Source organism: Balaenoptera musculus, chromosome 13, assembly GCF_009873245.2.
Source record: "Balaenoptera musculus isolate JJ_BM4_2016_0621 chromosome 13, mBalMus1.pri.v3, whole genome shotgun sequence".
NCBI classification, from domain to species: domain Eukaryota; kingdom Metazoa; phylum Chordata; class Mammalia; order Artiodactyla; family Balaenopteridae; genus Balaenoptera; species Balaenoptera musculus.
Genome location: NC_045797.1, coordinates 64,124,829 through 64,346,195, shown reverse-complemented (window position 1 = coordinate 64,346,195; position 221,367 = coordinate 64,124,829). Strand labels below are relative to the sequence as shown.

At 38.7% G+C, this 221,367-nt stretch overlaps 2 protein-coding genes across 6 annotated transcripts; both read left to right on the top strand.

Moving 5' to 3' along the window:
• Positions 1-21,629: 21,629 nt before the first annotated feature.
• LOC118905779 (cytochrome c oxidase assembly protein COX20, mitochondrial-like) lies at positions 21,630-27,941 on the top strand. Its single transcript, XM_036872577.1, has 2 exons — positions 21,630-21,699; positions 27,565-27,941. The coding sequence occupies exons 1-2, from the start codon at positions 21,630-21,632 to the stop codon at positions 27,831-27,833; spliced, it is 339 nt and encodes a 112-aa protein (XP_036728472.1). The 3' UTR covers positions 27,834-27,941.
• A 1,303-nt stretch (positions 27,942-29,244) lies between these two features.
• On the top strand, positions 29,245-207,442 carry TTC27 (tetratricopeptide repeat domain 27). Of its 5 annotated transcripts, XM_036873864.1 has the most exons (21): positions 29,245-29,515; positions 30,692-30,869; positions 33,014-33,143; positions 40,168-40,308; positions 44,776-44,878; positions 70,762-70,926; positions 72,870-73,003; positions 79,836-79,948; positions 84,244-84,310; positions 110,181-110,294; positions 134,106-134,201; positions 137,136-137,258; positions 155,375-155,602; positions 172,622-172,678; positions 173,520-173,618; positions 177,681-177,733; positions 182,454-182,619; positions 197,098-197,295; positions 198,611-198,722; positions 203,635-203,735; positions 207,203-207,438. In XM_036873864.1, exons 1-21 carry the CDS (start codon positions 29,416-29,418, stop codon positions 207,323-207,325), a joined length of 2,601 nt encoding a protein of 866 aa, XP_036729759.1. In that variant the 5' UTR covers positions 29,245-29,415; the 3' UTR covers positions 207,326-207,438. The 5 variants fall into 5 exon arrangements, with proteins under 5 accessions (XP_036729759.1, XP_036729760.1, XP_036729761.1 ...); XM_036873865.1 differs by lacking the exon at positions 172,622-172,678 and having other exon boundaries at positions 207,203-207,442; XM_036873866.1 differs by lacking the exon at positions 203,635-203,735 and having other exon boundaries at positions 207,203-207,391.
• Positions 207,443-221,367: the final 13,925 nt, after the last annotated feature.

Below are 221,367 nucleotides of genomic sequence, written 5' to 3'. Positions count from 1 at the left end.
GGTACAGAGCTCCTTAAAGTGAATAAAGTGTGTGACCAGGAAATCAAAGGTTCCAAAACACATAACATTAGGTCTAGTGGGTGATGTTACACAAGCATGACAAAATCGAGTCAGTTTATAAGAAAGCAGAGTCAATTAAATGTTACTCACAGACCTGCTATCTTGTATCTCAGTATAAAATTAGCAGCAATAAGTAGTAAAAGGACAGTCATCAATCCTCTAGGCCTTTTGTTTTTTGGTCTGTCAGGGTCCTGTCAGGGATAGATGATAAAAGCTTCTATCCAAGTATATTGTTTACCTCCAATTTTGGATTTTATTTTTAATCATTAAAATAAGGTAGGGTCATTTTCCCCATTTCACACCATTAGTCCTCAGAAAACTATAAAAGTGAAGTAACAATATCAGTACTATAAGTTCCAGTTCATGTTTTTTAAAAACCAAGGCCTAAAGTCTGAATTTGAGACTTTAGTCTAATTTGGTTCCACCTGGAATCTAGACTTTATACCAACAAACATTTGAGCACTCACTTTGTACTAGGTACAGGTTCCTGCACTTGAGGATTGAATGGCAACATGAAAACATAATGTCAGTGCAAAATGGTAAGTTCTCTGATACTGTTATTTACAGGGTATATTGGGAGCACAGAGGAGGGACACCTACCTCAGGCAAAATGTTGATGGACACTGAGGTGATATGGTCAGGAAGAGCTTCCTAAAGGAAGATATCCTGGACTTCCCTGGTGGTGTAGTGGTTAAGAATCTGCCTGCCAATGCAGAGGACACGGGTTTGATCCCTGGTCTGGGAAGATCCTACGTGCCGCGGAGCAACGAAGCCCGTGCGCCACAACTACTGAGTTTGCATTCTAGAGCCTGTGAGCCACAACTACTGAGCCTGCGTTCCACAACTACTGAAGCCCGTGCGCCTAGAGCCCGTGCTCCACAACAAGAGAAGCCACCGCCATGAGAAGCCCGTGCACTGCAATGAAGAGTAGCCCCCGCTCGCCACAACTAGAGAAATCCCACGCACAGCGACAAGGGCCCAATGCAGCCAAAACAAAAACAAAAACAAAAAAAAAAGAAGATATCCTGAGTCTGGAAGGGTGAGGATAAATAAGTTAGCCAGGCAGAAAGAAGTTATTCCAGATACAAGAGAGCAAAAAGGAGAGCTTGAGTTAATGGTACCATGTTCGATACTATTGGACTTTAAGAGGCAAAGTGGGGATAGTCGAATGGGTGGGATGTGGGCTGTGGTGTCAGGAAGATAGGAGGGGTTGGGTCACGGAAGAACTTGGTTGTCCTGTTAAGGAGCTTTGACATCCTGTAGGTGATGGAGGGCTGTCCAGTAGCTTTAATTAGAGGAGAAACCTGGTCAGATGGTGTTTCAGGAAGATCATTCTGCCAACTGTTGGGTGGCAAGGAGGTCAGTAGAGAGTGCACACTAGAGTCGTGGTGGTGGTCATAAACTAGGACAATGAAGGGGTGGAGAGGAAGGGACAAGTGACAGAGCTTGGGGAAATATGTATTTTTTGGTATGAGAATAACTTCAGGATGTTTACAGGCTGAGGAGCCAGGGGAGAAGGGTGAGTGTGAAGGCCTTGAAGAAGGCTGGAGCAGATGCCAGCAGACACGGGATGGCCTAGGTCCAAGAGCACGTGCGGAAATCAGTAAATCCAATGGGTCAGTTCATAAAACTATTAACTATGAAGTTGTGATCTTGAAGTACAAAAATAAACTGCTTAGTGAACATTTTATGTTAAGACCAGTATCCCTGAAGTCAGACAAATGTAGAAAGTACTGTAAACGTTTTTTTCTTTTTTTCTTTTTTTTTTGGCTGCACCCGCTGCTTGTGGGATCTTAGTTCCCCAACCAGAGATCGAACCCGGGCCCTCAGCAGGCAGTGAGAGTGCAGGAGTCCTAACTACTGGACCTCTAGGGAATTCCCAACATTTTTTTTCTTTGATGTCCTATAATTTGGTTTACTTAGGGTAAGATGGGTGAGGTGAAATATTCTAGTGTGTCAAACTGTGGTGAAGGGCCAAGGTTTTTGGTTACCTTTCTTTCCATTAGAGACCAGTACTTTATAAAATACAATGAAGACATTGCAGCATTGTCCTATTGCTTACTCCCTTTCTATACTTAGCCCACTGCCAACTGGTCGCAGTCTGTGGGCTGTGGCTTGAGTGGCCCTGTACTAAATAACTCAAATGAGGGTTGGTCCCTAGCTAGGCATTGCTGACTGGCCATTTATTTATTCCTTAAACCAAAGCTAATTATTTAGTAGACAAATTTCTACAGTTACATTTTTTTCACCATATCGCATACTTTTCCACAATTAAGAGTTAATACTCTGGTACGTCCATGAGATTGGTTAGACCAAAAGATTCCAAGAAAGAAACAGACATGCCTGCTGGATCAGCCTAGAGACGGGAACAGACCCAGCTGCAGACCTTGGTGGAGCTAGATACTCAGCTGGAGCAGGCAGCCAGGGTACAAGAGGACTGGAATGAGGAGCCTGGGCCAAGCTACTGCACTGGTGTTTCAGTCTTAAACAAGATGGTCAGAACATGACAGGGCCTCAGGTTCATTTGGTTTCAGTAATACTGAGCTTTTTGAGTTTTTTTTTTTTTCTCTTTTATGATAGTTATACTCTATAATGAATAGCTCACTAAGGAAAGTTGGGAAAATACTGAAAAATACAACATGTGAAATTAAAACAATTTTCTGATATCTTTCTTCATAGTCTATTTTCTATACTTTTCTATATAATTGGTATATTGTATGAACAATTTTATCACCTTTTTAACAATGTATTATGCACTTTTTATCATAAAGAAAATTAATGGTGGGACTTACCTAGTGGCACAGTGGTTAAGAATCCTCCTGCCAATGAATAGGACATGGGTTTAAGCCCTGGTCCGGGAAGATCCCACATGCTGCGGAGCAGCTAAGCCCCTGTGTCACAACTACTGAACCTGTGCTCTAGAGCCCATGAACCACAACTACTGAGCCAGCGTGCCACAACTACTGAAGCCCGCGTGCCTAGAGCCCGTGCTCTGCAACAAGAGAAGCCATCTCAATGAGAAGCCCACGCACTGCAACGAAGAGTAGCCCCCGCTCGCCGCAGCTAGAGAAAGCCTGCATGCAGCAACGAAGACCCAACGCAGCCAAAAATAAATAAATACATTTATTAAAAAAAAAAAATTAATGACTGCATGATATGAATGTAGTTAACTAATCCCTTACTGTTGGGCATTTAAGCTATTTCTATTTTGCTAATTATAAATAATGCTCTAATAACCATGGTCTATATCTTTTATTTCCTTATGATAAAGCCTAGAATTATTAGATCAAAGGGTTTGATATTTTATGACTAATTGCTTTCCAGAGAGATTGTACTGATTCACACTTCCAGGTTCAGTTAATGTTCCTATTCCCTGGCCAGCATTGGGGATTATAACTCTTTAATCTGGAATTTTTATGTATCATCATTGAACATGCTTTTTTTTCCAGCATTGTTTATATCAATATTTCTTAGCCATTTGAATTTCTACTTTGTCAATAATCAGTTTATACCTTTTCCCCATTTTTTTGTATTGTCTTAGGATGTTTTAATATAAATGAGCTACTTGCGTGGTAGAATATTAATTTTTATCATATTTGTATGTGTTTTTTCCAGATGCCTTTTAACTTTTAATTTTTCTCATAGAAGTTTTTTGTTTGTTTGTTTTAATTTGGCTGCTTTGGGTCTTAGTTGTGGCACGCGGGGGATCTTCGTGTGGTGCATGGGCTTCTCTCTAGTTGTGGCACGTGGGCTCAGTAGTTGTGGTGCGCGGGCTTAGTTGCCCTGTGGCATGTGGGATCTTAGTTCCCTGACCAGTGATTGAACCTACGTCCCCTGCATTGGAAGGTGGACTCTTAACCACTGGACCACTAGGGAAGTCCCTCATAGAAGTTTTAAATTATCATGAAATCATCTACTGATCTTTTCCTTTGTGATTTTAATTACTTTTTTACTCTTTTTCAGAGCTCCCCTCTACAAAGACGAAAGAATCATATATATTTTCTAACTAGGATTGGTTCTGGTGTTGGTGTAAGCCTGTCTGGAGCTAAATTGGAACAGGCCTAAAAGCTCTCTGCTTCCCATCCCCTCCAGAGCCCAGCAAGGTGGTAAGAATGTAGGGGCCACATGCTTGAGTTGGAAGGTGCACACCAGGTTGAAAGGAAGCTCTTTCTTCTTTTTCTCTTCAAAATCTGTCCAGTTTCCAGCAGCCATCCTCGTTTTTCTCAGCTTCTAGTCTCCTGATTCTTCAAACTAAAGGAGCTGACCAGCCCTCTGAACTTATGCATTTTCTGGGCAGAAGAGGCATCCTCTGGCCTTCTTCCCTCAGCCCCTGGATGTGATCCTGTAGTGATCCCATGGGCGCCACCAAAAGACTGGTTTTCTTTGCTTTATTCATATGTGTCCCTCCTCAGGTTGCACCAGCTATGTTTTCCAGTGCAGGAAGAGATTGCAACAGGCCACCATTTTGATAGTGTTTTAGTTTTACTCACTTGGAGCTTCTCCAAGGAGGGAATGCCCAGTCCAGCTATGTCAGCTGCAGGTTGCCCTGGGTCACTGGGCAGCACACAGCCTCTGGTTAAGTATCTCTGCCTAGTGGGGTTCCTAGGAGAGTGACTGATCTTCTCCACCTCCCTGGCCTCTCTCTTTTCCAAGGGCTAGGTCACAAGGGTAGACACAGATCTCCCTCATCCTCGCCACCCCCTCCCCTTCTGCTCCTTGCTGTTGTTTTCCCCTAGCCTTTCTACAGGTTTTGTTCTTTGATTTATCTCTTCCTCTTTTCACCTTGTTTTCTGCAAAATTGGCAAACCTAGCCCCAGAGCACCTCGCATTTCTCTGGAGCCATTATCATTATTTAGAGGGGCCAGCTAGAGCTCCTTTAGCTTGTTGGTGCCTCTTTTCTATAAGTGGCTATCCTTGTTATCTTAGCTCTAGCTATATAAGGTTTTTTTGACCAGTTGGCTCTTGTAATTGCTCTGAGGCAAGGCTAAGCATTGGCTACTGAATTAAAGGATATGCTTTATCTGGCAATGGTTCTTCAATATGTACCATGTTATTGAGGTAATACTCCAAAAGTACAGACTAACATTTTCAATATTTGTACAAAAAGAAAGATTTATAATTTTCTAGGAATAGTTAATCTGGACTCTTCTGTGTTCATAATCTTCCTGTGTTTATCCTATATTACCTATAGAGATTCTCTGATCAGAGGTATTATTTTTAATAATTTCTTGAATTATACATAGTCTAGGTATTCTAATGTCTAGATCAGCTATAATCTGATCCTGCATAAGAGCTGCAGTCTGGAAGCAAATCCTAAAATTGTAGGTGTTGTGTCCCATAGAATAAAAAAGTATTCTTCTACTAATGATTCCAAAACACCAATCATAGGTTAGGATATAGGCTCATTAGAGATTCTTACTACTTGAATGCTTCTATTAAACCAATGAAAATAAAGTTCATTTCCCTTCAACCTCTTTACAGTTTACTGTATACCCTCTTTACAGTTTACTGTATACCCCAGACTAAAGCATGTCTAATTTGTCTTTTATTATCTTTCTTCCCCCACACACTGGCACAAGAAGTTCCTCTCTTTTTTTCTTAAGAAAAGTGAACTTGCTTTCCTTTTTGCTTTTCAGCCAACTTTAAAATTGTTCACAGCAAGATTTTATGTTCTACATTAGTGGGAATGAGGTAGATAAAATGGCACTATATCAACAAGAATTATCGTCCCATTATTATTTTTTTATTATTATTATTTATTTATTTATTTTTGGCTGTGTTGGGTCTTAGTTTCTGTGCGTGGGCTTTCTCTAGTTGCGGCGAGCGGGGGCCACTCTTCATCGCGGTGCACGGGCCTCTCACTGTCGTGGCCTCTCTTGTTGCGGAGCACAGGCTCCAGACGCGCAGGCTCAGTAATTGTGGCTCACGGGCCCAGTTGCTCCGCGGCATGTGGGATCTTCCCAGACCAGGGCTCGAGCCCGTGTCCCCTGCATTGGCAGGCAGATTCTCAACCACTGCGCCACCAGGGAAGGCCCCATTATTATAGATAATTCTCCTTGGGAGTTTAGAGGAAGGACAGAATATTTTTGGGTGCTAATATCTCTTGGAGTGGCACCATTGGACCGATTTTGGACACTTGTCCTTTTGTTTTTTAGGCAATGTGGATCAATGTTTCTTTCAATGGGCCTTCTGCTTGTAACCTGTACCATTATCCTTATATGTAGGCCCCCAAGTCTTAAAGAAGAAAGGCTCATTTTGTTGTTTTATAGAGAGAGACATAAATTATATGGATTTCTCACTTGTTTACTTTCTAAGACTATCTGGAAATATCTAACTACACAGTGGATATTTTTTTTTTTTTTTTTTTTTATTTATTTATTTATTTATATTTATTTTTGGCTGTGTTGGGTCTTCGTTTCTGTGCAAGGGCTTTCTCTAGTTGCAGCAAGCGGGGACCACTCTTCATCGCGGTGCGCGGGCCTCTCACTGTCGCGGCCTCTCTTGTTGCGGAGCACGAGCTCCAGACGCGCAGGCTCAGTAGTTGTGGCTCACAGGCCTAGTTGCTCTGCGGCATGTGGGATTTTCCCAGACCAGGGCTCGAACCCGTGTCCCCTGCATTGGCAGGCAGATTCTCAACCACTGCGCCACCAGGGAAGCCCCACAGTGGATATTTTTTAACCTGGCAATTTCATGTATTATTTCTGATTGAATTCAATAATTCATGCTTGAGCCCATTTATAAAAGAGGGTATTAGGCTCCCTTTATCTCACCTTGAGTCTACTCTAGAATATTGGCTGAAACTTTCTTAAAGTCTTTTTTAAATCTGTATTTCATAATTTTGAAACTTTAGGTTTTAAGTTTAATCCAACCTTAACAGAAAGGCTTCTGAACTTACTTTATGTAGTGTGTTTTTATTTTTAAATTTTACATAGAGGCTTTATTGAAATCTGTTTTTATAAATTTTTTTTCTTTTTATTTAGTTATTTTTTATTTATTTATTTTTGGCTGCATTGGGTCTTTGTTGCTGCACACAGACTTTCTCTAGTTGCGGTGAGCGGGGACTACTCTTTGTTGCAGTGTGCGGACTTCTCATTGAGGTAGCTTCTCTTGTTGCGGAGCACGGGCTCTAGGCGCGTGGGCTTCAGTAGTTGTGGCACTTGGTCTCAGTAGTTGTGGCTCGCGGGCTCTAGAGTGCAGGCTAAGTAGTTGTGGCGCACGGGCTTAGCTCTTTGGCGGCATGTGGGATCTTCCCGGACCAGGGCTTGAACCCGTGTCCTCTGCATTGGCAGGTGGATTCTTAACCACTGTGCCACCAGGGAAGCCCAAAATCTTTTTTTTACCCTGCTATTCTGAAACTTTTTTTTTCCATCTAAGAGTCTAACAGTTAATTGAACTAATTGATACAGAGCTGTAGTTCAGGATTGTAACCTATCTCAAATATCTTGTCCCTTTATCTGTTTTCCTGAAGTTGATGAAAATCCTTAATTATAGTCCTTTACTTGCCTCTTGACAGTAGTTTTAATTTAACTTCAAATCTGTCTTTCTGTCCTAGCAGTTTTACAATGTACTTGTCTTTTTGATTGGTTTTTGTTTTTAGATTTTCTTTTTGTATTACACAAAAGGATATTTATTTAAAATGAGAAAAGAGACCCTAATCAATTAAAATGCCACAAACATGAAATGCAGAAAAATAAAATAATTTAACTAATTGACAGATACATCTTTATAATACTTTTTCCTTACATATTTTGGCTGCAGTTTTTTAAAAACTCTTTTTGTTTTGTTTTTTTTTCTTGCCTGTAATCTTTTGATTACCTCTTCATAGGACCACGGTTTTTGTAATATTTTCTAAGATTGAGTAGAAAGAGAATTCATGATTTCTTGCTGCATGGTTGAACAAACTTTGCTTTTTATTATTGATGGTAGGGATGCATAAAACATACAACTTCTCCCATGGACATATACACTGTTTATAGTATTCCAACAGGTTTGTGGCCCACCAACACATAAATTTTGTATTCTGCAATTCCCATCAAAAAAGAAAAGAACATGATGGATTTATAATGATATCCATACTCAGTGTAAAAATCAAGTATATTCCTGATAGGAGTGGATTTCCATTTTGGCCAAGCATTGATGAGGGTTGAATCTTCTCACAATTTTAGATTAGTCTGATTACTGGAAGAATTTTACATAGACAGCTTCTGCTTGTGGGCATTTCAAACCTTGTTTCTCTTCCATTACCCGCCTACCTCTCGTGTTGAGCACCACAGGACTCATTCATTCATTTCATTCTAAGACCTCCAGCCTTCATTTTTGTTTCATGGTAGGTCAGTACAGAGGCTGTAGGAATATTCCTGGAAGCCAGTTCCTACACTGAAGTGGTTAGCAGTATCCACAGAAATGACGGCATACTGTATAAATCTATCTCACCAAACCAAAATTAAACACATCCCCAACTTCCTGGATCCCCCAGATTACCACAGCCACTCCAAAGCCATCTGAGTAGTGGGGAAGTGTATCTCAGTGAAAGGCACAATAGACCTAACTGATTGACATGAAAGTATCTTTTTTTTGGCCATGCTGCACAGCTTGCAGGATCTTAGTTACCCAACCAGAGATCGAACCCATGCCCCCCGCAGTGGAAGTGCAGAGTCCTAACCACCGGACCACCAGGAAATTCCCAAAAGTATCATTTTTTTTAAAAAGTTGTATTAAGATATATTTCACATACCATACAATTTAACCATTTGAAGTGTAAAATTCAGTGGTTTTTAGTATATTCATAGATATGTGCAGCCATCACCACAACTTTAGAATATGTTCATCATCTCAAGAAGAAACCCCATATCTTTCAGCTATCACTGTCCTCTCCCCTTGTCCCCTCACCAGCCCTAAGCCATCATTAACCTACTTTTCTATTACCTATTGCAAATTTTATGCAATCTTAGGATCAGGTCACTACATTGTTAGGACCGTTCCCAGAGTCTTGAGAGGGGCCACAAAACTTAAGCTGCATTAGCTTTGTGGTTTATCTGCCTCTGTACCTTTATTCTGCCAGAATCTGTACATTCAATTCCCTATCGTTCACAGAGTTGATTGGGTCTACTACAGTATGTGTGTGTGTTTTGTGAAAATTCTGTGGGTAAAGAGTTCATTTGGAAAATCAGGTAAACCTGAGTAAAACAAGAGAGTAACTCAAAGAGGATAGGATTCAGAAGGTTACAAAGACTTTGAGACTGTCTCTTTTTTAAAATATTTAATTAATTTATTTATTTATTTATTTATTTATTTTTGGCTGTGTCAGGTCTTTTTTTTTTAACATCTTTATTGGAGTATAATTGCTTTACATTGTTATGTTAGTTGCTGCTGTATAACAAAGTGAATCAGCTATATGTATACATATATCCTCATATCCCCTCCCTCTTGCATCTCCCGCCCTGTCCCACCCCTCTAGGTGGTCACAAAGCACTGAGTTGATCTCCTGTGCTATGCGGGTGCTTCCCACTAGCTAGCTATTTTACATTTGGTAGTGTATATATGTCAGTGCCACTCTCTCACTTCGTCTCAGCTTCCCCTTCCCCCTCCCCGTGTCCTCAAGTCCATTCTATACGTCTGTGTCTTTATTCCTGTCCTGTCTGTCCCTGGGTTCTTCAGAACCATTTTTTTTTTTTTAGAGTCCATATATATGTGTTAGCATATGGTATTTGTTTTTCTCTTTCTGACTTACTTCACTCTGTATGACAGACTCTAAGTCCATCCACTTCACTACAAATAACTCAATTTTGTTTCTTTTTATGGCTGAGTAATATTCCATTGTATATATGTGCCACATCTTCTTTATCAGTTCATCTGTCGATGGACACTTAGGTTGCTTCCATGTCCTGATATTGTAAATAGAGCTGCAGTGAACATTGTGGTACATGACTCTTTTTGAATTATGGTTTTCTCAGGGTATATGCCCAGCAGTGGGATTGCTGGGTCATATGGTAGTTCTATCTTTAGTTTTTTGAGGAACCTCCATACTGTTCTCCATAGTGGCTGTATCAGTTTACATTCCTACCAACAGTGCAAGAGGGTTCCCTTTTCTCCACACCCTCTCCAGCATTTATTGTTTGTAGATTTTTTGATGATGGCTGTTCTGACTGGAGTGAGGTGATATCTCATTGTAGTTTTGATTTGCATTTCTCTAATGATTAGTGATGTTGAACATTCTTTCATGGGTTTGTTGGCAATCTGCGTATCTTCTTTGGAGAAATGTCTACTTAGGTCTTCTGCCCATTTTTCGATTGGGTTGTTTGTTTTTTTGATATTGACCTGCATGAACTGCTTGTAAATTTTGGAGATTAATCCTTTGTCAGTTGCTTCATTTGCAAATATTTTCTCCCATTCTGAGGGTTGTCTTTTCATCTTGTTTATGGTTTCCTTTGCTGTGCAAAACCTTTTAAGTTTCATTAGGTGCCATTTGTTTATTTTTTTTAATTTCCATTTCTCTAGGAGGTGGGTCAAAAAGGATATTGCTGTGATTTATGTCATAGAGTGTTCTGCCTACGTTTTCCTCTGCCTACGTTTTCCTCTAAGAGTTTGATAGTGTCTGGCCTTACATTTAGGTCTTTCATCCATTTTGAATTTATTTTTGTGTATGGTGTTAGGGAGTGTTCTAATTTCATTCTTTTACATGTAACTGTCCAGTTTTCCCAGCACCACTTATTGAAGAGGCTGTCTTTTCTCCATTGTATACTCTTGCCTCCTTTATCAAAAATAAGATGACAATATGTGCGTGGGTTTATCTCTAGGCTTTCTATCCTGTTCCATTGATCTATGTTTCTGTTTTTGTGCCAGTACCGTACTGTCTTGATTACTGTAGCTTTGTAGTATGGTCTGAAGTCAGGGAGCCTGATCCCTCCAGCTCCATTTTTTTTTAAAGATTTAATGTTATATATATTAATATTTTATTTATTTATTTATTTATTTATGGCTGTGTTGTGTCTTCGTTTCTGTGCGAGGGCTTTCTCTAATTGTGGCAAGCGGGGGCCACTCTTCATCGCGGTGCGCGGGCCTCTCACTATCGCGGCCTCTCTTGTTGCGGAGCACAGGCTCCAGACGCGCAAGCTCAGTAATTGTGGCTCACGGGCCCAGTTGCTCTGCGTCCAGCTCCCATTTTTTGTTCTCAAGATTGCTTTGGCTATTCGGTGTCTTTTGTGTTTCCATACAAAAATTGTGAAATTTTTTGTTCTAGTTCTGTGAAAAATGCCAGTGGTAGTTTGATAGGGATTGCATTGAATCTGTAGATTGCTTTGGGTAGTATACTCATTTTCACAATGTTGATTCTTCCAATACAAGAACATGGTACCTCTCTCCATCTATTTGTATCATCTTTAATTTCTTTCATCAGTGTCTTATCGTTCTCTGCATACAGGTCTTTTGTCTCCTTAGGTAGGTTTATTCCTAGGTATTTTATTCTTTTTGTTGCAGTGGTAAATAGGAGTGCTTCCTTAATTTCTCTTTCAGATTTTTCATCATTAGTGTATGGGAATGCAAGAGATTTCTGTGCATTAATTTTGTATCCTGCTACTTTACCAAATTCATTGATTAGTTCTAGTAGTGTTCTGGTAGCATCTTTAGGATTCTCTATGTGTACTATCATGATCTACAAACAGTGACAGTTTTACTTCTTTTTCATTTCTGATTGCTGTGGCTAAAACTTCCACAACTATGTTGAATAATCGTGGTGAGAGTGGGCACCCTTGTCTTGTTCCTGATCTTAGTGGAAATGGTTTCAGTTTCTCACCACTGAGAACGATGTTGGCTGTGGGTTTGTCGTATATGGCCTTTAATAAGTTGAGGTAAGTTCCCTCTATGCCTGTTTTCTGGAGAGTTTTTATCATAAATGGGTGTTGAATTTTGTTGAAAAGCCTTTCTGCATCTATTGAGATGATCATATGGTTTTTATCCTTCAGTTTGTTACTATGGTGTATCACATTGATTGATTTGCATATATTGAAGAATCCTTCCATTCCTGGAATAAACCCCACTTGATCATGGTGTGTGACCCTTTTAATGTGCTGCTGGATTCTGTTTGCTAGTATTTGGTTGAGGATTTTTGCATCTATGCTCATTAGTGATATTGGCCTGTAATTTTCTTTTTTTGTGACATCTTTGTCTGGTTTTGGTATCAAGGTGATGGTGGCCTCATAGAATGAGATTGGGAGTGTTCCTCCCTCTGCTATATTTTGGAAGAATTTGAGAAGGCTAGGTGTTAGGTCTTCTCTAAATGTTTGATAGAATTCGCCTGTGAAGCCATCTGGTCCTGGGCTTTTGTTTGTTGGAAGATTTTTAATCACAGTTTCAATTTCACTGCTTGTGATTGGTCTCTTTATATTTTCTATTTCTTCCTGGTTTAGTCTTGAAAGGTTGTGCTTTTCTACAAATTTGTCCATTTCTTCCAGGTTGTCCATTTTATTGGCATATAGTTGCTTGTAGTAATCTCTCATGATCCTTTGTATTTCTGCAGTGTCAGTTGTTACTTCTCCTTTTCGTTTCTAATTCTGTTGATTTGAGTCTTCTCCCTTTTTTTCTTGATGAGTCTGGTTAATGGTTTATCAGTTTTGTTTATCTTCTCAAAGAACCAACCAGCTGTTAGTTTTATTGATCTTTGCTATTGTTTTCTTCATTTCTTTTTTTGTTTTTAATTTATTAATTTATTAATTTATTTTTGGCTGTGTTGGGTCTTTGTTTCTGTGCGAGGGCTTTCTCCAGTTGCGGCTAGCGGGGGCCACTCTTCATCGCGGTGCGTGGGCCTCTCACTATCGCGGCCTCTCATTGCGGAGCACAGGCTCCATACGCGCAGGCTCAGTAGTTGTGGCTCACGGGCCTAGTTACTCCGTGGCATGTGGGATCTTCCCAAACCAGGGCTCAAACCCATGTCCCCTGCATTGGCAGGCCGATTCTCAACCACTGTGCCACCAGGGAAGCCCTCTTCATTTCTTTTTCATTTATTTCTGATCTGATCTTTATGATTTCTTTCCTTCTGCTGACTTTGAGGGGTTTTGTTGTTCTTCTTTCTCTAATTGCTTTCGGTGTAAGGTTAGGTTGTTTTTTGGAGATGTTTCTTGTTTCTTGAGGTAGGATTGTATTGCTATAAACTTCCCTGTTAGAACTGCTTTTGCTGCATCTCATAGGTTTTGGGCCATCGTGTTTTCATTGTCATTTGTTTCTAGGTATTTTTTGATTTCTTCTTTGATTTCTTCAGTGATCTCTTGGTTATTTAGTAGTGTATTGTTTAGCCTCCATGTGTTTGTGTTTTTTACGGATTTTTTCCTGTAATTGATATCTAGTCTCATAGCATTGTGGTCGGAAAAGATACTTGATACGATTTCAATTTTCTTAAATTTACCAAAGCTTAATTTGTGGCACAAGATATGATTTATCCTGGAGAATGTTCCATGAGCACTTGAGAAGAAAGTGTATTCTGTTGTTTTTGGATGGAATGTCCTATAAATATCAATTAAGTCCATCTTGTTTAATGTGGCATTCAAAGCTTGTGTTTCCTGGGCTTCCCTTTGTGGTGCAGTGGTTGAGAATCCGCCTGCCAATGCAGGGGACATGAGTTCGAGCCCTGATCTGGGAATATCCCACATGCACAGAGCAGCTAAGCCCATGCGCCACAGCTAGTGAGCCTGTGCTCTAGAGCCTGTGAGCCACAACTAATGAAGCCCACGTGCCTAGAGCCTGTGCTGCGCAACAAGAGAAGCCACCACAAGGAGAAGCCCACACACTGCAACGAAGAGTAGGCCCTGCTCGCTGCAATTAGAGAAAGCATGGGCAGCAACGAAGACCCAACACAGCCAAAAATAAATAAATAAATAAAATAAATTTATTAAAAAAATAAATAAACCTGGTGTTTCCTTATTTATTTTCATTTTGGTTGATGTGTCCATTGGTGGAAGTGGGGTGTTAAAGTCCCCTACTATTATTGTGTTACTGTCAGTTTCCCCTTTTATGGCTGTTAGCATTTGACTTATGTATTGAGGTGCTCCTATGTTGGGTGCATAAATATTTACAATTGTTATACCTTCTTCTTCGATTGATCCCTTGATCATTATGGAGTGTCCTTCTTTGTCTCTTGTAATAGTCTTTATTTTAAAGTCTGTTTTGTCTGATATGAGAATTGCTGCTCCAGCTTTCTTTTGATTTCCATTTGCATAGGATATCTTTTTCCATCCCCTCACTTTCAGTCTGTATGTGTCCCTAGGTCTGAAGTGGGTCTCTTATAGATAGCATATATATGGGTCTTGTTTTTGTATCCATTCAGCCAGTTTGTGTCTTTTGGTGGGAGCATTTAATCCATTTACATTTAACATAATTATCGATATGTATTTTCTTATTACCATTTTCTCAATTGTTTTGGATTTGTTATTGTAGGTTTTTCCTTCTCTTGTGTTTCCTGCCTAGAGAAGTTCCTTTAGCATTTGTTGTAAAGCTGGTTTGGTGGTGCTGAATTCTCTTAGCTTTTGCTTGTCTGTAAAGGTTTTAATTTCTCTGTTGAATCTGAATGAGATCCTTGCTGGGTAGAGTAATCTTGGTTGTAGGTTTTTCCCTTTCATCACTTTAAATATGTCCTGCCACACGCTTCTGGCTTGCAGAATTTCTGCTGAAAGATCAGCTGTTAACCTTATGGGGATTCCTTTGTAATTTGTTGTTTTTCCTTTGTTGCTTTTAATATTTTTTCTTTGTATTTAATTTTTGATAGTTTGATTAATATGTGTCTTGGTGTGTTTCTCCTTGGATTTATTCTGTATGGGACTCTCTGCGCTTCCTGGACTTAGTTGAGTATTTCCTTTCCCATATTAGGGAAGTTTTCAACTATAATCTCTTCAAATATTTTCTCAGTCCCTTTCTTTTTCTCTTCTTCTTTTGGGACCCCTGTAATTCGAATGTTGGTATGTTTAATGTTGTCCCAGAGGTCTCTGAGACTGTCCTCAATTCTTTTCATTCTTTTTTCTTTATTCTGCTCTGCAGTAGTTATTTCCACTATTTTATCTTCCAGGTCACTTATCCATTCTTCTGTCTCAGTTATTCTGCTATTGATTACTTCTAGAGAATTTTTAATTTCATTGATTGTGTTGTTCATCATTGTTTGTTTGCTCTTTAGTTCTTCTAGGTCCTTGTTAAACGTTTCTTGTATTTTCTCCATTCTATTTCCAAGATTTTGGATCATCTTTACTATCATTATTCTGAATTCTTTTTCAGGTAGACTGCCTATTTCCTCTTCATTTGTTTGGTCTGGTGGGTTTTTACCTTGCTCCTTCATCTGCTGCATATTTCTCTGTCTTCTCATTTTGCTTAACTTACTGTGTTTGGGGTTTCCTTTTTGCAGGCTTCAGGTTCATAGTTTCCGTTGTTTTTCGTGTCTGCCCCCAGTGAATAAGGTTGGTTCAGTGGCTTGTGTAGGCTTCCTGGTGGAGGGGACTTGTGCCTGTGTTCTGATGGATGAAGCTGGATCTTGTCTTTCTGTTGGGCAGGACTGTGTCCTGTGGTGTGTTTTGGGGTGTCTGTGAACTTAATATGATTTTAGGAATCCTCTCTGCTAATGCGTGGGGTTGTGTTTCTGTCTTGCTAGTTATTTGGCATGGGGTGTCCAGCACTGTAGCTTGCTGTTCGTTGAGTGGAGCTGGGTCTTAGAGTTGAGATGGAGATCTCTGCGAGAGCTCTTGCCAATTGATATTATGTGGGGCCAGGAGGTCTCTGGTGGTCCAGTGTCCTCCACTGTCAGAGGCTCAGGCCTGACACCCGGCCGGAGCACCAATACCCTGTCAGCCGCATAGCTGGAGTGCCTTCAGAGTTGGAGAAGCTGGCCTGCATTGGCTGTCCTTCTGTGTTGCACATTAGAATTACCTACTTCTTCTTTTTTTTGCAGGCAGTGTTCCACAGAGAAAATCAGTAGCCTGAAAATAGTCACAGCTCTGAGATGGCTTTTTTTTTTCCTTTGTGCTTAGTCGGGTTTCACTTACTCACAGGGGGCTACATGCGGAGGCCTCACATCCGGCTCTTCTGACCAGAGTCTGAGTTGGGTCTTAGTTGTGGCACGTGGGATCTTTCATTGCAGCACGCAGGCTTCTCTCTAACCATGTCGCGTGGGCTCAGTAGTAGCAACACGTGGGCTGTAGGGCTCTATAGTTGCCGCGCATGGACTTAGTTGCCCCGTGGCATGTGGGATCTTGGTTCCCCAACCAGGGATCGAACCCGCATCCCCTACATTGGAAGGCTGATTCTTAACCAGTGGACCACCAGGGAAGTCCCATTGGGTACTGTCTTGGAGTTTGATTTTTTTTTTTTTTTTTGAGGCCTCACTTTGCCAATTTTAAAGAAGCTGATATTGTCTATTTGGTGTTTTGTCTCCTAATTTTTTTCAGAATGCCTCTTAAACGTATTTTTTCTTTATGACATGTCAAAAGCTTCCCATGATGGCCATTGTTATTCTGAGTTTTAAAAGATTAAAAAATTTTTTTGTTTAATTTTTCCGTTTACCAAAGAAAATTCAAGAGTTAGGATTATGGTATAGCTTTGTATAAGAGGTAGAAATTCTTCCAGGAAGAAGTTTAGAATTTGTCGTAGGCAAACCTGTGACACACCAAGAACAAGGCCAGCACAGTTGGTTAATGTATATGCTTGGTAACAGTATCTCACATTCTCCTTTACAAGAAGGACACCAGTCACTTTGGATTAGTGCCCACCCTAATGACCTTATTTTACTTTAATTACCTCTTTAAAGACCCTATCTCCAAATACAATCACTTTTTTTTTACAATTACATTTTGAGGGGTCCTAATTGGGGGGCTAAGGAATTAGCATAGGAATTCAACATAGGAATTTGGGGGGCCTACACAATTCAGCCCATAACATATAGCGAGGTGTCAATGCAAATAATCAATAAACAATCTGTAACAGGAATAGAAAAGAGCTTTATTTGAGCCAAACTGAGGATTATAGCTTGGGAAACACAAATTCAAGACGCACTTGAATTGTGTTCTGCTGGACTACAAAATGGGAGAGGCTTATATAGGCAAAAATTGGGGCTTCCCTGGTGGTGCAGTGGTTGAGAGTCTGCCTGCTAATGCAGGGGACACGGGTTCGAGCCCTGATCTGGAAAGATCCCACATGCCACGGAGCAACTGGGCACGTGAGCCACAATTACTGAGCCTGCGCGTCTGGAGCCTGTGCTCCGCAACAAGAGAGGCCGCGACAGTGAGAGGCCCGTGCACCGCGTTGAAGAGTGGCCCCCGCTCACCGCAACTAGAGAAAGCCCTTGCACAGAAACGAAGACCCAACACAGCCAAAAATAAATAAATAAATAAATAAATAAAAGATTAAAAAAAAAAAAGAGTAGAAAAAAAATTGAAAAGTTGTGTAAATTGTTAAGAATTAGGATTAGAGCTGGCATGAAGGGTGCTTGTTAAGCAAGGATTGATTGGGGTCCAAAATGGTTGCATGTTTACAAGGGGAGACCTTGAGGCCATAAGGTTGCATCTGGTATCTGCTAGCAGATATTGTTTTGAAAATGGCTGGTGGTGTCCTTGAGTTTGATACAGTTCAGAAAATTCAGATTCTCAGTTGATGCAGGAATGTGTCTGAAACCACATTCACAATGGCCACCAGGCTCTACTTTGAATGCCTGAATCACATTTACTCCATTTTGATTTTAAAGGATCTTAAATATGTCATCAGTGGGAAAGTTATGCTGGTCAGGCCCAGTCTCTCACAGCTGAGCAGCGTGTTGGTCTTGCATGGGTTTGGGGCAGTGTGCAGGTCAGGGTCTGGCAGACTTTCAGAGCAATAAGGAATTGACATCATCTGAAGTATGACTACCTAGTTGACACTCTTGTTGGTTGGTTGGCACTCAGAGGTAGGTTTATTTGATTGAGTCCATCCCTGACAGGCTGACTTTCAGAAGCAAGAGTCTAACACTGATTGGATGGCTTACAAAAGTATATTCAGTGAGGTAGGTTTTCATTAATTGATTGAATAGGTTTAATGGCTGGCAGAATAGCCAGTCTTTTCCTAAATTTTGGGGAATGTTATTCTCAACATAAAAAGTGACTTTCATATGTCCCACTTTTCTCCTAAAGTGGCTGAACATCTCTTAGCTCTAGACAAGGGAATTTGTGGTACTTTCCGGCTGATTGACAAGTTTACACTCTGAATCCAAGTCAATGATATTTTGTTGGTCTACAGAGGAAAGAAGGTTGGAATCATCCTGGTTCTTCAGATCACTAGTTGTGTGGCCTCAGACAAGCCACATGACTTCTCTGAGAGTCATTTTCTTCATCTGTAATTGGAAACAATAATAACTATCTGTGTTATTATAAGTATCAAGGGCATAACTTAAGGGGAATGCCTAGCACAGTATCCATGGTACATACCAGTTCATGGTTCTCATCCCTGGCTTATTAGACTCACGTGGAGACCTTTAAAAAATCCTGAGAAGAGGAGTCTCCCCACCTGCCAGAGCTTCTGATTTAATTAGTGAGGGTTGATTCCAAGCAGGTGATTACAAAACTCCCGAGGTGGTTTTGATGGACAGCCTGATTTGAGAACCACTATTAACTGCTCCCAAAAGTGGTAATTCTCTCTCCACTCTCTTCTATTTCTATTAGTTTTCCCCCTGAAGTTGATGCCCTTCCCAAACTTCAGGAATTTTTCTCCTATATGCCTGAGAGGGAAAAGCCCTCCCCATGCCACGTGTGTACAGATTTTGATAGGATGTCTATGGCTCTGATATTACTTTAAAGTGGCTATCCTCTTTTTTTTTTCAGTTGAGGTAAAATTGGTATATAACATTATATAGTTTCAGGTGTACAACATTTACTTTTACGTCTGTATACTCTGTAAAGTGACCACCCCCCAAAGTCTAGTTACCATCTGTCACCATACAATTGACCCCTTCACCCGTTTCCCTCAGTCCCTAACCTCTTTACTCTCTGGTAAACACCAATCTGTTCTCTGTATCTATGAGTTTGTTTTTCTTTCTTTCTTTTGTTTGTTTGTTTAAATTACACATATGAGTGAAATCATATGGTATTTGTCTTTCTCTGTCAGACTTATTTGACTTAGCATAATATCCTCAAGTTCCATCCATGCTGTCTCAAGTGGCAAGATTTCCTTTTTTTTTTTTTTTTTAATGTCTGAGTGGTATTCTATTATATATACATACCACATCTTTATCCATTCACCCATTGATGGATACTTAAGTTGTTTCCATATCTAGGATATTGTAAAAAATGCTGCAGTGAGCATAGGGGTGCATATGTCTTTTCAAATTAATGTTTTAATGTTCTTCAGATAAATACCCAGAAGTGAAATAGCTGAATCACATGGTAGTTCTGTTCTTAAATTTTTCAGGAATCTCCATACCATTTTCCACAGTGGCTGCACCAATTTACATTCCCACCAGTAGTGCACAAGGGTTTCCTTTTCTCTACATCCTCTCCAACACTTGTTGTTTCTTGTGTTTTTGATAATAGCCATTCTAACAGGTATGATGATTAGTGATGTTGAACATCTTTTCATGTGCCTGTTGGCCGTGTGTATGTCTTCTTTGGAAAAATGTATATTCAGAACTTCTGCCCATTTTTTAATTAAGTGCTTTTTGTTGTTGAGTTGTATGAGTTCTTTATATATTTTGGATATTAACCCTTTGTCAAGTGTATGATTTGTAAATATCTTTTCCCATTCAGTAGGTTGCCTTTTCATTTTGATGATGGTTTCCTTCACTATGCAGAAGCTTTCTAGTTTGATGTAATCCCATTTATTTATTTTTGCTTTTGTTTCTTTTGCTTTTGGAGTCAGATCCACCAAACATTGCTAAGACCAATGTCAATGCGTTTACCACATTTTCTTTCTTCCAGGAATTTTACGGTTTCAGGTCTTAAAATCTTTAAGCCATTTTTTTTTTCTTTAAGCCATTTTGAGTTAATTTTTGTGTATGGTATAAGATAGTGGTCTAGTTTCATTCTTTTGCATGTGGCTGTCCAGTTTTCCCAACACAATTTATCAAAGAGACTGTCTTCTCTCTATTGTATCTTCTTGGCTCCTCTGTCATAAATTAACTGTCCATACATACGTGGGTTTATTTCTTGGCTCTCAGTTCTGTTCCGCTGATCTGTATGTCTGTTTTTTATGTGAAGTGGCTATTCTTTTTTTGTCTGTGAAGTGATTATCCTCTTAATGCATGAAAGTACATGTTACATTGATCATGTGGATAAGAGAAGTGTCTTCAGATCGAAAACTGGAATTGAGGAGGCAGGTAGGGAGACTGGAAGGTAGAAATCTCCTTTCTTATTCCAAACTGTAAAAGGACATCACACAGAAGTCTGCTTATAACATTTACAGGGTGAGAGGCAAGATGGAAATGAAGATACACATGCCATTTTTAGGTTCTTAATCAAGCTAACAAAGTATTATGTGAAATATGTCCTATAATACCACTTTGACAAATATATTTTCATAGCCAAAAAATGTGTTAAACTAAGTTTTTTATATAAGTGCTAGTCATCAAAATAATTAATTAAAATAATTAATTTATTGGGCAATTGAAGGGCCAGTAATGTTTGGATAAGTAATGAAATAGACATACATAATTAACATTATATATTTATTCCATAAAATGTATTTATCTTGCCTTTACTTATACAAAATCATTAATTATGTTTTAATACTTGCATTAGTTCCTAGGGCTGCTGTAGCAAATTACCACAAACTCGGTGACTTAAAGCAACAAAAATTTATTCATTCACAGTTCTGAAGACCAAAAGTCCAAAATCAAGGTCTTGGCAGGGCTACTCTCCCTCTGAAGGCTCTAGGGGAGAATCCATTCCTTGTCTTTTCCAGCTTCTGGTGACTGCCAGCATTTGTTGGCTTGTGGAGGCACTACTCCAACCTCTGCCCCCATCTTCACATATCTTTCTTTGTGTGTGTGTGTGTGTGTGTGTGTGTGTGTGTGTGTGTGTGTGTGTGTGTGTGTGTAATCTCCCTCTGCCTGCCTCTAATATGGACACTGGTGATGGCACTTTGAACCCATTGGGATTATCCAGGATTATCACCTCATTTTTAAATCCTTAACCACAACTGCAAAGACTCTTTTTCCAAATAAGGTAACAAGGATTAAGACTTGATGTCTTTGGGGATACTAGTCACCTCACTATAATAATCAAGGGTTTTAACATTAATCAACTAAAGGATTTAAAAACATGTATTTTTATTTAAAGTATATAAAGTTTAACTGTATTGTTGGCCTGAAACAAATAGACTGCCAGATATTTCTTCAGCAAAGATGGGTTTATTTAGGATCATCAGAGAATTGCAATTTGGGGCCTGCAACCATGGCAAGCCACATGTAAGTACCCCCTTCTGGTCTCCCAACTCTGTTTAATTGAAATGTCTGTTAATTTTTTATATTTCCCTCTATTGATCAAGGTCTTTCTCTGAAAGTATCCCTGATCAATAGTCAAGTTTTCTAGTTTCAGTGGCTTTTTGTTCCTCTATGTCAGTAAGGACCTTTCCTGAGCGTAATGTCTCATGTCAGAGGGAAAGTCGACAGATTGGAAACTGATTCAGGTCATATTCAAGTAACAAGGACAGGTAGGAGGGAGAACTCTCAGGCACTTTTTGTCTGAAGTCTGTATGTTATCAAGATCATAGACACTGGAAATCATCTGAAGCATTACATCATCATCAAAGGTTTGGCAACAAAATTCTAACAGACCTAGTCCAGATATCTTGGGAAAGCTGTCTCATCAGATGTTGTCTGCTTCAAATCCAGGAAATCTTTACTACAGGTCACCAGATGATATGTAGGTCCAGTCAGGTTTTGGCACTTTCTTTAGCTGTGTCATGTGAACCCAAGAGTCTGTTGACTGGAATTTGGGGGCACAAGGGTTGGTTAGCAATATTTGGTAGGGGCCTGTCCGGTGTGGTTGAAGAAAGTTCTTCTGAAGGTTTCCTTTCCAATAGATGAAATCTCTAGGTTGCAAGATGTGATGCTTAAGGTCTTTGTTTCGTAAGGGTTTGCTGAGAAAAGATTGCTCTACCAAAACAAGGTTATTTTTAATAGAAGCATTTAGGCCTTTGCAATATTGGACTACCTTTCCTTTTATCCATTGTGGATCAAAAGAAGCAGAGGCCAATTGCATTGGGCATCCTGTGACTATCCCAGTAGGTGAGAGTTCATGAGTTCCAAAAGGGGTGGGTCTGAGATTTAGAAGGACCAATGGCAATGCTTTTGCCCAGCATATTTGGAGGACCTCTACAAATTTTGCCAATTGAGTCTTAATAATGCTGTAAGTGCGTTTGACTAAACCAGAGGTTTGAGCTTGGTGAGCACAGTGAAAGTGCTGTAAAACCAGCGAAGCAGCAGAGACTCGTTGAAGCACATGGCCAGTAAAATGGGTTCCTCAATCACTGCGAAATTTGAGTGGAGTTTCCCAGGTAGGGGTAATCTTTTCCAAAAGAACTTTAGCCATAGAAGAGGCAATAGCCTGTCTGCAAGGGAAGGCTTCAGTCCAGTGTGAAAACATACAAACCGCGACTAAAACACATTTATATTCACTAGACACAGGAAGTTGTATCAAATCCATTTGCCAGAGCTCGAGCAGTCCATTGGGCAGTTTAAAATGTCTGGGAGCAGTACCAACAGGTTTCCCTGGGTTGTACTTTGGACAAGTGGGGCAAGTGAGGTAGGTGCTTTTGTGGCCTTGTTAATAATCACCAATATCGATTCATGCAGGCTGTAATTTTGTCAGTAGACCAATGGGTTAATGCATGCACAGTGGTGAGGAGTGGGAATTTTAGAGTCTCCTGTAGGACTGGGTTGTTATTTGGTCCAAACCAGAGCTTTCTCTTTTTATCAAACCAACAATTGTTGAATTTCCAATCGTGTTTTTCCTTTTTTGAGGCTAATTTTTGAGCTCTCTAGCCAGTTTTTCTAAATTATCATTTGGGGAAATATCTCTTCGAACCATGACAGAGATTTAGCTGCTTTAAGGGCAGCATTCCTTGCAGCAATATTGGCAGGATGATTTCCCCTAGCTTCCAGAGAGTCAAGTTTAGAATGCCCCAGTATCTTAAAAGTAGCTAAAGAGGCAAGTAAAAGTATTACATTAAATAATTCCTGAACATAGGGGCCATTTAAAATTTTATTTCCACTAGAAGTTAGGAAGCCACACTGCTTCCACAACATTCCAAAAATCACAGGTACTCTAAAAGCATATCTACTATTGGTATAAATATTGCCAGTTTTGTCCTTGGCTAAAGTACAAGCCCATGTAAGAACATATAGTTCAGCTTGTTGGGCTGAAGTAACCATAGGTAAAGATGCTGCCTCAACAACATCAAAAGGAGTTGTAATAGAATACCCATAACAATATTTACCATTGCCATTTAAAAAATAAGAACCATCAGTGAACCATGTGAAGTCAGTTACCCATTGGAATCTCTTGCAGATCATTATGGGGAGTCAGGAGGTGGTCCGTCAGCTTTAAGCTGTCATGAGGGTCTCATCAGTAACAGAGGGAAGAGTAACTGGGTTAAGGTTATTACAATGTAAAAGAGTTATGTGAAGGACAGTTAACAAAAACACTTCATATGAGGCGACTGACTGAGAAATATTGAGTGTGATGAGAATTCAGGAGAGCTTCTACAGCATGAGATACAAAAATGGCTAAAGAGAATCCCACAGCGATTTTCTCAGTGGCCTTAACCAAAACGGCAGTGATCGTAATGGCTCCAAGGTAAGGGGGAGGGTAGCCCCGTCCAGTTGCTGGCTTTAATACCCTATGGGTTGGTGATGGTCGCCGTGTTTTGGGTGAGTACCCTATGTGTCTGTGTTCTGAGGGACACAGTGTTTGGAAAAGGTAGAGGACCAGTGGTGGGATGAGAAGAAAGAATTGTATGTCAGGAGAAGGCTTTTGGAGAATATTAGTCTTGGGAGATGAGATTTTAAGCCTTAGAGAACAATTTTTAAAAGACAGTGTTATAGAGGTCTAATTGACATAGAATATAGTGCACATATTTTAACTGTACAGGGTGATGTTTTTCCATATGTACATTTCCATGGAACCATCAGCACAATCAAGATAGTGAACACATCCATCATTCCCCAAAGTGTGCTTGTTCCTCTTTGTAACCCTTCCCTGCTTTCCTCTCCACCTCCCCATCCCAAACAACCACTGATCTGCTTTCTGTCATTAGAGTTTAGTTTACATTTATATAAATGGAATCATATAAGATGTTCTCTTTTTTTTTCTGAGTTATTTCACTCAGCATAATTATTTTGATACTTGTGTGTATTGGGTGTATCTATAGTTCATTCTTTTTTTATAGGGGAACAGTATTCAATTGTATGAATATACCACAATTTGATTATTCATTTACCTGTAGATGGACATTTGTGTTGTTTCTAGTTTTTGGCTATTACTAAAAATGCTGCTATAAACATTTGCAGGGCTTCCCTGGTGGCGCAGTGGTTAAGAATCCGCCTGACAATGCAGGGGACACGGGTTTGAGCCTTGGTCCAGGAAGATCCCACATGCCGCGGAGTAACTAAGCCTGTGTACCACAACTACTGAGCCTGCGAGCCTAGAGCCCGTGCTCCGCAACAAGAGAAGCCACCGCAATGAGAAGCCCACGCGTGGCAACAAATAGTAGCCCCGGCTCACTGTAACTAGAGAAAGCCCGCGCGCAGCAACGAAGACCCAGCGCAGCCAAAAATAAATAAATAAATAAATAAAAACCAAAAAAAAAAAAAACCCCAAAAACGTTTGCAAACATTAAAAAATTATTATCATTATTAAACATGAGAGTTCTTAATGAATATGAAAAGGGATTGAAGGGTCATGAAATGCTGGTTACAATCCTGACTTCTCTATGCTAGTGAAGGAGGTCTTGAGCTAGTGGAAAGATCCTGCCTCCCCTTTACTACCTGAAAAGACATGAGATAGAATTAGTTAAAACACATAAATGTATCAAACCCGAAGCTACTTGGAGAAAGGTGTCATTTACCACACAATTTAAGGTTCTGTGTAAACATGGCATATTGAATATATGCATCTAATTTCTCTCCTTCAAAACCCATTAAAACTATGGTAAAGACAGCTCATGCAGCTCAATATCAAAAAACAAACAACACAATCAAAAAATGGGCAGAAGATCTAAATAGACATTTCTCCAAAGAAGACGTACAGGTGGCCAAAAAACAAATGAAAAGATGCTCAACATCACTAATTATTAGAGAAATGCAGATCAAAACTACAATGAGGTATCACCTCACACCAGTCAGAATGGCCATCATCAAAAAATCTCTAAACAATAAATGCTGGAGAGGGTGTGGAGAAAAGGGAACCCTCCTACACTGTTGGTAGGAATGTAAATTGGTACAGCTACTGTGGAGAACAGCATGGAGGTTCCTTAAAAAACTAAAAATAGAGTTACCATATGATCCAGCAATCCCACTCTGCATATATCTGGAGAAAACCATAATTCGAAAGGATGCATGCACCCAGATGTTCATTGCAGCACTATTTACAATAGTCAGGACATGAAAGCAACCTAAATGTCCATCGACAGAAGAATGCATAAAGAGGATGTGGTACATATATACAATGGAATATTATCAGCCATAAAAAGGAACGAAATAATGCCATTTGCAGCGACATGGATGGACCTAGAGATTGTCACACCGAGTGAAATAAGTCAGAAAGAGAAAGACAGATATCATATAGTATCAGTTATATGTGGAATCTAGAAAAATGGTACAGATGAACTTATTTGCAAAGCAGAAATAGAGTCACAGATGTAGAAAACAAACTTATGGTTACCAAAGGGGGAAGGGAGGGGTGGAATGAGTTGGGAGATTGGGATTGACATATATACACTACTATATGTAAAATAGATAACTAATGAGAACCTACTGTATAGCACAGGGAACTCTGCTCTGTGGTGACCTAGATGGGAAGGGAATCTAAAAAAGATTAGGTACATGTATATGTATAACCGATTCACCTTGCTGTACAGCAGACACTAACACAACATTGTAAAGCAACTATACTCCAATAAAAATTAATTTAAAAAACTACGGTAAAGAAAAAAAAAAAGACATAACTCTCAAGGAAAGAGAAGATGAGAGTAGTTAACAGTGTTGGAAGCTAGGTAACTGATTTCACTGACCAAAGAAAGCCCAATCCTAAAAATGCAACAGGGAACGCTAAGGCCACCTTTTATCTACACTGAAGAATCCCCAAAAGACTCAGGAACTGGGAGCACGAGGTGCCTCTGGGACCGAAGATTATGGGGTGGGAGAGGGAGGGGCTAAAGTTAGGACTCCTGCACAGCTGAGTCAGTCATCTGGAACCTGCAGCCACCGCTTTCCCTCCACCACCCCTGCAGTGGTGTATACGGACCCTGTAGAGGGTCCCATATACAGACTGGGTCCTGAATGCTGAGACTCCTGGCTTTCTTGCTCCACTTGGCTCTGAAATTCTGGCAACCAGACACCATCCAGGTGGGAGATTTAAAGAGTCTTCCCTGAGAAATCTGACTAGCATAAGAAAAAGGATTTATAAATAGCGACATCTGGGTTCCCAACAGACCTTCCAGCCAAGGCACTCTACACTGATCCTAAAGTGGACATAGCTCACCTACCAACTCAGTTTCCACTCAGTATTTTCTTTTTAATTTTAATTTAATTAATTAATTTATTTTTTGACGTGGACCATTTTTAAAGTCTATGTTGCATTTGTTAAAATACTGCTTCTGTTTTATGTTTTGGTTTTTTGGCCTCAAGGCATGTGGGATCTTAGGTTCCTGACCAGGGATCGAACCTGCACCCCCTGCATTGGAAGGCGAAATCCTAACCACTGGACCTCCAGGGAAGTCTCAGTATTTTTTTTTTTTAAATTGAGATGTTTTTTCTCCCATTTTTATTACTGGAGTCCATTTTGTTTCAAGGGAGATTAATAGATTTAATGACTATCATTGTCTCGCAAATCACATTTAAAATAAACCTTGATACAGCAGAACTTAACACAACATTGTAAATCAACTATGCTTCAATTAGAAAAAGCAAAACAAAACTTGAATTATACTAAGAGCTCCAAGTTCACCCTGTGGGTCAATGGGGCTCTACCTACACACAAGTGAGGAACTTGGTGTAGTGGTTAGTGTGTTTCTGCAACTGTTGATCTTTAACAACTGTCAAATAGTTCCACAGTGCTAGATTTTGTGCTTGAAAAAACAGATGATGGCACCGATCAAGAATGGTTCCCTGCACAAATACCTTTTCACTACTTCTCACTGAGAAAACATTCTACGGCATCTGCTCTTCTCTCACAGCCCAGGTCTGGCTTCTGTTGGCATCTGCTGGCAGCTGCTGAGCTCAGCCGAGCACCTCTTCCTTCCAAAGTCTAGAGGGGCTCTGGGTCCTGAGGAAGAAAGTGAATTAAGAATTCGTAGGAGGTGCCGACTGTACCCATGGCGGCTGCGCCGGAGCCCGGGGAGCCCGGGAAGGCGAAGGTAGAATTAGAAGATCATGTGACGTTGGAGTAGGAGGATTTATCTTGGTGACTTTAGGACGCTGGTTCCATTGTAGGTGTAATTATGCAAAGCTAAGAATCCAGGAAAGACTTGCCAGAGAAGGAATTAAAAACAAGATTTTATATGAAAGTACCCACCTTGATCCTGAAAGAAAACAAACCAACAGCGGCAGCAGCAGCAGCAATTGAGCAGTCTTGAGCACAGAAAACCCAGACACAACTCACTTCGGTGTGAACAAAGCTGAGATCAACTACAGAAAGCATTTTATGTACCATAAGGCTTTCAGTCAAGTAAATAAAGTATGTGTAAGTTGTAAAAAAAAAAAAAAAAAAAAAAGAATTACTTCGCTTCTCGCCTTGGAGCCGGTACTGGGCGAGGCTCTTCCAGAACTGCACTTGATTCTTCCATGAATCCCGTGTGGTCAGTGTCACCCTGCAGCTTTCTCCTGGATCGTGTACGGCAGGCGCACTCACGGTGCAGGCTTCAAGCTGCCTGGGGCAGAGTCCTGTTGCACCAAGTCCGGCTCTCAGAGCTCCGTTTTGGCCTAGGAGTGCGGCTATGAAGATTAAAAGACGTGCGACTAAGGCGCCAGCTCTGGGCCAGCAGCAGGCACGCAGGGCTGGGAGGTTTCTCACAGTCTAGCCTCCAAAAGTTTCTCTGCACCAGTGGCTGAGCCAGATGGCCCACCTAGTTATGATTTATGTAGTGGCAGCATCAAAATCAGATACTTTTCTTCACTTGAATACATTCAAGAATAAAGACCTCTGCTGACGGGGTTCTTTTTTTTTTTTTTACAGTATTTTTAAATTTTTATTTTAATTTATTTATTTTTGGCTGCGTTGGGTCTTCGTTGCTGCACGCAGGATTTCTCTAGTTGTGGGGAGCGGGGGCTACTCTTCGATGCGGTGCGCGGGCTTCTCACTGCGGTTGCTTCTCTTGTTGCAGAGTACGGGCTCCAGGCGCGCAGGCTTCAGTAGTCTGGCACGTGGGCTCAGTACTTGTGGCGCGCGGGCTCAGTACTTGTGGCGCGCGGGCTTCGTTGCTCCGCGGCATGTAGGATCTTCCCGGACCAGGGCTCAAACCCGTGTCCCCTGCATTGGCAGGAGGATTCTTAACCACTGCGGCGCCAGGGAAGCCCTGCTGACGGGGTTGTTAACCTGGGGTTCACAGACTCCACTTCAGAGGGTCTCTAACTCCCTGAAATGGTACCCCAGTGTTGGTGGTAAGGGTCCACGTGCTTTTGCGGGAAGGACTATGGCTTTCATCAGGTAGTCTGGAGGGTTCTGACCCAAACAGGTTTAGGAATCAAAGCCTTAGACCTTCCAAGTAAACCGCAGCGGGGCAAAATCGCAACTCTGAACGGCATTTCAACCTGCCTCCTCGGTGGGCGGTACAAGATGACTCCACGCCCTCCACTCCTTCGGCAGCACCGCCCCTGGGGGCTGGGCTGAGGTCGGCCACGCCCCCAAACACCGACCATTCCCCTGCTCGGGGTGGGGCATTCCTACTGGGCATGCTCAGTACCAAGGGCTCGGGTTGGCCTCCTAGGCGGAAGCGGGTCCCCGAGAGTTTGTGAGTGCTTCCCAGGGTTCTCCGCGCTAACGTTATGGCCGCCTCCGTGTGCTGGTGTCTGCACATGGGGTTCTAGGGCTGTGGGTGTGCTTACAGGAGCTGTCGCCACTAGTCTTCGACGTCTTTGGACCCTCTTCCTTTCACTTTCTTTTGTTGACACCTGTGTGACCTTCGTAGGATTCTGTTTTGGCTGCAGCGATGTCTGGGGTGATGTGGACCCCGGAGCTGGCCCTTCTGAGGGGCTTCCCCACTGAGGCTGAGCTGCAGCAGTGGAAGCAGGAGGGAGTCGCCGGTTCGGGTGAGAGGGGTGCACCTGCCAAGGAGGGACTGAGGCCAGCGTGGGGACTGCGGGGAGAAGGGGTGGCGGCGGCTGGGTTCTCATCCCTTCTGGTTTTATTTTTTTCCTACCCAAATCTATCTGATTCTTAATGCTTTGGGTTGCTGCATCCTTGACATAGTGGGCGCGGTCCTCAGGCTCCGTGCATGTCTTTACCCCAAACTTCTCACCGTCCAGGTTCAATAATAATGTCAATTGTTTTTCTAATCCCTTAACATTTCTTCAGTCATTTAATGCTTAGAATAGACCTGTAAGGTAGACACTACTTTTATTCCCGTTTTGCAGATGGAGGCATTTAAGTACAGATTGGTTAAGTAATTTATTTAAGGTCACACAGCTGGTAAGCACAACAGCTGAAATGAGGCAGCAAAGATGTAATCTTGTAAGCAAAGCACATTTACCGGAGAGAGAAAGAGTTAAAAGGCACATTTACTAGTGGGATATAGGCACATCTGGTTGTGGGGTTTAGGCTGGACCCAAAAGAGAAATAACAATGTTAGGACAGTATATATCCCGTCCTATATATTTGTGTGTGTATGTATGTGTGCGCGGGCCCGTGTTTGTGTGTATACGCGATAGGTGCTTCAGGAGAGAGGTAGTTTCTGAAGTTTGGGTCTGGAAGTCTTATGGAAGAAGTCAAACTTGACCTGATTTTTGTTTAAAGAGTAAGACTGACAAGTGGAAAAGTTCCCCAGGAGGAGTCACAGGTGTAAAAGTGTGGAGGTAGGAATGTGCATATGGATATTAGGGGAACAATGAGTGAACCAGCTTTTCATCAGGGAGGACAGTGGGGGTAGGAGGAGCCAGATTGTGAAAGGAAACTTTGTAAGGAAACTTTTCTGTTGTCAGTAGGAATTCTTTAGAATTCCCAGCAGAATTCCTTTTGATGTTACTTGCTAATGAGGAATATTATTTCTGGGTCTAACTTCTGCCATGCTGCTCATGGTATGAATGAGCTTCTAATTCTAGGAGAGGTGATGGGCATTTGCTCAGTGCTTTGTGGTTAATGTATAGGAAGCATTCTAAGTATATACATTTTTTTTTTTTTTTGGCATGCTGAAATGGTAATAGTGTTACCTTTTACAGTATGAAAGTAGCTGTTCTTTGGATTATTGGACTAATTTTTTTCTATTACAGAGATTGGATCTTTCCTACAATTGCTGCTAGAAGGGAACTATGAGGCCATATTCTTAAATTCATTGATTCAAAGTATTTTAAATTCAGCAACGATGACTGAAGAAAGGATTGACAGCTACCTAGAGAAGCAGATAGTAACATTCCTGGATTACTCAACAGATTTGGACAAAGCCAGAAGGTAGAATTTTATTTGAAATTTTCGTAGGGAAACAGATTCTGAATACATTTAATATTGCCTTGACAGTGTAAGGCACTGATTTTTGCAGTTGTTGAAAAACCTGGCTTTATGTTTACTCAGGACTCATGTTGTACCAAATAATCTATGTAAGAGTTTCTGTCCAGAGGACCATCGAGAATGAAAAGGTAAAGTGGTGTAGGATATACAGGTTTCATATATAACACTGACTTATGACTGGGTGGTAGCTGCTAACCCACTGAGTTTCTAAATGCTTAAGTCTCATAGGTTTTAGCCATAGACAAGACTTCACACCTTCTTTTCTTTTAACTTGAAAGTGTACACTCTCCGTCTTGCTGTTTGTAGATTGCTGAGTGATAATTGTAACTACTTTTATTATGTTTTAGGTTATCTTTAATGTTTTTATTATGGAACCCTTGGTTTATCTTCTTCCATTGACGTTTATGTAATTTTATAGGATTAAATATAATGGATAGTTACACAGCAGTGTAACCTAAGTTTTTCAATGGCTTATATTTTACTGTTGTTAGTTTGTTAATATACCTTCCTTTTCTCTACCATCTCTGGCAACCACATCAAGTTTTAGTTGTCTTTAAAACACAGTTTTGTTTTACCATTATTTCTAGGGAATGGCTTCCTTTAGTTCTTCAACAAATCAACTACTGGCTAGGTGTTGAGGTTGTGAAGATGAATAAAACATAATCTGTATCTATAAGGAGTTCACAAAAGAGTGCTACTGTAGGCATTTTATTTAAAAAATTAGTGTCATTCATTTTTATTTTTCTGGTGTACTAGTAGTTTACATTCCTCTGATGTCGTTCTTGATTATTATTTTGCTGTCAGATATGTGTGCGGTATCATAGCCATTAGCTTTGTGTGGTGCACATGAAAACACACATACACACAAATACATCATACACTGGTAGACCAGAATTCGGCTTGTCACACAGAGCTGAGAAGAGACATTTCAGTTACCTCATTATGAGGTATTTGAAAATTAAACTCTCTTCTCAGTTCCCCTTAAGGATTTTGATTTTTAGTTATGACAGTTATATTAAGGCTTTGAGATCTTGCTGCACACCTGTTTCCTCAAGTTTCCTAACTTCTAATTACAAACAGGCTCTTTTGTCACCTGTTTTCTGCTCATTCTTTGCTCTCAGTTGTGCTGCATCCAGAGCATTCTGGCTGCCACAGGCTCGTAGGCGTGATTTTTTTTTTTTTTTCCTTAAAGAATCTTCCTTTTGAGGTAGGGCCTAGGGGATATGGGAAGAAGAGGATGACTGCTTTTGTTTTTCCTTCAGTGTGAGGCTACAGGAGTCTCTGGCTGCTATTCCTTAGAGTTGAATCCCCACCTGTTTGTGTCTTAATCTAGGGGTTGGCAAATTACTGCTGGTGGGGCAAGTCCAAAGTGCCTAAGAATGATGTTTACATTTTTAAACGGCTGGAAAAAAAGTAACACGTGTGACCCACAAAGCTTAAAAGTTTTTTTTTTTTTTTAATCTCTCCTTTGCAGTATAAGTTTACCTACCCACTCCTGTCTTCAGCCAAAGTAGGATTGAAAAGAAATGGGTTCAAGTGAAATTTCTAGGGTTTTTTTTTTGTTGTTGTTCTAGTAGTTGGTAGTACAGGATCAGTAAAATATTTGAAAACAACTTTTTGTTGTCAGTTTTCTTTTGTATAAAATCAGTTTTCCATCCAGTCAGTGTCAGAGCTGTTAACTAGAACACAAGACGAAATTCTAAGTGCCTGATAGGGTCCTAAACCAGTGCTGTTCAGGAGGACTTCCAGTGATGATGGAGACGTTCTGTGCGCCGTACAGTACGGTAGCCAGTAGCCACGTTTGGCCATTGAGCACCTGAAATGTGGACAGTGCAACTAAGGGACTGAATTTTAAATTTTCTTTAATTGTAATTAATTTAAATTTAAAACAGCCATGTGTGGCTCATGGTGATAATATTGGACATTGCAGACCTAAATTGTTTCAGAAATTTTTTTTGTAATACTCTCAGATGATCTCAATAAATGTTGATATCTTACATTTTTCTTAATAAAAATGAAATAAAATAGTGTGTTTGTGGTTATACAGTGATAGTGGCTCATGTTTATTTCTTTATTCTCATATGCAGACAACAGCTGATATTCCTACTTGGTGTGAGCAGTTTGCAACTTTTTGTTCAGAGTAACTGGACGGGGCCTCTTGTTGATTTACACCCTCAGGATTTTTTGCCGTCTGTTCTGTTCCAGCAGTTTAGTGAGGTACGCTTCTTGGAAATGTCATATATAGGTATTATTGTGTTGTTTATTCTTTAGGAACGGCTCTTTATAAACTGGAGTTAATAATAGGTAGGAGAGAAACATGACTTTATTGCTTTTACAGAACCTACTAAGAATGCTTGTTCATTGATCAGATTTTCAATTCCAGAAGTTCCATTATCAGATTCAAACTCCTCTTCAGATGCTCCCCATTTTATGGAGCTCTATTAGCTGCGCTTTTTATTAAAGTGCAGGCAGCTGCACCAGTCACCCAGCTGCATATGTTACCACAGTTACGTAAAGATCTTTTCTGGCAAAGCAGAGAATGTGGAGATCTGTTTAATTTTGTTGCAGGAAACTTTTGCTGCTGTCCTTACGAACAGTTCCCAGGGGTGATTTCCTTTATGTCACAGATACACTTACTTGTATTTACTTAGAGTGTCTGGCACAGAGGTGCTCCATGGTGACAGTGATTCTTACTACCCGTATATGGAGATAATATTATTGACCTGGATCAGTAGGTCATCAGTAGAGCTTGCAGTTTGATTTCCTCAGTACTGTTTGAGCACATATACGCAGGGCTTGGAGGATATGACATGTTCTGAAAAGAAGTATGGTAACTGATTTATCCAGCCACCTCAGAACTAGAGCATTACTATCGATCACTCAGCCTGGAAGGCTGCTTAGCATCCAAAACTTGCACAGCAAAAGGGACCTATTTACTGTTACCTGGTTTCTCAGAATTAGAAGTAACAAATGAAAGGGGAATGGAGTTGTTAGAGATTAGTGTTAATAATTTGATGGTGGTTGGAAAGAGAAATACAAAAGCAGTCATAATCTGAAGCCTCTGTACACATCAGTTTACTGAGTCATTATGTTATATTGCAGTAGAGTAATTGAGATTCATAATGCTGGCCCTAAATCGTTATTGAAAGGTTAAAAGCTCTTCCATATCTTATGTCTAAGAAGGGAATTTAATCTATACTTTACAAAAGTTTTCATCCAAAATGGTTAAAATAAAATCCCCAAGATTTTGGCACTTAAAGAGATATGCTTCAACTATCTAGGTAATTACTTATAAGGAGTGTCTCATTCCCTCTCTTACTGTGTATGAAACAGTTTCTGGCCTCTATTGCCCTATAGTGCAGGTTAGAAACCCACCAGACAAAATCGTAAATACGTACCGAGCGCTAATGTGTGGTTGGAGTGGTGCTTCATTCATGTATGCTATATCAGTTTGACGTATTCTCTAGATGAGAAGACTTGATGCTCACAGTGGTGAAGGAAACTTGTCAGAGGCATTATAGCTGGGGGATTGGAACACACACTTTCTGGGTCCGAATTCAGTACTCTTTATGCTATACTAAAGTAGAAGCACCTGTAAAGTTAGGTAACAATTCAAACAGTACAGAAATGGGTTACATGAGAGATTCAACCTATTAAGAAATACTGAAATTAATGAAGAGATGTGTGGAAAGTAAATTTTGTCTGAGAAGACCTTTTCATCAAGAGTGGACCTTGAGTTAGAACCTGAAAGATGATGAGGAAACGGACAGGTAGAGAAGAGAAAGAAATACGTTCTAGGTGCAGTCACATGAGCAGAAATTGAGGGGAGAAGAGTGTGGTGTTTGTGGGAAACGGATGCTTTGAGCCTGTTGGAGCAGCAGTAAAAGGTCAGCCTTGATGGGGCTCAGACCAAATCATAGGAAAGTTTAAATAAGACCTTGATTTTAATTTTTTTATTAGAAGTGCCTCATATGGGACTTCCCTGGCAGTCCAATGGTTAAGACTTTGCCTTCTGATGCAGGGGGTGTGGGTTCGATCCCTGCTCTGGGAGCTAAGATCCCACATGCCTCGTGGCCAAAATACCAAAATCATAAGACAGAAGCAATATTGTAACAAATTCAATAAAGACTTTAAAAATGGTCCACATCAAAAAAAAAAATCTTAAAAAAAAAGTGCCTCACACATTCCAAAAAGCATACAGAATGTGTACAGTTTAAATAATAAAACTCCTTTGTTCCCACCACCCGGCTTGAGAGAGAGAACATCACCAGCCTTGTAGAACAGAGCTTCCCGACTGCCGTTCCCCAGGTGTTGAGCCCCTTTGCCATTGCAGTAGCTGTGTGGGGCCGGGGCTGGGGAGAGCCTTTGAACTGGTCTCGTCTGGTGTAGTAGCCTTCTCTAGTTACCTGATGTGCACTACAAATAATAGCATCTTCTGCATTTGCTCTGACTTGGAAAAGGTTGGGAAATACAGGGTTACAAGGTCCCCTGTGTGTGCTTCCTGGTGGTATCCCTGGCCCCCTTTGTCTCATGAACCACTCTCATGAATTTTGTGTTAACATTCCATTGCTTTTCTTTTTTTTTTTTTTAATTTTATTCATTTATTTGGCTGCGTTGGGTCTTCACTGCTCCATGCGTGCTTTCTCTAGTTGTGGTGAGCAGGAGCTACTCTTCGTTGCGGTGCACGGGCTTCTCATTGTGGTGGCTTCTCTTGATGCGGAGCACGGGCTCTAGGCGCGCGGGCTTCAGTAGTTGTGGCTCGCGGGCTCTAGAGCGCAGGCTCAGCAGTTGTGGCGCACGGGCTTAGCTGCTCCGCAGCATGTGGGATCTTCCCGGACCAGGGCTTGAACCCGTGTCCCCTGCATTGGCAGGCGGACTCTCAACCACTGCACCACCAGGGAAGTCCTCCATTGCTTTTCTTCATGGTTTTAGCACCTATGTATGTATGTATCCCCCGAGAACATATTGTTTAGTTTTGCCAGTTTTTTTTTTTTTTTTTTTTATAAATTTATTTATTTATTTATTTATGGCTGTGTTGGGTCTTTGTTTCTGTGCGAGGGCTTTCTCTAGTTGTGGCAAGCGGGGGCCACTCTTCATCGCTGTGCGTGGGCCTCTCACTGTCACGGCCTCTCTTGTTGCGGAGCACAGGCTCCAGACACGCAGGCTCAGCAGTTGTGGCTCACGGGCCCAGCTGCTCCGCGGCATGTGGGATCTTCCCAGACCAGGGCTCGAACCCGTGTCCCCTGCATTGGCAGGCGGATTCTCAACCACTGCACCACCAGGGAAGCCCTAGTTTTGCCAGTTTTTGAACTTTATATAAATGAAACAAATTGTGTGTGTTCTGTTACTTGCTTTGCTCAGTGGTGTATTTCTGAAATTATACTAGTATTCATTTTTACTGTTCCATAGTATTCCAGTTGTATGAATGTACCACAGTTTATATATCTGATCTACTCTCAATGGCCACATGGGATGTTTCCATTTTTTGCAATATATTATGTAGAGTGCTATTAGGAACACGTCTTCTGGGAATCATTTGCAAGAATTTCCAAGCACAGCATGCTTTAAAAAAAAGGATAGTGTTTGGTGCAGTGTGCTAAATGGAGGAGGCTGTTTTTACTGGCCCTCAGGCTGTAGTTGGGCAAACTTGGAAATGCTTCCCAGCACTGAGTCGGGAAGCTCTGCTGAGGACATATATCTGTGAGTGGAGCTGCTGTGCCCTAGGGTATATGCATGTTCTGCTCTTCTTGGTCATGTCATGTTGTTTTTGAGAGGATTATTCAATTTATACTCTTTACCAGCAATCTGAGAATTTGGGAGATAAAGGGAGTTTGGATTCTTTTCTCTTGTAGGTTATTACAGAGTGCTGAGTAGAGTTCCCTGTGCTATACACTCATCCTTATTGATTATCTGCTTTACATATAGTAGTATGTATTGTTCATCCTCAAGGTTTATCCATGTTGTATCATGTGTCAGAATTTTCTTACTTTTAAGACTGAATGATATTCCATTGTATGTACATACCAGTTTTGTTTTGTTTTTTGTCTTTTAATTAATTAATTTTTTTAAAATTTATTTTTGGCTGTGTTGGCTCTTCATTGCTGCACACGGGCTTTCTCTAGTTGCAGTGAGTGGGGGCTACTCTTCGTTGTGGTTCGCGGGCTTCTCGTTGCGGTGGCTTCTCTTGTTGCAGAGCACGGGCTCTAGGCGCGTGGGCTTCAGTAGTTGTGGCACACGGGCTTAGTAGTTGTGGCTCATGGGCTCTAGAATGCAGGCTCAGTAGTTGTGGCGCATGGGCTTAGTTGCTCCACGGCATGTGGGATCTTCCTGGACCAGGGCTTGAACCCGTGTCCCCTGCATTGGCAGACGGATTCTTAACCACTGTGCCACCAGGGAAGTGCCACAATCCTCTTTAAAATTCGGTCATTTCCCCAAACTTCTGGAAGCACATTTAGAATTCGGTTGGAATATCAGTGTTATGTCACAGGAAGATAGAAAAGCATTTAATTTTTTAATGATGGTGATGCAAGGTAACTCTAGGAAAAGAAGTTTATTTATTTGTTTATTCATGCATTCACTCCTTTATTTATTTATTATTTACTCTATTAATGACATTTCCAGAGGACTTAGAGTAGGAGGTTTGGTAACCAACTAAACCTTTGAGTATCAGAGGTAATGAGATCCAAGTAGTATATCATGGAGTATCTCTTTGTGTAATTTTTTATTTGTTGCCCTGTTAAATTACTTGTTTGTTATCTTTAAAGATTTCGTTTAGAAGATAATGATCTAAATTTGTGCTACAACAGGTAGACATCTTTCTCATCTCAATGTGATTAGAATAAGGATTCTTTTCCTTAAAGGCATGTCTTGTACTTCACCAGCTTGGTTTGGATGTTAGGAAATAAAGATTGTTAAATCCATCTAAATGGCAAGATGATTTGATGAGGCTGCAGGTCCAACTTGGTCACATTAGGCAGGGTCTTCTCTCTAGTTCTTTTTTTTTTTTTTAATTAATTAATTATTTTATTTTTGGCTGCGTTGGGTCTTTGTTGCTGCACGCGGGCTTTCTCTAGTTGTGGTGAGCGGGGGCTGCTCTTTGTTGTGGTGTGCGGGCTTCTCATTACGGTGGCTTCTCCTGTTGCGGAGCACGGGCTCGTGGCGTGTGGGCTTCAGTAGTTGCAGTGCACGGGCTTCAGTAGTTGCAGCATGCGGGCTCAGTAGTTGTGGCTCGCGGGGTCTAGAGCGCAGGCTCAGTAGTTGTGGCGCACGGGCTTAGTTGCTCCGCGGCATGTGGGATCTTCCTGGACCAGGGCTCGAACCCGTATCCTCTGCACTGGCAGGCGGATTCTTAACCACTGTGCCACCAGGGAAGCCCTTCTCTCTAGTTCTTAAGCAGTAGATTCACTTGTGTATTTGGTACCTCCACTTGGAGGTCTCACAAGGTACCTCAGACTCATTGTGTCCAAGACTGAACTCATGGTGAGGTTCTTCTCCAAACCAGGTCTTCTTCTGGTGTCTGTCTCAGTGACCCACACTACCATCATGCAGTTGTCCTAGTCAGAAGTCTAGAAGTGATCCTGGCCCTGTCCTTGAGGACTTCCTCATGCTTAGCATAGCCCTGGAGCTTGCTGAGAGGCAGGAAGAGGTAGAGAGGTCTGAGGGGAAGGCAGCATGAGGTGGTAGGAAGAACACTGGTTTAGGAGTTGGAAAACTTGGGCTATAATCTCTGTTCAGATGCTAATAACTTCTATGTGATTTTGGACTGCACTTAACTTTTTTGTATCTGTTTTCTTCTAAAGTTGAGGCAGTTGTAGTACTTCAAAATAGTTCCTTGATCATTGAACTTAAAAAAAAAATTCCTTCTACTCTCAGCGTAGGTAACAGTAAGCTTTATTTGTGGTTTGGTGGTGGTCATTCACATTGTCTTTATTCCTCTAGTACACTTTTCAGTAATGATGAAGGTTAGGCAGAGGATGAACCCACAGCTATTACTTTCTTACCTTTATTGAATGTTTCAACAAAGCATTGAGCCAGACACTGGCATCACTTGGATTGTTTAACCCTTACAAGAACCCTGTGAGGTTTAGGTTCTATTATTTTATTTTATAACTGATGAAACAGAGGCTTCAGTTAAAAAAAAAATTTACCTATGCCCACAAATTAATAATCAGAAAAAGGACCCGATCCTGTGTCTGTGACTTAGAGCCCATGTTCCTAACGTTGAGCATTCCTACTATCGATTTTGTGGTAACTGTCAAAATGATTCAGTCCACATTTTAAAAACACAGGTGCTTGGTCTGTTGTAGAAAATCTCTGTTCAGTAGGAAGTAGATTGTTTAGAGGCATCCCTTTTGGGCAGCCTCTGTTCACGTTGGTCCATGATTGTATGCCTACTCAGCATTCGATATGTAAGACCTTGTTGTGTTTTGGCTTTATAGTAATTATGGAGCAGCAATGGTTTGTAATGACATTAGCCAGCTGGTGAAGCATATATGAAATGTAGGTGTTTAATATGAATACTTTCCCATAGGGATGGTTTTTATTGAGAAGCTATTTTGTTGTTAAGTAAATCTGTAAAGTCATGATGCTTCTTCAATAGTAGCATTTTCTTGGGCTTCCCTGGTGGTGCAGTGGTTAAGAATCTGCCTGCCAATGCAGGGGACACAGGTTCAAGCCCTGGTCCGGGAAGATCCCACATGCCACGGAGCAACTAAGCCCAAGCGCCACAACTACTGAGCCTGCACTCTAGAGCCCGTGTGCCACAACTACTGAAGCCCGCACGCCTAGAGCCCGTGCTCCGCAACAAGAGAAGCCACCGCAGTAAGAAGCCCATGCACCGCAACGAAGAGTAGCCCCTGCTTGCCACAACTAGAGAAAGCCCATGCGCAACAATGAAGACCCAGTGCAGCCAAAGATAAATAAATAAATAAATAAAATAAATTTATTAAAAAAAAAAAGTGTGCAACTTGGGAAAAGCAAATTAAAAAAAAAAAATAGTAACATTTTCTTGATTGCCCTGTTCTCTAAAGCACAAGCAGGCGGCTGGCTGGCTGTCAGGGCAGGCTGGAGTTGCAGATCTCTAAGGGCGTTTGTAATGTTAGGACTCCGTCCAGTGCCAACTGCTGTGTAATAGATCAGTGCCTGTGTTTCACAGGTGATTACCTGGAAAATATGTATTCTTGTAAGACATATAAAGATTAATATGTTCTAAATTATATCATTAAAATTTTTTTTTTTTCAGGTCAAAGGACTGGATGCACTCATTCTGAGTTTGCTCATTCTAGATGGTGAATCAATCTACAGCCTGACCTTGAATCCTATTCTGCTATTATTAGCACGAATTTCCCTAGTGAATGTAAGACATAGGCTGACAGCTATTCAGGTAAGGGAAGAAAAGGAGCCAGGAGATTCAGACCCAGGTGTGACTTTTGTGCTGATTAGCATAAAACTTCAGGTGTGATGCTGAAAATGTCTTGGTATATTTGTTTTCTAAGTCTTCTTCAGGTGTTTAATTTTAAAATCTGATGAAAATAAGCAAAACCTGTCTCCTCTCATGAGATTCGTCTAGTATAAAATGAGATGTTGAGCCTCTTTAATGGGGTTGTATATATGTGTTGTGTGTATATTTGCATGTGTATAAATGTTCATTCTCTGAATCTTAAAAGTAGGTTTAAAAACACCCTTCATAGTTTTTTGTGAATTTCATGTAAGGATGATGAGTAGCCATAAGTATAGCACTTTCAGTAGATCTTTTGTTTTAAAATTAATTTCACTTTTTACTGTTTTTTATTAAAGCTCCTAGAAATTTTTTTTAAAATAAATTTATTTATTTTATTTATTTATTTTTGGCTCCATTGGGTCTTCGTTGCTGCACACGGGCTTTCTCTAGTTGCGGCGAGCAGGCTTCTTATTGTGGTGGCTTCTCTTGTTGCAGAGCACGTGCTCTAGGCGTGTGGCCTCCAGCAGTTGTGGCACGCGGGCTCAGTAGTTGTGGCTCGCGACTCTAGAGCACAGGCTCGGTAGTTGTGGTGCATGGACTTAGTTGCTCCACGGCATGTGGGATCTTCCCAGACCAGGGCTCGAACCCGTGTCCCCTGCACTGGCAGGTGGATTCTTAACCATTGTGCCACCAGGGAAGCTGTTTCTTGATTACTGTTTCTTGGCTCAAATTCTACCTTGTTTCATATTTGGGTTGGATTTAGTAGAGCATTTGTTGTATGTCTGTTATATGGTTTCTTTAGGTCACATATAAATTAGTGAGAAAAGTACTGATACAGATAGCTAACACGCAGTAGGAGGTGACAAAAACCACATGAGAGATTCGAAGAAAGTCCTTGAGGTGTAGTGGAGATTGTCAGCTGTGCAGTGTGCAGGCTCCGTCACAACTACTCAACTCTGTGCACCTAACTATTCAATCTGCCTTGTAGTGTGAAAGCAGCTGTAGATGACATGTATGTGAATGGGTGTGACTGTGTACCAATAGAGCTTTATTTATGGACACTGAAATTTGTATTTCATATGCTTTTCACATGTCACAAAATATTATTTTTCTCTTCTTTCTTTCTTTCTTTCTTTCTTTCTTTTTTTTTTTGCAATGATTTAAAAATGTAAGAACCAGTCTTGGTTTTAGGCTATAGGAAAACAGGTGGTGGGCTGGTTTGGGTCCATAGGCTGTAGCTTCCTGACTCCTGTCTTGATTGTTGCAACTTGGGCATACAGACCTTGTATTTCCAGAAAGAGTAAATCTAAATTTTATGTGACATCTCCCAATTTGTTGGCTGAAAAAGTTTAAGAAACGCAATATTTCTGTGGGCAAAATATGGACTTGGTCTGTACTGTATAAGGGCTTACTTTCCTAAGCATTTAAGTTGTGACAAAGAGGAGGTAAGAAGGGAATCATGCCTCTTTCAGCAGCTCTCATGAGGACAGATGATTTGGAATCAGTTGTACCAGAAGGGTTTTTAATAGATGGGTTTCAACATATCCTAGCAGATATAAGACCTTATCTTTGATTTTTTGTTTAGTGATGTTAGCTTGAATAAAAAAATGTTTTCCCAAGTTGATCTGAGTTAAATGATCTTATAGACTGACTAGTACTTGGCCCTAAAGGAAGTATCATCAAAGCATGAGGTTGCTAAATGGCATTATTTTCTTTCTAGTGAGACTAATGGTCAATGAGTTAGTGATACAGTTTTCTTGGTGGAAAACTTTCATCAGCAAGTACGTTAAGCTTCGTTTGTAAAAAGATACATGTAGTATCAACAGCTTAGGAGAACAAGGAAATATGTGAACTGCTGGGTGCAGATGTCATAGAATTGGAGAGATAAGTTACCTGAGTTTCTTGGCAGATGCTAAACAGCTTTTGACTTCTGTTTTAAAACCCTATTTTCTTGTACATCTCCATGCAAAGATCATTCTGTGCTGAAACCTTGCCTTTCAGTTGAAATGTTATAGTTTTCTTCCCTTTGGGTCTTTGATATATCATTCTGTAAACGATGATGTTAAAAATGATTTCTTTGAGAAATGAAGATAAAATGATAAAGAAGCATGACATGCTTATCCGAGTTAATCTTCACCTTTTAAATTAATTTTGAAATGGCTGGATCTTAAGGAACATATCAGGCTGTTTATTATGATTTTATTTTTGTGGAACTATAAAAGAAGATGATTTTCCCCCACCCCCTAGTCTGTGAAGTGTATAGACTAGTGTTAGTAATATGTGAATGTTGAGTAAAAAGAATTTTGGCTTTGGAATCAGACCAGAGTTTGTGTGGCTCAGCCACTTAACAACTGTGTGGCCTTAGGCCAGTGAATTTCTCTGAATATCAGTTTTCTTATTTATAAAATGGACTAAGTTGGCAAACATTTATTGGGTTTCTTTTGAGTACACTCATGCTCCCTGCCTTCTAGGAGGTTATTGACTAGTGTGACTTGTCAATCAGAATATTCTGTAATAAGTGCTATAATCAGGAGACAGGATCTAGGAACTATCTAAAGCAAGGCTTCTAGTTTTCTTTTTTATTAATGCCTCAAATTGTCTATTAAGTGCTTCCTGACAGATAGAAAAAGGCACTTTTATTTTCTAGTAGAAAAATAGGCTATGCTTTCTTTCTTTGTTTCACACTCCCCCTTCTCCCATCTGAAGATTTTGGGTTAAGAGTTAGTTTATAGATCTGATTTTTAAGAGTTGAGCATCTTATGTCGTATGTTTTCTTGAAAGGGCAGTCTCTTTGACTGGATCTATCTAAATTCCCATGTCTAGAAAAGGAAAGACTGCTGCCAGACCTGACTCACTTATTGCTGATAGCAGATAAGGGACAGATAATTGAAATATAGACTGACTTCATCAGCCTGGTGATAGGAAAAGAATGAAAATGAGACAGCACCTCAGGGAATTAAATTAAAAATGATGTGAAACTTCTCTATTAGATAATTCTACCTTTTCTTTCCTTAGATGGACTGAGGGAACAGCATTAATAATTAGAAAAGATTTTGTTAGGGGGTCAAAATTCATTTGTGATTTTATGATTGTTGCAGCACTTGTGTGTAGTTTAGAAGGGGAGCAAGCAGTTTTACCCCTTAATCAAATGAAGAAATTAAGTTCAAGTAAAAAAGAAAATGCTTTTGGTAATTAAGCATGATCTCCTATTAGTAGGTATTGCTTTAAAAAAAAAAGGAAAATTAATTTTTCACTCCTTTGTGCAATGTAATTTAGAGTAACATAGTTGTAATTAATTTAGATCATTCAATGCATGATCATACTTGGTAATTTAATGAGCCTATCAAAAATATTTAATACTTACTACTTGCATGTGCACGCACACACACACACATGCATAGCAGAAGATCTAGAAGAATATAAACCTTTGTCATGGGTTTTTCTGAGGGAGGAGAATGGCGCTGAGGCAGCAGAAGAGAGACTTTCATCTTCACTGCGTATGCTTCTGTATTGGCTTGTTGTTGTTTGTTGTTGTTGTTTAATAAGGATGTGTTGAAAAGTAAGAGTAAGTATCAGAGAACTGAGAAAAAGCTACTGTGTTCTCAGCCTGTGCATTAGTCAAGACAATGTATAAAATGCAATTTCTACCCTCCAAAATATATGGACCAGGTATTTACACACTTGAAAAACAAGAGCTCTGCAGTGTGGTGCTAACTTCTAGGCACAGTGTGGAAGTTTAGAGAAGTGAGAGACCAGTGTGTGCCCTGCTAGTGGGAGAAGGCTTCATGGAAGAGGGTGTGGAAGAGATCTTCCCAGTTTGGGGAATATCTGAACCCAGGGTATATCTTACCTTGTAGTTTGCATAGCATACGTTGCTTCAAGGAGGATACAGAGATGAGGAAGACATGCTTCCTCATCTTGTTGGCTAGATGGCGGACAGCATTGAAAGCTAGGATGACATACACGAATACGGTGGAGTGTGTCTGCAAAGAGAGGTGCAAACAATGTGCTGGAAGTTGAGATGAGGGAAAAAAATCACCCCATAGGGGGTTCTTGGGGGAGGCCTCCTAGGATTGTTGGTATTGGATTATGGTGCTGGTAGAGTGTCACAGCAGAGCAGCATGATTACAGTAGGCATTTTAAAGGAGGAAGTGGTAAGTTCGAAATGACATCAGGAAGCCCAACTGGCTACAAATACAGGGTTTGAGAGAATGGAGGAGAGATGTTGTTCTCGTGGAAGACATGGCAGTGGATTTGGTATTATTACTGAAGACATAGCAGCTTATTGAAGGGGAAATTTAATCTCACAAATGTAAAAAAATTCTAAAAATTGATTTGAATTAATGTAAAATGTTTTTCCTAAGCGTCCTTTTAATTCAACGTAAACACGTTGGTGTTTCCTTTTTCTAGAGCTTGCCATGGTGGACTTTGAGATGTGTGAATGTTCACCAGCAGTTGCTTGAGGACCGCTCACCTCAGCTCCTTGCTCTTGCTGAAGACTGCATTGATCGAGGTATGTCGCAGACGTTGTTTGCTATGAGCATGTAGCTCCATTCTGTTTTCTTGGCTGAGACATTCCTTTTTCGTCTGTTGTTTGACAGCAGATGGTAACTTTTTTTTTTTTAATTTAAACTCATTGATTGATTGATTGATTGATTGATTGCTGGCTGTGTTGGGTCCTCGTTTCTGTGCGAGGGCTTTCTCTAGTTGCGGCAAGTGGGGGCCACTCTTCATCGTGGTGCGCGGGCCTCTCTCCATCGCGGCCTCTCTTGTTGCGGAGCACAGGCTCCAGACGCGCAGGCTCAGTAGTTGTGGCTCACGGGCCTAGTTGCTCCGCGGCATGTGGGATCTTCCCAGACCAGGGCTCGAACCCGTGTCCCCTGCATTGGCAGGCAGATTCTCAACCACTGCGCCACCAGGGAAGCCCGATGGTAACTTTGTGTTCCATTCTTTCTGGATGTGGAATATCACAAATTATTAGGATGTCAGATTATAGGATTTCTTTTTTGTCTTTGAATTTTTAAAAAGGCAATCACTATTGTTTATATTACCTACTTAAAAAGAGTGATTTATTCTATGTAGGTCACCATGATTTTATCACAAACTGCCTAAAAGTATTTAAATGTTTTCTCGGTTCTTTAATGTAAGAAGCCTCATTAGAAACAAGTGTAAACTCCCTTTATTAAAAAAAAATCTTTAACTAATTTGAACTGGAGTAAACTGTGCCAAATTGCATGCAGAACAGGAAATTATTTATCCTATATCCTACTGAGTACATGAAGAAAGGATTCAGGTTTTTTTTTTTTAAACATTTTGTAGAAAATACATTCTACTGAGGATGACAATGAGTAGAGAGGCATTTTTGCATTTTATTATTTTTTATTGTAGTATATAATGTACATATAGAAATGTGCCTAGAATATAAATATAAAATTAAGTAAATGATCATAAACCACACACCCCTGTAAATGCCTTTGTTGCAAATGCCTCATATGTCTTTTAGGAAAACATTTTGAAAAAGGGGGAAAATCTTGGGTACCTTGACCCTTGATTTCCCTGGGATTTTGGAACAATTATTCCTGACAAAAGTTGCCAAACAAAAACAAATTCTCTTGTAGTGAAGGAATACAGAACACAAGTAAACTTGAGTTCAGAAATGAACTTCTGAGTTTCAGAGAAGGGATTTGACGTTAAGTGTGCCTGATTCCAGAGCCCTTATTCCTCTCACATCACAAGAGTATGAAGTCATTATGTATGTGGGTGCGTATGTGTGTTGGGGGTGGTGGTTAGTATCACTCTGCGTGGAGAAGCAGTGATCTGCACTTGATTGAGGCGGCACATTCGTGAAGGCGTAAGACAGCTCTTGTGTGTGTGGGCATGTGTAATTGCAAGGCGTTGCTGTACCTTTCTGGAGTCTGGTTCCTTTAAAGGTGCATCTGTATAGTAGCAGGCTAGGTCACAATGCACTAGAGAGGACATTAGTTTGTGCAGTAACAAATACTACTATGCTAGAAACTAGTTTCTCAATTTTTATTTTGTTCTAAGACAGAAATACATACACATATGCTAATCTTAGATAAAATGAACATCTATATGTGATTCAAAATGAGAATGTCAGGTAAATATTATTCAGACAGTATAATTGTTGTTTATGTACCTGGACTTAGTTTATATTTGTTCAGGATTTTAAGTTATGTAAGACTGTGGAACAAGCAAGGGTGTGTTAGATCAGACTTGTACATGTAAAAAAAAAAATTATTCTGAGCTTAAACTTTGTATATATAAAACAATATTTGTTCTGCCGTGAAATTTAAACCTGACATGTTAGCAGATTGTTTTATTAAATGTAAGCAGTTTACTTTTCTATACAGTGACATTTCACTACATGTACAATGATGCAATGAAGTAACAGAACTGAAAAACAGTATTTCTTTTTCCTGTAAAAGTCTTTGGTTTAATGCTTTTGGATTACAAAAGGTTTTTATGAGCAAATTTAGGCTGCTGAACCATCTATATTTTTGTTAAGACTGTAAGCAACTCTCTTAAGTTGTGAGCAACTTGAGGGCTGATTTTTTTCTTGTTTCTGCTTAATGCCTAGAAAATAATAAATATTTAATGCATATTTGTTGAATAGTGATAGCTAATATTTATTGAGCCTTTTCTACATTCACTTTTCAGGGGAGAGGTTGCAGAACTCCCTCTATTTGTCCTCCATCTTGATAGCAGTTTTCATCTGAGTTTACTTCTGTACAAAAGTTTTTCAAAAAGTGAAATGTTATAGAAGTTATGAGAAAATTGATCCTATCCAGATACCCTATGGGATTTTGAATCTTCTCATTATGGTGTTGCCTAAGTGTGGAGTTCTCTTGCGAATGAAATATGAAGTTGGACTTGGAGAAAATTAAGACCTGATGCCCAGTTTAGCAGACGTCATTGTCCTCTTTCTATTTTTAGTAAAATGAAAACTGTATAGACTACGTCTTCCCGCATTCATGCCATTTCATATTTTTAAAATGAAGTGAGATACGTTCCATAAACAAATTTAGTGCAAGGGAGACAGAGGAGTGGGGACTCACAAAACTGGTAAAGTTTTGAAAGTCAGAGATGAGTTGAACTTTACTGATATTAATGGGGAAAAAAGTTGATTTTTTCCTGAGGATAGTGAAAGCGTTTGGAAGAAGATGGCATCAGGATTCAGCCCACTATTTAATTTTGTAAAAGGTTATTACATTATACTGTGTAGCATATTATACAGTTTTGTATGCTTCATTATACTTTTATGGAAAATCAGTAAATGAACAAAAAAACAAGGTGTCACTGGGAGTTTTTATTTCTCTTTTTGTAAAGGAAATCAAGTTTGATGCAGTTGCCAGAGGGAAAGCTACATCTCTTCCCTTTATCCCATATAATATATATAAATCTGCATTTATGTCTACATCTTTACCACATCTCAGTGATTAATGTTCTTAATGATGACCCTTAATTAAGAAAAGAAAAAAAAATACCTTTTTTATGTACCATTTTAAAAGGTAGGAACCATATGAATGATAGGAACCATTCTCTTCTTAGAGAGAATTCTAAGAGGTAAAATTTAGTTCCTAAGCAGAAAGTGTTAACTAAGATATCTGGAAAATATAACTCTAAGTGACTCATTCCCCAAGTGGTCTCAGTTCTTTTCTGCAGTATATTTTAGCATATCATTTGCTTTGCCTTGCAACTAAGAATTTTTTATGTTGCTGTTCTAGGCTAATCAACGACATTTTTTATTTTATCTACTCATAAATTGGTCCATTTTGGCTATGTCTAAGTGTGCACATAGTCTTAAACTGCAACATTTCATAAACAATTTTATTTAAAAAAATGTTCTGGGATTTAACCCAAATGTTGACCCAACAGTCAGTTATAACTGAAATATTGTTCAGAGTCCAGAGAAGAATATTATATTTGAAATGTTGCCCTTGAAGGATCATCAAAAAGTTGGCAAGATTTTTTTTCTTCTTCTGTCTATGAAACATAAGCAACTGCAATCTTTATATTTTTGTCCAGGAATGTTGCATCAGTACAATGTAGTGGAATGCAACCCATCAGAATGTCAGCATAACTTTGCTGGACTGATCACATCTCTGAAAGGAGTGAGTTAGAATCTTGAAAAGCCTGATCCTCAGTGCACTCTGAGGTCCTCTTTTGGATGTCATACTGATGAAACCATGATTCTCTGAAGGCTGCTCAAGGGCACACAATCATTTATTGTGGGATCTAATACTGAAAACGTGTTCCATGTAGTGCATGAGATGTAATGTTGAGGTTTAGGTATATGAAGATGAGCTTATGTCTAAGAGAAAACAGGCTAAAATGCTTTCTCTGAGATTCCACTGTAACATTTACAGGAAGCTCTGTGACTCTAGGCTTAGATTGTTTTCACATCGAAAGAGTTCGTCAAGAGATTAGTTTCTTGGTGACTGATGAATGCATCGATTTTTTTTTTTTTTTTTACTTTTTTTTTTTTAACATCTTTATTGGAGTATAATTGCTTTACAATGGTGTGTTAGTTTCTGCTTTATAACAATGTGAATCAGTTATACATATACATATGTTCCCATATCTCTTCCCTCTTGCATCTCCTTCCCTCCCACCCTCCCTATCCCACCCCTCTAGGTGATCACAAAGCACCGAGCTGATCTCCCTGTGCTATGCGGCTGCTTCCCACTAGCTATCTATTTTACATTTGGTAGTGCATCGATTTTTAAAAATAAATTTGATACTTTGGGATGGATGTCATTAAATATACTAAGTATAATTATCTAATTATAATTGTCCATATGAATCCATAGGGATTTCATTTTAACATAGCTTTCAATAATCTCATGAGAAGAGATTTTGGTTTTAGCATGCATTTTAAATATATGCTAAATATATTAAATATATGTTGGTTGACATTTTGATCCAGAAGGTCATGAATATTCATTTCCATGGAGAACCTACTGATTTATTAAAATAATAAATACATGTCTGTTGGGTCAACATGCTCCTCTTTCTATTTAAACTTGAGTTATCCAAAGCTTAAAACTTTGTGTTCACGGTTGACTCATTGTTTTCCATCATTCTTCGTATCTAGCCCGTTCTTAAATCTTATCAGTTCATCCCTAAGGGTTTCGTATCCATCCTTCGTTTCCATTCCTACAACTCTTACCCTAGTCCATGTCTGAAATCTTTAGTTTGGAAAGGCCCTTTAGAGATTATCTTGCCCAGCTAACTCATTTTACAAAGAAATGAGACTCAGAGAGATTGTCCAAGAACCAGAACTATGATCTGGAGTTTCTGACTCCAAATCTGCTTACTCTTCTTTCCATTACTTTTCTCCAAACTGGTCAGTAGGGCAGAATTCTAACATCTAATAATAATAATGCAGTTTACATTTCAGTAGTTCTTACTCCACACCAAATACTGTTCTAAGTCTTTAAATGTGTTAACTAGCTTATTCCTTGCAACAACTCTATGAGATAGAACTGAAGACTTGATATAGGAAGGTGTAGTAGTGGATTTGTGTGCTTTTTTCTTTTGCAATGTTTTTGAAGTATAATTAACCTACAGTAAGACTCATATTTAAAGTGTACAGTTGGTGATATTTTACATATGTATATACTTGTGAAATTATCACAATCAAGATAATTAACAGAACCTAGAGTTTTAAGATCTGACTTTCAGTTTCTGTTCTGTCACTGACACCCTGTGTGACTTCAGGGAGCTCGTCTGACTTCCAAACCTAGCGTTTTCTTCTGCGTAAAAATGGTCTTTAAGTCCTTACTAGGAGTAAAATAATGTGATTCTTTGTAGGCCAGCTTCCCACCCATCCTAATGCTGGGATCTGTTGGAAGATTTTGTCCAAAAAAGTTATTTCCTTTTTCATTGGGCTTTCCGAGATGACGGTGAGAAGGAGGTCATTCCATTGTTGGGATCTGTAATTGCTACAAAGTGCTTCCTTTTAGTAAATAAAAAAACCTGCTAGTCTTTCACTTGCAACTGCTAGCTAGGGCTGTGCTGTCCAGTGCAGTAGCCACTAGCCGCATGTGGCTAATTAAAATAAATGAAATAAAGAATTCAGTTTCTCTGTTTCTCTAGCCCCATTTCAAGTGCTCAGAAGCCACCTGTGGTAAATGGTACCATTTTGGACAGTGCAGCTGTGAGTATTTACATCGTTACAGAAACTTTTATTGGACAGCACTCCTGTTGAGCAACAGAATTTCAGGGTAGGTCTGTCCTTCTTTCTGTGTGACCAGCCTTGCAGTTCCTTAAGGCTGTTATCACCATCACTTTGTGTCTGAAGGGTTGCACCTGACTTGTAGGCTCTTTCTTGGCCTTCCTTTCTTCTGCCTGTACAGCAGTACTGGATTTTTTAAAAAAATACCAATTTCATCATGTCATTTTTAAATTAGGAAAATCTTTAATCATTCCCAGTTTTATTTTTGACTTTCTGTTTCCTGCCCAACTTGATATTTAATTAAAAAAATTTTTTTTGGAATGATTGCTGAGTTCCAGTCACTGTGGTAGTTGCTAGGGATATCAGTGAACTTAGTAGGATAGGGGATAAACTACAAGTGAAACCGTGCACCTCAGATTGGGACTTGAACCCACGCAGCCGGGACTTGAACCCAGCCAAAACCCTGATTGGGAACTCGAACCCACGTGGCTGGCACTCGAACCTGGACAAAACGGACAGGTGATACCTCCAACTGAGATCACACACTTGGTTTCAGGACTTAATGAAGCTCAGGTTCTTGATGTCTCATCGCAGAAGGAATTCAGTGAGAGACAAAGTGATAGGTAAGAAGTGGATTTATTTAGAGAGAAGCACACTCCACAGACAGAGTATGGGCCATTTCAGAAGGTGAGAAAGGCACCAGGATATGGGGTTGTCAGTTTTTATAGGGGTGAGTAATTTCATACACTAATGAGTGGGAGGAGTATTCTAGCTATTTTGGGAAGGGGTGGGGATTTCCAGGAATTGGGCCACCGCCTACTTTTTGATCCTTATGGTCTATCTTGAAACTGTCATGGTGCCTGTGGGTGTGTCATTTAGCTTGCTGATGTGTTACAGTGAGCATATACTGAGGCTCAAGATCTAGTGGAAGTTGACTTGTCTGCCATCTTGGGCCCATTTGGTTCTAATCAGTTTTTTCTTTTTTTAAAAACATCTTTATTGGAGTATAATTGCTTTACAATGGTGTGTTAGTTTTTGCTTTATAACAAAGTGAATCAGCTATACATATACATATATCCCCATATCTCTTCCCTCTTGCGTCTCCCTCCCTCCCACCCTCCCTATCCCACCCCTATAGGCGGTCACAAAGCACTGAGCTGATTTCCCTGTGCTATGCGGCTGCTTCCCACTAGCTATCGGTTTTACATTTGGTAGTGTATATATGTCCATGCCACTCTCTCACTTTGTCTCAGCTTACCCTTCCCCCTTCTTCCCTGTGTCTTCAAGTCCATTCTCTAGTAGGTCTGTGTCTTTATTCTCATCCTGCCCCTAGGTTCTTCATGACCATTTTTTGTTTTTTTTAGATTCCATATTTATGTGTTAGCATATGGTATTTGTTTTTCTCTTTCTGACTTACTTCACTCTGTATGACAGACTCTCGGTCCATCCACCTCACTACAAATAACTCAATTTCGTTTCTTTTTATGGCTGAGTAATATTCCATTGTATCTATGTGCCACATCTTCTTTATCCATTCATCTGTCGATGGACACTTAGGTTGCTTCCATGTCCTGGCTATTGTAAATAGAGCTGCAGTGAACATTTTGGTACATGACTCTGTTTGAATTATGGTTTTCTCAGGGTATACGCCCAGTAGTGGGTTTGCTGGGTCATTTGGTAGTTCTATTTTTAGTTTTTTACGGAACCTCCATACTATTCTCCATAGTGGCTGTATCAATTTACATTCCCACCAACAGTGCAAGAGGGTTCCCTCTTCTCCACACCCTCTCCAGCATTTATTGTTTGTAGATTTTTTGATGATGGCCATTCTGACTGGTGTGAGGTGATACCTCATTGTAGTTTTGATTTGCATTTCTCTAATGATTAGTGATGTTGAGCATTCTTTCATGTGTTTGTTAGCAATCTGTATATCTTCTTTGGAGAAATGTCTTTTTAGGTCTTCCGCCCATTTTTTGATTGGGTTGTTTGTTTTTTGATACTGAGCTGCATGAGCTGCTTGTAAATTTTGGAGATTAATCCTTTGTGAGTTGCTTCATTTGCAAATATTTTCTCCCATTCTGAGGGTTGTCTTTTCGTCTTGTTTATGGTTTCCTTTGCTGTGCAAAACCTTTTGAGTTTCATTAGGTCCCATTTGTTTATTTTTGTTTTTATTTCCATTTCTCTAGGAGGTGGGTCAAAAAGGATCTTGCTGTGATTTATGTCATAGAGTGTTCTGCCTGTGTTTTCCTCTAAGAGTTTGATAGTGTCTGGCCTTACATTTAGGTCTTTAATCCATCTTGAGTTTATTTTTGTGTATGGTGTTAGGGAGTGTTCTAATTTCATTCTTTTACATGTGGCTGTCCAGTTTTCCCAGCACCGCTTATTGAAGAGGCTGTCTTTTCTCCATTGTGTATTCTTGCCTCCTTTATCAAAAATAAGGTGACCATATGTGCGTGGGTTTATCTCTGGGTTTTCTATCCTATTCCATTGATCTATATTTCTGTTTTTGTGCCAGTACCATACTGTCTTGATTACGTAGCTTTGTAGTGTAGTCTGAAGTCAGGGAGCCTGATTCCTCCAGCTCTGTTTTTCTTTCAGAAGATTGCTTTGGCTATTCAGGGTCTTTTGTGTTTCCATACAAATTGTGCAATTTTTTGTTCTAGTTCTGTGAAAAATGCCAGTGGTAGTTTGGTAGGGATTGCATTGAATCTGTAGATTGCTTTGGGTAGTATATTCATTTTCACAATGTTGATTCTTCCAATCCAAGAACATGGTACCTCTCTCCATCTGATTGTATCATCTTTAATTTCTTTCATCATTGTCTTAAAGTTTTCTGCATACAGGTCTTTTGTCTCCTTAGGTAGGTTTATTCCTAGGTATTTTATTCTTTTTGTTGCAATGGTAATTGGGAGTGTTCCCTTAATTTCTCTTTCAGATTTTTCATCATTAGTGTATAGGAATGCAAGAGATTTCTGTGCATTAATTTTGTATCCCTCTACTTAACAAATTCATTGATTAGCTCTAGTAGTTTTCTGGTAGCATCTTTAGGATTCTCTATGTATAGTATCATGCCATCTGCAAACAGTGGCAGCTTTACTTCTTCTTTTCCGATTTGGATTCCTTTTATTTCTTTTTCTTCTATGATTGCTGTGGCTAAAACTTCCAAAACAATGTTGAATAATAGCGGTGAGACTGGGTAACCTTGTCATGTTCCTGATCTTAGTGGAAATGGTTTCAGTTTTTGACAGTTGAGGACGATGTTGGCTGTGGGTTTGTCATATATGGCCTTTATTATGTTGAGTTAAGTTCCCTCTATGCCTACTTTCTGGAGGGTTTTTATCATAAATGTGTGTTGAATTTTGTCAAAAGCTTTTTCTGCATCTATTGAGATGATCATATGGTTTTATTCTTCAGTTTGTTAATATGGTGTATCACATTGACTGATTTGCATATATTGAAGAATCATTGCATTCCTGGGATAAACCCCACTTGATCATGGTGTATGATCCTTTTAACGTGCTTTTGGATTCTGTTTGTTAGTATTTTGTTAAGGATTTTTGCATCTATGTTCATCAGTGATATTGGCCTGTAGTCTTCTTTTTCTGTGACATCTTTGTCTGGTTTTGGTATCAGGGTGATGGTGGCCTCGTAGGATGAATTTGGGAGTGTTCGTCCCTCTGCTATATTTTGGAAGAGTTTGAGAAGGATAGGTGTTAGCTCTTCTCTGAATGTTTGATAGAATTTGCCTGTGAAGCCATCTGGTCCTGGGCTTTTGTTTGTTGGAAGATTTTTAATCACAGTTTCAATTTCAGTGCTTGTGATTGGTCTGTTTATATTTTCTATTTCTTCCTTGTTCAGTCTCAGAAAGTTGTGCTTTTCTCAGGCCCTGTCCATTTCTTCCAGGTTGTCCATTTTATTAGCGTATAGTTCCTTGTAGTAATCTCTCATGATCCTTTGTATTTCTGCAGTGTCCGTTGATACTTCTCCTGTTTCATTTCTAATTCTTCTGATTTGAGTCTTCTCCCTTTTCTTCTTGATGAGTCTGGCCAGTGCTTTGTCAATTTCATTTATCTTCTCAAAGAAGCAACTTTTACTTTTATTGATCTTTGCTATTGTTTCCTTCATTTCTTTTTCATTTGTTTCTAATCTGATCTTTATGATTTCTTTCCTTCTGCTAACTTTGGGGTTTTTTGTTCTTTCTCTAATTGCTGTAGGTGTAAGCTTAGATTGTTTATTTGAGATGTTTCTTGTTTCTTGAGGTAGGACTGTATTGCTATAAACTTCCCTCTTAAAACTGCTTTTGCTGCATCCCATAGGTTTTGGGTCATTGTGTCTTCATTGTCATTTGTTTCTAGGTATTTTTGATTTCCTCTTTGATTTCTTCAGTGATCTCTTGGTTATTAAGTAGTGTATTCTTTAGCCTCCATGTGTTTATAGTTTCTACAGATTTTTTCCTGTAATTGATGTCTAGTGTCATAGCATTGTGGTTGGAAAAGATACTTGATAAGATTTCAATTTTCTTAAATTTACCAAGGCTTGATTTGAGACCCAAGATATGATCTGTTCTGGAGAATGTTCCATGAGCACTTGAGAAGAAAGTGTATTCTGTTTTTTTTTGGTTGGAATGTCCTATAAATGTCAATTAAGTCCATCTTGTTTAATGTATCATTTAAAGCTTGTGTTTCCTTATTTATTTTCATTTTGGATGATCTGTCCATTGGTGAAAGTGGGGTGTTAAAGTCCCCTACTATGATTGTGTTACTGTGAATTTCCCCTTTTATGGCTCTTAGTATTTGCCTTATATATTGAGCTTCTCCTATGTTGGGTGCATAAATATTTACAATCATTATATCTTCTTCTTGGATTGATCCCTTGATCATTATGTAGTGTCCTTCTTTGTCTCTTGTAATAGTCTTTATTTTAAAGTCTATTTTGTCTGATATGAGAATTACTACTCCAGTTTTCTTTTGATTTCCATTTGCATGGAATATCTTTTTCCATCCCCTCACTTTCAGTCTGTATGTGTCCCTAGGTCTGAAGTGGGTCTCTTGTAGACAGCATATATGCGGGTCTTGTTTTTGTATCCATTCAGCCAGTTTGTGTCTTTTGGTGGGAGCATTTAATCCATTTACATTTAAGGTAATTATCGATATGTATGTTCCTATTACTATTTTCTTAATTGTTTTGGGTTTGTTATTGTAGGTCTTTTCCTTCTCTTGTGTTTCCTGCCTAGAGAAGTTCCTTTGTAGAGCTGGTTTGGTGGTGCTGAATTCTCTTAGCTTTTGCTTGTCTGTAAAGGTTTCAGTTTTGTCCATCGAATCTGAATGAGATCCTTACTGGGTGGAGTAATCTTGGTTGTAGGTACTTCCCTTTCATCACTTTAAATATGTCCTGCCTCTCCCTTCTGGCTTGCAGAGTTTCTGCTGAAAGATCAGCTGTTAACCTTATGGGGATTTCCTTTTGTGTTATTTGCTGTTTTTCCCTTGCTGCTTTTTAATATTTTTTGTTTGTATTTAATTTTTGATAGTTTGATTAATATGTGTCTTGGCATGTTTCTCCTTGGATTTATCCTGTATGGGACTCTCTGCGCTTCCTGGACTTGATCAACTGTTTCCTTTCCCATATTAGGAAAGTTTTCAACTATAATCTCTTCAAATATTTTCTCAGTCCCTTCTTTTCCTCTTCTTCTTCTGGGACCCCTATAATTCGAATGTTGGTGTGTTTAATGTTGTCACAGAGGTCTCTGAGACTGTCCTCAATTCTTTTCATTCTTTTTTCTTTATTCTGCCCTGCAGTAGTTATTTCCACTATTTTATCTTCCAGGTCACTTTTCCGTTCTTCTGCCTCAGTTATTCTGCTATTGATTCCTTCTAGAGAATTTTTAATTTCATTGATTGTGTTGTTCATCATTGTTTGTTTGCGCTTTAGTTCTTTTAGGTCCTTGTTAAACGTTACTGTATTTTCTGCATTCTATTTCCAAGATTTTGGATCATCTTTACTATCATTGTTCTGAATTCTTTTTCAGGTAGACTGCCTATTTCCTCTTCATTTGTTTGGTTTTTACCTTGCTCCTTCATCTGCTGTGTGTTTCTCTGTCTTCTCATTTTGCTTAACTTACTGTGTTTGGGGTCTCCTTTTCACAAGATGCGGGTTCGTAGTTCCCGTTGTTTTAAGTGTCTGCCGCCAGTGGCTAAGGTTGGTTCAGTGGGTTGTGTAGGCTTCCTGGTGGAGGGGACTGGTGCCTGTGTTCTGGTGGATGAGGCTGGATCTTGTCTTTCTGGTGGCAGGACCACATCTGGTGGTGTGTTTTGGGGTGTCTGTGACCTTATTATGATTTTAGGCAGCCTCTCTGCTAGTGGGTGGGCTTGTGTTCCTGTGTTGTTAGTTGTTTGGCATAGGGTGTCCAGCACTGTAGCTTGCTGGTCGTTGAGTGGAGCTGGGTGTTGGCATTGAGATGGAGATCTCTGGGAGATTTTGGCTGTTTGATATTACGTGGAGCTGGGAGGTCTCTGGTGGACCAGTGTCCTGAACTTAGGTCTCCCACCTCAGAGGCACAGGCCTGACACCCGACCAGAGCACGAAGACCCTGTCATCCACATGGCTCAGAATAAAAGGAGAAAAAAAGAAAGAAAGGAAGAAAAAAATAAAATAAAGTTATTAGAAGAAAAAATAATTATTAAAATTTAAAATATTAAAAAGTAATAAAAAAAGAAAGAAAGAAAGAAGAGAGCAACCAAACCAAAAAACAAATCCACCAATGATAACAAGTGCTAAAAACTATACTAAAGAAAAACAAAACAGACAGACAGAACCCTGGACAAATGGTAAAAGCAAAGCTATACAGACAGTCACACACAGAAGCATACACATACACACTCACAAAAAGAGAAAAAGGAAAAATATATATATATCGTTGCTCCCAAAGTCCACTGCCTCAATTTGGGATGATTTATTGTCTATTCAGTTATTCCACAGATGCAGGGTACATCAAGTTGATTGTGGAGATTTAATCTGCTGCTCCTGAGGCTGCTGGGAGAGATTTCCGTTTCTCTTCTTTGCACAGCTCCTGGGGTTCAGCTTTGGATTTGGCCCCGCATCTGCGTGTAGGTCGCCTGAGGGCGTCTGTTTTTCGCTCAGACAGGACGAGGTTAAAGGAGCAGCTGATTTGGGGGCTCTGGCTCACTCAGGCCAGGGGGAGGGAAGGGTACGGATGGGGGGTGAGCCTGCGGCGTCAGAGGCGTCGTGACGTTGCACCAGCGTGAGGTGCGCCATGCGTTCTCCCGGGGAAGTTGTCCCTGGATCACGGGACCCTGGCAGTGGCGGGCTGCACAGGCTCCCGGGAGGGGTGGTGTGGATAGAGACCTGTGCTTGCACACAGGCTTCTTGGTGGTGGCAGCAGCAGGCTTAGCGTCCCATGCCCGTCTCTGGTGTCTGCGCTGATCGCCACGGCTCACGCCTGTCTCTGGAGCTCGTTTAGGTGGTGCTCTGAATCCCCTCTCCTCGAACACCAGGAAACAAAGAGGCAGGAAAATGTCTCTTGCCTCTTAGGCAGGTCCAGACTTTTTCCCCCCCCCCCCCGACTCCCTCCTGGCTACCTTTGGCGCACTAACCCCCTCAGGCTGCGTGCATGCAGCCAACCCCAGTCCTCTCCCTGCGATTGACCTCCAAAGCCTGAGCCTCCGCTCCCAGCCCACACCCGCCCCAGCCGGTGAGCAGAGAAGCCTGTCAGGCTGGTGAGTGCTGGTTGGCACCGATCCTCTGTGCGGGAATCTTTCTGCTTTGCCCTCTGCACCCCTGTTGCTGTGCTCTCCTCCGTGGCTCCGAAGCTTCCCCCCCGCCCCCCCATCCCGGCCAGTGAAGGGGCTTCCTAGTGTGTGGAAACTGTTCCTCCTTCACAGCCCTCTCCCACTGGTACAGGTCCCGTCCCTATTCTTTTGTCTCTGTTTTTTCTTTTTTCTTTTCCCCTACCCGGGTATGTGGGGAGTTTCTTGCCTTTTGGGAGGTCTGAGGTCTTCTGCCAGCGTTCAGTAGCTGTTCTGTAGGAGTTGTTCCACATGTAGATGTATTTCTGATGTATTTGTGTGGAGGAAGGTGATCTCCAAGTCTTACCCTTCCGCCATCTTGAAGGTCTCCTAGGTTCTAATCAGTTTATGTCATGTCCTCGGGCTATGTCATTCTTTCAGTGGTTGTGCCCTGCCCCCTTCCCTCCTGTTTCACAAGTAGAAGAAAGAAAAGAGCGTAAAGAGGAGGAGATGGCAGCCATTAAAAAAAAAAAAGAAAGAAAGAAAGAAACCTTGCCATTTGTGACAACATGGATGGACCTTGAGGGTATCATGCTAAGTGAAGTAAGTCAGAGAAAGACAAAAATTGTGTGATCTCACTTATATGTGGAATCCAAAACACAAAACAAACAAACACAGCAATGAAAACCAACTCATAGATACAGTGGTTGCCAGAGGGAAGGAAGGTGGGAGGGGCAAAATAGGTAAAGGGGATTAAGAGGTACAGACCTCTATTTATAAAATAAATAAGCCATGGAGACTTAATATACAGCATAAGAAATGTGGTCAGTAATATTGTAATAACTTTGTATGGGGACAGATGGTTATTAGACTTACGGTTGTGATCATTTCATAACGTATACAAATGTGAAATCCCTATGTAGTACACAAAATGTACAAAATATTGTACATCAACTATATTTCAATAAAAAAAAAAAAGAGCAAGGAATTAGTGAAAGGATATGATTAGTCTAAACTTGAGAGACCAGAGAAAGCTTTACAAAGTGGCTAATGCTTGAACTGATTCTTGAAGAATGAGTAAGAATTTATTAGGTGAAGTTGGAAAGGACATATAATATGTACAAAGAGAGGCACATAGACTTGAAACATCTTTGTGCGTTTGGGAATTCCAGTAGTTTGGAATGGTTGGAGCCATGTTAGGAGTTGTGTGTCAGGTTATGAGGTTGAAACAGGTTGACAGGAGCTAGATGAATAGGAAATTGGATTTCCATCTTGTTGGTGACAGCCGTCAAAGGGTTTTTAAATATTTGTTCACTCCTAGGATATTTATTGAACACCAACTATGACAAGTGCTAGACTTAAACAGCAGTGAACAAGACACTGCTGTGACCCTTACAGTCTAGAGGTGGAGTTATAGTCAAATTCTACCCATCTTTCAAGGCCCAGCCCTTCTGACAAGGTTTGTTCAACTATCCCAACTTTATGAATTCCCCCCCCCTTTGGTATTTATGGTCAGTACCACCCAATTTCAAATCAAATTAACTGTGTGTTGAATAATAATTATGTGTCTTCTCTTCCTAGTCCTTCTTCCCCCATCTTCTTTTTGCGGAGAGTAGGGCTTAAACTTTGCTGTAGGATATAGCACAATTGTAAGCATATATAATAATTCAGTAGATATTGATTAAAATTGTAGGATGGAAGAAAAATCAGAGAGGGCAACGTAGGAAACAAGCTTGGAAAGTATGGAAGTTGGGGAGAAGAGGATTTTTGTTTGTTTGTTTTTTTAAGAAATGAGTTGAAGTTGGCTGTCACTTTCCTATGGCTGTGTGCCTCCCTGGTTTTCATGGCTTATGATGGATACTCTCCATCCAACTATTGAGGATCTTATGAAGTTTCCATTTGGTTGGCATGTTACTGAGGCAACCCAGGCTACATTTGGCTCTGAAAGTGCAATCTGTCTATATTAATCTTAAGTACATATCTAGAATTCTTTTGTAAAGAACTCATCCTCATCAACCAGGGCTCTGTGAGAACCCTAAAATTTGGTTTATGTAGGAAAGGCCAGATATGTTCTTAATTATTTTTCTTTATTAGTTGCTAATATTTTGGACTTAAAAAATTTTTCTTGAAACATAAACCTCTAGAAAACTTGCAAGTATAGTACAAAGAACTTTTTTTTCCCTCTGAAACCATTTAAGAATAAGTTGCTGAATTGATGCCCTATCACTCCTCCATAGTTTAGGGTGTTTTTTCTATGAAGGCATTTTCCTATACAACCACAATACAACAATCAATATTAGGAAATTAACATCGATACAATACAAATATTTAATTACTGCCATTTAGGATTTGCCAGTTGTCCCTAAAACGTCCTAAAAAGCAAAATGACCCAGTCCAGAATCAAGTGTTACATTTAGTTGTCATATCCCTTTAGTCTCTTTCAGTCTAGATCTGTCACAGAAATCATGCTGTGTTACTGTCATTGCATCCTATCAGATGGTGCACAATTTCAGTTGGTCCAATTACTGGTGATACTAACTTTGGTCACTCGATTGAGATGGTATTTGTCAGTCTTCTTCACTACAGAATTATCCATTTTCTCTTTATATTTTTTATTTTTGAAACAGCTTTATTGAGCTAAAGTTGACATACAGTACACCTGACATACTTAAAATGTATAATTTGTAAAGTTTGGACATATGTTTATACCCGTGAAACCATCACCACAATTGAGATAATGAACATATACTTTGCTCCCAAAAGCTTCCTTGTGCTTCTTGGGAACCCTGTCCTCTCACCCTTCCTGATCTCTCCTTCAGCCTCTTCAGGCCACCACTGATCTGCTTTCTATAGCTATATATTAGTTTGCATTTTGTTGACTTTTATAGAAGTTGATTCATACAGTCTGTACTCTTATTTTTTTTTTTGTGGCCTGGCTTCTTTGACTCAGCGTAATTATTTTGATTCATCCGGTAGTTCATTCGTTTTAATTTTTGAGTAGTGTTCCATTGTATGGGAATACCGCAGTTTGTTTATCCTTTCATCTGTTGATGGAAATTTGGGTTGCTTCCAGTTTTTGGCTGTTACTCTTTATAATTATTGGTGTTTTATGGTGATGTACTTAGAGACCATGTAAGTCTCCTATTCCTCACTAAACTTTGAATTTATGCATTTATATATTGATACTAGTATGTGGTCACAGATTCCTAATTCATTCAGTAGATTATAATTGTTACTATAATTGTTTTGATGCTCAAATTGTCCCAGATTTGGCCAGTTGGAGCTTGTTCAAATTGGCTTCTGTGCCCTTTCAACATATCTTTGAGCACTTCTTTATTTTCTGACATAAGAAGATGCTTTAGCCTTATTTTGTATTTCCTTGCTCTGGCCCTGGAATCAGTAATTTCTCCAAGGAGCTCTGGTTTCTTTTAAAGCCTTTCAACAGACATAGCTGGAAAGTATGTGTATATGTATATATAAGTACAGGTACACATCTGTATCTATTTCTATATTTATCTTTGTATTAAAAACCACGAATTTACATCATCTCCAATTCCAATCCAGTATCACAGGGTTTATTTTCGTCTTCTCTCTTCCAAATTTCTACCTCCTTTCTTTGACAGTGAAAAACCAGGCTCCCATTAACCTCAACATGAGTACTTGTACAATCTTCCCAGCCATCCCTCTACTGTGCAGGCTGCTCCCTTGGCTCTGACCTTGGGGAACACACAGCTTAATCCTTGACCTGGCTCTGTTGAACGTTGGTTAAGTCCCTGGCCCTGTTGAGCACACCAGTTGAGACCCCAGCCCCGCAAACATATTGCTCTAGTCTCTGACTGATCCCCAGCCCCAGCAGACTCTCCGGGTGAGCCCTGGACCTTGCAAACATGCTGGCTGAGTCTTTGGTCAAGTCACCAGTCCTGGTTTTAGGAACGCATAAGTCATGTCTCAAACTTAGGGCAAGCACCCAGCTGAGGCCCTTGTTGAGACTTTGTTCTTGGCAAACGTGCTGGTTGAATCCCCATTCAGACCAGGCCCCAGCAAACATGCCTGTTAAGTCCCTGACCCTGACCAAAGAGCTTCAATTAAAATTTAACCTTATTACAAAGTGTTTATAATGGTATTTATATCTTTTTCTTAAACTGGAAATCTTGTTTCTAACAATATTAAAGTAATTACTTGCTTTACTTTACATATAGAATGTTTCAATGGGGAAAGAGTAGTCTTTTCACCTGGGACAACTGGGTAACCACATGCAAAAGAATGAAATTGGACCCTTATACTGTCTACAAAAGTTAAATTGAAGTGGATTAGAGACCTAAATGAAAGAGCTAAAACTATAAGACTCTTAGGAGAAGATATAGGGGTAAATCTTTATGACCTTAGATTTGGCAACAGATTCTTAAATATGATACCAAAAGCATGAGCAACAACAACAAAAAATAGATACGTTGGACTTCATCAAAATTTTAAGAACTTTTGGGTTTCAAAGGACACTATCAAGAAAGTGAAAAGACAAGCCATAGAATGGGAGAATTTATTTGCAAATCATATATATCATAAGGGACTTGTATCTAGAATATATAAAGAACTCTGACAACCCAATTATAAAAAAAAAGACACAATTAAAAAATGGGCAAAGGATCTAAACAGATGTTTATCTAGAGAAGACATAAGTGCATGAAAAAATGTTCGATATGATTAGTCATTAGGGCAGTGAGAATCAAGACCACGGTGAGATGTCAGTTCACACCCCCACGACTGGCTGTAATAAAAAAAAGTGAGATAATAACAAGTATTGTTGAGGACGTGGAAAAATTGGAACACTGCTGGTGGAAATGTAAAATGGTATAGCCATTTTGGAAGACAGTTTGGCAGTTTCTTAAACAGTTAAGTACAGAATCACCATATGATCCAGCAGTTCAACTCCTAGGTATATACCCAAGAGAAATGAAAACATAGGTCCATACAAAACCTTGTATATGAATGTTTATAGCAGCATTATTTGTAATAACTAAAAGATGGAAGTGTCCATCAGGTGATGTATGGATAAACAAAATATTGTATATCCACACAATGGATTCCATTGTAGTATTATTTAGCCATAAACAGAAATGAAGTGCTGATACATACTGCACCACAAGTGAACCTTGAAAACATCATACTAAGTTATAGAAGCCAGTTATGAAAGACTACATAGTATATGATTTCATTTACATGAAATGTCCAGAATAGGCAAATTTAGAGTCAGAAAGTAGGTTAGTTGTATTTAGGGCTATGGGAGGGATGGGCGGAGGAGAGTGATAGCTAAAGGGTTCAGGATTTATTTTTGAGGTGATAAAAATGTTTTAGAGTTGACTGTTGTGATGGTTGCAGATTTCTTGGAATATACTAAAAGCCATTGAGTTGCACACTTCAGATTGTTGGGCTGTATGTATGTGAATATAAATAAAGCTGTTGAAAAATATAACCTTGCATGTACAGCATAGTGACTATAGTTAATAATTCTGTATCGAAAGTTGCTGAGAGAGTAGATCTTAAAAGTTCTTATCACAAGAAAAAAAATTTGTAACTGTATGTGGTGATGGATGTTAACTAGACTTAACTGTGGTGATCATTTTGCAGTATATACATACATTGAATCATTATGTTGTACACCTGAAACTAATATCATTTTATATGTCAATTATATTTCAATAAAAAGGTGAAAAAAAAGAAAGAAAGATTTAACCCAGGAATTTCTTAAAATGTCCAAAACCAAAATGAAGTCAATTGTACAACTTTACTAAAAATGTTAAAGACATACTATTTTCTTGAATAGGATGATCAATATTGTAAAGACGCTAATTGTGCAATTACAGTAAGTGCGATTACATTTTGAAGAGAGAATATGCAAATCGATTTTGGATGAAAAAGTATGTAAGAATAGTCAAGAGGATTTTTAAAGAGGAAAATAATGATGGAGACTTTCCCTTAGACATAAAAGTTACTCTAAAACTATAGTAATTTCAACAGTATGATAGTAGTAAAGAAATAATATGATTTAAAAAGATTTAACCTTGCAATGTGTCAATATCTTTGATTTCATATTTATATCCTTCTCTTTTTTTTTTTTTAAAAACACTTTTTTATTATTTATTTATTTATTTATTTATTTATTGGCTGTGTTGGGTCTTCGTTTCTGTGCGAGGGCTTTCTCTAGTTGTGGCAAGCGGGGGCCACTCTCTTCATCGCGGTGCGCGGGTCTCTCACTATCGCGGCCTCTCTTGTTGCGGAGCACAGGCTCCAGTCGCGCAGGCTCAGTAGTTGTGGCTCACGGGCCTAGTTGCTCCGCGGCATGTGGGATCTTCCCAGACCAGGGCTAGAACCCGTGTGCCCTGCATTGGCAGGCAGATTCTCAACCACTGCGCCACCAGGGAAGCCCTATCCTTCTTCTCTTAAACTGAAAATCTTGTTCCTAACAATATGAACATAATTACTTACTTGCTTTGTTGTATATATAAAAAGTTTCAAAACAATGCCAGCATTCCTACTAACAATAAGACCACTGAATAAGGCTCAAGATTTCTTTGCAACTCTCTTTGCCCCTAGAATATGTTACCTTAAGGATGTATACTATGCTCTAAGGCAAAACATTTTAAAGACATTTGCAATAATTCTTTCCCTTGTCACCAACTTGTTATATAGTTAGAGTTATATTTTTCCATTTGTTTTCAATTTTTATGGATTGATTTTTTTTTTGAATATATAAAATAATTACATGATTCCAGAGTCAGAACTCTTCAGAGAAGAGTCAAGGTCAAGTTAAGGTCTCTTTGGAGAAGTTTCTCGTCTATCTCTATTTTCCTTCTACCCTATTCTCTCTTTTTCCCTTTATTAGTTTTATTAATTTTTGGTTTATTCTTCTAGTTTTCTCTTTGCTCTTTGGTATTCTCCCTTCCTTCATGTTACACAAAATATTTTATATATATATATATATATAACATAAAATATATTTTATGTATATACACACGTATACACACACACACACACATTGCTGTTTGGGACTTTATTTCTGTAATGTATTTTGAAGATCATTCCTTTTTACAGCTGTCTAGTATTCTAGTACGTTGGTGTTTCATAGTTTATTCACCTGTCTTCTTTTGATAGACGTGAGACCTCTGGACTATGTCCAATCTTCTGCTGTGTTGGGATCCTCGAAGGTAGACTTTACAAATTAGCTGAGGCAAACAGGAGCCCCAGGTTCCCCTAAGTGGCAAAAGCTTCTATTCCTCGTCTATTACAATTTGCACTCTTACTTTTCCCTACCCTTTGTTATCTTCCGGAGGGCTAGTTCTACCTGTCCATTCATGCCCAATTTTGCTGCCAAATGAGGTCAGTTCAGATCTTTTCCCCAAAAACAAATTGCAAAAACACTTTAGGTTTGCAGGGATTTTTAAAAATTTCATCGTTGCAGATAAGGGATTTTGGATGTATAATAGGCTAAGATAAGCGTATCTTATAAATGGATGACAGGGTAGTCGATAAATGTCTGACTTGGCAAACTTTGATGCCAGAAAGAAGAGCTTATGTGAACCATAAAGGCTCTGTGGCATGAGCGAGATGGTCTAAGGTCATTGTGGTTGAAGCAGAGAGAGGACAGTGTGGGAGATGGAGGTCCAGGACTGTATAGGACATGATAGGGCATGTTTAGGAATTTTGTTTTTATCCTAAGAGCAATGGGAATCAGTTAAATGGCTTTAGCTAGGGCATATTTGATCAGTTTTGTTGATGGTTATGCTGTATATTTAAGAAATTAGATAATCCTATACATGCTTGTCTAGTTAATATCCATGAGATTCAGCTTCTCATGAGAATGTTGTCACTAGGATGACGGGGTTGCTTTTGGGGAAACACCAATTCTCTACCTTTTCATTGCTCTTTACTCTTCTAAGTTTTATGTCTTCATCAGTAGCTTAATTAACATTGGAAAGTATCTCTGCTGAAGCAGATACAGTACTTCCAGCAGCTTTCAACTTTTACTCTAAATCAGAAGCTTTAAAAATAGATAAAATTCTCAACGTTCCTTCACATTTGTTCATAAAGAGACTTGGCCTTCTTCCTTTCCACACTCCAAAGATGTACTGTTTTTTGAAGTCTGCAACTGCAGTGTTGGGTTATGGTCCTTGGCTTTTTCCTGTCTGTCTTTGGGCAATGTTTTCTCATTTTTCTCTACTTAGGGGAGGTATGGAGGTAATAAAAGTTATGTTTTGGGGGACTTCCCTAGTGGTGCAGTGGTTAAGAATCCTCCTGCCAATGCAGGGGACACGGGTTCAAGCCCTGGTCCAGGAAGATCCCACATGCCGCGGAGCAACTAAGCTTGTGCGCCACAACTACTGAGCCTGCGTTCTAGAGCCCGTGAGCCACAACTACTGAGCCCGCATGCCACAACTACTGAAGCCTGCGCACCTAGAGCCTGTGCTCCACAACAAGAGAAGCCATGCCAATGAGAAGCCTGTGCACTGCAATGAAGAGTAGCCCCCACTTGCTGCAACTAGAGAAAGCCCACGTGCAGCAACGAAGACCCAACGCAGCCAAAAATAAATAAATAAATAAATTTATTCTTAAAAGTTATGTTTTTGTATACTAAAAGTTATTTAAAGTAATTTAGCAGTTCAGTTTTAGCAAACATATCTTGGTGATACACTGCTGCTTTTTACTTGGAAATATCATTATTTCACTCTCCTTGAATTGTTGGCTAAAGGATTCTAGGTTCATAGTTATTTTCTCTCAGTACCATGAAGATATTAATCTGTTTTCTTTTGATTCCACTGTTGGCATTGAGAAATCAGTCGTTGGTCCAACTATTCTTCGTTTGTGTGCTTTTTTCCTTTTGCTGTTCTTAAGATCTTGATTTTGTATTTGGCATTCTTTAGTTTGACTGTTACTGGACTAGGTGTGGATTTTTCTTTATCTTGTTAGGGATTTAGTGGGCTTCCTGATTCTGGGATTTAGTTTCTTTCCACATCTCTGGAAATGCTTAGCCATTATCTCTTCAAATATCGTCTCTTCTTCATTGTCTATTTTCTCCTTCTAGATCTTCAGACGCATTAGAACTTCTCATCTGCATCCTCAACATTCTTTAATTCTTTTATTTTCTATCTCTTTGTTTCCCTATGTTGCCTCCTGAATAATTTTATTTAGATCTATCTTCTAGTTCTCTGGTATGTCCATTTAATTTTTAATTTTAATTAAAGTCTTTTTTCTAAACTGTTTTCGGTTTCTTTTCTGATTTGCCTGGTAGATTTCTATAGTTTCTTTTTCCTTGTTCATATTTTCTAGCCTTTTATTTTTTGAAACCTATTGAATATTTCATGTATGGGTATCTCGCAATTTCAGCCTCTGAAGGCTTTGAAGGTGTGTTTCTACCTTTTGCTGTTTCTGCTAATGTTCTGTTTTTTGGTGGTTGTTGTTGTTTTCTATGAGCTCGTGTTCCTTGGAAATTTATCTGTGGGAATTCATTGAATCCTGGTTGAAGTTGCATTCCTGTAAAAGAGGATTTTTCTTTGTGCTACTTCTCTGGGGACCTAAATTCTTGGCTTGAGGGGTAGGGTTTTGTTTGTTTTTGTGGGGTTTTTTGTTTTTTTTTTTGTACTGAATTTTGTCCACAAATCTGTGTGAAAGCTGGCTTATGGTTATGAATTCTTGGGATAAATGTTTTCCCCTTTGCCCACTGCCATTTTCCTTTTTGACCTCTTCTGCGTGGCAGACCTAGTCCTTTTTAACTTCCATTGAAGACACAGTTCTTTGGGGCTCAGCTTTAAATGGAGATCTCTGGCTAGATTGCCTACTTTGGGTAGGTTCAGTTCTGATCTTTTGTCTTTGGTGCTCCTTGCAGCCATCAGAGTGGAATCCTAAGGTCCCTAAAGGTTTGGTAGGTAGCTTCAGGGCAGAATATGGCAGACTGTGCGCTTAATTCCTAAGGTTGCAGTTTTCATTTAGTTTTTGTCTTTTAATGATTCCTTATTTTGTTCTCAGCAGTCATTTTGTTCCCAACACAATCGTTAACACAAAAATACATTAAAAATTTAAAATCCAGTTTCTTAAAGATATTTTTATTGGGAGAGTAATTGGTCATGCTGTTGGAATTAAAGATTAAACTAATTCTTAAAAAAGTTAGTATCTATCCTACTTTTCTAACAGTCTTTGACCCCTGAACACATAAGAAATGCAGAAAAAGCACAGAAGTACAAGATCAGAACCAGTTGTACTAATATGTGTTTGTGTATACACACACACACACACACACACACACACACATATCTACAAGTAGGTAAGTGGGTAGGTAGGAGGGATGATAGATATACACATCTTGCTTTGGGCATTTATGTGACTTACGTGTTATTAGGACAGTTTAGATTTGATGGTCTTCCCTAGACCTTTGTGAGTGATCACAACATAACAAGCCTAATGAAGTGCAGAAATGGCCGTTTTGTGATATTTGAGAGAGGATTTTGAAAAACCTTAGGCAAGCTCAACATCCCTTAATACAGTTTGCATCCAGAACCTTTAGAGAAGATTACTGTCATTGACAATTAGGTGAAATTGTTTCACTTGTGAATTGTGCTAAGATCATAGAAGGTTATATTTCTGAGAGTAGTGGCTAGACACTCAGGAATAATGGGCAGACAAAAGAAGAGAAAGTTTAAAAAGAAAAAGCACTCACTAACAGCATTGAGTATCATCAGATCCACCTTTTCTTGAGTTTGGTTTGCATGGAGGAAATCTGTTGAAGGATTTTCACAGTGAGAAGTTTGTGTTTGGATGCCTGTCTGCCTTTTGAAGTAAGACATGTACATCTTTTTTTAAAAAAATTAATTAATTAATTAATTAATTTATGGCTGCATTAGGTCTTCGTTGCTGCACGTGGGCTTTCTCTAGTTGTGGTGAGCGGGGTCTACTCTTTGTTGTGGTGCGCGGGCTTCTCATTGCGGTGGCTTCTCTTGTTGCGGAGCATGGGCTCTAGGCACGCAAGCTTCAGTAGTTGTGGCATGCGGGCTCAGTAGTTGTGGCACACGGGCTTCGTTGCTCCACGGCATGTGGGATCTTCCCAGACCAGGGCTTGAACCCGTGTCCCCTACATTGGCAGGTGGATTCTTAACCACTGTGCCACCAAGGAAGTCCTAAGACATATACATCTTGATTTAGTCTCTTTATTTGAGTTAAGAATCTCTTTAAAGGACTGACAGTATATAGGAAAACACTTTATTTTTCAGGCTCATTTTATTTTCAGTTCATGGTAAGACAAAGGATGTCTGTTTCTTAGCTGTAGGTTTCTGTCAGATTACTTGGTGAGAAAGTAGATTAGGTTTTGTAACATCATCTCTACACCTTTGTCCTTCTTCTGCCAACTCCCTCCTCCCGTTTTCCCAACAGGTTTGGATTCAAATTCTGGCTTTGTCATTTAACAGGTGAGGTGACCAGTCAGTAAGCGATCTAAGCTCAGTTTTCTAATGAGTTCAGTGGGGTTAATGTCAACCCTAAAGACATCATTGTGAGAATTAACACAACATGTAAAATACCTAGTGCTGAGCAGAGTAGGCATCGGTCAATATCACTTCCCTATCAGCTTGAATTATAGAAGACTGATTCTCAATTTTTAGACATTCTAAGTGTGTTTTCTATTCATTCATTATACTTTCATTCATGTAAACTGTTTTGTGAAATGCTGATCCTGTTCCCGGGAACATTTGTGAAGGATAGTTTTTCAGGGATATTGTAGAGGGATGGATGAGGTGACCTGCTGGAAACTCCCTTGGTGTATGCCAACTAGCCCCTTTATTATATATAATTAATTTTGAAAATCATCTTATTTCAGATATCATGTTATTAGGCTCTTATTCTTCTATATTTTCATCTCAGGTGTTTAGAGAAATAAAGGAGAATATGACTGCTAAGCCAATACTTATTCATTTTCTACTTGATACTCATATTGTCTTAGCTCTGTATGGATATATATCTGTTTCTTCTTTTAAGGGAGAAATTCTACATTCTTTGTGTGGAAAACTGTCTGTTATCTGATCTGTTCATTAGATTTTCATATTGTTTAACTGTTTGCAGATTCACTTGGTATATTGTATCATCACCTTGTGTTGTCATATTTTTTTATTGTACGATTAAGACAAGTATTCTAAAATAAGAAAGAGCAGGGTTATGAATCATATCTCCTAGGATTGTGTGGAATAAAGGAGATAATGTATATAATGTCCTTAGCTTCAAGCTTGGAACGTGTAAGTGCTCAGAGAATGCTTACTGTAAACTATTATTATATGTGTCCCTCATCTTCCAGATTTGAAATTCTTTAAGAGCAGGAACTATGTAATATATATACTTCATATATTATGGACTCAATGTTTTACTTATGAATATATTTTTATTCTCATCATACTTTTAAATGTTTCATCTTTTGTCTTACAGTGATGAAACTAGAGGGTCTGTTTGTAGATGATTCAGGTCGATATTTGGCTGTTCAGTTCCATCTGGAATGTGCATATATATTTTTATATTATTATGAATATAAAAAAGCAAAAGATCAGTTCAATATTGCTAAAGACATCTGCAGATTACAAATTGATTTGACAGGTAAGATTTTTTTTTACGTTTTGTGGATAATTGATTTATTTTTATGATAAACTAATATATAATTGGCAGTTTGGCTGTATTGTATGGTTGTATTTTATTATCTGTGTCCTCTTGTTTGCTTTACAAAAATAGATTTTAAAGATTTTATTTAAAAAATTCATAGTTTTAGAACAAAGTTGAAATCATATACTTTCTTTATTCCTGCAGATGCCCATGTCTACTTAGACATGTCAGTAATATATGGCAGCCGGGCAGTGCACAAATGAACTTTGTGTATTTGGCTGTGCATGTGGGCTTCCCAAGGCCCCTCCTGATTCCCAAATTTAGTTTGCCCTTTCTGGTAAATACCCCCCTGCGGCTTCCATCCTGCCTTTCTTGTATTTCTTAAGAACAGAAATTTTTGACTGTTTTGTTTAGATGTTTCTTCATTGCCTTAGAACACTGTCTGGCATACAGTAGGCACTCAATAAACATTTGTTGGAAGAACAAATAAATTACAGAATTTTTCCCAAGATCTCTGTGTTTTTTTCTGAGTACCAAATAAGAAACATTATTTTCTCTTAATGTATTGCCCTGTCCCTAGTCTCACATTGGTAATTGGCATTCTATATTGAAGACATTCATGAAAGTCAGACATCATCAGTGGGTCACACCATTTATACCTGTTGAACCTGGGCTCTGTGAATGTTGAAACAACAATCTGTGAATGTTGAAATGATTGAAACTATTTGTCCTGCCTAGGCTTGGTCTACATTATCTCTAAGGCCCATTCTTAGTCGCCAAGCTCTGTGCTTATTGAGGTAGTCCTGTCAATAAAATCCTTCAGATATATTATGAGGTAAATGTGACTTTGTGGCCTAGTCTGGGATCTTAACCACCTTTTATTACATTGTTTGGGGAGAATTATTAAATATCCGACTTATAACTTTGTGACAATGGCCAAGTGTAAGTTGGAGTCTTGTATTTGAGATATATGTAATATAAGTTGTGAGGTTAGTTTCAGAGATTTTGTTTTTAAATATTTCGGTACTAGGAGACTTTTTTTTTGGATTATTTAAAAAATTAGTATCATGGTACTCAGTATAGTCAGCTTTAGCTGTTGGTGTATTTACTACCTAGTTCTTCATATTTTTTTTCCAAGTTAAGACTGAAGAACTTAAAAATACAAATGTGCTCACGAATATAAAATGAGAATCAGATTATTACTTTTTTCTTTTCAGCTCTAGCCTTACTATAAAAAAGTAAGCTGTGTTAGACCATCTCAATAGCTATTTTTAGTATAACGTGTTTAAATGGTTGTTGTATAAAGTAGAGCCAGACTCATCACAGGATAAAATCCAGACTTCTTAGACTGGTCTTTGTAATCAAGGGTCTTTGTAATCTGACTCTTGCCAGAGAAGAGATGTCAGAGCTTTTGCTTCTCTTAGAGCTGTTCTGCAGCAAGTTATTTCAGATACAAAATGAAAAAAAAATTTGGTCTTACGTGGAGCCAGATAGTGTAATAGAAAGACTGTGGGATTTAGAACCTGAAGACCCTGGCTTTAAGCCCTGGCTCTGATACTGAAAACCCTGTGATCTTGAGCAAATGACTGCACTTCAGAACTTCCATTTTTTCATCTGTTGTATGGAGAGGATAGTATTTCTTCTCCCTATGACACCTAATGAGTTACCTTTTTTGAGGAGGGAGGTAGTTTAGTGAAAAAGTAAGTATGTGGAAACTAGTGGCAGAAATCCTGGGTTTGAGTTCTGGCCTTATAACTTACTGGCTTTATAATTTTATAAAAAGTCATTTTAAAGTCATCTTTGGGCCTCAGGTTTCTCTTATTTGAAATGGAGAAAATACCTCATAAGCTCTAAAGCACTCTGAAAATACTTCTCTTTAAGATTGTACTGTATGTCTGATTGACAAGTTGATACATATAATTTAATATATATTTTTTCAGGTGCTTTGGGAAAAAGGACATGGTTCCAGGAAAATTACGTGGCCCAACTTATTTTAGATGTAAGAAGGGAAGGAGCTGTGTTTTCAAATTACGAATTCACTCCAGCACCCACTCCTCAGGAATATTTAACCAAGGTAAGTAGGATTGTAAGTTATTTAAATTAGCATCCAAGTCTAACAGTTTCCATAGGTGAGTTTTGTAGAAACACTGGATGGGGTGGGAAGAGGCTTCTTTTGACCCTTCTTGAGCTTTTACAAGGTGGCTGGATGTTTTTAAAAAACAAGACATAACAGGACCCATTTTTTTAAGCCATTTTTACCCTTAAATAGAGATAAAATGTTGTTTTTTTCCTAGACTACAGTAAGTATGAATTAGTAATGCAGTTAGTTATGTATTACTGCCCTTGAAAAAAGTCCAAAAAGCAGACTGAGTAGAGACTAATTTTTCCAGTGGCTACCATATTTTTTGCCTTCTGTTGATATTTGCAAATATTAAGAGCCTTGAAATTTCTTGGGTTTCTTCTAAATATGTAAACAGATGATCAGAATTCCTTTTTACCAGTTTTCTGATCTGTCCTTAGTTACTATGTCATTACTGGGCTGGTTTCTGCCTTAGTATGTTTTCTTTTTATTTATTTATTTATTTATTTATTTATTTATTTATTTATTTGGCCATGTTGGGTTTTCGTTTCTGTGCGAGGGCTTTCTCCAGTTGCGGCAAGCGGAGGCCACTCCTCATCGCAGTGCACGGGCCTCTCACTGTCGCGGCCTCTCTTGTTGCAGAGCACAAGCTCCGGACGCGCAGGCTCAGTAGTTGTGGCTCACGGGCCTAGTTGCTCCGCGGCATGTGGGATCTTCCCAGACCAGGGCTCGAACCCGTGTCCCCTGCATTGGCAGGCAGATTCTCAGCGGCTGCACCACCAGGGAAGCCCCAGTATGTTTTCTTGACTTGGCTAATACATTCTTTTGTAGCTTAAATTTATAGCTTTTAGTCAGTTTACCTGCTCAATAGGTCTTTCCATCTGCTTCCATGGATGCCATTAGCATTTACATTTTCTTATCCCAGAGACCCCAAACCAACATTTTTCCTTGTTCTTTGGTTGATGTTACCGTCCTTGAAGCCCCTGTTTTGCTACTTTTCATTCCAGAGCCTGCAAACAAATTTACTTGGTGCATTGAACACTAAAATTCTGTTGTGTACTGAAAATAATGCCAAGGGTAGGGACTAGGGAGATGGGAAAGAGTGGCAGCAGTAAGGAGTCCTGAGGAAGGCCTTGGATGCGATCTTACTTACCTCCTGGGCTTGCTCCAGGTTCTCTGTTTGCTTTTGTGGTAACTTCAGGGTGGGGACAGTTACTGATTCTAAGAGGAGAAGGAAAAGATGGAGAAACTCAGGGATGAGACTGCACAGGGGACAGCCTGTATCTCCTGACGTAGGTAGAGCCACAGCTGAACAAGTATTTGTACTGCTGTGTTGATGCTGGTCAGGGAACTGTGTTGATACCTGCTTCCGTCCTCCATTTCCTCCTTGTATATACCAGACCCTCCTCCTTCAGCGATTTGATGTAACCCAAGTCCCTCCCTGAGTCTTAGATTAAGTATCATAAGCCTGGTTTTTAGGCCATAGCACAGCATCAGTGAAAAGAGATTTAATTCCGCAATCTAAGCATTTAATTCAGTAATCCATTGTTGTTTGTTTGTTTGTTTATTAATGTGGAGTTCTCGTATTGAAAATTGTCTCCTATGATTATAGATAGGATGCGATGACTCTTATGAGGAATGTATAAAAATGATGTACAATTTAATACAGAATTTATTCTTTCATATTTGAAATAAAATGCATTCTGATAATTTTATGATCTTCATTAATTACCACTTAAAGGTGGAAAGTACAAATTATGTGATGTAGGTATGGATTAGATAGAAACAGCTTTTTACTCATGGATGGAAGATAGACTTGCTTGTTTAATTAGTTATGTATCATATTTCCTTATTCAGATACCATTAAATTATAAAATACACCATCTGTTTAATAACCAAACTCTTCAGGAAAAAAGGAACACTATTATACCAATTATAGTGATTATAAAATACATCGTGATTAGAAATGTTACAATGTGAAGATGTATATCTTAGAATTGAGGAAATACAGTAATTTTATTGCCAGTGAGGAACATAGTGTTTCCCTTTGGACCTTGCTAGATTTTTAATCTGTTATTAATGGGGAATTACATAGCCTGAAGCTATTGGACTTCAGGCTTTAATAAGCCAACAGTTATGAGCAACCCCAATGTGCAAATCAAAGGCGCAGTCTCTGTTCTTTATTATTCAATCATGGGGGCACGGTGTGAGGAGGGAGAATAAATTAAAATTGTATATTCACAGAAAACACAAACACATACGTGATCAGCATCACTGATAAGAAATATACATTAAATGCTGAATATGGTGTGTCCCATGAATTGGAGATAAATTACGTGCTAATTTCTTTTTCTCTTTTTTTTACATTAACCACAATACAGCAATTTATAAAGATGCTTAAAATGAATACAAAGGGAAATAAAGATCACAGAATTACACATTGTACAGCAGTGTGTCACATATAAGATGGTGTAAATGAATACACAAGGATGGTGTTTAACTAAAGATAAAACGGCACCCATTGATTTGCTGCTTCTACACAACCCGCTTTCATACAGATCGAAAGGGTGTCAATATTAGTAGTTGCAAAGTCAGTTCTTGCATGTGATTTTAGCTTTAAAGGTTTCAGAAAACAGATCTGCAGTATCAGTTTTCATTTTTGTCAGCTGTAATGTCAAGGATATTCAGAACAAGAAAAATGCAATAATACAGGACAATCCAGATCTGTGCCTTATGTGACTGGCCTCTGTTGCAGGATTGTACAAGGTTATGTGCAAAAACAGTCTGTCCAAAAGTCCACACTCTTGCAGTTTCAAGCTTTAGCTTATCTAGATATAACGTTTATTACATAGCAAGGGCAGCATTAAAGGAAGAAACAAATTAATGATAGGTGAGCAAAAACAGTATCATAAGCATCACTTGACTAGGAGGTCTGAAAGGCTGTAGCTAAATTTTTGATTCAGTAGAATGTTATGAGGTTGGAGTGGGACTAAAGCAGAACAGTATTTTAAATTTGTGGCTTGTAGAACACATAGGCAAGTAGGTAGTGCAGCCAACCAGTTTTAATTTCGAAAAGAGCTGAATAGGAACGTAGAGTATCTTGAATGAAGATTGAAACTATTTTGATCACCTGTTTGTAGCTGAAGAGTAATAAATAATGCCTTGTTGTTAAGGCTGACCTGTCTCAGGTCTTCTGTGGGGGCCGGAGGGGAAGGAGTCCTGGCTGTGGGAGGTGGAGACTTGGATCCCTGTCACATCTTTATTGTCTAGCCGAGGTTGAGAACCTGGGAAAGTTATTGTATTTTTAGCCTCCTCATTTGTTTTTCCCCACATCACACTTTTTTTTTTTAATATTTATTTATTTATTCAGCTGCGACAGGTCTTAGTTGCAGCATGTGGGGTCTTAGTTGTGGCACGTGGGCTGTTGGTTGCAGTGCGCGGGCTTCTCTCTCGTTGTGGCACGCGGGCTTAGTTGCCCCGCGGCATGTGGGATCTTAGTTCCCCAGACAGAGATTGAACCCTGCATTGGACGGCGGATTCTTAACCACTGGACCACCAGGGAAGTCCCCACATCACACTTTTTTTAAGGGATCATATTAGATCTATAAAGGTACTCCACAAACATTGGATATTAATAAGCAGGTTGATACAACCCTATCTGGATGTGAAAAGGTGAGAGTTTTGGATACTCTAGAGCTGCACTGTCCAATGTGGTAGCCACATATGATTATTAATCACTTGAAAGTTGGTTGGTCCAAACTTAGATGTGCTGAAGTGTAAAAGATGTACTAGATTTCATAAGCTGTGTATGAAAAAGTGTATAGTATCTAATTAATAATTTTCTGTTGGTACATGTTACAAGGATAATATTTTTGATGTATTAGGTTAAATCACTTAATTTTTTTTTTGTTTTACTTTTTAAAGTGTAGCTGTTAGAAAATTTAGAATTACATAAGTAGCTTTTTAAAAAAGAATATGAAAGGCTTGTATTGAAAATGGTTGGCCACCAGGGTGCGCTGTGCACCTGCCAGCTCTGCCTTTTGAAGTTGTGCAGGTCAGGGAGGAAGAGGCACTTTTTCAGTGGAGCCTGAGTAGCCGCCTAAAGTTGTGTGTTTCTCCTGTCAGCAGTGGTTGGAGGTTGTACTCTTTTCTCTTTTCTCGAAACCTTATAGATAGAGCTAGGCCTACAGTTTAAAGTCTTCCTAGCTTTAGCTACTTCTATTGAATTAGAAAAAAATTTAAATCAGGTTTATTGAGGAATAATTTACATAAAATAAAATGCACCTATTTTAAGTATCCAGTTTGATGAGTTTTGACAAATAGGTAGACCCATGTAACCACCACTGTAATCAAAATACAGAACCATTTCCATTAGGCCAAAAAGTCCACCCATACTCCTTTGCAGTCAATCACTTTCCCTCCAACTGGTCTGCTTTCTGTCACAGATTAGAGCTGTTTTTTCCTAGAATCTCAAACAAATGGAATCATATAGTATGACTCTTCTGTGTCTGGTTTCTTTCACTTAGCATAATGTTTTGAGATTCATCTATATTTTGATACCAATAGTTAGCTCCTGTTTATTGCTGAGTTATTTCATTGTATGGATAAGCCACAGTGTGTTTATCCATTCACCTCTTGGTAGACAATCGAGCAATTTTTAGTTTTTGGCTATTATGAATAAAGCTGCTTGGAACATTCATGGGCAAGTCTTTGTGTGAACGTATGTTTTTAATTCTCAGGGATAAATGCCGAGGAATGGAATGGCTAGGTTGTGTGGTAAGTGTATTTTCAATTTGGGAAACTGCCCAAATGTTTTCCAAAGTGGTTGTACTATTTCACATTCCCACCATCAGTATATGAGAGCACCAGTTGCTCTACATCCTTGCCAGTGCTTGGTAAAATTTTTTTTGCTATTCTAGTGAGTTGTGTGTAGTGGTTTCTCATCGTGATTTTACTATTTTTTGATGATTAATTTTTAAAAAAATCCATTTTATTGAGATAAAACTTATACACAGAAAACTTTTAATTGTACAGTTTGCTGAGATTTGAAAAATATATACACACAACCATTACAGTCAAGATACATTTCATTACCCTAGAAAGTTCCATCCTGCCCCTTTGCAGTTAATTCCCCACCCTCTCTGGCCCTAAACAATCATTGATCTGCTTTCTGTGGCTACAGGTAGTTTGCCTTTTCTAGAATTTCATGTGACTGGAATCCTACAGTATGTACTCTTTTGTATCTGGCCTCTTTTGCTCAGCAGTTGAGATATATCTGTGTAGTTGCATGTGTCTGTACTTCCTTTTTATTTCTGATTAGAATTTCATTAAATGCATATAGCATAATTTTTCTTTTTAATCTGTTTACCTGTTGACAGACACAGACATTTGGGTTGTTTCCAGTTTAGGGTTATTACAGATAAAACTGCTATGAACACTTTTTAATTTATATATATATATATATATATATATACACACACACACACACACACATGTTTTTGGGTGGACATGTGTTTTTGTTTCTCATAGGTAACTACATAGGAGTGGAGTTGATAGCTCATATGGTAAATATGTTTATTGTAAGAAACTAGCAAACTGTTTTCTATGGTTGTACCATTTTACATTTCTACCAGCAATGTATGAAAGTTCTAATTGTTCCAGATCCTTGTCAACAATTAGTATTGTTAGTCTTTTAAATTTTATCTATTATAATGTGTGTGTACTAGTAGTTCATTCTGATTTTAATTAGTATTTCCCTTTTGACTACTGTTGAGGATCTTTTTATGTGTTTACTGCCCATTCTTTTGTGAAGTGTCTGTACAAATCTTTTGTCCATTTTTATGTTGCGTTGTTTATCTTCTTCTTCTTAAGTTGTAATTCCATATTCTGAATACAAGCCTTTTTTCAGATATTTGTTTTGTGAATATGTTCTCTGAGTCTGTAGCTTAACTTTTCATTTTCTTAACAATGTTTTCAAAGAGCAGAAGTTTTAATTTGCTGAAGTCCAGTTTATTAAGTTTTTCTTTGATGGTTCGAGTTTTTTGTGTCCTAATTAAGGACTGTCTGCCTACCCCAAAGTGGCAAAGCTTTTCTCCTATGATTTTTTTCCTAGAAGTTTTTTAGTATTAGCTTCTATAGTAAGGTCTGTGATTAATTTTGATTTAATTTTTGTGTATGGTATGAGATCAGGACAGAGGGTCATTTTTTCCCAAATGGATATACAGTTGTTCTAACATCACTTATTGAAAAAACTTTCCTTTGTTTGACTCACCTAGACACCTTTGAAAATCAATTGACCATGTAACGTGGGTCTAAAATTTTGGACTTTATTCCTTTCATCTATATGTCTGTCTTCATGCTAGTACAACACTGTTTTGGCTTTGTAGTAATTCTGAAATCAAGTACTCTACCAAGTTCTCTAAGTCTTCAGGTTTTATTCCTTTCTCAAATTGTTTTGCCTATTCTAAATCCTATTGAGAAACAGAGCTGGCCGTTGACGTTTTAGATTATAATTTAGAATCAGAGTAGAAAGATCTGGTTTTGAATCCTGAGGGGCTTTTGCGTACTAGGCTTAATCAACAATAGCAGTCATTCCCTGTTATTGATGTTGTCAGTGCATCCGGAGGTATAGATGCGTGTCCTCCATTTCTGCACAGTAAATTGTCCCCAAATATGTGTTTCACAAGAAGCAGCCTATTGACCATATATAGACATTGTAAAATCTTGAACAAGAAGATGTTATCCCCCCAGCAATCTGTTGTGTATAGTCTGTTGAATGAATCAGAATTAATTTTTGTTCTAAGGAGTTTCTTTTGTATTCCACCAGAATATTGAGCTCAATGATGATACTGTTCTAAATGAGATAAAGTTAGCAGATTGTGAACAGTTTCAGATGCCTGACCTATGTGCTGAAGAGCTTGCTGTTATCCTTGGAATCTGGTGAGTTAATGACTTACTTGGCTACCTTGAACTTCTAGCGTATTGGTTCTCTTGTGTTGGGGAAATCTTTGTTCAAGCAGGTCCCCAGAGTTGTGGATGAATAGAGAATCTTGTCATGGCTTATGAAGATGAAGAATAGTTGGGCAACCAATTAAAGGGTTAGAGATGAGGAATCTCAGGAATCTCCTGTAAGCTGGTATACTTATCCTTCTCTTTTCTTCATAAACAAAATTTCTTTGGTTAACCTTGGCTAGGAATAGACTCTTAATGAAGTATTTAGGATAGGTGACTGTTTTGACCTTTGAGGATATTTACGTTCAGAGTATGGAATTATTTTTTATTTTATTTTATTTTTTAAAGATTTTTTGATGTGGACCATTTTTAAAGTCTTTATCAAATTTGTTAACAATATTTCTTCAGTTTTATGTTTTGTTTTTTTGGCCCTGAGGCATGTGGGATCTTAGCTTCCCGATCAGGGATCACACCTGCACCCCCTGCATTGGAAGGCGAAGTCTTAACCACTAGACCTCTAGGAAAGTCCCTAGAATTTTTTTTTAATACAGTCGAACCTTATGTGTGGTAGAAATAGTTTTTCATTTTATTTTATTTTTCTATTTTGAAATAATTTCAAATTTGGAAAAAAGTTGCAAGGGCAAGGCATTGGAAATAACTTTTTTGAGAATAATTTTCCGACATGATATTCTATCACCCGTAAATACTTTAGTGTGTGTTTTCAACAAACAAGGGAGTTTTTGTGCATAGCCATAATACAGCTATCAAAATCAGGAAATTAACATTCATACTTTACTATCACTTCCTACTCAGACCCCATTCAAGTTTTGCCAGTTGTCCCAATAATCTCCTTTATAGCACAGAATCCAGTCTAGAACATATGTGTTACATTTAGTTGTCATGTCCCTTTAGTTTCTATCAATCTGGAATAGTTCTTCATTTTTGCTTGACTTTCATGATCTTGACACCTGAAATTTATAAGCCAGTTATTCTGTAGGCTTACTCTCAGTTTGAATTTGTCTGATTAAAAAAAAAAAAAAAAAAGGATTAGTTTCACATTTTGTATCATTATCAGGGGTATCAGAAAATGGAGGTTTTGTGATTCTTATTGCATCCCAGCAGGTAGAAAACCATTTTGATTTGTTCCTCTACTGGCCATGTTAAGTTTGATCACATGATTAAAGTGGGGTCTGCCAGGCTTCTCCAATGTAAAGTTATTCTTTTTTAACTTTTGTTATTAATATGGTCTTTTAGATTATATAAATATCCCGTTTCTCATCTGGAGATTTAGTAATGTTCAAAATAGGATATTTCACAAAGTTATAATATTGAGACTGGTTAAATTAGTAATAGGCAGTTTAATAAAAGGAGCATTTATAAAAAAATTTGTCTTTTAGCTCAGTAGAACTTATCTTTCTGTGTTCACCTCATGGCATTTTATCTCCTTTACACTAACAGTAGGTTTTCACTTGTACAAAAGTTAAATTCAGTTCTACAGTCCCCTTTTGTTTGATTAAAAAGAATCACACATGTAGAGTTCTGTTTCTAATCCAAATCAGTTGTCTTATCACATTATTTCATTCCAGTGACAGAATTTATGCTTACTGCCAAAGAATTATTTGTTCAATTCATAACGATACTTAGTGTATAAATAATATAAACAGCAATCATTTACAAGCAATGTTATGTGCTAGGAATTATACCATGTACTTTCACACTATCCCTCATTAATGTTCTAACAGTCCTAGAGGTTGTTGTTTTTCTCCATTTTTCAGGTGGGAAATCAGGTTTTAAATGGCAAAATGACTCACTCAGAATTACAGTACAGCATTTAGGGCTTGAATCCAGGATTTACGGACCCAAATTCTGAGTTTTCCTTTATGCTATTTCTTAAAAGATTATTTTGGCAAACTCATAATTGTCAACTCAGCAGGAAACTAAATCAAACCAAATATATATATTCCCAGGCTTCTCTCAGTTGTGCTTTAGCTTTATTGAGTTAGACTTCACAGTTGAGAGAGGACTGAAAAACCAAGAAAATGCTTGTCTTCAAATACTTTTTTTCCCCCAAATATGATCTTGGTAGAATCTCAATATATAGAACAATTAAAAAGTGCTGAACGGATTTCATGGGCAATTTAAATCTTCATTGTTTGGTAGAAACTACTTGATTATATTCTGAATCTTAGGGCATCTGATGCACTTTATAAACCCCTGGGTTGGAACATCCATGAATTGATGATTTGCATGTGGGGGTCGTGATTTTATTATACTGTCTGATCTCTGCGTGACCTCCGTGACCATTAACCCTTGTGAAGAGGTGACTTGGACATTGTGGTGGGCTGGGTTCTTTGGAAAGGAGACACAGGGGGAATTCATATAGATGGTGGATTGACCAAACTGTGGGGCTAGCTTCATGCTCCTTTTCTTCAACTCCTTCCCTTCACTGGCCTCCTGCTTGAATTTGATTTTACCTGGAGGCCACGTGTCTCATACATCAATGTACCTGATTGCTTTTATGTAAAGTAACTGTGGGAGAAATTGCTTAAAGTACAGCAATCCTTCAGTAATTCAGACAACTGGAGTGAGGAGGGTAATTGCTTTTGAATTAATAGTCTGATTTTCAGATAGCAGAGTAATATATTCTAAGCCTAAGTTAGTAAGTTACGGTGAAGAGTGGTGGCCTGATTCAGTTACTGTATCATAATTGCTTGTAATGAGCCTGTAGCATTTCAACTTTATCTATATACTTTATGCAGTGAAGTTAGGATTGGAATTTTGTATGTGAGGGATGAATGTTCATCCATTTTGGTTGAGGTTCTTATTTTAGAATGACTTTTGTTTTTGTTCACTTATCAGAGTCATAGTATTAGAACTGAAAGGACCTTAGGGGTTATTTGGATCATCTTGCCAACTGATACATAATTCCTTTGTGCAATCAAACTAGAAATGTCTGTGTATGTATGTGTGTATTGTGTGTGTGTGTGTGTTTTCAAATGAGGTAAATTTGAGACATAACATTGTATTAATTTCAGGTGTACAACATAAAATGATTTTATAATTCCTTCCTTACATTCATTTATTTTTTTATCAACAATATGTTCATTTAACAATTATTATGTAAACATTTTATGCTCATTATAAAAATCCTCCAGCAGTATTGGAAATTATGAGGAAGTGGTACTATTTTGTGAGGTGGTATTTTCTTTTCATTCTTAATACAAGTAATATATGCATACAAAATAACTTATGTTATATATAAATATGTTATATAATATAATAATAAACTGAACCCACCACCCAATTTAAGAACTAGAAGATTGCAAATACCACTTGCTCAGTCCGTGTGCTTCTTTCCCGTCTCATCTTCCTGCCTCTCTTTAAAAGGTAGTCACTGTCCTGAATTTTGTCTTTGTCATTTTCTTGCCTTTTCAAAAAATATATTTATTCACATCTTTTATACCTCTAAGTCAGTTGCTTCATTTTGTTTGTTTTTGAATTTTATAAAAGCGCTGTCTTACTATATATAGTCTTCTGTGATTTGCTTTTTTCTCTCACTAGTGTCTTTCTATGACTCATCCATGTTGTCATACATAGCTGAAATTTACTTTGCCGTATAACATTCCATTGGGTGAATATTTTACAATTTATTGGTTTCTTTTTTGGACATCTGGATTGTTAACAGATTTTTCTATTACACACAGTATTACTATGGATATTCGTGTGTATGATTCCTGGTACACCTGTTGAAGAATTTCTCTGAGCTCTATACCTAGGCTGGAATTACTGAGTTTAGGATATATGAATGTTCACTTTACAAGATAGTGCAAAATTGTTTTCCAAAACTATCCAATCAAATCATACTTGGATCAGCAGGATCTAAGAATTCCCATTGTTCTGCCTCTTTGACAGCTTCTTAATTTTTGCCTGTCTCATGGTGATACTAAATTTTTTTTTGTATGAGTTTGATAAATAGGAGTTGTTGCTATATTAATTCTTTTCATTTTCTTTGTGGAGTGACACAGATTGGATTTCATTTTTTTCTTATAAAAGAAATTGTGTTGATATTTTGTACACCAACCACATTTCATTTCTCAGCATTTTACTACTTTTTGTACTTATCTTTGGCACACTCATCTCTACATTTCTAAATAATGCAGTAATATTAAAATATGTGCTTTCAAATATGTAAATATAGTTTATTTGCCTTTTAAAAATTATATTTCATTCATTATGACATGCATTCTGGAATTAATTTGCTTTTTTTTGTTTTCAATGTAAAGCACAAATCTCCAAAAGAATAACCCAGTGCATAAGTTAACTGAAGAGGAGCTGCTGGCATTTACATCAGTGAGTAATGTCTTTTTCCTTTCCATTTCTTTTTTTTTTTTTCTTTTTTTCCTTGTAAATTATTTTGCCTCTGGTATATTCTTGCCTCAGATTGCTCATGATGAAACACTGCCACCTAAGGAAATTGAGGGGAAAAAAGCTTATCATTTTAGTTTCCAAGCTGCATATATCTTGCTGCTGATTTAGACATAAGCATTTTTCTTTTCACTTGCTTAGATTTGAGGGCGGTGACCAAATATTTCCTGTTCTTTGTTTGATCCCAGGGCCTAGTCCAGTATCTCACACATAATAGGTGCTCAATAAATACTTGTTGGATGAATAAATGAAGTGACAGAGCAGGAGTTTGAACCTTCACTCCAAAGCCAGTATAGTGTGCAACTCTTTCGTCTCAGATTGAAGGTGATGCGACACGGATGTGATGAGAAAGAGGACTTCAGAGAGCGAGGAGGAGAACCAGCAGAGGGAATGGGTTTTGGAGGCTGAGGCAGTGTCAAGAGCCAGGGGTACTTGTCAGCGTTCAGCAGTGGAGAGCAGTCTGGAGGAAAGGCTGAGGCTTTGATGTTTTGCGTTGCTTATCTCTATGACGGTTTCAGTGGAATAGCTGGGTAGTCACCTCACTACAGAGAATTAAGGAGGGAATGGGGTGTAAGAAAATAAAGTTGATAGATGAAGACCACAGTTACAGCAGAATGGCAGTGAAAAGGAAAGATAGAGTAATAGATGTTTGAGGATTCAAGATCAAAGAAGGCTTTTCTAGAAGAGGAAAGTCACAGAGCAAGAGGTCAGTCAGTATCTTTTTAGCTTTATGGATAAGAAGAAGATACACACGTCTTTAATGAACACAAGTTGCTTAAGATACATCATTTTTTCAAAGGCATTTTTATTATCATAGTTAGGGATCAAGTTAGAATTCTGGTGTTTTCTTTGTTATTTTTCAGATAAGGCAAAAATAAAGCACTTTTATCTGGTAGAAAGGAAAGCTAGCTTACTTTGTACTGTAAAATAAATTTTGCAAGTTACTATTTTCTACATACAGTTCTGGAACTGGTTGGATGTTAATCTTCTGAGTCCTCTGGGTGCCTGTTTTATTTTCTCACTTCAGTATTCTTAGAAATCTGCTGTTTTTCTTTATAGCATATGTGTGTTTAGGTAACTATGTAGAATGTCCCTAATTAGTCATTACATATGCTATAGGGAATTTGACAAGTAAAGTGTTAAACATTTTTTAAAAGATATATTTAAAAAATTGTTACGTACCTCCCATTTATTCATTCAGCTAATATCGATTGAATACTTAATATCTACCAGGCATTGTGCTGGTTATTGGAGATACAGCAGTAAACAGTCTTTTCCCTCTTGGAGTTTACATCAGTTTACACTCTTGTGAGGGAAATAACACAGTAGACAAAAAAAGAAATAGATATTTAATAGAAGTGCTCAGTGTAAATAAAAAACAGTATAAGGTGATAAGAATAGGTTGGGGATGGCTGTTTTAGACAAGAAGGTGGGGGAAGATCTCAATGGGAAGGTGATGTTGAACATGGGTCTTCCTGATGTGAGGCACAGGAAAGGACATGGAGGGTCTGGAATGATGGGGAGCTTGAGTCAGTGTAGGGAAGTACAGAGCTGGATGGGGACAGTCACCTAGTATCTAGATGATAAATGATGACCAGGATGCTTGTGTTTCTTCTGATGACTGAGCTAAACAGGATGCAGCATATGATAGGAAGTGTTCCTGCTGTCCTCTCATGGGGACAGTGGTCAGCAGTAACGCCTTCCTGGGTTTGGCTTCATAAACGGATTATTGTGGGATACAGATTCTCCACAGTTATCCTGAAATGACATTAAAACACTCTCTTTACATTCAAGCAGTTAAATTTGTTTTTTAGTGCTTTTTGTGGGTGGGGTGTATTCTTTTCTTTAACCTTTTCTTATTTCTTTTCTGATTCTTTTCTCTTTCTCTCTTTCTTTCTTTCTTCTTTTCCTGTTCTTGTTCCTCTATACAGTGAGGTACTTCTGAAGTAATTAACTCTGGTAACCTGTGATGGTAGGTAACTCATCCCTCCTAACTTGCAATGAAGGTCGTAAACTCAGGTTTCATACTTTCCCCCCAGGGCTTTATAATACATAATTTTTCTGCTCTCCTCCTCCAGCACTGGAGGAGGTCAGCACTGACCTGAGGACTGATCTCTTTTTTGAGGAAAGCTGTTCAGTGACAGTGCTTTATAGTGCCAGGCCTAACTCTTCTAAAGAGATTTGTTTGTTAATGCCAAGTTTGTTTGTTAATGCCAAGTAAATGTTTAATTGGTAAGAAGTAAGGCAAGGAACTTATAGTGAGGAGGGCTTTGAGGAGCCCCAAGCATACTTTGGGCTGTGCACCACCCATTCCGTTTCTTATCCCAAAGGAAGCATACGGAATACACCAGAAAGACCCAAATCAGCTCTTCCTTTTGTCATTCAGTCCTTCCTCTTATCCCTTCTTTGTGCATGATTCTGAAGTGGGTAATAAGGTGAATTAGATGTGGCCCCTGGTTTCAATGAAGAATTTCACTAAAATTTATATCCTATATAACTGTATGTCCTGTACATAAATATCCTTTATTTATATCCTATATAACTCCAGAAGGGTGTTTGAGGCAAGAGGGACCACTTTTAAGTGCTACCCTGCTTCTGAACTCTCTTTCAACAAGGATCATATTTGGGCTTACAGTATTGTAATTATTTATGTGTATGTCTTGTCTTCCCCATAAGACTATAAACTTCCAGTTTTAGGCACTGGTCTCTGTTCTTCTCTGGGTCTTCTACAAGGCCTACTGCAGTGCTTCAATGCTTTACTCACAGTTGTTGCTCAAGAAAAGTGTGCAAAATGTGGGAACGAATGAAGTACACTAGAAGCAGAAACAGGATGTATTTCTGTCCTGCAGCAAAGGTGCTGCATCGCTCCACTTAGTTCCATCATATAGGTAGTACTACCACCCACTGTACTACCTAGTGTATGCTTAGGATAACCACTTGTTGCATCTTCCTCTTCAGTAAAATGAGGGAAGGAGTGATGTGTCCCTCCCTCGGCACTGAAAACTTGTTTTGAGGATCAAATTACAGAATGTATGTGAAAATACTTCAGAGTGGGTAGATAGAGCCTGGTGCCCCCATAGCATTCAGGAATGAGTCAGCTTATCTGGTTGCTGGTTTGTAGGAGCACGCTACAGTTTTCAAGGAATAGGACTTCCTAAGTGGATAAGGCCGGTTTGGAATTGGCTGTAGATGTGGAAGAGAAGGGAGTAGAGAGGAAAGAAGCAGCATCTTCTTCCTTCCTGAGCATCCGTTTCCATGCTCTGGCTGTGGCGTGGTGGCCGGGGTCTGGAGTTGTGAACTCTTGAGACTGTGAGGTGTCTTCCTCTGTTGATAGAAGAGCAAGTCCCGTAGAAATCTCAGTCCCCTACTAGAGTATTGTGAGCACTTGGAGGGACAGGAATCACAATTATTGAACATTTGATATATACTTACTGAACAAATGAATGGCTTTTTGGTCCTGAATTTTGTTCAGTTTTCATGTGCTATCCTAAAGTTTACTAAAATAATGGTGAAATCTCTTTTTTGGAAGAATTTTTGCCAGTGTTTCCAGGTTGGTGTAGCATGTTGAAATATATGTGAGATATGTTGGGAAAAAGTTTTAATTCAGCAATGGCAGAAGATTTTCCTAAGAAAAATACTTTACCTTTTTAACATTGTTATTATGTAATGCTCTTCCTGAGATATTCTTTCCTCACATTTCAGGAAAACTGAATGAGTCATAGTAAAAATAACCCACATTGTTCTAGAGAGCCATTTATGTTGTATCGGCTTGATAATTTAAAATTAGCTGTGTTGTCTACGTTATTTCCTTTCAGATGAGCCAAGTCAGTGACATTCAGTAATGCCTTTAATTTCCTTTCATTGTTGAAAATGGGAACAATTTACTTAATTCATACAGGTGTTTCAGTTTTCATTGGCAGAAGTTCTGCTTAAGTGTGAATTGGTACTGGCAGCCTGCCTTCTGACTGTCTGCCTGAAGCCCCAAGGTCTCAGTAAATGAAAAATGGAAAAAGACCTTTGAAAGTTACACATTATATTGTACGTATTTTCTCTTTCTGCTATTAATTTTAAGGCTATTTAATAAATACTTAACTATGGAATTAAAATAGTTTGTTAACCATTTTTGAAGAGAAAAATGATACCTTTTTTTCTTCTAGGGCATACTTATTTCTTAATTTTAATTTTTTAAGATAGGCAATATAACTGTGAGATAGTCATGATACTTCTTTACTTATTTTTATTATTTATTTTATTTATGGCTGTGTTGGGTCTTCGTTTCTGTGCGAGGGCTCTCTCCAGTTGTGGCAAGCGGGGGCCACTCTTCATCGCGGTGCGCGGGCCTCTCACTATTGCAACCTCTCTTGTTGCGGAGCACAGGCTCCAGACGCGCAGGCTCAGTAGTTGTGGCTCATGGGCCTAGTTGCTCCGCGGCATGTGGGATCTTCCCAGACCAGGGCTCAAACCCGTGTCCCCTGCATTAGCAGGCAGATTCTCAACCACTGCGCCACCAGGGAAACCCAGTCATGATACTTCTGATACTTTGTCCTCGCATTACATGTTGACATGTCTATATTAAGCAGGATAACCCAGGATTTTGATTTTCTTTCTGGTTTGAATACTTGTCTCCCCAGATGTTACTCATGCATTTTAATTTAACAGGCATTCGGATCATGAGCCTTGTAGCTATATCTGGGTCATAACTTGGTAACTTTTAAAGAAGCAGGAGATGGGTATGTTTTGTTTCAGTTTGTGGGTTAACTGTTATTAAACAGAGGCTTAAAAAATATTTTTTTTTTGATTGGAGTTGAACTAGGTTACTTGTATATATCTTATTTCAAGAACAGATGGAGAAAGAATAATGAGTAATAGGATTTGTGGGATCTTACATGGCTCTTTTCTTACCATCATCTACTTTGGTAACTGCTAGACTTCTTTCTTCACAGTTAACCATGGCTTAAGGTTAATGCTTATTTGTGGGTTTATTTCTAGCCATGTTGGAGTAACTGGTACTGCATTTGAACTCTCATTGTAAACAACCACAAATCTGGGGCAAAATAAATATATGAAACAGCAGTATATAAAAAGGATAGTAAGTTATGACCAAATAGTGTTTATCTCAGGAATGCAAAGTTGGTTTAACATGAAACAGTCATTGCAATTCATTTTATTAATGTAGTAAAGGAGAAAAACTGAATGATTATCTCATTATATTTATTTATTTTAGCATTTGAAAAAATTCAGCATCCTTTCATTATAAAAACTTAGTAAACTATGAATAGAAGAGAATATCAACCTGATAAAGGGTATCTATGAAAAATCAGAGTTAAAATCATTATTGATGAAAAACTAGTTTTTCCTCTAAGATCAGGAAAATGGCACTTCTATTCCATTGAACTGGAAATCCCAGCTAGTGCAATAAGACATTAAGAAGATACAAAGGGAGTGCAGATTGGAAAGGAAGTTATAAGATTATCATTTTGCGTAGACAGCACAATTCTTTACATAGGGAAACTCTATAAAGAATAGACATGAAAGCTACTGGAACTAATAAGCAAGGTCTGAGAATACAAGGTCAATATAAAAAAGTCAGTTATGTTTATATATACTAGCAGTGAATAATTGGGAAAGTAATTTTAAAACTACTTACAATAGCATAAAAACACCAAATGTTTAGTGATGAATTTGACTAAAGTGTAAGACCCGTACACTGAAAATGGCAAATATTGCTTTAAGAAATTGAAGATCTGAATAAATGGAGAGACTTACCATGTTCATGGATTGGAAGGCTTAATATTGTTGAATTGACAGTTCTCCCAAAATTGAGCTACAATTTAAATCCAGTAGCAGTCGGAATCCAGGTCGCCCCCCTTCTCTTTTTTTTTTTTTTTTTTTTTGCAGAAATTGACAAGATGATTCTAAAATTTATTTGGAATACTTTAGCTTCTGTGATGGCCAAGTAAGCTCTTTGGACCCATCTCTCTGCAGATAAAAATTACAAACTATGGACAAAATACAAAAAAAACAAAATAAACTACCTGATGACATTAGGTTATATGAATGACCATTAAGAGAATGAAAGATTGTTAATATCACTAGTCATTGGGAAAATGCAAATTAAAACCACAACAATATACCACTATACACCACTTAAAAGGTATATTACCATACAGAGTAGTTGGAATTCTCATACACTGTAAATGTAATGTGACATAAAATGGCACAACCACTTTGGAACACAGTTTGGCATTTTCTCATACAGTTAATCATCAGTTCCACCTCTAGGTATTTGTCTATGTGAAATGAAAGTATGTGGCTCCACAAAGACTTACACAAATGTTCATAGCTGTTTAATCCATAATAGCTTAAAACTGGAAACAGTGCAAATGTCCATCAACAAGTAAATGATAAATTGCAGTATATCCATCTAAAGAAATAATACTCAGCAATAAAAGGAAATGAAGTATTGATACATGCAACAATGTGGATGAAATCTGAAAAACATGATTTTGAGTTAAAGAAGCCAGATTGTATGATTCCATTTCATTAGAGTTCTAGAATAGGCAAAACTAAATCATAATCACAGAAAATAGATCACAGATTGATTGCAAAGAGGTGCAAGGAACAAGGGAATTTTTGTGGCTGATAGAAATTTTGTATATCTTGATGTTTGTGGTGTATACATTTGTCGAAACAGATCAAACACTATACTAAATATGGGTTTATTTTATTGTATCTATCATATACTTCAGTAAAGTCACTAAGAATAACTAAAAGGGAAAATGCGTGTATGTTATTTAGAGTTGTAATATTTAAGATGGATTAGTTTGTCAAAGTAGATTTCGGTTTCCTTGTAGATTAGTCCTTATCATCAATTTCTGAAGTACAACAGAAATACTCAACCTACCTGAAGTGTTAAATGGAAAGAATGTAGAAGGAGAAGAACAAATTCCCAATGGGAAATTGCTCAGTTTTCACATTCAATATGAAGCTTACTTCTTTTTCAAGGCAAAATCAAGCTAGTTTTACCCAAATATTTTTGGAAACTTGTGTTCAAAAGAAACCCTAAAATTGAGTGGATGGATATACTGTATAGATCTTCAGTTGGGGGTCCCTTTGACCCTTAGCATCCAACACAGGTTGTCGATATTAAAATGTTTATTGAATTTTTTCCCTCTCATGATTGAGAGTCAACAGAAACATCAAGCAGAAAGATAGTTAGGATGAATGTAAACCTTAGGAGTGCACAGGGCAGGAAACTTGTGTATACAGTAAAATAAAGTGAGGTACTAATACATGATTTCAGGTAACTTCTTGTGTTAATGGACATAAAAGTAGTTAATTAGTAGAATTTAATTATTTTAAATCTGTAAATGCCATCTTTAGTAGAATCTGTATTGGGCCTGCAGATCAAACTATTGGTTGTGTGGCAAAATGTTAACACTTGGGTGAAGGGTGTATGGGAATTCTTTGTATTATTCTCGAAACTTTTCTGAAGGAGGAAATAAATTTGAAAATAAAAAGTTGAAAGACCTCTGGCACAAATCTATACAGAAAATGAGCAAAGTCCATCATTGCCTCATTGCTAGATAACCATCCTTATTTTGGGTTGAAGATATACACAGGCTCTCTGGAGCATACTCAGGCTACCTTTAAACTTCGGTCAGTCTCCCTGTGTCTCTTACTGGGTTTCAACCTTGTCTTGCCCCATATTGTCTTTAGCAGCAAAGGAAATAGGGAGGAGCTACGAAATTTAAAGACGTGGCTTAAAATAAAAGGAAGAAGGGGGACTCATGGACCAGAGAGCAGAGGCTTTCACGGTGTTAAGACACTGCTAATCTCACAAGAGGTGGAAAAGGTGTCTAAGGAGTCTTCAGACCTGACTTAAACATGTACATATGTGCATAGACACTCAGAGGAGTCAGCAGCTGGGGTTAGCTCCAGCAATGAGAGGCAGGGAGCCGAGGCCTCGGCAGGCAGCCGTGAGGGATGGCGTTACCTGAAGTAATAGCACTTTCAGAACTTTCCTCTGAGCTAAGACTGAAGCAAGCGAGTGTGAAGTGATCTTGGCTGTGAATGCGTGGTGCTGCTTGGCTGTGGCAGCAGAAAACAGTCTCCCTAGAGGAAAACATCTCCTAAACCCAAATTAAAAATTGAGCAGTGAGCTCATAATTAAAGATCAATAAACAGAAGAGAAGGCAAGCCACTGTGGTTGAGAGTCAACAAACAACAGATTAAAGGATGAATTGCAGTTTTCTCATTCATAATGTAGAACAGCTATGTGTGAAACGTTTAAAGAAATATAGGGTGTAATCACAAAGATAACCTAGCAACTTGTGTTAGTTATTAGATGCTCATGATTTGGGATAGAAAATGTAACTTCTAGAAGTAACTTGAAATTAAAAAGCAGAATTAAAAAAAAAATGTAATCCATGTTTATCCACATCAGAGAGATGTCAAAAAACACCAAGAAGTTGTGTATAACAGGTGTTCTAGAAATTCCAGTCTTAGAAGTACACCTAAGAAACTCGTGCATGTGCATCAGTGGATGTGTATAAGAATGTTTAACAATAGCAGTGTTTGTAATGGCAGACAAACTGTAAACAGCCTAAATGTTTGTTGACAGGAGAAGGGATAAATAAACTGTGATATCTTATATCACAAGTATGAAATATTATACAACAGTGAAGTGAAAATAAATGAACTATAGCTATAAGTAACAACGTGGATGAGTTTTATAAAGGTAATGATAGGTTAAAAAACCAGTCCCAGGGACTTCCCTGGCAGTCCAGTGGTTGAGACTCCACGCTTCCAATGCAGGGGACGTGGGTTCGATCCCTTGTTGGGGAAGTAAGATTCCCACATGCCACAAGGTACGGCAAAAACAACAACAACAACAAAACCAGTCCCAGATTCACAGGTGCTTATATTATACTTTATAACTTGCATTTTAGTTACTTTTTCATCTTCTTTGTATATCAAATAATAAAAAAATCTGAAAAGCATTTTGGGCAAGAGCAAAATCATTTAAATGTTATTTGATAAATGATTTTAAGGAATAAACGACACTGACATCACTGTGTACATTTTACTTTTAAAGTGAATCTTGCTGTTTGTTAGGCTGGTGATAATGGAGAGCATTAATGTAAGGTGAAGGAAAAAACCTTAAGAAAGAAAAGCTCCTTAGTGGAGCTTCCAGTCCCCAGATGATAGGAGAAGTATATGGGGCTTATAGCTAAGATGGTGATACATTTGATATTGAGGAGACTTACTCAAACTCATGGCTTTGTGCTTCGGCTTTTGGCCATCATTGAAGCTAAAGGTGTTAGGCCTTTTGACTTTATGAATTCACATGGTGTTAAAGGATGAAAAATCCAGTTCAAAAATAATTTGTATGCTTTAAATAGGTCTGCTTTTCATGACCATGTGAAAGGTGCATCTGGTATTGCTGATGAACTGGCATCTCCAGAATGCAGGAGATCTTTCTTTTTTGAGGCAACCAAATGACCATCAGCTTGATCTCTCTGGTATCTGCTTTCTATGTGAAAATTTGCAGAGTGGAGAAAAGAACTTTGAGCACGTTGTAATAGCAGGAGATCCAGAATCTCAGGATTTGCCAAGCATGCTGCTAGATACTGTGGAAGAAATAAAGGTATAAAACATAAGACTTGCCTTCATGGAATTTTTAATTTAGCCAAGATCAGATAAACTTATGAAAATGTAATTAGCAGTACCAGGCAATTTAAACTACAAATTGATAGCACAGATAAATAAATCCCCTAACTGCTTAGAAAAGAAGAAAATATTTAGAACAGAGCAGTCAAAGAAGGCTTTGTTCACTAAGGGAGGATTAGAGGGGCCTTGAAAGACAGATGGATCTAGATGGAGTGATAACACCAGCAAAGGCAAGGAGATGGCCATGTGTGAGCTGCACTGGGTTCATTTGGCTGTGTTGGAAGGTTTGTTTAAGGCAGTAGTAAGACTTGGGGAAAAACAGCTTTGAGACAGATTTTAAATGGTCTAGAGAGCAAGGACAGGGCATTTGGACTGCTGTTCTACTGGGAATGATTTATAGACTACATTTGGAATTTAAAGTTATTTGGTACTGATTTTAACAACGAATGCTCTTTTAAACAGTTCGTTAAGAAGGGGGAATAGTTCTGTTTTTTTATAATATTTCTTTGTTCCTTACTTTTATAAGGTCAGCCTGACCTGGGTGGGCATTGTTTGGTTTGCCTTTAGTGTAGCCAAACAATTATGGGCACACAGGAGAGCTCTGAGTTGCCTTGATTTATGTGTAGAAAAAGCAACTATGTGAAAGCTCCTTCATATTTAAAGGAGCAGACTGGCTGTCTGTCATGTAAAGGGTCCTAGTGACCTCTGGAAGAAGAGTATTTGAAATGTATAATGATAAGAATGAAAGGAAATTTGTTTTTAATAGAAGCAACACTCCAGATCCTCTTTGATGGTGGTACATAATTTTCTTTGCTACTTTTCTGGAAATGAGGGTAATGTTGCATATGGTGGGAAATTGTTAGCTAAGTAAAATCATACCTTCTGTATAGTGTGTCATAATATTAAAATTTACTTTTTAATGTAAGTTAAGTGGTGTTCACTGACTTTTTCAAGTAGTTACTGGCATTTCCTCAGATGTCATCAACAGATGATTACAGCTCCCTTTCTGGTCTGAGCCCAAGCATCAGCTCAGGTGGCATAATTTAGTGAGAAACTCCTACTGAGGCGTGCAGAGCTGTCTCCCTTTTGCTCTCAAGGTATCTTGTTACACTCCTTATCAACAATTGCTGAAGTGGATTGATTCTTTAACTTATAAAATATTCTAACTATTAATAAAAGAGTTTATTTCAACTTTCACAGCAACAATAGAAATGTTAAAGTGTATATGAAAAATTATACACTTGTAGAAGCCTACTGACTCAGTGAGTAACCTTTCAGCGGTTCTGGTTAATGAGATTTGAGATATGAGAGAACTTTTCTTAAAAAGAGACACAAATGTTACCACTTACTTTTAGGGGGTTTCTGGCCTCTGCCCTGGTATGTGAAAATGGTTGAAATTCCATTTCACATACAAGTATATGGTTGCAAATGGCACAGTGTTCTGTAGCAATTGTCCTAATTCTCAAATTGCTGCCAGTTGAACACACCAAATTTCTTTTCTTTTTTTTTTTTTAACATCTTTATTGGAGTATAATTGCTTTACAATGGTGTGTTAGTTTCTGCTTTATAACAAAGTGAATCAGCTATACATATACATATATCCCCATATCTCCTCCCTCTTGCGTCTCCCTCCCACCCCTCTAGGTGGTCACAAAGCACCGAGCTGTTCTTCCTGTGCTATGCGGCTGCTTCCCACTAGCTATCGGTTTTACATTTGGTAGTGTATATATGTCCATGCCACTTTCTCACTTTGTCCCAGCTTACCCTTCCCCCTCCCCATATCCTCAAGTCCATTCTCTAATAGGTCTGTGTCTTTATTCCCGTCCTGCCCCTAGGTTCTTCATGACCTTTTTTTTTTTTTTTTAAGATTCCATATATATGTGTTAGCATACAGTATTTGTTTTTCTCTTTCTGACTTACTTCACTCTGTATGACAGACTCTGGGTCCATCCACCTCACTACAAAAAACTCAATTTCATTTCTTTTTATAGCTGGGTAATATTCCATTGTATCTATGTGCCACATCTTCTTTATCAGTTCATCTGTTGATGCACACTTAGGTTGCTTCCATGTCCTGATATTGTAAATAGAGCTGCAGTGAACATTGTGTACACTGATTCTTTTTGAATTATGGTTTTCTCACAGTACATGCCCAGTAGTGGGATTGCTGGGTCGTATGGTAGTTCTATTTTTAGTTTTTTAAGGAACCTCCATACTGTTCTCCATAGTGGCTGTATCAATTTACATGTCCACCAACAGTGCAAGAGGGTTCCCTTTTCTCCACACCCTCTCCAGCATTTATTGTTTGTAGATTTTTTGATGATGGCCATTCTGACTGGTATGAGGTGACACCTCATTGTAGTTTTGATTTGCATTTCTCTAATGATTAGTGATGTTGAGCATTCTTTCATGTGTTTGTTGGAAATCTGTATATCTTCTTTGGAGAAATGTCTATTTAGGTCTTCTGCCCATTTTTGGATTGGGTTGTTTGTTTTTTTGATATTGAGCTGCATGAGCTGCTTGTAAATTTTGGAGATTAATCCTTTGTGAGTTGCTTCATTTGCAAATATTTTCTCCCATTCTGAGGGTTGTCTTTTCGTCTTGTTTATGGTTTCCTTTGCTGTGCAAAAGCTTTTAAGTTTCATTAGGTCCCATTTGTTTATTTTTGTTTTTATTCCCATTTCTCTAGGAGGTGGGTCAAAAAGGATCTTGCTGTGATTTGTGTCATGGAGCGTTCTCCCTATGTTTTCCTCTAAGAGTTTGATAGTGTCTGGCCTTACATTTAGGTCTTTAATCCATTTTGAGTTTATTTTTGTGTATGGTGTTAGGGAGTGTTCTAATTTCATTCTTTTACATGTAGCTGTCCCGTTTTCCCAGCACCACTTATTGAAGAGGCTGTCTTTTCTCCATTATATATTCTTCCCTCCTTTATTAAAAATAAGGTGACCATATGTACGTGGGTTTATCTCTGGGCTTTCTATCCTGTTCCATTGATCTATATTTCTGTTTTTGTGCCAGTACCATACTGTGTTGATTACTGTAGCTTTGTAGTATAGTCTGATGTCAGGGAGCCTGATTCCTGCAGCTCCGTTTTTCTTTCAGAAGATTGGTTTGGCTATTCAGGGTCTTTTGTGTTTCCATACAAATTGTGCAATTTTTTGTTCTAGTTCTGTGAAAAATGCCATTGGTATTTTTTAATAGGGATTGCATTGAATCTGTAGATTGCTTTGGGTAGTATACTCATCTTCACAATGTTGATTCTTCCAACCCAAGAACATGGTATATCTCTCCATCTGTTGGTGTCATCTTTAATTTCTTTCATCCATGTCTTATAGTTTTCTGCATACAGGTCTTTTGTCTTCTTAGGTAGGTTTACTCCTAGGTATTTTATTCTTTTTGTTGCCATGGTAAATGGGAGTGTTTCCTTAATTTCTCTTTCAGATTTTTCATCATTAGTGTATATAGGAATGCAAGAGACTTCTGTGCATTAATTTTGTGCCCTGCTACTTTATCAAATTCATTGATTAGCTCTAGTAGTTTTCTGGTAGCATCTTTAGGATTCTCTATGTATAGTATCATATCATCGGCAAACAGTGACAGCTTTACTTCTTCTTTTCTGATTTGGATTCTTTTTATTTCCTTTTCTTCTGTGATTGCTGTGGCTAAAACTTCCAACACTATGTTGAATAATAGTGGTGAGAGCGGGTAACCTTGTCTTTTCCTGATCTTAGTGGAAATGGTTTCAGTTTTTCACCATTGAGGATGATGTTGGCTGTGGGTTTGTCATATACGGCCTTTATTATGTTGATGTAAGTTCCCTCTAGGCCTATTTTCTGGAGGTTTTTATCATAAATGGGTGTTGAATTTTGTCGAATGCTGTCTCTGCATCTATTGAGATGATCATATGGTTTTTCTCCTTCAATTTGTTAATATGATGTATCACATTGATTGATTTGCATATATTGAAGAATCCTTGCATTCCTGGGATAAACCCCACTTGATCATGCTGTATGATCCTTTTAATGTGCTGTTGGATTCTGTTTGCTAGCATTTCGTTGAGGATTTTTGCATCAGTGTTCATCAGTGATATTGGCCTGTAGTTTTCTTTTTCTGTAACATCTTTGTCTGGTTTTGGAATCAGGGGGATGGTGGCCTTGTAGAATGGGTTTGGGAGTGATCCTCCCTCTGCTATATTTTGGAAGAGTTTGAGAAGGATAGGTGTTAGCTCTTCACTAAATGTTTGATAAAATTCGCCTGTGAAGCCATCTGGTCCTGGGCTTTTGTTTGTTGGAAGGTTTTTAATCACAGTTTCAATTTCAGTGCTTGTGATTGGTCTGTTTATACTTTCTATTTCTTCCCGGTTCAGTCTCGGAAGGTTGTGCTTCTCTAAGCATTTGTCCATTTCTTCCAGGTTGTCCTTTTTATTGGCATAGAGTTGCTTGTAGTAATCTCTCATGACCCTTTGTATTTCTGCAGTGTCAGTTGTTACTTCTCCTTTTTCATTTCTTATTCTATTGATTAGAGTCTTCTCCCTTTTAGTCTTGATGTGTCTGGCTAATGGTTTATCAATTTTGTTTATCTTCTCAAAGAACCAGCTTTTAGTTTTATTGATCTTTGCTACTGTTTCCTTCATTTCTTTTTCATTTATTTCTGATCTGATCTTTATGATTTCTTTCCTTCTGTTAACCCTGGGATTTTTTTGTTTTTCTTTCTCTAATTGCTTTAGGTACGAGGTTAGATTGTTTATTTGAGATGTTCCTTGTTTCTTAAAGTAGGATTGTATTGCTATAAACTTCCCTCTTAAAACTGCTTTTGCTGCATCCCATAGGTTTTGGGTGATAGTGTTTTCATTGTCATTTGTTTCTAGGTATTTTTTGATTTCCTCTTTGATTTCTTCAGTGTTCTCTTTGTTATTAAGTAGTGTATTGTTTAGACTCCATGTGTTTGTATTTTTTGCAAATTTTTTCCTGTAATTGATATCTAGTCTCATAGCGCTCTGGTCGGAAAAGATACCTCATACGATTTCAATTTTCTTAAATTTACCAAGGCTTGATTTGTGACCCAAGATATGACCTGTCCTGGAGAACGTTCCATGAGCACTTGAGAAGAAAGTGTATTCTGTTGTTTTCGGATGGAATGTCCTATAAATATCAATGAAGTCCATCTTGTTTAATGTATCATTTAAAGCTTGTGTTTCCTTATTTATTTTCATTTTGGATGATCTGTCCATTAATGAAAGTGGGGTGTTAAAGTCCCCTACTATGATTGTGTTCCTGTCGATTTCCCCTTTTATGGCTGTTAGCGTTTGCCTTATGTTTGAGGTGTTCCTCTGTTGGGTGCATAAATATTTACAATTGTTATATCTTCTTCTTGGATTGATCTCTTGATCATTATGTCATGTCCTTCTTTGTCTCTTGTAATAGTCTTTGTTTTAAAGTCTTTTCTGTCTGTTATGAGAATTGCTACTCCAGCGTTCTTTTGATTTCCATTTGCATGGACTGTCTTTTTCCATCCCCTCACTTTCAGTCTGTATGTGTCCCTAGGTCTGAAGTGGGTCTCTTGTAGACAGCATATATACGGGTCTTGTTTTGGTATCCATTCAGCCAGTCTGTGTCTTTTGGTTGGAGCATTTAATCCATTTACATTTAAGGTAATTATCAATATGTCTGTTCCTATTACCATTTTCTTAATTGTTTTGGGTTTGTTATTGTGGGGCTTTTCCTTCTCTTGTGTTTCCTGCCTAGAGAAGTCCCTTTAGCAATTGTTGTAAAGCTGGTTTGGTGGTGCTGAATTCTCTTAGATTTTGCTTGTCTGTAAAGGTTTTAATTTCTCCATCAAATTTGAATGAGATCCTAGCTGAGTGGAGTAATCTTGGTTGTAGGTTTTTCCCTTTCATCACTTTAAATATGTCCTGCCACTGCCTTCTGGCTTGCAGAGTTTCTGCTGAAAGATCAGCTGTTAACCTTATGGGGATTCCTTTGTATGTTATTTGCTGTTTTTCCTTTGCTGCTTTTAATATTTTTTGTTTCTGTTTAATTTTTGATAGTTTGATTAATATGTGTCTTGGCATGTTTCTCCTTGGATTTATCCTGTATGGGACTCTCTGTGCTTCCTGGACTTGATCAACTCTTTCCTTTCCCATATTAGGGAAGTTTTCAACTATAATCTCTTCAAATATATTCTCAGTCCCTTTTTTTTTCTCTTCTTCTTCTGGGGCCCCTATAATTTGAATGTTGGTGCATTTAATGTTGTCCCAGAGGTCTCTGATACCGTCCTCCATTCTTTTCATTCTGTTTTCTTTATTCTGCTCTGCAGTAGTTATTTCCACTATTTTATCTTCCAGGTCACTTATCCGTTCTTCTGCCTCGGTTATTCTGCTATTGATTCCTTGCAGAGATTTTTCATTTCATTTATTGTGTTGTTCATCATTGTTTGCGCTTTAGTTCTTCTAGGTCCTTGTTAAATGTTTCTTGTATTTTCTCCATTCTATTTCCAAGATTTTGGATCATCTTTACTATCATTGTTCTGAATTCTTTTTCAGGTAGACTGCCTATTTCTTCTTCATTTGTTTGGTCTGGTGGATTTTTACCTTTTTCCTTCATCTGCTGTGTGTTTCTCTGTCTTCTCATTTTGCTTAACTTACTGTGTTCGGGGTCTCCTTTTCACAGGCTGCAGGTCGTAGTTCCCGTTTTTTTTGTTGTCTGCTGCCAGTGGCTAAGGTTGGTTCAGTGGATTGTGTAGGCTTCCTGGTGGAGGGGACTGGTGCCTGTGTTCTGGTGGATGAGGCTGGATCTTGTCTTTCTGGTGAGCAGGACCGCGTCCGGTGGTGTGTTTTGGGGTGTCTGTGACCTTATGATTTTAGGCAGCCTGTCTGCTAGTGGGTGGGGTTGTGTTCCTGTCTTGCTAGTTGTTTGGCATGGGGTGTCCAGCACTGTAGCTTGCTGGTCGTTGAGTGGAGCTGGGTGTTGGCATTGAGATGGAGATCTCTGGGAGATTTTCGCTGTTTGATATTACATGGAGCTGGGTGGTCTCAGGTGGACCAATTTCCTGAACTTGGCTCTCCCACCTCAGAGGCACAGGCCTGACGCCCGACCAGAGCACCAAGACCCAGTCATCCACATGGCTCAGAATAAAAGGGAGAAAAGAAAGAAAGAATGAAAAATAAATAAAATAAAATAAAAGTTATAAAAATAAAAAATAATAAAAATAATAAAAATTTGCAAGGTAATTAAAAAAAAAGAAAGAAAGAGAGAACAACCAAACCAAAAACCAAATCCAGCAATGATAACAAGCACTAAAAACTATACTAAGAAAAATTAAGAAAAAACGGACAGACAGAACCCCAGGACAAATGGTAAAAGCAAAGCTATACAGACAGAATCACACACAAAAGCGTACACATACACATGCACAAAAAGAGAAAAAGGAAAAGTATGTATATATCGTTGCTCCCAAAGTCCACCTCCTCAATTTGGGATGATTCGTTGTCTGTTCAGGTATTCCACAGATGCAGGGTACATCAAGTTGATTGTGGAGGTTTAATCTGCTGCTCCTGAGGCTGCTGGGAGAGATTTCCCTTTCTCTTCTTTGTTCGCACAGCTCCTGGGGTTCAGCTTTGGATTTGGCTCCGCCTCTGCGTGTAGGTCGCCTGAGGGTGTCTGTTTCCCCGCTCAGACAGGGCGGGGTTAAAGTATCAGCTGATTAGGGGGCTCTGGCTCACTCAGGTCGGGGGGAGGGATGGTACGGAATGCGGGGCGAGCCTGCAGCAGCAGAGGCCAGAGTTACATTGCAACAGCCTGAGGCGCACCATGCGTTCTCCTGGGGAAGTTGTCCCTGGATCACGGGACCCTGGCAGTGGCGGGATGCACTGGCTCCTGGGAGGGGAGGTGTGGATAGTGACCTGTTCTTGCACACAGGCTTTTTGGTGGCCGGAGTAGCAGCCTTAGCATTTCATGCTCGTCTCTGGGGTCTGCTCTGTTAGCCGCGGCTCGCGCCTGTCTCTGGAGCTCGTTTAGGTGGTGCTCTGAATCCCCTCTTCTCGTGCACCCCAAAACAATGGTCTCTTGCCTCTTCAGCAGCTCCAGACTTTTTCCTGGACTCCCTCCCGGCTAGCTGTGGCTCACTAGCCCCCTTCAGGCTGTGATCACGCAGCCAATCCCCGTCCTCTCCTTGGGATCCGACCTCTGAAGCCGGAGCCTCAGCTCCCAGCCCCCCGCTCACCCCGGCAGTGGAGCAGACAAGCCTCTTGGGCTGGTGAGTGCTGGTCGGCACTGATCCTCTGTGAGGGAATCTCTCTGCTTTGCCCCCTGCACCCCTGTTGCTGCGCTCTCCTCCGTGGCTCCAAAGCTTCTCCCCCCACCACCCTCGTCTCCATTAGTGAAGGGCCTTTCTAGTGTGTGGAAACCTTTCCTCCTCCACAGCTCCCTCCCACTGGTGCAGGTCCCGTCCCTATTCTTTTGTCCCTGTTTTTTCTTTTTTCTTTTGCCCTACCCAGGTACGTGGGGAGTTTCTTGCCTTTTGGGAGGTCTGAGTTCTTCTGCCAGCATTCAGTATGTGTTCTGTAGGAGTTGTTCCACATGTAGATGTATTTCTTATGTATTTGTGGGGAGGAAGGTGATCTCCACGTCTTACTCTTCTGCCATCTTGAAACTCTCCCAAATTTCTTTCTTAAGTGTCTGTTTTTACTGGATTTTTAGCCAGTACTCAATTTAGTGAGGCAACATTTCATCAAATTGCTTTAATTTATAGACTCCAGGTAAAAATAAATGAACTTTAAAAAGATAGCATTTGCAACTGCCTGTTTTCACTTATTTATATGAGGTACCTAGAGTAATCAAATTCATAGAAAAAGTAGCATGGTGGGGACTTCCCTGGCAGTCTAGTGGTTAAGACTCTGCACTTCCACTGCAGGGGGCATGGATTCGATCCCTGGTCGGGGAACTAAAATTCTACATGCCATGCCCAAAAACACACGGCCCCCCCCAAAAAAAATTAAAAAATAAACCCAAAACAAAAAGCAAACAAACAAACCAGAAAGGAGCATGGTGGTTGTTGCCGTGGGGTGAAGTGGGGAATTGTTGTTTAATGGGTATAGAGTTTCAGTTGCAGGATGAGAAGAATTCTAGAGATTGGTTGCATAAGTAAACTGTACAGTTAAAAATGGTCAAGAGGATACATTTTATGTTATATGTATCTTACCACAATTAAAAAAAATTAAGAAGAGGGGAATAAGATAGCACCCGCAATAATGTTAAAAACATCAAATTCCTAGGAGTGAATCTGTCAAAGGATTTACAAGCCCTCTGTCCTAAAATCTACAAAACATTATTAAGACAAATTAATGAAGACCTAAATAGAGGAATATGCTATGTTCGTGGGGGGCTCAATATTTTAAAATTTCAAGTCTCCTCAAATTAACCTACATTATCAATGCAATCCGTAACAAAATCCCAGCGCTTGATTTTTGTGGTTGCTGTTGCTGTTGTTTTTTCTGGTTTTGTGGAACTCAAGCTGACTTTACAATTCATATGGAAATGTGAAAGGCTAAGAATAGCGAAGTCAGTCATGAAGAACAGAATTGGAGTACTTCCACTGGCAGATACCAAGACTTATTATAAAACTATATCAATTAAGGCAGAGCTTCGCATGTTGTGGTTCTTGGACTGGCAGCCTCAGCTTCACCTGGGAGCTTGTTAGAAACGAAATTTCTCCGGCTCCACTTCACAGCCTGTTGAATCAGCATCTCTGGGGTTGGGGCCAAGGGGTCTGTGTTTTAACAATCTTTCTAGATTATTCTTATGCACTTGAAAGTTTGAGAAACACTGAATTAAGACATTTTGACACGAGGAAATACAGACTAACTAGCGGAACAGATAGAGAGTCCAAAAACAGAGCCATACGTACGCAGTTCATCTGACTTATGTCAAATCTGGCATTGCAGTGCAGTGGGGAAAGGGTAGGCTTTTCAATACATGGTACTAGATGATTTATTTACGTATGGAAAAAAGCTACCTTAACCCCTGTATCATACTAGATATACAAAAAATCAATTCCAAATGGAATATGTGGAAGTAAAAAGCAAAACTGTAAAGTTTTTAGAGGAAAACTACAGGAGAACATCTTTGAGACCTTAGGACGATCAAAAAGGACAATAAAGCTCTAACCATAAAACAAAAAACGATAAACTGGATGACTAGTAATATTAAACACTTTAAATATCAAAAGATACTGTTAATATTTGTAAAGCACTTAGACCAGTGCCTTGCCAGCACGAGTATGTGTTGTGTATTTGTCAAATAAGAAGAATATGTTACCCTCTTCCAACAAAAAGACAGGGGGGCTTGTGTTCAGAAAATATAAAGAATATTTAACAAATCATCAAGAAAAAAATTTTTTTAATTGATTTATTTATTTATTTTTGGCTGCATTGGGTCTTTGTTGCTGCGTGTGGGCTTTTTCTAGTTGCGGTGAGCAGGGGCTACTCTTCGTTGCAGTGCGGTGGCTTCTCTTGTTGCGGAGCACAGGCTCTAGGTGCGCGGGCTTCAGTAGTTGTGGTGCCTGGCCTTCAGTAGTTGTGGCTCGCGGGCTCTAGAGCACAGGCTCAGTAGTTGTGGCACACGGCTTAGTTGCTCCATGGCACATGGAATCTTCCCAGACCAGGGCTCAAACTCGTGTCCCCTGCATTGGCAGGCGGATTCTTAACCACTGTGCCACCAGGGAAGCCCAAGAAAAATTTTGACAACCCAATAGAAAACAGCAGGCAAAGGACTTCAATAGGGACTTAAAAGAGAGGCATTAAAATGGTCATTAACGTATTAAAAGGTGCACAACTTTATTAACCAGTAGAGAAATGCAAATTCGTTAGAGAAGTGAAAATTAACCATAATGGAATACTACTAAATACCCACCAGAATGGCTAAAATGTAAAAAATAGACAATATTGAGTGTTGCAAGGTTGTAAAGTAACAAGGACTCTCTAATGTTTCTAATAAGAGTGTAAAGTGGAAAACCTTTTAGAAGATTGGGTGTATTCATGAAAGCTAAATACTCTGACCTAGCAATTTCACTCCTAAGTATATGTCCAGCAGAAATACTTGTACATGTTCACCTAAAATGATGGCACATTCTGATAACACATCTAGAATGTTCATAGCACATTTGTAATAGCTCCAGATTGGAAACTACCTAAATGCCCATTAGCAGGATAATGGTTAAATAAATTGTATATTGCAGTGAAATATTATTTAGCAATAAAATGAACATTCTTCAACTATATAGAGCATTAAAGCATATATGTCCTGTTTAATTTTCTTTTTCTTTACCTAATGTCTCATATTCTGACTGATTTTTACCTTGTGGGCAGCAGTGTTGTGTAAGATATATTAAACACAGCCTATCTGCAGTTACCTCCTTTTAGAAAGACTTTCCCAAGTCTGTATATCTCCCAGCCAAACAAATATAAGATAAATGCATTCTTCAGTGATATCATTATCCAGTCAGTTCCTTCTTTAAAGCTTTTCAAATGTCTGTTTTTCAGATTGCATTTTACTTTCAGCGTTTAGTGAGAATGTTTTGCTTGAGCTTCACATAAAAGTCTCAAACTCTTGTTCTCATGCCAGCATAGAAAACAGTCTGAGTTGGTAGTTTTCCGAGGAAAATATCTCCCCGCTTTGGTATGCAAACCTTTTAAAGCTAGGCTTTAACTGACAAGCCCACGGCCTGTGCTGGCCCATGTGCCATGATGTTATTGGTGTAAAGTGACCGTGTGGCTGGGGACTGTGGGGGAGGACAGAGTTTTCCTCCACGCTCTTAGGGTTCCAGACTGGGTCCGAAAATTAAACTGACAAAGACAGATTAACAGGAAAAAAGTGCACACATTTACTTAATAGAGATTTTGTGTGACACGGAAGTCTTCATAAGGAAATGAAGACCTGATGAAACAGTTCAACCTGAGTATTTTTGTGCTAGGTTTGATGAAGTGTGGGCAGTCTTGGAGGAGTATGACAGTTCAAAGGTAAGGGTAGTAAACTGGGAGAAACTTAGTAAGGCCTGCTTGTTGGGATTCTTCTCAGGGTCCCTTTGTCTTCAGAGATAAGGATGCACCTTTCCTCTGGGTATAGGGAAGGCACCTCTCACATGAGAGTTTTATGACCTGTTTCAGGAGAAAAGGGCAGTGGGAAGGTCAGAGTGATCTTCCTGCTTCGGCTGTTTTCTCAGACTCCTTCAGCTTAAAATGCTCTGTATGCCCAGGTGCCATATTTTGGGGGTAGCTGATGGTTAGGGCCATCACCTGTGCCCACTCTTGATGGTGCATTCCTGCTGAGGGTGAGAGAAAGCATTATAGGAGGAGAAATCCCAGAGGGGACCACATGTGCTTTTTAGCAGATACTCTCAGAGGCTTGTTAAGTGTTACCTATTCATGCTTATTTAATCCTCACAAGTTTGTGAGAGATGGGAGTTACTACTCCTATGTTAGGAGGAAAATGAGATCCTAAGAGGTCAGGTGGCTTCCCAAGGTCACCCAGCTAATCACCTCACTTGGTGGAGCTGGGATTCTGATCAAGCTCTGGCTGACTTGGAGATTATCCCCACTGTTCTACAGAGCCATTTCCTCAGTGCTCTTCCATCCTGTCATGTGGTTACTGAGACGGTCCCTTTAATAAAATGAAGAGAAAACAGGCGACCCAGTGTAGGTAGTAGAATCAGTGTGCAGATTTACTTATTTCATGTCTTCTGTTTCATCATGTATATATTTATAGTGCCATATAACTGTATTCCAAAGAGATAAAAATATTTTAATTTGCAAACTTAGTTATAGAAGAATTAGGTTACTTAATAGTCATTGCATTAGAATGTAAGTTCTCTGAGGGCAGGGACCTTGTCTGTCTTGCTTGCTACTTTGTCCCTGGGGCCTCGTGCACACTGCCTTGTACAGAGTAGGCGCTCAAGTGAATTAATGAATGAACACATTTCAGTAAGGATTTATTCTTCTGATTCTCCTTCTCCCTTATTTGCGTATTCTTTGTTTACTCTTCTTCTTCCACTTCCCTTTAATAGAGCAGTTTCCTAAAGTTCTTTACTGAGTCCTCTTCTTACATTACTCTACCAGTGTTTCCTGGGTACTGTCATCCACTTCCTCGGAGAAAGTGTTAAGAAAACAATGTAAGTATGTTCTGCGGCCGTAAAAAAGTGAAATCTTGCCATTTGCGACAACATGGATGGATCTAGAGGGTATTATGCTAAGTGAAATAAGTCAGACAGAGAAAGATTGCATGATCTTACTTATATGGTGAATCTAAAAAACAAAACAAGCAAATAAACAAAACAAGATGAAAACAGACTCACAGATTCAAAGAAACGGGTGGTTGCCAGAAAGTGAAGTGGGGTGGGCGAAATAGGTAAAGGAGATTAAGACTTACAAACATCCAGTTATAGAATAAAATAAGTCATGGGGATATATTGATAATATACAACGTGAGGAATATGGTCAATAATATTGTAATAATTTTGTATGGGAAAAGATGGTTACTGGACTTATTGTGGTGATCACTTTATAATGTATGCAAATATCAAATCATTATGTAGTACTCTTTTTTTTAATAATTTTTAAATTTTTGGCTGCGTTGGGTCTTTGTTGCTGTGTGTGGGCTTTCTCTAGATGCGGGGAGCAGGGGCTACTCTTCCTTGCAGTGCGTGAGCTTCTCATTGCAGTGGCTTCTCTTGTTGCGGAGCATGGACTCTAGGCGCGCGGGCTCAGTAGTTGTGGCTTGCGGGCTCTAGAGCGCAGACTCAGTAGTTGTGGTGCATGGGCTTAGTTGCTCTGAGGCATGTGGGATTTTCCTGGACCGGGGCTCGAACCCGTGCCCCCTGCATTGGCAGGCGGATTCTTAACCACTGCGCCACCAGGGAAGCCCTGTAGTACTCTTGAAACTGATATAATATTGTATGTCAACTATATTTCAGTTACAAAATGAAAATGGTTGAAGCTCATGCATCCCAGTGCAATTTCCAAAAAAAAAAAAGATGTTGTTTTGGGGATCGAGACCAAGTATTAGAATCAGCTTTTGCTCCTAATGAAGGTGTGACATTGAGCAAGTGATCTAACCTGTTGGTGCTTCATTCTCCTTTTTATTGTAAGAAAGTTGGCAAAGATTTGGAGTTGAAAATTCACATACCTATAGGGGCCAGGCAGGTATTAGAAATGATGGAAGTGAGCTGGGCATGGTACAGTAAGGCGTTGCAGGGACGGTGATATAGTTTATATATACTACATTGAAGGATTTCTTGCTAACTTTTAATGAGAATTTGGAGTTACAAGGAAATTTGACCAAAAACAAATACTTGTATTAGCTTAGCCTACTAGTTCTTAAATTTGGCTATGCCTTAGAATTACCTGGGGAGTGTTTTAAAAAACACCGATGCCCAGATCCTGCTCTCAGGGATCTGATTTACTTTTATTTATTTATTTATTTATGGCTGTGTTGGGTCTTCGTTTCTTTGCGAGGGCTTTCTCTCTAGTTGTGGCAAGTGGGGGCCACTCTTCATCGCGGTGTGCGGGCCTCTATCGCGGCCTCTCTTGTTGCGGAGCACAGGCTCCAGTCGCGCAGGCTCAGTAGTTGTGGCTCACGGGCCCAGTTGCTCCGCGGCATGTGGGATCTTCCCAGACCAGGGATCGAACCCGTGTCCCCTGCATTGGCAGGCAGATTCTCAACCACTGCGCCACCATGGAAGCCCTGATTTACTTTTTTTTTTTTTTTAATAAATTTATTTATTTATTTATTTATTTTTGGTTGTGTTGGGTCTTCGTTTCTGTGCAAGGGCTTTCTCCAGTTGCGGCGAGCGGGGGCCACTCTTCATCGCGGTGCGCGGGCCTCTCACTGTCACGGCCTCTCCGGTTGCGGAGCACAGGCTCCAGACGCGCAGGCTCAGTAGTTGTGGCTCACGGGCCTAGCCGCTCCGCGGCATGTGGGATCCTCCCGGAGCGGGGCACGAACCCGTGTCCCCTGCATTGGCAGGCGGACTCCCAACCACTGCGCCACCAGGGAAGCCCCTGATTTACTTTTAAAATACCAAAAGCTTCTCCTTCTAGTGCACAGCTAGGTTATGAATGATTAATTGGATGCTAATTAACTAGGATGTTTTTTATACCTGACTTTTAGAACTAAGCAAATAATCAAGGATGTAGTCAGCTTTCAGACGAATAAGCCTTTTGCCTTTCTTCAAAGCAATCTTCACTGAAAGTTGTTGTGAATGATCACTCAGGGACAGCATTGGTTTCCATGTCATCAGCAAAGAGCTTAAGTTGTGTTCATTATACCAATCAGTCCCTATTGTCTCATAATACATTTTGCCCCTGTTTTCACGCACCCAAAACTTCCACTTTTTCCCCACTACATTTGTGGTCATATTCAGTGGTTTCTACTGCACTCTGTGAACTGATGGTTGGTCACAGCTTTCTCTGGGGCTAGGATTCAGTCTGTGCATATTCAAAGTTTTCTTATGAGCCAGTCTTTCTTAAGATGCCCTCTCTAGGATAGCATTTTAACTAAAATTAGAGACTCCCTACCCTAACCAAGACTAGAAAGCATTCTCAAAAATTTTAGAGTGGTTTTCTTAAAGTTTGATTTGCATTTGCATCAGTGGATTAGGATATTTAAGTGAAAGTTACCAGATTTCCAATTATTTGTTTTCGTTTGTGAGTTTGGATGATTTTTTAAAATTTATTTCAAATTTGAGAAAGATGGCATTTATTTTATGTAGTTTATTTTCTCACATTTTTTAATAACTCGTGAGATAAAAAGATTTATTAATTTATGGTATGATATATTCTGCTTACCTTTTTGATTATCTGGAAATATTCTGATTCATTCCTTAAGGAATTTATTCAGTAGAACAGGTCAACTAGGTTAAGTAATGACTCTGCTCAGATGAACACATTCTTCATAAAAAATATTTGAAAGCGCATGTTGTCTTTTATTATTTTTCACTGAGATGATTTTCAAATCTGCACTCAGCTCTACCTGATATATTCATTTTGTTATATTCAGAGTGGACTTATCCAGCTTATCCATTCCTTCTGTGGTCTTTTTTTTTTTTTTTTTCTTTCTTTCTTTCTTCCCATCAGTGTTTGCTTTCACAACCCAAGTTCTGGGCCATTCAGACATCAGCTTTGATCCTCCGGACAAAACTTGAGAGAGGAAGCATACGCCGAGTGGAACGGGCAATGAGGCAGACACAGGTAAGAATTAATGTGGCAATTTTTGTTATTCTTCCAGCTCTTTATTGTTATCAATAACCGTACATGTTTGTTGTGAGTATAAAATCATTTTTCTCTAACACGTTTTATTATTGAAGAGTGTTGTTTTAGAGTTTGCTTGACTCCAAAGCCCAACTCTGTCACTTAGCTCTGTGACCGTAGTATTTAACCTTTCTAAAGGAGAGCTGTTCCGCTACTCAACATTTCTGACGCCAAGTGTGTGGGTCTTTCACACCAAGCATTTCTTCATTTCCTTGTGGACATCAACTGGGTGTCCTACAATTTAATTCAATTCTGACCCTACCTGGAATTAGTGTAGACCCCATAGGTTAAGGGCTAAGTTCCAAAAGACTGCCTCCCACTTCAGATTCCAATCTCAAGTCTTCTACTTCTGACTGACTGGCTATAAATCAGGGGTTCTCACGACCTCCTCCTTACCTCAGGTTTGATAATTTGCTAGAACTGGCTCACAGAACGCAGGGAAACACTTAATTACTATTACTGGTTTATTATAAAGGATGTTATAAAGGATCCAAATGAACGGCCAGATGAAGAGGTATATAGGGCAAGGATCCTGAGCAAAGGAGCTTCTGTCTTTGTGGAGTTTGGGGCGCACTCCCCCTCCCAGAACGTCGGTGCATTTTCCAATATGGGTGCTCTCTGAACCTCTTTGTTTTGGGGGTTTTTATGGAGTATCTATTATGTGGGCATGATTGATTAAATCAGTGGCCATTGATGATTACCTCAATCCCCAGCCCTTTTTCCCTCCCCGGACCTTGGGGGGGGGCTGGAAGTTTCAACCCCCCAGTCACATGGTTGGTTCCTCTGACAACCGGCCCCCATCCTCCCAGAGTCACCTCATTGCCATAAGCTCAGGTAGGGTGAAAGGGACTTACTATGGATAACAAAAGACACTCTTCTAACCCTACCACTCAGGAAGTTACAAGAGTTTTAGAAGCTCTGTGCTGGGAACCAGAGCTTACATATTTCTTATTATATCACAGCATCACATCCCTAAGTTTCATTTTCATTACCTATATAAGAGGGTAATAATAACTGTACTTATAGCATAGATTTGTGGTGAGTGGTAAAGAGATAATACAAGAGGTAGTGAAAAAGGTATGCAGTATCACAGGCATAGATTGTATGAGGAAACAAAATTCATCCTAATGCAAAAACATTCACTGATGAACTGGAATAAATAGTCTCTATTCCAAAGTGGTTTTTTTTTTAAACTAATGAAGAATATTTTATTTCTGTGTTTAAAAATATTTCTGATGGACACCTCACTAAGCTTAGAGCACTCTATTGATGCTGCCGGAAATATAATACAAAGTTATTCCTTAGGTTCTGTATCTTTCCTAGCTTTCCAGTTTGAAACCTGCATGATTCTCTGAATTGTGCAGATGATGCTTTTATATATCAAATAAACAGGATGTGCTTTGCTTGGGGAAAATGGATTTGAAGAAAGAGCCAAATCACCATGCTTTGGCCCTTTGCCCCTGTCTTGGCCTTACTATATCTGGGGTCTCTTCATCTTGCCATGCAAATGCTATGTGATGAAGAGAGTGGTATACCTTTCTACCTATACAACAGAATGAGGGAGTTGTTATTCCTGCCTCTACGGGGAAAATCAGAGAAAATCTTTTCACTCCCCAACCCAGAAAATTTGGAAATTAGTCAGATCATGGAACAAGATGAATTAGACAAAATTTGTCTAATTTTCTGTCACTTGTTGAGCCATTTACTTCATAATCTGAACTTTTGCCAATTCCTCTGATTCAGAGTTTGATATTACTAATTGTTGAAGTTATTGCATCCCTGAAGAATAAGAGGAAAATGATTTTAAAAATACATGTATATATAAAACAATGTTTTAAAAAAATTCTGTTTTAGTTTCTGTGGAAATGTATTCCCTTCCTCAGCTGTACAAAGTGGTAAAATGATAAAGTGTTAAAGCAGAAAAAAAAAAAAGCTAGAAGGAACTCTTAGGGAAAAGCTTAATCTTGTCACATGATAAGTTGAAGAAATACAGGTATGATGAGGTCAGGTGACTTGCCCCAGTTTGCCTGGCTAGTTAATGACAGAGTCTGGACTTTAACTTACACAGTAACAGGCAGTTACATTGAAGGATGCAGACCGGCTTTTTGGTGGGGCTAATGGCGGACTCCGGGAGGGCTCACTCCAAGGAGTACTTCCCAGTACTTCTGCTGTCAGTGTCCTTGTCCCTGCAGTAAACCACAGCCACCCCCCCGCCTCTGCAGGAGACCCTCCAACACTAGCAGCCGTGTGGCTGACAGGGTCATGGTGCTCCAGCCGGGTGTCAGGCCTGTGCCTCTGAGGTGGGAGAGCTGAGTTCAGGACATTGGTCCACCAGAGACCTCCCGGCTCCATGTAATATCAAACGGCAAAAGCTCTCCCAGAGATCTCCATCTCAATGCTAAGACCCAGCTCAACTCAACGACCAGCAACCTACAGTGATGGACACCCTATGCCAAACAACTAGCAAGACAGGAACACAGCCCCACCCCTTAGCAGAGAGGCTGCCTAAAATCATAATAAAGTCACAGACACCCCAAAACAAACCACCTGACACAGTCCTGCCCACCAGAAAGACAAGATCCAGCCTCATCCACCAGAACACAGGCACCATTCCCCTCCACCAGGAAGCCTACACAACCCACTGAACCAATCTTAGCCACTGGCGGCAGACACGAAAAACAACAGGAACTACAAACTTGCAGCCTGCAAAAAGGAGATCCCAAACACACTAAGTTAAGCAAAATGAGAAGACAGAGAAACACACAGAAGATGAAGGAGCAAGGTAAAAACCCACCAGACCAAACAAATGAAGAGGAAATAGGCAGTCTACCTGAAAAAGAATTCAGAGTAATGATAGTAAAGATGATTCAAAATCTTGGAAATAGAATGAAGAAAATACAAGAAACATTTAAGAAGGACCTAGAAGAACTAAAGCGCAAACAAACAATGATGAACAACAAAATCAATGAAATTAAAAATTCTCTAGAAGGAATCAATAGCAGAATGACTGAGGCAGAAGAATGGATAAGTGACCTGCAAGATAAAATAGTGGAAATAACTACCGCAGAGCAGAATAAAGAAAAAAGAATGAAAAGAATTGAGGACAGTCTCAGAGACCTCTGGGACAACATTAAACGCACCAACATTCGAATTATAGGGGTCTCAGAAGAAGAACAGAAAAAGAAAGGGACTGAGAAAATATTTGAAAAGATTATAGTTGAAAACTTCCCTAATATGGGAAAGGAAATAGTCAATCAAGTCCAGGAAGTAGGCGGAGAGGGAACTTATTTCAACATAATAAAGGCCATATATGACCAACTCACAGCAAACATTGTTCTCAATGGTGAAAAACTGAAACCATTTCCTCTAAGATCAAGAACAAGACAAGGTTGCCCACTCTCACCATTATTATTCAACATAGTTTTGGAAGTTTTAGCCACAGCAATCAGAAGAAAAAGAAATAAAAGGAATCCAAATTGGAAAAGAAGAAGTAAAACTGTCACTGTTTGCAGATAACATGATACTATACATGGAGAATCCTAAACATGCTACCAGAAAAATACTAGAGCTAATCAATGAATTTGGTAGAGTAGCAGGATACAAAATTAATGCACAGAAATATCTTGCATTCCTATACACTAATGATGAAAAATCTGAAAGAGAAATTAAGGAAACACTCCCATTTACCATTGCAACAAAAAGAATAAAATATCTAGGAATAAACCTGCCTAAGGAGACAAAAGACCTGTATGCAGAAAACTATAAGACACTGATGAAAGAAATTAAAGATGATACAAATAGATGGAGAGATATACCATGTTCTTGGCTTGGAAGAATCAACATTGTGAAAATGAGTATACTATCCAAAGCAATCTACAGATTCAGTGCAGTCCCTATCAAAAAATACCAATGGGGCTTCCCTGGTGGCGCAGTGGTTGAGAATCTGCCTGCCAATGCAGGGGACACGGGTTCGAGCACTGGTCTGGGAAGATCCCACATGCCGCGGAGCAGCTGGGCCCCGTGAGCCACAACTACTGAGCCTGCGCATCTGGAGCCTGTGCTCCGCAACAAGAGAGGCCGCGATAGTGAGAGGCCCGCGCACCGCGATGAAGAGTGGCCCCCGCTTGCCACAACTAGAGAAAGCCCTCGCACAGAAATGAAAACCCAACACAGCCATAAATAAATAAATAAATAAATAAATAAATAAATAAATAAATAAATAAATAAATAAATAAATAAATAAAATTAAAAAAAAATACCAATGGCTTTTTTTCACAGAACTAGAATAAAAAATTTCACAATTTATATGGAAACACAAAAGACCCTGAATCGCCAAAACAATCTTGAGAAAGAAAAATGGAGCTGGAGGAATCAGGCTCCCTGACTTCAGACTATACTACAAAGCTACAGTAATCAAGACAGTATGGTACTGGCACAAAAACAGAAGTATACATCAATGGAACAGGATAGAAAGCCCAGAGATGAACCCATGCACATATGGTCACCTTATTTTTGATAAAGGAGGCAAGAATATACAATGGAGAAAAGACAGCCTCTTCAATAAGTGGTGCTGGGAACACTGGACAGCTACATGTAAAAGAATGAAATTAGAACACTCCTTAACACCATACACAAAAATAAACTCAAGGGCTTCCCTAGTGGCGCAGTGGTTGAGAATCTGCCTGCTACTGCAGGGGACACGGGTTCGAGCCCTGGTCTGGGAAGATCCCACATGCCGTGGAGCAACTAGGCCCGTGAGCCACAATTACTGAGCCTGCGCGTCTGGAGCCTGCGCTCCACAACAAGAGAGGCCGCGATAGAGGCCCGCGCACCGCGATGAAGAGTGGCCCCCGTTTGCCACAACTAGAGAAAGCCCTTGCGCAGAAACAAAGACCCAACACAGCCATAAATTAAAAAAAAAAAAAAAAGATCAATGATATTTCACACGTCAGAAAAAAATTTTAATAAAAAATAAATAAACTCAAAATGGATTAAAGACCTAAATGTAAAGCCAGACACTATCAAACTCTTAGAGGAAAACCTAGGCAGAACAATCTATGATATAAATCACAGCAAGATCCTTTTTGACCCAGCTCCTAGAGAAATGGAAGTAAAAACAAAATAAACAAATGGGATCTAATGAAACTTAAAAAGCATTTGCACAGCAAAGGAAACCATAAACAAGACGAAAAGACAACCCTCAGAATGGGAGAAAATATTTGCAAACGAATCAACTGACGAAGGATTGATCTCCAAAATTTACAAGCAGCTAATGCAAGGTCAATATCAAAAAAACAAACAACCCAATTGAAAAATGGGCAGAAGACCTAAGTAGACATTTCTCCAAAGAAGATAAACAGATTGCCAACAAACACATGAAAGAATGCTCAGCTTCATTAATCATTAGAGAAATGCAAATCAAAACTACAATGAGATATCATCTCACACTGGTCACAATGGCCATCATCAAAAAATCTACAAACAGTAAATGCTGGAGATGGTGTGGAGAAAAGGGAACCCTCTTGCACTGTTGGTGGGAATGTAAATTAATACAGCTAATATGGAGAACAGTGTGGAGGTTCCTTAAAAAACTAAAAATAGAACTACCATACAACTCAGCAATCCCACTGCTGGTCATATACCCTGAGAAAACCATAATTCAGAAAGATTCATGTACCACAGTGTTCACTGCAGCTCTGTTTACGATAGCCAGGACATGGAAGCAACCTAAGTGTCCATTGACAGATGAATGGATAAAGAAGATGTGGCACATATATACAATGGAATATTACTCAGCCATAAAAAGAAACGAAATTGAGTTATTTGTAGTGAGGTGGATGGACCTACAGTCTGTCAGACAGAGTGAAGTAAGTCAGAAAGAAAAAAATACTGTATGCTAACACATATATATGGAATCTAAACGAAAAAAAAAAACGGTTATGAAGAACCTAGGGGCAGGACAGGAATAAAGACGCAGACGCAGAGAATGGACTTGAGGACACGGGGAGGGGGAAGGGTGAACTGGGACACAGTGAGAGAGTGGTATGGACTTATATACACTACCAAATGTAAGATAGATAGCTAGTGGGAAGCAGCCGCATAGCACAGGGAGATCAGCTCGGTGCTTTGTGACCACCTAGAGGGGTGGGATAGGGAGGTTGGGAGGGAGACGCAAGAGGGAGGAGATATGGGGATATATGTATATGTATAACTGATTCACTTTGTTATAGAGCAGAAACTAATGCACCATTGTGAAGCAGTTATACTCCAATAAAGATGTTAAACAAAAAAAAAAAGGTTGCAATGGCTGGTCCTAAAGGTGGCAGATTTGGAAGGGATGTCTAAGTGAGACATGCCAAACTTAGAAAGGGACTGTTGTGTCACACCTAAAGGTAAATAAATCAATATTATAAGATCCACAGAGGAAGAAGGAACTCCAAGTTGAGGGCAGTGCATTAAAAGCACCCTATCTAATGGAAATTTTTCTAGGCTAGAGTTCTTTAATTATTGTATCTTCAGGAGTATGATGATGGTGGTAATGATGAACAAAATAATGTTTATGGAAACACTGGTTATTTTAGAATTCAGAAGCAGCTTGAATTAAAATATTATATTCTCCAGTATTTATTTATACCCTGCTTTTTACCAGTGGGGTACAAACTACCTGTCTATCTATCATCATTCTGCTTCTCCCCCACCCCACCATGCCATGTCTGATCCAAGTCCAAATAATCAATATTTTCTTTATCATAAGATCACGTCTTTTTCTTCTTTCCTTTAGTATGATGAAAACAATGTATTGTACATATCCAAATATGAAGGAAATTAATTGAAACCACATACATTCAAAGGAACCATCTTACTTATGTCCAATCCAAAAAAACTTGTGCAAACCAAATGTCATCATTGTCTAATAACGTTCATATAAGTGTTAGATAAACTCAGTTCAGTCATTGAGGGTTAATGTTAGGTTACTTTATGTTCATTATTAAGTAATTTTGCTGATGAATTTTAATTACCCAGTTATGTTTTAAACCTGTTAATTTAAATTGTGAAGGTCTGTCCCTATCCAGGTAGTTGTGCCTCTGAAGATGTTTGCGTGGCAAGAGTTTTTTCCTTCACCCTTGAATTTCTGGGAGGACATTGCATTGAATTGGGAATTGAGATTGTAGCAGTTTTCTGTTACTGGAGACTGTTCATACTGCCGTTTGATTTTCTTATCTGTGGAAGCTAATTGAGATTTCACAATTTTTAAATGAGTATTTTTAGAACATCTATTTTTTTTTCTTTTTTAACATCTTTATTGGAGTATAATTGCTTTACAGTGGTGTGTTAGTTTCTGCTTTGTAACAAAGTGAATCAGCTATGCATATACATATATCCCCATATCTCCTCCCTCTTGCGTCTCCCTCCCACTCTCCCTATCCCACCCCTCTAGGTGGTCAAAAAGCACTGAGCTGACCTCCCTGTGCTATGTGACTGCTTCCCACTAGCTATCTATGTTACATTCGATAGTATATATAAGTCCATGCCACTGTCTCACTTCGTCCCAGCTCACCCTTCCCCCTCCCCGTGTCCTCAAGTCCATTCTCTACATCTGCGTCTTTATTCCTGTCCTGCACCTAGGTTCTTCATAACCATTTTTTTTTTCTTTAGATTCCATATATATGTGTTAGCCTATGGTATTTGTTTTTCTCTTTCTGACTTACTTCACTCTGTATGACAGACTCTAGGTCCATCCACCTCACTACAAATAACTCAATTTTGTTTCTTTTTATGGCTGAGTATTATCCCATTGTAAATATGTGCCACATCTTCTTTATCCATTCATCTGTCAATGGACACTTAGGTTGCTTCCATGTCCTGGCTATTGTAAATAGAGCTGCAGTGAACATTGTGGTACATGACTCTTTTTGAATTATGGTTTTCTCACAGTGTATGCCCAGTAGTGGGATTGCTGGGTCGTATGGTAGTTCTGTTTTTAGATTTTAAGGAACCTCCATAAAGAACATCTATTCTTAATACTGTATTTTAGCATTTACTAAATTATATTTTATTTGAAAACCTTTCCATTTTCACAGCTAGAATGTGAGCTTTTTTGAGGGGTCAGGTTCTGTGTTTTACTCACTTTTGTATAGGCACTTATTGGATGTTTGCTGAATACTGAGTGTTGTGTTTATTTATACCCTGCTTTTTACCAATGGTGTATAAAGTACTTACCTATCTATCATCATTCAGCTTCTCCCCCACCCCATCATTTGGCTTCTCCCCCATGCCATGTCTGATCCAAAAAAAAAAAAATCAATTTTTTTTTTTTTTTTTTTTTAGTCCTTCCTGGGTCACTCTTTTTTTTTTTTGAATTTAATTTTATTTATTTTTTTATATAGCAGGTTCTTATTAGTCATCCATTTTATACACATCAGTATATACATGTCAATCCCAATCTCCCAGTTCATCCCACCACCACCCACACCCCACCACGGCTTTCCCCCGCTTGGTGTCCATACGTTTGTTCTCTATATCTGTGTCTCTATTTCTGTCCTGCAAACCAGTCCATCTGTTCCATTTTCTAGGTTCCACATATATGTGTTAATATATGATATCTGTTTTTCTCTTTCTGACTTATTTCACTCTGTATGACAGTCTCTAGATCCATCCACATCTCTTCAGTTGACCCAATTTCGTTCGTTTTATGGCGGAGTAATATTCCATTGTATATATGTACCACATCTTCTTTATCCATTCGTCTGTCGATGGGCATTTAGATTGCTTCCATGACCTGGCTATTGTAAATAGTGCTGCAGTGAACATTGGGGTGCATGTGTCTTTTTGAATTATGGTTTTCTCTGGGTATATGCCCAGTAGTGGGATTGCTGGGTCATACAGTAATTCTATTTTTAGTTTTTTAAAGAACCTCCATACTGTTCTCCATAGTGGCTATATCAGTTTACATTCCCACCAACAGTACAAGAGGGTTCCCTTTTCTCCACACCCTCTCCAGCATTTGTTGCTTGTAGATTTTCTGATGATGCCCATTTTGACTGGTGTGAGGTGATACCTCATTGTAGTTTTGATGTGCATTTCTCTAATAATTAGTGATGTTGAGCAGCTTTTCATGTGCTTCTTGGCCATCTGTATGTCTTCTTTAGAGAAATGTCTATTTAGGTCTTCTGCCCATTTTTGGATTGGGTTGTTTGTTTCTTTAATATTGAGCTGCATGAGCTGTTTATATATTTTGGAGATTAATCCTTTGTCCGTTGATTTGTTTTGCAAATACTTTCTCCCATTGTGAGGGTTGTCTTTTCATCTTGTTTATGGTTTCCTTTGCTGTGCAAAAGCTTTGAAGTTGCATTAGGTCTCATTTGTTTATTTTGTTTTTATTTCCATTACTCTAGGAGGTGGATCAAAAAAGATCTTGCTGTGATTTGTGTCAAAGAGTGTTCTTCCTATGTTTTCCTCTAACAGTTTTATAGTGTCCGGTCTTACATTTAGGTCTCTAATCCATTTTGAGTTTATTTTTGTGTATGGTGTTAGGGAGTGTTCTAATTTCATTCTTTTACATGTAGCTGTCCAGTTTTCCCAGCACCACTTATTGAAGAGACTGTCTTTTCTCCATTGTATATTCTTGCCTCTTTTGTCATAGATTAGTTGACCACAGGTGCGTGGGTTTATCTCTGAGCTTTCTATCTTGTTCCATTGATCTATGTTTCTGTTTTTGTGCCAGTTCCATATTGTCTTGATTACTCTAGCTTTGTAGTATAGTCTAAAGTCAGGGAGTCTGATTCCTCCAGCTCCGTTTTTTTCCCTCAAGACTGCTTTGGCTATTTGGGGTCTTTTGTGTCTCCATACAAATTTTAAGATTTTTTGTTCTAGTTCTGTAAAAAATGCCATTGGTAATTTGATAGGGAGTGCATTGAATCTGTAGATTGCTTTGGGTAGTATAGTCATTGTCACAATTGATTCTTCCAATCCAAGAACATGGTATATCTCTCCATCTGTTGGTATCATCTTTAATTTCTTTCATCAGTGTCTTATAGTTTTCTGCATACAGGTCTTTTGTCTCCCTAGGTAGGTTTATTCCTAGGTATTTTATTCTTTTTGTTGCAGTGGTAAATGGGAGTGTTTCCTTAATTTCTCTTTCAGATTTTTCATCATTAGTGTATAAGAATGCAAGAGATTTCTGTGCATTAATTTTGTATCCTGCAACTTTACCAAATTCATTGATTAGCTCTAGTAGTCTTCTGGTGGCATCTTTAGGATTCTCCATGTATAGTATCATGTCATCTGCAAACAGTGACAGTTTTACTTCTTCTTTTCCAATTTGTATTCCTTTTATTTCCTTTTCTTCTCTGACTGCCGTGGCTAGGACTTCCAATACTATCTTGAATAATAGTGGTGAGAGTGGACATCCTTGTCTTGTTCCTGATCTTAGAGGAAATGCTTTCAGTTTTTCACCATTGTGAATGATGTTTGCTGTGGGTTTGTACTATATGGCCTTTATTATGTTGTGGTAGGTTCCCTGTAGGCCTATTTTCTGGAAGGTTTTATCGTAAACAGGTGTTGAATTTTGTCAAAAGCTTTTTCTGTATCTATTGAGATGATCATATGGTTTTTATTCTTCAGTTTGTTAATATGGTGTATCACATTGATTGATTTGCATTATTGAAGAATCCTTGCATCCCTGGGAAAATCCCACTGGATCGTGGTGTATGATCCTCTTAATGTGTTGTTGGATTCTGTTTGATAGTATTTTGTTGAGGATTTTTGCATTCATATTCATCAGTGATATTAGTCTGTAATTTTTTTTGTAGTTATCTTTGTCTGGTTTTGGTATCAGGGTGATGGTGGCCTCATAGAATGAGTTTGGGAATGTTCCTTCCTCTGCAATTTTTTGGAAGAGTTTGAGAAGGATGGGTGTTAGGTCTTCTGTAAATGTTTCATAGAATTCATCTGTGAAGCCATCTGGTCCTGGACTTTTGTTTTTTGGAAGATCTTTAATCACAGTTTCAATTTCATTACTTGTGATTGGTCTGTTCATATTTTCTATTTCTTCCTGGTTCAGTCTTGGGAGGTTATACCTTTCTAAGAATTTGTCCATTTCTTCCAGGTTATCCATTTTATTGCCATAGTTTTGCTTGTAGTAGTTTCTTAGGATTCTTTGTATTTCTGCGATGTCTGTTGTAACTTCTCCTTTTTCATTTCTAATTTTATTGATTTGAGTCCTCTCCCTCTTTTTCTTGATGATTCTGGCTGATGGTTCATCCATTTTGTTTATCTTCTCAAAGAAGCAGCTTTTAGTTTTGTTGATATTTGCTATTGTTTTCTTTGTTTCTATTTCATTTATTTCTGCTCTGATCTTTATAATTTCTTTTCTTCTGCTAACTTTGCGTTTTGTTTGTTCTTCTTTCTCTAGTTCCTTTAGGTGTAACATTAGATTGTTTATTTGAGATTTTTGTTGTTTCTTGAGGCAGGCTTGTATAGCTGTAAATTTCCCTCTTAGAACTGCTTTTGCTGCATCCCATAGGTTTTGGATCATCATGTTTTCATTGTCATTTGTCTCTACGTATTTTTTGATTTCCTCTTTGATTTCTTTAGTGATCGCTTGGTTATTCAGTAATGTATTGTTTAGCCTGCATGTGTTTGTATTTTTTACGTTTTTTCCCTGTAATTGATTTCTAATCTCATAGCGTTGTGGTCAGAAAAGATGCTTGATATGATTTCAGTTTTCTTCCACTTACTGAGGCTTGATTTGTGACCCAAGATGTGATCTATCCTGGAGAATGTTCCGTGCCCACTTGAGAGGAAAGTGTAATCTGCTGTTTTTGGATGGAATGTCCTATAAATATCAATTAAATGATAACTTGTCTATTGTGTCATTTAAAGCTTGTGTTTCCTTATTAGTTTTCTGTTTGTATGATCTGTGCATTGGTGTAAGTGAGGTGTTAAAGTCCCCCACTATTATTGTGTCACTGTCGATTTCCTCTTTTATAGCTGTTTGCAGTTGCCTTATGTATTGAGGTGCTCCTGTGTTGGGTGCATATATGTTTATAATTGTTATATCTTCTTCTTGGATCGATCCCTTGATCATTATGTAGTGTCCTTCCTTGTCTCTTGTAACATTATTTTAAAGTCTGTTTTATGTGATATAAGTATTGCCACTCCAGCTTTCTTTTGATTTCCATTTGCATGGAATATCTTTTTCCATCCCCTCATTTTCAGTCTGTATGTGTACCTAGGTCTGATGTGGGTCTCTTGTAGATGGCATATATATGGGTCTTATTTTTGTATCCATTCAGCAAGCCTGTGTCTTTTGGTTGGAGCATTTAATCCATTCACATTTAAGGTAATTATCGAAATGTGTGTTTGTATTACCATTTTCTTAATTGTTTGGGTTTGTTTTTGTAGGTCCTTTTCTTCTCTGTGTTTAATTTTTAATTACCTACTTATTAGCAGGAATAATTGAGAGTTAGCTAAATTAAAGATTATATTTTCATCTGGCAGTTTAGCAGTCTGAGAGCAGTAGAGACCAGCCTTTGTAATATCCTACAGTCCAAATCTTCAGTCCTGTGCCAAAGCTAACAGGAACAGAGCAGTCACTGTGATCACACTGAGGGTAACGTAGAGGTCTCAGAGGGTAGTAATTCCCAATTTGGTTGGTTGTATTTTTTTTAAGGGGAAAGAGGTAAAGGAATGTCAATTTTTTCTTAACAGGGTTTCCTAAAAAATGATGAACTACATGCATAAATCACTACCCTTTGAGGTCATTAAAAGAAGTGATAAGAATTGTAAAGCAATTATACTCCAATAAAGACGTTAAAAAAAAGTGATAAGAGACTGGGGTTCATGAATTAGCTACTTAATTAACTGGAAATATGTTCACTCGGTATTTCTCAACATGCCATAAAACAAAGCTTTCCCTCTATATTACAAGCTGGTCATTTGTTCTGCATTGCAGACTGCTCTCCGAAGTTTTAGTGTCTCAGAACGTGCACCTGCTCTATTACATTTTCACATATCTTCTTCATGAATGTACATCCACATGCATTATATTTGGCAGGCTTGGCATTGACCTTGATGTGCGGCTATTTGCATGAGTGGAACATATGGCTGTCATTATGGATGTCAGGAGGTGTAGGGGAGCACGTGATCTAGTAATTCAAGCTGACCTTGGCCATATTTGGCTTACCTCACAAGGGGGTATGGCTTCAAAATTTGAGAAGTTGCATTTGATTTTTATACTTTAAATATCATTTTCTAAATATAAGGTGCTTGTAATGGACAGATTGAAGTTTAGAGCTTTTCGAGACTTTTTATACTTCTACTTCAGTACAATCAAGGACAGGTCTCAATAGGAAACTTTTAGTTGTAAGGGACAGAAACCCAATTCAAACTGGCTGTAAAAAAGGAAATTGGTTGACTATTATAATAACTGGGAAGTCTAGGGGTATTCCGATCTCAGAGTTAGCTGGATTCAAGGCTTGAAGAGATCATCAGGTCTTTCTCTCTTTTCTCATCTCTGCTTTTCTCTGCCTGCTTCAGTGTCAGAATGTCTGTTGTCAGAAAAACACCAGATTTTATTGTCCATAGACCTCACAATCCAAGAGGAAGAGATGTCACGTACTGTGGCCAAGCCTAAGCTCCCTAACCTCTTATGCTTCACTTCCCTTATCTGGAGAATGGAGAGAGCAGTAATGCCCACCTCATTCAGATAATGAGGGGTTAAATGACTTAATATTTGTGAAACACTTCAAATAGCTCCTGGCACATAGTAAACCCTCAGTAAATGTTGACTGCTTCTATTATCCTGACTTTAAAGGCGGTACAGGAAAATAAAACTGCCCAATCCTTCATAACTCACTAAAAGCAATCATTACTATCTAGAATAGAATGCTTTAGATTTAGAAAATCTAAAAACATTGGCATAATTACAATTCTTCATGTTTAGTGTGCTGAGTCCCGCCATTGAGCTTTTCAAATATCTGAGATATGAAATCATGTCTGTTCTAGCTCTGTACTTCACCTGTGTTAATAACCACATGTAGCGTTTGAAAGTTATTGAAAAGTATACTAGAACTTGCTCCTGTGACTGTAGCTATGCTTTTTTTTTTTTGGAGTCATTATAATTACTACTGTTTATTCAGAACTGTGTACAGTTACTACCGTTTACTGGATACTCATATGCCAGGTGCTAAATAATCCTAGGAAGTAGGCACTATTTATATTTTTACTGATGAAGAAACTGAAGCACAGAAAATATAAGTGACTTTCTCAAGGTCTAATTGAATTCAAACCAGATTTGTCTTGGATTTCGAAGTCCATGCTTTTTTTGTTTTTTTAATTAATTTATTTTATTTATTTTTGACTGAGTTGGGTCTTTGTTGCTGTGCGTGGGCTTTCTCTAGTTGTGGTGAGCGGGGACTACTTTTTGTTGTGGTGCGCGGGCTTCTCATTGCGGTGGCCTCTCTTGTTGCAGAGCACGAGCTCTAGGCACACGGGCTTCAGTAGTTGTGGTGCCTGGGCTCAGTAGTTGTGGCTCGCAGGCTCTAGAGCGCAGGCTCAGTAGTTGTGGTGCATGGGCTTAGTTGTTCCGCGGCATGCGGAATCTTCCCAGACCAGGGCTTGAACCCGTGTCCCCTGCATTGGCAGGCGGATTCTTAACCACCGAGCCACCAGGGAAGCCCCTGAAGTCCATGCTTTGATTCACCATGCTGTATTCTTCTCAGGAAGCTCGGAGAAAGAAGATATCAGAGGAAGACTTGGCATCATCTGGGGGAAAGGGGTTGAACCAGCATAGGCAGGAAGAAGTGAACAGAGGCTTTTGTGAGGGAGGTTTGGTTGCAGAACTCAGCGTCTGAAGGCCTACAATTTAGGTGAAAGGAGGAGGAAATGGAGTGTACACAATATCAGGATGCAGTCCTGTGTGGGAAAAGAACGTGCACCTGGGTGAGTGAAATTGGCTTCTGCTAAGGCCAAGAAAGGGGGCTGCCTGGATGGAGGCTGATGGGCTGAACCAGGATGTGAGTTTCATGGTAATAGATTAGTAAAAAAATAGGCAACAATTAGTTCATAAATAAGTGAGGTAAAAGAAGGGAGAAGCAATAAACAATATAAAATATTGTTAATAGTTAAAAAAATATTTTGAAAACCTAGAAAGTTACAGAACAGTGAAAACTCAGTAACAGCAGAGAAACTTACTAGTGGGATGGAATAAAGTACACCCACTTAAAGCACACTTCTGAAGGCACTAAATGCTAACTTCAGTCAGATTCCAGTTGGGGCACACTGAAGGTCTTTGACAGAGTCAGATTGTGTTGATTGAACTGACACATTGGTTTTTCCTGGGACAGTACCCTGTGTACATCTTAAGAGCCTTATACAACATTTCTCAAACTTGCCTGAACATAAGAACCACTTCCAACGTGCTTGTTAAAATATAGCTCTTCATGGGACTTCCCTGGTGGCGCAGTGGTTAAGAATCCACCTGGCAATGCAGGGGACACAGGTTCGAGCCATGGTCCGGGAAGATCCCACATGCCGTGGAGCAAGTAAGCCCGTGCATCACAACTACTGAGCCTGCACTGTAGAGCCCACGAGCCACAACTATTGAAGCCTGCATGCTTAGAGCCCATGCTCCACAACAAGAGAAGCCACTGCAACGAGAAGCCCGCTCACCGCAGCCAAGAGTAGCCCCTGCTTGCCGCAACTAGAGGAAGCCCGCACACAGCGATAAAGACCCAACGCAGACAAAAGTAAAATAAATAAATTTTAAAAATATATATATATAGCTCTTCAGCCCAGCCTGCAGAAATTCAGGGTCTGGTGAGGGTGGTGATTATGAAGAGACTGCCCCTGACAGAGGCAGGTTGTTAATCTTTAGTAGCTCCAGATATTTTCCTGTCTTACATCCAAATACAACAGAACAGAGACTAAAAGGGCATTTACCAAGGCCTGGAGGCCAGCGTTGTGATTTAACAGGGGACTGGGTGCCAGAAGGAACCTTAGAGGTGAGTGTTACTGAGGGTTGCAGACGAGGGCCAGGTGGAATTGAGCTCGCTGAGGAACAGATGCTTTGCATCTGACTGAGACTGCTCAGGAAAGTAGGTGTAATTATTATTAGACTTAACTACTTTAACTTTTTTAGAAAGGATAATACTAGGAATTTAAAGCATTCGCTTAAGTTTTAATAAATATTCTTTGCACTCTTATAATACTTGCAGACTATAAACAGACTGACTTTTCTCATTTCCTAAACTTTTAAAGACAAGATAATAAAGGAGAACTTCTAAGTATTGCCTTGAATACTAAGCAGGATCCCCTGGAGAAGTTGTGGGAGAAGGTTGGAAGTGGGCGGCATCAGGGGAAGGCACGAGAGATTGTGCATCTCCCAGTTCTCAGGCAGCAGTTCTCAGGGGGTGATTGTGGAGCCCCGAGGCTCCTCAGACCTTTCGGAGTGTCCAAGGTCACAACTGTCTTCACAACAATATTGAGATACTATTTATCTTGTCACTGTGTTGATACTGAATCAGCAGAAGCAATGGGGGGTCAAACTGTTGACCCCTTGACCGGAATCAAGGTCAGGACACCGTGCTGTGCTGGTAGTCATCCTGTGCTTCACCACCACGAGTTTGTAGCTTAAAAAAAAAGAAAAGACAGTTTTGTTTTTTGTTTTTTAAAATTTATTTATTTATTTATTTTTTGGTTGTGTTGGGTCTGTTAGTTGCAACACGTGGGATCTTCGTTGTGGCACGCAGGATCTTTCGTTGCAGCACACGGGCTTCTCTCTAGCTGTGGCGCACGGGCTCCAGAGTGCATGGGCTCAGTAGTTGCACCACGCGGGCTTAGTTGCCCCGTGGCATGTGGGATCTCAGTTCCCCAACCAGGTATTGAACCCATGTTTCCCTACATTGGAAGGTGGATTCTTAACCACTGGACCACCAGGGAAGTCCCAAGACAGTTTTGTTTATGAATGTCTTTGATAAAGCAGTATTATTGCTATTATTAAGTCTTCACCCTTGACAGCGCACTTTTTAATATTCTACGTGATGAACTGGGAAGTACTTGCGAAACACTTGTGCTGCATGCTGAAGTACAGTGGTTGTCTCAAGGAAAGCTAAGCGAGCTGCTTTTCCCAGGAAACACTGTTTTTACTAAGAAGAACTACTGACAGACTATGGGTATTCATACTTGGGTATTTGGCAGAAATTTTCTCAAAAATGAATGAAGTGAGCTCATCATTTCTAGGAAAATAATTGACAGTATTTCTTACCAGTGATAAAATTTTGGGCTTTTAAGAAAAAATAATGAGACTTTTGGAAATCTTTTATATGCAGTTATGAATTTGACAGCTTTCCAATACTTCAAGTACGGGGCTGAGAGTTTTCTTGTGAGATTATTGGTGATATTAATGCATATAATTTTTAATATTATATGAAATATGTCAACATTTGTAAATCTGCACATTTTCCAAATGACTAATGCATGATGTGAAAAATCAAGCATAGGTAAAAGATCCATTCAAAGTTCAAGATACATCAGTGAGTGGTGTTTTGTTTTTTGGTTTTTTTAGACCAGTGGATTTTACTGTAACAGAGTATTTAATGTAAAAGGGAAACATTCATTGATAGGATTTCAAATTCCACATTGCAGGTAACTCTAAGAAGCTACCACATTTTGAATTTTGATGTAGTATCAAACAATAATATGCACAATTAACTGAAAAAGCTATTAACATACTTCTCCCTTTTCCAACTACCTATCTGTATGAGGCCAAACTTTCTTCATAAATTTCAACCAAAACATCATATTGCAACAGATTGACTACAGAAGCCACTATGAGAATCCAGCTGTCATCTATTAAGCCAGACATTAAAGAGAGTTGCAAAAATGTAACACATTGACAGTTTTTTTTTTTTTTACTTTTTTCTTTGTGCCACTCAGCTTGCAGGATCTTAGTTCCCTGACCAGGAATTGAACTCGGGCCCCCAGCAGTGGAAGCTCAGAGTCCTAACCACTGGACTGCCAGGGAATTCCCAAGACATTGCCAATCTTTTCAAGACTTTTTTTTTTTTTTGGGAAAATATAGTTATTTTTCATAAAACATATTATGTATGTTAATGTAATAGATTCATTATTTTCTTTTAGAATGGATTAATAAATATTTAAATTTTATTCAGTTTAAATTTCTAATATGATAAATATTAATAGATGATAACCCACACAAACAAAAGCTTTTGGAGTCCCTCAATAATTTATAAGAGTTTAAAGAGGTCCTACAACATTGTAAAGCAACTATACTCCAATAAAAATTAATTAAAAAAATAAATATAAAGAGGTCCTGAAACGAAATGGTTTAAGAACTGCTAAGGTGTGACTAAGGGGAATGTTCCAAGATCCTTGTCTGGGCTTCCTTGAAGCCTCCCTCTTTATGTTCATCTCTTCTGTCTGGAATCATAAAAAAGACATCTAGGCTCTCCCAGCCCCCATTAATAGACCCAGTTCCTACCAGCCAACACATGAAAGTCTTTGGAACAGGAAGTAGTGATCAAAGATCTTCTTCGCCAGGCCACACCCTGACTCCCATATTATGGGATTAGGTGGGGAAAAACCCAGTTAATTAGAGTTCTCAGTATTTTTCCAGGGAGAAGCTGCTTTTTATTTTCACAGCTCTGATAATTTCCACTTAGGAGGTAAGGTTTTAATGAAGCTGTCAACTTAGTGTTTGGAATCAGACAGACTCACCTATTTCATAGCTTTAAACTTTGGGCAAGCCATTTTTTTTTAATAAATTAAGTAAGTAAGTAAGTAAGTAAATAAATAAATAAATTTATGGCTGAGTTGGGTCTTTGTTGCTGTGCGCTGGCTTTTTCTAGTTGCGGTGAGCAGGGGCTGCTCTTCGTTGCAGTGCACGGGCTTCTCATTGCGGTGGCTTCTCTTGATGCGGAGCATGGGCTCTAGGTGCGCGGGCTTCAGTAGTTGTGGCTCACGGGCTCTAGAGCGCAGGCTCAGTAGTTGTGGCACACGGGCTTAGTTGCTCCGCGGCATGTGGGATCTTCCTGGACAAGGGCTCGAACCCGTGTCCCCTGCATTGGTAGGCGGATTCTTAACCACTGCGCCACCAGGGAAGCCTGGGCAAGCCATGTTTTTTAATCTCTCTGATTCCCTGCAATTCCCTGCAATTCCCTATACACAAGGTAAAACTGGATTAACAATAGGTTTAATGGTGTTGTTGATACTTAGTAGGTGTGTTAATAGGTTTTGATTCTCATTCCCCTTGTTCCTATTAGAAATTTTCTTGGGCTTGGGAGTTTGAGGTGGCAGTTAGCTTCACTCTGTGAATCACGGCTGAATGACTGCAGACTCCTGTCAGAGAGAGCAGTTCAGCCCAACTGTTGGATATATTTGATTAAGTACATATTTTTATAATAAATCCCACCCTCCTACACACACACACACGCACACACACACACATTGCACAAAAAAGCAAGGTAATTTGGCATATGATCAATCATACCTTTTAGATTATCAGCTAATTTCTACTTGGCTCTTCAGAAAGCGGATAAACACTTTGATATCACGCAAGCAAGAAAGAATAGCCTTCAGTGAAAGTGTAGGTCCTTAGGGACTAGCTCTGTTCTTTTGAAGATATGTGTGCCATACTTTTAGATACGAGCACATAAATAAAGTCTAAATCATACCAGACCTTGTTCAGAATTGTCCTTCTATACTAAATCATTCTCCATGTGCTAATTTTAAAATGTAGTCTTGATCTTCTCTAGTTTTTTGGAGGGGAAGTTCTTTCTCTACTGAAAACAGAGCATTGAAAAGAGAGGGCCCATTATTGTTTTCCAGGGTTTTATTCTTTTATTCCCCATTCCTTAGCGGTATCTCCTGACCTCTGGTACTGTGGCTCCTGGAAGGCTGAGAGTCATTATTGTCTGGGGTTAGAGAATCCATATGCACAAGCACGTTGTCTCAAAGGACACTCAAAGTATAAATGCTTTGTGATGGAGTTTGGGGAGAAAAAGACATTAAAAGGGAGTCTTAAAACTTGAAAACAGTTTCATATCGCAGTAGTTTATACATCATGAAGTCATCTGGTGTCTCCCAGCAGTTATCATACCTGGATTTTCTGTGACTTGGCTTTCCCCCCACCACTCCTGACTGAGACCTAGACTCTTCCTTACTCTTTACTCATCGTCTTTCCCGTTTATCCACATTTCTTCTGTCACCCTCCTATAGTACACTCTGCTTGCTTTCAACTCCTAATGATTGGTCTAGGGTATATTCACTTCTCCCTCTCTCTCTCTTTCTCTCCATTTTTGATGTTACCATTTTCCCTTAAAGACAACTTCTCATACCAGTTTAACTTATGACCAAGTGCCCATGACTTTCAGGTGTGAAATACATGAAATTTAGAAAGTGGAGAGAGAAAATGGCAAGTGAAAGGGTAGGACACTGCTTTAGAGGTCATTCACCTCAATTTCTGGGGGAGTGTGAAAGCTTACAAAGTGCCAGTTTGTCTCCGAGCTCATTGTTTCTGTGCACGTTCACACACACACACATACACAGTAGAAGCTCGGGCTTGCTTTCATTCAGTCCCATTCTCCCAGCACTCAATGTCCTGCCGTTGTCTTCCAGACTGCTTTGGTACAGTTTGCCCCTGAGGAATGAACCTGATACTTGTGTTCGGCTAATGGTACCTGAAACTAGCAGCCTCCTCAAATGCTTGAAATTAAACAAAATACTCTTTTGATAAAGCCATATACTCAGTGTTTGGAGTGCAAAAGATCATTTAGAAAACCATTTCGTAGATGAGTGCCTTTGTGTTGCAATGACTTGTTTGTTGGAGGTTGACCTAGAACAGCATGCAGGCCACTTCACCTATCAGCACTCTTTTTCTTGTAAAGGACTCCAGTTCATTTGACTATAATGGGATTATTCCAGAATGAGTCACTAGAAATAATCCTGCTCTGAAAAACCTAGAGATGAATTGTAAATAAGTCCCTGTATTTGGAGTGAGTTAGCAAATAAGAGAGTACTTTGAATTCAGTAGAGGAAATAGACAAATTAATTTGATGTTCTTGGTTTTATTGGTAGGTGAATCTTTAGGTGGTTGTCATATTTAAGGTAGGAACAAGTATATTCTGTGCAGGAGTGAAAATAGATTAGAATTCTGTTTTTAATCTTTATCATACACATGGCCTATTCGAGTTCTTATAAAGCATAGCTGTACTTGTACAGGGGCTTATTTATGGTATCAGATTCGAATAAATGTTCATTCTCTGCTCTCTCCGGTGGTCTCTGCCATTTTGGAGAGTATCTGAGTACCAGAGACACTCTGAGATCATCTAAAAGTATCTGAAATACATAATAAATCTGTTTATTAATAAATCAGGTAGTATTTACCTAGCAGTGATTAATACGTTTTAGTTAGATGCAGTAAGTACAGCAAACAGCATGAGTTTTGTTTGAAAATCAAATGTCTTGCATATAATTAAGACTTCATGAAAGTAAATGTTGGGATGTTGCTTTTGGCTTTTAATTATTAAATAAGCATTATTTATTTTTTCTTTCCAAAGGAAGAAAAAGAATTTGATAAAAGGGAAAAGTTGCCCCCCTTAATGAAGTAATTCAGTGAACCTTCTATTTATGTATTGTAACCATATGTATTCAGCCAGAAGTTTTTCTTCTCTTCTCTCTCTCCTACAACTAAATAGCTTTGGGCAGAAGCATGCAACCTTTTTGCTATCAAGTTTCTCTGAAGTAAGGCCAGAAAGCTTTAAAAATATTTTGATCAAGATGGTTTAGGAGTCTGGTTATGACTCAATTTGTTCTGACTGATTTGATTGAATAACATCTTGGATTGTCAAAGAAGTGATGTAATGAGTGTTTTCTCATTCTGCAGGATATTCTTAGACTAACAAATGTATCTCCCACCTACTATAATATAGAGAACTTCCCTTCTCCCCCAGTTGAGGAGCAGTTCCCCTGCTCAGAAACTGGTCTCCTCTTACTTATAGTGGGATTTGTTAGATTCTTGTCCTTTTCTTTCTCCTGAGGAAGTTTGAACTTGCTACCTCTTACTTTTTTTGTTGTTGTTGAAATTTTCAATTTTAATTTCATAAAAACTTGAAAAAAATTTCAAACTTACAGAAAAGTTTTAAGTACAGGACCAACTGTCTTTTGTATCCTGAAGTTTTGGAAAGTAAGTTGTAAACATAGTGCTTCATCGTCCTCAAATACATGGACGCTCTCCTACATAAGTACAATATGTGCATTAACATCAGAAAATTAACATTGACGTATTGCTGCCATCTAATCCTTATAAGACGGCCTGTGAAAACTAGTCAATTGCCAAAAAAAGAAAATTTGAGCGCTGCATTATGCAAAAAAGGTCATGATAATTCACAGTTGAGAGGTCTCCGTATAAAACAGAAAAAACATATATGCGTACTGTATGGCAAATGAGGAGGCAGGTGAAGATGATCACGGTAATGGGACTGTTGTCTGTGTGTTTGCCTAGGACTCCAGAGCGTCTGCATTCACTTTGATGCTGAATATGTGAGGTCTTGTGATGACTCATCATGTGACGACCAGTTAGTGCCAGCCTTTGGCTTTGCATTTGGCCCTGGTACCTTTTCTCAGAGTCAGCCATCTTGGTCTTGTTGGTCTGCTTCTTGACATAGCCTCTTCGAGTTCAGCCACTTAGTACAAAGTGCAGGTATTTCAGACCAGCAGAGGGATTCCTCAGTGCATGTAGGTTGAAGCTGTCCATTGCACCTTAAGGGTGGTCTCACATGAATGAATGTCCTGCCCTATGTCTCTCTTGCTGAAGAGTAAGAGAACTCACCCTCTGTGATCAAATAGACACACGCTTTGATTTCACTTTATTTGTTAGAAAATTCCTAAATGAAGTTCTTCATGTAATTTTTCTCTGATTTATGTTAGAAAGTGCCGTTGTCACAGTGACAGTATGGCTGTGAGATAGATACGCTGAAGAACAGTTTTTCTTAGAAAAAGTAAAAAGGCTGATTAATAAAGCTAGCTCTTTGAAAGAACTATTATAGGAAACCTCAATTTAAAAAACTATTTTCCTGGTAAGTTTTCAATGTACAAATTTACATAAATGTTGATTAATTTAAAGTTTTTTTTAAACATTTAAAGAAATTCAAGGACTTCCCTGGTGGCGCCGTGGTTAAGAATCTACCTGCCAATGTAGAGGACAAGGGTTCGATCCCTGGTTTGGAAAGATCCCACATGCCGCGGAGCAACTAAGCCCGTGCGCCACAACTACTGAGTCTGCGCGCCCTAGCGCCCACGTGCCACAACTACTGAGTCCACGTGCCGCAACTACTGAAGCCCACGTGCTCTAGGGCACGAGTGCCGCAACTACTGAGCTCGCATGCTGCAACTACTGAAGCCTGCACTCATAGAGCCCATGCTCTGCAACTAGAGAAGCCACCGCAATGAGAAGCCCGCGCACTGCAACAAAGAGTAGCCCCTGCTCACCGCCACTAGAGAAAAGCCCGTGTGCAATGAAGACCCAATGCAGCCAAAAATTAAAAAAAATTTTTTTTAATTAAGAAAAAAAATGAAATTCAAGAAAAAATTCACACATCCCATTACCTTATCAAAGTAACTTGTGTTCTTTATTGTTTATATGTCTGTTTGTATAACTTTTGCAATAAGAACCTTGTTTATATTAAAAAGTTATTGCACATATAGATTCTGATTATGATACGTGCTCTTAAGGCTCTTGCAGACCAATTTGAAGATAAGACTACGTCTGTATTGGAACGTCTGAAGATTTTCTATTGCTGTCAAGTGCCACCTCATTGGGCCATTCAGGTATTTTTGTTGTTGTTGTCATTGGGTATGGAAAATACTTCGCATTTGAAAGATAAACGCATTAGATGTTTATGTTTGAGTTTTCAAATATTTCAGTGAAAAGAATAAAGGTATCTAGCTGAGGATTGCCAGTTACTTCAAACTGCTATTTGAGTAAAGTGATATTAGACTTTTATAACATTAAAAAAAAATTTAAACTAGATTAACTAGAGCCACAGAAGTCTTCATTTTCAATGTTTAAAAGCCCTTTAAGGACCTTCTGCTAAAGAATGAACCTTTTAAGCAAGTTGTGTACAAAAGGTAAAGGAAGGCATTTATTCGGTACTTGATATTGTGAGATACCCTTAACTACTCTCCTCTTTCTAATGATATGAGAATACCTAGTTTAGCTCCCACGCCATGGTTCTCCTGTGTAAGAGGCGTCAGTTCTCTATTTTGTAAAATTTTAAGCACTGAAGGCCACTTAAGATATGTGGTCCAGTTTCTTAATTCTACAGAAAAGAAAATTGAGGCCCAGTGCAATTAACTACACTTTTCCAATGTTGATCATATAGCTGTTCATGAACTACATCTCTAGTTTCCCAACTTTTAGTCTAGTTTACCTCCTTTCCTCTATCTCCATTGGGTTGTAATTATACCAAATAATAACAGCCAGCTTTTACTGCACATTTATTATGAGGTACACATTTTGTTCTGCCTTTCACACACATTATCTTATTTTATTGCAACAATTTTGTGAAATAGCCCCATTTTACAGATGTGAAAGCTATGGTGCAGAGAGGCTAAGTGGAGTTAAATGATGCTAGCCAGAAATTTCTAGATGATTTAGTAACTATTGTCATTTTAACCAGCTTCCTGTCCTCTCTTGTGGATTATGCACATAGGTAGTGATTTAGAATTATAAATGCCAACCCACAATTCAATGACTCAGAATCTCCATCATAAGATTTCTTAGAGAGTAGGTTATATTCTTAAGCACAGTGTAAATGAGGGGGTTTACTACACATTGGGATTCATTTTGTCTATTGAAGGCATCTCAATAAAACATAGGCACAAAAAAAGCTTTGTTATAGCATCTCAAAAGGAGTAGCTTCTTCATCAGGAAGGTGGAACTTAAAAACTGGAACTTATTGGCATGTTTTTGACCCTGATCTGTGAAATTTAAGTGCTTTGTACTGTGTGATTTGTGGTGTATAAACATCTCAGACTGTTATTATGACAAAACATGTCTTTTGAGGGTGTAGCTGTTACTCTGTTTCTGAACAGAAGCATTAGGAAAATTAAATACTGTTCAAATAAATTTAGAATGTAGGCTAAGTGTTTATTTTATCTGCTTAGGAAGCTGTGGATTTTAGGATATTTGGGCAGTTAGATAAACATCCTCTTTCATTAAGAAATTAAATCATTTTTCTTTCATAATAGGGAGTAACCATATCTTTATGTATTATTTTTAAAGATCAAGAAATAACACATTAGTTTATTATAAAAAGAGAATTCATCTTTACTGCTAGCTAAAGATCATATCAGCTTAGATGTCATAACTTTCTTCATCTATTAAATGAAAAGATTAAACTACTTACTACATGAGCATTAAGATTTATTCCAGCTCCCACATGCTATGTTCAGGTTTTGAAAATGTCCAACCACATATTCTAAAATAGCCAAATTCTCTTGTATTTCATGGGATACAGAAGAATTGGGCCATCCCTTTTATTTATTTCGATAATATGTTAGCTTATAATTTTCAGGCATATTTCATTTTACTTTCTAAGTTTGTTAGTCCTGCATGTTCCATGTCCATTAGCCTCTTAACTCTTAAATATGTATTGAATTTTGAAACCAGACCTTATTCAAGAGTCTCACCTACTTTTTAAACCTTTTTTTTCTTAAATTAATTAATTAATTAATTAATTTATGGCTGTGTTGGGTCTTCGTTGCTGTACGAGGGCTTTCTCTAGTTGCGGCGAGCGGGGGCCACTCCTCATCGCGGTGCGCGGGCCTCTCACTATCACGGCCTCTCTTGTTGCGGAGCATAGGCCCCAGACACGCAGGCTCAGTAGTTATGCCTCACGGGCCCAGCCGTTCTGCGGCATGTGGGATCCCCCCAGACCAGGGCTCGAACCCGTGTCCCCCGCACTGGCAGGCAGACTCCCAACCACTGCGCCACCAGGGAAGCCCTAAACCTTTTTAATATTGTTTTTCTATTCCTGCAGGTTAGACCACTTATAATATACAGTATGTTTATTTTTGAATATATTTAACCTTCACTCACCTTACCACAATTTGCACCCTTTTATCTGCCAAGGACTGGGAAATTAGTAGCTAAGTTTTTTAGGATGTGCTTAAAATAAATTAGTGTTTTCATTTTCCTCAGCTATATGCCCAGAAGTGGAATTACTGGATCATATGGTAGTTCTATTTTCAGTTTCCTGAGGAACCTCCATACAGTTTTCTGTAGTGGCTACACCAGTTTACATTCCCACCAACAGTGCACAAGAGTTCCCTTTTCTCCACGCCCTCAGCAACACTTATCTCTTGTCTTTCTGATAATGGCCATTCTAACTAGAGTTTTAAAAATTGATTTATTGGATATCAGCTTTACAACAGATTGTCGTATATAGAATCTCTAGGTAATGAAGAAATACAGATTTTGCCTTTTAAGTTCTGAATTCTTGGGAAAAAATTGATATATTGAGTGTTTTGAACAGTTCCTATATTGTTTTTTAATTCCTTACCCCCTCTAAAGAGGCTTGCTAAAGTAAAGGTAAGTATTGAATGATTGCAAATTTCTAATTAGTAGAGGTTGAATTATAGAAATTAGGCATTTAATACAGTAAGCAGATGCTTAAAATGGCGGATTGGATATACCTACAAGTGGAACAGGAATCTGTCTTTGTGTAAAGGATTATTCATTATTTTAACTTGATTTTCTAGCGCCAGCTTGCAAGTTTACTCTTTGAGTTGGGATGTACCAGTTCAGCCCTTCAGATATTTGAGAAGCTAGAAATGTGGGAAGATGTTGTCATTTGTTATGAAAGAGCTGGGCAGCATGGAAAGGTATGTAATAGTAAAATTCTGTGTACTGGCCAGGGCCTTTCATCTTTGAGCGTCTTCTCACTTGTTTTGTTTTTTAAGCCTACTTTTGCCAACAGTTCACTTATATTCCTTTTTTCACTTTTTTCCCCAGAAATCTTTTTAATGTTTTCTCTATTTCCGTTGGGGCAAATTATTTTGTCTGTATGTGTATGTGTATATAAAAGAGAAAAGCAAGGCCCAAAACTGATACAGTATTTGCTCTTTGTGAATAAATAATGAAAGCTTTAAACACATTGCACCTTGTGATCTCTTTCCTTTATTAACTCTCCTTCTGTAGACAACTTCAAAATGAACTATTAGGAATGATTTTAAGCACCACTGTGTTGCCTTATGATCAGAGGCTGTGGGTCTGAAGGAAGGTTACCTAAGAGGGAGGGCAGCTGGCTTGGCCTGTAGAAAATCCAAAGGGTGTGACAACCCACCCTGACTTGGGGCAGAAGAGTTGTCAAGTGTGTAATGCACATTTAATTCCACCCTTAAGTTGGGTCAAGAGAGAAAATGTTGCCATATTTGCATCTGTTATTAATCTATTGTTTTTTCCCTCATAAATGAAAAGAATTTTTAAAGAATAAAGGACTACGCAGTGTGTGTATGTTCAATGGACACGTTGAAATCATTTGTTAATTTTGGATTAAAATTTTAAATGGCTAAATTTCTATCATAAATGTAGTACACAGGCAGAGTAAAACCTACAAATTGGATCATTTGTGTCTACAGTCAGCCTTTTGCCGTCACCCTGAAAAAGAGAAATGGTGGTACGTGTGTGTCTGTTTCTTAATACCTTTCTAAGTGTGTGTATTTTAGACTAATAGTAGAAGTTACGTTCCTTTCACTAATCACTGTCAGTGAAGGTCTTTGAATTGTATTGGGTTAAGGAGAGACTACCATGGTGATAACATTTTACTATAGAAGATTATAGAATTATAATATTTTCATCCTGGGAAAGGGCTCCATAATCATCCATTCCATTTTCCTCCTTTTCCAGGTAAGGAAAGGAGTCTTTAACGATTCAGGTTAGGTTGCAAAGCTAGTTATTGATTAATAACTTAAGAGACCACATGACGTAGTGGTTAGAAGCATAGCCCAGACTGCCTGGATTCAAAAGCTAGCCTTGGCACGTGCTAGCTTTGTGATATTGGGGCAGGTTACTCAAACACCCCCCAGCCCCCAAGCCTCAGTTTCCTCATCTAGAGGCACATAATCTGTCTACCTTACAGGTTTTCGTGACATAATGTATGTAAACTACACAGAATGGCGCTTTCCTCATAGTGCTGTGTGAGTGTTTGCTGCTATTACTGATTCTAAGAAATAATGTTTTTCACATTTACCGTCTTTGAGTTTGGAATGTATCTATCGCTTGATGGCATCTGTCAGTCGCTGCCGGTCAGGTGGCCATTTGGCCAGGTTGTAATTGCTTGTGCTTGTACAGGTTTAGTTGTAGCTATATTTAGTATCATCGTTTCAATTGAGTTATGTACACAGTGTCAGCTCTACATATGTTGGGTTTAATTGCCATTTAAGATACCTTCAAAAAGATTCCATTAGGATATGGTACTGAAACACAAAGTTATGGAACACACAGTAAAGGACCAAAACAAAGTCAAGAGATGTGAATTTAACATTAGTGAAGTAAACATGTGCCATTGGCAAAATCATCACAGTTCCATTTACTTTTCTTTAATAACAACTAAATGCTTTATGGGAGCCAAGTAAGGAAGACATCCCAAAGTAAATGAAGCTGTGTTTTGTACTGAGATCTGTGAAAAAATGGTTGCCATTTAAAATGTCAAGCAGTGTATTGAAGGCAGGAAAAATTGCCAAATTTTTCTGAATAGATTTAAAAAATATCAAAGCACTGAGAGGCTGATGCGATTCATCTAAGGCATTGTGTCATAATTTAATTGAAAGCGTTTTTTCTTTATTAGTTAAGAGTTAGTCTTACAATTGATGGCATCTCAAATTTGATGAAATATAGTATTATGTTTCTTCAGGGACTTAAGTATTTTTTTTAGTGCCCATTGTCTGGCACACAGGTAGTACTCAGATATTTGTTTAACAAAGAAATGAATGGATGAATGAATGGTATCTTGACTCCCAAGATACCATTGATATAGTTCCCATTGCATCATTCTTTACATCGGTCAGTGAACAAATAAATAATAACTGTATATAAAAATATGGAAGTTTTTGAAATAGTGATTTTTGAAATAATTAAGCAAGTTGGTGAATCACAAATACCCAAAGCACATTTTGAAATATTAAATTTATTTAATTATTTTTAGAAAGTATGGAAAGTAGAGACTTTCTCTTATTGTAAAAGAAAAAATATAATGAGTCCATTCTTTGGATGGATGGACTATGGAATGGATTTGACTATGTTTCCTAAAGTAGTTGTGGTATTATAATTTTTTAAATTTGCACATAACCTTGTGAGAAATGTCTTATAGTAATGATAAATTCCTACGTTTTTAATCACTCTATAAAATGTGCATATTTTAATTTTTAGGAATGTATAGTCATTTACTTTGTCTCAAGTCTTTTGTGAGTTACAGCCAAACATCCTTCAAAATCTTGATTTTAGCTTTTTATTTGCCACATAAAAGACTTCCCTTACCTGTTTTTCTTATGCTGTATTTACAGATCAGCTTAATCATAGACCCTGAAAACGTTTGCATCAAGTTGGAAGCAAATGTTTTATTTCTAAAACAGCTAAGATTCTTTTAGTATTTGGTTGTGTGCCAGTAGTTGTCACCACATTTTGATTTAAGTAGAAGTTTGTGAAATTTTAATCCTTGCATTTAGTGCTTAATGGCATAATTTATTTTTAAAAGGCAAATTCGGAAGAGTATCTAAGTCTAATTATTGTGCTCTGGTGCTCATGTTTGCACCCCACTAGTAAGATCTCAGACTTTCCAATTTAGAAACTAACTACAGAAATTCTCGTTATTTAATGACCACTGGCAAAATAGCTAAGATTAATATTGCTTGACCTTGGGGTCAGGACTGGTTCTCATCTGCTAGCATTTAATTTTTTAAAGCTATTTGGCACACTTACTGCAGTTTCCCCAAGGCTTTTCTATAACAAAATTTTTATTTTGTTGCTCAAATTGGGTCCATAAGTGAAAAGACAAAGACTGAGCAGGCGTAAGCTGCCTGGAGAGGGCAGGGGGGAAGGAAGTGGAGAGATTCAGTTTGGGACCTCTCTTATTTTCTCTTGTTTCTAGGAAACAAGGCTTACCTGAGATGCAGAGCCTTATCTTTCATTATGCTACAGTTGCAGATCATTGTAGCCTTTGGGCTTTAACATTTTTTTCCTTTAAATTGCCAAGTAAATCTTTTATTTCTAAAACAGCTGAGATTCTTTTTAACATTTGGTTGGGGTTTTGGGGTTTTTTCCTTCTAAGATAGTTTCTTTATATGATTTAAGAGAGTTCTCACGTGTTCTTTTCTCACACTACAGTCGAGCATGCTTCCTAAAAGGCAAATCTGATCATGTTGTTCTGACTCTTCAGGAACTTCCCTGTGTCTCCAGGATTAACTCAGAGCTCTTTAGGGTGAATGGTCTTTACCTCATGATCTGACTCCTGCTTACCTTGCTAACTGCATTGTCTACCTACTCTTTAAAAAAAAAAAATTTATTTATTTTGGCAGCGCCGGCTCTTAGCTGTGGCATGCGCGGGGTCTTTGTCGCCACATGTGGGATCTTAGTTGCGGCATGCGGGATCCAGTTCCCTGACCAGGGATCAAACCCGGGCTTCCTGCATTGGGAGCACCGAGTCTTAGCCCCTGGACCACCAGGGAAGTCCCTACCTACTCTTTTATCTCTGCTTTGTCCCCCTTTGTACTCACTCATCCAGGTTGTGCCCAAAGTTCTGGTAGGACTAAACTACTTGTAATTCTTGATTTTTCAGCATTGTTTGACCTCAGAACCTTTGCACATGCTATTGTCTGTCTAGAACTTGTCCTCCTTCAGCTCACTCCTTATTCTTCAGATGTCTCTTTGGTGATTGCTTCCTACAGTGAACTTTCCCTGAAATCTCCCTTGAAGATTTGGTGATATTCTCCTGTGTGCTCCTCCAACACCCAACAGTGCTCTTATCCTTCATGTACTGGCTTAGCTCACCTGCTAAGCTGTAAGCTGTTTAAGAACCAGACTTGTGTCTATATTATTTATAGCTGTCTCGCCAACACTTACCGCAGGCCCGGAGCCTAGGGAGAACTTAAATATATTTGCTGAATGAATGACTAGTAGGTGTTCGTAGAATAGTGATTGCATTGAAGCAAATCTCCAAGTAGACACTCCTTATGGACTTTACATGTGGTGAAAGATACCTCTCCAACCCCTGCTATATATTTTCTCTCCAAAAACAAATTATGAGATCTCACCCCTCCCATTTCAACCTTTTAATTTTAGGAATAGAAAGAGGAGCCTTCAAGAACTTTTATTTTTGCCCTGCAGATGCTAAGATACTGTGAGCGTGCTGTTATTATGTAATGCAATTTTGAGAGCCTTTTATGTACTACATTCTTTATAGAATTATTTTGTCACTGTCATTTAATATTTGTAACAACCTACAAAGTATGAATTGTTTTTGCCACTCTACTGATTAGCCTTAGTAAGTGGCAGATTTTGGAATCCAAGCTCAGACCTTCCTTTCCTCTAAAGCCCACACTGCTTCCCCAACACCTGCCCCCCATCCTGATTGTTGTAAATCCCTTAAAATTTGATGGTCAATTTGTAAGTTAAAACCTGCTGTGTTCACTTGAATGAGGAAGATAGGCAAAACAACTGAAAATGTAACTTGGTGTACAAATAGGAGATGATCAGCTAATTGGATAACAAGGGCTGTTTTTAATTATTCTGTTTTATCTTGGACCTGGAATATTTATGTTGGCAGGTATCCTTTGAAAAATCAAGCCAGAGCGTGGTACAGTTACACACGTAAATGTAAAGAGCAATTAGTGAATAGTTGGCTCAGTCAGAGAGTGAATAAGACTAGGCATCACCCCATGGAAAACGGGAGTGAGCGACTTGGGTGAGATGAAGTGTTTTGTACTTTTCACCTCTCAGTTGCCGCTCACAGAACAAGAATGTAGGCTAGGGATAAACTGCCTTTCTGCTAGAAGGATTGTATGTGACAGCCATAAGAGTACAAGGTTCTTTGGTGCTCTCTTAGTTCTGCCCTCTCATCCCATTCACTGTGTCAAGGTCAGTAGAGCACCTTTCCAGTGGTCCAGCTCCCTGTTTTTGAGAACCAGTCTCTGCAGTAGTAAAAATTAGAATCCATTTTCCTCTGTGCTTCAGAGGAAAAGACTGAGTTAGACTATGCCCAAAGTTGTTTGAGCTGTACGCAAAACACACACACACACACACACACACACACACACATTTAAAAACCTGAAGCTATTGTCAGATGGCCAAATCTAATTCATAGTACGACTTTAAATTCTTAGCCTGCCATTTTTTGGTCCCCTTGGAGCAAACCTCTAGTTGTTAAGCCTAATTCTGTCATTTCTGTAGTCCTGAAATGCACTTGTTATAATTAGTACCATCTCTGGGTCTAGAGCTCATTTCCCCACCTTCATTTTTTTGCCAGGAGAGCTTCCTGTAGTTGTTGGTCTACCAATTCCCCTACCTACATACTGACCAGATGCAGTGTCAGATGAGGGCCACTCTTATCACACATTAGAATTTTTAATTCCTTCCGCTCATTCACAAAATTGAGGCCCAAATCGCAGCCAAGAAGGGCAGTTTGTTTTGATAATTCCTTCTGACTCAAGTAGGAATAATTTTCCTGAAATGTTTTATTTTTTTTTTATTAGATACTGAACTGAGCTTTCACCCATATTCTTTACCCCAAACCAAGGGCCTTGTCTCTAACGGGGTGCTTCCTGGAATCCTAGTGTGCTTAGGGTAGGGTCCCTGCTTCAAACCTGAATATCCCATATAACAGCTTTTAGAAAAATATACCTTCATAAATGTGAGTCCCAGTATGGCATATTTTTTACTATATTAACTTTTTTCTTGCATATATCTAAAATTCTCAGTTACCTCTCAACACTGGACTGTTTGATCAAAAGGTACATCACCAGGGTACGGAACTCAGGCTGTCAGTTTTGCTCCTCGGTATTTTTAGTCCTAACGAGACTCACTTCTTAGATGTGATCACTTGGGTGAGAAAGGCCTGTGAAATTCACATTCTGCTGTATGACCTCTCTGTTTGCTAGGACTAACTTGTTGTTAGATCAGTCCTAATTTAGTCATGCTCAGTGTTGATGTCAGACAGAGCATGTCCCCAAAATGTTCTCCCTTTGTTCTCAGTAGGAAAAATATTTTATGTCTCTCTTTAGAATCTGAAGCCCTTTGTGATTTCAGTGTTAGTTTCAGTTGAATTCATCCAACATTTATAGAGTACCTGCTGTGTGCTGGGCAATGGTATTCCAAAGATGAGAGAGAAAAAAAAATTTACCTCCGAGGAGCTTATAGTCTGATAGTGCAGATATCTGTGAGCAGAATACTTTAGTATAGTTTGACAGATGCTAAGATGGAAGTGTGTAGATTCCAAGTTCTGTTTGGCCAGCAAAATATTTCTCCCTCTGCTATCCTTCTATAAAGCAACAGTCTACTCAGTTTGTATCTTGTACAGATTCTTTCTCTGAGATCTCCAGGGCCTCCTCCTGTGATTCTACACATTTTCATAAAAAACCGATGTTTGGTTGAAATCAGCCTTGAGTGGAAAAATTCAGCTTTACCCCTGTAGCATCAGTACTTTTCCCCTTTGTCCTTACTTCCTCCAGTCTGTTACATGAACACCTGGGTACATAAACACCTGTTTAACAGTTGACAACAGTAATTCTTCTATCTTTGGAGAAACTGTACACAGTTGACTAGTAAGATTACTTATAGAAAATTTTAATGTTTCTAGAAGCTGTTTCAAGTTCCTTTCCTTCTTCCTAGTAGTGAAGCCTCAAGCATCTTGCTTTCCAATCTGGTTTTCCAGTGGAGGGATTGAGAAAAAAACACAAACATTAGTTTAGGGCTTACTGTGTGCCTGACAAAATGCTAGGTACATTTCACATCTAATTCTTCATCTTAATTTTTGGATATAAATTTGTTATTTATTTATTTATTTGGCTGAGTTGGGTCTTCACTGCTGCGCGCGGGCTTTCTCTAGGTGCGGCGAGCGGGGGCTACTCTTCATTGTGGTGTGCGGGCTTCTCATTGCAGTGGCTTCTCTTGTTGCGAAGCACAGGCTCTAGGCGTGCGGGCTTCAGTAGTTGTGGCATGCAGGCTCAGTAGTTGTGGCTCGCGGGCTGTAGAGCTCAGTCTCAACAGTCGTGGCACAGGGGCTTAGTTGCTCCGCGGCATGTGGGATCTTCCCAGACCAGGGCTCGAACCTGTGTCCCTTGCACTGGCAGGTGGATTCTTAACCACTGCGCCACCAGGGAAGTCCCTCACAGATCTTCTTATTGTTGGAAGTCTATAGAATGGATTATGCAACACAGTTTTCTAGGGACATGTTAGGACTCTTTTGGTTGTAAGAGAACTAACGTATACTAGCTTAGGCAAAAAAAGGAATTTATAGGTTCATGCAACTGAAAATTCTAGTAGACCCATCATGATAGCCGTATCCAGGGGCTGAGATGATGTTATCTCTCCAAGAGCCAGACAAGATGGCCCCTGGAAGCTCAAGGTTAGTCATCCCAGTGGAAAAATACAGTCAATTCCATGGCTGTAACAGAAAAGTTCTGAACTGCCCAAGGCATGTGCCCTTGCCTCTGATAGGCCCTACCTGTACCACATGGAATGGTTTCCCCTCAGGGAAGAGGAGTTCTGTAATCAGAAGATCAGGGAATGGATGCTGAGCAGGAAAAAGAGCAATTGATGTCCACTGTAGGGTGGGAGCTTAATTTTCTAAATCTAAAGTTGCAAGAGGTATTTTGTTTGGCTTACATAGTGTTTTGGAAAAAAATTAGAGTAAGCATTTTCAGGCAATTTCATCTAAAATTCTAGATTTCTTCTCTTATAGAATCAAATGATGTGGAAACATTGGGGCAAATTCCCATATTATTGTGCGAACTGGCTGGAGTTGAGGAGTGGCTCCTTCCTTTGTATGTTCAATTGCCAGCCTACTTTATTCATTTTCAATAATTGGCAAGAATCTCTGGGCATTTGAGTGAGTAACCCTTGCTCTAAGCACTGCAGGTTTTCCTGGTAAAGTAAGGAGAGTGTTATTCCAGCCATAATTCATAAGGTTCTGTGTAAGTCTTGGCTGACTTAATTTTATGCTGAGATTCACTGTGCCTAGTCATTGCTGTAAAGTTGTATTAAGAATAGTAATTAGTTGTGTGGAATTACAAAATAAAATAGATATAAAGATATGTATATATGTGTGGGTAAGGGAATGGTCTTTGGGGTTTGCAGGTTCCTGTAGGCACCCCAGGTTCACTGCAGCCATTTGCCACTTGAAGTATGCCTTTGCATGTTTGGGAATGTATTTTTATCCTACTTCATAGATGTTAAGATGACAAATTTCTTGTATTGTGTAAGAACATACATCTGTGTTTTCCAGTAGGGAAGCCAGAAATACCAAAGCTTTTCACATTCTGTGAAGATTTCTGACCACCCACATTTTGACACTGCAAAAGTGATATTACAAGCCCTTATGCTTTATTTATGTTCACTGGGCACATCTTTTGTAGTTCTTTATTTGGTAATAAATTATATAAATTGAGTGGATAAGTGGAGGAGGGAAGAGAAAATAGAGCATTTTGGAGAGAGTGAGGAAGGCTGAGGGTGTGACTAATTGAAGAGAGCAAATATATTGCCTGCAAGCATTGCCCTTGGGGAAGATAAGTCTGTCGGCAAGATGAAGAGGTGTAAGTGCTCAAGGAGAAAGAATTGACTTATCTAAAGAAACGTGGGATAGGAATTTGAGGAAAAAAGAGGCCAATTTAGACTAAGCAGAGTCACTGCTCTAGTGTTTCTTACCTTCTTCTGGAAGCTGCCCCACTCTGGCCCTCCAGACCCATCTTCCAGTGGATAAAATACCCAGAATTGATATTATTTATTATTGATATATAGGCATTTATAACTATAAATTTTCCTCTAAGCACTGCTTTCACTGCATCCCATAAGTTTTGGCATATTATATATTTGTTTCCATTTATCTCAGAGTGTTTTCAATTTCCCTGTGATTTTTTTTGACTTACTGTTTATTTAACAGTGTGTTGTTTAATTTCCACATATTTGTGAATTTCTCAAATTTCTTTGTTACTGATTTCTAATTTCGTCCCATTGTAGTTGGAGAATATACTTTGTGTGACTTCTACACTTTCAGATTTATTGAGACATTTTATGACCTAACATCTAGTATATCTTCTGGAGAATGTTCTGTGTGCACTTGAGAAGAATGTGTATTCCACTGTTGTTGGACAGAGTGTCCTTTAAGTGTCTGTTTGGTCTAGTTGGTTTATAGCATTGTTCAAGTCTTCTATTTCTGTCTTCTGTGTAGTTGTTCTATTCATTATTGAAAGTTCGATATTGAAGTCTCCAATATTATTGTTGAATTTGTATTTCTCCCTTCAAATCTGTCAGTTTTTGCTTCATGTAATTTGGGGCTCTGTTGTTAGGTGAGTATATTAATATACTCGTAACTATTCTATCTTCTTGATGGAGTGAATACTTATCATTAAAATATGCCTTTCTTTGTTCTAGTAACAATTTTTGTCTTAAGGTGTATTTTGTCTTATATTAGTATAGCCACTCCAGCTTTCTTTTGGTTACTGTTTCCATGATGTGTCATCTTCCTTTTTATTTTTTAAAAATTTTCAATCTGTTTTTATGCCTGAATCTAAAGTGTGTCCCTTGTAGACAGCATTTAGTTGAATCATAATTTTAAAATCCTTTCTGCCAATCTTGCCTTTGATTGGAGTATTTAATCCCTTTACATTTAATTTAATTACTGATAGTGTAGGATGTATGTTGGTCATTTTGTTGTTTTCTATATGTTGTATGTCTTTTTTATTTCCCCATTACTGCCTTCTTTTTGGCTAAATGGATGTTTTCTATTTCTAGTATACCATTTTAATTCCGTTGTCATTTCTTTTACTTTTTTTTCTTTTTGAGTTACTTTCTTAGTCCTTGTACTAGGCATTATTTAAAATAGCAGATTTTAAGTGTCTTTAAGTCCATCATATGGACATCCTCAGGGATGGTTTCTACTTTTTTTTCCCATGTAAGGGCCATACTTTCTTGTTTCTTTGTGTAGTCTCAGATTGGTTAGCTTAATGGTCAGCTAATGATTGGACAGAAAATTCCTTAAATGCCTAAATTAAGAAGTCTCCCAGTCTTTGCTGGTGGTCTCTGGGTGTGTGTGTGTTGGGGTGTGCTTTCAACACTCAGCCAGGCAGTTGACACCTCTGCCTTAGCATTCACTAACTGCTTGTGCAAAGCCTCAGGGTCAGCCTGAGGTGAGAGCATAAGGCCTCCTCAGGTCTTTCCTGAACATGTGCACAGCCCTACAAATGCATGGACTTCTAGATTCCCACCAATATGGTGGAATTTTTCAAAGCCCTTATGTATATCTCATTCCCTTATTTTCCTTTAAGTGTCTTGTATAGCCTATTGTTTGCCCCAGCTGTTACTACCTCAGGCAGCTGCAGAATTAATCAATTGTCTCTAATTGTTTTTGACAAAGGGTCGTCACTGGACAAGTTCAGAGTTAGGTTAAATAAAGACAGCTTTGCAAGTGGGCTCTTCCAGGGAAGCACCAGACAATTTTCTGGGAATGAAAGTTCAGAGGAGCTCCAAACCCATTTTGTTCCCTCTGGTGGCTGCTTGGCTGATAATTTTCCCATGATAATATGCTGTTGGTTTTCAAGGCTAGTGCAGAACTGGAGAAGAGGGAATAGGAATGGTACATGTTAAAATGACACAAAGCTTGCTGTTCTTACCAAGAGTTTTATCATTTTCTTGAATAAACACTCCCTGGGTTATTTCAAATCTTTGATTAATTTCCAGAGTTCTGAAAAAGTAACACTTTTTCCAGTTTTCTTTGTTGCTTTTGTGGTGCAGGGAAATTTTAGAGATCCTTATACCACCATTTTTGCTGATGTGAAAATAGGAAAAGTATTGAACCTGAAATCAAGGTCCTGTTTTTCAACTTAGTATTTTTTGGTGTTGGGCTTACCAGTTGATCAAGGAATCTAAACTTGTATTTCTTTGTCTTAAAAATGGGCATATTAATATCTACCTCTCAGAATTATTACAGAGATTAAGTGAGATAATGCATTTAATAATGTGCTGAATAAAAACTAGTCTGTAAATACTGTCAGATGGAAGGACACGTAAGGCATTTAAAAGGAAAAATGAAAAAAAAGATTTTATCATTCAGGTTTTGTTTGTGAAAGCAGAGCCACTTTGAGTATTTTGGGGAATAGAGGTTTGCTAAAAGAATTAGATATTACACAAATGTGGGAAGGAAAATGAAGAAGTGAAAGAGGGAGTAAGAGGATCAGGGAAAGAATCATTTAACGATACACTTGAAGCATTGGCACAAGTGCATCAGTCAGAACTTACAGGGGAATCTGGGAAGCCATGTACTTCCAGCCATTGAAATGGGAGGATGAAGAAGGAACTTGTGGAGAGGTCTGTGGAAAGCTGTTGGATCTCTGTAGCTACAAGCTCTGTGGGTCCAAAGTGAAGTGTCTTATGGTGGGCCTGGGGTTGCTGTTGGTTGGCAGGGCCAGCAAGTGGAAAGACAAGATGGCCCATAGAGCATGGTCAAGCTGGGATCTGCAGGACATCTCTGCCTCTTGTTTGATGTCATATTTAACCATGACAACCTTCCAAGAGTAAAGGATGTTTGTTGCTTTACTTCTGCCTTTCAAATCCTTAGCAAGTTTCCCTTCTGACCAACTCTAACATGAAATCAGAAGGGAAAGGGATTTTAGGAAACGTAGTTCCCAGCTTAAGCAAGTACATAGCATGATCTGGTACATATGACTATGCAGTGGTTTAGTCCTTTTACTTGGGAGTTTACTTATTTGGAAAGTGACAAACTACTAATAGGCCCAGAGTATTGTATTTTTTAATACAATTAATTAATTAATTACTCTTTTTTTGGCCAGTTTTTTGGATCTTAGTTTCCCGACCAGGGATCAAACCCACTGGACTGCCAGGGAATTCCCAGACACAGAGTATTTTATAGATTGTGTTATATATGTAAAGAAGAATTTCTGATTTGGGGGAAACGTACAGTTTCTTCAAAAGAGGTTTAGATATTGAAGCATTCTTAGGGCATATAAGAACAAAAATAACTAGAAATAATAACAAAAATAACACATAAACATTTATTTTACATATCTTGCTTTATTTAATAGATGAGTTCCTTCTAAGGAACGTATAAAATGAATTTTTATAAACTGAAAATTTTCCTAATAACAAGTTACAGTGACAAGAGTATGTAATTTCCAATTGGTTTTTGGTTGACATTGGCATATAATTTTTTATTTTAGTTTCTTGACTTTTATTAGCATGATGTCATCAAGACTGGTAAGGTCTAATGGGATGGTGAGACAATCAAGGTCCTTGCAGACTGAATTATACCATAAGTCTATGTAATTCTGAGTAAAGCCAGGGAAAGTCTACTTCTCTCTGTGCTAGTTAAAGCCCACTGCATTTGATGTTGCCTGGTTATTGGGTAGAGAAAAATGTATTTGCTGTATCAGTACCTGCTTAGCATATGTCAGGGGCTGTGATTATTTGCTACAGTAAAGAGATCATGTCTGGAACAGTAGCTATAATTAGAGCACCATTACATTAAGTTTATAATAATCTATGACGTTTTCCAGGACCCGTCTGTGTTCTCAATTTAAATGGGTAGGTTAAACGGCCCATGCACACACATACAAACACACACACTTTGCAGTGTCTCTCAGGTTTTTGATAGCGGCACACATGTCTGTGGTTTACATAGATATGAGGTGTTGCTTTGGATTTTCTCTTTTAATGGGGAGAAGCAGCTTCAGAGGCTTTCGCTTGGCCCTTTATTCCGAAGTAGCACTCACTGTGGACTCTGCTTGTTGCTGGATGTATGTAATTCACCTCTGTATTCAACTAGGGAAGTAACCACCGGGTGGGTTCGGGACTTAGTCCATCCCGTGGTAGGCTTAGTATCTCCCATAAACCCACTAACTCAACATGGTGATATTCTGGGTCCCCGGGGATTAGCAGTAACTAAGAGCTAATCAACCCTGAAAAGAGGAGGTATTTCTTTTTCCCCAGGATACAGTTACCTGGTAAATGGTTATAATTACTTATTTAGGGAAGAAGAATTGTGATATATACTTGTTATGTTATCACAGGGTCCTTTCTCACCAGTATTGGGTTGCTTGCTTATTTATTTGTTTGCTTATAAGAGGCTCTGAGTCTGTGAAGTGACTCAGGGATAGGAATTGGGTGAGAGACAGCGTTTCAGCCTGGTGATTCAGGTCAGACATCTGGTCTCCATATCTAGATTTTTTTTTTTTTAAGTCTTACATAGATCAAGTTGTACTTAGTTGGCTGTTTATCTAATTTGGTTAAAAATCTTTATGATCAGTTGGCCATCACCTATGATCCATGCTAGTCACACCATTCTACTTATCACTCTGGCTGTGCCTGTTACAAAGAACTATGTTCATCTTGCTTCCAGGGGTTAAGTGCTATCAGCAAGTCTCTACTACCTTGGCTTCTGATCATCCCCATTGAAATCAGGAAGCTCATTTAACAGAAGGACCTCTCGGCTTTACCCCCAGCTTACATAGGATATCTACTATAGCACTTTTCAAAATGCTGGTACTCCCAGGTACAATGTATTTCTCAAAGTCAAGGTGAAAGGAGTATCCCCTTGGCCTTAATGGGGGACACAGGTAGGGTGGGTGACAGGTTGCAAATGATAAATTAACAACAGCCTTTTCTTCTAAGTTGTTGGATTCTTTCTTCCATATTACACCAAGGAATTTTTGGCATCTCAGCCTTAGTTTTGGCCATGTTTGAGTCTAGGTTTTAGTCAAGTAGTTGAGCAAATAGTTTGGAACCATCCCCAGCTGCTTGAGTTAGAACCGTGAATCAAAATTTTCTGATGAGTATCTACATTAAGCTGATTTAAAATTATGATCCTCTTTGTCTATGGTCTAGCTCCCTTAGAATCTTTTTCCACATGGTCCCAAGGTTTTCTCTCTAGAAAGTAAGAAAATCTTGCAGTTCTTTTTGTGTATAAACCCATTTACATGTCTGGAGGCAATGAGGGGTGGGAGAGGTTAGGTAATAGGAGAGAATTGGCATTCTCTTGCAAGGTAACTCCTTGAGGTGTAGTTGTTACACTGTCCTTAAGCAAGGTAGCACTAGTCTTATCAGATAGGGGAGGGTTGCCTCTGCTGGCTTAGGAAACTGCACAGAATCTGGGGGTTTTCTGTTATCTGAATCATCCCAAATGTCCCCACTTAAATTCTTGGGTCTTGCTCTTTTATAATCAGTGCCCTCTTCTCCTGGCCATGATGAAGTAACTGGCACTAGAGTAACCCTCTCGCTTTAAACAACTGTTGCAGTTATTACTGGTATATAACAAACCACATCAAAACATAGTGGCTTAAAACAATAGCAGTCGTTTATTTATCTCTCGTTTCTGTGGAACAGAAATTTAGGAACGCCACTTGTGACATGAGAAAGGTGAGGTGATACAATATTAACTCTAAATGAACTTAGATAAATTGAAGATGCACATGAGTAGCCCTAGAGCAATCATGAAAATTTAATAAAATGATGTGTAGCTAAGAGGCAATAGAGGAAATAAAATGAATGAGTAAAGCATATTTGATTAACCCAGTCAAATGCCCTAACTTTCACATAGAACTAGTGAAACTGAATTTATCCTGTATTGTAATTCAGCAATCCTGCAAGAGCAATGCCTGCATCTGATTTTTGGCTGTACCAGCTTGGCAGCTACAAGGAAAACAAATTCTTTTAGGAAATTATAGAAATTCCCTGGTTCTCTGGCCTTGAGGATTTAAAACACTGAGTGTCATTTTCTTTTTTTGAGCTGTCCAGTGAATTTAGGAGCAGCTGACCTACCTCACAGTCTTGCGCTCTCTCACAATGCCCTGTCACTCAAACTGCAGAAGCCTTGCATTAGATCGGTGCTTCATTCTAAGTTACCGCAGGTGATAATTTAAGTAATCCTTTCATCACTGGAGGTCATGGACTACTGACCTTAAACCCTGTCCTGATCACTGGATCCTCATTGTCTTCAACTCCAACCAGATCAGATAACCAATCACAAAGTTTCACTTTTTTTTTTTTAACATCTTTATTGGAGTATAATTGCTTTACAATGGTGTGTTAGTTTCTGCTTTATAACAAGGTGAATCAGTTATACATATGTCCCCATATCTCTTCCCTCTTGCGTCTCCCTCCCTCCCACCCTCCCTATCCCACCCCTCTAGGTGGTCACAAAGCACTGAGCTGATCTCCCTGTGCTATTCGGCTGCTTCCCACTAGCAATCTATTTTACGTTTGGTAGTGTATATATGTCCATGCCACTCTCTCACTTTGTCCCAGCTTACCCTTCCCCCTCCCTCCCCATGTCCTCAAGTCCATTGTCTAGTAGGTCTGCATCTTTATTCCTGTCCTGCCCCTAGGTTCTTCATGACCATTTTTTTTTTTTTTTTTTTTTTTTAGATTCCGTATATATGTGTTAGCATACAGTACTTGTTTTTCTCTTTCTGACTTACTTCATTCTGTATGACAGACTCTGGGTCCATCCACCTCACTACAAATAACTCAAATTCGTTTCTTCTTATGGCTGAGTAATATTCCATTGTATATATGTGCCACATCTTCTTTATCCATTCATCTCCTGATGGATACTTAGGTTGCTTCCATGTCCTGGCTATTGTAAATAGAGCTGCAGTGAACATTTCGGTACATGACTCTTTTTGAATTATGGTTTTCTCAGGGTATATGCCCAGTAGTGGGATTGCTGGGTCGTATGGTATCAATATCAAAAACACAAACAACCCAATCCAAAAATGGGCAGAAGACCTAAATAGACATTTCTCCAAAGAAGATATACAGATTGCCAACAAACACATGAAAGAATGCTCAACATCATTAATCATTAGAGAAATGCAAATCAAAACTACAATGAGATACCATCTCACACCGCTCAGAATGGCCATCATCAAAAAATCTAGAAACAATAAATGCTGGAGAGGGTGTGGAGAAAAGGGAACCCTCTTGCACTGTTGGTGGGAATGTAAATTGGTACAGCCACCATGGAGAACAGTATGGAGGTTCCTTAAAAAAACTAAAGTTTCACATTTTGCAGGAGTGTATTGACAGCAGTCACTTCTGTACCCAGTTACTGTAATGGTCATTGTTTAATTGCAGACCACGGAATCCACTCTAACAGTTTAAAGCAGAAGTGGGAGAGTGTGGGTATCAAGTTTCAATGCCATGCTATCAAGAGAAATGCCTCAACTACACTGTAAGGTCATTTCAGCAAAAATCCTGCTGTGGCTACAATCTGTTATGCACAATTTGGTTGAATACACACACGTGTATACGTAAAAATAAATATATTGAATACAAAGTATATGGAAATGTACCTACTGAAAAATCAATATATCGAATACAGAATTATAGTTAGATAAATTAATAACTGCTGTATTATCTGTGAATAAAGGAATTACATGGATTATATTTGAAAACTTCATGTTTATTTTGGCCGTTTAGGACTTGGAATTGTTTTCTCTTAGAATCTGGTTTCATTTTCAGACTAGCCTAAAAGACCTGCATAACCCATATCGTATCAGAAATGCAAAAGAGGCGGCATCCAAAGACACTTTTAGAAGCACAGCCGTCTTTTAAAAGATTTCACAAAAATTAGACTGCTTAAGACTTAAATTATAGGTATGTTGAACCTAAAGAAAATAAGATATACAGACTTTAAGACTGCCAGCCACGCAAGTTAGGGGGTCTAAACTACCATTTTAGCTACCAAAGGACAGCTTCCTGGATATCTACATCCACTTTGGCCAAGGCTGTCTTGGCATATTTGGTGACCCCACTGCTGTTTATGTGGAAGTATTTGTGTGTGAGGGTGGAAAGTAGAGCTGCTACCATGCTTCTTGCCCTCTGTTGAAATTAATCAGAAATGGGGGTGGGGTTGGGTAACGGACATGGGTGGGGGAAGTGGGGTAGTATATGTCACAAGTACAGAGTTAGCTTGGGTGACAAGGTGAATCCGATTTGTGGACACATGAGAATAATACCCAAGCCGTGTACTGAGGATGGTCTTTGATTTCTATAGTGAATGGACTGTCTGGAAGCAGATAGATCTCATGTTGGCAAGGGGTTTTTTGTTTTGTTTTTTTGTTTTTTGGCCACGCTGCACGGCATGCAGGATCCTAGTTCCCCAACTGGGGATCGAACCGTGCCCTCTGCAGTGGAAGCACGGAGTCCTAACTACTGGACCACCAGGGAATTCCGGCAGGTTTTATCTGTGAGGTGTGATGTAGTTCGGTTAAGAGGTAGGTGTTTAGCAGTGCCTATTAAATTGTACCCTCTCCCTTCTTTTATAAATTTTTCAGCGATCCCAGGCTCCTGTAGCATACCATTTTTAAAAAGGGAAAACATACTTTTCATTGCTATTGGGTGGAGGTGAATTGAAGACTCTGCTCTAACAAACGGTCACAGCGGTGACAACTGGAACAGGGAGCAGGGAAAAGGGGAGCTAAATGAATCCCCCCCAATATCAGGAAGTCAACCTCTCCTCGGTGCCTCTCCTTGAGGATTCCAGAGGCCAGTGAAGCGTGTTCACCTCTTACTTCTTGTTCCTCTGTTACTTGTACTATATTTATCTTCTACTGTTCCTCTCTTTTTCAGCCTGTGTCCTAGATGCATGAAATAAGCAGGTCATCTCAAACTTTGAAAATAAAATTTTGGATCACATGACATAAAAGATTGTATATGTGCTAAAAAATAGGCATTTGTCACTATTCAGCAATTTAGTTATTTCTGTTGTTATTTCTAGGCAGAAGAAATCCTCAGGCAAGAGCTGGAGAAAAAAGAAACACCAAGTCTATACTGCTTGCTTGGAGATGTCCTTCGAGAGCACTCTTACTACGACCAGGCCTGGGAGTTGTCTCAGCACCGCAGTGCTCGCGCCCAGCGCTCCAAAGGCCTCCTCCATCTGCGAAGCAAAGAGTTTAAAGAATGCGTGGAGTGCTTCGAACGCTCGGTGAAGATTAATCCCATGCAGGTTGGACACTTCATAAAGCCTCATCTGCTCTTGCCTTTCTTTGATTTTGACTTACTGAATGAATACCCATTTTCTTTCATGAAGACTGGGGAGCTCATCTGTGAGCTAAGAACCTAGCCTTTAGAATACCTCTTGCTTGTCACTAAGAGTGGACAGGTTGCTTTTCTCTTACTCGCTTTCTTTTGTGCTTCTGTTATTCACTTTTCTGTTTCATTTTGTTATTTCTCTCTGTTAACTGTCCTTAACACAAATACAGCTTTTAAAGTTAGGCTCCATTTTGAGTAGATACACTAGGAAGGAAGTGAATGAGAGTCAAAATTACAGGCAATGAAGGACTCTGCAAGTAATTGTTGATGTCAATAATGAAAGAAAAACCTTTATATAAAAAGGGTAACATATAGAATGGGTAGTTGATCATTTTAGGAAAAAAATGTCTGTATTTACATGCACAGAAGCATTTTTAAATGTTTAAAAATTTTTTAAGATTTGAAAAAAATAATGCAAAAGGAACCTGGATCTTTAAAATAAGTAAGTGCAAGATAAATCCACAGGAGAGGACCTAATTTTGAGGGGAAAGAGATCAACCTATTTTGTATTTAATGGTACTCAGTTAGTTAAATGGTTTTATTCCTAGAAATGGTTATTTTTTTTAACCAGACTTTCTTTATGACTGCTTTCCCAGTCACCAAAGTCACACATACCTGTCAACCATGCTCCTGACAAACATGCACACTGACTTGGTATAATTTTAGTTATAATACTAATTTAATATCAGCCACTAATATTTACTGTGTACTTACTATGAGCCAAGTACCTCTTTGGACACTTTGCCAGTATTTGAACCCAGACAGTCTCACTCCAGAGCCAGCAGTCTGTTCGTTTTTTAATTGTGATAAAAAGCCTGTAACATAAAATTTACCATGTTAACCATTTCTAAGTGTACCGTTCAGTAGTGTGAAGTACATTCACTTTGTTGTGTAGCCATTGCCACCACCCATCCCTACAACTCTTTTCATCCTGCAGAACTGAAACTCTGCACCTAGTAAACAGTAGCTCCCGGTTCTCCCCCCACGACTAAAAACCACTCTACTTTCTGTCTCTATGAATTTGGCTACTCTAAGTACCTCATATGAGTGGGATCATACAGAATTTGTCCTTTTGTAACTGGCGTATTTCACTTAGCATAACACCCTCAAGGTTCATCCATGTTGTATCATGTGTCAGAATTTTCTTTCTTTTAAGACTGAATGATATTTCACTGTATGTACATACCAGTTATTTTATCCATTCATCTGTCGATGGACACTGGGTTGCTCCTACCTCTTGTCTGTTGTAAGTAGTGCTGCAATGAATGAGGGTGTGCAGAAATGGTCACTTTTGAACTGGGTAGACTTGGGACATATCTTTTACACTGAAAAAAAATCAGAACACATTTTTTTTTTTTTATGACAGGTTGAGCTAATTGCTTACTTTCCTCGCTCTGGGTAGTGAATACAATGAGAATCTTTCTCATCTGTGGGCTGGTGAGAAGCCTGGAGAAGAGAGTAGGACAGGTGGGAGTACAGAATATCAGCAGAAACTGACAGTTGCATTTCGCAGCAAGAATGCTTAACATAGAGTTGGTTTTTGTTGACAACTTGCTCTATCTCAGAGTTCTCAACTGGGGACCATTTTGTCTCTGGGTCCTTTGGCAATGGTGGGGAGGTGAAGGGGTGCACTACTGACATCTAGTGGGTAGAGACCAAGGATGCTGCCAAACATCCCATAATGCTCAGCACAGTCCTCCACAATAAAGAATTATCCCGGCTAAAATGTCAGTAGTGCCAAGGTTGAGAAACCCTGCACTGACTTGATTATCACTGGACACTTTTTTTTTGGTAGAAAATAGAACTCAGTATTGTGTTACTAAAATTTTACTTTTATGGAAAACTGTATCATATCCTTGCCTATCTGTTTAAAGTTTACCCAACCACAGCTGCCATAAGGAGAGGGGAAAATAAATTCCCTCCCTTAGTCTCCAGCGTCTAAGTTAAATCACGCACATGAATTGTTGTCTCAAGCACACAGTCTCTTCTTAACGTCCAGCCTTAACATTGTCCTCCTGCCTCACTGGCTACTCCTTCTCAGTCTTCTTTGCTGGTTCCTAGGGCTTAGTCGTTGGGCTGTATATCTCTGTCTACACTCACTCCCTTGATTTAATCTAGTCCCATAACTTAAATACCATCTGCATGCTGACAACTCCCAAAAGTTTATTTTCAGTGCTGTCTTCTCCCCTTAACTGTAGACTTCTGTATCTCACTGCTTTCTCAATATCCCCATTCGTTACTCTGACTTAACATTTCTAATATCCGAAATACTGCTCTCCCCCTCCTAAAAGCTTTTGCCCCCAAGATCATCCCCATCCCTATAAGTGGCAGCCTGTTTGGTCTTGGAGTTATCCTTGATTTCTATTTCCCTCATATCCCACATCTAATCTATCAGCAAATCCTAGGAGATCTGCCTTTGAAATATATCCAGAATTGGACAACTGCTTGCTACCTGCCACCATTCTGGTCAAATACCCATCACCTCTCACCTAGTTAATATATTACCTCTTTACTGGTCTTCCTGCCTCTGTCTTGTTACAATCTGCCTATACTCAATGAACATCCAAGTTGATCCTTTCAAATGCAAGTCATATGTGTCATTCCTCTGCTCCATCACCTGTGATAATAGCCAGGTCTCTGACTGGCTCTCAAGGCTTTTCCAAGCCTAGCCCCTGTTGCCTCTTTACCTTCCTCCTCCCATTCTCCCCCTCACTCACCCCACATTAGCCTCTTTGTTCTTCCCTGAACATTCTGGGCACATTTCTGCCTCTGGGTTTCATCACTTGTTGTTCCTCTGCCTGGAATGTTCTTCTTCTGGATAGATATCTGCATACCTTGCTCCATTACCTCATTCACTTCTGGGATCAAATGTCACTTTCTCAGAGAGACCTTCCATAATCATTCTATTTAAAATCACACCCCCACTTCCACCCTTACCTTACATTGCTTATTTTCCTTCCCTACTTTATTTTTCTCCATAGTACTTAGCACCTTCTAATATTATATATAGCTTCCTTAAAAAAAAAAAATCTTTTTCTCCTCCACTACAATGTAAGTTCTATGAAGGTAGAAATTTTTATCTGTATGGTTCATTTACATTTCCCTAGTGCTTGTAACAGTGCCTAGCACATATTGGGTCTTTAATAAATAATTGTTGAATGAGTGAACAAATAATATCTTCAACCAGTTATTCAGTCAAATACATATTAATTGTCTGCTGTACACATGGCACTGAACCAGAGGAGGAAGCAGTAGCAGCAGATCGCCAGATGGCTGGGTTTGTACCCTCTGCTACAATCTAGTGAAATGGACATAGACAAAGCTAGCCAACAGTATGAGGCCTCAAAGAAAAACCCAGAGAGTAATTTATAAGACACTAGTTTTATAGAGGCCAAAGAGACTATTTCTGCCTTTCATAGACAATGAAGAGAGGATGGTGAATTGGGCTTTGAAGGACACATAATACTTGAATAGGCCAATGGAAAGGCAGTGGTGAGGGCATTCCAGGCAGGTGAACAGTATGAGCCCAGCCCTGGAAACACAAAGAGAAGGGGGGGGTGCGTGTGTGTGTGTGTGTGTGTGTGTGTGTGTGTGTGTGTGTGTGTACAGAGTGTTAGTGTATAGGCTAGTTTTTTAGAGTGAAAGGGAATAGGGCAGTCCCAGTGGGAAAGCTACACTGGAGCCAGATTATGGAAGGTCTTGAAGGTGAGGCCTTTGGTTTTTTTATTTGGCAGGTAAGGAGCTATTAAAGGGTTGATTTGTGTTTGGCTTTGTTGAATTGAAGGAACGTGGTGTGCATGGAGGTGATTTAAGAATATTGTTTTGGCAACTCTGTGGCCGTGGGAGACACTAGATGTAGGCAGGCGTAGGAACTGTAGCAGTGGTCTAGCAGGACAGTTGTCTGTGGGGGAGGGGCAATAGGAAAGAAGGGGTGGAGTAAGGGAATTCACAAGGGAGGACTTGACAGGGCCCAATGGTCTCATTATATGATTTCAAATTAATTACTTAGCAAGACAAAGAAATGACAGTTGCTCCAAGCAGTGTCACAGAGCAAACAGATATTATGTGAGGATATTTTGCAGTTTGTCATATGGATCGAATTCAGGCAGGCTGTAAGCCATGCCAAAATATGCAGGCGTATGATGCTACAGTTGTACAGAACTACTACAAGATGCAAACTTGAACGCTGTAGACTTACTATAACTCTTGATGCAAGTTTGAATTGTCTCTGAAGAAGGAGAGCTCCTACATGTTATTGTCTCCTCTAAGTCCTGGAATGAAAGGAAAATAGAAAAATAGAATTTAAAAAATTCTAGCCCTGCTTTTCTGACATATCCAAACAATTAGGTTTAATAACAAAACTCAGGCAAATGAGAGAGATATTTGAATGGCTTTTGTGCATTGTAATGGCTTCCTGAAATCAAATTGTTATAAAAATAAGAATGTTTGGTTTTATATCAGGGATGGTCTACAAAACCAAATGCATTTGTCTATGGTGCATTTGTTAGAGAACCAGAAGACGTGTGTACCGTTTGCATTTGTGTTGAGATTGCTAGCTACCATTCGTTTACCCGTACCTGTTTGATTTTCCCAAGTAACTTTGAAACTACTAAATTCAAAATCAACCGTAGACTTCTGGGGATTGTGGGCTGTTAGAAGCTGAAGTGGGTGGTAATAGGAACATACATATCGATAATTAGCTTAAATGTAAAAGAATTAAATGCTCCAACCAAAAGACATAGACCGGCTGAATGGATACAACAACAAGACCCGTATATATGCTGTCTACAAGAGACCCACTTCAGACCTAGGGGCACATACAGACTGAAAGTGAGGGGATGGAAAAAGATATTCCATGCAAATGGAAATCAAAAGAAAGCTGGAGTAGCAATTCTCATATCAGACAAAATAGACTTTAAAACAAAGACTATTACAAGAGACAAAGAAGGACACTACGTAATGATCAAGGGATCAATCCAAGAAGAAGATATAACAATTGTAAATATTGATGCACCCAACATAGGAGCACCTCAGTACATAAGCAAATGCTAACAGCCATAAAAGGGGAAATCGACAGGAACACAATCATAGTAGGGGACTTTAACACCCCATTTTCACCAATGGACAGATCATCCAAAATGAAAATAAATAAGGAAACACAAGCTTTAAGTGATACATTAAACAAGATGGACTTCATTGATATTTATAGGACATTCCACCCAAAAACAACAGAATACACTTTCTTCTCAAGTGCTCATAGAACATTCTCCAGGATAGATCATATCTTGGGTCACAAATCAAGCCTTGGTAAATTTAAGAAAATTGAAATCGTATCAAGAATCTTTTCCGACGACAACGCTATGAGACTAGATATCAATTACAGGAAAAAATCTGTAAAACACACAAACACGTGGAGGCTAAACAATACACTACTAAATAACCAAGAGATCACTGAAGAAATCAAAGAGGAAATCAAAAAACACCTAGAAACAAATGACAATGAAAACATAACGACCCAAAACCTATGGGATGCATCAAAAGCAGTTCTAAGAGGGAAGTTTATAGCAATGCAAGCCTACCTCAAGAAACAAGAAACATCTCAAATAAACAACCTAAGCTTACATCTAAAGCAATTAGAGAAAGAAGAACAAAAAAACCCCAAAGTTAGCAGAAGGAAAGAAATCATAAAGATCAGATCAGAAATAAATGAAAAAGAAATGAAGGAAACAATAGCAAAGATCAATAAAACTAAAAGCTGGTTCTTTGAGAAGATAAACAAATTGATAAACCATTAGCCAGACTCATCAAGAGAAAAAGGGAGAAGACTCAAATCAATAGAATTAGAAATGAAAAAGGAGAAGTAACCACTGACACTGCAGAAATACAAAAGATCATGAGAGATTACTACAAGCAACTCTACGCCAATAAAACGGACAACCTGGAAGAAATGGACAGATTCTTAGAAATGCACAAACTGCCGAGACTGAACCAGGAAGAAATAGAAAATATGAACAGACCAATCACAAGCACTGAAATTGAAACTGTGATTAAAAACCTTCCAACAAACAAAAGCCCAGGACCAGATGGCTTCACAGGTGAATTCTATCAAACATTTAGAGAAGAGCTAACACCTATCCTTCTCAAACTCTTCCAAAATATTGCAGAGGGAGGAACACTCCCAAACTCATCCTACGAGGCCACCATCACCCTGATACCAAAACCAGACAAAGATGTCACAAAGAAAGAAAACTACAGGCCAATATCACTGATGAACATAGATGCAAAAATCCTCAACAAAATACTCACAAACAGAATCCAACAGCACATTAAAAGGATCATACACCATGATCAAGTGGGGTTTATCCCAGGAATGCAAGGATTCTTCAATATACGTAAATCAATCAATGTGATACACCATATTAACAAATTGAAGGAGAAAAACCATATGATCATCTCAATAGATGCAGAGAAAGCTTTCGACAAAATTCAACACCCATTTATGAAAAAAGTATTTCTTTTAGTGGTGATAATAAGGATACAAATTTTCGTGGAGCATGACAACATGGTAAAGTAATTCTCTTTTGAATTAAGAAAACCAGTGGAGCAGAAATGTACTGGGAATGGGTTGTAGTGGTGGACATAATATGGTCCAAACAAGCTTCTACCAATGGAAATAAAAACTAGCGGTCGTCATTTACACATACTTTAATATACACTGTTTGGGTAATTGAATTACAAAATTCTTGTGATGTCTGATGTGATGTCTGATGTTGAATTAAAATAAAATTAGTGTGGCAGTATATACTTTCTCTTGTTGCTGCCCATCACCTAATGCACTATAAAAATGTTTGAGTTTTTTGAAGAATTTTTTTATAAATCAATTTAAGTGCCCTATAATGATAGGAACTTTTTTTTTTTTAAGGAGTCTTGCGTTTTGGCTGCATTGTGTTCAAAATCAATTGGAAATCTTTTATGTATTCAATTAACAGAGTTCAAAAAAATTTCAGCTTTTACAACTTTTACCAAATTGTAGTTATTGAAAGCAAACTTTCAAACAGGAAGACATTGAAATTTATCTTGAAGAGGAACAATGAGAGTTTAAATCATGTACAGGATTTAATTTAATAATGTATAATTGTACTTTTGAATATCCCTACTGTGTTAGTCTGCTAAGGGCTAACTAATACTACAGACTGGGTGGTTTAAACCACTGTGGAAATTAATTTTTTCACAGTTCTGGAAGCTAGAAGTCCAAGATCAAGTTGCCTTCAGGGTTGGTTTCTGGTGAGGTCTTTTCCTTGCTTTTAGACGGCTACCTTTTCACTGTCTCCTCACATGGCCTTTTCTCTGTGCATGTGTAGAGAGAGCTCCAGTGTCTTTTCTTCTTCTTCAAAGGATACCAGTCCTGTTGGATTAGGGCCTCACCATTATGACCTCATTTAACCTTAATTATCTTCTTAAAGGCCCTATCTCCAAATACAGTCACACTGGGGGTTGAGCTTCAACATATGAATTTTGAGAGGGATACAGTTCAGTCTGTAACATCTACCTAGGAGGAATCTTTTCTTTGTAACCTTTTGTTATGAAATTTTCAATTATACAAAATATATACTAGCAGAGACCAGAATAAGGAGTCCCCTCCCATGTGCCTATGAACCATCTTCGACAATTATTAACTCATGACTGGTCCTGTTTCATCTATATTTCCCCACTCCATCCCATATTATTTTGAAACAAACCCAATATATCATTTCATTTTTAAATGTTTTAGTATGTATCTCTAAAAAAATAAGGACTTAAAAAAATAACCAAGTACCATTGTACTTAAGATATCAATAATAATTTGCCAAAAACTTTTGACTGAGCTTTTGATTTTAACTGAATAAATTTATATTCTATTCTAGAATAGAATGTAATTGAGAAGGCCTATAATTTATAAATTTGTAAGTTTGATGAAACTTACAAAGAATCATAAATTTGATGAATTATTTGGTGAATCTTGTCCTGTTAAAAATATTTGTTGAAGAAAGGTACTCTAAATGGAGGCCAAAAGACAGGACCCAAGAAAAATATTTATAAGCTTCAGTATTAACAAATCTAGAATTCAGAATATCCTCTGTTTAGCAGCAGTTGCTCTGAGCTTCCTAGTTATCTCAGTACATTAAAAAAATTTTTCCCGGCTTTATTGACATATAATTGACATACTGTGTAAGGTATACAACGTGATAAGATTTGATACATGTATATATTGTGAAATGATTACCACAGTAGCATTAGTTAACACCTCTATCACCTCACCTCTGTCACCTTTGTGTGTGTGTGATGATAACATTTAAGATCTACTCTTTTAGCAATTTTCAAGTGTATAATGCAGTATTGTTAACTATAGTCACCATGCTGTATGTTAGATCCCCAGAACTTATTTATCTTATCACTGGAAGTTTGTATGCTTTGACCAACATCTCCCCACTTTCCCGCGCCCCCAACTCCTGGCAACCACCATTCTACTATTTCTCTGAGTTTGGCGTTTTTAGATTCCACATACAAGTGAGAGCATATGGTATTTGTCTTTCTCTGTCTAACTTATTTCACTTAGCATAATGCCCTCAAAGTTCATCCATGTTGTTGCCAAAGGCAAGATTTCCTTCTTTTTCGTGGCTGAATAATATTTCACTCTGTGTGTGCACACACTCACACAATTTCTTTATACATTCATCGACTGACAGACACTTAGTTTGTTTACATGTCTCAGCTATTGTGAATAATGCTGCAGTGAACATGAGGGTGCAGATATCTCTTCGAGGAGTGATTTCATTTCCTTCAGCTATATACTCAGCAGTGAGATTGCTGGATCATATGGTGGTTCTATTTTTATTTATTTATTTACTTACTTATTTATTTATTTATTTTTGGCTGTGTTGGGTCTTCGTTTCTGTGCGAGGGCTTTCTCCAGTTGCGGCGAGCGGAGGCCACTCTTCATCGCGGTGCACGGGCCTCTCACTGTTGCGGCCTCTCCCATTGCAGAGCACAGGCTCCAGACGCGCAGGCTCAGTAGTTGTGGTTCACGGGCTTAGTTGCTCCACGGCATGTGGGATCTTCCCAGACCAGGGCTCGAACCCGTGTCCCCTGCACTGGCAGGCAGATTCTTAACCACTGTGCCACCAGGGAAGCCCGGTGGTTCTATTTTTAATTTTTCCTCAATACATTTAGAAAGAATATTTTCTCAGCTAAAATCATTATGACCTACAGAGAAGAGTCAATCAAAAGTTTTAACAATTCTAAATGTATTAACAATAAATTTGACAATTAACAATAAAGAACAACTTTGAAGTAGACAACAGGCAATTTTATGAAAAAATTAAAAGTACTAAGATACTGAAAAAATTATCAGAAAATATCAATGACATGGTATTAGAATTAGATATGACTAAGGAACTGATTAGAGGATATGAATATTTGCTAAGAAAAACTGATTTTAATTCTGTAATATATTAGAGAAATATGCAAATGTCACAAATATATAGCTTGCTTAATGTTCCTTTTGTTATTTTTAAATTTCAGATAATCAGAATTTACAATTTTTTAATATACTTTATTTTTCAATAAATAATTTTACTTTTAAAAATGGTTTTCGAATAGAACCATTTTAGGTCCCCTGTTATATCAGTAGTAAAACCAATTTGACAGTCAACAGTTTGTTGGTCAATAAATAAGGTCTTTTTAAGGTCCTATAATTTTAGTGATTTTTTAATGCCTTGTTTCATTTTTAAAAATGTTGCAGTGTGAACAGTACATTATGTGGTTGCCTCACTAAGCTTTATTGAGATCCTGCTGTGAACCAGACACGGATGTGGGAATGAACTGGGCTGTGTCAGCCTATCAGCAGAGAGCAGAAAGTTTCCACTGGGAAATGATATGGACAGAACTAGTTTGTGAAGGGCCTTAAGTGCCTTTCTTCAGGATTAGTAACCCTACAGATATGGAAGTCTGTTGTGGTTTTGAATAAAAGAGTGATATGACAAAAGTGATATTCTGGGAAGTTTAAATAAGGGATGAATGTCATGGATGAGTGATCAGTGGCTTTAGCAGTGAGGATGGAAAGATAGAACAGGTTGAAGCTCCTTATAAAGGAAAATTTTCTGGGCCTTATTCACTGGATTGGCAGCATTGAGGGAGAGTTCGGGATCTGAGAACATGCCGGTTTTCTCAATTGCTTGGTTAAAAAGGAAATGTCCCTATTGATAGATACTTTCCCTTCCTCCTGAATTCTCTGTGTCTTCGGTAGGGGAAGATGATGTGTTTTGAGTGTTGAATGTGAAGAGATGTTGCTGTGTAGAGAGGGCTCACAGTCCAAGCCTGAAGCCTAGGAGTGAGGCCAAGAACTGAGCTTGCAGGCTGGGGCTTTTCTGTGGAAGTAAGGTGAATCCATGCAAGTGAATGAATTCTTGACAGAAAACTGTGTTGGAAGAGAACACGAGGCAAAATCTTGAACTTCGGGCATCTCCGGGGGTTGGAGGAAGGTAGAAGAAGTAGCACCAGTGAAATATGATTCAAACAAAATATACCAGAGTCTTGGTCAGAGGGATAGAAGGACCCCAAAGAAGGGAGTCATGGAAACTAAAGGAAGAACAAGTATCAGTAAGAAATGTCACGTGTAGTGATATAGTCTAAAGAGCGCTAAGAAGAGTTTATTGGATTTGGAGCTCACTAATGACCTTCAAAACCAGCTTCAGGAGGCGAAAGAGTGTGTGGCAGCTGAGGAAATGGACATAACATCCATAGACTGTTCTTTTTAGGAGCATGTCAAGGAAATGAGAGTCAAAATGTAGAGTATTGTACCAAGGGGCAGAAGAGGCAAGTAAAACTTTTCAAGATACTGGAGACCTTTATGTGGCTGAATCCAGTGAGTGAAGGAGAGATTGAATGTTATAGAGAGAGATGGGTTGCTAACCTAGGGAATGGCATTCTAGGAAAGAGTGAAATGAGAAGAGATGAAGGCATTAGCTCTGGGAACAGAATAATGTTTCCAAGGAGACAGGAAAGAAGATGAGAGCATTAATATTATAATAGCAGTTTCTATTCATTAAGCATCTTCTATAGTGTAAGCTAGAATATAAGTGTAAATGAACTCTTTATAAAATCATTGTGAGGTATTGGGGGAGGGGTTACGAAAGAATTGTGTTGAGATGTGGCCTCTTGCTCTCCTGTGGTTTATATGGGCTAAATGGAGAGAAGAGGCAGAAGTAACTTCTCCTGTGACCAAGGGGTAGAGTAAATAGACGCCATGCTTTGGGTGCCTAGTGATGGCGTTATGAAAAGGATGTAAGGCCTGATGGAGATGTTGTGAACTAGGAATGGTTGGGATTTAGATAGGAGGCAAAAATTAGGAAAATATGTTTCGGGAAAGGAGACTAGCAGATGCAAAAATCAAGCATGTAGCAAGCAAAGGTTTCTTGGTAGCTGTAGGTTTTGACTATTTATTCTTAAATTCAGTTGTAATAATAATTCTAGCAGCCAACGTTGAGTATTTACTAGGTGCCAGGTACTATTCTAAGCATTTTCCATATAGTTTTAATCCTCAGCCCAATCCCCGAGGTACTTACTGTTATTCCCCTCATTTCACAGATGAGGAAATAGAGGGTTAATTAATTTACACGAGATCCCACAGCTTATGAGGGGTGGTGCTGGGACCGGGGCGGGGCTTTCTGATTTCAGAGTGCTTACTCTTAACCTCTTCATTGTTTTGCCTCTAGAGGATGTTGTCTTATTTAGGAAGGAATGGCAGATTTGGCTGAGGTCAAGTTAGACGTTATGGAAAGCCTTGAATACAAGACTGTCGGGTTTGAACGTTTTTCTTTAATACATAACTATTGGGGCTTTCATCAGGAGCAAAGTGAAGTTGTAACTTTGACGTAATGGGACAGTCCAGCACATGACAGCGGGTGACTCTCTGTGAGACCAGGGAGTTTTAGAGGAATCAAGGCAGCCCTTCCCTGCCCGTGCTATATGTAAGACTAGACTTCCACGATGTAGTACTCTGATAGAATTGTTAATTAACCTGAGAGCTTGTGTTCTTCTTCGACTGGTAGGGGTCAACTTTCTCTTTCATTTCAGTTTTTGAAAGAAGAAATGTTTTTATTTGAAATGGAGTTAGAGTTTCTGTTGTGCACTTGTGTTACTGTGGTGGGGAGGTTCGAGGAGATTGGAGCTTACATTCCAGTGGAGAAGAGAGAATAAACATATGCGAATAATATGTAGAGAAAAAAGAGATTCTTTCCTTTTTGTTCTTCCTTTCTCATATTGGTAAGCAATAAAAAATGAAACTCTTAAGGTCTAACTTGCATAACTGCCAAGAAATACGAGCACTGTGATAACATCTGGGCTGTAGCTGGGACTAAGGGGTAGAGGGGAGGGCAGAGCTCTGCGGCCATAGACCTGACTCTGAATCCTAGTAATCCCAAGGTAAATCCCTTCATCTTTCTGAGCTTCAGTTTCCTCATTTGTAAAGTGGAGATATAATCTCTATCTCAATTTGCTGTTGGGAAAATTAGAGCCAATATGTAAAAAGTATCTAGCATACTTCCTGGCCCATAGTAAGTTCTCAGTTGTTGTGGAGTTTTCTGTCCTGCCCGTTGCGGTGTGGTAGAAAATCATTGTTACCCCATTATCTGGAGCCTAAAGATAGGGAGATATATCTCACAGGAGAGTTTTCCTGCAGATGATATGTAAGCACCCATGTTACCTCACATGTGAATTCTCTGGAAAAAGTAGGCAAATAGAAGAACCAGTGGTAACCAAGTCTAGGACAGGAATAAGAGGAGGACACTAAACAATTAATACCCTTTCTAGTAAAAGAAAAAAAAGTGTGTATAAAATTTAGTTGCTCTTGTAGTTTAAAAGAAGACACTGACATAGAGGAAACTTTTGAGAGAGGGAGAGAAGCTGGCAGGTTAAGACTTGTGTTTCCTTAGGGAGGAGAACTTAGTATTTAATAGTAAATGAGAAATTTGGTTACGAAAGAGTTGGTGGTGCACATTTTTAAAAAATAAGAGCAGCAAGCATCATTTTAGGAAAAGATATTACCAGACAACATTGATAGCTCTCTTGGATTTGGCTTGGGTCATTTCCTGTTTAATGAAGCCACATTCAACAACTTATCTGCATTTGGGGTCATGGGAATGAGTCAGGGATGTAGAAAGGAGAGAATGGAGAATATAGCTTGGCTTCAGGATTCAATTATAACGTGTTACACTTTATTATATGGGACATCAGAAAAATTCAGTCAATCCTGTAAGGAAAATTAGTTAAAAAAAAAGTGAAGCTACTGATTATTCATTCATTCTGCAGAGACCTTGAGGAGGAAGGAAATTTGAATAGTAAGCTCATAATTTAAGAAAGAAAATTGTAATACATAAGTAAATGGCACCTATTGCAGATGTGCTTTAAATACCCTTGTAAAAATTAACTTTTAAAAGTAATCCATGCCCATTGTCCAGTGGTGCTTAGTGTTCAATTTCTATTTTAATTATTGAGGTTTAGTAAGTATTGCAGTCACTCTCTTCATCACATGTATTGCACACCAGAAACCAGGAACTGTTGTGTGGCTTTAGGCAAATCATTTCCTTTCTAGGCCTCATTTTCCTCACCGCCTCTTTTCAATTGATTTCTAAGCCTGTAATTGAACTGATTTCCTCCTAGTTTGTCAACCCTGCTGATTCTAAGTATTCTATTTGCATCATCAGTGTACTTGTTCTGCCACTAGATGGCAATAATGTACCTTTGAACCCTGTCACCTCCAGGTTTTCAGAATCTGAGGTCTGAAGGAGCCTTGGAATTTTTGCTTAATCCACCTCCCCCCACCCCCCATTTAACAACTGGGGAACTAAGACTCAGAGGTTAAGTGACATGGCCAAGGTCATACAGTACCTTAGAACCTCTTGAATCCCAGTCATTTCTCTTTCCCTCCATTCCACTGTTTCTGTAGGGGGCTTTTGAGGGAAATTCAAAGAGAGATCATGTTTTCTTCAACCATTCCTGCTTTTTGATAATTATCTTAAAAATAATTTAAAACCATTCTTCAAGTGCATATATCATCATATTAAGATAAATAGTTGGTCTGCTTTTGTGTTTCTGCACTGGCTCCCTCAGAGGAAAAAGCTAGACTGTCAGCTTCTAAAGATCACTGCCCTGCCTATAGCTTGCCTGCCTTCACAAATTTGCCTTGGAAATAAGCTCCACAGAAATCTCCACCAGAGCCTCTCTGTCAGACGATTATCTTTCTCCATCCTTGCCCAGTCCCTTGGTAAGAGATTTGCCTTTCAGCTCTTTCCTCCAACCAAACATAGCCATCCATTCTTCTGCTTCATCTCTGTCCACTTGCCTAATCAAGAGAGCTTTTGGAGGGGGGAAGTAGATAATGCCCTGGTTCTTAAAAAATTGGTCTCCTGGGTTTTCCCAGCACATGTTAACTGGACTCTTTCCTTCCCCCCAACACCCCGCCCTCTCTACTGGTGACAAGGATGGCGCTGCCGTAAATCGTGGCTGTGTGTGGGCAGACGGTGTAGCGGGGGGCGGGTGGTCACACGGAGATGAAGTGGGCTCTGGAGTCGCACTGACTGGGCCTCGAATCTCTCCTCTCTCGCTGACTGCCTCTGGTCCGTGGTCACCTCTTTAATGAGGGTGATACTTACTGCCTCGCAGGGCTGTTGTGAGGAATAGAGGAGGTTAATGTGTGGAAAGCTCGCAGTATCAGTGCTTGGCAAACATTGTAGGTGCTCCTTAAGTGCTAATTATTCTGGTTGCTGTTGTATGGAGAGAACAGCAGTGACTATAGTATATGAAGAGTTGGAGCCCAAGGGAGGGTGTCAGCCAGAGGAGCTAGTTCTTTCAATGGAGAAGAAAGGGAGGGATGCAGGTGTGCCAGGGTCTGTGTCAGTGTTTTGGAGGAATAGTGTAGAAGTGTGCTGCCCAGTACGGTAGCCACTAGCCACATGTGGCAGCTGAGCACTTGAAATGTGGCTGGTCCAAATTGAGATGCTGTAAGTGTAGGACACACATCAGGTTTCAAAGATGCCATATGAAAAAAATGAACATAAAATATCACGATAATTTTGTATATTGATAACATGTTGAAATGATAATATTTTGGATATGTAGAGTTAAGTAAAATATGTTATTAAAATTTATTTCACCCATTTCTTTTTAAAATGGCTACTAGCAAATGTAATGAGGCTAGCATTATATTTCTATCTGATAGCATTGGACTAGAAGATAGAGACCTTTGGTACTCAACCGTGTACAACTTTAATTTGGGGAATGATGTGAGTGTTTTTTTCTTTTTTTTTGAAGCTTCTTTTGATTTTTTTTTTCTTTTATTATGTTCTGTTCTTCAGAGCATGACCATCCTAAATCAAGATGCCAGTGGATAATATAGGTTAAGTAATAGTTTAAAATGAAAAGAGTAAGAGGCACTGAATATTCTCCTTAGTCCCCCAAATTCTGAGGACCTCAGTTGAGATGCAAGGTATGAATGCAGTTTTGATGGTTTAGTGGGTCAGCCAGAAGCAGTTAGAAGATCCTAGAGTTTTTTTTTTTTTAAGCCATTTCATGATTTCAAAGAATAGGATGTGTACAGAAGTCATCTCCCATCATAATTATATGTTATCAGTAGATGAAAACCTACTAGCAGTTAATGATTCTAGAATTTTTTTCAGATGCAAATTAAAAAGCAATTACACAAATTACCAAGAGCAAAAAGAAAAGAGAATCATAATACTATATATTAAATTGTCATCTGCCTGGTTTTCATCAAATTTATTTTGGTTTTAGGACATTGGTTACAAAATATTGACTTGCTTTAAAAACCTAAAGATCAACAGTAATCTCATCACCAGCTTGTGTTAGAGCTGTGAGATAATTGCTAATTTCAGACATTTGTAACCTTTGTTTTTTCAGGTGGATTGAAAAATAAAGTTCTTTATTTACATCTTAAATTTACACTTGCTGTTTTTTATAACACATGTGAAATAGTTTTGTGGGGAGTTTGTTCTTTGCTGATGCAGGAAGCAAGCAGGGCACATGCATTTTGAGAACTTTGAGGGCAATTCTCATTTTTCTTGATTTAGTCCCAGAATGAGGTATACCTCATTCCAAGTAAACTTGCTGCCATGATTTATTGGGGTATAAGATGCTGTCAATTGTAAGAGGCACATGTAAGTGCCACCTTGTATAGAAAATTGAATACTGCCAATAAAACTCTGATCAGCTATGGGTTATTAAGATGCATCTATTGCAGAGATGTTAAATGGGGAAAAAAAAAGTGCACCTTATAAGTGATGAAATATAATACACAGATTTTGAAACTTTCAACTAGGTTAGAAGTAAGAGAGCTTGTTTTATATGTTGTTTTATACATTAGCATCAGACTTTAGGCCCTCCCCAAATGAGTAACATTTAGTGAGTATGGAACTCTTTTCAATTAATTCTGTAAATAACCAGACAAAAGCAAAGTGTAATAAGCTAATTTTTAAGTTGCTAGAGTCCCTTGATTGAGAAAAGTGAACTTATAACTTTAGTTCCACCTAGTACCTCTGCATCCCCCCCACCCCCCCAAACACACAGCCACCCCATTTCTAGCCATTACCTATACCTCTAACAAAATCTCTTAAAGTCTCCTCATAGCAGTTATTTATAGCCTCTTGTGAATTCAAGGCAAAGTGTTAAATCGCCCAAGGATGTTTGCTTTCTAAGCCTTATCTCTAATTATGGGCTAAAAATCTATATCTGCTTAAAGAAATTTCAGGCCTCAACTGGCCACATGGAGCAAGTTTTGTAGGAATGGCAGGGGGAGGAGGGTGTAGGGGCAGCTTCCTACTTGCCTCTGTGGAAGGCTACGGACAGATAACAGAGCACCTCATTTCCTTTCCCACCCTAGAGTGTTCAACCAAGTCTGTCTGCTGGCTCACTGCCTTCGTACTGGAAGTCAAAGAAAGTAAGAAAGCAAGCTGCATTCTGCTGCTGGCCTTACTAACTATATCTAAAAGGAAAGCAAAGTTGCAATAGCTGCATTTCTGACTAATTTCATTGAATTTTTATCAGTCTTATCTTCCTTTTGACAGAGGCTATTGAATTTTAAGGAAACCCTGTGATGTAAAGAATTCTTTTGTGATTTCAATAGCTACTTCCTAATTTACCTGTTTTCTGCATCTCTAAGTTTACAAATCATATTAACTTAAGTCAGGCTTTCCACTTTGAATGACTCTTTGGTAATCCAGATTCTCAGCCTGCTTTTTCTAAGATTTTTTGGGCATGCCTAAACAGATACATGCTAGGGCAATTTGGCTCTTGGTTAAACTGCAGAAGTATTTGTGGTCTAACTTGAAGATGGAAGCAAAAATTTTTCCTCTCAAGTTCGTAATACATTCATCAGTTGTGAACCTGCTGATGCTCTGTATACTTTTTACATAGTTACATAGATGTTCAGTAAAAATGTTAGATTAATCCCACATTTATAATATCAGGGCTTGTCAACAGAGCTCTCCATTGCTTTCACGGAGTTGGTTAACACAAAGAATGGTCTTTCTCGGTAAAAGACGTGCAGTGATATTGCACATGCTTTCAGTGTTGTATTAGCTTTGAAAATTATATGGAAAAATGCCATCTCCATTGCTAAGTTTCCTACATTTAAACTAATATAAAATGTAAGCCAAATTATAGCTCTGCGTTCTTTATAGTAGTCTAGTGTGTTTGTTGATAGTATCTTAAATGATTTTCAGGTTAATTCTATAAATGTCTCTATGTGTTTGAATGACTTTGCCTTTTGGTCTTTGCAGCTCGGGGTGTGGTTTTCTCTCGGCTGTGCCTATCTGGCCTTGGAAGACTATGGAGGTTCAGCAAGGGCATTTCAGCGCTGTGTGACTCTAGAACCCGATGTAAGTTTGTTTGGTCTTCTTTCCTTATTACAGCTCTTTGGTACTCTTTAAGTTATTTGAATTGTACTGTAGTTCAGAACAGCAATTCCTATGCGTCTGTAGTTTCAGTTATGCAAGATGAGTAAGTTCTAGAGATCTGCTGTACAACATTGTGCCTATAGGTAACAACGCTGTATTGTACACCTAAAATTTTTAAAAAGGGTGATCTCATGTTAAGTGTTCTTATCACAGTAAAAAAAGAGAGCGAGAGAGAGAGAAGAAGACAAAAAGATTCAAACTTTCTATTATTTTATGTCAAGAAAAAGAACACCAATTCCTTTTGTGTTGGAGGAAGGTATCCCTTTGGCAGAAGGTCACACCCTAAGTTATATGAGTTATAAATCTAGAAATAAGTTTCTTCTCATAATAGCTAAGTTATTCATTGCTTTGTTTAGAAAATAGTTTTGATAAAACAGTTTTTTAGTTAAAAATATACTTTGCTGAGTATACAGCAAAGTGTCACATATATTTTGTTGGTCACCAGCATGTGCTGCCTATGTTAATTGCACTATTAGAAAGTTCTTTTAGTTTACAGTCTTTAAATATTTAACAGCTTTACTGAGATGGTAAATAATTCACATGCCATCTAGTTCATCCATTTAAAGTGTACAATATAGTGATTTTTTTTATTATATTCAGAATTGTGCAACCATCCCCACAGTCAATTTTAGAACATTTTTATTACCATAAAAAGAAATCCCTTGTACCTGTTAGCAGTCACTCCTCATTTCTCCCAAACACCTTCCACGTCTACCCCCCATCCCTACCCCTAGGCAACCACTAATGGACATTCTGTCTCTGTAGATTTGTCTATTCTGAATATTTCATATCAGTGGAATCATACAATGAGTGGTCTTTTTGACTGCCTTTCTTCACTTAGATTAATGTTTTCACAATTCATCCATTCTCTATTCAAAGTTTTGAGAAACTGCCAGACTGTTTTCTAAAGCACCATTTTACATTCCCACCAGCAATGTGTGAGGGCTCTAATTTCTCAACATCTTTGGCAACACTTGTCTTTAATTATTGTCTGTCTTTTTGATTATAGTCATCCTAGTAGGTGGTATCTTGTGGTTTCAATTTGCATTTCCTTGATGGTTGATGATGTTGAGCATCTTTTTATGTGCTTTTTGGCCATTTGTGTATCATCTTTGGAGAAATGTTTATTGACATCCTTTACCTATTTGGGTTATTGGTCTTTTTACTGTTGAGTTGTAGGAATTCTTTATATATCCTAGATACAAATCTGATATCAGATATATGATTTGCAAATATTTTCTCCTATTCTGCAAGTTGTTTTTCACTTTCTTGATAGTGTCTTTTTTTTTTAATAGTAATCTTTTATTTATTTATTTATTATAATTATTTTTGGCTGTGTTGGGTCTTCGTTTCTGTGCGAGGGCTTTCTCTAGTTGCGGCAAGCGGGGGCCACTCTTCATCGCGGTGCGCGGGCCTCTTCACTGTCGTGGCCTCTCCTGTTGCGGAGCACAGGCTCCAGACGCGCAGGCTCAGTAGTTGTGGTTCACGGGCTTAGTTGCTCCACGGCATGTGGGATCTTCCCAGACCAGGGCTCGAACCCGTGTCCCCTGCATTAGCAGGCAGATTCTCAACCACTGCGCCACCAGGGAAGCCCCCGATAGTGTCTTTTGAGGTACAAAAGTTTTTAATTTTGATGAGGTCCACCTGTCTGTTTTTTCTGTTGTTCCTTGTGCTTTTGGTGTCATATTTAAGAATCTGTTGCCAAATTTAAGATCATGAAGATTACCTTATCTTTTCTTCTAAGAGTTTTATTGGTTTAGCTCTTATGTTTATGTCAAATCTGCTGTTAAACCTATTCATTAAACTTATTATACTATGTGTGGTGGTGGATATTCACTAAACTTATTGTGGTAATCAATATATACCACAGATATATACACATATATCAAATCATTATGTAGTACACCTAAAAGTAATACAATGCTATATATCAGTTACATCTCAATTAAAAAAAAAAACTAAACATCATTTCAGACAATCTATTTTTTTTTTAGTTCAAGAATTTTTATTTGGTTCTTTTATAGTTTTCATGTTTCTACTGAGATTCCCCAATTGTTACCTTATCATGTTCATGTTTTCTTCAGATCTTTTATTATATTTATAATAACTGCTTTGAAGTTTTTGTATGCTTATTCCAACATCTCTTTAATTTCTGTGTCTGTTTCTATTTACTGATTTTTTATTTGGTTATGGATGAATTTTCCTGCTTGTTTGCCTGTCTACCAATTTTTAAAAATTATATCCTACACTTGTGGATGCTGTGTTGTTGAGTTTCTGGGTTTTGTTGTCTTCCCTTGAGGAAGGTAGAGTTTTATTTTGACATTTGGTTAATTTACTTGTGAATCAGCTTGATTTTAAACTTAGGGTGGGTCTGGAGTTGTCCCTATTCTAGAGTTGCTGTCAACCTTCTCTTGAGGTATAACCTTTTGGGGGCTGAACTTAATCCCACAGGTGATCAGTAAGAATTTCTCCTCTCTGGTTGGTTGGAACTTGAATAACTCCCAGAATTGTGTGACGTCTAGAATCTCCATTCAGCTCCCAGCTGTGTGGTAGTTGTTCCCTGCCTGGCCTTAAGAAGTTTTGCCCTGCACATGTGTAGCTTAGTATTCAGCCAAGGACTCAAGGAGATGCTTATTGAGATTTCTGGAGCTTATTCTCTGCACAGATCTCTCTTCCCTGTTATTTTGTCTTGCAAATTCAGCCACCTTTTCAGCCCTGAACTCTGAACTCTGAACTCTTTTTCCCCCTCTTAGTAAGACTTGCTGTGCTTTGTTTGGTTTCTACCTTTCTGTGCTGCAGCCCTCAAAGTGCCTCTAGATAGAAGTGTAGGTTGATTGTTGAGACAGCTCAACGATCCTTCTCTCAGGGATCATAGTCCTGTGTAACCCTTTGTCCAACTTCTCAAAAACAGTTGCTTCCTAAATTTCGTCCAGTTTGTAACTTTTTATGGCAATAAGGCTAGTCTGGTACTAACAGTGCTCTCTCTGTAAGGAGAGGTCCATTGCCAATTAATTTTTATATCATATGTATGGAACTTGAGAACTATATACTTTGTTTTATAAAACGTGGAACAAAGAGGAACAAGCATAATTTATATCATTCTTGTTAGAATCAACATTTATATAGAGGCTTTATTTTTGTCATTGCATAGAGGAATAGGTAGAGAAATATGTTTGATTGATGAAATACTTAGGCTTAACACTGGAGAGCACATACTCCTTTACTCTCCCATCTGATGAAGGATGATGGTAAAATAGCAAAGCCTTTTATGATAAGAAAAACAATATTTTGCATTACTTTAGATTTGTAGTTAATCTATATATTGTGTAAATTGTGTTGTAAATTGTCCAACTGTTTTGTAAATATAAATTTGGAAATAAAATCTTAGCAAACTTCCAAATTAGTGCTATAATAGTTATATCATTTTGTTGACTTTTTTAAAAAAAATTATTTATTTATTTATTTATTTTTGGCTGCGTTGGGTCTTCATTGCTTCACGTGGGCTTTCTCTAGTTGTGGCGAGCGGGGGCTACTCTTCATTGCGGTGCACGCACTTCTCATTGTGGTGGCTTCTCTTATTGCGGAGCATGGGCTCTAGACGCTCGGGCTTCAGTAGTTGTGGCAGGTGGGCTCAGTAGTTGTGGCTCGCGGGCTCTAGAGCACAAGCTCAATTTGTGGCACATGGGCTTAGTTGCTCCGCAGCATGTGGGATCTTCCTGGACCAGGGCTCGAACCCATGTCCCCTGCATTGGTAGGCAGATTCCTAACCACTGTGCCACCAGCTAAGCCCTTGTTGACTATTTTTGTTCTAAATTATAAGTGTTAAGTTTAATTTATTTAATTTTCTTATACATTTTTAAACGTACCTTATTGAAAATTAACATTGTAAAGAGTACATCTTGAGCTAGGAAAATATGTTATATTTTTGGTTGCAGCAATTATACGTAAATGAGAATAGTCTGTAACTGTTGTCTATCATTTCAGAATGCTGAAGCTTGGAACAATTTATCAACTTCTTATATCCGATTAAAACAAAAGTAAGTGCATCAGAAAAAGATGAAGAACTTTGCTTCCAAAATAAATGAATGAGATTTTCTTCAACTGAACACTGAAACATTGTGCCCTACTCTTTGTCTTTTTCCCCTTGCCTACCCATATCTTTGAGTTAAAATGACTTAATATCGCCATTTGCATTCCAGGTGTAGTTTATTTCTTGAAAACATTTAGTATGTAATAAAATAAGAAGTACTTTTTGACCTCTTTATTTGATACCGAAGTTTTGTATCCTAAATTTCATTGCATGGTAAAAGCAAGCATGCCTTTAGTCAGTCAGCTCAACTGATAGATTCTTAATGATTGCTTGCTGTGTACTGGACATTACTGAGACATATAAGTATGAACCAATGTCTTCAGGGAGTGTGGGTTTAAAAAATAAAATATTATGCCATATTATTTTAAAAATTGATTAATAATATAAGTTGTATGTGGTAAATCTCAAGTGAGAAGTACAAAGAGGGCTATAATAATGGTAGGTGATATTTGTAGAGCAGTTATATTCTCTGCCACTCACGTAGTCCTGTGAGGATCTCAGAGGAGAGAAGGTGTGTGATGCTGGTTCAGAAATGCTTCTGAGAGAATGTTGGATTTAAGCTAAAATTTGAAGAATTGGTAGAGGGGAGAGAGGGAAGCCTTTCAGGATTTGGAAATAAATGGTCATTAATTTGTGTACCTAGCGTTCTGAATCCGTGTGACCAAATGCAGAGTGACAGGCATGAATGCCACACTTTAGGATATAGGAAGTAAAATAGTCCAGCTCGAGACTATTGAGATCTGTAGTGGGAGATGAGGTTGGAAAGGTCAGTTGGGGTCAAATGGCAGCGTGTTCTGATTATCTGACTGACTAGTTGAGACTATCCTGTTGGCAGTAGGAAGCCAGAGATTTCAGTGGGGTAATTTCATGAAGAAGGAAGTTTTTTAGGAAGATTTATCTGGTGACAGTGTGTGAGACAGAATAGAGAGGGAACTGGGGACAGGGAAACCAGTTAGGAGACAGCTGTGGTAACAGTCCAGGCAGGCGATAACGAGACTGGAAAAAGAAGGGGGCAGATGCCAGTTTATAAAGAGAACAACCAACTGGGCTTACTGACTGGCTATAGAAAGCGAAGGAAAGGGAAGAGGCAAGGATGGCTGTTGCCCCAGTTTTAAATAAATGAATTAAAGGGTAGATATAGTTCCATTTTTATTTCGCCTTATTTTCAAATTTAATTTTTCTCTGTGGATTCACGAGTACTTCTGAAGATATCATTAAATCCACATTACGTCGAGATCATGAAATGCTTCCGCTGCTCTTGGATGACAATCTACATAAATAAAGTACTGTTTGTTCTACCGCTCTCTTTGGGAAATAATATTATGTTCTTGATTGCAACTGATTGTGTTAAAACTCACTAGAGACCCTTTTGGGTTAAAGCAGGGGCAGGGGAAATCCCTGTCATAGTTGTAGAATGATCTCAGCGGGTTTTTCTAGTAATACTGATAATTTTGTATGTAGTGAGGCTCTTGATACTCTATGCTGTCCTCCAGCCCATTAATCCTAAGAATTCTAATTGCTTTCTCTCTTAGTGGTTCTTGCACATTGTTCCTCAGCTTCTTTTTGACACTTTTTTGTCTTCCTGCAGCTCCATGAATAGGTTTTTGTGTCAGAGTGGGGTTGTAAGGTCAGAGGTAAATCACTCCTTTATTCTTGCCTCTTTACTCTTTGCTTCCTTTGCTGCTGCTCTCCAGAGAGAGCTCATTTTTGACTCAGGAGATTGTTACTTCAGGGGCAAATTATTAATGCTCCTCTCAAAAGAATCCTATCCCTGCCTTAAAGTGACCCTTTGAACTATCTCATCTCTCCCTCTGCTGTCACCAGGTTCTTCACTAAAGTGCTCTTTCCCCCGTTTCCTCTGATTCCCCTAGGCATCGTGTCCCTACCAGTCCCGTGGGAAATTTTTCCATCTTCCTATATAACTGTCATAGTGCAGTATCACTACCATTGTGGGTTTGATAAGTGAATCCGGAATTGAAGCTCCTTAGAAGGGAGTCATACTTTCCAAAAAAGGATTTCATTGCAAAAATTTTGAGGCCAAAAAATTGTGATTAGAGGATAGGAGGACATTCAAAAAGGATACTCTTCCTGGTGTGGACTGCTGCTTGTTGAGTTCTTTTCCAATAGGATAACTTCACACCCACCCGCTGTGTGGATGGGAGACCTGGGGAATCTCAGTCCACTGCCTTTGAAGGCAGTTGCTATCACATATGAGGTGGGCATAGGGAGTAGAGAAAGAAACAAAAAAAAGAAAAAAAAATCACATAGAAACAATTTATGGCTGAATTTGAAGAAGTATTAGAGCAAGGGCACTTACATTTTTAACTGTAAAGGTGGGTGGGTCAAGGGATAAATGAATCAGTGCATTCCATGACAACTTTCGGTAAATTGTTTAATATAGGGTATAAAAAACTAAACTGTAGTGAATTGTGGTTATGAAAAGACTAAAAGGACTTAATTGTAAAGAAATTTTGATCAGTACCATAGGTATATTAGAGAATGAGTAAATGATTTGTGTGTTCAGTGACTAGCAGGGAAGGTTACTAAAAAGAAGTTACACTTCTTTTTAAGTGCTTTAGGGGGTGACTCTCAGAACAAGGGCCTGAGTCAGCCAGAAGACCCCCCACCATCCTCTCTAAAATTTGCCTTGAAGTCAGCAAAGAGGAGGGGTCTTGATGAAACCCTGTGAGGCTCAGCAGGGAAAGGGAGGTGGACCTTGTAGTCTTAAGTTAGCAAATTCAAAATGGCTCTTGGAGAGGGAGATTGATGGCATACCTTTGAAAGAGGTTACTATAGTTGTCCAGTAAAGCATTTATGATCTATAAGGGAGCTATAGTGTTGTTCAGCCAGTAGAGTAAAGTATTAAGAATCTTTTTGAGAGCTGAGATGTTTAACTTTTAGAATAGGTGACATGAAGTTCTGTTGATTTCCTTGTCAATATCAAGTTTTTAATAGTGTTTTTCTGTTTTCTGAAGTAGCTTGGATAAGGCAAGGATTCTGTGATGGTTTGATAAACCTTATCTGTAAAACCACCTAGCCTAGTTTTAATTTTTATTGATTTATTTGGTTTTCTATTTTTTAGCTCATTTTGCGTAATTTGTTCATAATGTTCTCTTATGATTTTTTTAAAAATTACTAATTTTATATATACCACTTTTCTAAATTCTAAATGGAATTTAGTTAGACATTTGTCTGTTTCATTAGTCTTTTTCAAAAAGCCAGCTTTTGGTTGATCATTTATATTCTTTCTTTATATTTTATTTCATATTTTCTTCTTTCTTAGAATTTCTTTTCTTCTTAGAATTATTTGGTGTTCTTTTACAAAATTAAGTTGGATGTCTTAGCTCATTTATTTTCCATCTTTCATAATTATAATCATACATATAATAATGTAAATTTCTCTCTAAATACTGCTTTACGTATATCTTGCAGATGGTGGTATATAATGCTTTCATTAAATTCTAAATATTTTGTACTTTCTAATATGAATCTCCCCCGCCCCCAACTGTAGGTTCCTTTTTTTAGGAGTGCATTTTTAAGTTTGCAGGCATATATTTTTTTAACTGTCTCTTTACTATTGATTTCTTATTTAGTTGCAGAGAATATGGTCTATATACTTGTAGTTTTACTTTTTTTTAAAACACAACTCATAATTGTTTTTGGTCTCAATAATTATTTAAATTTACTGACATACTTCATTTTCTCTTCTCACCATTGATCATTTCTTGTATCCCTTTTCTTCTCTTTGAAGTCCCTTTCATTTTTGCAAGAGGAGATGCTTTAATAGTTCTTTTAAGTTAGGGTCAGTAGGTGGTAAACTTCCTTAGTCTTTGTACATGTTAAAATTTTTTATTTTGCATTTATTCTTGAGTGGTAAGTTTAGTTGATTATAAAATTTTAGACTGACAGTTATTTTTACTTAGCACTTTAAAGTATTTTATTGCCTTCTACCATCTTCTGCTGCTAATGAAATATCTGCTGTCCTCTAACTGTCATTCTTTTATAGGTTTTAGGATTATCTTCATGTTCTGCAGTTTCACATGAAGTGTCTAGGTGTTGGTTTGCCTTTATTTATTGGCCAACTCAATATAATGCTCAGTACACAAAATATACTTTTGATCATAGAATTTAGATCTTTGTTCAGTTCTGGAAAATGCTCAGCTATTATCTTGTCAAATGTAGTGTCTTGCCATTTTCTGCATTTATTTACTCTGGAATGTCTATCGAATGTATGCTTGAATCTTACCTCTCATTCTTCCCTCTGTCTCTTTATTATTCTTTTATTTTTTAATCTGAATTCCTCACTGTTATCTTCCAATTCATCAGTACTCTTTTTGACCGTGTGTAATCTAGTTTTTGTCACATGTTGAGGTTTTTTGGTTTGTTTGTTTTAATGTCTCTTGCAATTTCAAAATTTCTACTTGGTTTTTATTTATGTCTCCCTATTCTTGTTTCATTTCTACTTGTTTTTGTTTGCCATTTCCTGTTAGGGAAATTTGAGGTGGTTTCGGGTTGTTTGAACCTCTAATTCTGTTTATTAACATGAATGATTAAGGACTGACAGAAAGTCCACATTAGTATTTTATACATTTAGCTGTAGTTTATTTAGCTATGGTTATTCATTATTGGTATTTTTGTTTTTGTTTTTTTAACTTGACCTTCAATAGAGTGAAAGCTTTTAGAACTTTACAAGAAGCCCTCAAGTGCAACTATGAACATTGGCAGATCTGGGAAAACTATATTCTCACTAGCACTGACATTGGGGAATTTTCAGAAGCCATTAAAGCTTATCATCGGCTCTTGGACTTAAGAGACAAATACAAAGATACTCAGGTAGGATATTCATATTTTGTTATTTCAGTTTGTGTTTGATATTAATACTTCATTATATGATATAAATTGTTTCCTTGACTCTACACAGGAAAATTTTGTTAAACACAAGTAATATATAAAAGAGGGCTTTTTTGTATAGTTGAATATTCTTAGTTACATATTAATTCTGGCATTCCAATGTCAAATATGTTTGTGTAATCATAGACTGAATATTACTGTGACTCAGTTATGAAAATCTGATATGTGGTTTACATATATATAGTCAGCTTGCAGAAACTTAATAGAGTGATGCTTGTGTTATTTATTACTTTGGTTATCTCAGTGTAATAGCTGGATTAACTCCCATACTCATTTATCCACTCATTGAACAATCATTTACTGCATCCTTTCAAATTGTTTGAACAATATAGAAATGAAGACTAACATTTTCTTTGCACTGTTTAATGAGATGGTCTTCATCTTGGGATGAAGTCAGGACTGGTTGATTCTTAACAGTACAAAAAATACTATATCCTTTCAGAAACTATGGGAGACTTGAAACCCCTGTGTTTGACATCCAATAGTATTAAATATAAAAGACCTTGTGGGTTTAATTGTGGTTGAAGAGAATGTTTAAAGATAGGGTGTACGGGAGCTTATAGGTTACGAAGTACGGGGGCCTGAAAATTTAATACTTTATTTGCAATAATCAACATATATATTATTTAAAGTGGTGAATTTGGAATTATGAAAAAACAAATAACATGTAATATATGATAATACCTCACTACTCTTATGGCTTATTATAGATGTACTCCAGCTGTTCCAAAATTTACTTTGTCTGGTTTCTGGTTTCGTAGCCCCAGCCCTCAACCTGTTTGCATGTTCTTGCAAATCCAGCTATATAATTTGCTAAATTGCTTTAAAGCTCAGGTTCTGGGCAGTTCACTTAGAGATCTGTGGCTTCAAGTAGAACCATATACCTACTTACAGGAGCATTGTTGACCCCTTCAATTACTTTTCTTTTTCTTGTTTTTGTTTTTTTTTTTCCCTTTTTAACTGTTGTACATTGACCATCCATTATAGAAAGAAGGGACTTGAATTTTATAGAGTGAAGATCACTTAAAACGTGCATGGAAGCTTAGCAGAGTTTTACATCCTAGAGAGGATGGAAACCCTGGCCACTCTGTTTGCACAGTCCTCTGGCCATCTAGTACTTCTCCTGTTCACCACTGTGATGGCTCTTTCTCTTCCGCACTTAGCCCCTTGGCAAAGGGCACTGATGAGGCTCTGAACAGATCTCAGTGTGTTGCTGAACCACTGAGGATGGTGCAGAGATTGCAAAGTGCTTGTCTCTTGTTTATCTCAACTGTAATTTTTTAAAAGACCTTTCTTTACTAAGAAAGCCTTGTGAAGCCTGTTCTAAAATCTCAGGGAGAATGTAAATAATTTGCATTGGTAGTATATTCCATTTTACACTTGAAATAAATTCTTTTTTTTTTTTTTTCCTTTCACGAAGCTTGTTCTGAATGCATAGAGATGTATTTTGAGTGTTTTTCAGAAAAGGAAAAAAAGTTTAAAAAAACCCCCAAAACTTCTCCCAGCATAAATTAAGATGCTTTCATTTAATTTTTATCTTAAATAGAGTTTCCAGACTTATTTTAGTGATCATATTCACAGTTTTAAACTCCTTCCAGCAAATCTAATCATAAGAATTTTCACCCGTAGCAAAACTGTGTTCTAATTCCCATTGAAAATTTTCTAATCCTTTACCTGTTTTAGCAGAGTATTTAACTTATATCATTTTTAACTTAAGTGAAAATTGAGTCGTTTCCTACCTAGAGAAAATTATTAGGATTTAGTTTAAATTCATGGCCAGCTAATATTTTGATTTCTTTTTTCCTGTAATTCTTTTGTTCCTCAAATTCAGAATATGAACCAAACCTCCTTTCGTACAATAGTATTTCATCTGAGCACTAATATTTTGATGAGTTTGAAATTAGTTTTTATAAAAGTTCAGTATTTTTAGAAGCAATCAAGGGTGGCATCTGTATTCTTAAGACTTCTTCCCTCAGCACCCCTGCCACACACAGGAACACCAAGAATCATTCCTGTTAGACAAAATACTGCTTATAAACAGAGCACCTAGAGAAACATAAGGTGCTATAAAGATGTCAGATGTTATGGCTGTTAGCTTAATTTTTATATTTGGATTTGGGGAAATATTACTGAGAACGTAAGAACTAGATAACCAGTGACTTGCTCGGGTCAAATGTTCATCTTTAGCACCTTATATTAGAGAACTTTCAAGTATTCAGATGGAGAAATAGCCACAGTGAGATAATTTGTCAGTTTATACTGGGCCCCGTTAATAGCTTTCTCCGGAAGTGTCGCAGAATACTGATGGAGGTGTTTGGTCTCTGGCAGGTGTGGGTAGAATCACTCCAGAGTGGTTAAATCATCACTGAAGGAAGGTCCTGATGGCTAGTGTGGTCTCAGTCATATTTAGCTTCATGGCATACTTGTGTCTGCCATCGTGTTTCCTCACCGCTAGTCAGCGTGGACTGAGACAGTCGATAGATTGTCTGGAATATTTTTATCTTGGCTAAAATAATTTTACTTAATTTGACTCTGCAAGTTTGGCAACAGGTGTCTTTCAAAAAAACTCTGATATTCTTATGTTTCACACTACCTGACCTCATTCTATTTCAATTTGCTTTAAAATTCTCTTTTTATCTATTCTTTTTCTACTTCTTTATAGATGTGATTACTGCCATTTTAATTTTTTTACTGTGTGTGTGTAAATGTGTAAATTCATATTCATTTTAATACAGACACATGATAAATTAACTATAAATTGTTTTTCTCACTATTTGTAATAAGAGAATGGGTGGATATACTACCTTTATCATTTCCTGCCTTTTCTCTCTATGTCCTAATTGTGACTAATGCATAGATTAGTATAACTCAAGAACACTGTTCTATAATAGATATTTATATTCATATCTGGATTGTACACACTTTTATTAATCTATCATAAAACTAATTTTCATGTTTCTGTGTAATTAGTCCCTGTTTGATTTTCCAGTTTTCCACTATTGTTAATAGTGCCATGAATATCCTTGTAGACAAATCCTTGTGTATATTCATGCTTCTTCCTTGGGATAATTTCTAATGTTGATGTGTTCATTTTTTTTCTTTTTCCTTTTGTTTTTTTCTTTTTCTGTTCTTCCCCCATCCCCCCTCCTCCTCCCCTTCCTCCTCTTCTTCCTTCTTCTTTGATAACTTTCAGTCATTTTGGGAAAAATTTAAGTATTGCATTATTGCACCCCATTTGCTGTTTATAAATGGAAGAGGAAGGAAAAGGGATTAACATATATCCAGTGCTTACTATGTTCTTGGCACTTAACATGGATTATCTTTTATAGGGCATACAGTATTTGAGGTGGGTACTAAATAGTCCTCATTTTACAATGTATGAATATGAGACCCAGAGAGGTTATATAACTTGACCAGTCATATATCTAGTAGGAACCAAAGATAGGAATCACATTTAGGCATGTCTGTTTTTTGTGTGAATCAAGCCTTGAAGTCTATGGGAAGATTTATATTAAACACATTTCCCCATCATATTAATGTGCATTTGAACTATATCTAACAAAGTTTTTTTTTTTTCAAATTGGGGTATAATTTACATATAATAAAATGCACAGATCTTAAGTGTAAGTTTGATGTGTTTTGACCATTATGTATTCTTATGTAACTACTTCCCAAAACAGATATGGAACATTTTCATCACCAGACAAAGTTCTATTATACCCCTTTCCAGTCAACTGAACCACCACCCTTTCCCCTCAACCAGGCAACTACTATCTGATTTCTGTCACCACAGTTCAGCTTTGCTTTCTCTTGAATGTCATACAATATGTATTCTTTCCTATGGATGTTGTTCTTTGTGTGGATTTCTATTTGGGGAAGGAGGGAGGTGGTGTTGATGGGCAGTGGGGCAGGTTGCCAACCAGATTGAAGTCCTGGAGCAAGTGGTGGCTGGGCTTACCTGAGAGAGAAGAGCAGAGGGAATGGATATATTGTATACAAATTCTGTCTCTGTGAAGTAGATACTGTCTCCATTTTACTGCTGAAGTATCTGAGGCTCAGCAAGATGAACTAATAAAGTTGATCTTTCACAGCTAACGAGCAGTCAAGCCAAGATGTGAAGTCTGAAGTCTGGCCTATTTAACCTAAAATCTGTGCATGCCTTTTCCACACGCAAAGAAATTTTTTCTTTTTTTGCTGAAGGAGTGAAAAAGACAATGTTAAACTGCCTACGTCTCTCTGATAACTGAGGTGTGGGGAAGCCAAGGGTCAGGGTTATCAGACCAGGAAACAGAGCAGGACCCTGACCAAGGGTCAGGGTTATCAGACCAGGAAACAGAGAGCTCCAAGTGGAGCGGGGACTTGGCCAAGCCAGAGAGGCGGGAAATGGCTTCATTCCTGGCCTCCAGCCCTCCTGGAAGTGTTTGTAACTGGACCTGAGGCAATCCTATTCCTTCCTGCTTTGAAGACCTCCAGGATTCAAAGGGCCAACGCCTTGTGCTTTCAGCCAAGATTTTGGGGAGACTTGGCCAAGGACCTCAAGGTTAGTGTTGGGGAAGAGGATAGTTATCCTTTTCTCTTTGTGGAGATTAGAATCGCTGCTCCTCCATGTGAGAAAAAGTCAGCTCTCTTCAGGGGTTAGTGGTGGTTCCCCACAGTCACGCTCTGCTTGATGCAGTCCATGGGCCATGATGGAAGTGAGAAATAGGCTTAGGAAAGAGAATGAAACAAAAGTGCTGTATCGCTGAAATGATCAGAGATGTGGGTTAGAGATTTAGAAGTCCTTACATGAAGTTGGTGGTGTGGCATTGGTTTAGTTAGGAAGCGAGGGACTGCAGGGCTGTTTATACTGATTAAAATGAAATCCCTCTAAACATCCAGGCTCAAAAAATATACTTAGATTATTTTATGATACACCAAATGAATTCCAAATGGGCTAAATATATGCTAAACATTTTTTCATCTCCTAGAAAAATTAGCAGTACAAGTGGGTATTTACCATATTTCCTGAACTTTGAAGCAAGAAAAAAAAAAACTTGAAGGAATTTTTATGACTTCATGGAAAAAATATGTGATGAAATATTTGTAACAAATAGAAAAGATAAAAAGCTAATAATATCCTTATTATATTAAGAGTTAACATCTGCTACAGGAATGAAATGGGACAGGAGAGAGGATTCAGAAACAGACTCAAGTATGAGAATTTAGTTCATGTTAAGGATGGCATTTTAAATCTGTGGGATAAAATAAAATATTCAATATGTATTGAAATAGTTGGCCAAGCATTTGGGACCCAAAATGAAGGCCCTGCTTCACTCCTTAAACCAAAATAAATTCAAATGGATAAGATATTTATTTATTCATTTATTTATTTATTTTTTTGGCCATGCCACCTGGCGTGCGGGATCTCTAGTTCCCCGACCAGGGATTGAACCTGTGCCCCCTGCGGTGGAAGCACAGAGTCTTAACCACTGGACCGCCAGGGAAGTCCCTGGATAAATATTTAAATTGAAATGGCTTGAGAAGCAGGATCATGTTGTAGGTAAGAGCATAGATTCTGGGGTTAGACAGCCTTTGCTTACTACCTCTGCCAGTCACTAGCTGTATGACCTGAGCAAATTACTGACCACTTTGTTCTTCAGTTTCGTAAAACAGGGATGATATTAGTACCTCACAGGATTGTTGTGAAGAGTAAGTAAGTTAATGTATGTAAAGGGCAGAGAATAGTGCCTGGCACACACGAGTGCTGTGAGTATAGCTGCCGTCAGCATCGTGATCGTCATCATCGCTATTATTGAAAAAGTAAAACCATAAAAGCACTTAAAAGAAAGTATGGTAAATATTTTTATAAGCTTGGGGGTGGAGAAAACATTTTAAATCATGACACAAAAGCCACACTCTGCTAAAGAAAAGATGGAGAGATCTGAATTGAAAACTTCTACACATGAGGAAAGGATGACTTCTGACCAGAGGGCTGGACGTCACTGTCCTGAGGAGGGACAGGCTGAGACATGACAGCCTCATTTAGTGCTTCCTGAACTGAAACTGGAAGAGGGTTAGTAGAAGCCAGTTAAGTGCCCTGGGAAGCGTTCGTCGCAGTGTTCTCCATGTTGCCTTAGTCTTTGTACATAAGACTGCTGGATTCATTACCTGGGGCTACTCTACCAAATTACTACAAGCTTGGTGTCTTCAAACAACAGAAATTGATTCTCTTCAGTAATGGAGGCTAGAAGTCTGAAATCAAGGTGTTGGCGGGGCCATGCTCCCTCTAAAGGCTCAGTGAAGAATCTTTCCTTGCCTCTTCCAGCTTCTGGTTCCTGGCATTCCATGGCTTGTGGCTGCATAATTCTAACCTGTGCCTCCCTCTTCACCTACTTCACCTCCTTCCCTCATGTCTCTGTTTGTCGGCTCCTTTTCTTAGAAGAACGTTAGTCATTGGATTTAGGGCCCACACTAATCTAATATGACTTCAGCCTAACCAATTATTTCTACAAAGACCCTATTTCCAAATGAGATCACATTCTGAGGTTCTGTTTCAACATGAATTTGGGGGGTGGGGCGGACACTATTCGTCCCACCACAACTTTCATGCTCCTTTTCAGGGAGAAAGCGGTGGCTTTGAGAATAGTGGGGTTGGTAAAGGTAAGGGAGAGTGTCCAACACACACCTCATTGGTAGCTTTGGTAGAAGGAGAGGCGACATGCACAGAGGTGCCCCCGAGAGAAGGCCAGAGAGACTTCAGCTGATCACATGAAGGTCTTGCCTAAAGCAATACCAGAGATTTGAACATCTGGAAGGGACAGAAGGGATAAGGATAGGGAAGGAGTTGATAGAAAAGTAATAAAGCTTTTCAAAGAGATACACTTACTTAGTCATATGCTTAGTCGTATGCAGTATTGAGAGATAAGACCGGAATCCCATGCCATGGTGGACAAATTAGAATTTCTAAGAAGGATCTATTTTTAGGCTTCAGAAGATTGTGAGATTACCTGAAATATCATGAAAAACATTTGTGTACGTGGCTATGTACCTATTCTGGGTAGAGGGTTCAAAACTCTCAATTAGATCCGCAAGGGTGTCCAGAACCCCAAGAAGAAAACCACAGACGAAATAAAGAATGATCTTCGGAGTAGAGTATTAGGATTAGTTTTCCAATAAAAAGGCAAGTGGACCTTCCCTTATAATCACCAGGGGTTAAAGTTTACCTGTATAGCTGTGTTATATTACAAATGCATTTATCATTGCTCTTGTTTTTGAAAGTTCTCAAGGTTTCCAAACTGTGCACAAATAATTTATGTGCACTCCCCCCGCCCCCAGCCCAGTCCCCACCCCATTTCTCTGCTGCTCTTCAGGGCTGACTCTTTGGGAGAAGCATCTTACTGCACAGTCTCCACTTCCCCTCTTCCTGTCCTCTTTGGAACCCACGCCCTCTAGGCTCATCTCCGCCAGCCTACTGAGCGTGCTGTTGTCAGGGTCTATATTGCCACATCCAGGGGACAGCTGTCAGCCCTCAGGTTTCTCAGCCTATCTGTTACACTTAACGCAGTTGATCTCTCTTCCTTCTTCAAGTGCTTTCTTCAGCTGGCTTCCAGAATTTCACAACTCTTACGCTACCAGATGCAGCTTCCTCATCTCCTTTGCAGAATCGTTCTCGCCTTTCCTTCCCTGTGAGAGCAATTCCAGGCTCAGTCCTCCGCTATTTTTCTTCCCTGCTTATACTGCTACCCAGGGGATCTCACCATTCCCTTGGTTTTTCCCGCTCGTCTTCCTGCGGATATGTATTATGAAATCAAGTTTTCCTCCACATGTCCCTTTAATTCTTTTTCACATAGGCTGTTCAATTTGTTTCTTTCATTATGGTTGCACTTTTCAGATGTCTTAATTTTGTCCCTGTTGGCTCATACTCCCCCAGGGATATTGGCTCCTTGACTGGTAATGGGTACTTGGTGAGAGGGTCTAAAGCAAGCCCAGGACCAACTTGTGCCCCTCCTGGTGAGTTTGGGCCACGAGGGGAGCTCACCTTTTGGAAACACCTTGCCACTACCTCCTCCCACCACCACCACCACCACCACCACCACCACCACCACCACCACTGCCAAGTGGCCTGGCTCCTCAGGAAACCTTTCTTATCTCTGCCAGGCACTGCTTTCTTCCAGTCCCATCTTCCTGAGTAGTCATCCAACCTCAGCAGGTGGGGGGCTGGCCAGGCCCTCTGCCCCCAGGCGGTACCTGCCTGGTCCCTGGCTTGCACTGGGCTGGCACTGCTGTGTTTCAGTCTCTCCATGTTGATGGCAAGTGGTGTATAGAGTAGTGTGTGGAAGAAAAAAAAGCACAACTAAACAGCTTTTCTCAGACCATCTGTGAACCTTGGCACCTTGTACGTTTCCATCCTGGACTGCTCTTCTCCACCAAACCAGGACCCAGCCAGTCTCTGTCTCTCCAGGGTTTCCCATGTGTTTGCTGTTACTTTCTCAGATTCATCAACTTTCTCTTTTTTTTAAGCAGCGTACAGAATTGGGGTTCAGAAAAAGAGGCTAGCAACGTGTTAGTGCATCAGCTTGTAGGCTATGTAATCTCCATATGAAGATGAACAATAAAACTGTTCTCACATTGGAAAATAATGAGTTCTGTACAAATTAAGAAAAAATTTAAATATCTTAAAAGAAATATATTTACTCAACAAACATTTGGAAAGAGATTTAAATTCACTAATAATAAAAGTAAAATTCAGAATAGTAGCTGTGTATATTTTTAGTGGAACAAAATATCAAAGACTAAAACACCTACACACACACACACACACACCCAGTGCTGGTAATATGCAGTGAAATGACACATTTTCATATACTACAGATGGACATCTAATTTGATTTAGCCCTTTTTGAAAGTATCCAGCTTATCTCTAGAGTCTTAAAATGTTTATTCCCTTGATTCCATAGTTCTGTTCCTGGAATTCTAACCTAAAGAAGCTTCAGTATGAAAAAAATCTTTAGGCACAAAGATATGCAGTGAAGTGTTCTTTATAGTGATAAGGACAATGGCAGTACATGGAAACAGCCCAACTATCTAACTGCAGGGGAATTGTTAAATAGACTGTGCTCTGTCAACCCAGTGGGAGACTGTGAATCTATTAAAGTGATCTATCTAAAGAATATATGAAAACATCAAATAATTCTATGACATAATGTTCAGTGAAAAAAGAAGATAAAGCAGTTTACATAGTATTATATTTAAAAATTTGCATATAGTAAAGAAATTAGAAATTAATGACAATGTTAGTAGTGCTTGTGTTTGCGAATTTTATTTTCTCTTTTTATTTTTTATTAGCTTCAATGTCTTGGGGAAATTTTTAAGTTAAAAAAGAAGAAACTACAAAAACTGGTTTGGGTTGATTCAAGATTTGGCAAAAAAATGATAATGAACTGATCAAAGTTATTGGCATACATATTCATAAAAGAGCAAATCTTTCCAATGAAACGAACTTATTATTGGAAAGGAAGGAACAACAGAGGAGTAAGGAGCTGTGCTTTATCATTTAATACAGCAAATGCTTGAGAGCAAGAGCCTGGATGCGAGCCGCAGGTTCAAATCCACCTCTGCCTTCCGTAGGTGTGTGACCTTGGACAAGTTACTTAACTTCTCTGTGCTCCAGTTTCTTCATCTGCAGAATGCAAATAACAAGAGCACCTTCCCCCTAGGGTTGTTAGGAAGATTGTGTTCATAGATCCCCTGGCTCATAGGAAGGGGTATATATATGAATATTACCTGCTATCATCGTCGTCTTCTCTTCATCCTCATCAAGACTCAGGAGGCCAGTATCACTTGTGTTCAAAACCTAGCTCCACCATTCACTTGCTCTGTGCCCTTGAGAAGTTCATTTTGCCTCTCATGCTTCAATTTCTTTGTAAAGTGGAGATAATAAAGTCCCTGCTTCCTAGGGTTACAGTGAGAACTAAATGAAATCATGTTGGTCACATACTTAGAATGGGGCTTAGCACATGGTGAGTGCTCAGAGCAGGGGTAGTGGGAGGTATTGAGGGCTGATACCATGGTGGTAGAGTTTGTTCTTCTTTAGCTCCATTTTAATCCAAGGAAGTATAGGGGCACATAATGAGTGGGTGACGATGAGGGCTTTGCTGTCCCCTTTTGACAGAGTAAGGAAGTTGAGGGTCAGTGATGATCGTGATAGTTCATAGGTTTATATTGCTTTACAGTTTCTAAAGCTCTTTACCTGTATATTGACTGCTTGATACAACAGTTCTGTGATGTTGCAGACAGAAGACCTGTCCTCGTTACTGCTGCTTACCAACTTCCTAGCCATTCCCCCATATTCATGGTGGACTTCAGCAACTGACTATGTATATCTTCCTCTCCACTCTAGATCTACTGTTCTTGAACACTTGGTTTTAGGTAGATGGCACGTCCAATACTTTGGACTGAAACTTCTTTGCCCTCATCTTATTTCATAGGAGCAACCCATCCAAGTGGCCATATCTTGGATCCTGTTTCCCCAAGAATCGTTTACCTCTAAATTCTTAAACTTTAGTACTGTACCCTTCAGCCTCTTATTACATACTTAATAATTTATAGTTTTAACTAGTTACTGATGGGTTCAGTAATCATATTTTTACCCAGTTTACAGGAGATAAAAACATTTACCTGTTAAAACAAAATCTTTTTTTCACCTTTGATGGTGCAAAGGACTATAATGCAGGTAAACTTTGTAGACTGCCCAGGATAAAATCATAATCCTTGGTGATTCATTTTATCAAAGAAATCCTACTACAACACCCTTTGCTTTTTTTAAGTTAAAAATATCTATTTACTAAAGAAGGATTAAATATATGTTAAAAGTTACTCTTTTGGTAGTCAGTCTGGATAACAAGAGTGTGATTTTTCTCACCAGTTAGAGGGAGGGAAATGGTGATATTAACCAGTAAATTATAACATTACTCTAATAGTTTTTTAAAAAATTTTATCACTCTAAACCTACTTTTGAAGATTACATATTAGCTCCATTTGTTAATGGATTTTAATAACTCTTATTTTTTTCCTTCAGTTTATGGGGCTTTCTTAATTGCAGGAAATACCTTTTTAATTAACTTTTATTAAAATAGAGTGAAAATATAGAAAAGTACACAGGTCATAAGTAAACATGAATTTTCACGCAGGGAATGCACCTGTGTAAACCACCCGGGGCCCCCCACCCCGCCGCCCCGCGCCCTTCCCTGAGTGTGAGTCAGAACATCACCAGCATCCCAAAGCCCTCAGGGTCCCCTTTTAGTCTTTGCCCCTCCCCACTCCGCCCACACACAACAAAGACATAATTTTAAAGTTTATAAATGAATATTCATGTGTGCTGTCGTTTTTTGTTTCCTCTTTGCCAATCTTTGTATTTATTCTTTTTCTCTATTTTTAAATTAAATTTTTGTGTTATTAAAATAACACATAACATATAGTTTTTACAAGTTAAGTCGTAGTATAAGGCTTATAACAAAATACAGCAATTTCCTGCTCCACCGCTCCCCCCTCCTATTTTTTATTAACCAAATTTTAGGTATTATCAGTTGACTTCCTATTATAGTAAATAAGGACTTTATTATATTAGCATTTCCACTACTTCCCTTTCTTATTTTCCCAATATATTTATATTAAAAATTTTGGTTACATGAATATTTTCTATTAATATTATATGCCTATGCAAATTCTATTCAAAATAGGTATTACAGGATACTATGATTGGGGGGTATTTTTTGCTTTTTGTTTTTTATGATGCTAATACTTGTCTTGGTTTTCATGTGATTCTCTTTGTGAGCCTCTTGTCTAAAATCGTGATCTCTCCTGCCCTCCTTGTTCTGGCTTTAGCTCTGGATAGTCACTATCCCATGTACCTGCCAAATCCAGCAGAATCTTCCAGTCCTGATCTTCTGTAGACGTCCTCTCCTTGTTACTTTCTCCTTCCCTGGTTTCCATGACATCGCTTTCTGCCACCTTTCCTTTGTGCATAGACCTCTGTTCATCTATCCTCCTTTTAAATGTTGTGTTCCTTAAGACTCTATCCTTGGTCTGATTCTTACCCAACACAGTCTCTCTAGGCAATATCTGCCGTGGCCATGAATGACTTCTATTATGTATTCCTCCATATAGAACTCTCTTCTAAGGCCCAGATCCAGCTATTTAACCATTTTACATCAAATAAAGAGTAAAAAACAAATTTGTTATTGCCTCCCCTTATATTCAGGGTCTCTCTACTTATGGTATCTGCATATGAATTGGGTAGAGGTGTTTGGTATCTGCCCCCTAACCCCAACACAGAGGCACTCTATCTACCTCCTTACCCTTTTGCAGTTCCCTCTGTGCACCCGCAAATACACACACACACCCTGCTTCACCAACTTTCCCCCTCTGAAACACCAGTACTGTAGCTCTCCATTTTTATTGGCAAGAAGGCCAAAAGATTTCTCTTCCCCCTTGGCTACCCATTGTGGCTAAAATGAGGGGATAAGATGTTGGGCCAACTGTGATATCCCAGAAAAAACAAAGAATTTTACTAATTTAGTATGCTTCATTTGTCCATGTTAGTAACTATTTCAATAGACCATCTCTTTCGAAGTATGTTAATCCTTGAAACGTTTACAGAATGATTACTCGAAACAGGTAGTGCACATTCATACCATTTCTCCTGCATTGTGACTTTCATATTTAAAACCATGAGTGGAATTGTAATATCTATTTCATTACTTTCAGATTTAAAACTGTACATGTTGGATTGTAATGTGAATTTATAGGCAGAGATAATTTACCTTGTCCATCAAAAAAGAAAAAAGCACAATTGAGTGTTCTCCTGTCCACTTTTATCCCTGTATATAATTAGGACCATAAGTCTGAGCTCACATTCCTAACAGTGTTCATGGGCCAGAGGAGCCTTGATTCCTTGGATGCATCTCATGCCTGGATCAGAGTGCTCTATGGGGAGATAGAGCAAGGTGTCACACTGGTTGCATTTCTCTTAGCAAAGCTTTCTGAAAGAGGTGTGTTCATTCAGTCTTTCTTTCAGGCACAAGTATTTATTGCATCAGAGCTGTGTGCCAGGCATGGTGTTAGATACTGGGGACACAAGATGATGAAATGTGGTCCTCTCCCTGAAGTTCAGAGGAAGAATAAAGACGTGGCACCCTGTCTCTTGGAACCTTGCCACTCAAAGTGTGATCTGTGGACCATCGACATCAGCATCACCTGGGAGCTCGTTAGAAATGCAGAATCTCAGCTGAGATGGAGCGGCTTCTGCATCCAGGATTCCGCATTTACAGCAAGCTCCCGGGTGATGCCAGTGCTGTCAGTCCAGGGGCTGCACTGAGCAGCAGCAGGGTCTGAGGGCACTCTCCTCGAGCTGCTTCTTTAGGTGGATCCATGTGTCTCTGCTGGTCTCCTGTCACAAGAGTGGATGATGGAGGATGCACTTTCTGTGCTTCCAGGAAGCCTTGAGATACACAGCCTAACACAGATGTGACAGATGTAGCTTGTCATAACAGTGTAACCCACGGTGGGGTCACCTTAATTCATCTATCAGCATTCAAGGCATCTGACTAATGAACATGAGATGGCCACGAAATTGCAAATGGTGAGCGGACCTGGGGTAGTTGGCAGGTCAAGAGCTACTTTGTGGGTACCCTGCATACCTAAGGCAAATGCACTAGCAGTTTATTATGCAACAATTAGGAAGGGCCAGGACCTCTTTTAGCAGAATTAGAGTGTTATCACTGCAGTCCAGGTGGGAATAGTGAGGCCCAACCTAAAGGAGGAGAAGCTGGATTTAGGACTCATTAGGAATGTTGAATCAAATTGGTTACATGTGGCCCAGCCGGGAGAGAAGAGATTCTAGGTTGGCGCTCAGGTCACTGGCTCTGAGACTGCAGGAGGAAGAGGGATCTGGGATCTAGGTTTCCCTCTGGGATCAATGGAGCATGAGATGTTGATGGGACATGGCTGGTCGATACGGAGGTGCACAATCCTGGGGCTCCAGAGAGGAGTCGGGCTGGAGCTGCGCTGACAGTATCGGGTAGACTTGGTCATAGTGTATTTGCAGCTACAGGTGTGGAGCAGATCATTCAGAGAGAGCCCTCAGAGTGTGAAGAGAGGTGCACAGAGCATAGGGCCCTGTGGAAGCAGAGCCCTCCAAGGAGCCTGAAAAGCGACACCAGGAGAGGTAGTCGGCCTGCGATTCCAGACAGTGGTTCGGGATGGCTCGTCTTGTATTTTATTTTTCAAAAGTGACGGGTGATATTCTTACAGGCCTAACAAGGTTTTTCACTGTCATCATCGTTGATGGTGAGGGTAGCTCTTTGTTTTTAGTTATTGTTTGGTTGTTTCTAGCTTCCCAGTTTCTCCTGTGCATCTTTTAAGGTCCTTACAATTCTGGTCAGGGCAGTGATGGATGGGATGGCTGATGGTAGTGGAGATGTTGCACCTGGGCTCAGAGGAAAGCTGCAGGAGCTGTTTGGCAGAGTAACTTCAAGAGTGACGAACGACGGAGAAATCTGGAGGCTGTATGCCCAAGTGTGTGGAAATGGGCAGAGTGACAAGCCTGATGAAAATGAAAAGGTGAGTCCTGCCTCAGTTTTCCGGGGCTCTTGCCTTCTGTTTGAACATATGTGTAGTGGATCTGCTTTTTTGATGGTTGGAGGAAGACTGTGATAATTTGAAAGACAAGATTAATGTGCCCAAGTTTTCAGGTGTGATTCAGAGTCCTTAACGTAAGCACCCTGAATTGTGGACAGGTTAAGATTTGTAAGTATTCATCTTTTTCCTTTCCATGAATTTTTCTTAAATAATTGTTCTCTGTTTCCTGCAAAAGGGTCTGTCTTAACCTGCTCTCCCTCCAGAGCTGCAGCGAACAGCTGGTTCTTGTTATTTACTCCACACCCCTTTCTGCAGGCTCCTTGCTGAAGACTAAGGTAGACGGTACAAGGACAAAGGAGTGTTTAAATCCGAGATGGAGACTATGAAAAGGAGAAAGAAAAAGGGGCTAGATAAGAATATCAGAGAGGAGCTTTTAAAGTCTAAACATAAAATATTTTACAAAGGTTACCCTGCCCCTTTCTCACAAGTGCAGTAGAACACCAGTTAGATTCAAGTTATGCCTTTAGCTTCTTATCTTAGAATGTAGATGCACCTCCAGAGTTTCCAGGGTTGGAATACTAAATATTTTGTGCTCTTTTCAAAACATCCACAACAAATCAAATGTACTTCTTGTGTAAGTTTGGAATTCGCCACAGTACAGCTAATCTGTGGGATTCTTAGCCGTTCTCTCCTCCCTCAGTCCACCCAGCTGGCTTCCGCCAAAGCCCTGTCAGCCCAGAGAACACATACTCACACGCAGGCATGCACACACTCCTGCTTTCCGTCCTTCCATTTTGTCTTGAATTATGTCCTCTCTTTATGTGCAGAATTAAGGGTACTCTGAATTCTCTGATCTGTGACTTCTCCCTCAAGAATCCACAAGGGTGGGGTTGTGAAAGAGAGTGTTTTAAGCATCTGTGAGTTTACACACCTACCAGTAATTCAGTAGTTTTCACCAAGTTCACACCTCATTCTCTAAACTGGTCTCTTAAGCTGATGGCTACAAATGCTAGGGAAATGTGTATACTTCTTATAGATTTCCAAACCAAGCATTTTTATTTTTCTGTTTGGAGGGAAGTGTCTCTATCCAGACACATCCAGTTGATTTCTTTTAATTGCTCATTGCTGTTGGATGTGCATCTGTACCCCTTCTTCGATGAGAATCATAGAAACTGTGCTACATAACAACAGAGGCTGGTTTTTCAGTTGGAATTAGTTCTATATGACTTCCAGGAAGCTGAGTTTGAAATGTGAATTCTACTTGTTATTCTGAAAGTTGTTCTTTTTCTTTCCTCAGGCGTTCCAGTATCTCTCTAAGGCATACAAGTGTGACACACAGTCCAGTTGTTGGGAGAAAGATATTACATCATTTAAGGAAGTGGTTCAGAGAGCCTTAGGACTCGCACATGGTATTTGATGTAATGTTTGATATCCATGGCATATTTTAATGTATTTTTACTGATAAGAAAAAGTATTAGTCAAAAGCAAATTTCCATTACAAATAATTTCAGGTTATTTCGTTATATTAAAATTGTTGTAGTTAATTCAGCAAACATTTACAGACCAACTATTATGTAGTAGGCACCCTGGAGCAATAAGAAGAAATAGGCTAGAGGCTTAAATAGTGTTTGAATAAGTGACAGATGGTAGAAACTTTAGAGATAGGAAATACTTTTACAACTGTATTTAATCTTCACTTCACACAGAAGTAACCTTCTCCTGCATTGATGATGTAGTAGTAAGAAAATATTAACTTTTCCTGACTCATGTTCTTCTTTTATAAATGAAAATATTTATTCATAAAAATACATAGATTTCTGGAGTGCATAGCAATATACGTAAGAGCTATGGCATATACAAAGGAAATTAAAAATATAATCCATAACTTTGGGAAATTTAGTGGGTGATATTTGAGGGGAGGGAAAACCTTACATATAAAATTGTAGGCCAGTTGGGGAAAGCTATTCCAGGTAAAGGCCGCCTTTAATTATTTGCATTAATGAAAAATATACTAGTTAAAGGTAATAATGCACTTTTATATTTATGTTTGAATATAGGCATGTGATGCCCTGGGAATGCAATTCAAATAAAATAATGAAGCCACACTGTCAAGAACTGAATCACAAGGATTGTGAACCTATCCTAAAGTCCTCCTCTAACTTCTGCAACTAATAGTTGCAGCAAATAGGTAGCCAACAAGGGACAATAAAAAGGGCAGAACTTTGGACTCAGGGAGGCCCAAGTTCCAGGACCAGCTCTACCACATACTAACTAGGTGACTTGGGGTCACCATTACTTAGCTTCTCTGACTCTTAGTTCCCTCATGGGGAAAATGGGGATAATATCTACCTATGGTTGTTACAAAAAATAAGTAAAAACATATTTAAACACTTACCAGTATCTTACACATGGTTTAAATGTTAATCCCTTACCTCCTCACCCCAACCCTGTTCCTTCTGTGGTAGAGGATCTGAGCTGTATGATAAGGGACTCAAAACTAAAAAGAAAAAAATGAACAAGAATTAAGTTTAACTTTGCCTTGAAAGAAGTCATAGAACATTCAAACAATTTAGAAATGGGCTTAGTAGTTAATAATTCTACTTATCATTGACAAAAGGATATAAATATCCAAAAGGTTGAGGTAATTGCCGATAGACCAGTGGAAGGATGGTCTAGGGTGGCTAGAATTTATGTAGCTTGTGCTGGCCTCCTGGTGGGTGGGCTCAGATGGAGCTCGTTCGTTATCCCTTTGGCCTTTGTGGATATGGTACTGTATTTGAGGAAACCCATGCTAAGCAGTTATAACAGGGTGCAATTTTCTCTGAAGAATTTATCTGAGCTACTTCAGCTTGCCAACCCTAACCATTTCGGTGAACAGCAGGCTCTATAACAGTCAAAGCCAAGATATTTTCTGTAATCACTAAGTGATAATGTTAAACCTGTCAAATATAAATATGCAGGTTAAAGAAGTACTCTAGGAAAAATCTTCATTTTGCATCTTAAAGTTGATTGTGAACTATTTTTGGTACCTTTTTTTGTTTTTTCATCCAGGCAATACTTAGAGAAAAACAAGTGTCTGTTCTTTTAAGTTTCCCTTTGACTTAGTGAATGATGTGTTCGTGCTCCTACAACATTTTAAGCATACTTGAGTGGATGCTCAGCTTTCTTTTCTCGTGATATTTTAGATTTATGGAGATAAATCTTAACCTTTTCTATGTTGCTTTTGTATACCAGTGCTCCATGGAAGAATGAGCTGAGTTTCTCTGTTATTTCTGTTCTTTTTTATCTTTCTCCCCATCACTGTTCTCCACCTCACCCAATTCTGGAAAAGGAAATATAACATTAAAAAAAATCTCCACATGATTTATTCCCTTCTGGGTTGCTATTTTTAAGAGTAGCCATGTGCTTCAGAAAGCTCGGTGTAAGACATTGTGGTCTCCACGGAGCGTTGGAGACCCTTCCATAATAGCCTTGTCATCATGTACCCATTGTTCTGTCTGGAGGGTGTTCATTTACAGTCTCTGCTGTTCTGTCTTCTGGGAAAGGGTGGACAAAAGTTCGTTCCTTCTTTGCCATCCAGGAACTTCTAAAATAATAGTTACGCATTTTAACTACAGTCCGCCTGGAGGAAGCACAGCTGTCTTGGATTTCCTGATGATTTGAAACAGCAGGTTATTTCTTTCTCTCTCCCTGTCTCTCTCTCTCTCTCTGTCTCTGTCTCTGTCTCTGTCTCTCTCTCTCTCTCTGTCTCCCCATCTCTAACGCCTTTTGGAAATGGGATTGAGGAAGGGGACTAATGGAGCTCGTGTTTGTCTTTTTGCTTTTTTGTTTTTCTCAAAATGACAATGAAGGATTGAAAACAGAATCACAGCTGTTTTTGATATGTTACTAGGTACTAAATAGCCCAAGTACCTCAGTAATAGCAGTTACAACCTTCCTCTATTATGGGACAGACATCATAATCCTCACCATCTCCATGTTAACAGTACCCTTTGAAAATGAGTGTAACGTTGTTGATTACCATGCATCCTTTCAAAGTCTGATTATTATTTTGGAATAGGAATGTCAAGCATAGTTCTCACCAGCCATGGAAGGTGTTAATGAATGGCCAAACTATTTTGCCAGGCACAAGCAACCTCCACCAATTGGTGAGAGTTTGCATACAGAAAGAAATCTGTTTTCCATCCCTGTTCTGAGATACAGGGTACTAAGTAAACTTCCGTTGTTGCACTGTTTAGTGTAGTTTTAAAATAGGATCTGATTATTGATCTGTTTGTAGTGAGCATAATTTAGAGGAACAAAAACAAGAACAAATCAGTGGAGAAATACGAGGCATTTTATATATATATATTTTTAGCAAGACATTAAATATTATTTATTCCAAGTTAGTTTCATTCTTTTAGAATTTCTCATTTTGTGTATGTTTTATTTTTTTTCTTTCTTAATTCAGCAACATTTTATTTTGCCCCTCTGCTCATTAGGCATTTACCTTCTTTTTTTTAATATATACACATTCATATATATATATATATGTGTGTGTGTGTACTTAAAAAAATTTTTTTTAACATCTTTATTGGAGTATAATTGCTTTACAATGGTGTGTTAGTATCTGCTGTATAACAAAGTGAATCAGTTATACATATACATATGTCCCCGTATCTCCTCCCTCTTGCGTCTTCTTCCCATTCTCCCTATCCCACCCCTCTAAGTGGTCACAAAGCACCGAGCTGATCTCCCTGTGCTATGCGGCTGCTTCCCACTAGCTATCTATTTTGTATTTGGTAGTGTGTATATGTCAATGCTACTCTCTCACTTCGTCCCAGCTTCCCCTCCCCACCCCGTGTCCTCAAGTCCATTCTCTACATCTGCATCTTTATTCCTGTCCTGCTCCTAGGTTCATCACAACCATCTTTTTTTAGATTCCATATATATGTGTTAGTCTACGGTATTTGTTTTTCTCTTTCTGACTTCACTCTGTATGACAGACTCTAGGTCCATCCACCTCACTACAAATAACTCAATTTCGTTTCTTTTTATCGCTGAGTAATATTCCATTGTATATATGTGCCACATCTTCTTTATTCATTCATCTGTTGATGGACACTTAGGTTGTTTCCATGTCCTGGCTATTGTAAATAGAGCTGCAGTGAACATTGTGGTATATGACTCTTTATGAATTATGGTTTTCTCAGGGTATAGAGGCATTATATTTTTACAAAGCTCTTCACTTGTTCTTTTTTTTTTTTAATTAATTAATTTGGCTGCGTTGGGTCTTCGTTGCCGCGTGCGGACTTTAGTTGGGTTGAGCGGGGGCTACTCTTCGTTGTGATGCGCAGGCTTCTCATTGCAGTGGCTTCTCTTGCTGCAGAGCATGGGCTCTAGGCATGTGGGCTTCAGTAGTTGTGGCATGCGGGCTCTAGAGCGCAGGCTCAGTAGTTGTGGCGCATGGGCTTAGTTGCTCTGCAGCATGTGGTATCCTCCCGGACCAGGGCTCGAACCTGTGTTCCCTGCATTGGCAGGCGGATTCTTAACCACTGTGCCACCGGGGAAGCCCTCTCCACTTGTTCTTAAAAAGCATTAATAGGCAGGCCCTGTGCTAGGAAGGGTTACACGCTCTTGATAATTTCAAGTTTTAGGAAAATGGGCTCCCCAGAATGCTGGAGGTAGAGGTATCGGGAATGAGTGACTGTCCTCTCCCCCACTTCTTGCTAATGGATACCAAGCATGGCTCAGTGACCCCAGAGCCTGGTCGTGGTCACGTTCCCTAAATGCAGGCACCTAGGTTGTTGGCATCACTTCTTCCAGAATGGTGATGTAAACTCTGAGTACGAAAATGCAGTAAGAATTGAGCTGTAAATATCTGGCATGTCACTTCTTTGGGCTGGTGTCATCGGCAATTGTGGTTCCCCATTAGGGACTCAGTACTGTGAGAAGCCACATTAAGATGAGCTGCATATGTTTTTGTTCTTTGTGGGCACCTTGTGTTCAGTTAGATCTTGTCTCTGCCTAATTTCATTACTCCGTGCTCGTGTGTGTGCACGTGCGTGTATGTTTTCACGGTCCATTCCCAACAGTCTGAAACTCACCAAATATCCCTCATTTTCCTCAAAATTTTCCTTTTAGCAATAAGCTATCCTTCTTAAGGGATAAAAGGAAAAATTATGCATATAACTTATTTTCCTTTCACCAAAATAAAACTTGTCATGTAGAAATATTTCTATAGTCTGTTACTATAAAATCCTAATTAACTAATTGGTTTTTGTACTTACAAATTATCATTATCAATTTTTAATGGATGTTTTCCCCATATTTATCTTCCAGTGGCTATAAAATGCAGTAAAAACAAATCCAGTCCCCAAGAGGCTGTACAAGTGCTTTCTTCAGTTCGACTCAATTTACGGGGCTTGTTATCTAAAGCAAAGGTGAGAGTGAAATGTGAATTAATTAGAATTATCATAGAAAATAAAAGGTCTTTGGTATCAGCCAGCTGCTTTTAAGTCTTCTTTTACATGAAGGATAATTTTAGGCCCATGTTATATTTTAGACATCAGCCCGCAGGTGATTAGTTGTACTGATGAGGAGATCATTGACCCAGTGGCTAAACCACCCTACACATGGGTAACTTAGGAGTCTTTGAAATTAATATTTATAGTCCAGCTCTGGATGCTTTCTTTAAGTCAAATTAAAACACTGCTCTACTACTTATTATCACTTTTTCCCAAAGTGTGGCATATATACTACTAGTAGCACTTGGGTAAATATTTTATTTTAATATGTATTTATTTCAGTGCATGTTAGAAAAAGTATAACTAGCATATCAAACCTACAGTTTCATGAATAGTATTGCTTATTTTCTACTTACAGTAGTGTTCTAATGTTTCCTTTAAAATACTTTTATTTAAATAAAAAATTGATTTAGTGACAAATATTAAGTAGGTGATATATGGATTTGACACAGATATTAAGGTAGATAGGTTGACTCAGGTTTGACAACTAAAACATACGCTATCAGTTTACAAATACCAACCTATGAACCAGTGCTAGGATGGGGACACCCGAGAATTATGGAGGGAGGTTTTTTGAAGATTGGACTCCACATCTCTACCTGTGACAGATCGGGTCTGGCACAGAGCCTGGGAAATTTGTGTTAAACTTTCCAGGTAATTCTAACATGCAGCCAGGTTTGGAGTATACCTCAGGAACAAAATTTAAAGGAATATAACTTCTAACACACTTTAGCACTTTTTTTTCTAATCTTTCTTTGCCTTCACTATTTAATCCTGGGTTGCAAACTAATTTTACTTCACTTCTGAGAGCAAGTCCATGGCATATGAAGGTCACTTCTGGTCACGTGTTAAAACCTTTGCAGACTATGCTTTTTATTAATTGCTTGATCTTTTCAGATCAGAGCATCGTGTTTGCCTCTTTAGATTATTAACTCACTTTTCTGTCCTTATTAGTCTGCATGCTGGAACCAGGTTTCTGTAATCTACCTGGGGAAACTGTATTTCCTCCCAACAGGAAACTTCAAACAACTTCAGATTATGAGTCTCTCAGAAAACTGCAAGAGCTCTCTCAAAGAAAGTCAAGGTAGCAAACTTTTTCTGTGACTCTCCTTCCCAAATTGGGAGCTAATTTTCCTGGTTTTGGTGAGATCACTAACCTACCCATGATTGTTTATTTCTTCAGGATGTATACTCTACAGATTTCCCTATTCTGTGCAAAGCTTTTTCTTATAATGTATTAATTTTACATAAACCTGTACTTATATGACTTAAATAGTCTTGTCTGTACTACTCATCCATTCATATTGTGGAATTCCAAACATTGAAAATGAGACCTCAGAACATCATCTGTATTTAGATTTTGTTCTCATTAGATTGCAACTGGATTATCCAAAAGTGGGAAAAATTGCTTCCCAACATCTCCTTTGAAAGCACCTTTTTGCATATATTTGGGAGTCTCTGATTTTGTAGTAAATCATATGCCTTTTCTACTTTTTCAACAAATTGGGTTTGCTAAACAGAATTGCCTTCCAAAAGAACACTTTTTCAGAACACTTTAAAAAGTGAAAATGAATGACGATAACTGTGTTAGATAGCAGGCTTGGTTTGCATGAATCTCTGGTCTTTTCTTGCCAGGCCTGGGACTTCATGGAATTAAACTCCTGGGTAGAACCTAGAGATTCACCTAAAGTCATCAAGTCCATGCTTGGCCAGGACACAGTAACTCCTCGGCCCTCAGCACCCTGTCCTTGTACAGATTGGCTGCAGGGGGTCGTGAGGGCAGTTGGTGAAAACGCTGGAGAGCCTGAAGACAGAACAGAGTTCCCACTTACACTCCATGGGATCCTCAGCAAATTATTCATTCTTTCTAAGCCTCAGTTTCTCTCTGCTTTCTCCTTACTTTATAGGGAAGTGATGCAGTTTTTTTTTTAATTAATTTATTTATTTTTGGCTGCATTGGGTCTTTGTTGCCGTGTGTGGGCTTTCTCTAGTTGTGGCGAGCGGGGGCTACTCTTCATTGCGGTGCACAGGCTTCTCATTGCGGAGCACGGGCTCTAGGCACGCGGGCTTCAGTAGTTGTGGCTCGCGGACCCTAGAGCACAGGCTCAGTAGTTGTGGCTCATGGGCTTAACTGCTCCGTGGCATGTGGGATCTTCCCAGACCAGGGATCAAACCTGTGTCCCCTTCATTGGCAGGTGGATTCTTAACCACTGCGCCACCAGGGAAGTCCCAGTGGTGCAGATTTATGATCATTTGCAAGCACTGTAATTCTTAGTAAAAACAAATATGCTATGTGAGTCCAGGTTACTTTCCTCAAAGGTGTTTTCTCTACTGATCACATTGCAGTGGTTGGTACGTCAATCTGTTGTGAAATGCTGTACAAGGTGTAACTACACAGTAATGTGGCAAAGCTTTGCAAAACATTTTTGAAGTTCTGCATTCAAGTGAATGTTCTTTGCTCCATAAATCACTGTGAGAAACTCTGAGCTCATTGTAGTGATGATGCCGTCACTCAGAACATCTTCAGGATTCCCTTTTTAAAATAGCTGTCAGAACAATTGCTGTCATCTATGGTGGTAGTAAATAGTTATATTGTAATGGTAAATTTGAGTTTTGTAAACAAATCATCTAGTCAGTTGTGATGAAAAAGATTTATGGTAAGCTGAGCAAATTACATTTCTGATTAAAACACATGTGCGCGCGCGCGCACACACACACACACACACACACACACACACACACACACACACACAGTCATAAAATCCTGAAGCTGATTTTCTTGGGTGCCTGTACCGGCTCAGCAGGCAGCTCCTAGAGAGGCATTCCAGAATGTTCCATGGTGGCATTATTGGAGTATGTTGCAATATTCCTCCCAAGGCAATTCCTTTTACCGAAGGGGGGTACCTTTATTTTGCTGGGCTTTTTTGCTGTCACCAAAGTTTGATGATCTTTGTGGCCTCTGAGTCCTAAGCCATATTAATTTTCAAATAATTAGCATAAAAGTATGATTTATATGAACTTGAATATAAAATACATTTGTTTTGCTTGTATGCACAAAGAATAGATTTGTTTTGTTTGGATGAATGATGTCTCTTTATCCAAAAGCCATCTTATGGCATTGAAATGAATAATATAATCAATATTCAAGGTAACCATTTTGAAGAGCAGAGCTGATTTGAATTTACAAGTTCAGGCATGTTGTTTGATTCATCCTTTAATTGTTGCAGCTTGTATATTTCAGGATGGAGAATAGAACAAATACTACTATTGCTACTATAATGTATTATTAAGCAAAGGGAATTTTAATTCTGTACTCTGTATCTATATTATTTTAAAGAGATTTTCATTGTTTTGATAGTTCTGCCTTGTTCTTTATGTTGCAGCAACTTTTTACAGATGTGGTAAGTGGGGAAATTTCCAGGGAGTTAGCTGATGAAACAGCAGCAATGGACACCTTAGTAACAGAGCTTCAAGACCTAAGCAACCAATTTCGAAATCAGTATTGACCATCCTCGGAACAGCTTCTGGAAAAGGTGCTTCACCTTCTGGAATTTCTCTTATACCTGTGTATCTAAACCACAAGATACTGATTTTTTTAATAAATTTCTCTTGTATGGGTAACATTCTTGCTTTTGTGATCTTTCCAAATGTTTGAACTTTCTGAAATACATTAAATAAAATGTTCCTTCCTTCTTTCTTTAGGCTTAATTACAGTTGAATTCACTATTTTTATTATCCTTCAGGTATTTCAGCACAAAAAGCAAAAAAAATGTAGTTTTCTTTTTAGCATAGGGTTTATTCTGTCACAGCCTAAAATGAATTAGATCATTCTTTGGAAAAAGTCTAAACAGGAAAAAAAGAAATCGCACGCTACAAGCTTGTGGAATCATTAGGTTGGCTGATGTATTATCCAAAAGTGATAAAAGAGTACTTTTGGTGATGGAAACCTTTACACTTCTTGAGATTTTGTATTTGGGTCCAAAAGATACGGGCTTGGCTAAGTTAGAAATGTGGGTATGGTTTAACTTCTAAATCAGGGAAAATGCAAGAAAAAAATGACATAACTCAAATTTTGACTTAGCCATTAGCCACTAGTAACCAGCCTGACCCTCATTGTGTATACTGCCAGCCCTAAAGATGGTTATTTAATAAGGTTATTATGAGTGAAGACAGCTATAAATGGTGCCACATTACAAAAATGCCAAAGTAAAATGTTTTCTTAGTAATGTCTATGGAAACAAATATTGAAGGCAGCAGCTGAGCTTAATAATCTTATTACAAAAGTCATAGTAAGGAATTTGAAGTCCTGGCTTGGGTTGCTGAATATTGGGTCCCATGCATAAGTCATTTGACCCTTGCTGTTTTCCATGTTCTTATTTATAAAATGTGAATAATTTCTATCCCTTTCTGCTTTGTGAGTTTCTACTGCCTTTGGAAATTTAAAAATATGTAATCCACAAATGTAAGTATTCTGAACGTTAAAAAAAAGTTTTTAAGAACTTTCATCAATGAATTTTGGTTATGAATGCTTAGCAGTGCTTCTTTTACTTAACCACCTGCTTCTCTTTTCTAGTATCATACTAGCCTAAAAAAAAAAAAAGTTGATGTATGTCTCAAAGCAGTTTCTCTTACAGGAGACGCAGTAACTATGAGAAAGACCAGTAAAATGATGTAGTAGCATGAATTAACATTAAATGTCCACTTGAATCTTTTATGGAAGCCATTGGGGAATAGGTGGGTGGGTGGATGGTTGGATGGAGGGAGCGAGGTTTTAAGATTAAAACCTCTTTATCGGTACCTAGCTGTGAACCCCAATAGAAAACATATAAATACTGAAAAGGGTAAAGATTTCAGGAATCGAGTAGAAGATTGAAGAATAATTTCCAGGTTTTAGAATTTTTTAGTTCTCAGTTTGTTTTCCTTAGGGTTCAAAGTAGAAAGGCACTGGTGAGTGTGAACTGCCACAAACCAAGTCCTAAAAGGATTATTACCTTCCAGTCCTATTTTCAAATGCTATAGTGGACCAAAGTCTCCAGGAAGCTTCCCTACACCTCTTTTTTCTTGGGGTGATCTCACAAAAGAGCTATTAGATATCTTCTTTTAAAGATATAGACCTATTAGTTATGTTTAATAGTCTTACTAGGCGAGTGAATGTTAAGTGAATGTTTAACATAATTGAAGAAAATGTCGGGGGTAGGTACTATGGTAAAGTAGGAAAAACTTGGGTTTTAGCAAAACCTCATCTCTACCACCTCCTAACACTTAATACTTAACACTCTGGTACTTGATTTTTTCATCTGTAGAGAGTGTTGTGATAATAGTACCTCCTATCAAGTTCTTAATATCTCTTACAGCACTTTCACCCAGCTGCAGAGTCAGTAACAGAGTATCTGTTTAAACAGTTGTATATCATTTCCAATAGGGTCTTTGGTGCTTTGTATTGCTATGTTATGATTTATATACTTGCTATTTCCAAATGCCTTATCTTTTATAGATTTCAACTTTGTTTTTTTAGTATTAATACATTGGTTTTCAGAATTACTTTTTTGTTTTATCAACTAGAAAAATATAAAGATGTTATCCTTTAATCTTTGTTTAGTTCCCACAGCATAAATAATAATACTTACTGAGTTCTCACTATGTACTAGGTAGGTTTGCGACATCACCAGTAAACTACAGAAAGAGAAATAGCCGGAATTCGAACACTGCTGAAACCTGCATTCTTTGTACTTGCTATGTTGGGGCTAGAAAGAACTTCCAATGGTCAGCTGATTTCAGTCTTCTCTTTCCAACAATGGGATACCTGGAAAGATTGCCTTTCATTGTTTATAAAGTTTTTCAAGGAGAGAAATTCTGTGAGGTCTCAGTTAACAATTGGCCTGTGGTCTGTTAAGATTATTTAGGATTGTTTGATCTTTATTTTAATAAATTCTTTGTTGGCCTTTTTCCAAAGAAGCAGCATAGTAAATGGGGACCCTAACTGCAAAGGAGTTAAAATAAACCCCAGTGGAATAAGAAATCACTTCCCTACACCCAAACCCAAAACTCGGGAAGCTTGGAGAGTTGATACTGAGTCTGGGAAGCAGCGTCATGGGGAGTGTGTTGAGGGGTCGTGAGTAGAGTGGTGAGGTTCAGAACTGCAGAATCGCAGAGTGGACTTTGAGGTTCCCATGTAGGGGTGGACAGCTTGGCCTTGCCTCTGATGGAGCCTCAGTACAGTAATGAGGACCCCAAACATTGAAAGCATTGACTTATTTAATTTTGTATTTTTTTTTTTTAGATTTTTTTTGTGTGTGTGTGGACCATTTTTAAAGTCTTTATTGAATTTGTTACAGTATTGCTTCTGTTTTATGTTTTGGTTTTTTGGCCCCGAGGCATGTGGAATCTTAGCTCCCCGACCAGGGATCGAAGCTGCACTCCCTGCGTTGGAAGGCAGAGTCTTAACCGCTGGACCATGAGGGAAGTCCTCGACTTATTTAATGTTGCATCAAGGCTATTCTCTTCATGCTGTGCTTGTTTCTGCTGGACATCTATTAGTGTGCTTTCATAAGCAGAAATGTAAAGAAATGGTATCAAGTATGTGTAGTAAATTCACCTACTTTCCAGACTACATTCAAAGATTGTGACATAAGCAGAGGTATGGCTAAGTTTGGGCTATTTGTGACCATTTATCCAAATTATGGTAAGTCTACTAGGTTAAAACCCTAGGTGAGTCTGATGAAAAGTATTCTTTTTTCCTATTTCTGTTTGTATAACATTCAGAACAGAACATTCAGAACAGTTTAGATAAGGTAACTCTACTTGCCAAGAGTGAGGAATAAAACCTGTTAAGCGGGTGCAACACACTTCCTTTCTGCCCGTTCATTCAACAGGCTCTATAGTGAAATGGCAAAGAGCCTTTATTCAAATGGTGGGTGCCATGCTGTGGTGATACAGATGGATTTTTCACAACGTGCAGAAGTGCTTATAAATAGATAGGTTTCAGTCAACAAGCAGCTTATTCAGGCATGTGCTCAAATATAGTAGCTGCATTCATTAGACAGACATTTCCACTAATCCCAAGACTATACTAATAAAAGAGTAATCCTTTATGGGCTAAAGGTAGTGCTGGCTTGCTTTTAACTCTTCGAGAGTCTTTCACAGACCAAGGCCTAATAATAATTGTAGCTGCATTAGGTATTCACCAAGTGGACTATAAAAGCTGAGCTTATCTTGAAATTTTTTCTTTTCTTATTTTTTAAAATTGCAGTAGGTTGGTGGACAAAGAGGTACTTTTTCCTCAGGATATGCAGCTCACAGCAAAGCCAATTTAGAAACCAATTTTGTGTGCATTTGTGTGTGTGTGTTCTCATTACTTTATTATGAAGTGCCTTCTCTTTCACCCTGGTTAATAAAGTGGTTCATAAAGAGTTCACTTGAGCAGATTTTGTCTTTCCCTTTGACTTTAGGATAAATAACAAGTTAATGTCAATTTTGAGGAGATTTGCAAACTCTTAGTAGAGTGGTTGGACTTTCTATGTGGACCTTTTCAGGATTGGCTTTGTCCAACAAGGTCTTCACTCCTCCCACACTATTCAGAGCTAGCTGTAATTAGTTCGCTTTGCACAACACTAAAATTTTTCTCTTGCCAGTGATGTCACATCTGCCTTCCTTTTTATTATTCTGACTTCTTATAAACACAGTGACCTGTGAGTCAACCACACCATCTCTTGGCCTTGTGCCAACATTGTGATTTATGAAGAGGGACTCCCGCCAAGTACTGTGAGGCAGAAAGCTGCTATTATGAAAGTGGTCCTCTGAACGGTAAGTATCAGCCATTTTTGAATCTTTTTGTGGTGTTGCCAGAAAGGGGTGGGGGGAGGTAAATCATGTTAATGTTGTTAAGGAGCTGACCCACGCATTGCCAACTTTTTCCAGACTGAGGGCTCAAATGAACATGAGCATCTATAGGCATACAGATATTATTACACAATGCTGCTCACAGACAGAGAAATGCTTCTCGAAGACTCTATTACCATGGAACTTGAGGAAGTCCTTAGCCTCTCTGTAAACTGTCAGTGACCCATATGACAGGGATGTTATCACAAGATCAACTGGGAAGATGCATGTAGAAGTGCTTTGAAAGCAAAAAAGTTTAATAGAAATACAAATAAGAGTGTCTTAGAAACCATTTGGTAATAAGCGTTGATACAACCTTTTCTGTTCTCCATTGGGAGCTTAATGACATTTAGTGCTGCTGGACCATGATGCCAAAGTGTCGTGATTCTCAGCATTTTCATTCTATTGCAAACTTTCCATGTTTCTGGGCTACAAGCGCGGATAGGGGAAGGGAAGAAGGAAAGACTGTGATAGATTTTTGTAAAGTGAAGGAGAAACAAAACCAAGTTCCTATCATCAGGATTTCTTGGGTTGGTGCTAGGAAAAGGAAAGAGAAACGGTGATGAGGGAGAGTAGGCAGAACAAATGGTGAAATGGGGAATTGACTGCCTAGGATAAACTCAGGGTTAGAAGACCTGGATTTAAGTCCCAGCTTTACCACTTCCTAGCTGTGACCACACCTGAGCATCTGAACCTCTTTGGGTCTCAATTTTCTCAACTATAAAATGCAAGTAGCCTACAGACCAGACAGAATTGCTATAGGGGTCATATCAGATGATGTGTGCAAAGTGTTTTGTGAGCAACTGAGCACAATTAGTTCTTGTTATGATCAAGAGAAAGGGGCATTGTGGATGGTCTTTTGGGTCCCAGGGACTGGTGGAGTCCCTGGATGGGGGCATCCAGCAACTTGGCTCCAGTTTCTGTAATCCCTGTGGGGTCATGACCCTAGAGCTTGAGAAACAATGCTGCAGAATTGTTTCCAGTCTTCTGTGTGCCCTTTATCACTCTACTTACTGAAATCAGTTTGGCCTATAAGATGTCTGGTGCCAGGGTTGATAAAAGCTGTCTTGATATTTTTACAGCCGTCTGGCCAGAAAACCTGTTTATGCCCCAACAGTTCTTTTTCACAAAAAAAATATGTATCAGTAGCAGAACTAGAGTGTGCTTCATATGCGCAGTCGCTGCCCTTGAGCATAACCAGTAGGAAACAAGGTTATTTATTTTGGGGGGGTGGGTAGGCAGGCCCTGATTAATGTTCACCTTCCTACTTTAATAAATTACACACGTGTTCCTTCCACGTTCATTGTCAAAAAGTTAACCAATAAGCTAGAAGAAAAATACTAAATCACCCAAAATCCCACCCCTATACTAGATAACTATATTAACATTTTTCTGCATATTCTTCTAGACTGTTTCCTATGACTGTGCACATACACATCTGAGAGAGAGAGAGAGAGAGATAGGCTTTAAAAATTTTTTTAATTAATTAAGTTTATAATTAAGCACATGGAAGTAGGCCTGCCTTTAATATGGTGGGGCTTTGAGCCAGAGTACAAATGGAGGCCCACATACCATATGTCTAAATAATTTAGAAGTTATAAACCAAGCTAAGAAACTATTAAATAAAATTTGTTTTTTGATCTTGACAAATATTCCTTCATACTGACTTGGAGGGGCATTTAAAAATTTTTTTTATTTATTATTAAAAATTTTTATTGAATGAAAGATTGTTTAAATTCTATAGTGCTTTACAGTTTCCAAATGTTTCACACACATGATTTCATACAATCCCATAAAAACCCCCTTTTTTTCCCTACCCCTATATTGCCCCTCCCCACTTCAGTCTCCCCACTGGTCACCAGCAGTTTGTTTTCTATTGATATATCTGTGAGTCTCCTTCTTTTTTGTTTTATTCACTAGTTTATTGTATTTTTTAGATTCCACATATAAGTGGATATCATACAATATTTGTCTTTCTCTGACTTATTTCACTTAGCATAATGCCCTCCACGTCCATCCATGTTGTTGCAAATGACAAAATTTCGTTCTTTTTTATGGCTGAGTAGTGTACCATTGTATATATATACCATGTCTTCTTTATCCATTTATCTGTTGATGGACACTTGGCTTGTTTCCATACCTTGGCTACTATAAATAATGCTACTATGAACATTGGGGTGCATGTATCTTTTCAAATTAGTGTTTTTGTTTTTTTCAGATATATACCCAGGAGTGGAATTGCTGGGTCACATGGTAGCTCTATTTTTAGTTTTTTGAGGAAGCTCCATACTGTTTTCCACAGTGGCTGCACCAATTTACATTCCCACCAACAGTGTACAAGGGTTCCCTTTTCTCCACATCTTCACCAACATTTGTTATTTGTGTTCTTTTTGCTGATAGCCATTCTGACAGGTGTGAGGTGATATCTCATTGTGGTTTTGATTTGCATTTCCCTGATGATTAGCGATGTTGAGCATCTTTTCATGTGCTCAACATCTGATGAGCTGTTGGCCATCTGCATGTCCTGTTTGGAAAAATGTCTATTCAGTTCTTCTGCCCATTTTTTAATCAGGTTGTTTGTTTTTTTGATGTTGAGTTGTATGGGCTGTTTATATATGTTGGATATTAACCCCTTATTGGTCATATCATTTGCAAATATCTTCTCCCATTCAGTAGGTGTCTTTTTTGTTTTGTCAGTTGTTTCCTTTTCAGTGCAAAAGCTTTTAAGTTTAACTAGGTCCCATTTGTTTATTTTTGCTTTTGTTTCCTTTGCTGTAGGAGATGGATCCAAAAAAATATTGCTCTAGGTTATGTCAGAGAGTGTTCTGCCTATGTATTCCTTTAGTAGCTTTATAGTATCTGGTCTTACATTTAGGTCTTTAATCCATTTTGAGTTTATTTTTGTATGTAGTGTTAAGAGAATGTTCTAATTTCATTCTTATACATGTAGCTGCCCAGTTTTCCCAGCACCACTTATTGAAGAGACTACCTTTTCTCCATTGTATATTCTTGCCTCCTTTGTGGTAGATTAATTGACCATAAGTGCGTGGGTTTATTTCCGGGCTTTCTGTTCCCTTCCATTGATCTCTGTGTCTGTTTTTGTGCCAGTACTATACTGTTTTGGTTACTGTAGCTTTGTAGTATTGTCTGAAGCCAAGGATTGTGATTCCTCCAACTCTGTTTTTCTTTCCCGAGATTATTTTGGCTATTTGGGGTCTTTTGTGTTTCCATACAAATTTTTTAAGATTTTTTGTTCTAGTTGTGAAAAATGCCACTGGTAGTTTGATAGGGATTGTATTGAATCTGTAGATTGCCTTAGGTAGTATGGTCATTTTAACAATATTAGTTCTGGAAGGGCATTTTTAAAAATTGAATGATAGTTGACTTACAATGGCAGGTCATATTTTAACTTAGAATATTCAAAACCTCAGAATTCCAGACCAGAAGAGGGTGGTGCAGGGATAGTCGGCCCTCCTTCAGTGCACCCTAGTCTTCTGGGACCTCTTGTGCACAGGTGTGCATACCCCAGCACACGTCTCAGGTCTGTCATACCCCCCACAAACAGTTATAATGCTACCCCTCAGACCTAGGGGTGCAAGACCAGAGGCCACTCTACCCTTGGGAATATAGGCCTGGAAAGAGGTCTGCACAGCTCTGTGATGCAGGCTTTGGGTGTCTGGGCAGGGGATTCTGGGGTCTCAGTTACCTAAGCATGGCCTAGAAGGTGGGGGTAGTACAGGCTTTAGGTGGGCATGTCCCTTTCCCTTGGTCCCATGAGTGAGGGGTGTCTGTAGAGGGACAGAGAGGGACCCGTCAAAGTGAAAGGTCAAGGCAAAGGCCCCTCTTGACTGGTTTTAAGGGAGGCACTGATGGGAAAATAGTGTCAGATATAGGAGGTGTTGAAAGGAACACCTATTCACCAGTCATTAATTTTCCTTAGAAGAAACAGAATTTCCTTCCACATGCTAGGAAGGAAAAGAACAGGAGGAATAATTTAGCATCTCTACTCTGCGTTTACTCCAGTGCAGGAGTGACTTAAGGAACTAGACAAGTTCGGCCCTCCCTCTCTTCCTCTCTTCTCCTTCCCCCTCACTCCCTCCCTCCCCCATTCCCCTTCTCACTTTCCTGCCAAAAGAGAGGTCGCATTCTCTTCCCACCCCTGCTCTCAATGGAAGCACAAAAAGTCAAGGCCCAGGCTTGTCTGAGAGTTAGCCCCCCTCTCCTTAGTCTACTTAATGGGGCAGTAATTCTGGGTTGAGGAATGTATCTGCTCTGTAGTCCCAAACTCTTCCTTTATGGATCAATCGAAGAACTAAACTTCAGGAGAAGTATTGGGAGGCCCAAATGTGATAACACATCAAAATAATAAAACTGACATTTTAATTTCCATCTGTCTGAGTCCAGCATCATCAGTACGTTAATTAGTTTCAAAATCAGTTCAGAGAGGGGAGGGGGGAGTAATTAATTAGAGTTAGAATTCTTGGATTCAAGCCCTAGCTGTGTTCAGTGAGTAGTCTAGTGGATTTTTTTAAGCATGGTGAATTTTTAACCAGGGCTGTGAATCAGAACCACCTAAAGAATTTTACAAAAATCAAAACACAGGAAACAAAAAAATCCTGGATTCAAACCTAGGAGATTTAGATCCCCTAGGCCTGAGCAAATGTGTTTTTTTAAAGCTCCAAAGATGATTCTGATACTTGCCTGTGTTTGGGGATTGCTGAACATAATTAAGCTTTAGAAAATGAAAATAATTCCTGTATTGCTTCGTAACAGACTGATGGTAAGGATTAAATGAAAAGAAAAGCACTGAATGCTAAAGGTCTCTCTCTCTATATATATATATATAAAGTATTGTTACTTCTATTATGAATAATTATTTAGTATTACTAGTATTAATAATTATCTAGTATTATTAATTACTACAGCTATTAAGTAATGTACATTTGGAACAAAATATAGTAAAATAAATATCATTGTTAATTGCCAACAATATGATTAGATATCCAGAGAAACCCATACTTAAAAGAACTGAATATACTGGATAAAACATTTATTTAAAAATTTCTTTTAAAGGGATGGCTGAATTGGTGGGGAAATAGGGAAATTCTTGGTGGTCATAAAGCATGAATCAAGAGAAGTAAATAAATGCTAAAGGGCCTGTGTGCTCTGAAAGCATCCACTAATTCCTGGGGGGTAAACTTAGGTATTAATGGGCTGAGCATGCTTGGAGACATGAGACAAAACCTAGGATCCATTTGAGTAAGAAGATTGGCTCAGGGATCCTCTGTATCCGGGACCGTCCTCTGTGAAAAGTGTAACAACAGTTACAACAAAAACTCACTCCATAGAGGGACATTGATGGGATATTTATCTGTCTCAGACTTGGCTCTGGGTTAAGGGGAAAAAAAAAAATGAAAAATCTCTTCTCTGAAAATTCTCTGATAATTCCTAACAGCAAGGCTGCTCAATATTGGAATTCATACTCCCTGTGTGGGCCTAAAGACAAAAATTATATCTGGCCCACCCAGATTGATGTGCCACCAGATATTTGATAAAATAAACCTCTTTGGAGGAATGCATTTTGAACACAGACCTCAATGCATTATTCCAATAAGGTTCTAAGGAATAAGTATTCACAATAAAAATTTAAAATGCAAATATGTAAATGATATCCAATAAGGGATTAGTATCCAAAATATATAAAGAACTCATATAATTCAACATAAAAATAAATCCCAATATAAAAATGGGCAGAGGGGGACTTCCCTGGTGGCGAATCCGCCTGCCAGTGCAGGGGACACGGGTTCGAGCCCTGGTCCAGGAAGATCCCACATGCCTCGGAGCAACTAAGCCCGTGCACCACAACTACTGAGCCTGTGCTCTAGAGCCCGTGTGCCACAACTACTGAAGCCCGCATGCCTAGAGCCCATGCTCTGCAGCAAGAGAAACTACCGCAATGAGAAGCTCGCACACTGCAACGAAGAGTAGCCCCCGCTCACTGCAACTAGAGAAAGCCCACATGCAGCAACGAAGACCCAATGCAGCCAAAAATAAATAATAAATAAATTTATAGCAAAAAAATGGGCAGAGGATCTGACTAGACATTTTTCGAGAGAAGAGAAGTACATGAAAAGATGCTCAACATACTAATCACGGAAATGCAAATCAAAATCACAGTGAGATATCGCCTCACAACTGTCAGAATGGCTATCATCCAAAAGACCACAAATAACACATGTTGGTGACAGTGTGGCGAGAAGGGAACCCTTGTACGCTGTTGGTGGGAATGTAAATTGGTGCAGCCACTATGGAAAATAGTATGGAGTTTCCTCAAAAAAACAGAAATAGAACTACCATATGATCCAGCAATTCCACTCCTGGTACTTGAAGAAAATGAAAACACTAATTTGAAAAGATATGTGCACCCCTATGCTCATTGCAGCATTCTTTACAATAACCAAGATATGGAAGCAACCTAAGTGCCCATCAATAGATGAATGAATAAAGAAGATGTGGTATAAATATACAATGGAATATGACTCAGCCATAAAAAAAGGAAATCTTGCCATTTCATGGATGGACTTAGAGGGTATTATGCTAAGTGAAATTAGTGGGGAGGTAGTCAATAACTATGTAATATCTTTGGTGACATATCATAACTAGACCTATCATGGTGATCATTTTGAAATGTATAGAAATACTGAATCACTACATTGTGTAACAGGAATTAACAGTGTTGTGGTCAATTACACTTCAAAAACAAACAAACTTATAGAAAAGGAGATCAGACTGTGGTTACCAGTGGTGGGTGGCAGGGGGAGGGGGAACTGGACGAAGCCAGTCAAAAGGTACAAACTTCCAGTTATAAGATAAGTACTAGGGGCTTCCCTGGTGGCACAGTGGTTAAGAATCCACCTGCCAATGCAGGGGACTCAGGTTTGAGCACTGGTCCAGGAAGATCCCACATGCCGCAAAGCAACTAAGCCCGTGCGCCACAACTACTGAGCCTGCGCTCTAGAGCCTGCGAGCCACAACTACTGAGCCCACGTGCCACAACTACTGAAGCCCGCACAACTAGAGCCCATGCTCCGCAACAAGAGAAGCCACTGCAATGAGAAGCCCGCGCACCGCAATGAAGAGTAGCCCCCACTTGCCACAACTAGAGAAAAGCCCGCGTGCAGCAACGAAGACCCAACACAGCCAAAAAAAAAAAAAAAAAAAAGATAAGTACTGGGGATGTAATGTACAAAATGATAAATATAATTAACACTGCTATATGTTACATATGAAAGTGGTTAAGATAGTAAATCCAAGAAGTTCTTATCACAAGGAAAAAGTTTTTTTCTATTTAATTTTGTATCTATATGAGATGATGGATGCTTACTAAACTTATTGTGGTAATCATTTCATGATGTATGTAAGTCAAATCATTGTGCTGTACACCTTAAACTTATACAGTGCTGTATGTCAATTATATCTCAGTAAAACTGGAAGAAAAATAATCAGAAATGCACCAGGGGTAAGAATCAGTTGAAACAGCAACAGAATAAGATTGAGAAAGACCACAGATGTCGGAATTACAGAATATAGAAAAAGTACATTTTTTTATGTTTAAAGAAATAAGAGGGGAAATCAACTTTGAACTTAGAAAAGAAGACTATCAGAAAGTTTCAGAAAGATTTAAGAAGAACCATATTAAACTTTGGGAAATGAAAAATATGATAATTGAAATTAGAAATTCAGTAGATAGGTTAAACCAGGGTTTCTCAACCTGACATTTTCAACATTTGGGCTGGATAATTCTTTCTTGTAGGGGGCTGTCCTGTGCATTTTAGGTTGCTAACTAGCATCTTTGGCATCTGTCCTGTAGATGCGAGTAGCATGCCCCTCCCAGTTGTGACAACCAAAAATGTTTCCACACACTGCTAAGTGTCTCCTGAAGGATAAAATCACTCTCTTTTGAGAACCATTGAGTTAAAACGGCAGATTAGACAGAGCTGAAGAGAATTCGTGAAGAAAAGCATAGCTCTGGACATAATGCAGCACATTCATATCAGAAGGGAGAAAAATAAAAGAGAATTTAGGACACATGGAGGACAGATTTCCAGAAGGATGTTTCTAATCAAAATTTCAGAAGAATATTAAAGAGAATGGGAAAGAGGCATTTGAAGAGTTTATAAATGAAAATTCTTCAGAATTGAGAAAAATATTCTCAAATTCAGAATTTCCATATAGATTTAAAACTCAGCTTCTCAATTTACACATATACACAACCTTCAGGGATTTTGAAAAGAAAAAATGATACCATTTGTAGTAGCATAAAATCAAATACTTAGGAATTAATCTTTTTAAAGATGGCAGATACCTCAACAGAAAGCTAAAACATTTTCAGAGAAATTTTAAAAGTCCTAACTAAATAAATGGTAGGAGATACTATGTTCATGAATTAGAAAACTCAATATAGTAAAGATGTTGTTTCTCCCCAAATTGATCTATAGATTTGAAAATAGTCTTAATCAAAATTCCCATAGATTTTTTGGTAGAAAATAAAATTTTAATTTTAAAATGTATATGGAAAGTCAAGCACTGAGAATGCCAAAACAATCTTGAAGAATGAAGTTGAAGACTTACACTACCAGATATTGATTTATTATAAAGCAACAGTAATTAAGACAGTGGAATATTGGTGCAAGGACAAACAGACCAATGAAGCAGAACATAGAGTCCAGAAATATACATATACAGACACTTGATTTATGACAAAGGTGGCATTGCAAAAGAGTGGAGAAAAGATAATCTTTTCAATAAATGGTGCCAGGTATTTAGATATCTATATAGAAAAAAGTTACTCTTGACCCTCCTACCTCACACCATACATTAAAAATCAACTGTAAGTGAGTAGACCTAAATGTGAAACAGTAATGCTTCTAGAAGATAATATAGGAGAATATTTTCATGACATTGGGGGAGCTAAAGATTTTGTTAATGAGAAACAAAAAAGCACATTTAAAAAAATATATTGAACTACGTTAAAATTAGGAGCTTCTGTTCATCAAAAGACATGACAAGGGGAATCGAAGCTAAAAGGTGGGAGTAGATATTTGCAATACATATAATTGGAAAGGATGTGTACTCAGAATATTAAAAATAAATAAATAAAAACCATAATAAGAAAAAAACCAACCCAACTAAAAAAACTGAGCATTTCACAGATGAGGATAACCAAATGGCCAATAAATTCCAGAAATATGCTCAGACTCAGTGATCACATGCAAATTGAAGTCACAATGAGATGACCACATACCCAACAGAATGGCTAATACTGAAATGACTGTGCATACCTAGTGTTGGTGAGGGTGTGGAGTAACAGGTGCTCTTAAACACTGCTGATAAGAGTATAAATTGATACAAATATTCTGGAAAACAGTTGAGCAATATCTACTAACTGAAGACGTACATACGCTAGGATCCAACAAGTTTACTCCTAGGTGAACGCACATGCACAATACAAGTGCATACACACGTGCACCAAAACTCTCATTCAAGAATGTTTATAGCAGCATTATCCATAATAGCCTCCCAATGCAAGCAATCCAAATATCCACCAACAGTAAAAGGCATACACCCATGGGGGGATAGCCATGCAATGGAATAGTATGCATCAATGAAA

Bases quoted from the DNA above. Each gene is read 5' to 3' on its own strand.
- TTC27 (XM_036873864.1), top strand. From the start codon at position 29,416: ATGTCTGGGGTGATGTGGACCCCGGAGCTGGCCCTTCTGAGGGGCTTC. The intron at 134,202-137,135 runs GTATTTTTGTTG...TTGATTTTCTAG, and splicing joins CACCTCATTGGGCCATTCAG to CGCCAGCTTGCAAGTTTACT. The intron at 172,679-173,519 runs GTAAGAAAGCAA...TGGTCTTTGCAG, and splicing joins CGTACTGGAAGTCAAAGAAA to CTCGGGGTGTGGTTTTCTCT.
- LOC118905779 (XM_036872577.1), top strand. From the start codon at position 21,630: ATGTCTCATGTCAGAGGGAAAGTCGACAGATTGGAAACTGATTCAGGT. The intron at 21,700-27,564 runs GTAGGAGGGAGA...AAGAATTCGTAG, and splicing joins TATTCAAGTAACAAGGACAG to GAGGTGCCGACTGTACCCAT.